The following is a 224,614-nucleotide window of genomic DNA, read 5'->3' as shown; positions in this document are numbered from 1 at the left end:
TCACTCATGTTTTCTTTAAAAACGGTACATATATTACCAGTTCTCCAAGGGTATGCAAACTTTTGAGCACAACTGTAGACAGATAGATAGATAGATAGATCGATAGATAGATTCACATTTATATTATATTATGTATAAATTTATTTTAACAAATAGCATCAACCATATTTACATACATAAAAGCTTATCCTGTATAATACACTTCCGATAAAAACACTTGGCATAATGTTAGCGGACATTTCAGGTGAATAAAGCTACCAAATAATCACAGATGCAAAAATATTAACAGAACTTCAACTAATGTTACTTAACCAATCTGATGTGGTTGTTGCTTTTTTATCAGTGGACCCTCACAATGAAATGCATTTCTTCAATCATTGGATTGGTTCATAAGCAGAGAACATGAAACAGAAGTACTGTCGCTCACATGCTGCATGTGAGTGACAGTACTTTTGTTTCATGTTCTCTGCTTATGAACCAATCCAATGATTCAAGAAAAAACAGCATGCGCTCTTTTAACATTTTTAAATGTTTTCACTGTAATGTTCTAATTGCAAAATAGACTGCAGAAGATGAAAGTTGAGTTTTAAGCTTTAATTTGATACCAAGTTTGTGAACATTGATGAAGTTTTTGATATAAAACAAAGAATTTGTTTTATAGCCACATTCAAACGGCCCACCTGTTGGCCAGTGACAGTTAACAGGTTTAAAATGGGCGTGTAAGACGGCCTCTGTTGCACCCCCATTTTTATCTACAGTCACCAGAATTAGTACGTATATAGTTCTCATCAAGCTGGACAACTTTCAGAAATATAATTATTATCTCCGCCCAAAAGGAAGTCGTCCATTTTGGATTTTTTTGAATATTGCATTCTCTGAACTTTTAAATACTCCTCCTAGGGGATTCATGAGACTGTCACCACATTTAGACTACATTATGCCAAGATACTGAAGATGCTAAATTGCAAACAGATTTGGAAATATCAAACAGTGTTGCCATGGCGAGGCATTAATGGCAAAAAATTGGAAACAAGAAGTGTCTTATATCTTCTGTGTGCAATGTGTGATTTAGATCAAAATTTAGATGTATGTTGGGGGCTAATCACATGGATTTGACGATTTTGGGTCACGGTCATAGTGCCACCACCTGGCAGCAGGAAGTGTGGCTCTTACAACAGACTTTAAAGTCCTCATATATTTACCCAAATTGCTTCAAATTTTTTTTAGAATAATGTCAAATGCCAAATGCATGTGTCCACCTTGCATTGTTTTCTGAAAGCCACCAGGTGGAAATGGACCAGTTGTGCTTGGGCCCATCATCACTGCTTGCAAATATTATCTTAATATATTATCTTAATATATGCACTGATTGGAATGAGTTATAAAACATGTTTAATATTACAAAATGAATATATAAAAAAAGTGATAAGCCACTGACATGCTGTATTAAATTATGTATTTAAAAAAACAGGAAGCACATGATTGGAGTAAAATGTATCCAAATACATGCAAATATTATGCTTTACAAAACGTCACATTAATGTGAGCATACGGCAGTTATATGTATATATAACAGTGTCACTTCTATCAAAAAGGCTTAAAACACAGCACCATTATTACTGTTTGATACACAAGAATGTAAAGTTAGGGTTGGGTGATATATATCAGATATTCACAAGTGTGATGATTATCATGTGCTATTTACTAGCCATTAAGTTTCCTAAAGAGCGCATCATTACAAGAGTTTGGTGATCATTTCTTGTCTCACGACTTGTCAGAGATGTTTTAATATAACATCTCTGATTTAATCTTCATTAAATTAGTTTGATTCATTTCGGTGGATCAGTTTCAACTATGCGTTTCAATTAATCAATTCTGATCCAACAATTTGTTTTCATCACCACTAATTAATTTAATTGAAGTTTAATTCATTGAAGTTTTCTTGTGGCATTTTTCATATATTCAAAAGTTTGAGTAAAAAATATATTTTTTCCTTGTGTTCCATTAAACAAAAGATGGGGAAACATGCCTAGGTATATTACTAACTAGCTTTTTACTGTATTTTACTTCTTGCATCAAACTCTTTGGACCCTATTTTAAGAGCACTAGAGCAGCACTATGCCATAAGTCATAAGTGCAAAGTCAGTGGGCATGGCCATGAAGTTTTGGTATTTTTGTGCAAACATGTGCTAAGTCTAGGCGCAAGTGGGTTAGGCGAAATCATGTGCAAAACGCGTTAATGGGCTGGGTCAAGTGCAATTTAATTAGGATGTTTTTCTCCAGTTATTTCAGTGTCTACATCCTATTATATAGTCCATTCCCTCAAGCACCAGCAATATAAACAAAAACAGCACATTCGTAATAAGTTGGTAGTGTAAATGGACTGTATGCAATTAATTCAAAGAATATAACTATTTCTATGACAGTGACACGCTCCTTTTTAATGCTTAGAAATTATATGTTTAATTTATATGTTAATTTATATGCTTCCATTAAATTATAGGGAATGTAAGTATTATTAATAAATTTCATCTACTGACACACAAATCATGGCTAGTATTAACAGTGATTGTATCGGCACGCACTTTTACCAGTCGATTTTGAACAATTTAGTTCATTTATTTAAACATGAAAACATTTAACTAAAAACAAAAATATAATCAAAATAATGAAATGGTCAAACAAATCATATACCAAATCCAAACATTTTATCCTCTCCAACTTTCACCAGCAGTGACTTAAAAATCACTCAATGACAACAGGTTGAAAAATACTGCTACAAATTAGATCATAAATACAATTGTAAATTTAACACAATAATAATAACAGAAAAATAAACCATGGCCAATAGATAGTTCAATGCAAATCTCTTACATTTTTGTTTCATAAGACGGCTACATCTCTAATTGTCATTCCACAATATTTTTTTAGAGTTTGGACATGAACTTTATTACCACCTGCTGGTGGAATCTCCAAACTGCAAATGCAGGAGCTAAATTTAGACTTTGCGCTGAAAACAGACCTGCTTTTGAAACGTCTTAGCGCAATGACCTATTTCTCAGGAAAATAGCAAACTGTACTTTGTGCCACTTCATGAACACAATACACCCACAGTGTGTGCTTACACCCACAGAAAGCACAAACACTTCCACCCACGCCCACTTGCGCTTTGCGTTAGCAGGAAACTTGCACTTACAGTTAGCACTTTGTGCGCTCATGAAAATAGAGCCCTCTGACTCTAATCGGCAACAATGGCTGGTTGAAATTATGGTTAATTTCGTCAAAAAGATTTTTTTTAAGCTATATCACCCAACCCTAACAGAAGTTAAACCTGAGTTATTTGTTAAGGCATGAGGGAACATTTTTGGCTGTTTGCCTTGAGGGTCTGTTATTATAGTTGCAGTTTGTCAGTTATTATTTTTAATTGTCATATCTATCATGTTTAACCTGGTTAGTAAGATGTACTGTAAGGTTAAGTAAAGGTTTGTGCATTCCAGAAGAGTTACATGAAGGTTCTTACAACTTACAACATTGTGGTCCTTTTGTACAAGCTTTCACAAATGCTGAAACGTCGCTACAATAATTCCTAGAAAATCTCTCTTGGGTCATTTCAGATCTGAGCTCTGATAAGCTAACTGAGCAGCAGGCACTTTGTAATACTGCAGCCATTTTGTACCGTGGCCCCTGTGAACGGCCCAGATGTTTGTCCTGAAGTCTGATTATCCAAAGAGCTAGAACAAGCAGTGGTGTCTACTGGGAAAAGAGACGAACAGAGCAGCTTTACGGGACAGAACGCTGAACCGCTTGGAGAGAAGTTCACCTTGTTTCTGTCTGGGCAGGAGAAGATCGGGAAGCCTTGAGTCCTACAAGTACTACAAGGAAATAAAATCATAGATGAACAACATGAACAACTCATTCAGAGGTCCTGAATCAAAATATTGCAAAATATTTTTACTGTTAAAAGCTTAACATATATGATAATGGATGCCATGGATCAATATTTACTGAGTAATACATTTTTGGTACAGGGGTGTCAAAGTAAGATTTTTGTGCAAAATTATACATAAAAAAAACTAAAAACTAAACATTAGGAAGGTGGCAGCATCATTATTTTATTTTTACATGGAAAACAATTCTCACTTTATTTTATTTCTTACAACAAGGTCCTTTTTTTCGAAATTGTCATAGGCTGTTTTTCTGATTTAAACCAAATTTGGTATGTACAGTTGTGCTCAAAAGTTTGCATTCCCTGGAAGAAATTGTGAAATTTTGGCACTGATTTTGAAAATATGACTGATCATGCAAAAAAAACTGTCTTTTATTTAAGGATAGTGATCATATGATGCTATTTATTATCACATAGTTGTTTGGATCCTTGTTAAATCATAATGATAACAGAAATCACCCAAAATGCCCTGATCAAAAGTTTACATACCCTTGAATGTTTGGCCTTGTTACAGACACACAAGGTGACACACGCAGGTTTAAATGGCAATTAAAGGTTAATTTCCCACACCTGTGGCTTTTTAAATTGCAATTAGTGTCTGTGTATAAATAGTCAATGAGTTTGTTAGCTCTCACGTGGATGCACTGAGCAGGCTAGATACTGAGCTATGGGGAGCAGAAAAGAACTGTCAAAAGACCTGCGTAACAAGGTAATGGAACTTTATAAAGATGGAAAAGGATATAAAAAGATATCCAAAGCCTTGAAAATGCCAGTCAGTACTGTTCAATCACTTATTAAGAAGTGGAAAATTTGGGGATCTCTTGATACCAAGCCAAGGTCAAGTTGACCAAGAAAGATTTCAGCCACAACTTCCAGAAGAATTGTTCGGGATACAAAGAAAAACCCACAGGTAACCTCAGGAGAAATACAGGCTGCTCTGGAAAAAAACGAAGTCTCCACGTGGGCAGCACCCAGACACGTAAGACAGCGATCATGGCCGTCAGAAGCGGAGAGATAACGACCGCAACGAGGAATAACACACAAACAGAAAGGCATCTTTAAAAAGACGTTCCATGTGTGCCTTTTTTTTTAGAATATACTCTTTTTGTTTGTTCTGCCGAAGCGCCCAGGGGTGTTCTCTGCACTCCACAGGGGGAGAAACCACTGAAATGCGCCGTAAAATCCAGCAGTTTGAGGTGAATTGAATTCAGTGCACTGAATGAGTGGTTGCATACCAGCTCCTTTTATACCCGTATGTCCGGGGGAGTGGCATGCAAATTCCACTCGCCAATTCCCATTGGCCTTTTTTCAAAAAGCAGAGGTGTATAGGGCTCCCAAGAGTGACCCCTAGTGTCACTACATCGACACAACGTCGAGTGAGTGACAGATAGGGAACTAGCTTCTTACCATGTTTGGTTTTCCACCACTGAAAGTGGGTCAGATTTTACAATTTACAGATGAAGCCATATTGAGAGCCTGATTTCTCTGGGATTTAACCATATAGGGCCTTAAAAGTGAAGATACGAAAAGGAAAGTTTGTTCTGAATCCAAATCTATAAGGATATAAAGATAAATATTAATACTTCTAGAATTATAGGGATTTTTTTTTTTTTTTTTGGACTCACTGGTGGAATATAATGCAGCAAGGGTTGATGAAGTCAACTGAGTTTAGTAACAGACCTACCTATATCTGTGTAAAAATAAAATAATGACGCTGCCACGAGGTAATTTCTTTGTCCTGTAGTTTTGCTCCAAAATCATAGAAGAACATTGTCATTTTGACCCCCCTCTACAAAATAATGGATTACTCATTAAATATTGATCCATGGCACTTGAGGCTTTCATTATCTTTCACCAGTAAAAAAATAAATATATCAGGGAATTTCTGCAAATTGGGTTATTTGACATGGAATATCCAATGTCACATGGTATTTGTTTACTTATCATATTCATATATCATGATGTTTACTCCAAGGAGCCTCAAAGAATGCCATTGTCAGGGTTCCTTCAGTGTTGGAATTTTTAAAAACTGAGATTTACATGACTAGAAAAGTCATGGAAATTAATTAAATCTTTAAGTGAATATTAAATTGTTTGTTTACGCTCAGGCTCAGCTGCAAAGTATTTTATTCTGTTTCCATGAGAAACATGAAAGCGTTTTCATCATAATCCATAAAAGCACTGGAGTGACGCGTACTTACACAATATCTTCAAACACTTTGACTCTCTCACAGCCCTCGGGAGGCTCCCGTTTAAACATATAACTGTTGTTGGGTTTTGGCGAGCTGGCAAGCTGAGGGAGAGGTGAATCGCTCCTAAAATCTGACAAGACAACATGAAGCTTTTATTTCAGCAGACTTACCCTTAAAATAAATTGTGTCAATACCATGGTACTGAATGATTACTATATTCATGTATCATTGCATTAACAATTAATCCAAGGTGCATCAAAGAATACTATGGTATATTCAGTACCACTTTAAAAGAAGGTTGTTTGTTAGCATTAGTTAATGCACTATGAACTAACATTAACTAACAGTGCACAACTGTATTTTTATATTTGTATTTGAATTAACTTTAACCAAGATTAATAAATGCTGTAAAAATATATATATTGTTAATTGTTTGTTCATGATACCTAATGCATTAACTAATGTTAACAAATGGAACCTTACTGTAAAGTGTTACCAAAACTTCTATAACCTTCAAACTCCACCAGACTGACCAGCTTGGTTGCCACTTAGACCAGCGAACCACCAAAGTGGTTTTCTTTGCAGCTGGTATTACTGTTGCCTATTTTTTCATTTTTTTTTTTTTTTCACACATTATGTAAATCTGTTGATGTAGAGAATTAACCAAGCAACTTTGTTTTTATTATACAGGCAAGAATTATTTATTTATAGAGGTGAATCTTGTAAAACCTGTCAACACGTCCAGGTCACATTTCATCCCAAAGTTAAAAAAAATATATATATATATATATATATGCATAAAGAAAATAAAGTCTATTTCTAGGACAATACAGTAAATATTTAGGACAGTGTTTTTCATGGTGACATTAATTTCATGTCAGTTATAAGCCCATTGTTCAACCAATTCTCATATGTCAGGAGTGCACATACAGTATGATGCCTAAAAATGTTGCCTAAGTAGGCAGCTCACTATATTTTAGGGCAGGGTACCTGTCTCTGAGTCTGCAGTGGGAGAGCAGCAGTAACAGGGACTGCAGGTGAGCTGCGCCTCCATGCTGTGAGTGTGATGAAGAGGAGGAACAGGGGCACGACCGCCATCTCGCACCTCCAGAGCCTGAACCAGCAGGACACACCAAGAGCGTGCAATGAGAATATGCAGCATGAACAATTGTTTTAAACACCCAAAATGACTGTTTGTGTATACCTTGTATTTCTCCCTCCCCCAGTTGTCACAGACGAAGACATTCTCCAGCTCTTCATTAATACAGTCACTACAGCTGGACATTCTACATATGACGGGTCTTGAAAGCACCATATTAGATGAAGATGCTGAGAGCAGCTTTGGCTGAAACCAAACACCATTTTTGTTAAAAATCAAACAAATTAAAAGGCAGATTATAGACCAAGCAAAACATTATCAGTTTCTCTGGATTTACTATTTGTAGGTATGTGTTTGAGTAAAATGAAAATTTTTGTTTTATTCTATAAACTACTGACAACATTTCTCCCAAATTCCAAATATTGTCATTTAGAGCATTTAATTGCAGAAAATGACAACTGGTCAAAACAACAAAAAAGATGCAGTGTTTTCAGACCTTCAGAAAACAAGTTCATATTCATTTTTAAACAACACAATACTAATGTTTTAACTTAAGAAGAGTTCAGAAATCAATATTTGTTTGAATAACGCTGATTTTCAATCACAGCTTTCATGCGTTTCATTTTGGCATGAACATTGTCGGGGAACAATGGGGAACATTGTCAGAGCAGAAGGAAGCAAGTTTTTTTCCAGGATAACCTTATATGTGGTTTGATTCATGCGTCCTTCACAAAGACGAATCTACCCGATTCCAGCCATGCTGAAGCACTCTCAGATCATCACCGATCCTCCACCTGGTCATCTAATGGTTAGACGGAGACCTGGAGAGGCCTTGAAGCCACAGTGTCTCGCACCCGCTGTGAAATTTAGTGGAGGATCGGTGATGATCTGGCGGTATATATATATATATATATATATATATATATATAAATTCTATAAATGTACTGTGTATATATACATAAAACAGAATGTGTGAACAGGAAATGACTGTGTGGTTGAGCTGTTGTTTCACATGAAAGGGAGAGGTGCAGTTCAGAATGGGACTATAACGTACTTAAATTTTTTTAAACATACTTTTTCACATTCACAAATGAATCTACCTTAGTCTGGCTCAGCTGCGCAAACATCCCATGTTCTTCCTCCTTAATACTGCGACTTCCCTGCAAACTGCGCTGCAGCTGTTGATGGAGTTTAGCAATCTAGAAATCACATTTTTACCACTGGGAACGTTAGGAAGTGGGGCAAATGACATCACTGACACATACCGTGCACAAAATCTAAGCTTTATTACTGGCTTTAGAATCAAAAGACTGTTATCTTTGCTGAATGTATGCAAAAACAATATACAGGTGACAGGTGTAGTCTGATTCTTCAATGAACAACTCTTTTGAGCCCGTCGTTTTCAACAATCAGTCAAAAAGACACAAAAAGACTCCTAAATTATCCGTTTAAATCAGCCTAACGAACTTAACCGGCTCCCCCACTGAAAAAAAGTTATATAATGCTATGTCTAACTCTACAGGTTTCACAAAACAAACTTCCTTAAACATAATTAGACATGCTGTTAAAAAGATGTTTGGTTTGTTGTTACTGGCTTTACAAGTGTACAACAGTCAATAATGGCAAGTCAGGACATACTGTGGAATGTTTCACGAAAATATATTTATGGGACAACAGATTAATAATATGCCTCAAGTATTCCTGTAAACAGTGATTGTTTACTATACTCCGAAGCAATTTTTTAATGTGCACACTGTATATGTGTAAGTGTTCTCATGCATACACACCTCTATAAGATGGTCAGCGTTGCCCGATGATGATGAGCGCTTGTGTAATTTCACCTCTCCTTCATCTTCCCTCCAAAAGCCCGGCGTCTTTAATAAACATTACAACATGGGTAAGAACAGCAAAATTCAGATTACAAAGTCTGAACATATTTCATAGGCATGAGTAAGTGACATTTGCCTTAGCAAACACCACTAATAAAATGCTGATTGTATATGTTATCTTCAGGTCCTTTTCTTTTATGTCCTCTATACAATATAATCTACTTGAAGTCATGTAACCTAGATATGTGAGTTTCTCATAAAGCAACAACAGGATGATTGTGGTAGGTAAATGCATCTCTTTGACCAAAACCACAATACAAAGATGAACAGAGACTGGGAGCTACAAAGAGCCGCAAATGACGGACAGCTTGCACCACAAATAAGTGCAGTTCAATCTCTCTTTTGATAGTCCTTCTCTGTTTTTAACTGAACCTGCAGTGTCGTGTTACAACTTGAACATCCAGGTTGTCTTGAATGTGTTTTGTTGTATGGTATGCTGACAAACAGGTCCTTAAACAGTTGTACTTTTGCAGTTTCCTATTTGGAGATATGTTATCTTCTACAAAACCTAGTGAGCTACATTGCTGTCTACTGCCTACATAGGCAGCTGCTTTCAAAGGCATCATGCTAACTGAAATGGAACCTCATAAGTGAGCAATTTGGGATGCTCTACATAGGCAGCAACTCTGTGTTTCATACAAGTGCACAAGAGGTTTGACTCACAAAAGCCAACCGTGCAATTCTCTAATACACATAAAATACATATAACACAAATATTGGATGAAATAGTCCATTTTTTAATAGATTAATGTCTTTTTAATCAATACATGTGGTATTTAATGAATAATAATGATACATTCATAATCAAAAATTCTTTCACTTCATCCGACATCTTGGATGGTGTTTGTCACAGTGCATTCTGGGATGAATGACACTTATACAGTGCTTTTCAAAAACTACACTCAAAGCACTTTACATAGTGAACAGGGGACTCATTTACCACCAGTGTACAGCATCCACCTGGATGATGCGACGGCAGCCATAGTGTGCCAGTACGCTCACCACACACCAGCTGTTGGTGGAGAGGAGATAGTAGAGTGACAGAGCCAATTTATGGATGGGGATTATTAGGAGGCCATGCTCTCCAAAAACGCTCTCCATTACTGCATACTTTAGAAATACATATAAACCTTATTAAAGAGCCATCCTCTTTTCACTAGGAAGGAAGTGACATCCAAAATTCATAGTATCAATCTCTTTTTTTTTCTTTTTTTTTTTATAGATCAAATTAAATTAGATTTTTTATTAAATTACCCATTAAAATCAACCTGAAATGCCACTCGCAACCCATTTTACTTAATCTGACGTATTTTAGCCTGGTTTCATGAAAAGTTGTAATAATAGTAAGAGATGGCAAAACTGTAGGAAATCGTACAATGTATGACTTCTACTCACATACAGAAAAATAAACAAATCAACGAATGATGTTATAATGATTTTTTTGTAATTTTAACCTTTAACCCAAACCTAAAACTAACCATAAAGTGTAACCCCTCACCCAAACCCTAAACCTAACCGTGAAAATAACTTTTGTGCACCCTGGAAAAAAGAAAACACTGGGGTTTGGAACGAAACTAGGGAAGCGTATTGCAGTTTATTGACAAATTTTTATTGCATTAATAAATATGGAATGAGTAACCAAATTTGTTCACAGACGTTTCCTTTCTTAACTCTTGTGTTGTGTTCATTTTGTGCTAACACATTTTGTCTTCCCGGTCAAAAATGACCGGCCAACTAAGATTGTTTATAAATCTCTCATATTGCATATATTATCACAAGATACTGAATTAGATCTTTTCATTAACTTCTTTTTTAATAATTATGACAGGTTTTGTACTCCTTTTATGAACATATTTAAAAAATATTCATTTTTTATTTTTTTATTGATAGAAGGATTAATTGAACAGAGCTTGAACAAGGCCAGTGGGGGGCACTCCCTGTGTAAAAAATAAAAAGAATAATAATAATAATAATTACATACATCTGAACAAAATAGGTGTCGTTTTAAAGCTTAGAATCTGGACTTTAAAATGTGTAATGTAGCCAGCTGATATGTGATAGCTGTGCAGTGTTTAAACCTCACTCTCCAGGCCTTTTCGGAGAAATCAGAGATGAAATGTTCCACACGAGTTTCCTAGTTGGAATTCCGACTTCAGCTGGTTTTCCATTGTACTTTTCCTAGTACGAAGCTGGAAAATCAGACTTTCTGAGTTGAATGGAACACAGCAATACAGCAGACTATCCCGATTCAAATGAGCCCAAACACAACAAAATATGATAAGGAGACCTTGAAATATTCCTCAAAGAGTGTACATGGAAAGACGATGCACAAAAGGGCGCTCAACACTCTTTGTGTGTGTGTGAGAGAGGTTTGGTTTTGGTGGTTTAAGAGGACATTTTTTTAGGTTATACACTAGTAGTTATGAGGGTATTATGCTATAATGGTGGTTTATGAAGACATCCCTAGTGTACCCGTAATTCAAACGGCTTAAAAAACATACTAAACAATGTTTTTTTGGAAAATGTAAAAATGCTAAAAGGTTTCTGTGAAGGTTAGTTTTAGGAGTAGGGTTAGGGGATAGAATAGATAGTTTGTATAGTATAAAAATCATTATGTCTATGGAGAGTCCTCGTAAACCACAAATACCAATATGTGTGTGTGTGTGTGTGTGTGTGTGTGTGTGTGTGTGTTGTGTGTGTGCATATGTCCGAGGACTTTGTGTGTGCAAACACACATCCACATATATATGCTCATCTAAAGGACTGGGATGCTCCTACACACTTAATATTTGTGTATGTTGTAGTCTAATCCATTCATTTCCAATGGTCGGCCATTTTTGACCGGGAACACAACAACTGTAATAAAGTGAAATAAAACCAAAACAATGTAAAAAAATTGTTCTATTTTTGTGTTTTCAGATACCATATGTGAACAAAGTCAAGGAATTTTATTCCAATTGGATTTAGTATAAAGTATAAATAATTTGCAAGAAAAAAAAGTCATCTGGGTCAAAATGACCTGAACACAACACAACATAAAAGTTAAAATAAAGTGTTGGATAAGAGGCTAGACAAAATTTGATGCCTGTACTGTATCGATTTTAAATTCTGTCTGTTGATTGTTTGGTTTAAAAGTCGTACTTTTTCATATAAGCCAAGTTACAATTTCGCCAACTCATACAAATTATTACGGGTTGTCATGAGAATATGTTGCGGGACTTGATTTTATTCGTCAGGTGTTTATTGGACCGTGAAAAGTGGGTGTTACATACCAGAATGGAGCCAGGTGATTGGTGGAGAGGGGCTGGAAAATAAGAGGGCCTAGTCACATCAGCCAAAAAGGAAAGTCGTTTCAGGGGCGGAGCAAGTTGTGATTTTGATTCATTTTGATTAAAGATTAGGACACCAAACATGTTTGTTTTTGTTTTTACTTGATTCACACACAATAAGATCATTTAATTTCATGTTGACCTTAAAACAACAGTCATGGAGAACTTTCAAAACGCTAATCATTTATTCACTAATCAATTTAAACAATGGCAAAAGATGCTACTGTCGACAAAGAGCCTAAATGTGATTATGTTGTGTTTGATGCATAAAGAGAAGAGAGATGTTAAGAGTACCAGGATGATTTTGACATTCTGCGCTCTGGGAGCGCGAGGCCTCTGCGAGCCGGATCAGACATTAGCATATGTATGGCTCTCGCAGCAGGCAGCTCAGCGCAGACACACAAAGAGCTGTCGGAGAGTGCCAGGTGGTGCAGAGACAGAGCCATGTGCACTCTCAACCCTTAGGTACTGTGTGCACACACCTACACAACAATTACACAAACACAGAGAGCGACAGGTGCAAAGTGTTGTACCTCCAGAAAGAATTCGCTCCACACAACAAGAGAGAGAACTTTCTATGGCAGCAGACTGACGATGCAACAGGCGTTCGTGGCGGTTTTGTTTTCAGGGAGAAGAGGGGTCTCAGCACAGCTAAACCTCTGAGCGGTCAAAAGACTTCATGGAACGACTAAATAAACCACGTATAGATACAAAAAAACAGTCTAACAAAAAAAATCACCACACACAGATGACCATTTCAACTAGTCAAAAATAGTCAAGATAGCAAAGTAGAACCCCAGAGAACGTTTTTCAATATACAGTGGCTCCAAAGAAGCATTTGGACACTTTGTGCCAAAACATACTCTACGCAAGTATGTGAACTAAGACGCATCTTGCAATGCAAGCATGATTTCATGCGTCATTGCGTTATGAACTGTCAGACTGCAATTTATAACACAATGCAACAACACATTGCATTCTCAACGCTGCCACAAGGGGCACTATAGCGAGATTAGTATGAACTGTGCACTTCGGTGAGTTTTCTCTTTCAAGCCTGCTACTGTCATGGCAGAGCAACAGTATGAAGAGAATATTTCTGTGCAAATTTAAGTTTATATATTTATAGCAATTACCTGCATTTACGTACTTGCGTAGAGAATGTTTTGGCCTTTAAAGTCAACATGAAATCAAAATATATCCTTTTATTTTTCTTAATACTCATTCCTGGTCTAACAGTGCACGATTCATTGGTGCATCTTATTCTGAAGAATAAATATGATGACTTTGAGTGAGGTTGGGATTCTGTTTTTAGAAATAAGTCTTGTTTTTCTTTGAATGTTAGAAAAAAACTTGTTGCTGCTACTTTTTTACCTGTATTAGATTATGGTGATATTTTATGCAGAAATGCTTCAGCTTCATCATTGCATATGTTCAACACAGTTTAACATGGGGTTCTGAGATTCATTTCAGGATGTAAAGGTTTAACTCATCATTGTGTTCTGTATGCAAAGGTTGACTGGCCTTTGGTAAATATGCGTAGGTTGTTGCATTGGTATGTTTTTATTTATAAAGCTCCGGTTGGTTTGCTATAATTATATCTTGCAATGTATGTTAAAATTCAGAGCAATTTACATTATAGCTTACGATCTGAAGATTTATTACCTGCATTAGTACCTAGAGTGAGAACAGAATAAAAAAAATAAAAATAAAAAAAGGCCTTTGCTTTTGCTGCTCCCTCATCTTGGACTACACTTCAGCAAACTTTGAAACAGCAGTGTTTGGTGCCTTTAAGTGATTTTAGGAGACATGTTGAAGATGTTATATTCCAGAACTGGTCAGTGTCAGTGTGTTAATGTATAGTTAGACTTACTACATCTGTGCCTGTATCGATTATCCCTTGTTTTATGCAGCCATTTTGGCAAGATCTCTCTTGGAAAAGAGATTTTTTTTTTAATCTCAAGGGATTAACCTGGTAAAATAAAGGTAAAATAAATAAATAAATAAATAAAAATCCTTTAACAAAATGTAATATTTTGCTCCGCCTCTTTTATTTTTAAACACCTCCCCTTCAACCATCTAGCTTCATTCTTGTATGTAACACCCACTTTTTACAATCCAAACAGTTAAGATAAATTAATAAATAAATTAATAAATCTGCATTAGTTAACACAAACTAACAATGAACAATAGTTTTACAGCAATTATAAATCTTGGTTAATGTTAATTTCAACATAAACTAACACATTTTTAAAATTAAATGTATATGTTGACATTAGTTAATGCATTATGAACTACACCATATCCAAACTGATATGTTTTAGTCTGAAAACGCATTAATTTTGCTATGTTTATGCCTTTCATCAACATTCGAACTGCATTTTCCTCCTCCGAAAATGAAGTGTTTCGAAAAGGCTCTCCATTACTGCATACTTTGGAAAACAATTGCGTTGGGAAACCGAAAACTTTTTCTATGTTTTCTGAGCTTTCATACGAAAACAGATTAGTGTGGGCATTTAACAATTAATAAATGCATTATTTTTTTAATTTATTTATTTTTTGTTAAGATCCAAGATTTTTGGTTAAAGGTTCAGAATTATTTGTGTGACATTCTGGGCACTCAAATTTTACTTTGCCCCAGACTTTGTATTTTGGGCGATGGGGAAGTTATAAATTCGGGCGACAAATATATAAAAAATTGGGTTCTGACTGGCGTGATGATTGGCAGACAAATTATTTTAAGGGGTTGGAAGTCAGACGGAGCCACCACCATTTCCGGAGTGGTGTGCAGAGATGGGGAGGGCTTTTGAGAAGATGATAGATGGAAGGCTGGGGCTGGAGGACTTATTTTTCAGGAAGTGGGGTAGGTATTTGGCAGTTTTGGAGGACTCTAAGGGAAGGGATGAGGAGAGAGACGTTTAATTTAATTATGCATGTTTATTATATTTTTTATTTTTTATTCATTTATTTATTTTTTATTTTATTGTTTGTGTGTGTATTATTTTATGTGACCACAGGGGTGTTCTTTGGGGTAGGGTGGGGTTGGTGTTTGGGGAGGGATATTAATGAGGGTTAAAAGTTAAATGTTGATTCGGCGTGTATATGTTGTGTTTTTCTCTGTTGTGTTATTTTCTTTGAATCAATAAAAAAATGTTAATTACAAAAACAAATGCATTTTTTCAAATGAACATTAACCGAGATTAATAAATGTTGTCAAAAAATACTGTTCATTGTTAATAAATAGAACCTTATTGTAAAGTGTTACTTTTAGCGAATTTAAGCCACACTTGAAAATGTAAGTGCATTAGATGATAATAACATCAAACCAAGCTGCCTTTATTTTAAAGAAAGACAGCAAAAGCCCCCCTTTTCAAGTAAAAATACGTTTGTGAGGTTTTGAATGGAAAAACAATAGCTATAATGTTCAAAATACAACCAAAACGCATTGTGACACCTGTATGAACTTGAGGGGAACTGACTTCATACATCCACTAAAGCTCACCTTGACACCAGTTGGTTAAAAGTCATTGCAAAAAATGCTCTGAAAAGTGTAATTAGATCTGAGTAAAGCTCTGGCATTACTGTATATGTTTGCTGATGATGCTTTGATATTTTGATATTTACTTTAATACTTTGTCATCTAATGCAATGACATCAACACATTTCAAGTGATATTATTCATTCTGGAACCACTGTATATGTAACTATGTATGTAACATTTTCTCACTTGTATGAATGTGTCTCACCTGTGTGGCTTTATCACTCATACAGGACGTCTGGGGTTGGTTCACCTCTCGTGGCCACTGTCCAGTCAGATACTGCTCAGATAGATTGTCCAATGAGGGTGGCTGTCGATTGGCTGGTCGTACTAGTAAGAAAAAGAAAAGATAACATAGGTAGGCAATGGACAGTAACAGAAGGCATTACTGCACTACAGTGATAGAGAGGAAGTTGGTGGGTGTCACTTGAAAATGACAAACTTTTGCCTGAACTGTCAGAGCTGTACTGAAACAGAACAAGAACATATTGTTATTATGATGGAATGGAAATAACAGAAACTGGATTTTTAAATTTTCTAAAGAAAATGTGAGTGGTTGCCAGTGTTACTAAGGTGTTCTGAGTGGTTGCTAGGTGGTTTCTTATAAGCCCAAGTCAAAAAAAGACCTCCTCTGAGTCTCTACAATATTCTGGTCTCAAGATATTGCTCAAGTCCCATCTTCAATAAAGTCTATGGGGATTATTTCTTTTTTGCTTAGAAAAGCAATAGCACATGATGTAGAATTAAATTCCATTTATGTAAATAGTGGACAGTTTTATCCAAAGCACATTTCATCAGAATGTGCATTTCATGGGACTCAAAAGTTAGGGGTCTGTTTAAATCCCTAACTCTATGTATGAAAAATAATAACAGTGATGTTTGACTAAGCAAGCACCGTTAACAAAAAACTAAAAAAAAGTATTGGCAGATGACGAACCACAACAAAGTTTTTAACAAATGCAATGCAGAACTAAATACACTATCCTGTTAATACAACTTTATTTAGTGAATACACAATAAAATAAATAAATAAATGATATGTAAAATAAAAGCAACCATTGATTGAGTGCCCTTTAAATGACTGTTCTCAGGTTACACAACAAGACAAAGGAAATGAAACAAAGTGAAACTGCTCATCAAACCCACATGCATGTAGATACATGCACCAACAACTGAAATGCATAACAACCCGGTTATATGCAGCCCACAGCACACAGAGCGATTCCTGCATGTGTTTGTGTGCTTCTCCAGGTCGAACGTGCAACACGGACGCCTGTGCAAACACAAATGTCAAAACATATGCATAGGAGCCCACAAAATGTCCTATCCTGACGTCATTATACAAAAAGAAACAAGAAAACTAAAAAAGTTCGTCAAGACAAACTTTGATTTTAGCTTAACAAAACCTTGTCTGAAAACGTACCAAAAGGTTTAAAAAGCCTTGAAATTGTAAGGCGTTATGTACTTTGAATACTTAACAGTGTTAAAAGTTGCACTGGATGGGTGGATGGATGGATGGATGGATGGATAGATAGATAGATAGATAGATAGATAGATAGATAGATAGATAGAAGATATGGATGGATGGATAGATAGATAGATAGATAGATAGATAGATAGATAGATAGATAGATAGAAGATATGGATGGATGGATGGATGGATAGATAGATAGATAGATAGATAGATAGATAGATAGATGATATGGATGAATGGATAGATAGATAGATAGATAGATAGATAGATAGATAGAAGATATGGATAGATAGATAGATAGATAGATAGATAGATAGATAGATAGATAGAAGATATGGATGAATGGATAGATAGATAGATAGATAGATAGATAGATAGATAGATAGATAGATAGATAGATAGAAGATATGGATGGATGGATGGATGGATGGATAGATAGATAGATAGATAGATAGATGATATGGATGAATGGATAGATAGATAGATAGATAGATGGATAGATAGATAGATAGATAGATAGATAGAGAGATAGATAGATAGATAGATAGATAGATAGATATATGATATGGATGGATGGATGGATGGATGGATGGATAGATAGATAAATAGATAGATGATATGGATGGATAGATAGATAGATAGATAGATAGATAGATAGATAGATAGATAGATGATATGGATGGATGGATGGATGGATGGATGGATAGATAGATAGATAGATAGATAGATAGATAGATAGATAGATAGATGGATGGATGGATGGATGGATAGATAGATAGATAGATAGATAGATAGATAGATAGATAGATAGATAGATAGATATACAGATAGATAAATAGATAGATAGATGATATGGATGGATAGATAGATAGATAGATAGATGATATGGATGAATGGATGGATGGATGGATGGATGGATGCTCCAGCGTTCCTGGATGATAACTACCAACTCTGAAACATTTTCGGCACAATACACACACCTTTATTGAATGCGCTTGTTGGAAGACGGCTGCACTACATTCACTTGCAGATTGCTGTGAGGGCAGCTGCAGAAGCCTTTGTGTGGAAGAGCGTTTCAAATGCAAATCTACACCCCATCAGGCACTCATGTGGATGTGAGACAGAGAGCTGTCTGAGTAATAGGTAGAGCACTCTTTGCTAAAACAGTTTAGAGAATAGTGGCTTACTGATATAAGGACAGGGCTTCAAAATGTGAATGATTTTAAATAACATTGTTGTTGAAATTCTTTGCTAACAACATGTTAACTTACACAATAAACGCACTTGTGAACAATTCACAACACAATGAAACAAAAGGAGATAAGACAATGGCTATGTTTGTAATGGAACAATAACTTACTACTTACAGTACAAAATACTGTGCAGGATACTGTATACTGATTTTTTTTTTAAAACTAGTGTGCGAAAGAGAACACATTTTGCATTTTTAATCCAATTAAGTGTAAAAATAATGTAACAGCTTTTATTATTTGTATTGATTGATATTACTTGTCATTCTGGAAATGGAAGGTCAAGTTGAGCGCATTGCACACAGTGTTTTCTGTTGTATCCTGCACATTTTGTCAAATGTAGTAGTTCTTCTGGATATTCCATGCATACAGAAAATTCACATTCAGTGCAAAGTATTCATATTGCATATTACAGAAATAACAAGAGCAGTAATGCCATGCTCTCAGTTCTGTGGAAATATGTTTAAAGGTGAGTTAACTAAGGGATGATGTTGATAATCAATTGCAATTTGTAAAATAAAGTATTGATTTATTTTGCGATAATGACCAACTGACTGTATATTCTTCCACTTATTACACAGCTACTTTCCAAATAAATAAATAAATGAAAATGTAGTATTGATTTGAATCAAATTTTATTCTGACAAGAAAGAGATATCCAAGAGACATGAAACAAGCACAGTTATATGAAAAATCCGTTGTCTTGGATACACTCAAAAACACTTTTTTTAAGATTTGTGCATTTCAGTTTCATAACAAAATTCCATCAAACTGAATTAAGTAATCTTTAATAAAATAAAAGGAAATAAAGAAATATTTTAAGTTTTATTCATTTAATTTTGTTAGACATCACACAATTAAAAATAGGCTAAAATATTTTTTAAAATGTAAATGTGTAACAATCAAATACAGCTAGCGGTCAATATACAAAGATATTTAATGGTAGAAACAGTGATGGACCAATCACAATCAAGTATTCTAAAGGGCAGCAAAATGAAATGAAAATAAATGCCACTTTACAACCGAAAATCTCTCTAAATATGTCCCTATACTCATTTAATGGTTATAAATATGTTCCTCTCATACTGAAATTGATCTTTAAAAAAAGTCGCATTGAACTAATCTGTTTTTAAAGGAACGAATGCTTTCACACTCTACATTTGCACAAATATATAACAATGGCTTTAAGTTTGATCATTCCTTATTGTCCTATATACTGCACGGTATTTGGAAAAATAGCCTGCAACTGGATTTACAGTGCCACATTGCACTTACCGTACATTGATAATAAAATAAAAAAAAATAAAATCCCTTTGTTGTGAATAAGACACCTGTACAAATTTTTACATTATCCGCTTACTCAAAGGCTACAATAAACAAACATTCTCTATACACATTTAAGCATGACTGCACAAACAGTCTATATTCAGAGCATACAACATATACAGTATTTTGGATACAGTACCCATCCTGATGAAGGAAAGGGTGTTGAATATATAATTAATATCCGACGTGAAAGTTTTCAGTTAAATTGGTTTCATATAATATTAAATATCAATAGAACATCATATGCAAAGGGTTTAATGGCAAACAGACTCACTGCATTAAAGAGGCCAAAGACTAAAGATTACACAGTTTCACATAGCTTTAATTTTGTTATTGACTGTTACATTTTTCCATACTTGCAAAAGTAAACACTCACCTCTCCCTGCAGTTATGAAGTGAGTCTCTGATGGGATTCTTGTGGGCTTACTCTGCTTCATATCAACAGCATCTGATGATGATAACAGTCATGAAGGACTTCTGATAGGTTTTAACAGCAAAAATGAAAGTAATCTCCTCTAGTCACTTCATCTCAGAGGATCTTTGGCACGTTTTAGCAAGTCTGCTGAAGTTCTTGCATCTGGTGCGTAAATGAGCACTGTACACACAACTCCAGAACAAGAACTGAAAATGTGTTCATGCGAAAAGCCGCGCTATAATTACACGCTGCTTCCTCTTAAACTACTCTGCACATACCGGGTTTTCATTCCCTGTTAAACTTTGCATCAATGTGAATGCACAGTTCAGAAGCAGCAACAGGTCTAACTCTCCGGCGCAGATGTGATAGTGACAGATGTGTTGCAGTTCAGTCCGTGGGCAGGCATAAGGCGCATGCGTTGACATTTAGTTGTCTCTTTCCTACAACAAAGAGCCAATGGACCCATTGTAGTTCCTGTTGGGGTGGAGTTTAGTGTTGTATGGAAACTGAATGTTTTTCATCATCTGTTCTCTGAACAGAGAAAGCGTAGGAGTCTTGTTTACATTCTGAAAATCATCATTGGAGAGATGTAGAGATGATCTTAAAGAAATTCAATGATCAGCAGTTACAGAAATACTCAAACCAGCCCGTCTGACATTAACAATCATGCCATGCGATTATCTAATCAGCCAATCGTGTGGCAGCAGTGCAGTGCATAAAATCATGCAGATATGGGTCAGGAGTTTCAGTTAATGTTCACATCAACCATCAGATGGGGAAAAAATATGATCTCAGTGATTTGGACCGTGGCATGATTGTTGGTGCCAGATGGGCTGGTTTGAGTATTTCAGTAACTGCTGATCTCCTGGGATTTTCACACACAACAGTCTCTAGAATTTACTCAGAATGGTGCCTAAAACAAAAAACATCCAGTGAGTGGCAGTTCTGTGGACGGAAACGCCTTGTTGATGAGAGAGGTCAACAGAGAATGGCCAGACTGGTTCAAATTGACAAAGTCTACGGTAACTCAGATAACCACTCTGTACAATTGTGATGAGAAGAATATCATCTCAGAATGCTATTCTGAGATGCGGGTTGGCGCAGTTTTGGTGGCACAAGGGGGACCTACACAATATTAGACAGGTGGTTTTAATGTCGTGGCTGAGTGGTGTGTGTGTGTAATATATATATATATATATATATATATATATATATACAGTTGTGCTCAAAAGTTTGCATACCCTTGGAGAACTGGTAATATATGTACCGTTTTTAAAGAAAACATGAGTGAGCAGGCAAAACACATTTCTTGTATTTCTTATGGGATTCATATTCAACTGTAGGTTATAACAGAATGGCACAATCATAAAACAAAACATGGCAACAAAGAAAAAAATGAAATGACCCCTGTTCAAAAGTCTTCATACCCTTAGTTCTTAATACTGTGTATTGCCCCCTTTAGCATCAATGACAGCATGCGGTCTTTTGTAATAGTTGTCTATGAGGCCCCAAATTCTTGCAGGTGGTATAGCTGCCCATTCATCTTGGCAAAATGCCTCCAGGTCATGCAAAGTCTTTGGTCGTCTTGCATGAACCGCACGTTTGAGATCTCCCCAGAGTGGCTCGATGATATTAATGTCGGGAGACTGTGATGGCCACTCCAGAACCTTCACCTTTTTCTGCTGTAACCACTGAAGGGTCAACTTGACCTTGTGCTTAGGGTCATTATCTTGCTGGAAAGTCCAAGAGTGTCCCATGCGCAGCTTTCGTGCAGAAGAATGCAAATTGTCTGCCAGTATTTTCTGATAACATGCTGCATTCATCTTGCCATCAATTTTCACAAGATTCCCCGTGCCTTTAGAGCTCACACACCCCCAAAACATCAGTGAGCCACCACCATGATCCACAGTGGGGATGGTATACTTTTCACTATAGGCCTTGTTGACCCCTCTCCAAACATAGCGCTCATGGTTGTGACCATAAATCTCTATTTTGGTCTCATCACTCCAAATTACAGTGTGCCAGAAGCTGTGAGGTGTGTCAAGGTGTTGTCAGGCATATTGTAACCGGGCTTTTTTGTGGCATTGGCTCAGTAAAGGCTTCTTTCTGGCAACTCGACCATGCAGCTAATTTTTGTTCAAGTATCGTCGTATCGTGCTCCTTGAAACAACCACACCGTATTTTTCCAGAGCAGCCTGTATTTCTCCTGAGGTTACCTGTGGGTTTTTCTTTGTATCCCGAACAATTCTTCTGACAGTTGTGGCTAAAATCTTTCTTGGTCTACCTGACCTTGGCTTGGTATCAAGAGATCCCCGAATTTTCCACTTCTTAATAAGTGATTGAACAGTACTGACTGGCATTTTCAAGGCTTTGGATATCTTTTTATATCCTTTTCCATCTTTATAAAGTTCCATTACCTTGTTGTCTTTTGACAGTTCTTTTCTGCTCCCCATGGCTCAGTATCTAGCCTGCTCAGTGCATCCACATGAGAGCTAACAAACTCATTGACTAATCTAAGTTGACTAAACTCACAGACACTAATTGCAATTTAAAAAGCCACAGGTGTGGGAAATTAACCTTTAATTGCCATTTAAACCTGTGTGTGTGTCACCTTGTGTGTCTGTAACAAGGCCAAACATTCAAGGGTATGTAAACTTTTGATCAGGGCCATTTGGGTGATTTCTGTTATCATTATGATTTAAAAAGGAGCCAAACAACTATGTGATAAGAAATGGCTTCCTATGATCACTATCCTTAAATAAAAGTTTTTTGCATGATCAGTCATATTTTCAAAATCAATGCCAAAATTTCACAATTTCTGCCAGGGTATGCAAACTTTTGAGCACAACTGTATATATATATATAATTTAATATTAAAATTGTAAGTACAAATTTTATTATTTCTCATTACTGTAATGGGTCCAGACATTTAACTTTTTTGTCATTCCTATTATTCTCTGCATTACAGTGAAAAGTACTGTTATTCAATATAGTAACAGATAAAGGAGGAGGCAGGAACCGGCTGAACAGTAAACGTAAGGTTTAATGTAAAACTCGACTTAATTCTACATAAAACATAAGACAAACAGACACATATCTCTCTCTCCTGCTGATCAGCTGATGGCCCTCCTCCTCGTCACAAATATATATTTTTTCAATCTCCATAAAGTAAAGTTTTAATTTATGGTAATGAGAAATGTTCATCTCTTAAAGAAAAAATCTGGGTTACAGTGAGGCACTACAATGGAAGCGAATGGGAGTCAATCTGTAAGCGTTAGAATACTCACTGTTTCAAAAGTATAGCCACAAGTCATAAACAATATGCATGTTAACATTATTTTAGTTAGATAAAATCACTTACTAACCTTTTCTGTGTTACAACTTTGTTGCCATGACAACATAATGCCACAAACCCTGTATTGCCAGTAAACAATGATTTAAACAACTTTACAGCTCAAATAATATACGAGTTTTAACTGCAGAATAAATGTAAGTGCCTTTAGAAAATGAAAACCTTGACATTTCTGCTTTTAAACCCTCCAAAAACTGGCCCCATTCACTTCCATTGCAAATGCCTTACTGTTACCTTGATTTTTTCTTTTTTCAAAGAAAAAGAGTGACAAGTCAAAATAATTTTTTTGTAGTAATCAACATTGTGCCACAAATGCTGTCGAATGAGCTTAACTTGTATTGAACCCGGAATATTCCTTTAATTGCTGCAGTTGCATATCTTTATCATGGTCCATAAGGAAATCTGTACAAATCACGTGGTCTTATACAGAAGTCAGGACTCATTTTGTTATAAAGTTCATAGTGTAAAAGGCATAAAATAAAAACTCAGAATTCAAAAGTAGTAAGTTTATTATGGATGGCTCTTTTTATTTCCAAAAATAGAGACACAATCATTTAAATAGTTAGGATGTTAAATTGTTGCATTGATTGTGCAATAAATTAAAGCACAACAAAATAGCATCTTCCATTACATTACTTTTAGACTCAACAATCAGCCTATCTGGCGCTAATGTTAAACCTACATATTTTAAAACGCATTCAGCAAAAAAAACAAAAAAAAAAAAAAAAATCACATTTAGTGTAATACGTTGTTAAAAGCACATTTTAAACAAATACAAAATTATTTTTAGACATTTAATTGTACTTTACTACTAACCTCAGGCCATTTCTCTTGACTGAGCTTTACCTTACCTGCTGTATAACCGTCACCTTTACCATGGTAATTTCTTCCTATAAAATTGTTAATTCTTTTTTTTTCCCTCTCTTATTGAAGATTTCAAACAGTTTACAAATCAATTAACAATTAACAGTGGTTTGGAGTAATGTGTTATAAATACACAACAATAAAACAATATGATTCCATGAATTCAAAGTCAAGTAATAGTCAATGACCACATAAAAAAATAATAATAATAACTTCATGAGACATTAACAAAACTTTCCTCCCATGCATTCAAACCCATCAGGTTGAAATTATTGTAATATTTGCATTAAACTCTTTCTCAGTCACTAAATACAATACTGAAATTATTTTATTCATATTCATATTTAACTCTTGCTACGGATCACTTTAGGACCACAACGAATTGGTGCATGTCAGTCATTCACATAAATTCTTTCTCAAGCAGGTTGGACGCCTCTGGAAACATAACTGTCAGTGGGTGGGTGAGTTAATCATGGGTAGCATAATCCCAATAATCTAACTGCTTTAGTTTCTGTCACAACAGAGCACCTGTTGTTGACACTGATGCCAGTGAAGGGTGCATACGCTGTGTCTGATTCCTGAAACTGTGAGAACTTTACTATCATTACTTATTAGTCAAGCTAATTTTTAGTACATTTTAGTTTCTAGTAAAGCGGGAGATTTAAATCACTAAATGAAAATTATACACTATCAGAAGGCACCAGGTTGCCTGTGGTATCCATCTGCATGCATTTACAAGTGCAGGCAGAGACGGGACATTCGTTGTGATCTCTGAAAGGAAAGAAAATATACTTCAACTCTAAATATATTACTTTTGGTATACACAGCACTAAGATAGCAGAGTATCCTAAACATTATAAAGAACAACTGTAGATTTCAAGATTTATTTATTTTTTTATCCCCTTTTCTCCCAATTTGGAATGCCCAATTCCCACTACTTAGTAGGTCCTCGTGGTGGTACGGTTACTCACCTCAATCCGGGTGGTGGATGACAAGTCTCAGTTGCCTCCGCTTCTGAGACCGCCAATCCGCACATCTTATCACGTGGCTCGTTGTGCATGACACCGCTGAAACTCTGCATGTGGAGGCTCATGCTACTCTCCGCGATTCACACACAACTTACCACACGCCCCGTTGAGAGCGAGAACCACTAATCGCGACCACGAGGAGGTTACCCCATGTGACTCTACCCTCCTTAGCAACCGGGCCAATTTGGTTGCTTAGCAGACCTGGCTGGGTCAAAACTCGCTGAGCTAGCCAGGCCCCCCATCTTTCAAGATTTATTAAAAGAATATCCAAGAATTAATGCTTTATCATTTACTCAACCATAAAAGTATAAAAGGTTGCCACTTCCATTGTATGGAAAAGAGCAGCTCGGACATTTTGCCTAACATCTAATTTTATGTTCCATAGAAGAGAATAATAGAAGGTGAATAAATGACAAAATGTTCATTTTCGGGTGAACTATACGTTTTAAACTTAATATCCATGCGTGAATATGAATCCTCTTACCTAAACCAGCTAAGCATGTGACCTGCGTGACCCCCATGCCGGCAGTTGTGGCACCAGGTGAACCAGTTATTGAACTGTGCCAGTTTTTTGTCTCGTGTGAGATCAACTTTCTCATCCGTTTTTCCTGTGCCTGATGATATGAATCTGACAATGAACTCTGATGCATTACAGCAACACTTCACATGATGATTTCATATGTCAAGAACATCAATGATCACTAATGCTTATTGGCTCAGAATCATTAAATATAGATGACTTTCTGATATTATTCATAATATATTAAAGCATATTGATTGTAATATATATATATATATATATATATATATATATATATATATATATATATATATGATTTAAAATGAAAAGTAAACATTTCAAGATCACTAATAGTGGTCGACTGATATGTTTTTTTTAATGGCTGATGCCAATATCCAGAGAGCAGTGTGACCGATAGGCCAATACAATGCTGATATATTACACAATATATTATTTAATATAGTAAATAACATAAACTTGCTAAAAAAAAACAACAACAAAAAAAAAACCCTCTTATTTAGCACTATATTTACTCAATTCCACACAAAACTTTATAAAAAATTATCTAACAAAATAATAATGCATTTTAAATGGTAGATAGCAATTTTTCTGATTTTTGTTTAGTCATCAAATTTTAGTAATTTATTTGCACATGAAGACATTTTTAATATATTAGTAAGAAGGAAATACCAGTACACACAGTAGTCTAGCAACCATGGATGGCATGTGCGCATTAACAGTCACATTTACTCAAACAATTCTGAATCAAACCAATTGTACATATGCAATGCACAGTGAATAAGACATTTACTTATAGCACATGTGAAGCCCTTTTACCTTGAAGTTGCACCAGAGACTATTTAGCAGAGATGGGCCACTTATGTTTAAACAAGATATGCGCATATTTGCAGACGGTATATGATATTAGTTTTTTTTATATTTGCCTTTTCATCATTGTACATGTCATTATACAAGACAGTTAAAAGTTACAGGGAACTGTTGAGGAGAGAGAGGGAGAATGAAACAGGCGAGCACTTTAACATTATGAGCTCAAACACATCTGCCGCGGCTCTGATATGCAGACCGTTTAAATGAGACTGTGTTGCACACCGGTCTACTATTGTAGTAACACGATATCACGTAACAACCAAATGAACCGTGACTGGTCGTTTACATGTCTCAGTCACATCACATGCAAGCACGCGATTTTCACCCTCAAGAAAAAAAAAATCGGCCAAACAGGAAAATTTATCGGCCAATGCCGATAATTAAAAAAAGTCAGAATATCGTCCGATTTATCTGCCTCTGTGAAATATCGGTCGACCACTAGTCATTAATCAAATCTGTAAATTAATTCATGTTAACTTATTTGTTCAAAAGGTGAGATTTCCTTGCTTCCATTGAAGCACGCAAGATGCTCTTTGGAACATTGTCAAATCATGCTGAATAACATGATCATCAGGGTTTACATAATTTGTGGAGTAATTTTTACAAGTGGAATCTCAGACTTGCGAACCTCACTGTATTTGTTTTATTAACTAGCCGCAGAGCTTATATCAGACATCAGTTCAATTATCCGTCTACATAAAACCCTGTGATAGAGAGTGGTCTGTTACCTGGGCAGCTGGACACAGGGGTGCCCATGTTCATTAGGCAGAGTGCACAGCGTGGAAGCGGTTTGCGACAGCCTGGGCAACTGGTGACCTTTGACTTGGTGGGTGAACCACTGACCCCATACTGACTGAATCCACGGCCCTGGTGTGGCATCGCTGAGCAGCTGTATGATATAGACTTTCCACAGAAGTTACAGCTCACAAACACCTGCACACAATATAAATAATGCATACATAATAAATAATAGAATTAAATTGGTAAAATTCTGTCATCATATACTCACCCTCATGTTGTTCCAAACCCGTATGACTTTCTTCTGTGAAAAAAAAAAAAAAAAAGAGAGAGTTGTTGGGCAGAATGACAGCCTCAGTCACCATTCACTTTCATATTATGGAACAAAGATGTAATGAAAGTAAATGGTGATGGAGGCTGTCAGTCCCTAACATTCCGCCTGATATTTTCCATGGAAGAAAGTCATTTAGGGTGCATAGATGACAGAATTTCCATTTTTTGGTGAACTATCCTTTTAAGAAATGAAAGTGATATTTTAATGAGAGATCGAAACTAGGGATGCATCTATTTTGGACAATGATCGTTATTTGTTTTATTTTTTAAATTTTGGCTGATAAACAATATTATTATTAAATCTATACTGTATCCAAAACATATCAATGCAAAAAATATCACTGCATTCTAATCTGACAGTAAATCATTGTTTTTAAATAACTAATGTTACCAAAATGATATGGTCATCAATATTATGCGTGTGTATTCAGAACTTAACAAGTGGTAGAAAGAAACATGATTCTAGCCTGTGCAAGCGGTTTTGAGCTGGGATCCAATTTGCTCCTATGAATGTCAAATTCAGCCCGTTTATGCCAGAACCTCCAGGCGTCCAGCAGATTGCGATAGTTCTCGATCCAACACTGAACTCGAGGGTCCTTCAGCACTTCTCCTGGGGAGCCCTACCACAACAAACACACAAAATAATATATTGTATAAAGTGTTTATAAGCATACATTCTCTAATTTTTTTGCATTTACAGAAGAAATAAAGAATGGACTTCAACTCCACGTCTATTAGCTTTGAGGTTATATTTATTTATTGAGGTTAACTTTCTGTTTGTCTGTCTGTCTCTCTGTCTTTTCTAGCTATCTATCTAGAGGTTATATTGAGGTTATATTTATAGTAAAGTACTCATAAAAGTTGACAATTAATTAAATGTACAGTACTGTGCAAAAGTCTTAGGCACATAAGGTGTTTCACAAAAGCATTTGTCTTAAGATGGTTATTTATATCTTCAGCTTTAGTGTGTCAGTAGGAAATATAAATGTTAGACTCCCAAACATTACTTTTGCAGATAGAAAAGATTAGAATAGAAGAACAGGGAGCCCTGCAACAGATGTCATGGCCCCCACAAAGACCCCACTGAACATCGTGTCAGTCTGAGATTACATGAAGAGACAGAAGGAATTGAGACAGCCTAAATAGATTGAAGAACTGTGGCGAATTCTCCAAGAAGCTTGGAACATCCTATCTGCCAACAACCAAGAAAAACTGTGTCCAGGTGTACCTAGGAGAACTGAGGCTGTTTTAAAGACAAAAGTGGACACAACGAATACTGATTTAGCTTTTTTAAGTTTACTGGAGTTTGTATGACATTAAGTGATAAATGAAAAATATTTATGTCATAATTTCTGAAGACATCCTCACTATGCAACATTTATAACAAGTGCCTAAGACTTTTGCACAGTACTGTATGTAATCAATCTATCTATCTGTCTGTCTGTCTATTTATCTGTCTGTCTGTCCCTCTCTCTGTCGGTCTGTCTGTCTATCTATCTATCTATCTGTCTGTCTCCCTAGCTGTCTGTCTATAGTATCTATATATGTCTATCTGTCTGTCTGTCCGTCCGTCCGTCTATCTATCTATCTCTCTCTCTATCTATCTATCTCCGTCTGTCCATCCTTCCGTCTGTCTGTCTGTCTATCGATCTGTCCTTCTGTCTATCTATCTATCTGTCTCTCTGTCTTTCCTATCTATCTGCCTATCTCTCTCTCTATCTCTATCTATCTACAGTGGCATGCAAAAGTTTGAGCACCCCTTGTCAAAATTTCTGTTGCTGTGAATAGTTGAGTAGAAGATGAACTGATCTCCAAAAGGCATAAAGTTAAAGATGAAACATTCTTTTCAACATTTTAAGCAATATTAGTGTATTATTTTTATTTTGTAAAATTTTAGAGTGAAAAAAAAGGAAAGGAGCACCATGCAAAAGTTTGGGCACCCCAAGAGATTTGAGCTCTCAGATAACTTTTACCAAGGTCTCAGACCTTAATTAGCTTGTTAGGGCTATGGCTTATTCACAATCATCGTTTGGAAAGGCCAGGTGATGCAAATTTCAAAGCTTTATACAGACTCTGACTCCCAACAATCAGCAGCCATGGACTCCTCTAAGCAGCTGCCTAGTACTCTGAAAATTTAAATAATTGATGCCCACAAAGCAGGAGAAGGCTATAAGAAGATAGCAAAGCGTTTTCAGGTAGCCGTTTCCTCAGTTCATAATGTAATTAAGAAATGGCAGTTAACAGGAATGGTGGAGTTCAAGCTGAGGTCTGGAAGTCCAAGAAAACTTTCAGAGAGTACTCCTCGTAGGATTGCTAGAAAGACAAATCAAAACCCCTGTTTGACTGCAAAAGATCTTAAGGAAGATTTAGCAGACTCTGGAGTAGTGGTGCACTGTTCAACTGTGCAGCGACACCTGCACAAATATGACCTTAATGGAAGAGTCATGAGAAGAAAACCTTTCCTGCATCCTCACCACAAATTTCAGCGTCAGAAGTTTGCAAATGAACAGCTAAACAAGCCTGATGCATTTTGTAAACAAGTCCTGTGGACTGATGAAGTTAAAATGTAACTTTTTGGCCGCAATGAGCAAAGGTATGTTTGGAGAAAAAGGGTGCAGAATTTCATGAAAAGAACACCTCTCCAACTGTTAAGCACGGGGGTGGATCAATCATGCTTTGGGCTTGTGTTGATGCCAGTGGCACAAAGGAACATTTCACTGGTAGAGGAAAGAATGGATTAAATGAAATACCAGCAAATTCTGGAAGCAAACATCACACCATCTTTAAAAAAGCCGAAGATGAAAAGAGGATTGCTTCTACAACAGGATAATGATCCTAAACACACCTCAAAATCCACAATGGACTACCTCAAGAGGCGCAAGCTGAAGGTTTTGCCTTGGCCCTCAAAGTCTCCTGACCTAAACATCATCGAAAATCTGTGGATAAATCTCAAAAGAGCAGTGCATGCAAAACGGCCCAAGAATCACACAGAACTAGAAGCCTTTTGCAATGAAGAATGGGCGAAAATCCCCCAGACAAAAACTTAGCTGACTACAAAAAGCTTTTACAAGCTGTGATACTTGCCAGGGGATCTTACTAAGTACTGACCATGCAGGGTGCCCAAACATTTGCTTCGGGCCCTTTTCCTTTTTTGTTATTTTGAAACTGTAAAAGATGAATATAAAAAAGTAAAATTGCTTAAAATATTAAAGAAATGTGTCATCTTTAACTTAAAGCCTTTTTGAAATCAGGCCATCTCTTGCCCGCTTAGCTATTCACAGCAACAGAAATTTTGATCCGGGGTGCCCAAACTTTTGCATGCCACTGTATCTCCGTCCATCCGCCCATCAGTATGTGTGAACATTCTGGTACCTTGAGCATGCAGAAACTGGCCGTCTGCACGTCTCCAGTACGGTCTACATAACTCTCCATGAGATCCACTCCATCTTTCGTCAGGCCTGTCAGCAGAATGCCCTCCAGGTTACCGGCCTCTTTCATCTCATTGGTCAGCTTGTCTATGTAACGAGGCAACTAATAGGAAGGGGGAAAAAAAGCAGGTATTATTGATTGAACATCAACGAAGCCTGGATGAACTGACGGGTGAACGGTTCTTACCTGAGCGTCATTTAGAAACATGCATGCAAAGGCCACACGGTCCCTGACAGCCACATGACTCTCATACTATAAAATAGAAAGCACAATTTTTAAGGCTTAAATAAAATTGCAATCAGGACAAAATTACATTGATTTTTTCTTTTTTTTCCAGAGGAATATTCCGGGTTTTGTTAAAATAAACTTCAGCCATTTTTTTGTTTTTTTTACGTTGGGATTCTTCAAAAGGATCTGTACAGCGGCAGGTGCGGCATGTGTGCTGTATTTACACACCTGTGGGAGGAGTTGAATTTATTGTCTGTGGTAACAGACAGCATGGCACAGATGTGGAGAAATATTCTGGAAAATATTCTTTTGAGTTTTTTATTAGCATACCAAGACTCCATCATATGCTCCAGGTTCACTGGTGAGGAAGGCAAACATTATACACAGGTAGGGCTTCTTCAGCTGGAGTCTGAGAGAGCTGCACATCTCTCTCCACAGAGAGTTCTTCTCATCTGTGTAACCCGACAGAGCCATGGCCACCACATTCAGATTCAGATCACCTAATCACAACATACAGAAAGAAATGATGAAACACCTCACTTAAAGGAACAGTTCACCCAAAATTGGAAATTCCTTTTCTTACTTTCTTCTGTAAAACACACAGCAAGATATTTTCAAGAATCTCGAAATGTAACCATGAAAGTTTTCCGCTATATTCTAAGTCTTTTGAAGTCATATGGGAACTTTGTGTGAGGAACAGACTGAAAAAAAAAAAAAAAAAAAAGACTTGGAGGAATATAGTACATCAGTCACGGTATATGGACCACATTTACAGTGTTTTTGTCCTTTATGCTTGGTCGTCATATGCTTTTGATGCATGAAAATACTTTCAATTTTGCAAAATATCTCCTTTTTGTGTTCCACAGAAGACATGAGGGCCAAAACAAACTATAAAATCCAATCAACCATAGGCTATTATGAATGATAACCAAACAGTCCTATATACCGTATGTTTATGTGGCTTCAGGGCATTCAATATTAAAGAACAAGCAGCACTTTACAATTTCTGATCAGTAGTGTGTCACGCAAAGATCATGCTTTTGTCAAACAACCCATTTTATCAAGTATGTAAGAAAGCTTTTTGAGCACAAAGTAAACACAGGCAGCTGTTTCTGACTAGCTAAAATCAGCCTATATTTCACAAGTCCTTCTACATTCATTCAGGTAAACTGTAGAGAGGATGGGACTTTATCTTCAATAAGGGTATTTCTACTGTATATCTATTTCAAAAAGCAATATAAAATGATTCATGTAACATGTCAACTTGATTCCCTCTGGCATGACATTATACTTTGATGCCTTAAAAGAATGTAAAATTCTAGATAGGAGCTTTATTTTGAACACTAAAGAAAAAAAGGAAAACAGTATAATACAATAATTTTGTACTCTATTATCTATTATGGCAAACACATTTCACCCCACAAATTGTCATTATTTTTGTTTTTTGTAATTCCTATAATTCAGTGTTGCTTCTCATTAGATTCTCATTACTGTAATACAATTATTTTTGTTAACACTGTTGTTGTATTGTACCAAATACAACAACAGTGCTGAAATACTTCACAGTTTAAATAATATCATTTTTGTTTTTTTTTTTGCATTACAGTAATAACAATGAGATATTGCACTATGCTAATGAGAATTGCGTATTCTGCAATTTTAAATTGGAACTTTATTTGTGAACACTAAAGAAACAAGCAAAACAGTTTTGATTTATAATACAATATATAAAAGTTTTCTTAAAAATTACATTTCTAATCCTGAAATTTATGGGGTAGTTTTTGCATGAAAAAAATTTAACTTTTTTTTGTTTTTTGTTTTTTTTGTGTGAGACATTATTTTCATGACAATCAAGCACATTTCACTTCCAAATTCTTATTATTTTAATTCACTTTTGAGTTTTTATTTTTTAATTTTTTTTTATTAGACTTTCATTACTATAATAGAGTAATGTTTCTGTAAAATTACTGTAATACATTGTTTTTATTATTTAAATCATCATAGAGGCAGTATAACAAACTATATATACTTCACAATTTAAATAAAGTAATATATATATATATATATTTTTTTTTTTAATGAGATATATTTATATTATACACTACCGGTCAAAAGTTTTGAAACACATACTCATTCTTTATAATAATGTTTTTTTTCCCCACATTTTAGAATATTAGTAAAGTCATCAAAACTATGGAATAACATAAACAGAACTATGGGAATTATGTTGTGACTAAACAAAATCCAAAATAAATCAAAACTTTGAAATAAATTAATATGGTGGCACAATTATATTTTTGTCTACAAAACTAATTTCAAACATTTAAGCATACGCCTTCAGATCAAAAGATTTTTAAGATCATGAGAAGTGATCTCAAAACTTTTGACCGGTAGTGTATATATTATTATTATTATTTTTTTTTTGCATTAGAAAATGGCATAATAAAATAATGTCAAAATGCATAACTTAATTGTCCTAAAACAGGCTTCATTTTCTTTAAACAAAACAAAACTTCTAAATAAAATTATTTAATAAAACTTTTTTTTTCTTTTGAATTTGGGTTGAAATATGACCTAGAGATATTCTTTACCGGATTCGTGACATTCACCCTATAGGAGCCCTTGTGGGGGTGCCAGTCACTGGACTCAGTCCGGTGCCGTACCTTTCTCTGTGGATGCTCCTTTATTAAGAATCTGGATTGCCCGGCGGATGTCCAGATTAAAGAGGGCGACGGCTGCAGCTCTCTCCCACTCGCCCTCCTGCTCCAGAGACTTCAAAAAGGGCTCCACATCGATGTCTGGCCCTTGACTGATCCAGCCACACAGCTGCAGGGCCATACTGCGCTCCTCGCTGTGATACCGCGGTACATCAGTCTGTCTGTCTGAACCTGACCAGCACCGCAGTGTTTCTGTAGTACCTAAGAATGGAGAAGGAGATTGTAAAATGTCAACTGGGGCATTTAGCAAATGTGCATGGAAATTATTTCTAATATACAGAGCAAATGTTCTTTTTACCCATCTATTATATAATTAGTGTTTCACAAAAAAATCTGACTTAATCTATCACATTTGTTGTCTGTCCTATTCGAATGCTCTCTTCCAAAACCAAGTGTGCTGCCTATGTAGGCAACATTTCAACAAAAGACTGTTCCAAATGGTAGACTACTTATGCTGCCTTCTAAGATATTCATTTGGCCAAATTCTAAGGCGGCACATACACTCACTGAGCACTCAGGAACACTATGGTCCTAATAAAGTGCCTGACGTGGTCTTCTGTTGTTGTAGCCCATCCGCCTCAAGGTTCAACATGTTGTGCATTCTGAGATGCTATTCTGCTCAATACAATTGTACAGAGGGGTCATCTGAGTTACCGTAGCCTTTCTGTCAGCTCGAACCAGTCTGGCCATTCTCCGTTGACCTCTCTCATCAACAAGGCATTTCTGTCCACAGAATTGCCGCTCACTGGATGTTTTTTGGTTTTGGCACCATTTGGAGTAAACTCTAGAGACTGTTGTGCGTGAAAATCCCAGGAGATCTGACACCAACAATCATGCCATGGTCGAAATCACTGAGATCACATTTTTCCCCATTCTGATTGTTGATATCCCGTATACGCATGATTTTTATGCATTGCACTGCTGCCACTCGATTGGCTGATTAGATAATCGCATGAATAAGTAGGTGTACAGGTATTCTTAATAAAGTGCTTGGTGAGTGTATATCTTTCATGGAGAAGTCAATACTAGAAGCACTGTGACAAGCTCAGTAAAATGGAATATTCTCGTTGTTTATTTCTATGCTTATTGATTGTATTATAGTCAAACTCTTTTAAAATCAAATGTGCATTGCACATTAGGAATGCTACTTGTGTTCCAAATCGGTTACTCATGAAGTTCCATTTCAGTTAAGATGATGTCTTAAGGCAGCTCCCTATTTAGGCAGAAGACATCATGGCAGCTCACTAGGTTTTGGAAAAAGAGCCTGATTAACTTACCAGAGCTGAACTTGACAATGTTTTTGATGCCCGAGTAGATCAGTGACTCTTTATTGCTCTGCTGCTTCTGTTCCACATTTTCAGAGTACTGTTTCATGAGTATCACACACATAGGAAATATAAGCATTTAAAATAGAGCAAGACAAACAACATATATGACAACAAAAATCAATCAATCATGCCAGGGGTTCACAAAGAGGTGGATGCAGTTCAATGATACATTTATAAGAAATGTGAATATAGGGGCCTGGGTAGTTCAGCGAGTATTGGCACTGACTACCACCCCTGGAGTCACGAGTTCAAATCCAGGGTGTGCTGAGTGACTCCAGCCAGGTCTCCCAAGAAACCAAATTGGCTCAATTGCTAGGGAGGGTAGAGTCACATGGGGTAACCTCCTTGTGGTCGTGATTAGTGGTTCTCGTTCTCAGTGGGGCACGTGGTAAGTTGTGAGTGGATCGCGGAGTGTAGCATGAGCCTCCACATGCTGTGAGTCTCCGCGGTGTCATGCACAACGAGCCATGTGATAAGATGTGTGGATTGACGGTCTCAGAAGCGGAGGCAACTGAGACTTGTCCTCCGCCACCCGGATTGAGGTGAGTAACCGCACCACCACAAGGACCTACTAAGTAGTGGGAATTGGGCATTCCATGTTGGGAGAAAAGGGAAGAAAAAGAAGAAGAAAAAAAGAAAAAAGAAATGTGAATATAAAAAAAACAGTGCTGTCCTGTCAGCGTTAATGCGTTAACGCATGCGATTAATTTAAAATGTATAACGCATTATTTTTTTCTTAATCATGATTAAGGCATGTCATCTCGATCTCATTGACATTAGATTCTGACATTTTACTAGCTCAGTGTGAGTTCTGATCACTGGTTAGAGGGCGGAACCCTTGCAATGTGTCCAGCGGGGACATTACACTTGTATAAAAACAAACACGCAACAGTGAGTCCATGCCGGAGAAAGGACCTCTTATAAAACAAACGCTGATGGGACGTAGTGACAAAAGTTAACTTCTTCGCATCTTTTTTAAGTCAGTATTTTACCACATAAGCATATTAATCCTTACAAGCCTGCTGCGCAGCTTGTTCTCCCGTGGAGGGTCTGTTGACGCTCCGCTCAAATGTAACAGTTTCAACTTTGTACCTGTTGCCGCCAACCTTCTGATGCATCAGCTAATGATTACCAGATAATTTGAATTAATTACATTTCCATCAGCAGTGCCAGCGCTAAAAGCAGAACAAGATGCGCTTTTCATATGGAGTTCAACGCAGCGCTTGCTGCCCAGAAACAAATCATGTGCATTCCATATTCAAAGTGACAAGACAGCCTGATGACGATAAATATTGTGGAGGATGGGGGTTTAAGAGATTTAATGCGCACTGCAATGAATAGTTATTCTATCAATCAGTCAACATCCCTCTTTGACTTTGGTAATTTGATTTGGTAAAATGGTACATTTTAAAAAATACACCACATGCAAAGATCTCATGGATCAGGAAAATTGTCCAGTGTATAGTGACCGATGTTTAGGAAAGTACTGTGGTAGTTTTTGTTGTTTTTTAGTGTTTTGGGAAAAAATTCAATCAATGGAGCCTTTTACCCCACAGAGCCTTTAGCCCCATTGTACCTTATATTGCACACAAAAATGGAAAGAGCTGGCTGAAAATCGGCAGGTCTAATCTGATTGGCTGGCGCTACGCAACTTTCAGACTTTAAGTCGGGATGTGCCAGTCAGCCTGGAAACTAATTAAATCCATGGTCAGAAGTGTATATTCCACTTTTTTCAAAGTACAGTAACTTCTAAAAAAAATAGCTAACACTTCAGTATATTATATGAAATATTACATTATTTCAGGAGCTCCGGTTTTTACAACAAATGCAGTTGAGTTTTGAATGTCTCTTTTACTGTATATGCTTGATACATGTTTAAATTAATAAATGTTTTTAGTTTTCTAAATGTTTGAATATTTGATTGAAGTTTGGTCTGTTACAGTTTGACACAAGTTTGTGTCATTTTGCACATTATCATCAACTAAAATATGCTATTTTCATTGACTTAAATTGTGTCATTGAGACCAAACTGATCTCATATTGAAAATGTAAACAGTAGGTTGACTTTTCTTCAGCTAAAATCAGTCTGTGCTTACTGAAATGCAAAACACTGCCCCCTTTGGCCAAAGGGGCACATGTGAGCTCTATTTTCCAGATGAAATGTCCATGTAGGAGCGCCAAAAGCGAGTTGTGAAGCGAGTTGTTTCCAGCTGTACAGGCTGTATTACAGTGAAGAGGAATGCATATTTTATTAACTTTACCCCCCAACCCAAACCTAACCATCAGTGAAGTAAAAAGTAATGTTAGAGGGAAGAATGCAACCTCAGAATCACAGTCGTCACTGATTATGCGAATGCAATTACTTCCTGGTTTCAACGCAGTATCTGAACTCAGGTCTGTCACGATGCTGATGCGACATGCTTCAGGCCATGCCACAGGGGAAGGTAAGCACACTTGAGCCGATGTAAAAATGTCTCCACAAAATCGACAAAAATGACGATTCCTATGGCACTGGAACTCTCAGAAACAATATGCCGACTTCCTGTGCAATCATGCTAATGAGACACTAGTGTATTATTGAGGATAGAGGTTGACTGATAGTGGATTTTGCTGATACCGAAAACTCAAGTGGTGGAAAACTATCTGCGATATTTAAAAAAAATTGATTTATTGAATGTTAAAGAATTCTTCAAATGGAAACTATCGGCACCGATTAATCAGTAAAACGAATATATCGGTCTACCTCTAACTGAGTTATCAACTATTTCAGATAAAACCGGCCCTACAAAACACATTAAAACAAAATGAACTAACTGCTCACTTTACATGTTAGCGAGACAGACCCTTCCTGCAAGAATAAACTGCAAAGTGGACCAGACTTTATGCCGACAGTTAAAAGTTGAATAAGTTGTGAAAAATCTTCAAACAAAAAAGAACAGTCCATTTACTGTATAAGGACCAAATTTTACATCACATACTGCAATGACTTGGATGAATGACATTTTTGACAATGGACAAAGAGTTTTGAGGCTCATAATATGCTTTGACATTTGTTGCCATAAAATGCTAAATAAAACAGCAGACAGCCATCTTTGGCAGGGAACAAATCTCTGAATGCCACAGCAATGCAGTGAAGGATATAATGAAGTGTATACCACAGCGACCTCAGCTGGGGTTCGTCCCCTCCGGCCAACACGTGGTTTCGCCACACCTGTACGGTATCATGGCCGTAGCGCGACTGCGCGCGTTCCCTCATCTTGGTGGCGATGTCCTTTTCATTAGCAGCCGTTCCCTGCCCGGCATCCTCTGCACATTCATAGAGGTGCCGCCCACACGCCCACATCAGCGATGTGGTAGAGCTCCAGGCTAATGAAATGCGCTCGAAGACAGTGAAGTCATTCATGACCCTGTTGGGCGACACCACCACCATGCGGTTCTGCGCTGACGGATGCCATGCAAAGCTACTGATGATGCTCTCACTGCAGGGCTGCACGCTGCGCTCAATGATGGTGGGCTCGACCTCGTCGCCGAAGGGCATGGGCGTGTGTTGCATGTCATAAAGACGGATAATGTTGCTGTCGCGCGTCAGCGTGGCCAGCAGGCCCATGCGAGTCGGGCACCATGCCACTTTAGTCAAAGGTTTGGGCTGCTCAGTCAAAGTGAAGACTGGTTTCTCAAATTTGCGCAAGTCCCAGATGGCCACTTGGCCTTCAAAAAAAGACGCTACACGATCTTGAAAGTGAGGGTCCACCGTTACTCCCTGAATGGCTTTGGTGTTCACGAAAGTCTTCTGACTGGTGTTGCGCAGGTCAAAGATTGCCAGATTTCTGTGCATCCCTGCCAATAGTAACTTTTGATGATCACGAGGGAGCCAACAAAGAGAAAGACAGGCATCATTCTGACCCAACTCGTACAACGGCTTGGTCACTACAAGCCCAGAGTCTGCATCTCCCGACAGACGAACTTTCTCCACAGGTATCGCCTCGGGAGAAAACTTACTACTGATGTCCCATATCAGAACTGAGAAATCTGCCCGATGTTTATCCAAACCAGCAGCAAGCCAGTTACTGTCCACCGGGTTCCATGCAAGGGTGTTGCACTGTCGGGCGTGCTTGGGCACAAACTCTTTACCTACCAGCTCTTTGCATTTGGAGTTGTGACTCTGTCCCAGACTGGTCAGGACAACTCGGCCATTGGCCTGTCCCACCGCCAGCAAACATTCAGATGTTTCAAACTTCGGATACCAGGCCACACATTTCATATACGGGGTGTCTGAGTTGATGGCCAGCAGTGTGGCAGCGGTCTCCTCAGACAAGGGAAGAGAGCCAGCTTTGGTTTCCAAGGTTCCTGCTGGTCCGATCCGATACAGGCTGAGTTCAGTGTCACAGATCACATAACGGTCTGCGTGATGAGGAGACCACAGGATGTCTGGCTTATAGCCGCTCGACATGGCAGGAGTGTGGCTTCTTCAATATATGTATCTGCGAATGATAATATAGTTTATTTATATAGTACCCATAAAAATCAGTGTTTACAAAACCCTTGATCAGGAATTTATATAGTCGGTTTCAAATGTCGGAGTCCACTTTGAAAATCTGGGGTTCAAAATTTTATTTTAATATGGAAAAAACAGAATGTTTAGAAAATGTTCAAACAAAGAAGTTACAATGAAATTCATTGCTAACTTTTTACTCAAATTGTTATGCTGATAATATAATTTGTAGAGAAAAACTGTATTACATTTAACAGAAGCTGTTTTAACATACTGATTCAGACTTGTGATCCCTACTGTATATGTTTATGCATATAATACAATTACAGGAAATGAAACCACTTTAATGCATGATATCCACAACAGTTGAAAAGCCATTTTTAACCACTCAGGGATTGATGTTACATCCAAACCTTGGTGGCTGTTTACCTATGATGATTATAATAGGATATGACAGTCTTCTTTATACAGTATGTCATTGCACCTTTTATTAATAACAACAGAAATGCATTATCGCTCATGAAAATGGCAATGCACTAAGTACATCTGAAATATTTACAAAAATGCATCAATATTTTTTACAAGTAAAAATATAATTTATTTTCATCTGTAATTTCAATATTCATGCAAAATAGGGTTAAAATACACTAAGTTTCACTCAAGAAATTAACGATAAAATATGTAACCAAAATATTACCAAAGCCCAAAAAAGAAAGAAAAGTAGAAAATGGAAAGAAAATTGGAAAATTCATAGTAAGTGTTTAATGTGTTTCATATAAAACATATGATAAAAACTGTACAAAAAAGAAAACACTATTTATCCATTCTGCATCCCACAACTCTTGCACGTCATGTTAATATATAATTAAAATATTAAAATATAATTTAAGGCAAAAATATATAAATATGCAATTTGATATACAAACAAGTAGACTAAAATTGATTTAATTTTCTAAAGTCCTGACTTTAATAAAAGTGAGTTAGCTAGTCAGCTACAGCTAAACCACATCAAACTTTCCTTAACCGCAAACAGACAAAGACGCCAGCAGCTCTATGAAACACACTTAATATTTCTTTTTTTATATATATATATATATATGAATGCATCATAACTGTATCCATAAGCGTTTCATAAATATGCACTCACATTTGACGTGCAAACATGTTGAAGTTTCTTTCAGTCGCGTGAAGCCGGAAGCAGTGTTGACTGTAAACAGTGTGACTGAAGAACACAACATAAAAGTCCCATGTATGTAAATATCTTTAATGTAGCTTTTGCTTCTGAATGGCAGTACTAAAATATATATATATAAGAATAAGAATAAGTATAAGAAGAAAAATAACTGAGTTTACATCTTGCTGATTCTACAAAGGGGAATGCAAACTAAATAAATGCATATTTATTGTTACCATTTACTGCGCATATATATATATATATATATATATATATATATATATATATATATATATATATATATATATATATATATATATATATACACACAGTATATTAACAATATTTTGGTTACTTGTAACTTTTATCTATTCACTAAAAATATTAAGTGAATTTTGAGTGGTGCACATTGTTTTTAATTCATTAATGCATGGAAGGACATTATTTTGGATAGTGTGTGAAAGATGTCTCTAAAACAGAAATCTACAGTGTATATTTGAGTTTAAACACTTTACTGCCCTCTGCAGCTGCAAAAAGCTTAATTCAAGGAAAGTGGAAGTGAAGATATAATATGAATTTGTATTTAAATCACAAACATAAACAACAAACTGATTTGACACTTAGTGACATTTTTTTTTTTTTTACTTTTTAAATGTAATCGTACCATATGCTAACACTGAGAATTTTAATGAAAAGCACACAGCTCTTTTCAAAACATAGTCAAACATTCACGAATAATATTCTCCTCTGGTGAGCGGTCAACTCAATAACCGCTACGAATGGATCAGTGAGTTGAACTCCGATTCGTGAACGATTCGTCCATTTGAGATTTGAGAACTGGGCTGGAATTATAACTAGTTGATGGAAAAGAACTGACTCAAAATACTGATCCATTCAGTGATCTGATTCTCGAGTTCAACTCCAGCTGCAGCGGTTCTTAAGATAATCGTTCACTGGAGCGGAAGAGTATCAGTGAACTAAAATTTCAGATTTAGGGTTAGGGTCAGATTTTAAATAGTGCACAAGTTGTATGGAGCATTTTCTGGAACCTTTGGGGTGTTTTTGTCCCTTTTGTAGCTTATGACCATTTTTGTTGTAGCAAAATCACCACTGCCGTATGGAAAAGAGCTGCATAAAGATTCTTCAGAATTTCTCCTTTGGCGATTCACAGAAAAATATAACAGCATACCGATTCGGAATTATATGAAGGTGAGTAAAAATGATATTTTGGGGATGCTATTCTTTTAAGAGTCTATGAATTGTGAAAACAATCATATCACTTCTGAAGACATGTATTTAACCACTGGAGTATTATGGATCACTTTTATGCTGACTTATGTGATTTTTGGTGCTTCAAAGATTTGGTCACCATTCACTTACATTGTATGGACCAACAGAGCTGAAATATTCTTCTAAAAAAATCTTAATTTGTGTTCTGAAAGTCAAACAAATCAGGGATGGCATGTGGGTGAGTTAATGATGAAAGAATGTTTTTGGGTGAACTATTCCTTTAACAGGCTGCACAGAGCTCAAGCAAATCAGTAAATCATTTATGTGAACTAGTTCATTACATGAATCGTCCGAAACACCCGGCTCACTAAAATTAATTTGAGTTCCCAACGCTAAATTAAAAGGAATAGTTTTTTTAACCATCAGAAAGAACCGATTCACTTAAATGATGCAGATTTCCCAGCACTAAGCCTACATTTGAAAGAGAGGCTGAGTTCAAAACAGCATACTACCATACTACGTTTACTATACTACTCTTTCTATTTCTGCTATAGATAGGTATTACAGAAGTAGTAAGAGTAGAAAGTAAATGCCTAAAATCTATCTATCTATCTGTCTGTCCGTCTGTCTATCTATCAATCTATCTGTCTATCCGTCCGTCCGTCCATCCATCCATCCGTCTGGCAGACAAACCTACACATTTCAAGAATTTTTAAAACTATTTTAAACTTTTAGGCAACGTTTGTGATGGTTTGAGATGCAAATACAGAAACTAGAGTTCATTTTTTGTCCTGAAACGTGGTTCAGACATCAGTAGGTGAATTGTATCTGTGTTAGAGGGAATTTTCCATATTAACACAAAAGGGTGTAATTTATGAAATGTCAAGCCCTGTCTGTGATCACTCAATAGTGGTATCTTAGAAATCCATAATAAGGTTTCCCATGCCATGTGGTACATTTAAGGTTTTATAATATATTACTATCTGTACTGGATTTATCTTGATGTTTTTTGATAATGTCATAGAGTTGCTTTTTAATAAATATTTTAATCTCCCTTTTCTTTTTCTCAGGAAATAATTGCAATGAATGAAGTAAGTATTTAACCATCCAATGCATGGCCCCAAAATTTGGACACGTAAAAATGTATGAATGTCATTGCATTAGATACAAAATATTAAACCAAGTTGCATTTATTTTAAAGAAAGACAGCACAAGCACAGTTTTCAAACAAAACATTTAACATTTATTAACTTACTTCATACATCCACTAAAAATCACCTTGACACCAGTTCATTAAAGTCAATATTTTGTTATCGAATACAGTGACATTCAGATATTCCTGAGAGTACAAATACCTTTGTGGTCAGAGATAAACATCACAGACATCAAGAATTATAACCTTTAAAGAATGCTGCTTTAAAATACCTGTTGCACTTCTCATGCCAGTGTCCAGGGCCAGCAGTGTGTTTGTGTGAGAAAGGTGAAACAGGTCTTCCAGGCAGTCCTGTAAGTATTGTGGATTTGTATGTAAAGTATGTAACAGGTTACATACTGTTTTACAATACCCAGAAATTATGTGATATGTCCTGTCAGTTGTCTTTGTATTTGATAAGAATTGTGATGTAATTATGTAAAACGTACAGTATATATGCAGTGTGTGTGTGTGTGTGTGTGTGTGTATATATATATATATATATATATATATATATATATATATATATATATATATATATATATATTTATATATAGTGGATATATAATTTTGGCCATTTTTTTTAAACATTGATGTCATTCATAATGGTGTTTTGAGGAAAAAAAGGAGATCCATCTTATGTAGGAGCACCTGGTCGAAAAGGGTAAGATTAAAAATAATTACCATCATGAAACCAGCAAACTTTGTTTGAAAGTTAGGGATACTGTACATTCAGCTCGTCATTATCACAAAATAAACCTGACAGGATGATCGAGACCATGACACACAGCTGACTGTACGTTGTTCAGATTTGTATTATAGCTACTTACCAAATAAATATATAAATAAATGGACAAGAGATTCTGATTTGAGTTGAAATTATTGTTTGACTAATTTATGTGACTCATTTTAAAAGGCGAACCAGGAGCGCCTGGTCTTCACGGAATCAATGGTCCAGAGGTACATAACAGGGATATTAACTTTGAACCAGCCAATTCCCTCTGATGTGATGGAGACTCATATATAGTCATTTTGTATATTATTTTTCATCAAAAAGTCTTCTGACCAACACTCTTGTTTGTGCTCGCCGATTCGCAGGGCAGACCTGGGTTCAAAGGTGATAAGGTGAAACATAGTAGTTTTATCTTTTACTTACTTATGTATTTTTGTAATTAATCCATTCACAATGATGCTTGAAGGATGAATTTGCAGAAATCCTTATATTGTCCATACAATTATAAATACATTATAATGAATTTTCTTCACTGTTTAGTTTCATTATTGAATAGAGCTGCAAGAGCAGACAGTATTACATTTTGTCCCAACAAAGTTAATCATGCCCAAAAATGTAAAAAATAAATAAATACAAATAAATACTTGCCTTACTGTCAGTATCCAATTGGTTATTCAAAACATTTGCCAAAACATTATTTAGACATGTCTGAATAGTGCTAGCTAGCAAAATCCAACATTTTATATTATACATAGTATTAATTAATTACTGTAATTAAATTACCTTTTCATTGAAAAAGTAAAAAGTAAGGGATTACTCTTAATTTTTTCAGTAATTTAATTACAGTTACTTCTGATGTAATAGTGTTAAATACTGTATAGACTATAGAACAATTCTATATAAAACAATAGTGAATTTAAATTGAAATTTAAAGTCTAATGTTAAAATATATGTTTTCTAATTTAACGCTGCCCCCTTACATTCTTTGGCCAGTTCATGAATAATTTATTTGATTTTATATGATTTATTTGAATGAATTAAAAGAACAGTTTCATGTCTATCCTTGTATATTTCATCTGGTCGAAGTTGATAAGGGGTTTAGAAAGTAATTAGTAATAAGTAATGCAATTACTTTTCAGACAGAGTAATTAGTACAGTAATCTAATTACACTGTAGAAGATGTAATTAGTAGTTAGTAATTAATTACTTTTTAGAGTAACTTACCCAGCACTGACTATACTTTAATACTGCTGTGTTGAGACTGCATTCTATTTTTATATGTACAGTATAAGAATACAAATATTTGTTTTTGCGTTTATTATTTTTATATAATTTAATTTTAGGTAATAAAGTTAAAACCAATCAACATGCAGGGTTGGGAGGGTTACTTTTGAAATGTATTCCACTACAGATTACAGAATAAATGCTCTAAAATGTAATTTGTAACGTATTCCGTTAGATTACTCAAGGTCAGTAACGTATTCTAAATACTTTGGATTACTTCTTCAGCACTGGTTGATTTTTTCACTCGTTTTGACTATAAAAACTCTGCCAGTACAGTAAGACAAAATACACATGTTAAAAATACATTCTCTGAAAAACCTAAATATCTTATGCAGTGTTGTTTCTAAAACAAGATAAATCAAATTGATCTTGTTTTAAGGATTTTTAGATATTTTTACAGGAAAACAATACAAAAATTATTATCAAGAATATGATTTTTGCCCTAATATCAAAGGTCTTACTAGAAAAAAAGAAATTATGATCTTACATGAATTTTCTTGATAAAAAAAAAATATGATCGTGCCTGGTAACATGTGCACGTAAAATGGCTTGAAATAGCATTTTAGCTTAGCGTAAATCTGACAATTTACACAAGGTTTATTTCTATTTCTTGTGCTCCAAACTTACTTCAAACTTACTTCTCTGTCTGCTCGTATGAATGTAACACATCATAAGAAAGTGTTTCACCGCTGTTCAAATGCACTTTGGATCACATCATTTATATGTATAAATGTTTTCCATCTGAAAGGACTAAATATTAAATGAAACAAATGACAATAAAATGCAAAGTAATCTCTTCAGTAATCAAAATACTTTTTGAATGTAACTGTATTCTAATTAGCAATTATTTAAATTGTAACTGTAGTGGAATACAGTTACTAATGTTTTGTATTTTAAATACGTAATCCCGTTACATGTATTCTGTTACTCCCCAACCCTGTCAACATGAATTATTAATACTGGATAAGTAGAGCAAGCTGAGTTACAAAACAATGTCAAGTCATTTTTATTTGTATAGCGCTTTTCACAACACACATAGTTTCAAAGCAGCTTTACAGAAAATCATGCATTAACAGAAAATGAAACTGTAATATCTATAAAGTCTTAGAGTGATCATCGTAAATATGACTGTAAATGGTGTATAAAAATAAATAATTTAATAATTAAATAATAATTGTATTTATAACCCCAGTGAGCAACCCAAATGCGACTGTGGCAAGGAACACAAAACTCCATAAGATGTTGGTTAATGGAGAAAAATAACCTTGGGAGAAACCAGACTCACTGTGGGGGCCAGTTCCCCTCTGGCTAACAGCATGAATATAATGCCAATATTAGTTATTTGTGTGCAGTGTAGGTCATGGTTTAAAATGAGAAAACTATGTAAGAGTTAAGGGCCAGTGTTTAATGCTTTCATACTTGTGAGTGACCGTACACAGACGGATTGAAATGACTAATCAAATGACATGGTCTTTAGGAAACCTCACAACCAAACAAAAAAGTGCACTAAAATATTAACAATATTTACAGTGTTGCTTAAAAGAAAAGTTAACCCAAAAATGACAATTCTGTCATCATGTACTCTTCCCCATGTTGTTTCAACTCATATGACTTCTTTTGTGGAACACAAAAACAGATGTTAGGCAGAATGTTAACCTCAGTCACTATTTACTATCAATGCATCTTTTTTTTCCATAGATTAGTAAATGATGACTGATGATAACATCCTGCCCAACATCTCCTTTTGTGTTCAATGGAAGAAAGAAAGTCATAGGGGTTTGGAATGACATGAGGGTGAGTAAATGATGACAGCATTTTCATTTTTGGGTGAAATTTTGGATATCCCTTTAACATTGTGAATTTAGGCTATCGTGAATATTGAAGATAAATGTTACGCCTAAAAGCAAAACATTTAACATGACACTTCTCCTGATATTATATCAAGTTACCAAGATTTTTTTATATTCAGCTGCAGACATATAAACTTTGTCACTGTCAAAATACTGTTTTGCATATCACTTTGAACTAATATGTAAAGGTGTCGATATAAATCATTTACCTTGCTTCCAGGGGGATCGAGGACGGGTTGCATCTGGACCACCGAGGGACGTTGGAATCGGATTCCCTGGTCCAAAAGCAAAATAGATGTTCTAAAAGATCTCAACAGGACTTCTAATATAATATTGAGCAAGTTTAAGAATTATGTTGAAAGCAGTGGAAAGCAATACACTGACAATTTTATATAATCGCAGAGGAAGTTTTCATGGCTTAGAGGCTCAAGTCGTAAGACTTAATAAAGTGCTCAGTTGTGTTTTGTTTCAGGATCAACTTAGTCTGCATGACGTTTCTTCTAAAATTCCTTAGTAGAAATAAAAAATAGACACAAATGAGTCAATTGCTGACATACAGTAAGCGTAGAGCTATAAAATGAATGTGGATAGCAAAGCTCAGATGATTTAGGTTTAGGAGCATTGGAGGAGTAATATGAGTTCATACTGAAATCTCTGACTTTTAATTGCAGACTTTGGTATCTTGGCAAATCTGAACACAATGTGAGACATTGTTGAGATCTCTTATATAGAGGAGATACATGCAAGTTTATTGGGATCTTTTCCCCAGGAGAATCATTTGTAAAAGCAGGAGACTGAAGCCTCCATTTGTTCTCCTTTTAATCTAATTGCTGTCTAGGAGAAACACATTTTTTTCATTTGAGTTATCAACAAGTTACCATTTGTGATTTTCTTCTCCTATGGGATGATGTGATTTGGAGCCAAATTAAGATTTGGAGCTAAAATTGGAGTTGCCAGAATAAGTTGGCACTGGTTGCTCCAGAAGTTCTATAAAGTTCTTGTCCATCTTGCTGTAGGGAGTCAAAGGAAACCTGGGAAGACCAGGTCCTCTTGGCCAGATTAGCATAGGTTGACCAGGTCTACCTATAAGTAAAAACAGACTCTTTTATATGACCCTGTGTCTTACATAGATGTGTAATTGTAATAAATAACGACATGATGATACTGTACATCACTCATGGGTCCCGCAGGTCCACCAGGAGCACAGAGGAACCCAGGAGCTCCAGGTGAGGAACTTCCTGGGCCAAAGATAAGAAGCTTTATACTCTGTTCCAACCAAGTCGGATATGTACGGTAATATTACTACTTGATACTGTATCTCAAACAACTGCGGCATTGCATTCATTAAGGAATGAAGAAACAAAATGAAAATGCTAGCGTTAGCTTTGCAGATGTTCGGTTGTCAATAAAGAAGTCTCAAATTGCAAAGGATAAGTGATCTGAGAGGATATTTACTGTGTTTTACAGTCTTGTTTTGGCAAATGTTTTCAGAACAGGAATATAATCATGCAATGTAGGAACTGTGATTTGCTGATGCATTTTATTTGCTTAAAAGTGAATATTTATAATTAAAGGGATGTTTTAATCTGTTTTGTGTTAGGGTGACCATGGCTATATCGGTTCTACTGGTGGACGTGGGCGCCCAGATTTTGGGGTCAAAGGTGATAATGTACAATGCAGTTAGTTGTGTGAGACATTAGTTTTCCATGTAAATGAAAATGTTCTTTTTTTATTTTGACCTTGTATCATCCACTCAGGGTAATGCAGGGCCACCTGGATCACCTGGACCAACAGGACTGCCCGAGAGGGGGCTTCAAGGAGAGAAAGTATTTGGTTTTCTCTTATTTTGTATCGTTATTACTGTAGTAATGGTCTTGGCTATGGCAAACATCACTATAACTATTGCTTATTCTTAGGATTAGAGATCTGGACAAACACCTAACTTTCAGAATTAACAGCATGTAGCCCATCCTGCTTTTGGGCTACCTGTTACACGTTTGTGCTATGAATATGAATGAGGCGAGATATGCGATTACTTTTCTGAGCAAAATGTCTTGCGAACAAACACCATAGCCTTTCTGTCTGCTCAAACCAGTCTGGCCATTCTCCACTGACCTCTCTAATCAACAAGGTTTTTTTTTTTTCCACAGAACTGCCGCTCACTGGTTGTTTTTGCACCATACTCTAAACACTCTAGAGACCGTTGCGCATGAAAATCCCATGATTACTATATTATATTGTACATATATATATATATATATATATATACATATACATACACACACACACACACACAGTATATATATATTGTTTATATATTGTATATATAAATATATCTATATATAATTATAATTTAAAAAAATGTAATCAGTATTATAAGTCTTGTTTTCCAGAAAAATATTTAAAACACCCTTAAAACAAAAAGCTACATTTCATAAGACAATAAGACAGAGAACATGTACAGTAAATAAAATTAAGTTTATTTTTCTTACTCCAGTTTTTTTTCTTGTTCTAAGAATAAATAAAATAAAAATAAAAAAATATTGCCAATGAGCTAATAAACTGAAATATTACACATTTTCTGAAAACAAGTCTTATTATCTTGAATGAATGAATCTTGTTTATAAGACAAGATATTTTTTATTTGTTTAACTATAATTAAAGATATTTCTGCACACTTGTTAAAAAAAAAAAAAAAAAAAAATCAAATTCAATTTCGAAAAAATATCAACCAAAACAATTAAAAACAAACTATATAATCATTAACAACTGTAAAAGAAATTACATACTTAGTACAGAAAAATACTACTTAACACTATTAAAGGTGTCAGAGCAGTTAGTGACATTCTTGTAACTGGTTGCCATTTACTTCTTAGATTTCATGTCAAGAAGGGCAACAGCCGTCTCTGAGGATGTGGTTCAACCTTCTATATCAAAGCATTTATGACTACCATCATTCACAGCCTTATCGTTGTAACTTGCAAAATAAATTCCATTTACACATGCAGCTGATGTCAACATGCCCCTTCCTGTATAGACTACAGTTGCACAAATCTTAACCTTCTGGTGCATGAAATTATAAATCACAAAGGACAAATATATATATATTTTTTTTTTTTTACTTCAAAACTAAAGTGTCATTTTTTTCTTTTCTTCACAATTATGTATTTTATCAGTAACACATCTGTCCACTGCAATAGAAGATGTTAGTAAATATTCTATCGATATTTGATGCATAACCACTTTTATAGAAAGGATGCTTTTTGGATCTAACATCATACTCTAAATGGTTAATATGCCTTTTAAAGATCTAGACACCATGCATCAGAGGCTTGAACACAATATATACAGTATATATAAAGTAAACATGTAATTTCTTTTCTGTGTAATAAACTTCTCGGCCTCTAATTATGGTCAACCAGCTTTAGAACTAAACCATTTAAGTTATTATGAAACTCAGGAACTTTTCCAATGCTTAATTTTAAACAAATCACCTCAAATCTGATGACTAGTGTGCAATTAGTTGGGCAAGGGCATCTGCTGTATGACACCATCGTGTACAATAGGTCTGTCCTCAGAATAATGCTCCTTGTAGGTGAAGAATGAAGATCAACACGTCTCTTTCCTTCCATTTCAAGTTAAGTGGATTCAAGTTGTCTAATTGCACATAACTGTCTTCAACAAAACCTTCAGAAGAAACCTCATTATGATTGCCATTTAGATTAATAAGACATTTCTCAGAAAAATAACTGAAGACAAGAGATTATTTGAAAAAAACCAAAAAAAAAAAAAAAAAAAATGTATATGTCCAAAGTAGTACACCAGTGTCTAATCTCAGTAATAAATTGTTTATTCGAAATTTTCAAGGTTCCCACACCTTTTGGCTGATATATTTTCCAGTTATTTGTGATTACCTTAAAATTTTTTAAAAATCATTATATAAAAGGCTGCACTTACAGTACAAAGAATCATTTCTAGCTCATTAAATATTTTAAAGCTGATTGAAAGTCACAGTTTTAAAATTCCCTGATATGTCCAATGACCCTAGGATCATTTTATTAAATGTATTTAATTTTAATACTCCTTTTAATAAAAAACAGCAACATCACAAGCAATACTAAAATAAACTAAACCACATAAAAACTAAAGTGAATGAATCTGAATGTAAGAAAATAAACAACTGATGCTGCCAAAGATGTAATTTTATTAATATATATGTGTATATATAATATACATTATTAATATTAATATATATATTATTTTTCCATTTGTAAAATCATTTATAGAACACAAGATAGGAGTACATTATAGTGTACCCTGGGTTAGTCTTTGGATTTGGATTGCATCCCAAAGTAAAGGATAGAACTGGTTCCACCCATGTCCAGCTGTGGGGGTAAATAAAATGTTTTGAAATCATTAGGAGATCATGCAACTACAAACATGTTAAGAAAGAGTAGCTTTCTACTATTTTTTAGCATGTATACAGTGCATAGTAGTTATAGTATTATGGCTATAAAATAGTGCACTATATAGGGTATTTACATCATTCACAAGGATGTAATCGGAGACATGCCAAGAGCTGTTCTTGATAAACGCAAGTACCCTCAAACTCAACAGTTCAATTAATGACGCATGTACTCTGAACATCATAATTAAAGGAATAATTCACCCTAAAATGAAAAGGCTTCAGAAGATTTTAATGATAAGTTTATGGTTCTTTTCTGTCCTTTTAGGAGCTTGACTGTATAAACCACCATCCACATTCCTTGTGTGGAAAACAGAAGCTCAGACATTCTGCCTAACATCTTTAGTATTTCATTAAAACACACAGAATTTTCATTTTTGAACTATCCCTTTAAAGAACATAAAATATGTTTGCGAGTATTCTTTAACTTATTAAAAAATAATGCTCACATGTTCACTGCAATGTATTGGACCTGGGAGGTGATGTCGGTCCTCCACGGATCCACCTGCAGTCCATCACACCAGCTTCCTCGGCCATATAACCAGGTGCCGTGTTCATTTGGCACTGCACCTTCAGGAACCCGCGTGGCACAGTCTAGCGCTGATCCTACCAATACATTGTAGCATTAACACAACATAGCTAGCAATCATGCAATATAGCAAACTAGCAAGATATATATATATAACAAGACAGATCACACGATAGCTAGCTATCAAAATAGACAGCAAAACAGATATAAACTCAGCAAAAAAAGATATTTACCTTTTTCAGGAAACTGTATTTTAAAGATAATTTTGTAAAAATCCAAATAACTTTATAGATATTTATTGTAAAGGGTTTAAACAATGTTTTCCATGCTTGTTCAATGAACCATAAACAACTAATGAACATGTACCTGTGGAACGGTCATTAAGACACTAACAGCTTACAGATGGTAGGCAATTAAAGTCACAGTTATAAAAACTTAGGACACTAAAGAGACCTTCCTTCTGACACCAAAAGAAAGATGCGCAGGGTCCCTGCTCATCTGCGTGAGCGAGCCTTAGGCATGCCGCATGGAGGCATGAGGACTGCAGATGTGGCCAGGGCAATAAATTGCAATGTCCGTACTGTGAGACGCCTAAGACAGCGCTGCAGGGTGACAGGAATGACAGCTGATCATCCTCGCAGTGGCAGACCACGTGTAACAACACCTGCATAGGATCGGTACATCCGAATATCACACCTGCGGGACAGGTACAGGATGGCAACAACAACTGCCCGAGTTACACCAGGAATGCACAATCCCTCCATTATTGTTCAGACTGTCCGCATTAGGCTGAGAGAGGCTGGACTGAGGGCTTGTAGGCCAGTTGTAAGGCAGGTCCTTACCAGACATCACCGGCAACAACGTCGCCTATGGGCACAAACCCACCTTCGCTGGACCAGACAAGGCTAGCAAAAAGTGCTCTTCACTGACGAGTCGCGGTTTTGTCTCACCAGGGGTGATGGTTGGACTCGTATTTATTGTCGAAGGAATGAGCGTTACACCAAGGCCTGTACTCTGGAGCGGGATCGATTTGGAGGTGGAGGGTCCGTCATTGTCTGGGGCGGTGTGTCACAGCATCATCGGACTGAGCTTGTTATCATTGCAGGCAATCACAACGCTGTGTGTTACAGGGAAGACATCCTCCTCCCTCATGTGGAACCCTTCCTGCAGGCTCATACTGACATGACCCTCCAGCATGACAATGCCACCAGCCATACTGCTCGTTCTGTGCGTGATTTCCTGCAAGACAGGAATGTCAGTGTTCTGCCATGGCCAGCGAAGAGCCCGGATCTCAATCCCATTGAGCAATTCTGGGACCTGTTGGATCGGAGGGTGAGGGCTAGGGCCATTCCCCCCAGAAATGTCCGGGAACTTGCAAGTGCCTTGGTGGAAGAGTGGGGTAACATCTCACAGCAAGAACTGGCAAATCTGGTGCAGTCCATGAGGAGATGCACTGCAGTACTTAATGCAGCTGGTGGCCACACCAGATACTGACTGTTACCTTTGACTGTTACCTCCCCCCCTTTGTTCAGGAACACATTATTCAATTTCTGTTAGTCACATGTCTGTGAAACTTGTTCAGTTTATGTCTTAGTTGTTGATTCTTTTTATGTTCATACAAATATTTACACATGTTAAGTTTGCTGAAAAAAAAAAAATCAGTTGAAAATGAGAGGATGTTTCTTTTTTTGCTGAGTTTATAAATACACATACACTAGCTAGCAAGGCATATGACTAGCTTGGAAGACAGCTAGCTAGCTAGCAAGATAGATAGCAAAACAGATTGCAAGGTAGACATCAAGACATATAACTAGCAAGACAGATAGCCAACTTGCAAGACAGACAGGTAGATATCTGTCTGTCTGTCTGTCTAATATACAGTTGTGCTCAAAAGTTTGCATACCCTGGCAGAAATTGTGAAATTTTGGCATTGATTTTGAATATATGACTGATCATGCAAAAAAACAGTCTTATTTAAGGATAGTGATCATATGTAGCCATTTATTATCACATAGTTGTTTGGCTCCTTTTTAAATCATAATGATAACAGAAATCACCCAAATGGCCATAATCAAAAGTTTTCATACCCTTGAATGTTTGACCTTGTTACAGACACACAATGTGACACACACACAGGTTTAAATGGCAATTAAAGGTTAATTTCCCACACCTGTGGCTTTTTAAATTGCAATTAGTGTCTGTGTATAAATAGTCAATGAGTTTGTTAGCTCTCACATGAATGCACTGAGCAGGCTAGATACTGAGCCATGGGGAGCAGAAAAGAACTGTCAAAAGACCTGCGTAACAACGTAATGGAACTTTATAAAGATGGAAAAGGTTATAAAAAGATATATTTCAATCACTTATTAAGAAGTGGAAAATTCATGGATCTCTTGATACCAAGCCAAGGTCAGGTAGACCAATAAAGATTTCAGCCACAACTGCCAGAAGAATTGTTTGGGATACAAAGAAAAACCCACAGGTAACCTCAGGAGAAATACAGGCTGCTCTGGAAAAAGACGGTGTGGTTGTTTCAAGGAGCACAATACAACAATACTTGAACAAAAAATGAGCTGCATGGTCGAGTTGCCAGAAAGAAGCCTTTACTGCGCCAATGCCATAAAAAAGCCCGGTTACAATATGCCCGACAACACCTTGACACGCCTCACAGCTTCTGGCACACTGTAATCTGGAGTGACGAGACCAAAATAGAGCTTTGTTTGGAGAAGGTTCAACAAGGTCTATAGTGAAAAGAATACAATCCCCACTGTGAAGCATGGTGGTGGCTCACTGATGTTTTGGGGGTGTGTGAGCTCTAAAGGCACGGGGAATCTTGTGAAAATTGATGGCAAGATGAATGCAGCATGTTATCAGAAAAAACTGGCAGACAATTCGCATTCTTCTGCACGAAAGCTGTGCATGGGATGCTCTTGAACTTTCCAGCACGACAATGACCCTAAGCACAAGGCCAAGTTGACCCTCCAGTGGTTACAGCAGAAAAAGGTGAAGGTTCTGGAGTGGCCATCACAGTCTCCTGACTGTAATATCATTGAGCCACTCTGGGGAGATCTCAAATGTGCGGTTCATGCAAGACGACCAAAGACTTTGCATGACCTGGAGGCATTTTGCCAAGACGAATGGGCAGCTATACCACCTGCAAGAATTTATGGCCTCATAGACAACTATTACAAAAGACTGCACGCTGTCATTGATGCTAAAGGGGGCAATACATAGTATTAAGAACTAAGGGTATGCAGACTTTTGAACAGGGGTCATTTCATTTTTTTCTTTGTTGCCATGTTTTGTTTTATGATTGTGCCATTCTGTTATAACCTACAGTTGAATATGAATCCCATAAGAAATAAAATGAATGTGTTTTGCCTGCTCACTCGTGTTTTCTTTAAAAATGGTACATATATTACAAATTCTCCAAGGGTATGCAAACTTTTGAGCACAACTGTATCATTATAGAATTAGTATTTTGACAGATTATTTTGAATTTGTCACCTTCTTAGTTGAAGCTGGAAGTTATAGTCCTTGTCGAACATCCCCCCATTGAAGAGTGAAGTAACCTTGAAAGGGTACAGTCTATCTGAGCTGTTTCCTAAGACAATAAGGTGTCAATATAAATAAGACAGAACTATTTGATTTGATTTATTACTTTAGAAACTGGACTTGACTTGACACATGTCAGAAAAAGACAAACAGTCAAGCCTATTGTAACTTCAAGAATGGTGCAATTGGGGCCTGGGTAGCTCAGCGAGTACTGACGCTGACTACCACCCCTGGAGTCAGGAGTTCGAATCCAGGGCATGTTGAGTGACTCTAGCCAGGTCTCCTAAGTAACCAAATTGACCCGGTTGCTAGGGAGGGTAGAGTCACATGGGGTAACCTCCTCGTGGTCGCGATTAGTGGTTCTCGCTCTCAATGGGGCACGTGGAAAGTTGTGAGTGGATCGCGGAGAGTAGCATGAGCCTCCACATGTAGAGTCTCCACGGTGTCATGCACGACGAGCCACGTGATCAAATGCGTGGATTGACGGTCTCAGAAGCGGAGGCAACTGAGACTTGTCCTCCACCACCCGGATTGAGGTAACCGCGTCACCACGAGGACCTACTAAGTAGTGGGAATTGGGAGAAAAGGCATGCTGCATACTTTTTTTTTTTTTTTTAAAGAATGGTGCAATTACAGTTTACTGTATGCACATTGTAAATTAATTGAGCAAGTTATTATATAAGCGACTTGTAAAAATAAATATTTAAGGTGGGAGGCTAGTTTCAGATGCTGTGAAACCAAAAGCAGCTACCAGGTTTTGGACACAGCCAGTAACATCTTGTACTTTGTGAACAGGTTAAAGCACTTGAGGTTCTCTGTAAGTTTCAGGGAAGTGGAATCATCCCAGAAGAGCAATTTCCACCCATTCTGGTGCACGTTCCTGCAGAGTTACTCAGAACACAGAGTTTCCACTTTCCTTCACAACATACGGAGACATCTCACATTGTTCCTCTGAGGAACACCTAATGGAACATGTGGGTGAGAAATAACTGAAAAACACCCCATAAAAATGTACAGCTGTGAAATCATTCTCTGAGATGTTCTTTCCAGAGTAAAGGAGCTTCCACATGACTCACGTCGGGGTGTCAACACAATGCTCAAAGCCAGCGCCAAGAGACATTTTGTTCTCTACATGACAAGGGCTGCAGATAGTGTCACGGAAGGGCAATTTTACAAGTTTGCTAGGAAAGAAAGCATGAGGTGTGCACAGTAAACACTGAAAATGTGTATTTGGAGAAGAGAAAAAAGTCCTGTCAATTGCTTTGATACATTCATTGCAGAAAATAATAAGAAGACACGTTTAAGTTAAGGTCTTAGGATATTCTTGTAGAATTTAAATGTTAAAATAATGGATGCTCGTAAAAAAATGTTAATGTTAAAATACTCACTGTTTCAAAAGTATATCCACAAGGGGGGCTTGCGTAGCTCAGCAAGTAAAGACAATGACTACCACCCCTGGAGTCATGAGTTCGAATCCAGGGTGTGCTGAGTGACTCCAGTCAGGTCTCCTAAGCAACCAAATTGGCCCGGTTGCTAGGGAGGGTAGAGTCACATGGGGTAACCTCCTCGTGGTCACTATAATGTGGTTCTCGCTCTCAGTGTAGCGTGTGGTGAGTTGTGTGTGGATGCCGATTAACTTGTATTGATCCGGGATATTCCTTCAAGTTCCACCTGTCATTGCAAAGATGGACTTTGCATATATGTTAATTGCCCGGTACTCATTGGCCGCCTTCGAAAGGTCAGCAGCAATGGGGTCGAAGTTGAAATTGTTTGGACCAGCGCCAGAGGTAACACTGGAGCTTACACTTCACTTCATTGAGCTCATTGTATTCGGCAACGTTGATGCCAGTCATGTTGAATCCCTTTTAGAGGTGGAATCCAAACTGAAAATGGAACCTCTCTATTTATTTTAAAGAAAGACAACAAGCGCACTTATCATGCAAAACATCAGGTAAAATTAGATAATGTGATGAACTACACCTGTGGTTACTCTGCGAAGACACCTGTATAAAACTTCATACATTCACTAAAAATCATCTTATCTGATCTGTGGTAAAAATTCTGACCTGTTTGGTTGCTGTGACTGAAGCATAGATTGAGAGATGTCATCCAGTGGCATTGCCCACGGTACAGTCTTCATGATGAAGGTACACCTTGCGTTATTTAGCAGAGGGATCAAAGGGGACACATCCGTCAGCCAATGACCTGTGCCTCTGGTATAAAAAGATACATCACAACAAAAAGTTTGGAGTAGTATACAAACGGCTGTACAGTGTAATCCCAGTGAGCACATGTCTCGTCCCTGCGGCCGGGACACAACAAGGAAGCGTCCAACTCCAGAACATCATAATCCAACATGTCTAAATCCAGAAACAACATGGCACAGAAATCCTGAGGTCCTTATGAAATGCTTTGTGGGATTTAGGAAAGTTTGCAGCACCACATTTGTTAAATGCATTATGTGGTGTTTTGAAGTGATCATATGATGGAAAAGACCAAACTTTCCTTGATCTATTGAAATAAAAGAGTCAGACTGAAGTTTATTTTATTCAACAAGGTCCCTGATCATTTCAGTTTGAGTTCTGATCACAAATGGGCAGGGTTGGGAGGTTACTTATAAAATGTATTCCACTACAGGTTACAGAATACATGGTGTAAAATGTAATTAGTAACATATTCCATTAGATTACTCAAGGTCAGTAATGTAATCTAAATACTTTGGATTACTTCTTCAGCACCGGTAGATTTTTTTTTCAGTTGTTTTGACTTTAAAAAAAATCTGTCTGTACAGTAAGAAAAAAAAACGTTAAAAATACATTCTCTGAAAAATAGAGATATTTTTACAGAAAAACAATACAAAAATTCTGATCAAGCACAAGATGTTTGCCCTAATATCAAAGGTCTTACAAGAGAATTAAGAATTAATGTTCTAATGTGGATTTTCTTGATAAAAATATATGATCGTGTCTGGCAACAGGTTATGTAAAATGGCATTTTTGCTTAGCATAAAGCTAAATATTCACGTGACAATTTACACAATGTTTATTTATATTTCTGCTGCTCCAAACATACTTCAGACTTACTTATCTGTCTGCTTGTTTGAATGTAACACATCTTAAGAAAGTGTTTCACCGCTGTTCAAAGGCTCTTTGAATCGCATAATTTATAGGATAAATGTTTTCCAACTGAAAGGACTAAATATTAAATGAAACAAATGACAATAAAATGCAAAGTAATCTCTTCAGTAATCAAAATACTTTTTGAATGTAACTGTATTCTAATTACCAATTATTTAAATTGTAGTGGAATACAGTTACTAATATTTTGTATTTTAAATACGTAATACCGTATTCCGTTACACCCCAACAATGCAAATGGGACAGTTATTATTAAAACTATGGTTATTAATATTGGCCATTCTTATTTGACAAGAAATCCGTTTTCTTGCCACAAAAAATCCACATTCTGTAAGAGAAAATATAATTGTATAAAAATTGCAAAAGAGCATAATGCATGGTATCATCCTGAACAAGATGAACAATTATAAATCCATGACAACCTCAATTAGAATGGCAGTTATTTATCACATTTTCCATGCATTTTTTATATTCCTGCATGCGGGCAGGAATAATTCATAAAGAACAATAATATCGCTCACAGTAATATGAACTTCGGTATCTGAAAACTACAGTATCTCAAAGGAGACGTGTAGTAGTCGCCGCATCACAGCCGTGACGTCAATTTGTAGGCGAACCCGGAAGACTAATTCGCCGTGGGTTCCCTCTGGATTTTCCCATGGGGTTTTATAATGGGGTTTTTCAACTAAGTAAAATAAGATCTGTGGTAAACATTACTTCACGATACGTGAATGTTTTGTTCTACAACATATATTACACTCTTTCATACCTCAAATGTGAATTTTGAAGAATTTTGATGTTTACCACAGCATTTGACACAATTGATCACAAAATATTTTTAAATCGGTTGGAGTGGAGGGTCTGGCTCTGCAGTGGTTTGCCTCCTATCTGAGAGAGAGGACTTTCTCCGTAAATATACATAATTTTCCTCTACAACAGCCCCCCTATCTTGCGGTGTACCCCAGGGTTCTATTCTGGGACCATTATTGTTCACTCTCTATATGCTTCTCCTGCGCTCCCCTACGACTCACAATTTTATTTACCAGTTAGGCCTGATAGCAGCTGCTCTGTTGATTCTCTTCTTATGTGTTTTGAAGAAATTAAAGGCTGGATAGCAAATATTTTTTTTTCAATTAAACGAAAGCAAAACTGAAGTACTGATTTTAAACTCTGCCAGGACTTCATCTGTCACTGAAGCCCAGTTAGGTTTGCTCTCCTCCAATACACATGTGCATGTCAAAAATCTTCAGGTCATTTTTGACAAATCATTACTGTTTGACAAACAGATTAGTGCCGTTATAAAGGGAAGTTTCTTTCAATTGAGGTCTATTGCTAAATTAAAGCATTTTCTTTCTGCTAAAGACCTTGAAACTGTGATCCATGCTCTTATTACTTCACAGCTGGATTATTGTAACTCTCTGTATGCTGGTCTGCCTCAGTCTGCTTTATCTCGTTTACAGATGGTTCAAAATGCCGCAGCTTGGGGGGCCTGGGTAGCTCAGGAAGTAAAGACGCTGACTACAACACCTGGAATCGCAAGTTCAAATCCAGGGCGTGCTGAGTGACTCCAGTCAGGCTTCCTAAGCAACCAACTGGCCCGGTTGCTAGGATGGGTAGAGTCACATTGGGTTAACCTCCTCGTGGTCGCTATAATGTGGTTCTCGCTCTCGGTGGGGTGCGTGGTGAATTGTGCATGGATGCCGCGGAGAACAGCGTGAGGCTCCACACGCGCTAGGTCTCCGCGGTAACGCGCTAACAAGCCATGTGATAAGATGCGCGGATTGACTGTCTCAGAAGCGGAGGCAACTGAGGTTCGTCCTCCGCCACCCAGATTGAGGCGAGTCACTATGCCACCACGACAGTGGCGTATCCAGGACATTTTTACTGGGGTGGCCAAGATGGGGCACAGACCTAGTGTGGGGTGGCGATACCAGGAGAACCTTTATGAATGGCACATGATCAAAATGTGTAAATATCGCATTGCTTTGCTTCAACATCTACACATGTAGAATAAATGAATTCTTAAACTCATGTTAGCATTCACTGAATTGTTTGTATTCAATATCAGACTGTTGTTTTGACATTTGACAGTTTTCTACTCCTGTTCTATTTCAACCTGTTACAGTTTCTGGGAATCTCTGGCTATTTTAACATAACATCCATTTTTAAATCAGTAATTGTTTAGGAAAAGTCAGTTACACATTTTTAAGAGCTATTTCTCATTGTAGAGAATTAATCTGCGTATAACATCAGGTATAGTGTATAATCATAAAAAGATACAAGTACAGGTGATAACTGATTGAGGCGCAATTCAATCAATCATTCAATCAATTATTCATTCATTTATTAGCTATAACTGCACTGTCCAGCAGAAATATTGTTAAATTGGGTACAAATCAGTGTGTGAAATTGGCTACGAGGGCTTATAGGTGTCTGTCTGGAAACCCCAAAATTGCAGATTGAGCTCTGAATACAGTAAAAAACAAATCTCTATTTACAGTGTCTACTCAGGTTTATTTTCCACATGTTCTGATAGCTTCAATTACTTTGAATATTACCAAATAAAATAGTTAGTCAAATCATTTGCGGCATTTAAGTGCAATTTGCCTTGCCTCTGCATATTTAAAATGTCAAATAAGGTATAAAAACTTAGAAGATTTTATTGGTCTGACTGACCAATAATACACATAAAGAGATCATAAATAACTCATGTAAAGATTTAAAGTACAGTCACAGCACAAACCCTTCCATTTCACACACAGGTTAACCATATATATAACTTTAGCTATTGAACATATACATCTGTAAAACGCTTTACACACCTCCATCATTAAATCAGAAAACATGGCATTTCATATTTCATGTCAATATAAAGATAACATGCTGAATGTGGTGTAGGGTCTAGCTTACTCTTTAACCTAGCTACTGTAACAATGAAAAAATGTTTTCACATTCACATGGAAATTCGGGATAAATTAAACGTTAGATTAGATGAACATACCTCTCAGATAACAGCTTTCTTTTTGACCACAAATCGACGTCGTCAACTCATTGGAAGTTGAGGTAGACGTTAGCTCGTGTCAGCTTCGTGCTTCTGACCGACCATTATACTCCAGACCTGGCGCCCGCTGCCAGCGACCTGCGGCACCTGCCTGGCCACCCGCGGCCTGCCCCTCCCCCCACTGATCAAAGATCAGCTCACGCAGCTTCAGTTCTATCACTACTAAAATGGTCAGAAATATAAAACTGACCCTGGGTCAGTGTGGCTCTAAATCAACAAATGACCTGAGATGTCATCTTTGATTGACAGGTGTTTCTATCGGTTCTTCGTTCTTCTGTTGATGAACAAGATGAACTACCAATCAGTTCTGGGGTGGCCACAGAGTGGCCAATGAGATTTCAGGGGTGGCCCAGGCCACCACAGGCCACCCCCTAAAATCGCCACTGCACCACGAGGACCTAGAGCGCATTGGGAATTGGGCATACCAAATTGGGGTGTGAAGGAGAGGAGAAAAAAATGCTGCAGCTCAATTTTTGACTGGGACTAAAAAAAGGGATCATATTACCCCTGTATTGGCTGCTCTTCATTGGCTTCCTGTCAAGGCTAGAACTGATTTTTAAAATTCTTATCTATGTGCACAAGGCCCTGACTGGTCTTGCTCCTCAATATATTACTGACCTTCTACACCCATATTCTCCTCCTAGAAAGCTTAGATCTTGTAAGCAACTTTTATCAGTTTTCTGCTGTCATTGCAAGTCTAAGGGAGATCGAGCCTTCTCTGTTGTCACCCCCAAACTCTGGAACAATCTCCCTTCACATGGCTTTACTCTGTATTTTTTTATACTAATTAAGGTCAAGGTTACATGTTGTTTATTCGTGTTTAGTTCTGTTTGTTTTGATATAGTTTGATTAGTTTTATATATTTGTGTACTCTATTACACTTTTATATCTAATTGTACAGCACTTTGTTTCAACTTTTTGTTGTTTTTAAATGTGCTTTATAAATAAAGTTGACTTGACTTACCACAGACCTTATTTTACTCATAAATCCAAAACTCCAAATATAAAACCCCATAGAACAATCCAGAGGGAACCCATGGCGAATTCTCTTCCGGGTTTGTGGACTACAAACTGAACAGCTCTATCTGCATAAAGTTCAACTTTTCTAAACTTTGTCGCATCACTGGACATGCCTACATTGCATCGTAAATGGTCGCTGTCGCTCATGTCACCAGATATGGCTAACTCTTATTGAAAATGGTAATGAAAAACTAAATCATGAAATTTTTTTTTTACAAAAACACTTTTTACAATATGATATTTCAAGCAGGGGCGTAACTAGAGGGAGGGCAGGGTGGGAAGACGCCCTAGGGCCCGGGGTGAGAGGGGCCCGCAACGGTCGACCATAAGAAACCATAAAAATGGCTGCAGGCCCGAGGGGTGATGAAAAATAAACCAATGCCCCCCCAAGGAGGAGGCCTGACAATTTCATTGCACTGGGGCCCGCAAGTTCCAAGTTACGTCAGTGATTTCAAGGATATGATATTAATATTCAGGACTTTAGTTTTAAGAGTCTGAATGAAAGTATGTGTAGCTCGAACCTCCAGGAATTCCACCACTGCCTGAGCTCCCTCCTCGCCGTGCATCAGATGATTATCAAACACAGCAACTACACTGGCAGGCCGCCTCAACTGCTCCTGCAAATCCTCATTGAATATAAACCTATAAAATAAGTATAAGGCTAAACATTAAAATAAGGCAAATAAAATGAATCAAACACAAATGATTGTATATTTTCTAAGCATTCAAATATGCATGGTTCTCTAAACATCTTGCTTTGAGTGGACTGAACACACTTCTTCAATCTTTCAAAAACTGCCAATCTTTCAAAAATATTTGTTAGAATTGTTGTGATTCAATATACATTCACCAAATGGTCAACAGGAGTCATACCATTGAGCTTGCCAGGCCATGAATCTGAAGGTTGGGTAGAGATACCAGCCCATTTCAGTCAGAGCTCTATGCTGGTTGATCGCAAAGAAGAAGTTTGGAGAGGGTGTGCTGGAATGTCACGTTCACAGGCCGCTCCATTCTATCGGAAACATGTCAAAAATCTGTAGCATTAAGATTTGTCTTCACTGGAATTAATGAGATATTATTAAAAATGTTAATTAAAATAGGGTGTCCACAAACTTTTGGCCAAATAGTGTATTAGAGACCAACCACAAAAAAAGATTTAAGCAAACTTCAGCTAGTACAGAACAAGGCAGCTCGCCTTGCTCTCTAGTGTCCATTTGACACAAATACTAATAGCATGCATTTACATCTTAACTGGTTGAAAGTTGAAGACAGGATGATTGCTGCAATTCTACTATCAATATGGAAAGTTTTACAATCCAAAATCCAGACATATCAGTACAGTCAATTAAAACTCAATTTAGAGTCATATACATTTGCCACCAGACAGGCAACAGAAGGCAGGTTTTCACTCCCTAAAGCAAAAACCAGTTTCCTTAAACGTACAGTACTATATAGGGCAAAGAATACATGGAATTCACTTCCACTGTTATTGACTAAAATAACACAGAAATCAAAGTTTAAAAGGCAAATAAGGGCACGCCATGGATCATAATTTTCATAGGATGTTATGCATATGGGGACTTGTAGCTTTACTTTGCTGGGAACTCAGCTGAGAGAGTCATTAGAGTTAGTTAGTTTTTATTTATACATATACAGTACTGTGCAAAAGTTTTAGGCACTTGTGAAAGATTTTGCATAGTGAGGATGTCTTCAAAAATAATGCCATAAATATTTATCCATTTATAAACTTAATGTCATACAAAGTCCAGTAAACATAAAAAAGCAAAATCAATATTCAGTGTGACCACCTCTGCCTTTAAAACAGCCCCAGTTCTCCTAGGTACACCTGGACACAGTTTTCTTGGTTGTTGGCAGATAGGATGTTCCAAGCTTCTTGGAGAAATCGCCACAGTTCTTCAATCTATTTAGGCTTTCTCAATTGCTTCTGTCTCTTTATGTAATCTCCGACTGACACGATGTTCAGTGGGGTCTTTGTGGGGGCCATGACATCTGTTGCAGGGCTCCCTGTTCTTCTATTCTAATCTTTTCTATTTGCAAAAGTAATGCTTGGGAGTCTAACATTTATATTTCCTACTGACACACTAAAGCTGAAGATATAAATAATCATCTTAAGACAAATGCTTTTGTGAAACATCTTATGTGCCTAAGACTTTTGCACAGTACTGTACATACACATATACTCAGATATACATACATAGCAATGCAAGTCTTACTCTTCAATTCTTAATGTTATTTTTATAATATATGTCCTATGTTGGATATTTGTGTTGATTGTAATGTAAAATATATGTTCTTAAATGTGTTTTATGTTGGATATTTGTGTTAATTGTAATGTTAAATATATGTTTTTAAATGTGTTGATTTGGTATGGATTGTAATGTTTAATGTATGTTCTTAAATGTATGTTTTTTATATGTGGACCCCAGGAAGACTAGCGTTGCTATAGGGCACAGCTAATGGGGATCCAAACAAATAAACAACTGATATCGTTTTTACAGATTAATCAGTGCCGATAGTTACTTTTTGGAACTATCTCCAATAATTTTCTTTTTTTATTCTTCCGTCTTCCTCTGTGGCCAAAACTCTTCATCTGGTGAATTTATAGGCTACAAAAAGTGAATATTTACCTATTGAGCATTGTAATGGAGCCAAAACACTGACACCATTACTGTTTATGGAATAATTTTCGCTTATTAATAAAAAAATGTTATAAAAAGGACACATATTGTATGACAATTGATTGCTGATCTACTATTAATGAATGATGATCAACTGTTGATGAATTACTGCTCATCCAGTATTTATTAGCTCATTTAACAATGTTTACTTTATAGTGAGTATATGACATTGTAATACACTGTAGATGATTGTAAGAGTGCATGTTTTGTTTTTCCTTTGTGTGTAAGTGTGAGCTGGAAGAACAGACACTACAAAATAAGAGTCCCCAGTGTATTTTGGGCTTGTTTATAATAAAAAGTCCCGCATAATGCACCAAATCTTATTATTATTTTTTTCTGGATATTATTGGGATTTTGGTTGCACAACAAACACACATTTGGGATTTTACTCATTTTGGACTCTTGCAGCCTCTATGTCTGTGCCCTGTCACAGTAAGGAAAGACTAAGAATTTTTTTATAACTTTCAATGAATCGATTTTTAAAACTATCTGAAGATTATCGGTTATCTGCCTTTTCCACCACCTTAGTTATCGGCATCAGCAAAATCCACTATCGGTCGAAGTCTATATGAATGGGAGAAATTGAACCGCTGAATATGGCATCTGTAGGAATGGAAGTCCTGCATTTACAGTTAAAAGAGCCAATCACCTATTTGATAGAGATATCAGTTTTCATAGAGAATGCGTATACACATTAGATGGACCAACCTGAAAAATAACGTGATCTGAGCTAAAGAATCACAAGTTGTGATACGAATGTTAGATTTTATTGCTGATTTGAAATGTTATTTGGTTATAATCTTGACCAACTGTTTGAGGTTTTGGTTTTTCCCCATTAAAGTTATACTATGTAAGATTTTTTTTGTTAGAAATTAACAAAATAAATTTCATTAATGATCAAGTACACCAACAATCCATTTTCCAAACCATGTATTTGCCTTAGCCTGATTCACTATGGTAAGCCTATAATAATTATTTCTATTTTAGAGCTGTTGGGACGGATTTGGCAGGAAACTGCATTCTTCCATCAGTCAATCGTGCGTGTTTACGTCATGTCTGTAAATAAAGAAAAGAAGGTCCGGAGCTACTACAGCACATGAATGTGTGCGGTGATAGGTGTGGTAATATAGTCTGAAGCAGAAAGCTTGTAGTCACAACAAATGAGCAAAATTGCCCATGGATAATTAAAAAAGGCAACAAACGGGAATCACCTGTTTTCAAAATAAATAAACCTTGAACAGAGAAGAGTCAAAAATGGAAAGCGACAGAGCCCCTAATAATAAAGCACAAAACAAAATCGGCTTGGCTTTTTCAAAGGTTCCGACAACTCCAAGATCTAAAAGGATGTAAAACCGACCCAGAGATGGAGTTTTTCTTGCTCGACAGGTAAGATATTTTATTGGACTGATAATTAGCCAGGAAGCTATCTTAGTGCGGTAGTTCGTTAGACAGCGTTAGCCACTCTAATGGAGCATTTTATTATGGACCGTGGTCCTGCATTGCTTTCAACTTTCGAGGAAGGACAATGGAAAATGTTTTACTTTTTGCTGGTAACAACGGCAATCTCTAAACCAGTTACTACCACAGTCTATTTGCCTGCTAGCTAAGTTATAGTTTCCACCGTTTGACTTTATCTGCACCCCAGCGTCCATTCAACCAGTCATATCTGGCATTCAGGCGCTTGGCAATCACTGTTTTGCTCCATTCTGCGATTTACAGTTGGGATACACAACAGTAATCTATTGAATATTAAAGAAATTATGCCCCAGGTTTGATAAAATGGTACAAATGAACTTTGAGTCATGAGTCAAACAAATGAGTCATTTGACAGGACATGTCAAGGCCTGAGCAAGGTCACAGTTGTGTCCTCCACATCGCCATGAGTACAGAACTCGGGGTATCCAATTACCCAGCGCATACACCGGTGTAGGGGAGAAATGCAATCTGGACAAGATCTTTCCCTGGACAACAAGAACAACTGCATTCATGTCATTCTGCCACAATTATTTAATTTTAGGATCATATTTAGATTATCTAAATACACACTACATGAATCTGTCTGTCTGTCTGTCTTTCTATGTAAACTTCTGACTTCAACTCTATCTATCTATCTACACCGATCAGCCACAACATTAAAACCACCGCCTAATATTGTGTAGGTCCTCCTCGTGCTACCAAAACAGTGCCAACCCGAATCTCAGAACAGCATTCTGAGATGCTATTCTTCTCACCACAATTGTCAGTTCGAACCAGTCTGGCCATTTTCTGTTGACCTCTCTCATCAACAAGGCGCTTCCATGCCAGACAGGCTGGTTTGAGTATTTCTGTAACTGCTGATCTCCTGGGATTTTCACGCACAACAGTCTCAAGAATCTACTCAGAATGGTGCCAAAAACAAAAAACATCCAGTGAGCGGCAGTTCTGCAGATGGAAATGCCTTGTTGATGAGAGAGGTCAACAGAGAATGGCCAGACTGGTTCAAACTGACAAAGTGACAATTCTGAGATGCGGGTTGGCACTGTTTTGGCGGCACGAGGGGCACCTACAGAATATCAGACAGGTGGTTTTAATGTTGTGGCTGATCAGTCTGTCTGTCTATCTATCTATAGTTGAAGTCAGAAGTGTACATACACTTGTATGGGTGTATATATTTATACCATGATCAATGGAAACATGTAAATACTTCACGTTGCAACCCCCTGAAATTTCAAGCCAAATCTACGCCTTTGCGATCCATCCATCTAAAGGCACTTCAAAGAATACCATGGTTCTATTACAATGGCAAATGGACCAAAACATGGTACCGTATTACAAAGGTACTTTCTATTAGTCCATCTTTCTCAGTAATACCTGTAAGCAGTGGCTCTGTACACTTGTTCTCTCATCCAGAGCGCGTCCTGTGCTGCAGTATCATCCAGTGAGAGGAACAGAACCTGAGGGCTGGACGGCAGGTACTCCAGCAGATCAGACAGAGACTCGTTCCACGTCCACAGACACCCCAGAAGGGCGGATTTATTCGTAAATGCATGAATGATGAGAGCGGATCTCGAGACTTTCTCAGGATAAACAAACACTCTAGCCAGAGTTTGGACTTGAAACGCAGGCGCTGGATCACCCGGTTCAAACCCCAAACCTTCACTGAGCCTTCCTTTGGATCTTATGTTACCAGTGCGCGACTCCACAGAGTCTATATGCTCCAAATGTCCCAAATTATTCGATGAATTCGCATTTCTCGGATTAGACGTTGCATTTACACCAAATGGAGCACTTACATATAACATAAAGTAGTAGTAATCGACAATATGACATCATTTGGATGTGAATATTTATGTTTCATTAATTCATAAACACACAGGTATCAGGCTGTTTGTAAAAGTAACCGAACCTGAATTGTACCGCTACATTGTTTCACTTCCTCATTTGGATAAACATGAGGGCGTGGCCTACGGTGGCTTTTCGGGTTTAAGTGACACGTTCCATTGGCCAATAAGAGAGAAGTAACAGAAAACAATAATACAAAAATAAATAAATTAAACAAATTAAATTTCTGGAAGTAATGAAGAACAGCAAAGATCGTTACAGTGAAGCTCGTTAGCCTGATTTAATTTAAGATTCATTGAGAGACTTTTATGTTATATTGTTGTTGGAGTTATCTTGCAGTATTTTATTTCTTTGAATTGATTACTTACACATTTAATAATTTCATATATAGTTTTTTTATTCACTTTATAATATACAGTTATTTATTGCTACATTCTATTTTGTTATTTTTCATGTTTCTTTTAATTAATAATTAAAAAAGTATTAAAGTGAATTATCATTAATATTAAAATGTAATTAGTGATTCATACACACACACACACACACACACATATATATATATATATATATATATATATATATACATACATACACACACATACAGTGCATCCGGAAAGTATTCACAGCGCTTCACTTTTTCCACATTTTGTTATGTTACAGCCTTATTCCAAAATGGATTAAATTCATTATTTTCCTCAAAATTCAACAAACAATACCCCATAATGACAATGTGAAAGAAGTTTGTTTGAAATCTTTGCAAATTTATTAAAAAGAAAAAAAATCACATGTACATAAGTATTCACAGCCTTTGCCATGACACTCAAAATTGAGCTCAGGTGCATCCTGTTTCCACTGATCATCCTTGAGATGTTTCTACAACTTGATTGGAGTCCACCTGTGGTAAATTCAGTTGATTGGACATGATTTGAAAAGGCACACACCTGTCTATATAAGGTGCCACAGTTAACAGTGCATGTCAGAGCACAAACCAAGCCATGAAGTCCAAGGAATTGTCTGTAGACCTCCGAGACAGGATTGTATCGAGGCACAGATCTGGGGAAGGGTACAAAAAAATTCCTGCAGCATTGAAGGTCCCAATGAGCACAGTGGCCTCCATCATCCATAAATGGAAGAAGTTTGGAACCACCAGGACTCTTCCTAGAGCTGGCCGCCTGGCCAAACTGAGCGATCGAGGGAGAAGGGCGGTGACCAAGAACCCGATGGCCACTCTGACCAAGCTCCAGCATTTCTCTGTGGAGAGAGAGGAGAACCTTCCAGAAGAACAACCATCTCTGCAGCACTCCACCAATCAGGCCTGTATGGTAGAGTGGCCAGACGGAAGCCACTCCTCAGTAAAAAGGCACATGACAGCCCGCCTGGAGTTTTCCAAAAGGCACCTGAAGGACTCTCAGACCATGAGAAACAAAGATTGAACTCTTTGGCCTGAATGGCAAGCGTCATGTCTGGAGGAAACCAGGCACCGCTCATCACCTGGCCAATACCATCCCTACAGTGAAGCATGGTGGTGGCAGCATCATGCTGTGGGGATGTTTTTCAGTGGCAGGAACTGGGAGACTAGTCAGGATCGAGGGAAAGATGAATGCAGCAATGTACAGAGACATCCTTGATGAAAACCTGCTCCACAGCGCTCTGGACCTCAGACAGGGGCGAAGGTTCATCTTCCAACAGGACAACGACCCTAAGCACACAGCCAAGATAACAAAGGAGTGGCTCCGGGACAACTCTGTGAATGTCCTTGAGTGGCCCAGCCAGAGCCCAGACTTGAACCCGATTGAACATCTCTGGAGAGATCTGAAAATGGCTGTGCACCGACGCTCCCCATCCAACCTGGTGGAGCTTGAGAGGTCCTGCAAGGAAGAATGGGAGAAACTGCCCAAAAATAGGTGTGCCAAGCTTGTAGCATCATACTCAAAAAGACTTGAGGCTGTAATTGTAATTGCCAAAGGTGCTTCAACAAAGTATTGAGCAAAGGCTGAGAATACTTATGTACATGTGGATTTATTTTTTATTATTTTTTTTTATAAATTTGCAAAAATTTCAAAAACTTCTTTCACGTTGTCATTATGGGGTGTTGTTTGTAGAATTGAGGAAAATAATGAATTTTAATCCATTTTGGAATAAGGCTGTAACATAACAAAATGTGGAAAAAGTGAAGCGCTGTGAATACTTTCCGGATGCACTGTGTGTGTGTGTGTGTATACACACAGAATATATATATATTTTACTATACATTTTTTATATATATATAGTATGTGTATATATCAATCCATACATGGAAAAACAAAGATTGAATGAATAAAATTTATAGATAAAAGTTGGTCTCATTCTTAGATTCCTTCAAAATGATCTATTTTTATTTACATGTATTTATTTAGTAACTTTTTAATAGAATAATATTATTTATTTGTCCCTTTTCAAGGAAATTATACTTGGACTTCGTTCCATTGTACAAGCACTGACACATACAGATAAGCACCATAAGGACAACATTGATTTACAGCAATCACAACATCGGTCAAATAAATCAGTGAATGAAATAAATGAGTGAAGTTGCTGTCTAATTCTGAGACCTCTTCATTCAAATTATCTACCAACTGAAATGATTTGAACCAGGAGCTCATTAGAGATCAAATGATTAAAATCATTAGATTAATTAGCAAAAATCGACTCCTTGGATGAATATTAACGGGATAATCCAGTGTGAAGGGTTTTTGTCTTTTAATAATTCCTAATTGCCCCTGATTCATCACCTGCCTATTTAAGTAGAGCTCCTGTTTAGTGAGCACCAGTGATGAGTCAAGAAATAATCGTGTGAGCAATACCAAAGTTATTTTGAGTGAGTTTAAATTTTTATGTCCACAGTTTTGCATTTCTGTTTCCAGAATAGTATAGTTAAACATTTTGTTATCAGACTAGTACATTGGTCTTCAGCGCGGTTATATGTGAATTGAACTGCACCCAGCTTGAGTGCCACAGACCTGCTGACTGCACAGACATCAACGCATCATGAAGACCTGTCTGCATATTCTTCTGCGTCCACAAATATTTTGTGCCACAACTTCAATCCTGATGGAGACAATTGGATGAATGACAGGTATCCAAATGAGGTTAGTAATTCCAATACCGCTTTAAATGGTATTCTCAGTGTATATTTGCATGTCTTTTGTAGATTAGTTGTTCTTTTCCCCCTGCAATAGCAATGGAATATAGAAAGTATATCATACACATTTATATTCAATACTGTTTTTTTTAACAACAGTTATGACTGTTTATCAATTGGTTCTATTACTTCTTTTGTTTTCTGAAGGCAAATTTATCAGAGTCTGAACTATTACAGAGAATGCTGAAAAGTGTGAACCGAGCACTTGGACTACAACAGTATTTTGGTCTAATGGGGAAAAGATCATCTGGTAAAAAAAAAAAAAAAAAAAAATGTGTGTGTGTGTATATATATATATATATATATATATATGTTTTTAATTGTGGTTGTACTTTTCACACATTTAAGCAAAGCCTGAAGTAGTAGTAAAAAGTGTTGAATAAATATTGTTTTCTCTTCAAAGCAAAATCACAGATAACGCGGAGACGTAAGTGTTATATGGTCTGTCTATCTATCAATCAATCTTTTTTGTCGCCTTAATTAGTGCATTTGGTGACTAGCAATGTTTTGTTTTTTTACTATAGGTAGTAGCTTTTCATTTAGTATATTTTGTATCATTTTGCAATAATCTCACAAACAATTTGCAGGGCAGAAGTTTCAGACATTTGTTGGTCTAATGGGAAAACGGAATATGATTGAACCAGGTGAGTCAGTCAGTTTTGTTTTCATGATTTGTGCTGTGCAACACAAAATAATGTTTAAGGGGTGACATTCCATTGCATTTGATAATCTGATGCATTCTGTTACCACCTTTCAATAGAAATAATGACATTTTTCTTCTAGGTTCATTTTAACAAGGCAATCAACTGATTTTGAGGTCATGAACTTAATTTATAACATGCAACCATGAATGGACCCATTAATACAAGGCCCAAACTTTAGGAAGGTTGTGAAAATGGAAATACTGCTGTGTTATTTATTTTTAAATAAAAATGTTATGCCATTGCATTTGTCTTGTCGTAGTCAAAGGAACTGGTATATGATATGTCCAGTGGCCTCAAAGTATTTGGACAAAAATAAAATATCAAACCAAGTGCCAACAAACTTATTCTTGTTAAATGTTTTGCTTGAAAGATGTGCTTGTGGTTCCATATTTGGTTAACTGATGTAACGTCATTCATATATTCCAAGTGTGTAATTTCTTCCATTCAAGAAATCAGAGGAATGATTGGAAATTTGTCAACATCGCCTCCTAGTGTCTAATTATGATTAAAGAATGTTGGAGGGAAAATTATTTGTCTCTGTATAAGCTGTTCATTATTGTGTACAGTCATGCAAATACAAACAAGTACAAAATTACTAGTACTGTTCACAAACAAGTCAACTGATATAGAACAGGTGAGACTAGGAGCAATTTTAACACTATAAACATCTTCAATAAAAAAACAAGTGCAATTGAAGTGTGATGACACTTTTTTTCTGATTTAAAAAAGTGATTTTGTTTTATTTTTTTTAGGTTTAGTATTTGTCATCTGCTGTCTAAAGTTTTGATGCCTTTGAATTTAAGTTCACACTGTCACTTGGTAGCTAATTTGAATTAAATTCAATATCTTGGTCAAGTCTTTTTTTGTGTAAATATTTTAATGGTAGACTACTATTACTGTTGGCACATTTATAAGTTTCTCAAAGCAAAAGGTGGAAGTTAGCTTTGCAGTACCTCTGTTCGTTATAAAGGAAAATGCCCCTGGTCTCCCTTATTATTTGATACATCTTTCAGCAATCTGGATTCACTCAACTTGTATCACCACAAGTTTATTAAGAGACTGTACAATACAAATGAAAAATACAATGAAAAATACAGAAATGGAGAACATAACAATAGAAAGAAAAAAACAGCTTTGGACTCATTTTGTCCTAACAGCTGGAAAATACTGTACAGAACATGTCATTTTATACGGACAAACATGTTGATAGGACTCTTGCATAAGCACACCCATTCGAGGAATATTTCTGATGTTGTCTATGCACTCAAAAAATTTAGATTTATGCATTTCAGTTTCATAACAAAATTCCATCTAACTGAATTAGTAAAAAAATAAAAAACATTAAATAAAAACTAAATATTTTAAAATTACACAATTTTATTTGATGGAATTCTGTTATAAAATTGAAATGCGTAAATCTTAAAAAAAGAAGAAAAAAAAAGATTAAAATATTTGTGTGTATTTTAAGACACCAGTCTGTGGAGTATTCTAATAAACGTATAAAAATTATTACGCTAGCTGTCTTGGTGAACATATATATATATATATATCATAACTGAAACAACATTAATGAAGTTATTGGAGGTGGTCAAAGGATATTGTCTAGATAGACATTATATTTTGGAAACTTCTGCAATAAGGAAAAACAAAATCATAAGCCATGAGAACAAAAAATACGTTTGCAAATGTTGTGCATTTATGGTTGTATGATTTGGCCACGTTACACAGGATTCATTACGTTTAAATCTGTTTTGGGAAAAATAAGAGGGCATGCAGTCACATTTTTCTCATACAACACTTGGAGGTTCATGTTATTGGGTTTATAAGTAAACAATTTATCACCACAGTATAGTTCAACAGTTAGACATTTCTTTGTATAGAACTGTAGACATGAGGTGGTAAGTTATTAACAAACGTCTTGACAATAGAGTTCATTATATATTTATATATTTTTTTAAGATTCATACGGGTTTGGCTTGCCTTAGAATTTCATGAAGGTAAACTCTTTTGTGGAAGTCCACGAACAGCTTGAACGCCTCCACCAGAATGCACAGACAGTTCTGAGTCTGACCGAAGGCTACACAGATATTGGCCAATGAGAACAACCTGCTCATCTTCAAAATGCTTTTAAAATATCTTCCCTTTCTTCTTGTTCTTTTCCAAAGTCCTGTAGGAAAAAAAATAAAAATCAAATCAAATAATGAATTCAAATACTGATAAAATGAGTAGGCATACACAAATAAGAAGAAACAGCTTCTGGCTTTGAATGCTCACATGCTTATTTGCATGTGTGCTATGTGCTTAATTAAATTAGTTAAATTTAGTGCTTGTTCAACTTCGGGCACTTTTAGCACTGTGGAGTGTGGGCTTCTAGAAAATAAATTCTCATTCAAACATTTTTCACACTCATGCTAGTTTATGTAATTTGTCAATGACCAACAAAGTATGTACGTAAATAAGAGATTTGGAAGTCATTTTGTATACAGTATATATATATATACACATACATACACACACACTTACTCATTCTTTATTATATTTTTTCTTCACATTTTAGAATAATTGACATTTTAAAAGATTGGAAATGACGATATTTCCTTTAATTTTTCTTTGTTTTCTTCAAACATCACTTGTCTCATATTTAAATCTCAAGCGTGCTCTACACTGACACTTTTGTCCACTTGGTTAACAAGTGCACTAACTTTTAAAAACTTAGAATTGTTTGGTGTGATGGAAATGACACCACAAAATGACACCACAACTGTGGGACAGATGTCATTTTTTAAAAAATGTATAGAAATCATTTCCATACAATAAATATTAAAATTGTTTCGGTTTATTTCACTCTCTGTTAAGATTATCCTAGTTTTAAACATGTCATAATTTGTATTTTTATGATGCATTTTCATATTTTAATATTGGAAGTCTGGGTCTGGGACAAGGCTAAAACAATAAAAATCTGTACATAAAAGGCATTTGAAATGTACCAAAAATAAATGAATCTTTCAGTTTAAAAAAATAAACAAATAAAATACAAAAATAATTCACCCCAGGACATGAAATTCATTAGCATATTCGTTTTTGCTGTGGTTTTGAAACTGGTATTGAAATTAGTAAAACTGAACTTGCTTTAAACTACTTTAAATACATTTTGGTATTGTGACAACACTACTAGCAACTACATAGCAATGTGTAAAAAACAGTCACAAAAACCCTTGGACTTTTGCACAGACAAACACCACTGACATTTTCTTCAGAAAGTAATTTTGATTGCTAATATTCTAAATAAAATACTATTCTGTCTGTGTGGTGTTTTTTTTTAACAGCATTCATACTAAAAGTTGCAATATGTAACTTTACAAACTTCCAAGGATATCAGGCTTGAAAAATGTATAATATAGAAAAAGAATAGTAATAAAGATTGATGTTTGTAACTACTTTTGTAACCAAGTACAGAAAAAGAGCTTACTATATGAATTGATCAAAGCCCTGATACTATCTGCTTCCAACATCGGCCTAAACAAACTGATGAGATAATTTAGGCCTAATTAAATGAATAAAAGCACTAATATTGGCTGATACTGACATATTGGTTATATTTATATGTCAGAGTAAAAGAATAGAAACTTTTTGTCATGAAGACACACAAGGACAATTTATAGGAGATATTAGTAGAGAAACAAGTAAGATTGACTGAAAGCTGTAATGCGATCACTTACATTTTCTGCTGCTCCAGAATCCGCTGCTGGGTCTCCCAGTTAACTCTCTCCTCCTCAAACTGACTTCGTCTCTCCTCCAGCTCTTTATGCTGAGCCTCCAGGTTCTTCTTCATCTGCTCATGACGCCGCTGAAGCTGCACAGGTCACACAATGTAATAGATTAGGCAACTCAGTCACACTAAGCATATATTAAAATATTTTATTAAAACTATATGTAGGTAAATATTGTTATTACTGTACAATATATCGTTGCACATAAATGAAACTAGGTTTCAACAGTATTTTACTTCTTGCATTAAACATTTTAGCTACTTTAATCCAAATTATGGTTCCTCTTCTAATTGAGAGAGAAAACATTTTACCCTTTCAAGTCATTTCAGAGCAAATATATAAACATAAATTGTGTAATGCTGGAAAAAATAATAATATTGCGATATAATTTGTTGTTTCGCTATCTCGCCAGTACCTCTGCCTCAGAATCTTTCAGCTTTTGGATCTTCTCCTTGACTTTCATCTCAAACACCTGCTCCATCTCCATTTCCATCTTCTTCATCTTGGACACATGCTCCCGTCTCTCCTCCTCCATCTGAGCGAGGGGGCTCCTAGTATTGACACATACAATTTACAATCATGAGACCACACCTACAGTTCCCCAAGAGATGAATGCACTCCAGTGCTGTCCCACAGAATGACATCAAATTGATCTTGAGAAGACAGGAGACAGAAAGGTGAATCAACAAAGCCCTCTAGCCACTGTAATGAGATTGTCCACCACTCATTATAAAGAAAGCTTAATGTGACCCATGATCAAACACTCCTGCTAAACATCTCCAGGTTTAAGGCAGTTAAACTCTGATGCCTTACCATGGGCGGTCTTGCTAAAGCAGAGAGAAAGGAGAATGAACATCAAACAAACATCTTGGTTCCAAAGGAACCTGAAAGTTGATGCAAACAGCTCAGAATGGGCTGTTAATGGCAATAGCTTTTGTGCCAATGTGAGTTAGTGAGCTGTGCACAGAAAAGCTGCAAAAAGGTAAGACAGAAACATACGTGCGAGAGAAATAAGTGAGGGAATTGTGATGCCTCACAATTCCAATTCAGGGAGTTCAAAACGATTCTAGATGCATCTCAATTTTTCAGCCAGTGGCGCAAATTTTATGTATATATATATATATATATATATATATATATATATATATGTGTGTATTTTTTTTTTCCTCCCCTTTTTCACCCAATTTGGAATGCCCAACTCCAAGTGCGCTTTAAATTCCTCGTGGTCACGTAGTGATTCGCCTCAATCCGGGTGGCGGAGGATGAATCCCAGTTGCCTTCGTGTCTGAGACCATCAACCCGCGCATCTTATCACGTGGCTTGTTGAGTGCGTTGCCACAGAGACATAGTGCGTGTGGAGGCTTCACGCCATCCACCGTGGCATCCGCGCTCAACTCACCACGCGCCTCATCGAGAACGAACTACATTATAGCAACCACGAGGACCCTCCCTAGCAACCGGGCCAATTTTGGTTGCTTAGGAGACCTGGCTGGAGTCACTCAGCACGCCCTGGGATTCGAACTAGCGAACTCCAGGAGTGGTAGCCAGCGTCTTTTTCCACTGAGCTACCCAGGCCCCAGTGGCGTACATTTTTGCTGTCTTTGGAGAGTTATAGTTTTAAGGTTATAGTTATTCTGCGCCACCAAACAAAACAAATATTTAAATGAAGATCGATGTTTAAATGAAGATCACAATTAAACTGAAAATCTATATTTTTTCCCAGCCCTAGCCAATTAAATAATCATTTTTGCCAAATAATACTTTAATTTTCGCAACTAAGATACACAAGCAGAAAAACAAAATTACCCAATATTTACTTAATCCACTAAAACATTAAAAATATACATAATATATATATTACACGGCGTTCTAGAATACTCTATCCTAATTGGTCAATGGCACCATCTAGTGGTCTGACATCTATGAGTAACAACCGTATATCCAGGGATTAGGATCACAATGCGATATTTACAAGTTAGCTAAGAAAATAATTTCAACTCAAATCAACGTTTCATGTCCATTAATTTGGCAAGTAGTCTTGTAATAGGCTGGCTAATGAGGAGTCAGATGGTCATTTTCACGAAATAAACACCAACAGAACTCTAATGCAAACCGGAGGTGGATTTCAGCTGCTCAGCAATTTATTTCTTCTCACATAATTACATAATGTCAATGCACATCAATATTTTATGTCCACTTATATATTTATTTACTAAGTAACCATATAATAAGCGGAATAATGCATAGTCAGCCGGTTGTTATCGCAAAATAAACCCCTTCAGGATGATACAAGACCCCTATCACCCTGTCTGGGTTTATTTTGCGATAATATATATATTATTATATACATATTATATAATGGTTATAATTATTTATTTATTTTTTTAGAAATTGCACATTTTCCATTGATTAGTTTGCTTGTAGATTTTGAAAATGACATGACTGAGAGTTAACGCTTTTAAAAAAAAAAAAAAAAAATCGGTCAAGTGGGCAAGGCTATCAGTTAATGTTGATAATTTTTCGGCATGGCCGATATATTGGAGTATTGCTAGTGTAAATGCACCTTTTTGTGGAATATATGCCACTGCAGATATGCCCTATGTCTTTTTCGCAGTGTTGCACAACACATAATCCACTTGTCATGGCAGTTTCCTGCATATGCTTTTTCAATACACAAAACTATTAATCGTTTAAAATTCCTATGAATTTTTGTGGATCAACACAGAATTGTTTGAGAAAGAATCGTGATGCATCTGTTAATCGTTTTTTCCCTCCACCCCTAGACAGAAGATTAAACAACCCCTTGATCATATTTAACATCAGGAACATAAGGAAGGTTTGGCTAAACAGAGGCCCCTTGCCTGGCCTGACAGATACAATTGGGTTGGTGCAACAAGGTCTAATATTCCCCCCAAAAATCTAGAGCTAGAGAAGGGAGAAATAACATCAAGAACTGACACTGAAAGACACTGTTCCCAGAAGGAGAGAGGATCCATACTACACAGAGATGTACAGTATGTGAATAACGTAAATGACCACTTACATGCCATCAACCGTGTCAATTCTAAAAAGACAAAAAACACACACACTTAGCATGCTAAAAATCATAGTGAGCACTAAAGAGCAAAATGATATCTATAAACTGAGAGTAAGAGGAAAGACTAGTGTGAATTACAACACTTTTAATGTGGTTTGCTGCAAAAGACATTTGATGTTAGAGGTGGCTGTTGAATGCTTGGAAACTGCACAGCATGACCACAAACGTGTCTGTGAGCGCATGCTCATGCATATGTGCTTGCATTAAGAGTCTGGTTTCTTAAATTAAGGGTTAGAGAGCATGGCTACATAAAATCTTTATATAAACCTACTCCAATATAGTCACAAAACAATGTACTGACAGAGAGAATAAATTTCTCAAGACATTTAAGTAATCAGCTTAAAGCCAACATGAAATCAAAATGGACCCTATTTACTTTCTTAAAGCATGTTTCTTGTCTTAATGTACACATTTTATTGGTACATGATATCCAAAGAAAAAAAAAATAATTCTAATTACATTTTGAAAAACGTTTTACCAAAATGTAATAACTTGCACCGCCTCCGAGACGTCTTTCCTTTTCATCTGACTTGACTTCGACTGATGGATCCCTCTTACTCTTTAACCCCTCCCCTCTAACCGCCTGGCTTCATTCTAGTATATAATGCCCACCTTTCACAATCCAGTCGATTTCTTGTGAATAAACTCAAGTCCTGCATGACATTTTTACTTGAACATGTTGAAGTATGCCACTAAAATGGAAGTTAAATAGGTTACAAATGGCAATTCGTGTTGACTCAAAACCGGAAGTAGATAAGCCACAAAAATTTCTGGTTGGCAGTGCGCTCTCCAACAGACCAGACAACAGGAAATGATGCAAAAAAAAAATTACATGTTATAATGCTGCGTATCACTTAAACATACAACAAACTAAAAGCTTTATAAATACACAACGAACTGTGAGACATCATGACTCCATGTTAAAGAGAATAATATTTGCCATGTTTTCCACTGAAGACAGTCTAACAAGTACCATTTGACTGGTTGTAACATTAAGTACAACTAAGTTATAAAGAGTAATTTATTCTGATTTCTTCTGCATTAGCTGTAATAAACAGACCATACATGCTACATCAAAGAATGTATTGTTGTTGCTCCAGGGTTATAATGCACATTCTAACACTGTAACGCAACATGAGAGCATCTACAGACCGAGGTAGACACTAGGTCACAGTTCAGCGTGTTTTAAGTGTCTGAGAATAAACAGACGACTGCTTTTTGAAATATGGAATGTAAACCTACATACAACAACTGCTATCTGCCGTCTTTTCTCATCCTAGGCATTTCCGCTCACACTTATAGAATTTAAACATCTTGAATTTGAAGTCAAAATACTCTGGCAAAGGTCTAGTTTGAAATCAATATTATGTTCTCAGTCAAATAAACACTGATATTTTTATATTACTGAAACAATATTAGGATTCTAAACTTCATTATTTGCATCGTGATCAACACTTACTTGGTGAGCTGGCCTTTGGTTTTGTTGTTGTCGATTCCATTACAGGTTACAGCTGCCAACTTCCTGCTTCTGTAGTTCTCATAATGGACGTTATTTGTTACATCCTTGAGGTCCTGCATGTGGGTTCTGACACAAAACAAATGGTTATTACAGTGTCAAGAAAAAGTATGTGAACCCTTTGGATTAGCTGTTTTTTGGCATTAATTGGTCATAAAATGTGATCTCATCTTCAAAGTCACAAGTATAGACAAACAAAATGTGCTTAAGCTAAAAACACAAACAATTATAATCTTTCATATATTTATTGAACATCTCATTAAACATTCTCAGTGCTGTGGAAAAAGTAAGTGAATCCTTGGATTTAATAACTGGTCTATCCTACTTTGGCAGCAATAACCTCAACCAAGCAATTCCGGTAGCTGCGGATTAGACCTGTACAACATTCAGAAGTAATTTTTGACCGTTCTTTCTTACAGAACTGCTTCAACTCAGCCATATTCTTAGGATGTCTGGTGTGAACAGCTCTCGAGGTCATTCCACTGCATCTCTATTGAGTAAAGTTCTGGGCTTTGACTGGGCCACTCCGAAAGGTGGATTTTCTTTTTTTTGAAGCCATTCTGTAGTGGATTTACTTAGATGTTTAGGGTCATTGCCCTGCTGCATCACCCAACTTCTGGGAATTAATTTTTCCCTTGTTGATGGCAAGCGGTCCAGGCCCCAAAGCACCCAAGTAGCCCCAAAGCACGATGCTGCCTCCACCGTACTTCCACCGTTGGGATGATGTTTTTATGTTGGTATGCGGTGCCCTTTTTACACCATACATAGGGCTATGTGTTCATCCCAAACAATTCAACATTAGTTTCATCAGTCCAGAAAACTTTTTCCCAGTAGAGTTGTGGAGTGTCAAGGTGGTCTTTGCAAATGTTTTTGTTGGAAAGCAGCGGCTTCCTTCGTGGTATCCTGCCATGGACACCATGCCTATTTAATGTTTTATGTATAGTAGACTCATGAACAGAGATGTTAACCAGTTCCAATGATTCCTTCAAGTCTTTAGCTGTCACTCTAGGGTTATCTCAATGAGCATTCTGCAGTGTGCCCTTTGAGTCATCTTGGCTGGACGGCCACTTCTAGGGAGAGTAGCACGGTCCTAAATCATCTCCATTTATAGACAATTTGTCTAACTGTGGACAGATGAATATCTAAACTCTTCAAGATAACTTTGTAACCCTTCCCAGCTTTATGCAAAGCAACTATTCTTGATCGTAGGTCTTCTGAGATCTCTTTTTTGCGAGGCACGGTCTTCTCGGGAACAGAAAACTCAAAATGTTTGAGTGCTTTTTATAAGTTAAAGTAGCTCTAACCCACACCTCTAATGTCGTTTCATTAATCCGATGCCAGGTTTAAACTCCTGACTCTAATTAGCTTTTGTTGATGTCATTAGCTTAGGGGTTCACATACTTTTCCACAATATGTTGTGTGTTATTAGATAAAATAGACTGTGTTTTTTCATTATTGTAACGTAGATGAAGATCAAACCAGATTTTAAAGACAAATTTATACATAAAAGCAGGTAATACCAAAGGGTTCACGTACATTTTCTTGACACTGAATAAGCCTCCTCACACTCCCAACCTTCAAAATGTTTAAATTTTACAAATTATATACACTACCGTTCAAAAGTTTAGGATCACTTAGTCTTTATTTTTTTAAATCACATTTTAGAATAATAGTAAAGTCATCACAACTATGGAATAATAGAAATGGAAATATGGGAATTATGATGCGACTAAAAAAAATCCAAAATAAATCAGAACTGTGTTATATTTTAGCATCTTCAATGTGGCCACACTTTGCCTAGATTTTGCAGAAATGTACTCTTTTCTCAACCAACTTCTTGAGGTATCACCCTAGGATGCTTTTTAAACAGTATTGAAGGAGTTCCCATCTATGCTGGGCACTTAATGGCTGCTTTTCTTAATTATTCGGTCCGTCATCTATTTCAAAAATGTTTAAAAAAAAAAAAAAATTTGTTTTATACAATTTTAGTTTTTTAATTAAATAAATTAATATGTTGGCACAATTATATTTTTGTCTACAAAACTAATTTCAAACATTTAAGCATATGCCTTCAGATCAAAAGATTTTTAAGATCATGAGAAACATTTCAGACAAGTGACCCCAAACTTTTGAATGGTAGTGTATGTTTTACACATTCCACTAAATTACTGTCAGGCAATTTTGTCAAGACTAAACATTTGTGATTTTGTATTTCTATACATTTGAACTTCAAACCAGTTTATTATTTGTACACCAGCTCTTACACTGCAGAGACATTTACCCTCCATGTTCTAAAACAATTATCATAACCGTATTTTCTCAATGTATTTCTGCGAGACCTCCTGACAAACACAAGATACATAAGAGGTTTTTTCTGCAAAACACTTCAAGTGGAACAATTGTACCTGATGAGCATATTCCTTAAGAGTGTGAAATCACAGTGCTCTCCATTTTCAACTGTGGGCAGAGAAAAAACAAATCAGACAATAAGATAAATCAGAAATCGTTCACAGAAAACAAAATATACAGCTATTAATTATTTTATTTAAGGTAAGTTGCTCAACCAAATCTATCACATATTTTACATTTACACTATATATAACAAAATAAATAAATAAATAAAATGGCTTGGCAAATTTGTTTCCCAATATTTTTAATTGATTGAATTTTATTTTTTATATTTTGCTTTCGCTCTGTCCGCCTTCTTGGATTATTTTTTTCCCCACTGAGCTGGCGCAATACATTCTGGGACTGACTTTGCTGCAAAAAATTCATGTTCTGCTACCTTAGAATTTGGCAAAAGGTATCTTAGAAGGCGCATAATCAAGCACAAGATGCCTTACAATGCTGCCTACAAAGGCAGCTCATTTGGTTTTGGTACAGAGCGGATGAGTAAATCAACTATGACCTTGTCAGAGTTTTAAAGCATCTCTAGTGCATCTACCTTCTGCCACTCCCCATGGGTACTGCCTTCCTCTAACCTTCTTGCCGTTCACCTCGATGATAGTGTTGCTTCCGACCACAGCCAGGGGCAACCGATCCTTGAGTGAGAGAGTGAGAGAGAGGCTCATGGATGACTGTGTCAGGAATCTTCTGCACCAGCATGCAAAGCTTGGCAGACTTTCAACATTCAGCCACCTGGTGTACTGCATATACTGTCCACCACAAGACAGATTCACACCTTTGGCACTATAATGCATTTAGATTGACTCTATTCTCATATATGACCGTGTACCTGAAGCAAATTTATAGGGGGTGTATTATGGAAAATGTATGGTCTACACTTCCACTGTAGAATTCTACCATTCTAAAAATTCGATATTTGAAGTTCTTCCTTGGATTATTCGCTTCTGCTTGTGTTATTCTGAAGTGTAAGTTGCTTTAGATAAATGCATGTGCTGCTGAATGAATAAATGAAAATCAAATTAGGGATTTTGAAATAAGTGAGCTTCATTTAAGGCAAGTCATAATACACCAGTAACCAGTCTCCTCCTATACCAGGGCTCTTTAACTACTTTCCTACAGGGGCCAGATTATCTAGATGTAAAATTGTCGAGGACCAAATTTTTTAGCTAACACTTTCATCGTAAGTAACATGTTACTTAAAAAACACCCTTAATACTTTGCATTTATCAATCTATATATGTATATTGAATTATAATTTAAGGTCTGGCCATAAATTCCTTCATAAGATCTGGCTGAAGAACAAATATGACTTACACTATTAACTAACAAATACATTTTTTATCAACTTTACTTTGAAAAAACAAAACATAATAATCATTTTAACATTTTAGGGCTATTGTTTACAAATTATTAAAACTGAGGAGAAACATTTAGACCTGTTAAAGCCTTCTCACAATATCAACCCACATATGAAAACAATGGTCATATAGAAATCTCATGTTTACTTAAGAATGCATTTTTTTTATTTTTATTTAAGAGATAAAAATTTTATTCTTCCATTTTCTCTATAAAATATCATCCTATTTAGTGAGTAAAAAAATAGTCCTGCAAATATTGTGAATCTGCATACAACAGCCAGTACAGGAGCCAGATTTTTGTGTAGGTAATCACTGGCAAAAGAACAAACTGAGTTGATGCTGTTCATGATTGAGAGGGCTGACTCACAGCTGTATTTATAACCAAATATTATCAGGATATTTGCAGGTTCAGTTTCACGTTATTATTTTCCAAGCCCTACAGACCCTGAACAGGTAAGCCACGCCCGTTTGACACTTCAAGAATAGTGAATAAACTTCACAGCACATTTTCTTTGAACATTCAGTTTTCATAAGCGATTGCTTTTGTTGCCTTGCAGCACCATTTTCTGTAACAGCATACATTTCTTTAAAGCTGCTTTAAAATGATGTGTGTTGTGAAACACGCTATGCAAATGAAAATGACTTAACTGAAAGGTACAGTAGCAAAAACAGCCAGTTTAATTCCAAGGGTCAGAGAGGGTAAAAATAATTACGTAAAACTGAATAAGGATGATTTTTCGAGATAGTATGTGGAGAATGGCTACTTTTAATCTAGTTTATGACCAATCTTACTTTGATTGTTTTCACAATCTTGTTCTCTTCCTCATCATCCATCTCCGGAAACTCGTAGATTTTGATCTTGTGCTCCAGAATTTCTCGCATGATCTGGAGAAAAAGCAAAACGTCTTTTAAAAAAATCTCACAAACCTTCCTTGATTCCTTCAGGTCAACAAACAAACTCAAAAGGTGACAAAAGAGGCTGTTTAGGTTGAGGAGCACAACATCCTCTGTTTATTTATTTGTGTTCAGATCTTCTCATCTGATCTTTCCTGTCAGGGCGGTAATACAGCGCTCTTGCGCTCGGCTCCTGCAGAGATAATACTCTGACAGATGGCAAAACGCTCGACACACACATGGTGCCGGAGGCTTGAACCCTGCTGCCTCTTCTTGACTTGACTTAATCAGGTGTTTCAATGGACAAGACTTAGCTCGGCTGACCTGTTTCTTGAACTGTTGGCACTCTTCAGGGGTAAGGGTATCTGCTTTGGCAATCATTGGGATGATGTTGACCTTCTCATGCAACCGTTTCATGAACTCAATGTCCAGAGGTTTCAGTCTGTTGGAAAGAATACAACACAACACCATAATAATGATGTAATGACAACACCGCAGCCCTCAAGCATGGTAAAAATCACTGTAACGCATAAGTTCTCTTTATTGTTTCATGGAAATTTAGGCTCATATTTTTTAACAAAAATTCCAAACGTGTAGCCGGAAGATTGTCTACACTATTCCAGGATGGAAACTCAACATTAAATGATGACAATCCTGTTATTATACATGTGTAGTTCCTGTAACAGACTCCTCTTTATTATTGTAAACATACTTTCCTATTTTTCTGACAAGATTTACATTATTTTCTTCCTACCACTCTTCAGCTCTGATAAGACTGTGCTCGGTAACACCAGGAAAAGGACTGTGTGGACACGACAAGACTGAGGAGAGTGACATGTTCCTCCTCCTTTGCTTATACACACCATCTTCACTGCAACTGTTCATCAATCCACTATTGTCTGAGAACAGCTGCCAACAGTAACACATGGCTATTCAAATGTTTTCACTGACTATAAGGAAAAATATCTCTATGGGAAATTATGACAAAAATGTGAAAACTTCATAATTTGAAGTATAATATACAAATATTTTGTTAATTGTAGACTTGCATACAGCCAAACTATTTTAGGTTTCCATCCAAATTATAGTCTAAACTGATTTCTGATATAAAAGACAACTGTCAATCAATTTGATGATATGGAATAGCATAATGCCCAAGTAAACTAAAAGTTTGTTTTATTGTTTAGTAAAGTAATCCTCAGTAAACAATATTCTGTTTACAAATGGTTGTTTAAATAGTTTTAAGGAATATTTCACCCAAAAATGGCATAAGTGTGCATAAATGTTGAGAGAATTTTCATTTTTGGGAGAACTATCCCTTTAATTTTCCAGCATTACAGTTTTCATTTAATGGAATGTTCTGGGTTCAGTACAATACAAGTTTGCATTTGTGGCATGTTGTTGATTACCACAAAAAAATATATATTCCAATCATCCTTTATACAGTTGTGCTCAAAAGTTTGCATACCCTGGCAGAAATTGTGACATTTTGGCATTGATTTTGAAAATATGACTGATCATGCAAAGAAAAAAAACAAAAAAACAACAACGGTCTTTTAAGGATAGTGATCATATGAAGCCATTTATTATCACATAGTTGTTTGGCTCCTTTTTAAATCATAATGATAACAGAAATCACCCAAATGGCCCTGATCAAAAGTTTACATACCCTTGAATGTTTGGCCTTGTTACAGACACACAAGGTGAGACACACAGGTTTAAATGGCAATTAAAGGTTAATTTCCCACACCTGTGGCTTTTTAAATTGCAATTAGTGTCTGTGTATAAATAGTCAATGAGTTTGTTAGCTCTCACGTGGATGCACTGAGCAGGCTAGATACCGAGCCATGGGGAGCAGAAAAGAACTGTCAAAAGACCTGCGTAACAAGATAATGGAACTTTATAAAGATGGAAAAGGATATAAAAAGATATCCAAAGCCTTGAAAATGCCAGTGAGTACTGTTCAATCACTTATTAAGAAGTGGAAAATTCGGGGATCTCCTGATACCAAGCCAAGGTCAGGTAGACCAAGAAAGATTTCAGCCACAACTGTCAGAAGAATTGTTCGGGATACAAAGAAAAGGTAACCTCAGGAGAAATACAGGCTGCTCTGGAAAAAGACGGTGTGGTTGTTTCATGATCAGTCATATTTTCAAAATCAATGCTGAAGTTTCACAATTTCTGCCAGGGTATGCAACCTTTTGAGCACAACTGTATATATATATATATATATATATATATTATCAATAAAAAACACAATTAAAGGCAGTTGCAATAGAAGTGAATGGGGCTAGTCCATAAGCTTACAATACACACCGTTTCAAAAGTATTGCTATAAGACATAAACAGAAACATGTTAACATGATTTAGTGTGATAAGAATTGTGTTTGCCAGTGTTATGTTGCCATAACAGCAAAGTTGTAATATTGGATATACTGTAACTTCACACAGCTAAGGTTAATAAGCAATTTTAATCACACTAAAATCATGTTAACATGTATAGTTATTACATTTTGTAGCTATTCTTTTGAAACTTGTGAGTATTTTAACATTTATGGACTGGCCCCATTCACTTAATTTGAAAGCCCCTTACTGTAACCACAATTTCTGCTTTAAAAAAAAATAAATAAATAAATAAATAAAAAAATTATATATAAAAAAATAAACAAGGGCCAAGTCGAAATAATGTTTTGTAGTAATAAACATTATGCCACAAATGCTGTCAATTGAGCTTAACTTGTATTGAACCCTGAACATTCCTTTAAGTTTCCAACTTCCATGGACTGATCAGATACGTACATGAATTTGGGCAAAGTTGAGCCAAACACATTAGTTACAGGACAGATCATGGTCTAAAAGACACAATTTAACTTAAATTAAATTTAATTCAAATGTGTCACTCAGGCATGTGACCGGATAGCACAAAAAAAAGATACACTATTTCCTAGCCATATAACTACTGACACCATATAAGCTACATATTATTATCCAGACCTTTGGAAAGGAAATGTAGAGACCGGACCTCTATGAACTTTAATTGAGTTCCCCTGTTGTATATGTTAACATTAGACAACGCACTAGGAATTACCATGAACTAATAATGAAACATTTTATATATCCAACATTAACAAAGATTAATAAATGCTGTAAAATATTTTTAATTGTTAGTTAATGATACCTTAATGTATTAACATAAAACCTTATTGTAAAGTGTTAACAATAACTCTTGACAAACACATAGCTATTGTTGATCAGCACAAAACCACCCAAACAGAGTGCAGAAGTTATAAATATATAGCCAACATTTGGGAAGGGATCATTTTGACGCTCGTGCAGTGGTGACTGAAGCAGTTAATGCAGGCTGTTAAATGAGGATATGGCATGCAAGGCTACATCGCGATCTCAATTTTAATTCACCCCATAATGCTGCGGATATCATTTCATATACCAATGTCTCAGAGGTCAACCTCAACATGTACTGTTTCTGTGCTGCTTTTACAACTGTCACGCTGATTTTTCCACATTAATGTGAAAATGGCAATTAATAAAAATGTTATATTACATGTTCTTAGGAGTGCCGATCCCTCTTCATCGTCTGACAAGTATTATTTCTGATTTACAGAGAGTCTCCCAAAAACTCATGTCCATTTTTATTACATCCGTAACTAGGGTTGCCACTTAAGAGCGCACACCAGTTTGTCTCGTGGCGCTTTTCACACGTTCTGTTGTGATGAACTCGCTGCACCGCACACAACAACAAACCCAGCGTGATAGAGTCTTGAACAAATGACTCTTTTGAACTGGGTCTTTTTCATGAATCATCCGAAAAGAACTGAGAGTTTGAACTCAGGAGCTCAGGTTAACAGTCTGAATCAGATTCACTTTCTCAGCGAATCAGCCGTCAGTGAGCTCACAACTGGGAGCGCAGACATTTCAAAATAAGAGTCCCATGTGTATTTCAGGCTTCTTTATAATTAAATGTCTTGTAATGTGTATCACTTTTTCTTATTCTGGTAATTATTGATTAGAATTGGAGTGGCACAATAAACTGCATCTGGGATTTCATTCAATTTGCACTCTTGTTGTTTCTGTGTCATCCGGTAACCGTAAAGAAAGACTAAGGCAATATTTTAAAACAATTTCAATTATATACACTGTGTATGTGTGTGTGTGTGTGTATATATATATATATTTATTTATTTATTTAACGGAAGTTTACACCTTAGCAAAATCTGAACATTATTCCAAACTTCATTATTCCAAATTCCATCACTGCCCTGCCCTCCTCCTCATCACATATGCTAAAATAGAACTTTCCTGACCCATGACTTTTTTTTATTTTTATATATATGTTAAAAATATAATAATTTAATAACTTTATCTTATTTATGTATACATTTTGGTTGGTTTATACGTATTTTATTTTGTACTTTTTTGGGGATTTTTTCCAATTCCCAATGTGCTTTTAAGTCCTCGTGGTCGCGTAGTGATTAGCCTCAATCCGGGTGGCGGAGGACGAATCCCAGCTGCCTCCGCGTCTGAGACCGCCAACCCGTGCATCTTATCACGTGGCTTGTTGAACGCATTGTCACGGAGACACAGCGCATGTAGAGGCTTCACGGCATCCACGTTCAACTCACCACACGCCCCACCGAGAACGAACCACATTATATCAACCACGAGGAGGTTACCCCATGTGACTCTACCCTCCCTAGCAACCGGTCCAATTTGGTTGCTTAGGAGACCTGGCTGGAGTCACTCAGCACGCCCTGGGATTCGAACTAGCGAACTCCAGGGGTGGTAGCCAGCGTCTTTTACCACTGAGCTACCCAGGCCCCGGTTTATACGTATTTAAAAAATATATATTTTTGATAATTTTTATTTATATTATTTGTTTCTTTTTTTCCTTCACCTGTACTTGTCTTTATGACACAGTGATTTTAATCATACATTGTTTGATCTTATTGAACATTTATATAGAAAAAACTCCAGTTTTAGCACCATTTGTGGACTTTTCAGATGGCCCCTTACACACCGTAGGCAAATTTTCCAACTTATATCAATGTTAAATTAGCGATCTGGAACGATTTCACCGTGACACCACCTGAACAGCTTAAATACGGGACAAATCACATCCGATCTAAATGATGGAAAAAATTGTCTAGGCTGAACATTTTCAAATGTCTGCATTGTAACTGCAGGGTTTCATGATTATACAGACAAACGGTTTGATATGTGTGAAGATAAATTTCATGATTTCACTGCAAATATCATGTCAGTAACGCTGGAATTGACACTGGAAAATCAGGATCCTCTGTCTCACACATTCTCAAAAGTGTGTGCTTGATGCAGAAGCAGCAGTGAAGTTAAGTGAGAGAAGTTGTTCCAAGGGAAGGTTGAATGACACTTTTTTTGAGTGAAAAATGCTTTGAGAATGCACCGGACAGGGCATTGTCGATAACATGAACCCCTGACGAAATAATATTTTTTTAACGGATTTACACAATTCATGCGGATCATATTTTTAGGTCAGAAAAAACAGAATTCCGGATTAATCCAGAAGAATCACATCCCTGGTCACTACTGCATTTTGCCTCTGCATGATAGTTTATGCCATGGGCCATTTTTTTCCTCTTTATTTTCTTAAATGACATATTATTAAGAAAAATAATGCAGAAATAGGTCATACTGTAAACTGAGCTTAAGAGATGCTGTTCAAAAACCCATATGACAGGGGGCCTGGGTAGCTCAGTGAGTAAAGACACTGACTACCACCCCTGGAGTAGCGAGTTCGAATCCAGGGCGTGCTGAGTGACTCCAGCCAGGTCTCCTTAGCAACCAAATTGGCCCGGTTGCTAGGGAGGGTAGAGTCACATCTGGTAACCTCCTCGTGGTCACTATACTGTGGTTCTCGCTCTCGGTGGGGCACGTGGTGAGTTGTGCGTGGATGCCGTGGAGAATAGCGTGAAGCCTCCACACACGCTATGTCTCCGTGGTAACGCGCTCAACAAGCCACGTGATAAGATGAAGCGGATTGACTGTCTCAGATGCAGAGGCAACTGAGATTCGTCCTCCGCCACCCAGATTGAGGTGAGTCACTATGCCACCACGAGGATTTAGAGTGCATTGGGATTTGGGCATTCCAAATTGGGGAGAAAAAAAAAAACCCCGTAAGACATTTTCTTCCGTGGAACACAAACAAAGATGTTAGACAGAATGTTAGCCTAAGTCACCATTCACTTTCATTGCATCTTCATTCCATAAAATTGAAGTGAACGATGACTGCAGCTATACGTTTTTTACATTTCTAATGACAAAATATTAATTTTTGGGTGAACTATCCCTTTAACAGAGAGACAAAAAGAGAGAGAGAGAGACAGGATCACTCACCCATGACCTGAGGGTGCGATGAAATACAGGCAGCAGTGCACTCTGCTGTCCGGCATCTGCCGTCTGTTTACACGAGACTCAGCATTCAGATAATCCTCAAACTTACTGTCGATGTGATTGATGACCGGCTGCCAGCTAGAGCAGACACAACGAACACAACAGAAACATCACATACAAACCGAAATTCATTAACCGACCTGATAACTGCTGTCATCATTGGCACGCTCTCGACAGTACACAAAGCACACTGAAAGCGTTCTCACCAGTTGCTGTTGTCCACAGCGTCTCCAAATCCTGGAGTATCCACTATCGTGAGCAGAAGCTGGACGCCGCCCTCCTTCATCAACACTTTGGACTGCTCCACCTGCCCGATTGAGAGTTAATACACCAACTGAAAGATCTTTCATCATAGAGGCCTGCTGGCTAGTGTCTGGTTAGTCGAAGCAGGTCTGGAACATACTCAACCTTTTCATCATAAACTACAAAAGCCCAGTACAATGTAAAGAGAATTATCATAAGGCAGAAATGTAAAGCTTTGGAATACACTGACAGTCATTCTAAAGACTACAAGAACAAACATGCAGGACATAGCACTACACTATTACTGAAGTATGCTGCCGAAACCAGAAGATAGTGCAGTAGGAGCCTGGGAGTGTCTGCATGGAGTTGCGATCTTATCAAGGCTGTCTAAAACTCTTTAGAGACATATATTTATGCAAGTAAAAGGGTCATTGACAAATAATGTTGTCTGAGTGATAAAAATGAGTAATATTTTACAAATCTAGTTTAAAACATGTCATAATGAACAAAAAGAACAAATGCAATCTTTTTGTCCACGCTGGTTTCATAATTAAAATGTTTTTGCAAAATGATGGCGTTTTTTACAAAAAAATAAATAAAAAATATGTAATGGCTTAAAAAATGTCAAGTGGTGCACCCATCAAGTAAAAGTTATTTAAATACATGGTAACACTTTATAAGTTTGCATTCATTAACATTTGTTAAAGCATTAGGTATCATGAAATTGAATTGAACAACATATTTTTGTACATACACTGGTGGCCAAAAGTTTGGAATTATGTACAGATTTTGCTCTTATGTAAAGAAATTACTTTTATTCACCAAAGTGGCATTCAACTGATCATAATGTATAGTCAGGACATTAATAACGTGAAAAATTACTATTACAATTTGAAAACAAAATTTCAGAACTTCTTAAACTACTTCAAAGAGTTCTCATCAAAAAATCCTCCATGTGCAGTAATGACAGCTTTGCAGATCCTTGGCATTCTAGCTGTCAGTTTGTCCAGATACTCAGGTGACATTTCACCCCACACTTCCTGTAGCACTTGCCATAGATGTGGCTGTCTTGTCGGGAACTTCTCTCACACCTTACAGTCTAGCTGATCCCACAAAAGCTCAATGGGTTTAAGATCCATAACACTCTTTTCCAATTACCTGTTGTTCAATGTCTGTGTTTCTTTGCCCACCCTAACCTTTTCTTTTTGTTTTTCTGTTTCAAAAGTGGCTTTTTCTTTGCAATTCTTCCCATAAGGCCTGCACCCCTGAGTCTTCTCTTTACTGTTGTACATGAAACTGGTGTTGAGCGGGTAGAATTCAATGAAGCTGTCAGCTGAGGACATGTGATGTGTCTATTTTTCAAACTAGAGACTCTGATGTACTTATCCTCTTGTTTAGTTGTACATCTGGCTTTCCACATCTCTTTCTGTCCTTGTTAGAGCCAGTTGTCCTTTGTCTTTGAAGACTGTAGTGTACACCTTTGTATGAAATCTTCAGTTTTTTGGCAATTTCAAGCATTGTGTAGCCTTCAATCCTCAAAACAATGATTGACTGACGAATTTCTAGAGAAAGCCGTTTCTTTTTTGCCATTTTTGACCTAATATTGACCTTAAGACATGCCAGTCTATTGCATACTGTGGCAATTCAAAAACAAACACAAAGACAATGTTAAGCTTCAATTAATGAACAAAACTAGCTTTCAACTGTGTTTGATATAATGGCAAGTGATTTTCTAGTACCAAATTTGCAATTTAGCATGATTACTCAAGGATAAGGTGTTGGAGTGATGGCTGCTGGAAATGGAGCCTCTCTACATTTGATCAAAAATGACTTTTTTCAAATAGTGATGGTGCTGTTTTTTTTTTTTACATCAGTAATGTCCTGACTATACCTTGTGATCAGGCTGAATGCCACTTTGGTGAATTATAGTACCAATTTTCTTCCGAAACAGCAAAATCTGTACATTTGTTTTTATAATTATTATTCTTATTTAAATTATTAAAATGTTAATGTTAGTTTACGAAAAACTTTTTGTTAATTCATGTACATAGAGCATTAACTAATGTTAACATATACGGCAAACAATGTATTTATATAAGGTGAAATTAAAATTAACCAAGATTAATAAATGCTGTAAAAGTATTTTTCACTGTTAGTTCATGTTAACCAATGTTGTTAACTAATGCTACCCTCTACACAGTGAGTAAATCACTCGCATATGTGACCAAATTTCATGCTATGCGACTGAAGTATGTATTTTACTTGCCAGTGGCAAGTAAATGTTCAGATTTTACTTGCCAGAGCTTGAGTTGTGTAGTGGCGAAGAACAACTTGAGTGCCGCGATCCTTTTACTGAATAAGAAGCTAGTGATTAAGAAGCTGGATTAAGTCTCATCTGTTACTGTGTGTTGTGTCTTGCGAGTGCGCGCCCTGAGGGAAATATGCCTTATTTGGCTGCAGTGGGTCCGGATCTGTTGAGAAAGCACTGTCACCATTGCTTTAGATCAGACGTGAAATGGCACTGACACATTGCATTTAACCATGTCAACTCTGACTTTGGTTAAACTTTCCCACAGGACTGTTTTCACAACATTCTCCGTTTTAAAGCGTGGCTACAGAACAGTAAAGCACCTGTAGGACGTCTGTTAGAAGGTAAAAGTGTCACAAAACTCGAGAGCTTGTAGATTTGAATTATATTTGATTACAATTAGATTACAATAAATATTTGTACAAGCAAGTCATACACATTATACAAGTCAAAGTTTCCTTTTGCTTCGTTCCATGTATTTTGTATCCAACGGCGAGACCTAGACACCATTTAATTTCATGTCTCTTTTAAATCCTTTCTGTTATATACAGTCAGTTGGTGAGCAAAAGGATAAACATTTCTAATCATACATTGCACAGATGAGGGGGAAAAAAATAGCAACTTCTCTCCTTAATGTGTGCTTCACTCACTCAACCGTAAATGCTTGTGGAGCTGCCATTCTCTTAAAGAGACAGTACCAATTTAGCACTTGTTAGACATATCAATGTAAACTCAATGTAAATCACACAAGTGCATATAAACAAATATGTTACAAAATGTAGTAATGTAGTAAGTGTAATAAATGTGTAAATACATAACATTTTTAAAAAGGCACAATTATACATTGTGAAATATTAAAAGTAAAAAAAAAACACTGTAAATATATTGTTTGAAATCATATATAAAACTAATATATATATGAGCCCGACCGATATGGGATTTTAGAGAGGGAAAATTCACTGATTACCGATATGGTGGCCGATATTAAATTTTTGAGCTGGAATGAAAACAGACTTTTTCTATGTGGATTTTTCACCGATATGACTATGCAAAGGTACTCAGAAGTACTAATTTCTTAAACAAATATTTATCAAAGAATATTTGAAATTATTATTATACATGGTCAACAAATTCTAGAAATGAACACTGAGAAAATAAATAAATAAAAATACAATAAATAGCTAAATAAACATCAGTATTACTGTTTAATATCATTCAAATGCTGACTATATTAATAATGCTGAGTCAAGATAAACAGATAAGCAGCGGTGTTACACCGTATTCTGCTGTACATGTTCAGGGGAAACTTTCAACGGTGTTAAACCAGACTTTTAAATATTACATTTTATAAATGCAACAACTGGAATTGTTCGGTTGAAGGGGGTACCAAACTGTGAATCCTGAACAAAACAGTTTGGTGAATACATGTTTACTCATTAGCTTCCACTTAGCTGACAACAATAGCCTAGTTTCCATCCACTTTTTTTGTTATCGACAAAGAGAAAATGCGTAAACTTTTTTGTGAAATTTGCCGTCTTCTGCCTGTTTCCATTCAAATGGTCTTTTATTGATAAAAATGGTGTGCATGATGACGTCAAGCCTAAAAAAAAAAACACTTTGTCGAATAAGTTTTGGTTTATCGTAAAAGAAATCTGCCCTTAAGCCGTTTCCATACAGAAATGTGCGTTTATCGCTAATTTGCCTCCCGGACATCTGGGAGAAAAAAATATCGGGTGACGTCATTGACCCAAACATCTAGAGGTGCTTGCCGCTTCCTGTTCCTAAAGTACGACTGAGAATGAACAAGCAACATCCATTCACATTTAGGCAACCAAACCTTGTTCTGTACCTGAACAGTCTTCTTGATTCTATGCGAAGGTCCAGGGTATACTCCAGAGTACAGATCCGTTAGGAAGAGAGAATTGATCAGTGTCGACTTGCCCAACCCCGACTCCCCTGAAAATTGGCAGAAAATTAAGAGAAACAAGGTTAAAGTGTGATCTGAATTCACTATTATAGCTTATAACACACAGATTTGCATTTGCAAGGAAATGCCATTGGTTGCAAGGCAAACTATATTGTTAAATGTTTTATGAAAGTTTAGGTTTAAGGCTTTGGTTCTGTGTAAATGAAATCAGAGCCACTCTGCTGTTGTCTTGACACTCGGCATTAGTGATAGACCGATATATTAGTGAAGCTCATTAACTGGCCTATATGTGGACAAGTTCAACAACATCGCCCAATGACACTGTTCGCTTGGCTGATTGACACAAATGTTACCACCAAATCTCATTTGCTGTCATTAAATTGCATTATTTATTTTGCAAAATATTAACAAAATTCCTACTGATGCATTTACATAATTACAAAATTAAACTGATGGAATGGAAGGACAGTTTAGGTCCTAGGTGAACAGCCACTAACAGTGTCATGTCAAAGCTTCGATTGGAATAACAGTGTTATTCTGACTTGAAAGTACTGTAGAGAACACCACAAAGAGCCATGTGGTAGAACAGTGGAATTAACCTCACAAGCAGCTTTTTGACAGTTCTTCAGTAAATTAATTTATGGTCAAGTTGTAACCATGCAGTTTCATTCTTTTCAGCTACTAGCCACTAGGACTGGGCAATATCGAATATTAATCAAATCAAATCGATATAATCAAGATAATTTTGCTGACGATGTAAAATTGACTAATATCGTAAATATTGCGATAATTTTAATGTGCTTTCTTTTGACCATTAAGTTTCATAAAGAGCGCATCAGAAGACTAATTTCACAATCTTTCAGGGCTGCACAATTAATCAAAATAACATGAAAATGGTGAGTTGGACATATGTGATTATTAATCCACAAAGGCTGTGATTTCAAGACAGATAAACATGGTCTGTGTGTGATTCAGAATAAACCAGTGATGCGCTGATCTGTGTGCATGCGCATGGTGGCACTCTCAGATCAGTTCACATGCATTGTGAAGTCAAAGTAATGCAGGTTCAAGCATTCACGCAATTCAAAACATTAGCAACCGCTACAAGTTATTTTACAAATCTACAAATGCGGCACCGTATAAAAGAAAAGGAGGAGATTACAGTGTTTCAGGAAATGCAGAACACTGTAAACTGTCAAATACACAATCATGCCTTTCCTGTGTCGAAATGAATGCTCCTTGTGAAGTTGAAGTAAATACTACAGCACTTTCGGAGTCAAAATAAAAGCCCCAGGTGGAGGTAAACAGGACAGAAATATATTACTTTTTTATAACGCAAATCTAAGAATAACAATGATAATCAGCATTATATTATAATAATAAACCTTACGTGTCCCACAGTAATAATTTAGTATTATGCAATGTTCACCTGGGGTTTCAAAAATAAGAGTGAAGTAGCTTTGCACACCTTGTTCATTCACAAAAATGTATCAGTAAAAACATAAATATAAAGTGCATATCAATGAAAATGATTGAATTTCATTCTTCCTTGTGTTTATTTAATGGAAAACGAATTATTATATTTTAATTTAATGTCTTTTAAAATATTGATTCTACTTGGCTACAGTGGCTATTTGGATGAAATGATGGTTCCTCTGATAAAAATAAAAAATAAAAATACTTTTGAGCCATTTTAGAGCAAATGCAATTATCTAGATATATTTTGGATATCGTCAATTTGCTGAAATATATCGAGATATAATTTAACGCCCAGCCCCACTAGCCGCCAATTGTTTTGAGAAGAACGCTTTAGTGGCTCAATGCCTCCAGGGTTAAATGTTATGATGTCTCCAGGTTTAAAATAAGTCATTATTATGTATTTATCACTGGTGTAAACACACACAACAAGCAGCATAACCAGACTAGACCAAATGGCTGAACATTGGATGAAGGTGACAATTAAGAGAGCGTGGCATTCATCCGTGCTGCAGTACCGCCGTTCCCTATACACATATTACGCAGTCTGCGTAGGTTACCAACTCCCTAGGGGGGCACCAGAAACTCCACCGGCTGCCCTTACTTGCACGTTATACATCATTCTAGGAAAGGGTAGCAGTCACGGAACACAGACTCTCACCTTGCTCTCACCCCGTGCCTCGCAAACCCTCATGCAGTGAGGTCAGCACATTAACTAGACTAGAGAAAATTGCTTCTGGCAGGGCGAGTGGCTGCCTGGCATCATTACAAACTTGTCAATCTTCCATACCCAAACACTAATGCTTGAACAGCTTGGTAAAGTCTACACTCAAAATGCAGCCAATTTGTATATAATTTGAGAATAAAAAATATAGATCATGTTAAACCTTTTTATTAACAGAAAGCCAAAGTCAAAAACATTCTGAAACCTTCATTATTGGGATACTGACTAAATGATTTTATAATTGAGTTCTTCATTTTGAACAATTCTGATATTCATTCTTAAATCACAAAATCGAGCTTTTACTCAATGCCAGAGGTGCTCATTACGTTAATTGTGATCAATGTTGATAACAAGACAACCACTGGTTGCTCTCGTTAACAGGCCAAAAGGACAAGAGAGTAGACAGAGAAACTATACAAATAATGACAAACTTAAAAATCACTTAATACTTTCTCATTATTTCCTCGTTTCACTACAAACGTGCTGTTTGATTGACTGAATAATAATAATTCCTTACATTTATATAGGGGATTATTAAGAAGCCATGATGGATAGAGGCCAATGGGCAAATTTGGCCAAGACACCGGGGATAAACCCCAAGTGTCCTGGGATTTTTTAATGATCACATAGATTCAGGACCATGGTTTAACGTCTCATCCAAAAGCCGGTGCCTTTTTACAGTATAATGTTACCATCACTATACTAGGATGTTAGGACTCACACAGACCGCAGGGTGAGGACCCCTTGCTGGCCTCCCGATAACCTCTTCCACACATGTGTGTGCTTTATTTGGTAAGGAGCATACGTGCCTGTAAACAGTAAATTAAATTTCAAACTTCCATAAAAAAAGCCTGTCTTTAAGTATTAATGTAAACAGTAATTTATGTCTAAAGTGAACATGAACTGTGTGACCATAGGCGTTGCTAGACCCCATTTAGGAGGGCTTCAGCCCCCTTAAAATTCATCTCAGCCCCCTTAAAAATCTGTGACTTTGCATTCAGCATGCAAGTGTTTTAAACAGTGGCAGCTGCAACCCTTTGCTTGTTTGAAGCATGAGACCGCTTTGGTGGCATTTCCCAAATGTAAAGACTGACTAAAGCATGAGCAATAACATTAGAGTGCGGGTTGTGAAGCAAATCATTCATTCAATAGGTCATACCAATACGCCCCATTTCCTCATTCCATTCATGAACGAGTGAGGATCAGTGTCTTTTGACCAACTGAAGGAGAGGAGGGATGTTGTTCATTTAATCTGGTAATCTTGTTAAACAAGGAGAGAAAGGAGCTGGATGAATTAAGAGTAAATATGACTAATGACATTTCAATGACAACAGGATGTAATTCAAACTTGAATTAACTTTTAGGCTAATAAGGTTGCCTTTTTGTATACCTTGATGGTCATGGACAGCAGTTCAGCAGATTATATGCTTTGTTGTCACTTGCAGGGAAAATACTTATTAATGGATAATGTACAGTAAGCAGATTATCGCAAAATAAATGGATGGTACTGGGAAATATCTGACCGCTAGATGGTGCCACTGACCAATCAGATTAGAGTATTCCAGAGAGTTGTGTAATAATGACATGTAAACACTGAAGTCTCTTAGTAGACACGCTTAATAAAGTATAATTAGACTGGTTCCGGTCGTGAATGACTTTAGTCAATGTCAAAGTGCTTCATCAATGGATTAATGAATCACTCTAAACACATACAGTTGTGCTCAAGTTTGCATACCCTGGCAGAAATTGTGAAATTTTGGCATTGATTTTGAAAATATGACTGATCATGCAAAAAAAACAGTCTTTTATTTAAGGATAGTGATCATATGAAGCCATTTATTATCACATAGTTGTTTGGCTCCTTGTTAAATCATAATGATAACAGAAATCACCCAAATGGCCCTGATCAAAAGTTTGCATACCCTTGAATGTTTGGCCTTGTTACAGACACACAAGGTGACACACACAGGTTTAAATGGCAAATAAAGGTTAATTTCCCACACCTGTGGCTTTTTAAATTGCAATTAGTGTCTGTGTATAAATAGTCAATGAGTATGTTAGCTCTCATGTGGATGCACTGAGCAGGCTAGATACTGAGCCATGGGGAGCAGAAAAGAACTGTCAAATGACCTGCGTAACAAGGTAATGGAACTTTATAAAGATGGAAAAGGATATAAAAAGATATCCAAAGCCTTGAAAATGCCAGTCAGTACTGTTCAATCACTTATTAAGAAGTGGAAAATTCGGGGATCTCTTGATACCAAGCCATGGTCAGGTAGACCAAGAAAGATTTTAGCCACAACTGTCAGAAGAATTGTTCGGGATACAAAGAAAAGGTAACCTCAGGAGAAATACAGGCTGCTCTGGAAAAAGACAGTGTGGTTGTTTCAAAGAGCACAATACGACGATACTTGAACAAAAATGAGCTGCATGTTCGAATTGCCAGAATAAGCCTTTACTGCACCAATGCCACAAAAAAGCCCAGTTACAATATGCCCGACAACACCTTGACACGCCTCACAGCTTCTGGCACACTGTAATCTGGAGTGACGAGACCAAAATAGAGCTTTATGGTCACAACCAGAAGCGCTATGTTTGGAGAGGGGTCAACAAGGCCTATAGTGAAAAGAATACCATCCCCACTGTGAAGCATGGTGGTGGCTCACTGATGTTTTGGGGGGGGTTAGCTCTAAAGGCACGGGGAATCTTGTGAAAATTGATGGCAAGTTGAATGCAGCATGTTATCAGAAAATACTGGCAGACAATTTGCATTCTTCTGCACAAAAGCTGCACATGGGACGCTCTTGGACTTTCCAGCACGACAATGACCCTAAGCACAAGGCCAAGTTGGCCCTCCAGTGGTTACAGCAGAAAAAGGTGAAGGTTCTGGAGTGGCCATCACAGTCTCCTGACCTTAATATCATCGAGCCACTCTGGGGAGATCTCAAACGTGCGGTCCATGCAAGATGACCAAAGACTTTGCATGACCTGGAGGTATTTTACCAAGTCGAATGGGCAGCTATACCACCTGCAAGAATTTGGGGCCTCATAGACAACTATTACAAAAGACCGCACGCTGTCATTGATGCTAAAGGGGGCAATACACAGTATTAAGAACTAAGGGTATGCAGACTTTTGAACAGGGGTCATTTCATTTTTTTTTTGTTGCCATGTTTTGTTTTATGATTGTGCCATTCTGTTATAACCTACAGTTGAATATGAATCCCATAAGAAATACAAGAAATGTGTTTTGCCTGCTCACTCATGTTTTCTTTAAAAATGGTACATATATTACCAGTTCTCCAAGGGTATGCAAACTTTTGAGCACAAATGTAAAAGACGTTCACTTGTTGCCAACTGTTGGTGTAAACGTGTGATTTACAAAAATGGTTACCAAACGGTTACCAAAAGGTTAAGTAAACAAATCTGAACTTAGCTTTTTATTTTATACCTTTATTTTGTCAGGGTTTATCTACTGAAGTTAAAATTTCTTTTTGGAGTGATTTTCTCCTGTGAATGAATCCAAAAGACTGGAGTCACGAGTTAATGACATGCAGAGAAACATCACCTGGAGTTAATACACTCCACTAAAGAACAACCAAGCTAAATCTGATATTAATTGTAATAATAGGTTTTTGTGGTGTTTGATATAACTTTAATCTATAGAAGTTGTGAAATGATAGATTTTCTATAAGAAACAATATATTTTTTTAAATTGTTAATAAAATGGAGAAAAAAAAAATCTTTTAAAATGTCTCTTTAAACGGTTTGTTATTTTTATTTCTTTTTTTTATAACTTTGTGTTTATTATAGAAAATGACAATATTTCGAATTAATATTAGCTTGTGATCTTGAATGATGTAAACAGTTTAAAAAAAAAAACAAAAAAAAAAACACTATGCTAAAGAGTAAAATACATTAAATGTGCACATCTAATAGTGTCATTGGGGCAGAACCCCATTAAGATTGAAATCCTAAAATCGCCCCGGGCGTGACAAAAAAGTAGATTTGTATCAAAGTATCGGACTTGAAGTGTAAATGCAGCCAAACAGACCTACCACTTTATGTTGTTAATATTAATCAAATAACAAGAAAATGAGAAAACCACTTACTGCTCTTGGCTGGATAACTTTAGCAGCTTTAAAAAGTATTAGTGTATTTATAATCACACAGGAAACACAAATAATTTAAGTCGTTTTGTTACAATGCATTACTGTTTTAAAATTCTGAATGTTTACTTTAATTGATACCACTGCTAAAAACTTTAAGCACTGTTTTCTTCATCTGCATCTTTGTTTTTTGTTTATATTTGTTCTATTGCTTGTCATTTCTTTCTTTGTTCTTATTTTATTACTGTTTACTTGTCTTGAATATTTACTTAAAAACTTGAAAAAAATCTTCTCAAATTAGTAAGTATTTTGTTGTTGCATCAAAATTAGTATTGAGAATTGCCAAATTGCTTCTTATATGTTAGTATAGTGGACATTATAACTGAAATACACCCAAATTAATCGGAATCGTATCAAAATCAGAATTCTAAATCCACTGGAAACAGAGAGCTGGCAAATCAGAATTGTATCAAGAAATCGGTATCGATACCCAGCCTAAATATTTTCTATGAGGAAAAAAAAAATGTCTTTTAATTTATATTCAAAGACAGAAAAACTTATACATAATAGGTAGGGGTGTAACGGTTCTCGGTAAAAAAAAAAAAAAAAAAAACCATATGGGTTTGCAGTCAATTACAACAGTGATGGTCAAAAGATGTTTACAAAACAGGCACTGTTTGCAGACATCGCTCGACACGAGTGCCGTATACTGGTAATATATGTCAATAATGCACGTGAGGGTTTATTTAAAACGCGCACGCAAGTTCTTCCTGTTTCCTTGTGCGGCTGTGATCTATCACGAGCCTCAATAATGCGCTTTGATTAATGGCATTAAGATGCCGATATAGTAATACATTGATACATGATTAATCATTTACGCCGACATCACCCAGGGAAAGAGCTGCAAGTGAGCTGAAACTGCACACACTCCCTTCCATTTTTAAGCAGGCACTCAGTGCTAATTCGGACAGACATGAAACAATAACTAAAGCGCTTGTTGTGTTCATGTGGGATTTCCATGTATGATTAAAATACTCAAGCAGCATTATCACAACATCCCTTCTCGTATGCATTCTAATAGCAAGGTTATTCCTTCTACAGTGATGTACAGCTTCCGAATATTGAATATGTTGTGATGAGTTTGAAGTGCACTTTATGTTGATACATGTAGCATATTAGTGCAGGTATTAACTTAAAGTTTTTTTTTTGTTTTTTTTTAGTTAAGGACCCTGACAAAAATTAACCATAGTTTTACTATAGTAATATTGTAGTAACCATGACTGCGGTCACCATGGTTTTCTGAACAGAAATCATGGTTTTGATGCAATTAACCATGGTTTTATATAAGTAATACTGTAGTTTCTATATAGTAACCATGATTTTACTGTATATTGTAACCATGACAGTAACCATGTTTATATTGTGGTTACTATGATTTTACTACAAATGCCATGGTTAAACTATGGTTACTGTTGTAAAACAATGATTGTTATTTAAGGGCAAACCTGTAGAAGTGTTTACCAAATAGATTATTCTTTGGATTTGGCAGTAATATTTTTAATTTTTAACAAAGCAAATATTGAACCGTTCCGAAACTGTGACCCTTAAACCGTGACACAAACCGAACCGTGAGAAATTCTAACTGTTACACCCCTAATAATAGGCTATTTGTTGCCTATAAAGATAGACTTTATTTGTTCAAGACCACAAATAATGTTTTGAACATCATTTCTAATGTATTAGATCAACATATTCTGAGGCTTTATCTTGTGACCTTAAAATAACTAAAATAAAGTATGCACAGCCACATGTCTTCAGTTTTAACACCACAGTTCACACACATAAAGCCAAAGCAAACACAGGCCTGTAAGAGTTCATAATAAATTCTTGCAAAACGAAACAGATCTTGTATCTCTAAGAACTCATTTAATTGTAAAAGTATCAACTTCAGTGCAGTGCTTTCTAAAATGTCAGCCATTTTTCACTGCAAATCCTTTGCATTTTTCAAGATGCCATTTAACCCCTGTTTCCTGTGTGATCATTCAAACAGCATTTAGACCAAATGTCAAGAATGTAGTCTCACAACTGGCAAATGTTAAACACTAGACAGGAAGCTTCTCAAGTGGCCGTAACAACTACAGCATAAACTGAATCCATCACGAGCCATTTGTTTCTAATTTGCAAAGTCATGTGTTGAGAGGTGCTTGCTCTTTGCAAACAACATGCTAAAATGGGATACTTTACAACAAAATGAAAATTCTGTCCTTTTTTACTGAACATATTGTTCCAAACCTGTATGGCTTTCTTTCTGAGGAATACAAAAGGTGATGTTAGAATGTCACAGTCACCATTCACTTTCATTGCATAATTTTTTCCATACAATGTCAGTGAATGGTGACTAAGGGTGTTTTCACACTTGGGTCCCCTTTAAAAGAACCAAACTCAGACCCCTTTAAGTGGACCAAGAAGTGAACAGAGTGAAAAAGGACCCAGTTCTCTTTGCATTCACACTATTCGTGACCTCTATAGTGGGCTCAGATCTCTTTATGGTGCACTTGACCAGTTACGGGGTCTCAGTCCATTTTGCATTCACACTGTGCTGTTTTTGTGAAACCCAGACCCCTTATTAAAAGACAAATTTGATGATAATTTTTATTATTATTATGGCAATATTAAGTGTTAAGAGTACAATTAGCTCTACATATTAACTTGTGAGATTATTAAACATTTAATACCCTTAAAATTAATAATAAGCATGAGTACAGGCGTCTTTGTTCAATGAAACATATTTTGTTGATCTTTTGTATCAAAAAAGAACTGTAATACATAGTGTAAATAGATAACACCTTGTTTTTATACATTAAGAGGGAAAAGCAATGCATGTAACTGAATGCATTGTATTTTTATATTAATAATACTGTATTTAAAAGGCAAATTTCAAGAAATTTCAATCATGTATTATGGTAGATTAGTTGTATTACCAACAAAAAATATGGCTGATCAGGGTTTTATCTATTGACAGCTTCGGGCAACATCCATTCATTGAAAGCAATAGTAATATCTTCCTATCGTAATCTCTTAACTGCCAAGCGCCATTCCAACCCTCGAATCTTCATATGCACAGAACACTGAAGAAAGATAAAGGGGTCTGAGATTGTTTGGATTGTTCACATATGGACCAAAATTCCCACGAACCGCACTCAGACCCCTGATATGTGAAAACGCCCTAAGGCTAGCATTCTGCCAAACATCTCCTTTTGTGTTTCACGGAAGACATGAGGGTGAGTAAATGATGACATAACTTTCATTTTTAATTTTCAACACTATAAAGTAGATCAAAATCAATACATTCAAAGGATGTTTCCTTACCCACAACCATCAGTGTGAACTCAAAGCCCCGTTTGACAGACTTTCTGTACACTTGGTTGGGAAGGCTTGCAAAGCCCACATATCCTTCCAGATTCTTCTGCTGCTAAAAACAGACAGACAAACACTTTCAATCAGGGAGAATTGTTGGCATAAATTCATGGATAAAAACAAAACACTTAATATAAGAAGGCGTTTCCCGAATGGGAAAACTGCACATCAACAGGTCTGTACTGTATTACTCACATACTTACTGCTGTTTACATGAAGGTAAATGTGGCAAAATGAAGTAGCAGGGCGTCAGAAGAAGAGATGTTTACCATGTCCAAGAGTTTCCAAAAGCATTTATGCAGACATGAAAAAAAAAAAAAGAACATAATTTAAAACACACTCACACAGTGGTATCTACTGTACATACAAAGGGTCAAAAATTAACACTTGCCAAGTTCTAAATGTGAGTAAAGATAGGCTTTGGTGAGTAACAAGTAAAAGAGTTTCTCTCCAGCTGACTGGTTAGAAATGTTATTAGAAAATGAAAATGTTAAATGTTATTAGAAAATGTTATTAGGTTAGATGTTATTAGAAAAGGCAACAATACTGGTTTAACTCAAACTCTAAGAGCAACAGTTTAAATCTTGCTGACTTAAATGACATGAGCGCTTCAAATGAAAGACATACAAAACAACCACTAAAGAATCTGTCGTTACATATTTATCATCACCTGGAATGTTTATCTGGAATGCTTTAAGTTTATGTTTTCTCCAGAACTCCATGTAGTGACATGTGTTGAATATTCATCATATTATATTAAGCCACCAATATGAACATATGACAAACAAATTAAATATCGATGCATCTTCTAAATGTTCTTAATTCACTTGTCATTGGCAGTTGTGTCAAATTGTTAATTTTGAACCCTTAATATATGTCTCCATTCAAAAGTTTGGACATGCTTGACTGAATACATATTTCTCATGATCTTAAACTTTTAATCTAAAAGCTTATGCTAATATGCTTAAAGGGATAGTTCACCCAAAAATAAAAATTATCACATCATTTACTCACCCACATGCCATCCCAGATGTGTATGATTTTCTTTCTTCTGCAGAACACAAATGAAACTTTTTACAAGTATCTCAGCTCTGTAGGCCCATGCAATGCAAGTGAATGGAAAGAAAAAACTTTGAAGCTCCAAAAAGCACATTAAGACAGCATAAAGGTAACCCATAAGACTCCAGATGTTAAATCCATGTATTCTGAAAATATCCATTTGGTTTTCAGTGAGAACAGACCAAAATGTAACTCCTTTTTCACTTTACATCTAGTCATATATTGCAGTTTCTAGGCACAATCATGATTTCAAGCTCGATTACACTTCCTAGTGCTTGACGAATGCACAGAGCGCCAGATGGCGCTATAGTAAGTGTACTCGGGCTTGAAATCATGATCGCCAAGGAAACTGCTGTCTATGTTATATTTTGGGCTGTTCTCACCCAAAATCGGTTGGATCGCTTCAGAAGACATGGATTTAACCACAGGAGTTGTATGGATTACTTTTATGCTGCCTTTATGTGCTTTTTGGAGTTTCAAAGTTTTGGTCACCAGTCACTTGCATTGTATGGGCTTACAAAGCTGAGATATTCATCTAAAAATCTTTGTGTTCTGCAGAAAAAAGAAAGTCATACACATCTGGGATGGCATGAGGGTGAGTAAATGATGAGAATTTTTGCATTAACTATTCCTTTACAAAAATAAAATTTCACTTATTTTTTTTTAAAAGTCTAGTTGGAACGAATTGTGAAAGAAAAGCAGCCAACATACAGCCAACATTCTCAGCATACATGGGAACTCATCTTAGGTCACAAATCATTCCCTTACTTCCATTTGTGCAATTTCAGATTTAATAACTTAGCTGCTATTTTGAAATGGTGAAAATTATAATAAAGAACGACTAGGTGTGTCCAAATATTTAACGGTTACAGTATTATCGTACGCGTCATGGAATGACAGCAATATGTGACACTATTAAGTGAGAATAACTAGCTAAGAGCTTCTGATAATGGCCGAAAATGATCTGTACAGATTATGAGCTGGATTCGCTACTTCCCCTAATTAACTTAAATAAAAACAAATACATTTGAGAGTAAAGCACAAAAACTTAAGAGTCAGTGTGAAGATGGATTAAATGTGCAGCATCACCATGCTGATTAATATGTGGAACAGGATGAGAAGTGATGGTGCAGACTGTGAGATGAGCTGGTAAGATGCTTGACAGCACAATCAGAGGTCACCTGGAAAAGACATTTGGTTCCACTCTGCTGCATCTTTTAATGTCAGTGGCAACATTTAATCTGCATGATAACTTGGATTCTTTTTTTTTTCTTTTCTCCCCAATTTGGAATGCCCAATTCCCAATGCGCTCCAAGTCCTCGTGGTGGCGTAGTGACTCGCCTCAATCTGAGTGGCGGAGGACGAATCTCAGTTGCCTCCACGTCTGAGACCATCAATCTGCACATCTTATCACGTGGCTTGTTGAGCGCGTTACCGCAGAGATAGCGTGGAGGCTTCACTCTATTCTCCGTGGCAACCACGCACAACTCACCACGCGTTCCACAGAGAGTGAGAACCACATTATAGCGACCACGAGGAGGTTACCCCATGTGACTCTACCCTCCCTTGCAACTGGGCCAATTTGGTTGCTTAGGAGACCTGGCTGGAGTCACTCAGCACGCCCTGGATTCGAACTCGCGACTCCAGGGGTGGTAGTCAACGTCTTTGCTCAATGAGCTACCCAGGCCCCCATACCTTGGATTCTTAAGGAAATAAATATTGTGTCTGCCCTTTCAACTACTACTTTAATTAGCCTATGTGATTTAGACAAACTCTAAATCTAATCCGTTCAAAATACAGAATGAGAAGTAATCAAGCAGATCTACAAGTCACACGAATATCTGACAATGGAAACTAAAATATACAAACCTGGTGTCAGATTAGGTTAAATATTCAGCTAGCCTATTTAAAACAGCACCTGCACCCTGACCACAGGCATAGTATACTTCTGAATGACACACAATACCTGCTTTTATGTGAGAATTAACTGAAGGAAGTAACACTTACATTTTTCTGTTAGACTTACAGTTGAAGTCAGACGTTTACATATACCTTAACCAACTACATTTAAACTCAGTTTTTGACAATTCCTGACATTCAATCATAGAAAACATTCCCTGTCTAAGGTCAGTTAGGATCACTACTTTATTTTAAGAATGTGAAATGATAGAATAATAGTAGAGAGAATGATTTATTTCAGGTTTTATTTTTCATCACATTCCCAATGGGTCAGAAGTTTACATACACTTTTTTAGTATTTGGTAGCATTGCCTTTAAATTATTTAACTTGGGTCAAACATTTTGGGTAGCCTTCCACAAGCTTATCACAATAAGTTGCTGGAATTTTGGCCCATTCCTCCAGACAGAACTGGTGTAATGGAGTCAAGTTTGTAGGCCTCCTTGCTCGCACACACTTTTTCAGTTCTGCCCACAAATTTTCTATCAGATTGAGGTCAGGGCTTTGTGATGGCCACTCCGATACCTTGACTTTGTTGTCTTTAAGCCATTTTGCCACAACTCTGGAGGTATGCTTGGAGTCATTGTCCATTTGGAAGACCCATTTGTGACCGAGCATTAACTTCCTGGCTGATGTCTTGAGTTGATGCTTGAATATATCCACATAATTTTCCTTCCTCATGATGCCATCTATTTTGTGAAGTGCACCAGTCCCTCCTGCAGCAAAGCACCCCCACAACATGATGCTGCCACCCCCATGCTTCACGGTTGGGATGATGTTCTTTGGCTTGCAAGCCTCACCCTTTTTCCTCCAAACATAACGATGGGCATTATGGCCAAACAGTTCAATTTTTGTTTCATCAGACCAGAGGACATTTCTCCAAGAAGTAAGATCTTTGTCCCCATGTGCACTTGCAAACCATGGTCTGGCTTTTTTTATGGCGGTTTTGGAGCAGTGGCTTCTTCCTGGCTGAGCAGCCTTTAGGGTTATGTCGATATAGGACTTGTTTTGCTGTGGATATAGATACTTGTCTACCTGTTTCCTCCAGCATCTTCACAAGGTCCTTTGCTGTTGTTCTGGGATTGATTTGCACTTTTTACACCAAACTACGTTCATCTCTAGGAGACAGAATGCGTATCCTTCCTGAGCAGTATGATGGCTGCATGGTCCCATGGTGTTTATACTTGCGTACAATTGTTTGTACAGATGAACGTGGTACCTTCAGGAATTTGGAAATTGCTCCCAAGGATGAACCAGACTTGTGGAGGTCCACAATTTTTTTTTTCTGAGGTCTTGGCTGATATCTTTTGATTTTCCCATGATGTCAAACAAAGAGGCACTGTGTTTGAAGATAGGCCTTAAAATACATCCACAAGTACACCTCCAATTCAGTACACCTCCTATCAGAAGCTAACTGGCTAATTGCCTAAAGGCTGGACATCACTTTCTGAAATTTTCCAAGCTGCTTAAAGGCACAGCTAACTAAGTGTATGTAAACTTCTGACCCACTGGAATTGTAAAATAGTCAATTACAAGTGAATCAATCTGTCCGCAAACAATTGTTGGAAAAATTACTTGGGTCATGCACACAGTAGATGTCCTAAACGACTTGCTAAAACTATAGTTTGCTAATATGAAATCTGTGGAGTGGTTAAAAATTTAGTTTTAATGACTTAAACCTAAGTGTATGTAAACTTCTAACTTCAACTGTATCTACTTTATAGACCAAACCACAAATACACATTTCTAATGCTTAAGCAGAGCTCTTAAGTTTCTCTCCATCCCCAAATCATCAAGAATGGGTCACATTTAGAGAGACAGTAGTGATCTGTCCAATATAAACAACTTTTAAATGACTTTATCTGGACACAATAAGGCAAACAAACTATATTAGATAGAATGCAATACATTTTCATACATGTTAGCATGTCTTTTTCTGTCCATCAACCTAAACAACATCACCTCACAGCGATTACACAAAAGACTGAAAATGTAAGTGCAAAAGTGTCTGTTTTATATATAAATCATAAAAGGTTGGCATTAAAATGTAGCATTAACCGTGTGTACTATGTGTATTACTAAGCTGCTAACCTGCATTAGCTCATCTCGCTTACGTACCAGAAATAAGCACTTCTGTAAAACATGCAGTGATGGGCAGTAGCTTAGCTACAAATAGCGAAGCTATTAGCTTAACTACATTTCTGAGTAGTGAGGTGGTAGCTTCGCTAGTTTTTAAATCAAGTAGCTTTTTAGTAGCGAAGCTATATTTTTGATTAGGTAGCGACGTAGCTTTGACAAAAGCTACACCGCTACATCATGTGTGCACCTGATGTTAAGGAAATGATATATGAATTAGTTAATCATATATCAAATTACAATAACAGTACCATGGTATTCTTTAAGTACTTTGAAGCACCATGTAAATACAGATTGGTACATAAATATGGTAACTGTATCTCAAAGTACCATGGTATTACCATCTGATACCATCAGATATCACATTGTTATTACCCAGATGTGATCAAATACACAAGAAATTTGGCTTCTGATTAGGGTTGCAGTGGTATACCGGTTTCACGGTATGAAAATTGACGGTTATCATACCATGTACATTTGCTTATCTATTAAGAAAAAATGGTATTGAGGAAAAAAAAAAAAAAAAAAATTCAACCGGACGGAGAATCTCACCTGCGCGTGAGCATCTCCTTTCCTCCTCAACTGCCTGTCCGACTTGTCAACTTGCGCCACACACACACACACACACACACACACACACACACACACACGCAGTGGAGAAAATGTCAGAGATAAGCGAGGCGAGGGGGTCTGACATAAGTGAGTGTGTGTGAGTTAGAGCAGTGTTTCTCAACTGGTGGGTGGCAGGTCTATTCGGACTGGGTCGCGGACAGCAGGGAAAGAACAATGCCATGGTTCTCCCATTGAAGATATTTCGGCGGCCGCACAAGTGATAGCCTATTTAGGACAGCTGAGGCAGATTTAATGATAATCTCGCAATCAGCTAAAGGCTTCTCATCTGCACTTTTGCACGAGTGTAATGGAACCAGCTCTCGATCATGATCTGCTCTTCTCTCTGGCGCACGCGTGCAACAACCGGGCTTCCCTCGATATTGCAGAGCCCAGACCTCAAAACTGATGTGACCAATTTAAATTCTAGTGAGACTTTTCTAGTTTAAAGCGTTACGGAGGAAGTAAAGTTGAACCTCACAAAAAGTAGGCGGCCCTGACATGCCAAACAGCACTGAGGAGTTAAAGAGCAACACTGTGCTATGCGCTGATTTTATTTTTCCATTATACATCATCACCTTTACAGAATTGTTTCCCGATTTTACATGAGTAAAAGTAACTGTTATATTTTGACAACATTTTATAGTTTCATAGGAAATAATCCAAATGTAGAATCTATTAGACCTCATTTTATATCAACAGCGGCAGTTGTAGTTAAAGTTTCAAGATGTGTTTCAGCTATTACTTATTTTTTCATAAATACTATAATTTGTAATTATTATTACTATTATATAAGACTAGCTACACTGACCTAACCATGATAATGAGGAGCCTTTCCTCCTGTGTAATACGTATGTTCTGTTTGAATTATGCTTGAAATTAGGAAACAAACAGGATAATAATGGGCTCATATAAGTAAATATGCTCTTCAATTTGTAAAAGGGGGGAGAGAAAACTTACTGTTGCTTTTGTTGTTGACGTCAACAACAAAAATAATGCCACTTGATGCATGTCCTTGTACTTGAAAACCTTGAACAAAACCATGCAACATAAGGAAATGAGACCTAGGATACATTTAATACAGGTAACGTTTTTACTGTGGTGGGTCGCCACTTGATTTCCAATGTAAAATCTGCGTCCTGAAGCAAAACCAGTTGAGAACCTCTAAGTTAAAAGGTACAGACAGGAGCAGTCTGGCTATGCTGTCGTGCACTTATTGTATATGGTAATTGTTAATAATCATAGGACATTACTTTAAAAGCTCACACAGCTGATGTTAATTTAACATGCTATGCTAACATGGAAACTAACATGCTTTATAGTTACATGCAATTTTTTTATCATGTTTATAATTCGGTTTATTATTATAATTCTGTTAGCTTTCTTATTCTATTTATTTTCAAAAGGGAGACTTTTTTTTTTTTTACATATACTTCAATAAAATAAAAAAAAAGGTTTCAAGTTTCAATTATAATAAAGCGTTTGTTCAACCAAAAAAAAAAAGTTCTGTTTTCACTTTAAGGTTCATTGTAACTGATGATAATTGAATAATACCGTATACCGTGAAACCATGATATTTTCTGAGACGGTTATCGTACTGTGAAAATCTCATACCGTTGCAACCCTACCTCTGATCAGAAGCTTCTAGTACAGAAATACAATAGCTCGACACAGAATTGCAGGATAACATGAATAGTTTGTGTAAGAGTTTTTATACAGGAAAAAAGGAAAGGTAATTATGTTCAAATGGGTATGGGTTTGTAGAGGTAGTAGCATAAATATGAAAAATAAAATGTAAAAACAGTGATTTTTCATTTTGAACACATGGGTTTGTATAAGTAGCATGCACACTGGCAGTCAAAAGTTTGGAATGATGTACAGATATTGCGGTTTCGGAAGGAAATTGGTACTTTAATTCACCAAAGTGGCATTCAACAGATTCACAATGTATAGTCAGGATATTACTGATGTAAAAAACAGCACCATCACTATTTGAAAAATGTCATTTTTGATCAAATCTAGACAGACCTCATTTCCAGCAGCCATCACTCCAACACCTTATCCTTGAGTAATCATGCTAAATTGCTAATTTGGTACGAGAAAATCACTTGCCATTATATCAAACACAGTTGAAAGCTATTTGGTTCGTTAAATAAAGCTTAACATTGCATACTGTGGCAACACAAAAACAATAGACTGGCATGTCTTAATGTCAATATTAGGTCAAAAATGGCAAAAAAGAAACAGCTTTCTCTAGAAACTCGTCAGTCAATCATTGTTTTTGAGGAATGAAGGCTATACAATGCTTGAAACTGCCATAAAAAATGGAAGATTTCATATAAAAGGTGTACACTACAGTCTTCAAAGACAAAGGACAACTGGCTCTAACAAGAACAGAAAGAGATGTGGAAAGCCAGATGTACAACTACACAAGAGGATAAGTACATCAGAGTCTCTAGTTTGAGAAATAGACACCTCACATGTCCTCAGCTGACAGCTTCATTGAATTCTACCCGCTCAACACCAGTTTCATCTACAACAGTAAAGAGAAGACTCAGGGGTGCAGGCCTTATGGGAAGAATTGCAAAGAAAAAGCCACTTTTGAAACAGAAAAACAAAAAGAAAAGGTTAGAGTGTGCAAAGAAACACAGACATTGGACAACAGATAATTGGAAAAGAGTGTTATGGATCTTAACCCCATTGAGCTTTTGTGGGATCAGCTAGACTGTAAGGTGCGTGAGAAGTGCCCGACAAGACAGCCACATCTATGGCAAGTGCTACAGGAAGTGTGGGGTGAAATATCACCTGAGTATCTGGACAAACTGACAGCTAGAATGCCAAGGATCTGCAAAGCTGTCATTGCTGCACGTGGATTCTTTTAATGAGAACTCTTTGAAGAAGTTCAAGTAGTTTTTTTCAAATTGTAATAGTAATTTTTCACATTATTAATGTCCTGACTATACATTGTGATCAGTTGAATGCCACATTGGTGAATAAAAGTACCAATTTCTTTCCATAAGAGCAAAATCTGTACATTATTCCAAACTTTAGGCCGCTAGTGTATAAATATGAATTTACATGTTTGTTTGTTTGTTACATGCACATACATTTCATATTGCAGTATACTGTACTTTACTGTACCATTGCTTAGATAAGCATCATGTGAAGTCTTTTAGATGCTTCGTCTGTGACAGTATGCTCTTGTGCATCTGGTTGAAAAATAATAATAATAATAATAATAATAATAAAAGTATCTTAAATGTAGCAAGCTACTTTTGGCATGTAGCTTGTAGTGTAACTTGCTACTTTCTCTTAAGGTGTAGCTTGTAGCTTAGCTCAACTCATTTTTTGTTGAGTAGTTAGTAGCTTAGTTTGCTTAATTTTTTGCGTAGCTTGCCCAACACTGTGTACATGTTATATTTGAAAGCAAAGAACAAATTTAAAATAGAGTTAATTTGGTTAATCCCGAAGAATTTATAAGGAGCAAAAAACTTTTTCTCTCTTGAATGTCTCAAGAGAGGGAGGAAAAACCCCTGACAGGAAATGCCTCGAGCGCTATCACTAACCTAAATTACTGTAAAAACACTCCGCGAACGACGATTTGAAATCACCGAAACCCGTCGACTGGAACCGGACGCCCCTGCAAACAATACATAGACTCGAAAGTGAATGTTTCTCTATAGGGTATCGTTAAAGTGAGAGAAACTTACCCATAATATTGATGTTCAAGTCCCGCTTCAGAACAGATCGTTCGTTGGCAGCCCTACATTCCCCTTGATACCACTTCCGCAAAATTTAGCTACGCCAGCGACGTAGAGACGCGGCACCCGAATGGAGCTTGTTTACGCAAAATACGTGTCCCAACTTTGGTGAATACCCAGTCAAATCAATAAATCTCGCGACATGCAGCACGCACGCACACCTCCCACAATACACACCTCATAAATAGAGATAAATAAATTAGGTTTTTAAATTCATAAATAGTTAGACCTATAATTTCTGATCTGTTCAGCAGCATAAAGGGGTTTATCGCTGGTAGGCCTTGGTCAACACTCATTATATTACAGTGATATTTAACGCTGTATTGGACCCATTATGAAAGTTTTTTTATATATATTATATTTTTATTTATTTATTTTTAAATCGATTTTCCTTGCATAAAAGACATTACTAAATTAATAATAAAAAAATGGTAAAAAAAATAAAAATAAAAATAAATAAATTGCTGGTTGGGTGGGGAGTACTGTTACACACAGAGGCAACACTGTGCAACAATTACAATTAATTTCAATAGTTTGTTGTGTATTTGAGTCTTTAGTATTTTTATACATTTAATTAACATTAATGTACATCTCAGATTTAAGATATAAAATACAAACAGTGCAACAATAAAACCCAAGCAAATGAAGCAAATGTTCAGTAAGACATTTACAATAATCTTTCCTAAATGTTCATATATAGACAGTCCCAAAAATTATGTAGAGCCCATTCATTAGAATAGGGTGTACGGGAACCCACAGGGGGGCTTAAGTTGGTTCCAGGGGGTTCGAAAAAAAAAAAAAAAAAACACAAAAAAAAAAAAAGGAGTGAGAGAAAAAATAGACAAATTGTCAACATAATTTGAAATTATTACCATTTTATTCTAAAAATTTGGGATTATGATTATTTCATTCTATCGACAGACATATTTTAAAACCATTTCTCATTTGTAAGAAATAATGGTTGTACTTCTATTCTCTTTAAAGCTGCTTTAAAACAATATTTACTGTGAAAAGTGCTGTAAACTTTTATTTTGAATGAAACTGAAAATATTTTTCTTCGGGTCTTTACATCTAACATTACTATAATAGAAGAAAAAGACACTGTCAATTAATTTAAAAAAGTACACAATTTCCATATAAAATATAAACAATTAATTTTAATTTAGTACAAATGGTACTAAAAGCCAGTTATTTTAACTTGGCAAATAACATTTCTTTGTAATAGCATGTTTAGTATTTTTCTCAATCTGGGGTTCCCACGCAAGGGGATCATCATAGCTGTGGGTCTTTAGCATCCTGATTTACAGCAACAGAAAGTGCACATTTAACTTATATAAACCTTATTAAAAATGTAACGGTTCTCTACGTTTAATGCAGACTCTTGTTTTGAACGCATGACGTCACGCACGGGGACAGCGCCATGTTTTAGTTGAAGCAAGTTTCCAAGGGGCGAGTACCAATCGAACGTGATCATCCCTATGCCCTACTCATTATGAAAGACAGAGCTCTTGATGTGGGCACTCCAAAGGGAGCATCACGTCACAGTTTAAATTTAGTCTTCTCTAAAATCTGAAATCAATTTGTGAAATAATTAACTTTTGTTTGGAACAACTTTTCGAATGGCGTCCCCTTCCCGAAGTGCCTTTCAAGGGCGCACAAATGCGGTTTGGTATGCGCCCCATATCAACGCCGTCATCGCACATGAGCTGATATTAAACAGCAAGGTGCTTTTTACTGAAACATTGGATTTAAACAGCTGTAATAATAAATCCTAGGAAGATCTTTACTGATAGAAATGCTATAAAATGATTCTTTAAGACTGTCATCACGTTTTGTTTTATTATTATGCATTCGGTCTCAGACATTTGACTCATTGGTCGCTTCCACCTGAGAGAGCCCTCCCTGGTTTTGTATTGAACAGGACGTTCTTGCCCCTATTTCGCCATTGCAAAGCCTTTCTATCAAATAAATTGGAGAAGTTTCACCCCGTTATCTCGCATTTGCACGTGGTATGGACAAAAGTGCCCAGAGTGTTTAATTCAGACATTTATTTAAATGTTGCCTCGAGCATATGGCTGAACCCAGAATTATATATTAATAAGTCCCCTTTCTGCTGGTCTGAGTGGATTGTGAGGGAGGTTAATGTGCTCGGTGACCTATATGAGAGTGGAGTGTTGAGATCCTTTGAAAATTTGGATCAACATTTTAGGATTCCCAGATTGCAGTTCTTTAGGTATTTACAGCTACGCCACCTGCTCAGTACTATTTTTGGGAGTAGCATACACCCACCTAAATCAGCAGATACTCTGGGAATGGTGATTACTGCTTTTGGAAAAGGTCATGAGGCATCAGTGTATTACTCCCTGTTAAATCAGAGTCTGGGGGATGGAGCTTTAACTTCTATCAAGAGACAGTGGGAGAAAGATTTCAACTTGGGATTGGAGGAGGGAGTGTGGGCCTGGATTCTAAAAAACGTCAAGTCTGCATCTAGAAATGCAAGGGTGCGCCTTACACAATTCAAGATTTTACATCGATTTTATTGGACCCCCCTCTAGATTGTATAGTCTTGGTCTTAAAGACACACCCACCTGCTGGCGATGCCATTCGGAGGATGGAGACATGGCCCATGTCTTTAGGTGGTGTGTTGAGACCTAGGAATTCTGGTTGAAGGTTCATAGTTTTGTGCGTGACGTGTTGGGCACTTGGGTTTCGTTTTTCCCCAGACTCTGTGTTTTGGGCAATGGGGCGGTCATCGACATGGGGAATAGACACATAGAGAGTTGGGTTCTGACCAGTGTGATGATCGCCAGTCAGATTATTTTGAGGGGTTTGGGGTCAGCTGGAGCGCTCCCATTTTGAGAGTGGTGCACGGAGATGGGGAGGGTGGCGGTTTTGAGGAGGTGTCATTTGGAAGGCAGGGTAACTTGGATTTGTTTGTTGGGAAATGGGGCAACTATTTGGAGTTTTTGGAGGGCTCTCGGGGTGGGGCAGTGGAGAGAGTAGTATAGTTTTAAAATGTATATTTATATATATATATTTATTTATTTAGTGTGTGTGTGTGCGTTTGCTTTTTTTCTTTTTTGTGTATATACTCATGTGTGACCACAGGGATGTTTGTTGGGGGTCAGGGCAGGGTTGGGGTGGTTGTGGGGTTTAAATGTTGATTCTGTGTATATATGTTTTTGCTTTTCTTTGTTTATTGTAAGAATCGATAAATAAAATGTTAATTAACAAAAAAGACTGTCTTCACGTTAAAGTGAGTAATCTTGTGTGCTGAAGGCATCAGTCATGAGCTCAAGCCCCGGTCCAGGCTCCCCTGCAACCCTCAAACTCACCAGCAGCCTGCAGAGACAAATCAGCCATGTGAGGAATTTACATGCATTTCCCAAAACTGCACTTAACATGAACGTGCGAGGACAAGCTTTAAGTGCTACATAGAGTTGCTGTCCATGTTTGAAGTGCTGAAATATGACCGTATAGTGTTGCTCGTCATTGCAACTTCATTATATTTGTTGCGTAACTTTAAAAATGTTTGTAATTTAGCTTGCTGGAAATATTTTAAAATATTTTCTTAAATGTACAACTTAATTCACCACATAATTGCATTTTGAAGTCGTTTTTTGCAGAACGATACATTTATTTGACAGAATCACTGCTTTGTTCATCAGATGTGCATTTTAATAATTCATGTTCACAATTTGCTCAGTGGGTCGAGATTAAAGCTTCGGATCGGTAAAGACAGCGGAGACCCTGTGTATGGTCCTGCTAATGACAACAAGCATTAACTGAATATAATGAGGTTCACCGTGTTTTTGCGGAGCACAAAATAAGGAGACGCATGGAAGCTGCGCTTTAGGGACATTCACCAATCAAAGGGTGGACTGCTCTTTACTCCCAAAAGTGATAATGGTAACAGCAATGCTACACAACATGTGCAGTACTACACAACTCGTGGTGTGGGCGAGAGTGCTCTTAGGTGTCAGAGAAAGAGGAGATGAGGATGAGGAGACAGTATACTGTACGGACGATTTTCATGCACGGCAGCAAGTTATTTACTTTTTTCCTTCTCTCTCTGATTGTAATTTTTACAGTTCTCTGCAACAATCATGCCACCACTTTGTTGTAATCCAACTAGTCCACAAATAATTTTGTTTACTTATCTGTTCATCCAATATTGAATAACCAATTTCTGCATTTATTATTGTTATTATTATTATTATTATTATTATTATTATTATTATTAATAGCCTTGCCGGTTAAAAATAATAATAAAATATATGTATACTGATATAAAATGAGCTTAAAGTGTAGCTATATGTATTTAAATTGTATTAGGTGTAATTTTGCGATTGTCCTGCAGGTGTCTGCATAAGTCTGTGTCCTTACGATGCTCTTAGCGCTGTACGATTACTCCAGATTACTCGTTATATGAACAAATATTTTATAAGTGAATCTTGCATATATAGTATTGCCATATATCAGATTTCTGTAGGATTATAATTAAATGGATACATGAACATTAAATAAGGGATATAAAGTATACAAGTTTCAAGTTTAGAGTACGATTAATCGGTGCTTTTAAAACATTTCATTACATTAACTATTTGAATGAACTGTTAAACAATGGATTATGTAATAAATGTTCAGTATTGATATTTTATCAAATCTAATTAAATATATTTTGTGATGGTGGCAAGCAAATGCAGTACATTGTCAAATTAAATGATCAAAACATTGATCAGATTTAAAGACTGGTCAGTGCTTTCTTGCATCTTTGGGAACAATTTTAGCCTAGTATACGGAGAGTAAATGCAGTGTGAAATGTCAAACATTGACTGTTCAGAGTCTTGACTGGATTGCCAGTGAGTGATGGACTAGAAGTGAGGCCTAAATACAGTGGAATACTGCAGTACATGAGAAGTGTTTGGCAACAAGAGGGTCTCCACGGGCTTTACCAAGGTGTCACCCCGAATATCTGGGGTGCTGGAGCCTCATGGGGACTGGATTTCTTTTTGTATGTATTTCACTTCCTGTATTAGGCACAGTATAGAATAGTATATCCATTATATTTCTATTCAGCATTCTTGTATAATAATCTTTTAATCCGTAGTTACAATGCAATCAAAGCATACAGGAAAGAGGGGAGACAGAGAGAGCTGAGCTCCACTGAGCATCTACTGTCAGCTGCTGCAGCAGGTCTGTGCCGAGTATTCAGGAATCTTCCTCTATTTTCATGTGCTCATTTATTTTCCTAATTAGTCAGAATGAAAAAGATGCTGACGATTCTAATCAATCCAGACAGATAAATTAGAGCATAATAAATGAGCCTTAGTTCTACTATTGATTGGTTATCAAGTCTGAAAGACATGCACTTTAAAGCTTCTCAAATGTCCCAGATATATGAGATCTTGTCATCTCAAAGTATAACACACCGTACACTCAACCAGCATCATGTTGCATCGAAGCTGCACGTCATCTCAGAATGTTCACTAATAATAGTTCTAGATTGGGCGCTTTTTCACAATTTGACCATGATTATCCTGAAAAGCTTTTTTGTGACATTAAAGGGATAGTTTACCCAAAAATGAAAATTCTCCCATCATTTACTCACCCTCATGCCATCCTTGATATGCATGACTTTCTTCTGCAGAACACAAAGAAGATTTTTAGAAGAATATCTCAGCTCTGTAGGTCTGTACTAGTAAGTACCAGAAGTCTGAAAGTCCAAAAAAAAAAAAAAGAAATCACATAAAGGTATCATAAAGGTAAACCATTTGACTCCAGTGGTTTAATCCATGTCTCAGAAGCGATATGATAGATCTGGGAGAGAAACAGATCAATATTGAAGCCTTTTTTTTTTTTTTTACTTCTCCCTGCCCAGTAGATGGCGATATGCATGAAGAATTGCCAAAAAAGAATGTGAAAGTGAAAGTGGAGATTTATAGTACAAAAGTGATTTAATATTGATGTGTTTCTCACCCACACCTATCATATCACTTCTGAAGACATGGATTAAAGCACTGAGTCATATGGATTACTTTTATGCTGCCTTTATGTGCTTTTTGGACCTTCAAAGTTCTGGCCACCATTCACTTACATTGTCTCAGCTCTGTAGGTCCATACATTCTTCTAAAAATCTTTGTTTGTATTCAGCAGAAAACAGAAAGTCATACACATCTGGGATGGCATGAGGATGAGTAAATGACCTGTGAATCTTCATTTTTGAGTGAACTATCCCTTTCAATGCAATGTAAATCGATTTAAATGATGGTAGATAATCTAAAGCAAAGAGCTCATGTTTAGCAGGTGAAAAAGTATAAGGGCTTCTCAGAACATCTCGTGACTTACAAATTTAATTAGAGACATCCTTCATTTCTTTTTAAATTACTCGCCATGAGCCATTAAACAGAAATAATGGCTCTCTTCATATGGACAGGATTTCCATAGTCCTAGAAAATTGAGATGACAGGGAATTTCATAATTGGAAACCTGGAAAAGTCATGGAAATTAACAAAGTCTTGAAGTCATTAAAATGTTTTTTTTCTTCTTATGCTTAGCTCTAAATATTTCAATTGGCTAGAAATTGCTCTTTGAGTGAAATCTCAAAGTGTAATGTGATACATTTTAATATAAGATAAATTAAATTTGGAAGCACACAATTCTCTGGAAATGTCATTGTATGGCGTAGCATTAAGGTTTATCTTTACTGGAATAGCCAAACCCATTAATTGTTAGCCATTAATTACATTTTGATAAAGTTTATGAAGACAAACATTGCATTCTTTGGATGAATGAACATTCATGCATCAATTAACATTCACAATAAGACCAGGAAAGTGTATTATGGACGTAATAAGGTCAATTTAAAATTTCATAATGACTCTTAACAAGTGCTGACATGTTTTTAGGTGCCATGGTGTTTTGCCTTACCAACCAAATCTGGGTGACCAAAACTCGCCTTGTTCTGCAGTACAGCGCAGAGCCAACCAAGAAGCAGTACAAGGGAATGATGGATGCTGTCATGAAAATCTACCACCATGAAGGGATCGCAGGTCTCTATCGGGTATCACTCGTATGAAAGGGTTTCTATAGGCCGTAATGAAGGGTTATTTGTTGATCAAAATGAATGTCATAGTCATTCTTTAAAAGCCACTTGGAGGTGCAGTTGTAAAAGGAAATTAGCAGCACACAGGGGAATGAATGTTTTTGAGTGTGATTCGGTTGCATGCTGTGGGGTTTGTTTGTTTTGTCTAGTTGAGTTAACTGTTGTGCTCCCCAGGGGTTTGTCCCGGGTTTGTTTGGAACCTCCCGTGGTGCACTGCAATTCATGGCGTATGAAGAGCTGAAGAGAGATTATAATAAATACAGAAACATGCAATCAGACGCTAAACTGGTTTGTATGAACATGCCACACTTTGATGGTTCTTAAATAAAACACATATTTGGCTATGTTCACAATTGAGTACTTGCATACTGTGCAGTACAAACTGCATTTTTTTAAATACTGTTTTACATGCTAAGTATTAAGCAATGATACACATACATGACCTCATTACATTGCACGTTTAATTCAGCAAGTCTAGTTAACTTAGAAATAAAATGTAAACATTTCACCAAGAGGTCTTAACTTTTACAGTCTGATCAAATAATGAGTCAAGAAAGAGATGTTAAAGGAATACTTCACCTAGAAATGATCATTCTTACCTCATTTACTCACCCTAATGTCATCTTAAACTAATATGACTTTCTTTTTTCCACGGAGCACAAAAGAAGATATTTTAAGAGATATGATGACTGTTTATCCATACAATGCAAGCTCTGAAAAAAAATAAAAATAAATAAAAATAAAAAATAAAAACTCAAAAAGCAGAATACTGGTAATCCATAAGACTCCAGCGGTTTAATCCATGTGTTCTGAAGCGATCCAATCGATTTTTCGTGAGAACAGACCAAAGTGTTGCACTACTATGAAATAGTGATCGCCAAGGAGACTGCAGATGTCAAGATTTAGTGGAAAAAGGAGTTATATTTTGGTCTGTTCTCACCCAAAACTGACTGAATTGCTTCAGAAGACATTGATTAAACCACTGGAGACTGATTGATTACTTTTATGCTGCCTGTATGTGCTTTTTTGGAGCTTCAAAGATTTGGTCACCATTCACTTGCATTGTACGGACCTACAGAGCTGAGATTTACTTCTGAAAATATTTGTTTGTGTTCTGCAGATGGAAGAAAGTGAGAGATGGCATGAGGGTGAGTAAATGAGGAGAGAATTATCATTTTTGGGTGAATTATTCCTTTAAAAATTAGTACAAGTTGTATGGTAGTACACCATTCCTAACATGGCCTTGGTGTCACATTAATCAACTTTGATGCACATTTTGGAAATAACTCTGTACATGTTGCTCTCTCCAGAGCCCATTGGAATATATTACCATGGCAGCTTTGTCCAAAATATTTGCAGTGGCAACGACATACCCATATCAGGTGATCCGAGCCCACCTGCAAGATCAGCAAAATAAGTATGACGGAGTTGCAGATGTCGTCCGGAGAACATGGAGGTCAATTCTATATAACAGCTTTAAAGGGATAGTTCACCCTAAAATGAAAATTCTCTCATTGTTTACTCACCCTCATGATATCCCAGGTGTGTATGACTTTCTTTCTTCACCAGAACACATTTGAAGAAAATTAGAAAAATATCTTGGCTCAGTAGGTCCTTAAAATGCAAGTGGATGGTGATCTGATTTTTGAAGCTCCAAAAAAACAGACATCCAGCATAAACGTCATCGATACGATACCAGTTTTAAACTTTAAATCATGCTTCCATTATGCAGTGGTAAGCGCGTGTGAAGTAATCGCATTGGCATTTGAAACAAGCGAGAACTGACTCACGTGAGTCACAGTCGGAAGAGCAGCGCTATTTACAAGTGAGGAGGAGGAACGCTGTACAGTATCTTGGTTGGTTTTGGTTTAGATCTGTATTGATTGGTTTCTTTCTTTACTCAATGTTGTATTTGTGTGTTTATCCTGGATGTCTCAACCGAGTGGAGAACGTGAGATTACCTCTGTATTATGGCAACGTGAATACATCACACGAGAGACCGCTTGAACTGCACCCTCATGTAGCTTACCGAAAGCGATGATTTAGAGTTAAATTACTAGAATATTAATTAATTTTTTCACACCAAAACTGATTGCATTGCTTTAAGAAGACATTAACAGCTGGGGTCGTATCGATGACGTTTATGCTGACTGTCTGTGATCTTTGGAGATTCAAAAGAGAAATCTCCATTCACTTGCATTTTAAGGACCCACTGAGCGGAGTTATTTTTCAGTTTTTCTTTAAAAGTGTCCTGGTGAAGAAAGAAAGTCATACACACCTGGGATATCATGAGGGTGAGTAAATGAGAGAGTTTACATTTTTGGATGAACTATCCCTTTAAAAAGGAATGTTCTGGAAAGTTCAAATACAAATTAAGCTGTATTGATGGTATCTGTGATCAGTGCTGGGTAGATTAATTCTGAATTGAAATCTGGCACTGATTACAAATTACATGACAAAAATTTTAGTTAGTAATACTATCGCTTGGATTACATTTTAAGGTAATTGCTTTTAGATTACTTCTGACTAGGGGTGGGTAAAAATATATGAATATTGATCATAAACAAAAAAATAAACATTTAATTTTAATCATGCATAACACAGGACTCAAATGGCTTTATCTCATCTGTCTCGTTTATATGCGCTCATTCTTTACAGAAATGCCGGTTTTGTTAAAGAGACAGTACCGGTTTTAGTACATGTTTAATAAATCAATGTAAATACTACAAATTATTCAATTAAACAAAAATTTGTCAGTTGAATACATGGATTTGTTCAGTTTTTAAAAGCCAAAATGATGGAAAATAAAAATAGTAAAAATGGTTAGAAGGTCCGCTGAATAATTAACTTCAAGAATTATTTAGAAATTTTGATTTATCGTCAAACGGCATGCCAAAATGTATGTAGCGTGAGTGGTGACTTTTACATAAATTGTTATAACTCTTGAACGGAATGAGATATTATCACTAAAATTGGTACACATATGTATGGGGTCAGTCTGAGGACACATGAAAAAAATTGCGTGGCTTTGCCTCTTGGTGGCGCTGTAATGATAAAAATCTTCTAATGGCTCTAACTTTGGAACTGTCGGCATGAATTACTTGAAATTTTGCATGCAGTATCTTTGTCCAAGGTGCCAACAAGATTTATAAGGACATTTGCATATCTTGATATCTGTATCAATACCCAGCCCTACTTCTGGCCTAATTCTTGTTTATTTGATGTCACATGCATCAGAGTAGGATAAGCGGATATAATTTTTACAATGTTTCTTAAATGCATAAAACATACTGAATGGATCAAAGTAATAGAATTGATATGATGTGTACGTGTTTCACTCGCTGTTTTGTCTGTTCTCGAAGACTTGTAGGCTGATTAGAAATATTTAAAAATGAAGAATTAGAGGGATCCTTAAATTATTAATTAGCTGATGTTGCCTGATTAATATGTAATCATGGAATCCATAAAAAAGTAACTGTATTCTGATTATGAATATTTTTTAAAAGTAATTTCATCTAAGAACTTGATTTTTGTAATCTGATAACATATCAGTGCTGGCTTTTCCAGCATTGGGCTGAATGGTTCTGAGCACGGTATGGAACGCTTACAGTAGCATTTCCACTGGAGCACAGTTTGGCATGGCACAATTACAAACTGTTCTCGGCCCGGAATTCTCAGCACGGTTAGCTACACTGTACTCAACCGTGCTGGTGGAATGGGTTTAGTATGTGCCGACTCGTTTAGTGTATCTTCATGACTTTATGATGATGGTTTAACTAGTATTTTTTTTTTTTTTTTTGGGATTTTTCCCCTTTTTCTCCCAATTTGGAATGCGCTCTAAGTCCTCGTGGTGGCATAGTGATTCGCCTCAGTCTGGGTGGCGGAGGACGAATCCCAGTTGCCTCCGCGTCTGAGACAGTCAACCCGCGCATCTTATCATGTGGCTTGTTGAGCGCATTGCCACGGAGACATAGCGCGTGTGGAGGCTTCACGCCATCCACCGCGGCAACCACGCGCAATTCACCATGCGCCCCACCGAGAACAAACCACATTATAGCGACCACGAGGAGGTTACCCCATGTGACTCTACCCTCCCTAGCAACCGGGCCAATTTGGTTGCTTAGGAGACCTGGCTGGAGTCACTCAGCACACCCTGGGATTCGAACTAGCGAACTAGCGAACTCCAGGGGTGGTAGCCAGCGTATTTTACCACTGAGCTACCCAGGCCGGTTTAACTAGTATTGTAAACTAAATTCGTTTTTCTACATGTCTTTTTCATCAGGGAAGTAGATTACTAGCTCATTTAAACTTAAAATACATCAATATATTCTCATATACCATTTTAATATAATACTTACAGAACATTTTAAATCATAAATATCCTTTTTAGCAAGTCTGGGAACTTTTACCTTTCTGCATGTTCCTGTCCGGTGGTAAACCTCTCGCCTTTTTCTCTTTACTTTCCTTTTTGCGACATGGTCCGTGACTTTGCTGTGTGTTAGAGTAAAACCAGGCAAAAAAGGCAGTCCTAAAAACTGGAACAGGAGATCATCCTCCAGAGCACGCCGCACTCGCTCCAGTGTTTACCTCTCATGGAGTTGCCAAAAGATGGATCTGTTACGTGCCACAGTGGAAAAAGAAATCTTAACCGCGACAGCTGGCCCGGTTCGGCACGGTTTTGCGATGAGAACTGTTCGGGCCGATGATGGAAAAGCGGCTTATAAGTGCTTTATAAGTGCAGAATGTATTGCCCTTTCATTGTAAATGCATTACTGCAGATGATTTTTACCAGCTTAGGGACAAGCCTTAATTCTGCATAATTGACAGTATGTCACACATGCTGTTGAAAGAGCTGATTGAACCTGGAACTTTCCTTAAAACTGTGAAACCTAAAACTGATTAGCAGAATCTTAAGCTGATTCATTAAACCATTTGGTGCAGCATAATCTTTGCAGGTGCAGTTCATCTATAATACATAACCTGTCTCTCCTCCTCATCTTTAATGAGAAACGAGGGTCTGTCTGGGTTCTATAAAGGCATGGTACCCAATCTGATCTGAGTCACTCCGGCCTGCTGCATCACCTTTGTGGTCTATGAGAATGTTTCCCATTTCCTCCTAGACCAGTGAACTCTGAGAACAGATGCGACTGCAGCAGAACTGCCCGCAAGGGAGCGGAGCTGGACCTGGGATGGGTTTCCCCGGTAACGACAGTTTTTGACGAACATGGAGTAAAAATTGAAATAATAGATTAGGTTAACATGACCTGGTCCTCTCCAGAGAATGCAAATACCAGTGGTGGAAGAAATATTCAGATCCTTTACTTAAGTAAAAGTAGCAATACCAAACTGTGAAAATACTCCACTACAAGTATCATTTGCAAAATTTACTTTAAGTATAAAAAGTACTTATTCTGCAGAAAAATGTTCCCTGTCAGTATTTTACTATTATATGATGTTTTTGGATTAATATTACTGCTGCATGAATGTGTACTTTGCATTTTACTGCTGTTGATGTTTAAGGCTGAGCTAATTTTAACTATATACTGTTAGGTAGTTTAATCTACAACAATGCATCATATTCTGTAAGATCATTATATGTTTGTAGTGTCGCTGTCCTGTGAGAACCATGCATCTCTTTAGAGATATGCTTAGAAAAACAGGAAGGGTATGAAAAATTGTAATCTGAAAAGTAACTAGTAACTAAAGCTGTCAGACAAATGTAGTGGAGTAAAAAGTACAATAGGATCGGTGATGATCTGGGGGTGCTTCAGAAAGGCTGGAACTGGGCAGATTCGTCTTTGTGAAGGACGCATGAATCAAGCCATGTGCAAGGTTATCCTGGAAGAAAACATGCTTCCTTCTGCTCTGACAATGTTCCCCAACTCTGAGGATTGTTTTTTCCAGCAGGACAATGCTCCATGCCACACAGCCAGGTCAATCAAGGTGTGGATGGAGGACCACCGGATCAAGACCCTGTCATGGCCAGCCCAGTCTCCAGACCTGAACCCCATTGAAAACCTCTGGAATGTGATCAAGAGGAAGATGGATGGCCACAAGCCATCAAACAGAGCAGAGCTGCTTGAATTTTTGCACCAGGAGTGGCATAAAGTCCCCCGACAGCAATGTCCAAGATGCATGAAAGCTGTGATTGAAAATCAGGATTATTCCACCAAATATTGATTTCTGGACTCTTAAGTTAAAACATTAGTATTGTGTTGTTTAAAAATGAATATGAGCTTGTTTTCTTTGCATTATTCAAGGTCTGAAAACACTGCATTTTTTTTTATTTATTTATTTTTGACCAATTGTCATTTTCTGCAAATAAATGCTCAAAACACAAAACACATACCTATAAATAGTAAAGCCAGAGAAACTGATAATTTTGCAGGGCTCTTTTTACAGTATATTATGCATGTTGCAGCCTTTAGTTGAAGAGGTAGACTTTAGAGAGGACTGTTGAAATTAGTTTTAATTTTGATTATATGGGTACATGCACACACTTGAAAGTGTGGCTTAAGTGTCCAAATACTTTTTGGGATGACTGTATATTGATATTTATTCTTTTTGAAGAAGCTTTTATCTAATTCAAATTTCCAAGTTTGCCCAGATAAGTACAAGATTGGAGAGTTAAATAGAACAAAGTTTTTTTTCTTTTTTCTTTTTTTAAAAGAGAGTGTGTTAAAGGGATAGTTCCCCCAAAATTTAAATTCTGTTTACTCACCCTCGTGTTGATCCAAATCTGTATGACTTCCTTACTTCCATGGAGCATAAAACAAGAGGTTTAAAAGTTTAACATGTCTGAGCTGCTCTTTTACATGCAATGATGGTACACCTTTTGTATGTCTTTTTTATCTGACACACTCATTTCAGGTCTCTCTACTAACGAGCTGATGAGTTGAATAAGGTGTTTTTGATTATAAGGGAGACATCCAAAATGTGTTGTGTTTGGGGGCCTCCGCTGCCAAAAATGACAATAAAGTACCATAAACCCAAAACCATTAAGCCCATAAGAGTTGTACGCCATATTCCAAGTCCAAAACCATATGACACACTGTAAAAAAAGTCTGTAATTTTAACAGTAAAAGACTGTAAAAATGCTACAGAATTTTTTTTTAATTGATTAATGAGTATTAACTGTCAATTTTTAGATGTAAAAAGTATGATTTTCCTGTATAATTAATGGCAAAAATTTACATTGTTTTACAAGAGAGTACATGTACTTTTCTTTACAGTAAATTATTGTTAAAATTACAGTAAAAAACAATAATCGGGCGTTCCCATAATTCCCTGCATGACCCATCATATTTCATTATATTTTATGGGAATAGTTATGTTTCTTCTTACTTTTAATATCAATTACGTACATTGGGGTGTTCTGTTTTATATTTAATGTAGTTTAGTTAATGTTTACTGCATTAAATTTCACATGTGTTACCCTGATGGTGTTTAGTGTTTGTGTGAGTGACAGTGAGCACTGTCTCTACATGGTTATTGGTCATTGCTCCTGGAATAGCCACTATTGGTGAACTTCATGTCATCATGCGCTCTTCTGTAATTTTTAAGGTGATTAACAATACCTTATAAAGTAACAAGCAGATTTATACAGTTTCAGAAGGTTAATATCAAGTTTATGACCTTTTTTTTTTTTTTTACAGTGCCTGCGTGGTCATGTAAATTACAACAGTTTAAAACTGTAAAAATTACAGGTTGTTCTGTAAAGTTGTTTACATTTTTACTGTATTTTTTACATAATTATTCTGGCAACCACAGCTGCCAGTTTTTTTTTTTTTTTAAACAACAGGATTTTTTTTTACTATGCATTTTGTATGAGGAGCAGTCTGAAATTTAAGTCATTATTCAATGAAAATCTTGCTTGACAACCCTAGTTACCATTAACTTCTATTGAAAAGAGCAGCTTAATAACTCCTTTTGTCCACAGAAAAAATAACAGCATACTGCTTTCAAAACACATGAGGATGAGTAAATGATGACAGAATTTTCTTTTTGGGTGTACTAGTCCTTTAATTTAAAGTGTTTGTTGAGGAGTCGTGATGTTTCTTGAAGATTGTGAAGGACTCAGCTGCTCAGAGGAAGTTCTTCTATGATCATCCTGGAAACAGAATTCCATCCAGTGGAAGCGTCGCCATGGGGATAGTCGCCACAGGTACCCAACCAGATAGCAACATCTACCAAGCCTTTACGAATACCTTCACATAAACCTTCAACTGAAACAAGACCAATAAAACAAGTCAACAATGGGTTAGTCAGTCAACAATCATGTTCTTGCCGCATCTGTTGAGAAAACTTGTTAAACTAGCCAAAAGCCTAAGCTGGTCTTCCAGCCCGGTCTGGTTTGATGGTTTTAGAGGGGTTTTGAGTGATAAACTGAAGACTAGCTAAAACCAACAAACCACCTTTGCCTTTTGCAAAATTCTACTCTACTCTCATGACCATCTTGAACCAATAATACTGTAATAATAATAATTTAAAAAAAAAACTATTTGAAATACAGAGATAAACAGACTTTCTTTATTGTGCCCTGAGGGTAAATTATACATTTATAAATACCCTTATCTGCTGTAATTAATACATACAAAACAATCTGTAGCATTCAGAGACAAGAGACTTTCCTTGTAGCACAAGAGCTGTGATGCATCATGGTTAAGAGACTAAGGGTGGGTTGCACTAATAAGGATTAAATTAAGCAGAGTTTAGAGCTAATCCAGGGTTTGTTGATCTAAGTTTTATTTTAATTTGAGTTGTATGGCACCTGTCACGGCTCCGGTGAATTTGTCGGTTTGTTCTGTGTGTTTTGTTATTTTCTCTACCTCATGTCTTGCAGGATTCCTAGGAATCTGCTTCTGACTTCCACATCGCACACACTCGCCTACGAACACACTATTCACAGATTTGTCCATTGTGCACACACATCCTCATACTCCTCCCAGCAACTGCAGCCAGTGCCGGGATCCTCAGTCTTGGCCAGCACAGTGGAAGTTATTATTTATTGTTAATAAATCCTTTGAACTGTTCCTCTGCTCTTGGGTCTCTTTGTCTCACTCTTGCTCTCTGACAGCACCACTTAATTTGAAATGCAGTTTATTAAACTTTTAACCCGTGATTAAAACGGTCACCTGCGATTAATTTTGTCCACCATGATGGATTCTGAACTTAGCTGAAGATCGTTAGTACACAGGACCGATCAAGGAGGTTAAGGAAATGTTGCAGCAGCATGTACAATGTCACAAGCTTTAAAATATGGCATCATAATTTAAGAAAAAAGGTCCACACGGGTCTCGGATCAACTTCCTCCCTCGTCAGCGCCACTATTGGATGGGGAAGCGGGTAATGGCTCCGCCACCGAGACGAGCCACCACACTCATACACCGAATTTGAAAGCAGACATTGCGGCAAATGGCCCAACATTTTGGACCATAATAAACATAAATAATATGATAAATGTCTCCAAATGTCTCCAAACATCATTGCTTTACCATCACCCAAGCTGTGTGAATATGTACGTTGTTTAAGATACAAGTGTTGAAATGAGGTTGGCTAACACGCTAAAGCTAGCTGCAACACATCACGTGCATTTGAAACGTCACTTCCGTCAGCTGTTAAGCGGCAAATGCTTCCGTGTAGTAAAAAACTGTTAAGTGTTCCATTTGGAATGAAACTTCACTTTGAAAATTCATACACTACATGACTGAGTACATAGTATATTTTATAAGTGCATAGTGTAAAGTGTGTCATTTGGGACACAGCTCTAGTCTTGTCAGACTTACAGATCAGATGTCACTTATCCAGAGTAAACAAGTTGTTTCTTACCTGATGTGGTTCTGTGTATGTTAATGGTGGAGTTGAGTTCTGGACTGCCCTGATCCAGGTAAATGATGGACTCTACTGGCAGTGGAGCAGTGCATTCTGCCCCATTAAAAGTGAAGTACCAGCGCTGGCAACAAGCTGTCTTACACTTCAGCCTGAGAGATCCACTGAACAACACTCGTAAAGAGCTGTCTGCATGCTTCTTAGTGAATGTACATTCCTGAGGACAGTAACACAACACAATCTGATAAATGTGATGCCTTGGTCACACCACCTCTTCTACAGAAGAATAAAACAATAAATACTCTTTTAAAAGAGTACTGTCGAGGTACTGTGGTAAAGTGATGTTGTCAGATGATTTTAACATAATACTTTAATATAAATCATGGTACTGAGTGATCACCATCCATATTCATGTACCATATTATTTATCTTGGTTGTGCACCACTTAGAATTAAACAAGAGAATTAATTGAATAAATTAATATGGAGTTAAATTTATAGATATTAATATAACTGCTGTTTTTTTCCACAAATATGTTATCATACACACAACATATGGGGGATTTCCAGGTACATTAGATAAGTAATAATCAATATTTGAATTTAAATGCCATCTATAAATATTTATATGTATGTGTGTGTGTGTGTGTGTGTATATATATATATATATATATATATATATATATATATATATATATATATATATATATATATACACACACATATACAGTTGTGCTCAAAAGTTTGCATACCCTAGCAGAAATTGTGAAATTTTGGCATTGATTTTGAAAATATGTCTGATCATGCAAAAAAACTGTTTTTTATTTAAGGATAGTGATCACATGAAACAGTTGTTTGGCTCCTTTTTAAATCATAATGGTAACAGAAATCACCCAAATGGCCCTGATCTAAAGGTTACATACCCTTGAATGTTTGGCCTTGTTACAGACACACAAGGTGACACACACAGGTTTAAATGGCAATTAAATGTTAATTTCCCACACCTGTGGCTTTTTAAATTGCAATTAGTGTCTGTGTATAAATAGTCAGTGAGTTTGTTAGCTCTCACGTGGATGCACTGAGCAGGCTAGATACTGAGCCATGGGGAGCAGAAAAGAACTGTCAAAAGACCTGCGTAACAAGGTAATGGAACATTATAAAGATGGAAAGGGATATAAAAAGATATCCAAAGCCTTGAAAATGCCAGTCAGTACTGTTGTGGGGATCTCTTGATACCAAGCCAAGGTCAGGTAGACCAAGAAAGTTTTCAGCCACAACTGCCAGAAGAATTGTTCTGGGTACAAAGAAAAACCTACAGGTAACCTCAGGAGAAATACAGGCTGCTCTGGAAAAAGACGGTGTGGTTGTTTCAAGGAGCACAATACGACAATACTTGAACAAAAATGAGCTGCATGGTCAAGTTGCCAGAAAGAAGCCTTTACTGCGCCAATGCCCCAAAAAACCCGGTTACAATATGCCAGACAACACCTTGACACGCCTCACAGCTTCTGGCACACTGTAATTTGGAGTGACGAGACCAAAATAGAGCTTAATTTCACAACCATAAGCGCTATGTTTGGAGAGGGGTCAACAAGTATTGTGCTCCTTGAAGCAACCACACCGTCTTTTTCCAGAGCAGCCTGTATTTCTCCTGAGGTTACCTGTGGGTTTTTCTTTGTATCCCGAACAATTCTTCTGGCAGTTGTGGCAGTTTTTTGAATGATCAGTCATATTTTCAAAATCAATGCCAAAATTTCACAATTTCTGCCAGGGTATGCAAACTTTTGAGCACAACTGTGTGTGTGTATATATATATAAGTATATACTCATTATATTTAATAACGTATTTTTTTTAATAGATTAAAATGTCAATATTTGTGTTAGATATTTTGTGGTGCTGTACAGCAAAATGAAAATATGTTTAGATTGCTTTATATTAAACTTGATTTGATATGAGCGTATTAAATTTGTAATATGTCTAATCATTTGCAAAATATAAATTTTGTATATCAGGGAACAAATTGGCACTATTAGTCAAGATTTATGATGTTATTATTTATGTTTTGTCACAAAATGTATGTGTGACACTGTGCTGAATTTCTTTGAATTGCACTTCAGTAAATTCCTCTTCCTGCCATTCAAACACTACTTCCAATTTAATGTACTGTTTTGCATGGACAATTGAATTCAAACTCCAACTCATGAATTCAATGAAAGCCGTTCTTCTTATATTCTGAATTTTGTACAACCTTGGAATTTACAAGGTAGGTATTTCAGAAAATACCATGGTATTACCATAGAATATGTCCAAAAATATGTTAATATAGTACCACAAAAGCATCATGGTACTTTAGTGATACTAGAGATAAAAATCACAACAATGTGGCCTCTTACAGTAATTTTCCCCAGGTCAATGCCATAGTTGAGGGAGTTCCAGGCGCACTGCTTGTAATTGGGTTTCCATGGCTCTTCAAACTTCTCCGTCACACAGTCACCCTTCTGCCCTTTCGCACCATCCCGACCAGGGACACCCGGAGAGCCTGGAATTCCATTAACACCTGGATTTCCATCTTTTCCCGGAGTGCCTGCAGGACCTTGGAGACAGGTGGAATACTGGCACACGTGCAGGTGTGGTGTTAAAGGAGAATATTTTGTAGTCATGAGTGTCGTAAGAGGTTTTAAAAATCTCATACAACTCTAGAAGATACTGTTAGTGTAATCCTTCTGGAATGAGCTATACAGAGTGTTCTAGTTACTGATGTAAACACCATCATATGGGTATGACAATTAAACTTGTACAGTTCAAGCCATTTATGCATTTTATTACTTTTGGAAATTGAATTGGATTGAGTGTCACTATTGGTCACTATTAATGTGATTCATTATGTATTTCTTGAAATGACTTAAATGGAGACAGGGCATTCAATGATACCACCAACTCAGTATAGGAAACCAACACAAGCATAATTTAAATTTCCTTGATTTGGATTATTGTTATACAAGTAGACGCTCCAAGTAATTCTCTAACAGAACAGTATTTATACACTGTTGATAATACATGACAGTATTTTGGAAGGCAAGAAGGCAAAATCTCTTTAAAAAAAAAAAAAGATTTTAGAACAGGTTTCAGATTAGAACACTTTAACATCAGTGGTCTTCAGTGGGCTACTCAACTTCGGAAATGTCAGGGGCTGTAAAGCTGGATCCCTGTACCCCCGAGGGCCACACTCTTAATTTTCATGATATTGTATATTAATTAGCGGGATAGTTCACCTACAAATTTGAGTTTTTTAGGAGTTTGTCTTTCTTCTGAAGACAAATTATATTTTTAAGAAAAAAATGTATCAGCTCAGATCAATATTTAAGTCCTTGGCTTTTTTTACTATAAATCTCCACTTTCACTTTCAGATGTGAAAGTGAAACTAAACAGGTGCCACATGTGACTTACAGATGCAAAAGTGGAGATTTATAGTAAAAAAAGGACTTAAATATGTATCCGTTTCTCATCCACACCTATTATATCACTTCTGAAGACATACATACTGTAGATTTAACCACTGGAGTCTTATGGATTATTTTTATGCTGCCTTCATGTGCTTTTTGGTGCTTCCAAGTTCTGACAACCATTCACTTGCTGTGTATGGGCCAACAGAGCTTAAACATTCTTCTAAAAATCGTTATTTGTGTTCTGCAGAAGTCATACACATCTGTGATGGCATGAAGAAATGATGAGATCATTTTATTTTTGGGTGAACTATCCTTTTAGTAATTATTTTAAACATAAGGGGTGTAACAGCTCAATTTCCTGATATAGATCAGTGCTGTTGTCACTGTGATTGTCAACTGACAAACACCATGAGAGTTCAACATCACATACACCAGAGATGTGTTAAAAAACAAGAGCGATATATCCATTATTAGCGCCAAAGGTCCTTCATCGAAGTCACAAAGATTTGTTTGCCCCCTTTACCGATTCACGCCGTCTTGAGTAACTCTCAAGTGAGATTGCGATGGCGTGCATGTTTGATTGACAGACTGCGCGTGAGCGCACATGTACAGTGTATGAGCGCGCATGCAGACTGACCGCCGCTCTCATAACATCAGCCATGCTTTGATAGTATATATATATATATATATATAAAATTGTAACATGTCTTGCAGTCGAATTCCCTCACATGATTCAGCAATGTAGATAACTAGCATAAATCCTCATGAAAATGAATACCTCACAATTCATACATATTTGATAGGCTGCTGATAAATATATTTCTGATGATATCATAACGCGGCCGCAAAAGATCGCTCAAGGGCAGCATGCGGCCCGCGGGCTTCCTGTTGAGTAGAGCTGGCCTAAAAGGTATATTCTGGTCTCCAGATACTGTATGGTTCGGGTCACTCATCAATGTAATTCTAATGATTTTTCACCAGTTTCATCCTCTGAAAGACGAAAATTGCTTAGCAAGCACCGCTAATAAAACATTCCAAATATGACGAAAGTGTGAGTTGAGCTCACGCCATGTCTAAAAAATAGCTCAATAATCATGCAGGAAGAGTGATCAAAAATGCATTTCAATGAGCTCAGTATAAAGTTATGCCAGTGCACCGATGGGCAAGAAACTGAGCCAAAATGCCAGGTGGAACAACCAGCGGCCTCTCCGATCCTGCAGAAAATATGCATAAATAGCTAGTTTTGTGCAAATGTGTAGGCATTAGCGAGGCAATGATACACTAAACACTTGCTCCTCAATATTCACATGCTTCCAAATGTCCAGAATCGAATAGGCAGCAATGCCATCCCATCACAACAACCCAACCTTTTCTGTGCAAACAATAAAAGGCAGCGCAGGAGGTCTGGTTTTTAGCATAAAGTAGCGCTGCTGTCACCCGAGTTTCTTCTGCAAGAGTAATGCAGACTCTAATCAACATGCCTGTGAGCAGAGAGCTATGGAAATAAGGACCCTTAAATAGGTAATACATCTTCCTGATACAGGCCAGAGGCAAGCCAGGAAGTAAAATATATTCATATTTATAAGCTCGCAGAGCTGTGGCACAGCTCACAGTCTTCAGTGTTCTTCAATGTGCCTTTTATTAACAGAACACACCTCAGTGTCCTACAAATAGGGTCTAAAATTAACTTTTTTGCCACACCTACTTATGGTGGGTGAATTGAGAAAATGTAATTAACATCTGAGAAACATCTTTAAAAGATTAGATTTACAAATGTTCTTAATCATAAACATCTCAAAGACATCTGCTGAATGTCTTATTGACATCTAAGTGAAAATGTCTTAGAGACGTATTGCAGATGATGGAACAGCCTAAAAAATACGCCTTCCAGATTAAACTCAAAAAACAAAACTGTAGGGACAGTATTTTACATAATATTTAATTTCTATAATTTTTAAAGATATTTATATTCCTATGACAATATAGCTGTTGTGTTTTTAGTTTTTTTCTCACAACAGTGATAAGTCAGTCACCGTTTATACTATAAAAAAAAAACACTTAAACCAGCCTAAACTGTTGAATGACCATCTGACATGACCAGTAACTCCCCTGCGGCATCCAATGCTCACTCGATGGAGGTGGCAAGTGTCAAGAGGAGGAGGAGGAGGAACAGAGGAGTCCCAACCTCGGAGGTCTCAACCCCAATGGTCCCAACTTCGGTGGACCCAGTGGTCCCGTCCTCGTGGTCTCAACTCCGCTGGTCCCAGCTTCTGTGGTCCCGGTGGTCCCATCCTCAGTGGTCGCAACCTCGGTGGTCCCAGCTTTGGTGGTCCAGTTGGTCCCATCATCTGTGTTCGCTTCCTCGGGGGTCCCAGCTACAGTGGTCCCATCCTCGAAGGTCTCAACCCCACTGGTCCTAGCTTCAATGGTCCTGTTGGTAAGACCCTCTGCATCCTTAGCTGCCTTGACCACTGAGTCCTCTGCATCCCCAGCTGCCTTGAGCACTGAGCCCTCAGCATCCCAAGCTGCCTTGACTCCTGCATCCCTAGCTGCCTTGACCACTGAGACCTCTGTGTCCCCAACTGCCTTGACCTCTGAGCCCTCTGCTTCTCCAACTGCCTTGATCTCGGCATCCCCAGCTGCCTTGACCACTGAGCCCTCTGCATCTCCAGCTGCCTTGACCTTTGTGTCCCCAGCTGCCTTGACCACTGAGCCCTCTGCGTCCCCAGCTGCACTGACCTCTGACCCCTCTGTGTCCCTGGCCTCCTTGAACTCTGTGTCCCCAGAGGTTCTACCCTTTTGACCCTGCCAAAGATTGCCTTGACCCTGCCAGAGTCCCCTGTTGTCCTCGTTTTCTCCTGCTGACTCGCCTGGTCCGTCCTGGTCTCTAGGCTGTCCACCGCATCCCAGGTGATCTCCTGCTACCTCACCTGGTCCGCCCTGGTCTCCTAGTCACCTGTCAGCTCCATCCTGGCTTCCCGGCCATCCGTTGACTCCACTCTGGCCTCCCGGCCATCTGCCGGCACTGCCCTTTCCCAACCCTTTGTGGTTTCCCTCTTCTCCACCACCACCCTCCCACCATGGTCTTTAAAGTTCTTCTGTTTGGGTATCAGGAGCCGCCCATTAAAGGGGGGGGGGGCTCTGTAATAATAGGACTTCCCTAGCGGCCAGCAGGGGTTGTTCTATCAAGTTGGACTTTTATTTTGAGGTATAGTTTTGAGCTCTTGTCTAGTCTCTGTTTCTCTGTTTCTTTGTGATTGCTTTGTCTCGTTTCCCCAGTAGTCTACCCCAGTGTTTCCCCATGTACCCTTGTCAAGCTTTGTTTGTGTAATGTATTCATTTAGTCACAGTTTGCTTGATTCATGTCTCTAGGTTCCTGCTCTTGTTTTTTGTTGTGCTGTGTTTATTATTAAACTCTGCATCTGGTTTCTAATCATTGACTTCTTTAATCATCAACATGATAACAGTATCATCTGTTTGTCTGTATTTGGGGCAAAATGTTTTTTTTTTTTTTTTAAATATATATTGGACAGCACTTACACCGATCAGCCACAACATTAAAACAACCTGCCTATTATTGTGTAGATCCCTCTCGTGCCGCCAAAACAGCGCCAACCCGCCTCTCAGAATAGCATTCTGAGATTATATTCTTCTCACCACAATTGTACAGAGAGGTTATCTGAGTTACCGTAGGCTTTGTCAGTTAGAACCAGTCTGGTCATTCTCTGTTGACCTCTCTCATCAACATGTCATTTCCATCCGCAGAACTGCCACTCACTGGATGTTTTGTTTTTGGCACCATTCTGAGTAAATTCTATAGATTGTTGTGTGTGAAAATCCCAGGAGATCAGCAATTACTGAAATACTCAAACCAGCCCGTCTGGAACCAACTCACATCCATGCGATTATCTAATTAGCCAATCATGTGGCAGCAGTGCAGTGCATAAAATCATGCAGATACGGGTCAGAAGCTTCAGTTAATGTCCACATCAACCATCTGAATGGGGGAAAAAAATTATCTCAGTGATTTGGACCGTGGCATGATTGTTGGTGCGAGATGAGCTGGTTTGAGTATTCTTATAACTGCTGATAACATATAATTCAGATTAAAATATACAAGAATGAGACTCTGTGAGTGCTGTTGTTCTTTGTAAAAGATTGGTGTTGCCTAAACAGCTGGAGTTTCGCTTACTGCCCCCTGGAGAAAACAGGTGGTACTTCAAGCTTGAATAGCTCCGATGGTAGGAATATTCATTATAGAGCGCAACAGTGCCCGTACACTTATTCAGCCGTCTGTTTTCTACTAAAGTATTTCCCCCTTTCATTTCTTCCATTCACTTTTCATAAAATCCTTCATGAAAGCATTGTAAGCCATGAACCAAACCAGCCAGCTCTGAGGTAAATCACAACCTCACAAACTTTGTTTTGAGGGAAAAAGGTATTTGAAAATCAGACAAAAAGACAAAGGTACAGGACTGTGTACTTACTGTCTTTCATGAGGGCCGGACTACAATCCCATGAAGCATTACAAATTATGTTATTGAATAAAAAATGATGGGAATATACTGTACAGGATAAAACTATTGATTTTAAGTTGTTGATTACAAGTATAGAAACAATATATTTTACGTTTATTGCAAAATATTCCGATACGTACAAATTGATAGTAGTTTAAGGGTGAAGAGACACCAACTTGATTACATCATTCAAAGTGCGTCATGGGAGTGGGCAGTCGCTCTAAGGCACGTTTCAGGGGCTTCACTGAATGCAGTTCTCTGATTGGTGAAGCTGTCTCTACTGGACCATGGGTAATGTAGTTGTTTACCATGAATTCCACTATCAAACCCGATTTTTAAACAATGAAGTTGTAACACAGACAGATGGCTTCAACGGAAGCATAATACCATCGATGAACAACCTTGTAGCTCACCGTGGCTCTGCTTCTAAAGGTTTATAAGTTAGCGTTGAAAATTTGCCCTATATAAGTGGGCGCTCAATCACCATTTCTTCAGAATTTTCTTCCTTCAAGACCGACATTGTCTCTTCTTGACTACGACAATCATCTCGTCTTAATCAGCCCTCACTTCGCCATCGACGAACACCTTCCAGTAGACGGGATTTCCCTGCAAACACATCAGGACATTCTTCACTTGACTCTCAGCACCTGCAGCGAAAGATTCACCTGCCCCCTCCAGTGTTCCGGCGAAGAGTTTCTCCGCCTCTCCGCCGGCATCAGGTTCTTCACCTCAGCAAGACATCTACCAGCTTCCTGCAGCATTCCGGCAGGAGCTGTATCCTTTGATATATATCTAATATAATATTCCGTCCAAGTGACATAAAACACTCATATAAAGAGCCGCTGGTGTGTACGTGTCTTTTTAAAGATGTCGTATCGCAAGTGTTCCTGTGAGCGATACATCGCTCTGTCAGATTAACATGAGAGATGCGTTCACTGCCTGCACCCACACTGAAGCAGCTCTCATGGGGACAGACTGCCCTCACTGTTAGGACGAGTCTCAAGACGGTCTGCTCTAGGGTCGCCCTCATTCTGAGGGACGATTTCACCTCCTGCACCCTCCCGACTGCTTCCTCTGTGTTAAGTCTTGAGGGACCACATGAGGAAGCACGGTGGGACCGCCAGGTAGAGATGGGAGAACCTGAGGAGGATTTTGCACCGGCGCAAGCCCCACAAGCTCCTCGATCATCCCACGCAGCATCCTCGCCAGTGCAGTACACACGTAACGACCTCTGGCCCTCTATGGATGAGCATAGTGTTGTCATATTCAGCGGGTCTGATGGTGATAATGATGCTGTGTCCCTTTCAGCTTCGGACATGGGAAAATGGTCCATGGAGGATGCTGCAGCCCCTCCTCGAGCAAGGGTGAGGAGTGCGCACAGGCCACTGACAGAGAGCTTCTTCGCATCCTCACATGGGCGGTTGAGGAGCTCGGTCTTGAGTGGTCCTCTCCAGAGGAACCAATAAAGTCTCACCTGGACAAGTGGTTCCTGCAGGCCGGATGCTGCCAGCAGGCTGCAGCCTGGAAAACTGCACCGTTCTTCCCAGAAGTCCACGATGAGCTCTATTCGTCCCTATTCGTCTCGCGTCCAGATTGGAGGAGCTGTGGTCCTCACAAAGATGGACCATGCTGAGGAAAAGGGATATGCTAAGCTTCCCCCATTGAAGAGGCAATTGCATCACTGTTCTTCTGCCGCTATCAGATGGAAATCCCGCAACACCCATCCTTCCAAGCCGTGCCGACTGATGTCCACACTGGCTAGAAGAGTTTATACAGCGGCGGGTCAGGCTGGCAAGTCTTTCAGGGCAAGCTCCTCAAAGATGTTGATGAGCAAGTCCCAAACCCTGACGTGGTTAAAGAGCTCCGCACCACCACAGATCTGGCGCTGCGAGCCACTAAGGTTACCGTGCAGGCCATCAGAAAAGTGATGGGTAATCTGGTGGTTTTGGACCGGCATGTCTGGTTAACGCTCACGGAGATGCATGATGCTGAGAAAGCCACCCTGCTCGACACCACTTTCTCCCTTCGGAAATGCCATGGAAGCCTTTTCCGAACGCTTCATCGTGGCACAAAAGCAGTCAAATGCTGCACTGAGCCGTCAGTGAGACCACGTAAACCGTGGCCAAATGGAAGCCTTGCCCACCTCAGTGCAAACCCTGCGCCGAAGGAAAAAAAACCTGGGCAGCAGATGCGCTCCTGACTGGCACAATGCCGTGAAGAGGAGCCTGGAGCCCGCTGTTCTTCTTGGCCCAGATCCAAAGAAAGCCCGGCACGGCACACATGCGAACAGCATGTGTGCCGTGCCGGGCTTTCTTTGGATCTGGGCCAAGAAGAACAGCGGGAAATGTTGTTCATGTGTGTTGTTTGTCAATAAATAATGTATTAAAAATGAAAAAAGAAAAGCACTTGTTGCGACTGCACGAGACGCTCATACATTCTCAAAAAGAGGGTTCAATTTCTCTTCACGTTTCTCACACCCCACACACTATGCTCAACCACTTCCCTAATAGAGCGGATTGATGCACCCACTGTCTCACCACGCAGATGCGTGGCGATCTCTCACGGGTGTGTCAGACTTGTGTGCCGGTCGCCTGATCCAATGGCATTATACCGTCCACGGTTCAGTCATGAGACGCGCTGCTTTTACGGTCAGAAATTCACAATCTCCTTGCGAAAGATGCGATAGAGATTGTTCCAGACTGCCAAACTCACAAAGAGTTTTACAGACGCTATTTTCTCATTCGCGGATTGGTGCCCTTCATGCAGCAAGGACCCAGTGAATTGCTCCATCACGGAGATCCTTACATTCCTTCAAGAGCGGTTGGATGCAGGTCTTACTCCATCAATACTTAAAGTTTATGTAGCGACCATATCTGCATTTCATGCCCCAGAGGCTGGCTCCTCTATAGGCAGACATGATCTGATCATAAAGTTCCTTAGGGGAGCGAGGCGCTTGAACCAGACTTAAATCTGGTGCTGAGGGTGCTCACGAGCACCCCGTTCGAACCACTGAGTTGAGTTGCATGTGCTGTCTCTAAAGACTGCACTGCTGTTGGCTCTGGCCTCAGTCAAACGGGTTGTTGATATACAGGCGCTGTCGGATGACAGTTCATATCTGGAATTCGGACAGGGGCTTTTGAAAACCACCATCAAACCCAAAAAAGGCTATGTGCTTTCCACGCCCTTTAGGGCTCAGATAGTCCACCTACAAGCTTTCTCTTCCCCACTGTCTAATTCGGATGAGGAGCAGTTAGCACATTTATTATGCCCCATGTGGGCACTGCACACGTATGTGGAATGCACCCGCCAGTTTAGACTGTCAGATCAGCTCTTTGTTTGTTATGGATGATGCACAAAAGGCATGTCCGTTTCCAACCAAAGGCTCTCTCTCAATGGATCGCTGATGTGATATATGCTTTGTTGCAGGATGGTCTTCGCAGAACATGTTCACGAGGTTTTATAACATAGATGTTGCGTCCATCGCTTCGTGAGTCCTCTCTGTCTAGAGAGCTTACTATTCCGACACCCAGTGGGTGAGCCCAAGCTCCTTATTAAGGGCAGGCTACCTGTTATAATTTTGATACAGCCGCCTGTGTAGGCTGCTATCCAATTTACTCCCACTAGAAGTCACAAGCACTTCCAATAAGAATAGAACATCCTTCCCTACCTCTGGTTTTGAAGGGGTTAAATTATACTGAGTTTATTATATGACTCATATAGATCCTCAGATTAACTTCCCATATAGTTTTCACCATTTGGGGTTATTCATATTCATACACACTTGAAGACATATTATAATAAGTCACCACCCGATGGGCCCCATGCCTCATATACATATTCTTCTAAGTGTTTATACCCTGGTGCATATTAGGGTATGACGTTATGTAGTGCGGCATGATGGGACTCCATTCCCCAACGCATTTCACAACAATGTCGAGTGAACTGAATCGATAGGGAATGTTTCCGGTTACAAATGTAACCTCGGTTCCCTGAGATGAAGGGAATGAGACATTGCAAAACTCACCTGCTTATATAGGGCAAATGCGTGCCTAAAAGGGCGGGGCTCAAACAACATTGCCAATCATAAGATTGGTGTTATTATACAAGGGCTTCAACTAGGTTGTCGGAGAAGGAATTCCCAAAGCGTTTCACTGCGATGTCTCGTTTCCTTCATCTCAGGGAACCGAGATTACATGTGTAGCCAGAGACGTTTACACTAATGCCCACTCTAGTGGCAATGCTGAGAATGCAACGCATACAGTCTGACATATTTTGCAACGCAACTATGCACGAAATCTTGCTTGCGGAGCTTAAAGCATTTGTGTTCACATACTTGCGTAGAGTATGTTTCAGGTCTTAGAAATGAAGTTATCAATCTCCACAATGTGGTAGAATAAATTACTTGTAATGTTTTGTTTTAGCTTGAGGATTGGCATAAACATGATTCGATGATAATGTCTGGACTATTCAAAGGTAAACTTTAAAATTACTTGCTTACAAAGTGTAGATTGTTCCACTGGCAAAATTGTTGAATAAAATTATGCAAAAGATGAATATCAAATTTGTCTTTGAATGGACCTCAGGAGACTTTAAAGCAATCAAGGCATGAAATGAGCAATGGAATTTTTAACAGCTACCAGCTGTAAATTCAATTGACTTTGATGACTTATAGACAAAAGCGTTCTGCTTACGCAGATTGCAGAGTATACAGTGTATATTGCCTACTATGTTTAAAAAATAATAAAGTTTACATTATGCTGTAAAAACAGCAGTGTGCTACACTGATCGCATTTACATGCAAACTAATATGCTGATAACCACCAAAAATCTTCTTATTAAAAAAATCCAACGCAAGAAAATAATTTTTTGCTTAAACCATTTATGACCCTAACCCAATAAAGGATACAGTTTAAGGCTTGTCTGAAGCAGGCAATTATTTTTACATTCACGAATATACTTTATAAAACTAAATCTGAAGATTTAAACAATATGAAAGATGTTGTTAAAGTAATGTCTGGTCAATAAAACCAAGAGCTTCTAGAACTTTTGCATGGAAAGATAAGCCTTCCCATCTCTTTAATATCGCAATTGTTTCTCCAATACATCAGAGACTAAATGGAGAACAGATGAAGATTTTGCTGATGTCTCCTGCTTCTCAGATGTTTCAAAAGTTAAACAGATTTCAAGTGTTCTCACACATCTCCTTTAGAGTTTCACATAGGATATCAACAATGTCTAAAACTGTGCTCAGATATGCCAAGAGACCAAAGTCTGCAATGAATAGAAAGAGATTTCAAAATAAACTCAAACATTTCTCAACAAATTCTTCAGAGACCCATCTATCTGAGCTATGCCATCCACAGTAATTTTATATCTCTATACGCTCAACAATTATTCCTCCAGAGGAATATAAGGGCAAACATGAAAGATTATCAAGATATCTGTAATGTCTTAATTATTTCTCATAGACAGAAATGATAATCTAATAATTATAATAATTATTATATTAAATTAAAAAAAATTTTTTTACAGTAAACCTTTCTCAACAAATCTCCTGCAATCCTTTAGTCTCCTGCTCTTTAAAAGAGCAATCTCTAGCAACAAAACTTTACTCTGGGTATAAATTGGTTAGATACACTATTACACTCAAAATTGCATTCAAGCTGTCTTGTCCTTTAAGGTTAATATTTTAGAAACAAATAAGTAAAATAAATAATATCATACTTTCTCCATGTAATCGACATCCTTCTGGCGCAGACCTCTATTTTTGAATTTTTCCGCCCCGTAGCAAACAAATAATAAGCAGAAGATGATCAATACTTGTGTCTTGAGCCGCCCCATATCTGAAGTGAGCGGTCAGAGAGCACTAAAGCTGCCGTTTGTGTTTGACAGGACTGAGAGAGAGAGAGAGAGAGAGAGAGAGAGAGAGAGAGAGAGAGAGAGGATATATGCTCTCCAGGGACCAATAATTCCCAGACCACTGTTGAACGTTCTTCCACATGCAGGGGCGGACTGGGACTAAAAAGTGTCCCTGGACTTTCTGGCCCAGAGCGGCCCACCAATCCAGGCCCGCAACACACCACACCATAACACAATGGCTCATTGATTTCATTTTCTGGCTAAATTTCAAATTTTTGTGTAGAAAAAAAAAAAATACATTTCTATTGAATGCTAGTCATGACAACGGGCTCCACCAGTGCAGAAATTTTCATACATTTGTAAACATATAGAATCACTGCAAATGTGATTTGTGAATTTTTTTAGAGAAACCACTAATAAGTACTTTATAGATCAGACAAATAACATGTCCGAAAATTTTTGTCCAACATACAGATGTTAGGTTAAAATGTACGTCACAGCACCTAAAATACACACTTTCCCTTGTACTTTCAAGTCAGCATTTCTTCAAAGTTTTTAAAGATCTTAATCACCTTTCAACTTTTTTCTAGAAGTGCAAATAAAACTATTGTCTTAGTTAATATGAGGTTGCGGAAACAACAAGTATAATAATAATATATGTATTTATAGCAATATTTATAGCATTTATAGCAATAATATATGTATTGTATTTATTTATAGCAATACAAGATTATAAAATATGGTTTAAAATAGATAAAGTGTCACACAGCAGGACACTGATGACAATGCTTAAAACTTCATGTCAGTTACACACATAACTATATGTAAATGTTTATTTTAAAAAAAAACTTCAAACTTACATTTTTAATTTGCATTGTCTGTAAATTTGCAACACACAAATGAAAACAGACAAGGGCTGGGTTTCCCAATAACATTGTAACTTCAGCTTTAACGATCATCTTAACTTACATCGCTCTTTATTTTACAATGGAGTAACGCCTATTTCCCAAACCAGCACGTAGATCGCTTGCTATAAAGTAGAACTTTAGTGCTTCGTTACGGGAGCTGTCCAGTCCAAAGGTGCTGACGACTTTGCAAATATATCCAGAGTTTGTCTTCTCAACATGAAAATAATATGGAAATACTAACAAACATAGAAGTTGTTTGTAACATTGTTGAGGCACGGAAATTGATTAACTATTACAGAATTTAATTATAGAAATAATGATGGATTTTTAATATGGGATGAATATAGTATCACAATTATTCACAAATGTATAAACACTTATCCATCAATTCGATAAATGTCATTCATGCTTCTTACAATCCACACACAAATGCCTTTCAACTTGTGTCTCTGAAATTCCAAATGAAATGAATGTGCAGTGATTTGTACTAATAGAGACATATTTGTGAATTCAAATGTTCCCTTTTGTATAAATGTAACACAGTTTACATGTCTAGCCAAAGGAAGATGTTCCAAATAAATAAAAAAAAAAATGGGCTTGTGAAGCACTGAATGTGAATTTGTGGATCAAGTGGCATTCATTGACATGTTTTTGTCTATTCTGTTTTATTTATTTGAATTTTGAGACTTTTGTTTTGCTGTTTTTACCATGGCCGACCCACACACAAACAACTACCAATGAATAAGTCCTAAATTCATCCATAAGTATGGGCACATCTACCCATCAATTTGGGAAATCTTCACAAATGCATGTTATTAGCCTTAAACAAATATATTTTTACTTGTGTCTGTGTAATTTATTATTAAATGAATGTGCAGCTATTTGTACAAATATAGACATATTTGTGAATATAAATGTTCCATTTTGTACACAGTTTGTGGATGCAACCAAATCAAGATGTTCCAAATGAAACACAAAGTGGTCTTGTGATGTATCGAATGTGCATTTGTGGATCAAGTGATACACGTGCATTCATTGACGTCTTTTTGTGTTCATTCATTTTAATTTTGAGACTTCCTTTCCACTGGTTTTGCCTTGCACGATCCATACGTAACTTTGTGTATTAATAGCAGCTACCGCTAAATAATTTGTAAATAATTTTGAATACTATATTCATCCCATAACCAACTGAACAAATGCACACAGAACAGGATTAAAATGACGGGCATCGGTATTGAACTACTCACAGACCTGTCTAAATATTAATAGATAATCTGGTTAGAGTTCAAGGCACTGTGTACTTGTAGTCTTACTGCCATTATGCACCATGTAATTTGTTACTGCCTTGTAAAAAGACAATAGGCAAGCTGATTTGAACCAGCCATTGGAGGAAAGAGGAAGAGGAGGAGAGAGAGAGACAGAGAGAGAGAGAGAGAGAGAGAGAGAGAGAGAGAGAGAGAGAGAGAGAGAGAGAGAATCTCTCATTGCACACTCTTACTTTAATCTCCTTTGTTAACCAAATTTAAATGATTTATTAAGGCATATTTATTTAAGTTTTAAACTGCATGGTCACATTAAATTACTGGTCTTATTAAATAATCTGTTTAATAAGAACATATCTTCTTTCTATTGCCATTACATTTATGCTTATCAAAGAAGGCTAATATAACGTTATACTGTATTACATGTCTTGTAATTTAGGTCACGTAGCATACGCAGACTGCGAAGACTGCCTTTTGATTTCATTGCAATTTTTTCAACACTTATTTTATCCTCTGAAATAATTTACAATGGCTTTCCAATGATCAAAATGTATTCATACAATTTATTCAATGTCCAATTGCCTTTGATAAACTGTGAAAGATGCCAGAAAGATAGGTTTAAGCTGCATTTAATAGATTTAAGAGTGGTTCAAAGCTCTCGTTAATTTTTGAAAGTTTTTCGGCAAACTACATATTTACTCTTACTTGAGTCATAATAATTCTCAATACTTCTACTTAAAATTATTCAAGTGAATTATTTCTTCAGTAGCTGTACTTTTACTTTAAAAAAAAAATAAATAAAAAAATAAAAAATACTTTTTCCACCACTCTCCAGTCCTTTGCATCACAAGTGCAATGCTCAATCAATTTAGATACTGCACAATTTGATCGGACTTGAACAAGCTTGTAAATGTAGTTGGTTATGTAATGCAAATGGTAAAATGTATACTTCCATCATGTGCCATGTCATTCGCTACAGTAAAAGTGTTTTGATGTCATAAAATAGCATTGTGTGAGAAACAGGGTAAAAAGTGTTTATGAACTGATAATCTGCCATTTTACTCATGATTTGTGTGAAAGGGAATACATTTTGTTGTTGTTGTAGTGCCTCTAGTGTTCATTTCACCAGGAAACTGCTACGATACGTACAACAAGCCATGTAAATGTAGGTATAGTTACGTGATTCTATGAGACCAGGTTGAATAAAAGTCCATACGACTTTTGTGCTATATTCCAAGTCTTCTAAAGCCATACTTTATGATAGCTTTGAGTGAGAAACAGATGAAATTTAAGTCTTTATTCACTGTTAATCTTCCCCTCTGCATAAGCTCTGAAATCGCAAGTCATAATGACTACTTTTATGTTTGTTTGCTTTTTTTTGGAGCTTCTTAGCCATGGTCCCCATGAACTGTTATTGTATATAAAAGAGCTGTGTGAAGATTCTCTCCTCAAAATAGCAGCATACAGGTTTAAAACGACACGAGAGTGAGGAAACAATGGCATAATTTTCAATTTGTGTAAAAAAAGGATTAACTTTGTAATCATGTCAAACTTTAAGCTTATAATCTTCAACTGATGCTATGTATATTGGCAAACTTCAGTTTTAGAAAGTTAGATTTCCTTTGACTTTTCAAATCAAAAACAAGCCCCTCATTCAATATTCTCATCTCCCTCCATTCTACCTGAATGACAGCCCCTGGCGACATCCCAAGGCTGGGAGAGGAACAAGATCTGTTTGCATACTGTACAGAGGTCTGTTTCTCTGCACTGGAGGTCTTCCTCTCTGCCTGAATGAGCTCTTTTTCCTCACATCACAGTCTTCTATTCATCGAGCTCTGTCGAGGCCCTGTAAATATGAACAGTTTTTTATTTCTCAAATCATGGATTTAAACTGCTTTCTGTCATAAAGTAAATGTTCTGCTCTGTGACTAGCCAGTTACTGCAGGGCACAAGGCTTCTCGTAATACTTTCTGAGGTTCATTGTTCAATTTTGTGTGGTTTACTTCCAAACGTGTCAAAGGTTCTGGCAGGCTGTAAGTAGGGAGGAATGGGGTAAGTTATGTCACTTTTCGTCCTCTAGACATTAGGAGAAATGAGACTGAAAGATATAGTTCACCCAAAAATGAAAATTCTTTCATCATTTACTCACCCTCATGCCATCCCAGATGAGTATGAATTTATTTTTTCTGTGAACACAAATTAGAATATTGAGATCTGTAGGTTCATACAATGCAAGTGAATGGGTGCCAAAATTTTGACGCTCCAAAAAGCACATAAAAGCATCATAAAAGTAATCCATACGACTCCAGTGTTTTAATCTATACCTTTAGATGTAATATTATAGGTGTGCGTGAGAAACAGATCAATATTTAAGTCCTTTTTTGCTTGAAATTCTTCTTCCTGCTCAGTGGGGGGAAATATGCATGAAGAATGTGAATCACCAAAAACACAAGAAGAAAAATGTGAAAGTGATCTTTTTCTCACCCACACTCATCATATCACTTCTGAATATATTGATTTAACCACTGGAGTCATATGGATTACTTTTATGCTGACTTGTGATGTTTTGATCTTAAATATGTTGGCACCCATTCACTTTAATTGTATGGAACAAAAGAGCCGAGATATTCTTTTAAAATCTTCATTTGAGTTCAGCAGACGAAAGAAAGTCTTACACATCTGGGATGGCATGAGGGTAAGTAAATGAAAAAATGTTCATTTTCGGGTGAACTATTCCTTTAAGAACAATTAATATGTGTTATTATATTTGAGGTGGTCTGCTTTAAAATTCTGTCATTATTTACATATTGTTCCTATGTTGTTTTAGTCAGAGTTATAGCCTCAGTTACCATTCATTTTCATTGTATGGAAAAATATGCAATGAAAGTGAATGGTGACTGAGACAGTCTAAATGCCTAAAATCTCCTTTGTGTTTCACTACAGCTTAAAAGTCACACTGATTTAGAACAACTTGAGTTTGACTAAATGCTGACAGAATTTTCATATTTGGGTGAACTATCTCTTTAAGAGATAAGGGTCACCACAATTCTTATTCCGTGCTTGTACTGCAGATGGCAATGTGGTCCACTGAATCTCGGCTAAACTAAGAAACTCAAGTCTGTTGAATAATGTGCAGTATATTCATAGACAGATTCTTTGTGTGTTATGACAGCACATCACCGTGCATCATACATCACTATCACACTAAACAATGTCTGCCATCCATCTGCTCGGGTCAGTGGATGCACTGAATACAGATGTAGGTGAAGTGATATGCCGTCCCCATGGTTACCAACTTAACTGACGATGAAACGCCCTAATAGAGATGCTGAAAGGGAAGAAATCTTGATGTCTGCGTTTTTCACATCATTCTATAGAGAGGCAAACAGACCCTAACAAAACAAGTACTGTGGCAGTACCATGGTGGTATCAGATAGTAATATCATGGTATTTTGATATATGGCACTGAATAATTATGTTCATGCACCTTGGTATTCACATGTCACTTGAAGGTACTTTGAAAAATACCATGAAATTACCATGGTACATGTAAAAAAAAACAAAAAAACAACAAAATCAAAATGGTAATACCATGGTACAAACCCAAAACACGTGGTATTTTCATGCTGCTTGTCCAAAAACATGGTATTACCATGGTACATCTTCAAAAAACTTGGTATAACTAAGGTACAAGTCTTAAATAAAAAATGACCATGGTACATGTCCATAAAACATGGTATTACTATGATACATGTCCAAGAACTTGGTATTACAAAGGTACCATATCCTAAAACACATGGTAATACCATAATGATTTTTTGTAAGTGGAGGCATAATCTCTATCCAGTAATGAATTGTAATGAGAGCAGTATAAACACTGGGGGGCAACAGCATCATGCTGTGTCTTTGGAGCTGTCAGATTGGCTGATTGTTCTGTGGATTTCTGCACACAGACTTGAAACAGCCAGGCTGATATTCAGGGTCTTTCCTCTCTCTCCTTCTCCATGAAGAGTTAGACTCAAAATAAAGTAGATCTTTAAATGAATCTCCCCATGATGTTAATTAAGATTCATAGCTGCAGGACTTTTAGAATTATGGTGGTTAAATAAAACAATAAGCCACTTGAAACTTTTTTTTTAGCCTCAGTTAAAGCAAGACATGAAGCACAGAGCCTAAACCATGGTAAAAACCAATATTGTAGAAAGCAATCCATTTACATTCCCATTCATCTCAATGGCAGTTGCTTGACTGGCATTTGCAGTCCAGGAAGTTCACAATCGGCCAATGGTGAAACATTTAAAAATTATAATGAAATTTTATGATTTTTATGTTGCTTGCAGCAAATATTATTCCATCAAAAAGAATGCATGACCAATGCGGATGGCCGTTTATAGAGAAACATGCTTATTGCGTGTAGTTACGGTATCTACCGGCAAGAGCTGACTACCAATAAAATTTAGAGAATTAGAGACAGGACCATTGGTTTTATAGTGAGGGGGGAATACCATGGAATTCCATGACCTAAAAAAACCCCCCATAGTATTACCAAGGTGCACATAAAAAAAACACTGTGCTACTGTAGTACATGCCCAAAAACATGGTATTGTCATGGTACATTTTCAGAAAAACATGGTATTACCATATCACATGTTCAGAAAACATGGTATTAGCATTCAACTTGTCCAAAACATGGTATTACCATGGTACTCCACTAAAAACATGATAGGACCATGGTACTTCACCAAAAACATGGAATTACCATAGTACTTGTGCAAATAAACATAGTTTTACAATGGTACATGTCAAATTTAAACATGGTTTTACCATGGTACATTTTCAGAAAAACATGGTATTACCACAGCATATGTTCAGGAAACATGGTATTAGCCTTCAGCTTGTCCAAAACATGGTAATACCATGGTACTCGACTAAAAACATGATAGGATCATGGTACTCCACCAAAAATATGGTATTACCATGGTACATGTCAAAATGAAACATGGTTTCACCATGGCAAATGCCCAAAAAACATGGTATTATCATGGTACTTGTCCAAAAAACCCAAAATTGTATAACTATGGTACATGTCAGAAAATATGGCATTACTATAGTACATGTCAAATTAAAACATGATATTACCATAGAAGATGTCCAAAAACATGGTATTATCATGGTACATGTCAAATTAATACATGGTATAACTTTATATCCCATATATATAACAATATGGAACTTGTCTAGTCGAAGAGCTTTGATGATTGGCTTAGCAACTATCGTCCGCCCATGAATTAACAACCTGCTGTGATATCACCCTCTACAAACAAATTTTAAAACAACGCCACATGTAGACTGGAAGCAGGCTTCAGTCGCCTGCAGTGCTTTTAGTTCGTTCAGAAGAAAAAAATGTTTGGCAATAAGCATGTACAGGCTTTCATGGTGTTGCATAATATTTTAAATATTTGCATTAGCGTTTTGGAAAAATTAATGAATATTTATGCAGAGGTGCAAAACATAGCCTCAGGCCTGTACATTCAAGGTTTGACACCAACAGTTTTACCTGAATGCCACATGAGTTTAACAATCAAAAGAGGGTGAGCCGGAGAAAACCATATCGGGAACTTGCTTTGTCAGATGCCCAGAGTTAAAAAGGAAGCCAATTTTTACACTAGCTTTTCACCCAGTAGATTCAGTGAGCAGATGGAAAAGTCATCTCCCCGTGACAGACAGCTGAGAGAGAGAGAGAGAGACGCAGACCCTGAGAATCTCAAACAGACTTCTGTCGCTGTGAGTGAACTGCAGAACGGCGCCCTAATACAGCAGCATCCGTCAGTCAGCACAATCATTTCTCAGAGCCATTCACAAAGCACACAAGAATCTCACATGTATGACAACATTAACACAAAAACTCTTTGTATTTGATAACCTGGAGTTAATAAAAGAATCTTTTGCCCATGACTGAAAATTCTGTCATCAATTACCCACCCCAATGTCGCAACATGATGACACAGAAAATCGACAGGAAATGTCGCTACTGAATGTTCTGGTACCCTGAAATTAACCACATTTTGCCGAATTACTGCTCACATGCACGCATACGTTCAACAACACTTCCAGCTTTCAGCTGACGAACTTTCAAACTACTGTTGCCGAATTCACAGTGAGATCAGTCTTCATGTTGTTCCAAACCTGTATGACTTTTTTTTCTTCCGTGGCACACAAAAGGAGAAGTTTTGAAGAATCTACATGCAGCTTTCTGCAGTTCGACGACAATATAGTTACCGTAGGTGCATCCCAAACCACACACTTCAGCACTATTAAACACAGTGGGTAATTCTCAGTGCCAGCAAAGCCTTCTCTGCTGGCCTAACATGCCAAATACTGTAAATAATTTTTCATCCTTTCATTATCATTCACCTTTTTGCCTATTTATTTTCAATCGCTTTCCACTCTTAATTCAACTACAATCGAATAGCAAAAAAACTTTATCCAATCAGATTGTTTTCCTTGATGTTTACAAGCGAAGCGTGACGGCTGTTTCACATTGCATGCCCGAAGCAGAGCTCGTCAGGAAGCAGTGCGTAAATCTGAGCTCCACCCTGTTAGGCCTTCAGAATTTCTACAGAATCCCTCAACAAATCCAAATCCCTTTATTGTCACTCAACCATATACACAAGTGCACCAGTGGGTGAAAGTCTTGGGTGGCAGTCATGATAGTGATGAGACATATACCAGTTTACAATAAACATCAGATTTACACAACACAATTTACATATCTAATATACACATAATTACACACAACACAATATACAAATAATAATATACAATGTAGAGTATACAATACACACAATATAGAATACACATTCATGCAATATAGAATACACAGTATACAATAAAAATAGTATATATAAAATAGTAGGTTGTATGTGCTGTGTTGACATTCAGGCTGCCGGTTGATAGTCAGTTGCCAGTGTGTTGTTAAGAGAGAATATCATTTATGACAGTCCAGTGTAAGATTAATAAAGTGCAGTGTTGATGTATATTGATCATGAGCGATCAATAGTTCAAAAGTCTGATTGCTTGGGGGAAGAAACTGTCATGGAATCGGCTGGTGCGGGTCCTGATGCTGCGATACCGCCTGCCTGATGTAGCAGTGAGAACAGCCCACGGCTCGGATGGCTGGAGTCTCTGATGATCCTCTGAGCTTTTTTCACACACCGCCTGGTATATATGTCCTGGAGGGAGGGAAGCTCACCTCCGATGATGTGTCTGGCAGTTCGCACCACCCTTTGCAGGTCTTTGCAGTTGAGGACAGTGCTGTTGCTGTACCAGGCAGTGATGCAGCCAGTCAGGATGCTCTCTACAGTGCTGGTGTAGAACCGTGTGAGGATGTGGTGGTTCATTCCAAACTTCCTCAGCTGTCTCAGGAAGAAGAGGCGCTGGTGAGCCTACTTCACAATGGCCTCCGTGTGGACGGACCATGTGAGTTCCTCAGTGATGTGAACACAGAGGAACTTGAAGCTGCTGACTCTCTCCACTGGTGCTCCATGGATGATGATGGGGCTGTTCTCTGTCTTTTCTCCTGAAGTCCAAGCTCCTTGGTCTTGCTGACGTTGAGGGAGATGTTGTGCTCCTGACACCAGCGTTTCATCATTGTCAGTGATCAGACCATATCATCTGATCATAGGTCATATCATCAGCAAACTTAATGATGGCATTGGAGCTATGTGTTGCCACACAGTCATGTGTGTACAGGGAATACAGGAGTAGGCTGAGAACACAGCCCTGCGGGGCTCCAGTGTTGAGGGTCAGTGATGAGGAGATGTTGCTGCCCATTCTAACCACCTGGCGTCTGCTTGACAGGAAGTCCAGGATCCAGCTGCACAGCGAGCTGTTTAAGCCCAGAGCCCGGAGTTCCCTGTCTGTCACTCACTCGACGTTGTGTCGATGTAGTGACTCTAGGGGTTCCATCTTGAGAGCCCCGATCACCTTTGCTTAAAATAGAAAAGGCCAATGAGAATTGGCGAATGGAATTTGCATGCCACTCTCCGCCCCGGACATACGGGTATAAAAGGAGATGCCGTGCACCACTCATTCAGATTTTTTCTTCAGAGCCGAATGCATGTATTGTGTTCGTCCCATCAACTACGCTTACGCTGCTGGATTTACAGCGCATATCAGTGGTCACCCTCGCACGGTCGAGTGTTGTGCTTCCCCTGGGTGCCTCGGCGGCTGAGTCTACAGGTGCTAAAAGAGTATATTCTAAAGAGTATATTTTCTACTAAAAGAGCTCTCACAAATGATTGCCGTCTTTTTAAAGATGGCCTTTCGCCTTTGTGCTACTGGATGTGGCCATTATCTCTCCCCTCCGGATGGCCATGAAATCAGTCTTGAGTGCTTGGGGCGCCAGCATGCTGAGGCAGCTTTCGTGGAGGGGTCGTGTTCTCATTGCCAGAACATGCCCATGAGAACTTTGCAGTCACGGCTCACTTCCTTCTTCGTGAAACAAGGAGCCACCGTGGCTGCTTCCCAACCCGGTCCGTCCTGGGCTGAAACTCAGGTGGCCGGGTCGGCGAGTGCCGCGGGTGATCTGGATGTGGACATGGGAGCGTATCCGCCGGCTCAGCCCCCACAGACCTCCCATCCTCCAGCAGACTCGTTCTATCCGGAAGAGCTGTCGAGCGATGCAGGCGGTACGCCTTAGGGCGGATTTAATGTCTCGTTCACGGCTCGTGACGAGGATGAATTATCGGTCGCAGCATCGCAGGGTGGGCTTCTGCCGTAGTAAGTGGATGAATCTTCTGAGCTCCCGCTCACGGGTGGTAGAGCTCAGGATGAGGTGGATGCTGATATGGCAGCCGTGCTTGCCCGGACGGCTGCGAACATTGGGCTAAAGTGGAACCCTCCACCCTGCCCTGAGCGTTCATGGCTGGATGATTGGTTTCTGGGATCAGAGCGCGACTCACGACCGCGCCCCGCCCCCGTGCCTTTTGGGCCGGAAGTGTACGAGGAACTAACGATGTCATGGAAGGCACCTTTTTCTGCCCATACATGCTTTGGGGGTTCGTCCATCCTAACTACCCTCGACGGTGGAGTGGCTAGGGGATACGTCGAGCTTCCCCAGGTAGAGCACACCATAGCAGTGCATTTATGCCCACAGGGCGCAGCCACCTTGAGGGACTGACCAAGGCTCCCTTCCAAGGCCTGTAAATTCTCTTCCTCGTTGATGACGAAGGCTTACAAGGACGTGGGTCAGGCCGCCTTCGCCCTGCATGCCATGGCCATCCTGCAGGTCCACCAGGCCAAGGCGTTGAAAGATCTGCATGAGGGTAGAACCGACCCAGGGCTTATGCAGGAACTGTGTACTGTGACCTAGCTCACCCTATGGGTGACGAAGGTCACGGCGCATACCCTGAGCCAGACGATATCCACTCTGGTGGTCCAAGAGTGGCACCTGTGGCTCAACCTTGCGTAGATGCGTGACACCGAGAAGGTTCGCTTTCTCGATTCTCCCATCTCCCAAGGGGGGCTTTTTGGCGACACTGTTGAGGAAGCAGATGGAGGTGATCAAACACCTCTTGCTGTGGCACCCCATCTGCCTCTTGCCAGGGCTGTCCTCCTGCGGCACCAGCCCGGGCACCCGCACCATCGGAGCCCGTACGCCGGTCTGTAAGAAGAAGATCCTCTGCAGGAAGGCGGCTCCACCTGCCCGTCAGCTGGCCCCCAAGAACCCTGGGCGGGCTTCGAGGCGGCCCTGACATGGGCAACCCAGGGATAAGGCGACTGACTCAGACCGGTCTGGCCCGGGTGAACTTATCTGCCCCATCATTGCCCCTGGGCCAGAGCATGGTGAGTATAACATCGCCGGGTGCCCTCTGGGCCTCGGCACCTACATGGTCAATAAAATAGCAGTTTCCTCATTCCCTGTGTCAGCATGCTCGCGACGGCCAAGCGCTGGAAGTCATTCCAGTCAACCAGTCGGACGCGAGTACCTCGCATTCCCTCATTCTCCGTCGAGAGACGGCCGGTGAACAGGTAAGTGTGCTGCTTTCTGGGGCCGCTCGCCCGCCCCAGCCACTGGCCACCGCTGCGGGCGTGTGGAGCAGCACGTCCACCCTGAGTTGTCTTCCAGGTGGGGCGCCTGTTCTGCCTTGCCGCGAACCACCCTCCCCGGGCACGATAAATTCAGTCGTCCCCTTGGTGCTGCTGGTGCAGAGTCTGGAGGCCTGGTTAGCGCTCTCCAGCCCCTCGCGGTGGCTCATCAGGACGATTCGCCTTGGCTATGCGATCCAGTTCGCCTCGCCAGACGCCCGCCCAGGTTCAGTGGCATACTCTCCACTGTGGTGCAGGGCAAGGGTGCCTCCGTCCTCCGGGCGGAGGTTGCCACCCTTCTGGCAAAGGGAGCAATAGAACCCGTCCCCATAGCTGAGTCACACAAGGGCTTACAGCCCTTATTTTATTGTGCACAAGAGAGGGGGAGGGTCGTGCCCAATATTAGACCTGCGTGCCTAGAACAAGGCCTTACACCGTTCAGGATGTTAACACAGAAGCGCATCCTGGCGTTAGTACGACATCAGGATTGGTTCGTGGCCATCGACCTGAAGGACGCATACTTTCACGTTTCGACATCCAAGTTTCTGTAAGGCAAATAATGCAGCAGTCCCTCGTCTCTTGTTGGAAAGAGGTCTGCGCTTTCAGCTCGCAGAGCTTGTTGTCCAGAGACTGAATATTTGCCAGTAGAATACTGGGAAGCGGGGGTCGATTTGTGCGACGGCTTAGTCTGATGAGAACGCCGGCTCTCCTTCCCCTTTTCCGGCTGTGTTTCCGTGGCAGGGCTGCCCAGGCAAAAGGCTCCACTGTCGTGTTTGTAAACAGCGGGTCGGTATTGAAATATTTAAAGTCCAGTTTTCGGTGTGCTATTGCAGAACCAATGTCCAAAGTGTTTGTCTATCGTAGACAATAAGGCAGACAACATCCAAGACAAAACACATAAGAATTGTAGACAAAAACAAAAAACTGCAATATTGTGTTGGAGCTCGCAACGCAGCAGCCATACTTGGCACCATCTTGACTCGCCATCTTGACTCACTGCACAACAGTGCAGATTCATCAGCCAATCAGATTGAATTAATTGTTCTTGGTGGGTGTGGTCTTTAGGATAAGTCCCTTTCAAGGCCTTCTAGCTGGCCTTGAGAGACGCAATCAGGCTTTAAGTGATGTATGTAATTTGAAAGCTAAGGGCATGAGATCTAGCTGACGAGTCCACTGTCATAACTGACGCTATCGCCACTGAGAAAGAGAGGGCTGATTTTCACTTCAAGCAAATCAGTAAATGTTTTTTGCATTGTTATAGCAACATTGGGAGTTCCCTAAGTGTAAATTAGTCTGGCTGGAGCATTCTGTGTTGATTCAAGTTTTGAAAAGTTACCGTGTACTCTTATGAAACAAAATTTATTGCAAGCAACATTTAAATTGGAAATATTATTAGACAGCTTTTTCCTGGTATTAGACATCCTTGGTTTTGGCTTTCGTGCATGGATGTGTTTTTAAAATGTCAACTGGTATTATTAGTTGCAGCGACGTAAGGTATGATATCCATAGGCATAGGGTGTCTTATTAATCATGAAACAATGTTTTCTTAATGGTTTGAATCGTATTGAAAGCCTAGACTTAAAATGCACGGGCCGCCACTGATTAAACGTCATTTTGCAGAAGTGTGAGTAGTATGTTAACACTGAAAATGCAAAAAAAAAAAAAAAAAAAAAAAAGAAATGTACTACTCAGATAATGCACTTCTTTAACTGTCAAAATGGAGTGGGGAATTTTGGACACTTCATGCACTCAGCGCTAGCAGCTTGCCATACGTAGAAAAGGCGGAGTTACCTGGCTGCAATCATGGTCTGACAAAACAGTTGTAAGTAATGGAGAATGTAGCAACTAGCAAAACTTCAGTGAAGACAACACCTTACAAATAAAAGTTGAATGCTTTACCATCACGTCACGCTGTGTGAATATGTAGGCTACGCTGTTTGAGATACAAGTGTTGAATTAAGGTTGGCTAAAGCTAGCAGCAACACATCGCATGTGTTGGAAACATTACTTCTGCCAGCTGTTAACCCACAAATACTTTTGTGTAGTGAAAAAACGTTAAAGGAATAGTTCACCCAAAAATGAAAATTGTCTCAGTATTTACTCACACTCATGCCATCCCAGATGTGTATGACTTTCTTTCTTCTGCAGAACACAAATTAAGATTTTTAGAAGAATATTTCAGCCCTGTAGGTCCATACAATACAAGTGAATGGGTGCCAAAAATCACATAAAGGCAGCATAAAAGTAATCCATAAGACTCCAGTGATTAATTCCATATCTTCAGAAGTGATATGATAGGTATGGGTCAGAAACAGATCAATATTTAAATCAATTTTTGCTAGAAATTCTTCTCCCTACCCAGTAGAGGGCATATGCATGAAAAACGTGAATCACCAAAAACACAAGAAGAAGAATGTGAAAGTGGAGATTGAATGGAGACATTGATTTAATCCCTGGAGTCATATGGATTACTTTTATGCTGACTTGTGTGATTTTTCGAGCTTTGGAGCTATGGAGTATGGACCAAAAGAGCTGAGAAATTCTTCTAAAAATCTTCATTTGTGTTCGGCTGAAGAAAGAAAGTCATACACATCTGGGATCGCATGAGGGTGAGTAAATGAGAGAATTTTCATTTTTGGGTGAACTATTCCCTTAAGTATTCCATCTGGGATGATACTACACTTTGAAAGTTCATACACTACACGACTGAGTGCATAGTGTTTAGCGCATCATTTGGGACACAGCTTATGCCTATCAAACTCCAAAAAGGATGAGTCCGTATGACTTGTGTGATATATTCCAAGTCTTCTGAAGACATACGATAGGTTTATTTTGGCTGAAAATAACTACGGCCCTTCACCATATCTCTCAAATCTCATTCACACTCCTATATTTTCAACTGTGTTGCATTGCGATTGGTTTTAATATGCGCAAGAACCGTTTGGTATCGTCACTGACATTAAACATGACGCATTTGAATATGAGCAAATGCAAATAAGATTTCAGATTTGAGGACATTTAGTCTGTTCCTCATACAAATCTATCGTATAGATTCAGAAGATTTGTAATATAGCACATAGAGTTGTATGGACTAGATTTATGGTGCTTTTTTGTCATTTTTTGGACTTGACAACCCAAAATATCACCTTGACAGTCCACCAAAAAAGAGACTGTAGTTTTGGAAAAGTTTGTCTGTTTTTGCATGGGTTGGCAACATTGCTCTGTGAGTCAGTAAGCGCATTGTGGGATTTCTATGAGCTTTGCAGACTCAGTTAATGGAATGGGTGTACAGTGTGTGCTGTATTAGTCTCTAAGGGACGGCTTTGTCTAAAGAGTGTTCTGCATTTGGGACAGAGGGGTTGCTTACTCTAATATAGTGCATTGCTGTACGAATTGAACCAAATCTATTTTCCGCTGCAGTCAGGTTTTTATCCAAGTAGCTCATGCTATAATCTGAAGAGTCATCCCCTGCCAAAATGTCAAGTATGTAGAGATAGACTGAAAAGCTGTAGCTTGTCTGTTATCCTGTAACATTTTGTGTCAGGAGAAAATGTCAGCTTTAGATTCATAACACCAACAGCCTTTCCCTCCAGCTTAGAAATACATGAAAATATTTAAGCATCCCAACTCGAAGAGCCGTTTTCGTTAGGGTCTTTGGTCTATCAAGGACGATTTATGTAAATTATATTGATATTTCATGTATGATAAGCACCATTACCTTGATGATAACTGCAGTGGCGAGTATGATACAGATGGCAAACAGAGACCGGATAAGACCTCCGTCTGGTAGTGGAAAATGTTCTCCAACTACATCCTGGCTTTTGTTGTGTTGAAATTTGTGGACTTTTCTTGAGCTTCTTACATCATTTCAATAACACAGAGACTTGCACAAAAGGATTATTGAAAAAGCGATTCGATTTGCTCACTAGGCTGAAATTGGAACATTATAAGTTTTTAATTCCTCCCCTACGTAGTGGATCAGAATACGAACTAGGAACAAAGAGTTCAAGTTGGCTTTTCATTTTGAAGTTCTGGAAAATCTAAAATATATTGCGAAAGAATTTAATTACACGGCTCATCAAAACCAACCATCATCATTAGATTAAATATATTCTATCCTCCAAAACAGAGCTCTGTTGAGTAATTACCCTGAGGTAATTGTAGAGCGGTGAAACAAGTTTTTTTCTTTTTGTTCTGCAATAGGTTGCTTGGGAAATTACTGTTTTTGCTTGGCGCCTTGTTTCTATTGTTGTCGTTTCCATAGCTGCTGTCTTATGTTTACTTATATGACGACAGATCCGTGAGTACCATTTTAAAGAGTACTATTTAAAATGTAAATCATATGGGCGGCACTTTTGCTCGCATGGTGGCAAACACATGAGGGCCCGTTCACACAGAATGCATTCTTGCATTCAAAAACAGCTAGTTATGGTGCAAGGGAATGGGATAAAACACAGATGTTTCAAGACATGTTTTATAAAGTATTTATCTGTTGTTCCAAGCCCACATGCTCCTTTTTTCTGTAGAACATACACAGACATAAGCTAGTAGAAATTTGATGAATCATTACGCAGATCTTGCCAAACACAGTTCACAGTGAACTAACGCTTAGACCACACGGTGCTCCAAATTAAATAATTGGTTGTCGTGTATGTAGTAACTAAACGCAACACGCTATTTGTTTATTGTGGACATTAATGCAGTCTAGACACTAGTTTGGCAGGATGCTAAGATTATCAGTGATTCCTCACACAAAACTATCTGGCTTCTGAAGACTTGGAATATAGTGTACTAGGTCAAATGGTAGTGTCCTAGTCAAACTACTTATATTTTGTGTTTTGATGTTATTTTCCTTTTTGGAGCCTGACAGTCATAATCACTATGAACTGTCATTTTATGGCAAGAAGAGCAGCATTAAGGTTCTTCGAAATTTGACAGATTTCCATTTTTGGTTGAACTATTCTTTTAAAAGTTGTTTAGAAGTTATTTTTAGTTATTTATCAATCTTAAAAACACAGCACTCATGGCACAATACACTAATAAATCTGCGAAATTAGTTGCAGTGGTCTAAGACATTTGTCAAAGGGCGCTTATGTCAGCGGTCCAACTCGGCCCGCCCTAAATGGGATTCGAACCGGCGATCCTGGGAGTCGGATGCGATAACAAGAAGCCATGGCCTCTAGCCTCAATCACTAGTGCTCTTAAGGCCAAGAGAGTGAGGTTTACACACTGCACAGCTATAACATACCAGCTGGCTACCGTTACACTTACACATGTCAGAGAACACTGCGAATGCATTGATTTAAATGGGGATGGTACGTCGGAAGGACGGAGAGGGAAAGTGCAAAGGTTTGCAATAGTGATGCTCCGTTATGTGACCAAAAGTTAAAAGCATTTCAACTTTTGCTGCGACTCACTGTGACGTAGGCATTCGTTGACCAATGAGAATCTTGGAAAGGCGGGACTAGTTACGGATGTATTTGTCACATGTGCATGACTACTTTGTGAGCTTCTTTTAACACAGTCCATGGCAGGTGTATGCGCAGAAAACACGCAAAGACGTGGACTGTCCGAGTGTCTACAAAAGCCAGGCTGCACGAATGCAGACAATCCATGCGTACTCCACGGTCCATTTCGATTACAAAATTTGTACCATGCGCAATGCGTGCGAGACATACCGGCACAAAGTATACTTTGGCCTTAACACATATACAAACAATAAAACAAATAAATAAAATAAAATAAAATAAAATGACAGAGGTAATTGCTGAGTGGTGATTATTATTTTCACTATGCAACTATTGCTTGGGTAATTAAATGGTAATTACCCAAGCAATAGTTGCATAATGAAAATAATGTGCTTGGCACCACCTCTCTATTATTTCCATAGTTACCATGTTCTGTTTCCTTATTTGATGGAAGCATGAACGCATTCTGTGTGAATAGTTCCTTAGTTCCCTGCATGTCCTGTCAGTTCGATGAAGTGTTCTATTACGTTGCTAAGCCAGGAAGTGTGCCAGACTTACAGATGCATCTGAGGCCAGAGATGATGACTTTGAAAGGTTATGATGTCTGATGGCTTTTTCATGTGCTCATGCTCAGTATCTCATCGCCTCTGGTCTAATGGAACAGCCATCTCCATAGAGTCACCTGCGCCAGGCTGCGGTTCACATACTGCCACTTTATATTGAAATCTCCAGACAAAAGGAGAAGGCTGTGAGAGAACTCAAAAAATTCTTGGAAGGTCTTGTGCAGTGCTTGCTGGAATCTGTGTAAACATGGGCTCTGTTCCAAAACCTAGTGAGTTGCCTTGCTGTCTGTGAACTACATTGGTTGCTGCCTTCTTAGCATCTTAACTTAAATGGAACCTCATTATTTACCGATTTGAAAGATTACATAAAGCAGGCAGCATAACTAGGGCGGTTTCATGACACTGAAAACGGATCAGTTTCATCACTTCTAAAAAAAAAACGGATTAGTGTTTGTGGCCTAATATGCTTTTGGTTGAAAATTCATAGATTTTTAATCTATCATTGTCAATAGACAATGCTGATATATCGCACAATTTAATAAAGTAAATTAAAAAAAACATAAAATTGCTAAAAAATTTATAAACTCTTATTTAGCACTATATTTACTCAATTTCTCACACTAAACTTTAACTTAATAATATAAAAATATAAAATAATATTGTATTTAAAATGGTAGACAGCAGTTTCTTCTGATTTCTGTTTAGTCATCAAATTTTAGTAATTTATTTGCACATGAAGAAATTCTTAATATATTAGGAAGAAGGAAATACCAGTACACACAGTAGTCCAGCAACCATGGATGGCATGTTCGCATTAACAGTCACATTTTCTAAAAAAATGCGTGAATTACATCTGTTTAAACGTGATATACACATATTTGCAGATGGTATATGATATTAGTTTTATTGATATTGGCCTTTTTATCATTAGACAAGACAGTTAAAAGTTACAGGGAAGTGTTGAGGAGAGGCTGATAGATTATATGAGTACTGATAGATTATATGAGCGTGTGAGTGTGACAGAGGGCTCGGTCACTGACCATGACGGTACTCATATGGACACCGCATACATTTAACATTTACCCATTCATTCATGCTGCTTTCATTGTGCAGACGACGCACTGTGTTAGCAAGGAAAACACGAACGTTTTCTCTCTCTCTCTCTCTCTCTCTCTCTCTCTCTCTACACACACACACACACACACACACACACACACACCAATTATGTCATCATTTCACCCCATATGGTTATTGGAGTACATAAACCCATACAGACACAGTTTTTTGTTTAATATTGTTTACTGCACTTATCTGTTTAAGTTATTGTGGTATGTTCAGTCTCCTGTTGTTGTTTGCATTCATGTCATCCGTGTTCCGCCATTGGGGGACTTTTATGTCTGTTTCAGGTTCTGTTACCGGGTAACCCGATGATTGGACAAAACCACTTTATATCTGTGTTGTTTTATTATTTTATGTATTTTTGGTTAAATGTTTAATGTCTATACAGAGATGGATTAGTCCTTTTTGGTTTTACGTGAAGAAAAACGAGTTCACGAGTTCAAATCCAAGGTGTGCTCAGTGACTCCAGCCAGGTCTCCTAAGCAACCAAATTGGCCCAGTTGCTAGGGAGGGTAGAGTCACATGGGGTAACCTCCTCGTGGTCGTGATTAGTGGTTCTCGCTCTCAGTGGGGCACGTGGTAAGTTGTGCGTGGATCGTGGAGAGTAGCATGAGCCTCCACATGCGGAGTCTCCACGGTGTCATGCACAACTAGCCACGTGATAAGATGCGCGGATTGACGGTCTCAGAAGCGGAGGCAACTGAGACTTGTCCTCCACCACCCGGATTGAGGCGAGTAACTGCGACACCATGAGGACCTACTAAGCAGTGGGAATTGGGCATTCCAAATTGGGAGAAAAGGGAAAAAAGAAGAAGAAAAAAAAAAAGTGTGACTCAGAGGAATTCTGCGATTCATTTTTTTATTGTTTGATATGGAGTCAACCAAAAAAAAATTCACTTCCCTTGGAACTTTGAAAATAAACACCTTTGCACTTACGTGATACTTTGAGCTATCATTTTTTTTTTTTTTTTTTAAACTGAAAGCCTTTGTGACAGTGAGGTTGGTTTATTACATCTGTTTAAATGAGATATTCGCATATTTGCAGACGGTATATGATATTAGTTTTACTGATATTTGCCTTTTTATCATTATACATATCATTATACAAGACAGTTAAAGTTACAGGGAACTGTTGAGGAGAGAGAGGGAGAATGAAACAGGCGAACACTTTAACATTATGAGCTCAAATGTGTCTGTCGCAGCTCTGATATGCGGACTGTTTAAATGAGAAATGAGAATGAGACTGTGTCTATTATTCTAGTAACATGATGGCACATAACAACAAAACGAACCATGACTGGTTGTTTACATGTCCCAGTATCGGCCGATGCAGATAATTAAAAAATTCTAAATATCGACTCTGCGATATATTGGTTGACCACTAGTGTGGATATGGCTTTATACGCATTTGGTTTAAAACAAATATTTTTTCTTTGTTTATGCCTCTCATCCACTCTGGAATGTAATTTTTTCCCCCACTGAAAATGGAGACTTTTTAAAAAGTTTTTAACCAAAAACATATTAGTGTGGATGTGGCCTCTGTTCATCATACAAATAGGGTTCATGTTGCTAAGCTAACAATGTAAATCTCTAATAAGCATAAAAATACATCACACACACAAATATTGGGTAAAATAATTCAGTTAGATAAAAAACAAAAAAACAAAACAATTCCATACCTTTCAGTATCTAATGAATAATAAGGACATGTAATTTGTGCACCATCTTGCATGAATTTATCACAATGCATTTTGAAGTGAAGGGAATGGTTTCTCTTCTAAATTATATATATACAACACTGCCTTAAACTACATTCACAACTTGTCGGAATTATCATAATCAAAACTCTGAGCTTCTACTTTGAGCTGTTGGGAAATTATGTTTCTATTGCAGCGCTCATGATGTCAGTATTGACCAATGTATGTAAAACATGACAGCAAAATACTTTAATGCCGTTTTGCCATTAATTTTGGTTCTTTTTTTTACATGATGTCACAATGTTTAAGTGAGATAAGTCTGAGCTGTCATAAAATTAATTATGTTTTAACATGCAATTCTGAGTTTTGTCAAGAAGTGAACAGTTTTTGCAATATGGAAGCTCATAATTATGATAATTTCGACATAATGTGAACACACCATTAAAATTTACCCAAAAGGTATTTTGAAACAGCCTTTGCATTAGGAGCACACCTATGATTCCTTAAAATGCTGCCTACATAGGCAGTTCACTAGGTTTTGTAACTGAGCAAAGGTTTGTCAATCGCAGAGTGAGCCCAAAGGCTTTGTATTTTTGTCTCATTCCTGGGCAGTTTATTCCATTTAACTAATCATCTTACATTCATAATCCTTGTCTAACTTCCTCTTGTATAACGTTTATTTTATTTATCCATCACATGCCAATTGCTGTCTACCTCAGTTTGCACTCATTTAATTCAGTTTTATCTACAAGGGACTTGGCAAATTGTTCTGTCTGCTTCTCCATTGTTTCATGTTCAGTTTACTTGGTTTACATGCCCGTCACTGTAATCCTGTCTCACTCACTCCATTTCATTTTCTCATCAATAAATGATCACATCTCGATTCTGGAAGGATTGCTCTGAACTAACAACATCCAGTTTGAAACTTCACAGTGTAGAAGTTCTACGATCTGATTGATCCACCTCTTTTATGTTGCATGTAGCTTTCAAATACTGTTAGTGTTCAATCTGATGGAAGACTGCTTGAAAACACCTTATTCATCTTATTCATCAAGTAGAATCAGACTGATTGTATGCTGCATTCCATTCAAAGTATGATGTGGAATATTCCTACCTGATATACTGTATCAGACTTCCGACCATAAAGATGTTCCTTTGCCCGACACACATATGATAGCATATAAAGAATCAAAATGCCAAAGCTAGCATTAGCATTGTAGATGTAATACTGTCAACAAAGAAATCTATCAACAACCAAATCACGTTGGATAAACAATACAAAAAATCTGTATTTTTTTCCTTGCATTCATATAAAACTAACAACTTTAAAATAAGATACATTTAACTGAGAGGTGAAATTGCATAAGTTATTAAGACTTTGTGATTTATTTTTATTTTTGTGGTCCTGCGTTTTCATTTTTTTTTCTTTGTAGAAAAATGGTAAGGAACATAATATGTATTTTAAAATATACAAAAATATAACAAATTTATATTATTACAAAAAATTAAATATCAAAGTATTGTCCTATATATATATATATATATATCGTTGGTGGGAATTTATATATAAATTGGAATAGTAATTTTTCACGTTATTAATGTCCTGACTATACATTATGATCAGTTGAATGTACCAATTTCTTTCCGTAAGAGCAAAATCTGTACATTATTCCAAACTTTTGGCCACCAGTGTACCTCCAAAGTTGTGGCAAAATGGCTTAAGGACAACAAAGTCAAGGTATCGGAGTGGCCATCACAAAGCCCTGACCTCAATCCGATAGAAAATTTGTGGGCAGAACTGAAAAAGCTTGTGCAAGCAAGGAGGCCTACAAACCTGACTCAGTTACACCAGTTCTGTCTGGAGGAATGGGCCAAAATTCCAGCAACTTATTGTGAGAAGCTTGTGAAAGGCTACCCAAAATGACTGACCCAAGTTAAAGGCAATGCTACCAAATACTAACAAAGTGTATGTAAACTTCTGACCCACTGGGAATGTGATGAAAGAAATAAAAGCTGAAATAAATCATTCTCTCTACTATTATTCTGACATTTCACATTCTTAAAATAAAGTAGTGATCCTAACTGACCTTATACAGGGAATGTTTTCTACGATTGAATGTCAGGAATTGTCAAAAACTGAGTTTAAATGTATTTGCTAAGGTGAATGTAAACTACATTTAATACACACACACACACACACACACACACACACATATATATATATATATATATATATATATATATAGATAGATAGATAGATATGCATTATAAATTCATTATATTGATTAGACACCACAGTGAATAGCTGAATAAATAATCCATAAAATTTAGAAAAGCAAATTACTTTTTATTTGTAAATGGCATTTACAAATGGATATATACATAACCTTTTTTATTTTACAAATTTCTCAAAAATATAACTCTTCTCAAAAAAGTTTAAATATTTGTACATTTGATATGAATGTATTTACAAGCATGGTGGATCCATCTGAATGATCCAGAGTTTAAAAGCAAACCTTAATCTTTGACAGTGTTCACTGATAGGATAAATGAGAGCCAAATACACGACACAACAACGCCGCTCAAGACTCACTCACTGAATGAACAAACATTCAAAAAAATCTGTAGAAATATACAAATAGTTGATGAAAATACATTACGGACAGTGGCACAAAGACTTCAAACATAGCAGTGATGCCATATCTGATCATTTATGTGCAGGTATGTGCAAAAGTGACTTTTTCCACAAAGAAGAATAATTAAATTGATTAAAAATAAAATAAAATAAAAAATAAAAAAATACCCCCAAAACACCAATGAAATATATTACAAGGCACTATCATGATTTATGAAATAGATCTTTTAGAACCAGGGAATCATGGGGTAATCTAAAATTAGCAAATTAGCAGAAAATCAGAATGGGAAACGTTCACATTTATAAAACTAAATACATCAATTTATAACTCAATGGGTGTACTTACTTGATAAGTTTCCTGTAGTAAAAGTCAACATGAAATGCCATTCACAAGCCATTTAATTTCTGTTATATAAAGTATTTACGACTGAAACAGGATATTGAATGAGAAAAAAAAAGAAAAGAAAATTAGGGCGGGACTTGATTTTATCCATCAAGAATTGATTGGATTGTAGAAAAGTGGGCTTTACATACCAGAATGGAGCCTGGTGGGTGAAGGGGAGGAGTTAAAAAATAAGAGTGATTTGTGACATCAGCCGAAAAGGAACGTCATTTCAGAAGCAGAGTAAGTTATTACATTATGATAAAAGATGTAAGCCTAGGAAGGTTTATTAAGAAAGTAAATAAGGTCCATTTTAATTTCATGTTAACTTTTTCTCCTTTAAAATTGAACTGTGTAATATCTGTACAACTAGTGGGACCAATCGGGATTGCAAAAATAACAGTTGTTTCCAAATAGGTTTCCCAAACACCCCATCTGCAGTTGTTCGGCAAAAAACATGACATGTTGGGCCGTTCAAACAGAGCAATGTTTTAAAAGTGCCACAGTGTTTACATTTTTCATGGGAATCAACCTAATGAATGACTTATAGTTGAACAATTAACTGAGATAATACCCAAGTATTTTAACATTGAAAAACAAACATACTTCACCTTTAAAACACCCAGAAAAAAATATATAAAAGGTAATAATCATTACTTAATTCCTTATACTGTAACTAAAGATCGAATGTTCAAATTCCATGAGAAAGTTTACATTTGAATTGTAACATCACCCAGTAGCTCTTGTTCTTTTAGCAATTTGGATTTGTAAGAGGTTAGAAGGTTTAAGCGCACTGTGATGACATGAGAAAACTCAAAATATACTACAATGTGCATGATCGAACACACTTTGAATGGCTTAAATGAATTCTCTCCATTTTGTGAATATATCCTCATGTTGAAAAGATTATACATATATACCTTTTTTCATATTTCTTTTTAAATACAAAGTCAGCACTCTTAGAGTGAGATGTATATAATATATATTTCTCCACGCAAACGGTGAAGAATCTTTTTTTTTTTCCTATAAATCTACGCAAAGCTTTGAGTCACGGTGTGTTTTCGGCATCCCAAAACTGTGCTTGAAAGTTTCTTAAAAGACTATGAAATATAGCAACAGAAGTGTGACAATTCTAAGAGCGTCAACCCCTCAAACCATTGTGCAAACCGTGTTGAGATTGGGATCGAAGCGGACAACTTTTCCCTCGACGGATTTGGAATTAGTGTCGTACATTGGGTTCTCGAATGTTGCCTGACCATTGTTGTTTTCATGCACAGAACAGCCGCTGTACTCCTCTTTATCAGACTTCCTGTGAACAAATGAGAACAAACACATCGTCAGACATAAGAATTCACAACCTCCCACAAATTATTATCAGCTATGGTTGAATAAAACCAATTTATTCAAAGGTTAATAACTGTTTTTCTGATAAATGCTACCCAGGCTATGTTTGGAATAGCATAAAACTTTTACTATTTCTGCAGTATACAGCAAATTTTGTATGCATGAATACCCATAGTATAATCTATTATTGCCTGAGCAAACAGCAAGGGACACTGTACTGTGCAATTCAATGGCCTCAACTCGAAAATAAAATATAAATAAAAAATTAACTAATTTTTTGGACTGCCAATATTTAAGATGTTTTGAATTGGATAAAAAAAAAAAAAAAACATCTTTACATTTTTTTATTAAAAATATAAAATAATAGATAAAATAACAATAAAATAAATCAAAATATTTTTTAAATAAAATGATTTAATACAATTCAAAACGTCTTATATCTTGGCAGTTTGATAAAATGATCTTTAAAGCTTTTTCGTTTGTGATCCTTGAAATGGTAAAGTTAAGTCCATTGCATTGCACAGCACAATATGATAAAATATTTTTATAATAAAACTGGATTAAAAATGCAAAACAATAGTTACAATTATAAATAATAAAATAATAAAAGGAATAATAAAATAGTTTCCGTAGACAATAACTAGATGCCACATGCTGCCTTAAACATACAAATAAAATAAAAATAAAATACATGAATCGGAAGAAATATCAACCAAATAATTTTGTACTTATTATTTCAACAGCCAAGAGTTAAAACATTTTAAATTGGATAAAAAAAAAAAAAACTGTCTACTGAGATAACAACTACATTACTTTGCAATGTAATGAGGTCATGTGACAACAAAGTAGCATATCCTTGTATATTATGAATTCTTTCACATATTATAGATAGATAGATAGACAGATATATAGACAGTAAGCAGTATGCCGCATAATATGCTGTAACCTAGTATTGCATTTTGAACACAGATAATCGCATGGCTGATCAGACACACGCACCTCTGTTTATAGAGATAAAATCCAAAGCCTGCAAAAATCAGGGCAAAGAAAGGCACAAGAATTGCGATGGCCACAGAGCTACTATTGGTTCGAGGTGGGATCTCTGGGCTTTTGGTGGTCTCCACTATGTTCAGACCTGAATGTATAACAATCATGTTAACATATTAATCCAAGTGACACTTAAATAGCATGCATCATAAAGGTTTCATTATTGTTCAAATAAAACATTTATATATACAGTGTCTTGCAAAAGTATTCAGACCCCTGACCAATTATCTCATATTACTGAATTGCAAATGGTGCAATAAAATTTCATTTTGTTTGATATTTTATTTTAAAACACTGGAACTCAAAATCGGTTATTGTTAGGTGACACTGGTTTTATGTTGGGAAATATAAAAAATATATATATATATATATATTATATATATATATAAACCCTGAAATATCTTGCTTGCATAAGTATTCAACCCCTGTGCTGTTGAAGCTGCCAGGTTACACCGATGAAAGAAATTGCCCTAACGAGGACACAATTACTTTACCATTGGCACCCACCTGTGAATCATTAAAGCTGCAACCACATTTTCCAGATAAAAAACTGTCACCCAACCAACCTGAACAACCTGGAGCAAATATGCTGAGAAGAATGGGCCAAAATCACTTCGTAACTGTGTGCAAAGCTGGTACATATGTACCCCAAAAGACTTAAAGCAGTTATTGCAGCAAAAGGTGGCTCGACCAAATATTAATGTGTGGGGGTTGAATACTTCTCATAAACATATTTCCCAACAAAACAACAATGTCACCTTACAATAACTGATTTTGAGTTTCAGTGTTTTACAATAAAATATCAATCAGAATGAAATTTCAATATGAGAGAACTGGTCAGGGGTCTGAATACTTTTGCAAGGCACTGTATATATATATATATATATATATATATATATATATATATATATATATATATATATATATATATATAAATTCAGATTAATGTTTGATATATTCAGGCATAACATTTTTATCTTCAGATTTATAAATATATATTCTGATTATTATTTCCTGTTATATTCTGATTTTATAACTGTATATTCAGGATTGATAAATATGCATTTATAAATATATTTTACAATTTCTTAAATATAAATCATAATACATGATTATAAATGTGAATATATATTCAGGTTTACATGCTGTTCAGGAAATAATGTAAAATTTGAACTGAATTTATAAATATATATTCAGGATTTATAGCTAGGATTATTTATAAATGTATATACTGTATTTATAATCATATATTCAGATTTTTATATTCATGCTTTAAATTTATATTTTGGATTTATTTATATATGTATATACTGTATATTTATAATTATTTTCTGAACAGGAAATAATATAAAATGTGTACTGAATTACATATTCAGATTTGGATTTATAAATATGCATATTCAGATGTATAATAATTTATTCAGATTTATATTTACTGTATATACTTAGATGTATAATTAAAATGTTATATATTCAGGATTTATATGTATATATTTAAACTTTTAAATATATTTTTTATAATTATTTCCTCATTTAGGAAATATAAAACAAATTAAAATTAAATTAATAATTAAATTCAGGTTATATTACTATATATTTGCATGTATACATATATATTCAAATGTACAATTGTATATTCTCATTTATATTTATTAATATATTTTTACTTTTTATAATTATTTCCAGTTTAGGAAACAATATAACATTTGCACTTAATTAACTACTGTTATAATAAATACTGGTATACAATTACATTTATATTTCTGGATTTATAGATTTGAGATTTTTTAAATAATTATTTCCTGTTTGGCCCCACATAATAAATATAATTCATCACATTATTGAAATGAAGCGCACCTTGTCTCTGTAGTCCAAATGGTCCGTAGTCTCTACCTTGTATAAAGCCTTGGAACAAGTATGTGTTTCCTTCATGGTCAGCAGAGACCTAGAGGCAGAGAAAAACATCATGTTCTCTCAAATTCACAATACTGAGAGCTCATATTCTGTCTAATAATAGAGTATTGTTCTCAATTGTTCTCAAAATACATGTTCTATTTTGGCTGTTGAGCTACTTTTGTGAGCTAGTACAACAGCACAATAGTGCACCTTGGAATAAATATGTGCTTACTACTATATTCTAACTACTTGGAGACCTCGAGTTTACAGCTAAAATATACATTCAGTCAAGTTAACCACCATCTGACTATAGATGCCAGCTTTAAAGGTGAACAAAGCAATTTCTCCACGCAAACAAGGTTTTAACCATAAGAAAATTAATTCTACATTTTGGCAAATCTGTTTAAAATGATGTATGTTCACGTGAGGGGAAGACTTGGCATTTAGAGTCGGAACTATACGTTTAATAAACCACGATTTACACTTTAGATAATAATAAATAAAAAAAAACATTACATTGTAGTACACTTACAAAGCCATCCATGATGAAGGTCTCCTCAGTGATCTTGCTGTACGTGCTCTTCACCAAAGCTCTCATGTGATACGGCTGCAGCGTCAGGCGAGCGTCTCTGCTCTTATAAACACCTGTGTTACAATCATAAAACATTTCCTGGGAACATTTTCCTGGCACACATAAAACCCCTAAATACCCAACCTGGTCCCATGACAATTCGTTATACGAGATGGTGAAACCGTAAAAAATCGTACACGTTGGACTGTACAAAAACGCATGACTTGTAATCAACAAAAAAAAAAAAAAAAAAAAAAAAAGAAACCAACTAACGTGTTATTAAATTTTTTTTTTCTACATTTAAATCCTAACCCAAATCTAAAGCTAACCAAAAGGCTAACTACTTACCCAACCCCTAAACCTTACCATGACTTTAATAGGAAAATAACTTTTGAGGGCCACAGAAGAAAGAAAACACTGAGGTTTTGAATGAGACGAGGGAAGCATATTACAGGTTATTGACATACAAGTCACTTGTATTCTATAAATGAATACGGAATGAGTAAACTAATATGTTTACTGATGTTTGCTTTATTACAATAAAGTTTTTTATAGGAGGCTAGCTAAAATGTTATGCCTGTTTTGTATCGATTTGAAATACTGTTTGTTGATTGGTCTCTATGGGAAAAAAAGTAGTTCATTTTTGCACCAGCCAAGTTGTACGATATCTTACAAGTTATTACGAGTTGTCATGAGACCATGTTGTAAATACCAATTGTGTATTGTATTTACTTGAGTGTAAGTATTTAATCAGCTGGCTATCCAAAGACAGGCATTACCCCATGTTAATATACAGTATATAAACAATTTTGTCATTTAATTTGAAATAAATAAATTACTATACAGTATACCATCATATAAGATTTTGGTCATATCACCCACCCTTACGTTTGTTTGACATTGCATTAAAACAAAGCATAAAACACATTTACACTTCAGCACTTGTGAATCTAACGGCTATTTGAGCCTTTAAGAAAAACTCTTAAGTCAGTCTTTTGTGAAGAGTAAATTACATTTTTCTGACAACTAATGGTTGCTCACATCACATATATATGCACTGATAGAAGTGTTTATGACACGAGTGCTATTGTGTGGAGTTGCCATTATGGTTTCTTACCTGACAACAGCAGTTCTGAGTGCCTGTTAGTTAAAGTCACATTGACTTTCCCCGTGCTCATGTTAAAATTAGTGATTGTCAAAGTCATCGGCTGTTTTACTCCTTTGTACTCAAACGAGCCTTTCCATACGTACGTGGGTGTCAACACATCATGAGGGACTGCAATGGAGAACATTTAACATGTCAAATCGGGAGTATCTGTACACTTGTGTTTGCAACAATTAACACCTCAAACTCTTTTCACAGATGTCACTTTGAATGACTCTGAATGAGTACTGACTTTAACAACATCAGAGTTGTTAATGCAGTGTTGCTGCAGAGTTTTTAAAATCAAATTTAAGACTTTTTAAGACCTTTTTCAAGACCTGAACAAATTAAATTAGTACCGTATCCCCATACCAAAACAAACCACACAATCTCAAAATAAATCATGTATCACAGACCCTTAATTAAACAGGCAGCGGCACACATTCATCATGGCCTTTAACATAGCTTATCAGTAAAACACGGTAGGCTATATGCAAGTTTAAAATAATCAAGACATATTTTCCACATATATCACATTAACACTGGTTTATGTACCATTATATAAATAAATACAAATTAGAGGTTGACTGATATTGGATTGTGCTGATTCGATAATGTGCCAGTTAGTCTGCCAATAGTTTTTTTAAATTGTTAGCCTATATTAAATGTTCTCAAAACTTTCTTCCTGTGATGGGGAGGGCCAGACAGAGGCTACAAGAGTCCAAATGTAATTAAATTCCAGATGCACTTTATGTGTGTGTGTATTTTGAAATGTTCGCACTTCACTGCTTCCAGCTGCTCATTCAAACAAATAAGAGAAATAAAATGTGCACTCCGACAATAATCTACAATGTATTACAATATAAACAGTTTAAAGTAAACATTGTCATATTTCATCAGCACTACATCATCATCAACAGTTGATCTTTAGTGATCACTTGTCATACATTTCCAATATGAACTAATGATTGTGAACTGCTCTGTAATAGCTGGAAACACTCACAAAGCCCCGCATGCTTGGAGAAAATGCAGTGCCACGTTTTCACTTTGAAGGACGCAGCACATGCATTTATTTAATAAAATCGTATACTTTTGAAGTTTGATAATCACATTAGGTCATATCATGATTCCTGTCTTTCCGCACCCAAATTTAAGACCTCTCTAAATAAAAATTAAGACTTTTGTTGTATCATTTAGATATTTAAGACTTTTTATGACCTTAAATTTTGGTTAGCTGAATTTAAGACATTTTAAGACTTTTTAAGGGTCTGTGGGAACCCTGTTAATAAGCAAGTAGTTTAGACACTAAATTCTGATTGGATGAGTCACGCTGTAAGACGTTTTAAAATAGCCGATAAATTCACATCTGCGTCCACAAGTTTCTATATTGCTTGGCAACCGTTAACAGCATGCAGTTACATGGCTCATGCAACATGACTCATCCAATCAGAATTCAGAGTCAAAACTATATATTTTATAATTAAATGTTAAAGTCGAAATTATACGTTGTATAAAAATAAATTAAGAACAAGAGTCAGTCATGCAAAACATTATTTTGGATCACTAAATATCAATTATGGCTGCTTTTAGTGCCACGTTAAAATAAACAAAATGTACGATTTTGACAAGATGAAAGTAGTAATATTTTGAGAATTGATTTGTTGTGTTGAGATGAATGCAGTTTGTTTTGAGAATAAAGTCATTACGTTACCAGAATAAAGTCGTGGCATTATGAGAACAAAGTTGTAATGTTATGACACTATGGTGGCATGTTTTGAGAATAAAGTCATTGTGTTATGAGATTAAATTAATAATATTATGAGATTAAAGTTGTAATACTGGATATAACGTTGTAGCGTTCTGAGACTGAAGTAGTATATTTTGAGAATAATGTCATAATATAGAGAATAGATTCGTAGCGATATGAGATTTACATTGTAATTATGAGAATCAAATTGTAAGAACAGTAACAAAGTTATGAAAATATTAAAGGAATATTCTGGGTTCAATTGACAGCATTTGTGGCTCAATACTGATTATCACAAAAATTCATGTTGACTCGTCCCTCGTTTTCTTTAAAAAAAAAAAAAAAAGCAAAAATGGAGGTTACAGTGAGGAACTTTCAATAGAAAAGGGCTATTCTCCACGGCATCCACGCACAACTCACCATGCGCCCCACCGAGGAGGTTACCCCATGTGACTCTACCCTCCCTAGCAGCCGGGCCAATTTGGTTGCTTAGGAGACCTGGCTGGAGTCACTCAGCACGCCCTGGATTCGAACTCATGACTCCAGGGGTGGTAGTCAGCGTCAATACTCGATGAGCTACCCAGGCCCCCCGCGTCAGATTTTTTTCTTATGGTTTTTGAGGAAGTGGCATGCCACAAAATCTGTCCATATTGGCATCTGCCTAATTTAGCCAGCTTTTACCAAGTGACAAATGAATTTGCGTCAAAGTACCATAGAGTTTGATGGACCCACGTTGACGTAAACAACAAAAGAAATTGGAAAAATTGTTACGTTTATTTTGTTATCCTAAATGCACAATTATATGGTTAGTTGCATTTTACTATTTGCTTTTAGCATTGTTTTCGGTCTACAGCCATATCAGAATAGACCCAAATGAGAACCACTGGTATTCGTATTATTTCAGAAATATCTGCTCATCATTGTGCAACACTCACCGTTTACTTTTGGACTTGGCGTGCCTTGAACGGGCGTTATGACTTTTTCTGTTGTTTTCGTGCCAGCTGAAAGACAATGAAATGCATATCAGGACAAAAATGAGCCAGTGCATTTGAAATGGGTTTAAGGAAATGCATTTCACGCGTGACTTCTCACAGCCAGCAAAGAAAATGACATCAGGCTCTTTCTGACTTTGACATGCAAAAAGAAAACAGTGAAAAGTTTCAAGCTACAAAGTTCAGGCAGGCAATACATTTGAGTTCTATGTTATACTTGTGATGTGTTTGACTGGCTACCTCTACAAATAGGCACTTTTCCGGTCCACAATCCATCTGAGCGGCATGCTCGGTGCTCGGATCCCCCTGTGAGGATGAAACCAGGCTGGCAGGAGTACAGCAGCGTGTAGCCAAACGAGGGCAGGTCTATGCCCAGCACGTTGGCATGCGGTGGGGTCTTTGGTTGCTTACAGGAGTGAGCTGCATAAGGAGACATGTCAGCCGGTAAGCTCTCATATCTTAGCTTTCATCTTTCAAAAACCATGTTATATTTAACCCCAAAATCTAAAGAAATATGAATTTTTAGGACCATTATAGGAATGTTACAGGTCAATACAAGTTAAGCTCAAACAAAAGCATTAGTGACTATTTTGATAAACCACAAAACAAAAAAAAAACCAAAAAAAAAAACCAAAAAAAACGCCATTTGCCAAATGCTGTCGATTGAGCTTAATTGAAACTGGAATATTCATTTAAAGATCTTTTTTTTTTTTTTTTTTTTTTAGTTGTATAGTTACATTTTTCAATATTTTCTAATCTTGAATTTAAGTTTTTAAATTTAACTTTAGTTTTTCAGACTAAATTATTATTCTCAGTGATTCTTATTAGTTTTTTGTAATTGTAATACAGTAATAATATTATTATAGTAATCAATAACTGTAGTATTGATTGTAGATTTTTTTTTAATTTTTTATTAGTTCACCATAAATGAAAGACAGTACAACAAATGCTATAATGATGTTAAAATACAGTACTTTACAATTTAAATAATATATTATAAATTTTATTGCACTGCTGTAATAAGAATTATTTTATTTTGCATTATGGTCATTATAAAGAAATGGGTGAGAAAATGTTCTTAATTGTCACAGATAATATTACAAAACATAAAAAAATAAATAAAAAAAAATTCTTAATGGTCATAAAAATGCTTAATTTTCTTCAAAATTTATTTTATTTTAATTTTATTTTGGAGTAAATAATTTTCTTAACAGGTTTCATGATTTTCACTCAATAACATGTTCACAGTATACACACCAACTAGTGCTGAGCATTATAAATGCATCCAAGCCTGGCCATTCAAATTATGTATGTTTGATTAAGCAGTATATTTCATATATCACATGTAATGAAATGCATATGATTTTTGTTTTTTTCAATAAAAAAAAAAAAAAAAAACTCCTGGAGGGTGAAAGAAATATAGCATCAAATCATGGAGAATGGATGGCTTATGCCAAACAACGAAATAATAATTCTGTAAAAGAAAAAGTGCAATGCACCAGAGTCAGGAATTAACCAGGGCTCGGGGCAAAAATGCCACTGAAAGTAACAAATATGCCCCAGATACTTAAAACGAGGGGGTAAATGCAAATGTAGTGAATTACTCTTATTTTATGTTATCTAACATTTGATATGTTTCATAATATTCTATTCTAGACCTATGAAATGGGTTTAATGCCTCTCCAGACATCATATTGACCTGTAGCTACATTCACTGTCTGAGCTAGTATTGCTAAATGAGTAGCTAATATGATGCGTTTTTGAATAAAATAAACTAAACTCATCTCTGTAAAAACAATGATTGTGTAGAAAACATAACAAAAACACCAACACTTGAAAAAGTGATTATACCAAAATCTACCATGACGATCAAAAGTAGACAGCTGTAACATACAGACATGACAATTATTTTACTGTTTGTGTTATGATAATGCCCTTATTAAGCCAAAAATGCCCCATAAAATGAATGCCAGGGGGCAATTGCATCATCAAACTGAACTGCAAAAACATATTCCCAAACTAACACCATTGGTTGAGTCACAGAGTAATGTAATGATATATAATGGCAAACACTGCGTATGCGCGTGCGCGCACACACACACACACACACACACAAACAGCAAATCCAACAAAACAATAATGTATAAGTAGCCTTCTGTTCTGGAAGTAAGTGACAGAGACTCTAGAGACAGGAAGGACTTACGGATGCATTCGGGTTGAGTGCCAGTCCAGGTCAAATTCTCCTGGCATGTGCGTGTGGTGGAGCCCAGTATCAGGTGCCCAGTCTGACAGTGGAACTTCACTGTACTTCCCACCTGAGACACAGTGATAAGCCTGTCATCATGCCTACACATTTAAATGAGTCACAGATGGGTAAAATTATGCATACAAATACACAAACTCTTTGACTTTAAAAGTTTATTTGGAGAAAAATATCATGGAAGTCAACAAGGCAGTTTCTTTGAGGAGGCTATGTACTGTCTATATATAGTATATACACTACCGGTCAAAAGTTTTGAAACAATTACTCATTCTTTGTTATAATTTTTTTCACATTTTAGAATAATAGTAAAGTCTTCAAAACTATGGAATAACATAAATGGAACTATGGGAATTATGTTGTGACTAAACAAAATCCAAAATAAATCAGAACTGTGTTATATTTTAGCATCTTCAAAGTAGTCACCCTTTGCCTAGAATTTGCAGACATGTACTCTTGACATTTTCTCAACCAACTTCTTGAGGTATCACCCTGGGATGCTTTTTAAACAGTATTGAAGGAGTTCCCATCTATGTTGGGCACTTATTGGCTGCTTTTCTTTATTATTTGGTCCAAGACATCAATTTCAAAAACTTTTTTTTATTTTTATTAAATTTTAGTTTTATAATGAAATAAATTAATATGGTGGCACAATTATATTTTTGTCGACAAAACTCATTTCAAACATTTAAGCATACACCTTCAGATCAAAAGATTTTTAGGATCATGAGAAACATTTCAGTCAAGTGTTTCAAAACTTTTGACTGGTAGTGTAAATCCAACCCCAATTAGGATAAAGTTAGGACAGTGTTATGAAAATGCTAATAAAAACAAAAAGGAATGATTTGTAAATTCTAATCACCATGTGCTATATTGAAAGCACTACTGCAACAACACATTAGTTGATGTTTTACCTTGTGAATTTTTTATATATTTTTTTATATACACCACATTTCAAATCGCATGATTGCAACACTCTCCAAAAAAAGTTGGACAGAGTGTTTACTACTATGTAACGTCACATTTTTCTTATAATAACACTTACTAAGCATTTGGGCACTGAAGACACAAGTTTTTTTTATAGGGATGAACTATCCCTAACTAAGTTTAGAAGGCCGAATTTTGCTCTATTCATCCGTTATGTAGGTCTTCAGCTGCGCGATTATACAGGGCCTTCGTCGCCATATTGTGCGCTTCATAATGCACCACCCATTCTCAACTGGATACAGGTCGGGACTGCAGGCAGGCCAGTCTATCACCCGCACTCTATGTTTACACAGCCATGCACTTGTAATCCAGGCAGTATGTGGTTTGCTGTTGTCATGCTGTAAAATGCAGAGACATCCCTGGAAAAGATGGCGTCTGGATGGCAGTACAGTATATGTTGCTCCAAAATTTGTACATATCTTTCTGCATTAATGGTGCCCTCTCAGATGTACAAGTTTCCCATGCCATGGGCACTGACTCACCCTCATACCACGACAGATACTAGCTTTCGGACCTGATGCTGATAACAGCATTGATAGTACTTTTCTCTTTGGCCCCTAGAACACGATTGTTGTTTTTTCCAAAAACGTGAAATGTGGACTCGTCGGACAACAAAACACAATTCCACTGTTATTCTTACCATCTTAGCTGAGACCAAGCCCAGAGAAGTCGGCGGCGCTTTTGGACAGTGTTGATGTATGACTTCTGCTTTGCATAGTAAAGTCTTATCTTGCATCTGTGGATGCAGCGTGAATAAATTTGACTGAGAAAGGTTTAATAAAGTATTCCTGAGCCCATGTCATGACATCCATTACAGACGAATTATAGTTTAGAAGTGGTTTTCTAGCAGGACAATTCCAAACCACATACTGCCTGGATTACAAGTGCATGGCTGCGTAAGTAGAGAGTTCAGGTACTAGATTGGCCTGCCTGCAGTCCTGACCTGTCTCCAATTGAGAATGTGTGGCACATTAGTGTTTATGAACCAAAAAGTGTTTAAGTGTTTAAGAAAAGCACTCCAGGTAACAGTGCCAATAATAAAATGACATACCAAACAGAAATATATGTAAACTTCCTTTAACTGTTGAGGCTACTGCCATTTTGGTTTTAATTTTACATGACGTCATGGTGGTCAAGTCGGAGCTTTCCTACAATTCCAAGTTTACAACCTGTAATTACCAGTTCTGAATATAAGCATACACAAATATTATAGTATTGGTTTCTTGTCGATAGTTTAAGATAAATGTTGTTCCATGATCCAATACCAATGAGTGTAATCATCAAATAGAATTGGAACATGAATTTACATTGGACTTAACAAAAAACAAACAGAAAAAACTATAAATAAATCTAGAGGACCTTAATTATCTTTATTCATACCTTTTATGAATTTAGGAAAAATTGCTTCTATGAAAAGGAAGTCCTCTATAAATGGGCAGAGGTAATTCTCAGGATTATGCAAGAACATGCAAATACTAAGGAGGGATTCCTGTGTGCAGTCGAGTCCTGCTGAGATGAAAGACTCTGCACACTGGAACATTAGATTTCATTACAACAGCACTTCTAAAGGAATCTGTGACAACAGCAGCCTCGACTGACACAAACGACACTCGGCTAGTGCTATGTTCACAGAGAGCCATGGAAAGAGACCGTCGTTTATTCTGATCTTCAAAGAGCTCATTCCTCCAGGCGTGAGTGATCCAAACCACACTGAACAGGCAAACAGTTTTCACATTAGACCTGTCAAATCGAGAAGCCGGGAGTAACGTGTCAAATTTTCTCTCTTGGACTTTAATAAACAGTGAATTCCAAAACCACACTGGAACTCTGGGAGCTGAGTTTTTGATTACTGTATAAGGGCTTTTTTAATCATTTTCTGAAGATTACATAGGCAGATTTTCATTTGTATCTTAGGTCAAATCCTTAATAGATTTGAAGAAGCATACTTTTCATGTACAAATGTTTCCTATTTAAGACTAAGTCAAAAAACGTCCAGAGTTTTGTATGCAGCCCAATTGAAGATTCTGCTTTTACAGGTGGTAAGCGCCCTCTTGAGGAAGACACCTTTGAATTTGAGGACACTGCCAGGTAAGGGGATAGATTAGAGGTGCAGGATTTTAAACTGATTGCCATCCCAAATTAAGAATTTAGTAGTGGCCAGTGGGGCTGCACATTTTTTTATTTTATTTTTCGGTATAAAAATTAACTTGTGGTATGATTTTAATGCATTGGTCCATAAAGTTTATAAAGATACAGGGAGCAGAAAATATTAGGCGTGCGTCTGTCTGTGTTTCTATGACGACAGACATGTGTGAGAGTCAAGCAAGCAGCTCATCAAAATGAGTCCATGTCAGCGCAAGGATGTTTGCATTTTTAACCTATATTTCATATTTTCTGCACACAATGTATAGCATAAATTTAGCCAATACATGTTTTATATTGCACATTGGAGAAAAATATTAGGGTAGATAGGAAAAGCATGTTTTGTCTATAAAATAATGGAAAAAAAAATAGATCTTTGCAGTAGCATAACTTGGATCTTGCAGGCCTCAGTGCAGAGAAACTGTCGGGCCCCCTCCTCCTATTTCATCACCCCTTGGGCCGGTGGTCATTTTTATGGTTTCATTTGGTCAACCGTTGCGGGCCCCCTCTCACCCAGGGCCTTAGGGTGGCTGCCCACCCTGCCCTCCCTCTAGTTATGCCCCTGAACCTTTGTGATCAAAATAGTGCTAGTAAAAAAAAACAGGCTAATATTTAATATGGAGGGGCAGAGAAATAGAAAATGAGACTTGTCATACAGTGGAAATAAAAAGTTTACACACATTTAAAACAGCAGGTTTTTGTGATGTAAATAATTAAACAAAGAAAAATCATATCAGAATTTTTGCACCTTTAATGTAAAAATTACAACCTATGCAATGCCACTGAAAACCAAAATGTCACATTTCAGAGAATTTATTTTGTAATAAACAACTTAGAATAACCTAACTGCATAAGTGTGCAAATCCCTGAACTAATACTAACAGTTGAAGCACCCTTTGATTTTATTACAGCACTCTGTCTGTTTGGAAAAGAGTATATTAGCTTGGCACATCTTGACTTGGGAATATTTTCCCACTCTTCTTTGCAAAAACGTTCCAGATCTGTCAAATTGCGAGGGCATCTCCTGTGTACGGCCCTTTTCAGGTCCCCCCACAGATTTTTTATAGGATTCAGGTCTGGGCTGTGGCTGGGCCATTCCAAAACATTCATCTTTTTTTGCTGAAGCCATTCTTTTGTTGATTTGGATGTGTGCTTTGGATCATTGTCATGCTGAAAGGTGAAAGATCTCTTCATTTTCAGCTTTCTACCAGACGCCAGAAGGTTCTGTGCCAAAACTGACTGGCACTTGGAGCTATTCATGATTCCATCCACCTTCACTAAAGCCCCAGTTCCAGCTGAAGAAACGCAGCCCCAAAGCATGATGCTGCCACCACCATGCTTCACCGTGGGTATGGTGTTCTTTTGCTGATGTGCTGTGTTGTTTTTGTGCAAAACATACCTTTTACAATTTTGGTCAAAAAGTTCAATCTTGGTCTCATCAGACCATAACACATTTTTCCACATGGTTTTGGGAGACTGGATATACATTTTTGCCGGGCTCAGAAATAAAAAAAAATTCATCAGAAAAGGTTTGGTCTTGCCACCCTGCCCCATAGCACAGACAGATGAAGAATACGGGAGATAATTGTCACATGTAGGGAGCAACCAGTACTTACCAGAATGATCTGCAGCTCTTTTAATGTTGCTGTAGGCCTCTTGACAGCCTCCCTGACCAGTTTTCTCTTTGTCTTCTCAGCAATTTTGTAGGGACATCCTGTTCTTGATAATGTCACTACTGTGCCATACTTTCTCCACTTGTTGATGACTGTCTTCACTGTGTTCCATGGTATATCTAATGCCTTGGAAATTTCTTTGTAGCCCTCACCTGAGGGATACATTTCAACAATGAGATCCTGTTGATGCTTTGTAAGCTCTTTGTGGCCCTTGGCTCTTGTAGTAGCATGCAACCAAGAAGATGTCAGAAAAATCCTACAAGAGCAGCTGAGATTTATTTGAGTTAAACAGAGTCACTTCAGGTGAAGGCAGGTGTGTACTATTTCACATGAGCTTGATGATTGGTTGATTCTGAACACAGCCACATACCCAATTATAAAAAGGTGTGTACACTTATGAGGTTAAGTTATTCTAAGTTTTTTATTTATATTTTCTTTATCTGAAATGTGTCACTTTGGTTTTCAGTGGCACTGCTTAGGATGTAATTTTTACATTAAAGGTGCAAAAAGTCTGATATGATTTATCTTTGTTTAATTTTTTACATTACAAAAACCTTTTTAACAGGGGTGTGTAGACTTTTTATATCCACTGTATGAGAAAATACTGTGCCTATAGACACTATACTTTCTCACATTCTTAATATTAACCCAGCAAACACATAACTTTCCCATTAGCACATCAGCATTTGGTTCCTGTTTGCTTCTTTTTTGGGGAACCAATTCCTAATGTTTGAGGAACGTTCTCTTTAGGTTTTATTTTTTGGTAAAAATTGTTAGCTGGGAATATTTTTAATAATATCCTCCTTGCAATATGTCCCTACCAACTTTCAAACCAAACCTACACCCTTGATTTCTAGGCCACTAATTGAATTTAAACCTGCTGTCATTAAAGCAAAAGGGGGACATACCAAGTACTAAGCAATTCTATAATTCATGTACAGTACTGTACATTTAGCTTTTAACTATGATGTCAAATTGTTGATATTTATTTGGACTATGGACTACAATCTGTCCTGTGACAGACCGTTTTAAGCCCATTTTTCAGCATTACTGTAGTTGGGTGTTTCTTCAACTTCGGGCAGTTTTATGTCCTAGGGGTTGATTCTTATTTAAATGAACAGATTTTAACTTTTTTTTTCTTTTCTTTATGTTTAGGTCATGTCAAAACTGACTTTTTACCAGGCCTTCTGCTTTTATTTATTTTACATTTCAAATGCCTTTTATGTATAGATTTTATTGTTTAAGCCTTGTCCCAGACCCATATTTGTAATATTAAACTATACAAATCCATTATAAAAACACAAATAATAACGTTTACATTTAGAATAATCTAAATAGAGTGAAATAAACAAATCATTTCAATATTTATTGTGTAAAATATATATATATATACACAAATATATACAAAAATCACATAGATCTCCTGTGATACATGCACATGCTGTATACTATTGGACATTGTTAACAGACAAATTAAATAAAAGAGCCCGAAGTTGAAGAAAGACCCAGTTACTTTGGCTTTGTAGGGCAGTAGTATTTTGTATAATTTTGGAACCAATTGTATCAGTATTATTGGTTCCTGAAAAACCAAATTATATTATGGAGTTGCAAAACTGACAATGGATGTGTGTGAAATCTGCAATGTCTAACTCAACTGCCTAATTCATTTTTCATTTATCTTGTCTTGAGGAAGAAACAACAGCATCTGAGCGGTGGTTAAAGTGGTGACGGAGGCGTTTAGGTAGATATAGTGAGTGTTTTGATGAGCAAACTCTCCCCTGACAATAAAAGCTGATGGCGGTAGACAGCCACATACCCTGAAACTGCCACGGTCCTTTCAGAATGCATTTAAGTGAATCAACTTGACAATAAATCAATTGTGCTTGTGAAGACAGGGCAGTCCTAAAATATGACAATACCTCGCGAGAGACCTGCATTGACACACTCAAATGAAGGGTTTCTTTGAAAAATTGCTTGACGTGGAATTAACAGCTTCGAAAGAAGCTGTCACTAGGGGCGAGTGAAGATCCTTTTGTCTCAGCAATGATGGGAAATGTGATTTTCAATTCTTAACAGGCACATCAGATGTCACATTGTGCCATTTTAAAGGGCCATTTTTGTACTTGAAGATAAAAGCAGGACTACGACTGACAAAAACTGGCATTTTGAACTACCTTTTACTTAATTTGGATCATAATGGCTTTGATACGACAGTCCGGAATAGTCCGAGAAAATCGCTCCTCTCTCAACTCTCTCTTACCTTAAAGCCCAGGCTGCTGTTCAAAGAGCCGTACTCAGGGGTGCCTGGATTATCACATGTCGTTCTAGTTGGTTCTATAGTAAAAAAAAAAAATCAATAATAAAAAAAATATATATATATATATATATATATATATATATATATATATATATATATATATATATAAACAACATCATTATTAACTACTTTATCCATCCATCCATCTAATAATAGTTCTTAGTAAAGTACCAATTCCCATACCAATTAATACTGAAGCCTTATAATGAAGTTCAATTACTCAAGTAACGGTAACACTTATACAATATAGGTTCCATTCATTAACATTAGTTAATACATTAGGTGTAATGAACAAACAAATCAACAACATATTTTTACAGCATTTATTAATCGTATGGATTAATTTTGTTTCCTTTATGTGAGTTTTGGAGCTACAAATGTCTGATCACCATTCACTTGCATTGTATGGACCAACATAGCTAAGATATATAAAAAATAAAATCTTCATTTGTGTTCTGCTGAAGACAGAAAGTCATACACATCCGGCAAAGCATGAGGGTGAGTAAATGATGAGAGAATTTTCATTTTTGGGGTGAACTATCCCTTTAAAACCATGAAATCACAGTGTAAAATTTCTAGTGAACTCTATTTCTACCATTCATTGGTGAAAAATAATCTGCAAACCGCATACCTATGCAACGTGGTTGGGTTCCACTCCACATGCCGTCTGCTTGACACACGCGAGTAGAGGAGCCCACCAGCACATAGGGGGCGCTGCAGCTGTAGATGACCTCAGATTTGAAGATGAAACTCTGCCCTTCTCTTCTGATCCATGGAGGTGTGCCGGGGTCACCACAAAACTTAGCTGTAAAGATTCACAAGTCAATTGTTAAAAAAAGTTAACATGAAACATTTCCATGAAGTGACATTTATCATCTAAATCTTTTGTTATTTGCTATCAGGACTGTAGCGAATTGGATGAAAGGTGTTAACAATTCCAGGGGCCCACAACAAATGTTATACTGTATTTTTCTATATGAAAGGGGCCCAGAGCAATGTATAGTCAGGGGGCCCAGAATTCCTTGCTACGGCCGTGTTTGCTATTATTGCCGCAACGTTTATGACATCAGTGCTAACCGGTGTAAAATCTGCAATACCTACAACTAGGGCCGGCCCGTCCTTTAAGCGATTGTGGTGAGCAGGGCGGAGCTGAGCGGCGTCTGGGCAGAGCGAGGCCGGGAAGATAAGTGGTGAATGACTTTCACCTGCGTGCCACACCGGTCTCGCGTTCCAGCGAGGGGCGGCGGGAGTACTTAAGGAGAACAGATAGCGGTAGACGGGAGAGTGAGTTGCGTGAAGCTGTTTGTGTTTGTGTGTTGAGCTGAAAAGCCAACAGAGTTTGTGTGTAGTGCAGCTGAAAGCAAACCTTTTGTGTACTGCTGAAAAGCGTCCTTAATGTGTGCGACTGAAAAGTGCAACAATAAATGTCTATGTGTTTTGTCAAGCCGGCCCCAGCATCCTCCTTTCCACGAACTGTTACAGCAATATAGGTGGCCATTTAGGGCCCCGACGTGCCTGGGGGTACCCATATATAAGTGCATGGATCATGAACAATTCACAATAATTTTAAGAAACATCAACAACTTCTATTTTGGAATTACCAGTGTTCTTGGTCAGGGGTACTCTATAGGCGGACTCCGGACCGGACCGGACCGAAGGACAATTAAGTCCGGACTGAGATCTAAATCTTTCTGCTAGTTATCTGTCACCTGGCTAAGTGATTGTTTAAGCATACACGTGTACGCGTGCGGAGCGGGAACAAAACGCACTCAGCGCTAGAGAGAAATATTTCTCTCAAGCACGTTCAGTGCTACGCACTTTATTCCCAAGTGTTGAATGCACTTTATTTACGCTCCGTGCGCATTGCCTCTCTCCCCACTAGACATGAGGCACTACATAAAGTTCAATTTACTGTATGTAAAGCCGCATGTGCGGTTATTTTAACAATAGCAGCGGAGACACCGTTAAATACAGATACTGGCATCTTTCACTTAAACACACTGCAGAAAACAAAAATGAAGCAAAGTGAAACTATCTTCATCTGTCTGATATGTGATGGTTCAGATGGTTCAGCTAAGCCAGGTTTGTTTCAGGACAAGTTAACATGCTGCCATACTGATTTTTGTTCCAATTTTGTGAATATTTATCTGAGATACCATCATGGCATGGGTGGCAAGGAAAGCCTATTTATACTTAAATTAAGCAAACAGTATTTTAATTCTTCACTGTTGTTATGTAAATTGTTTGTTTGTTGTTAGTAGATTCTCACTTTAAGGAAAATATAAAAATGGTCCATTCAGACATTTACATTTTGTTTTTTAATACATTTTCTTCACCCCTGAACCCCCATTCAGTATTTTTTCTCCGTCAAAAGGCCTCCTATTTCCCATACATATATATTCTGAAAGTAAAAATATTTAAACACAAATACTGGACTGCTGTCATTCAGTTTCAAAACAAACTGTTGATTTTATCTTTTAATATTTATATCCAAGTGCCCTTGACTTATAAAGTCTTGAAGAAATATTTAAATTTTTTGGTGGAAGATCCCTCAGACGCCACTTATGTGGCAAGTTATAAAAACTATTCAAAAACGTATATGACTACTGACACCATATAAGCTACGTATTACTATCCGGACCTTTGCTTGGAAGGAAATGTAGAGCGGACCTCTTGGAACTTTAATTGAAAATCCCTGCTCTAGGTATTCCATTATTCACATAATCAGTGTGATCACCGGCAATGTGTGTAGACCGCATCATTTAACACACAAATCACAATGATGGTGATAACCAAAAACAACATTAAAAATAAGATGAGCTCTGAATAATTACCAAATGACAAATAACTGAAAGTTACAACAATTACAATAACTCCAGTGTATTTAAAATTGGCAGACAGTGAAGCCATTAGCAGTAGCTACACAATAATTAGCATCATTTATACATATCGCAATGCATTGCAGGGAAGCGCTGCTTCTTATCACAGTTTTATTAAAGACAGATCACACACATTGCTGAATAATGCTCACTCCTGACAGAAACGCAGAAAATAAGTCATGAAAAATATTGCTTTATGTCTATTTAAGTCTTTGAGGCTTACTTTGTTTAAACAAAGGCAGAAAAAGTGCTTGTCAAAGCATAGGGCTTGTCTTGTTTTATCAAGAATAATCTGGGGAAGGAATTCAGACACTGCTGACATAAAGACGCAGAAAATATGAGCAATTAATCTGCAAAAGAACCAAACTCTCCTATTTGTAAAATCTGCCAAAAAACAGGAATGCATTTATACTTCTCATATATTTGTATTTGTTCTTTTTTTATTTATATTTTTAGAGGTGTTGTGTTTATAGGCCCTATTTAGAATATGTGATTTTACTTATACAATATTATTTCCCACATTGCTGTTGCTACCTGATTTTCACTGATGCTTAAAATTGTATTCACTTTTGCTCATATTCTGGACAACTTTTTGTTTTTAGTAATTTTTGTTGCAATAAATAAGCATTTACGCATGGTTATGCAGTGTGACACTTTATTTAAAACTATTTTAAACAACATTTTCTTATTGTAATTGGTAACACTTTACAATACAGTTGCATTGTAACATTAACTACATTAGTTAACATGAACTAATAATGAACATAACTTAATAATCTTGGTTCATGGGGGGCCTGGGTAGCTCAGCGAGTATTGACGCTGACTACCACCCCTGGAGTCGCGAGTTCGAATCCAGGGTGTGCTGAGTGACTCCAGCCAGGTCTGCTAAGCAACCAAATTGGCCCGGTTGCTAGGGTGGGTAGAGTCACATGGGGTAACCTCCTTGTGGTCACGATTAGTGGTCCTCGCTCTCAATGGGGCACGTGGTAAATTTTGTGTTGATCGCAGAGAGTAGCATGAGCCTCCACATTCTGTGGGTCTCCGCGGTGTCATGCACAGTGAGCCACGTGATAAGATGCGTGGATTGACTGTCTCAGAAGTGGAGGCAACTGAGACTTGTCCTCCGCCACTCGGATTGAGGAGAGTAACCGTGCCACCATGAGGACCTACTAAGTAGTGGGAATTGGGCATTCCAAATTGGGGAGAAAAGGGGATGCATATAAATAAAAAAATAATAATAATCTTGGTTCATTTTAATTTCTACATACAGCAAACTAATGCTTTTTTTTTAACATTAAAAGTTGTATATGTTAAGTTAACATTATTTAATGCAATATGAATCAACATGAACAAACATTAAACAATTTCTATTTTTTAGAAACATTTATAAACTTTAACTAAGATTATTAAATGATGTAAAATTATATTGTTCATGGTTAGTTCATGATACGAAATGCATTTACAAATTTTAACAAATAGAACCTTATTGTTAAAGGTTACCCTGTAATTATTATACTTGCAGTTTCCTTAACTTCATATTGAGACAATAGTCTATTTATGCTTCTAGAAAAAAAAATTGGGGATTAAAATTGGCATGTGCTTGTATAATCTTAAGAATTATTTTGACCTGTTTAAAAAGGACTTCCTTTCCATGGAAGCTATTTTTCCTCCTAGGAGAATAAAATGGTGAAAAACTTAAAACAGTGAAGAAATTCTGACTTGTAATAGAAACTAAAATCCACACTTTCACTTATACATTCATATTCATTTTAACTTAACATCTTTATGTTGGCAAAAAGGTTCTTGGACACGTTATTTGTTATCTACTGAGCTATAGAGTGCTTATAAAAAAATCCACTGATCATATTTGCAGTGGTTCTATGGATGTTTTAAAGTTATGACAGCTTTCACAGCAGTGGGGTCTGTTTTCATGATTTCTCCTAGGGCCCCACAAACCTATGGGCTGGCCCTGCCTAAAACAGTAGCATAAATCAATGCCTCAGTAGTAGGGATGTGACGATATGGTTCTCTCACAATTCGGTTCGATATACGATATAAGGTTCAGAAATCTCGGTTCCTTTCGTGGAACTCGAGATGCTTATGATCGCTATGGGACACCGTCTGAGTGTCACGTGGTCTGAAGCCCTTATACAACCATGCCAATTATACAGTCATGCCCCTAGGGAGCTATGTCACAGGCTCCATAAAGATGCTCGCTTTTGTGCCATTGAGTCAGATTTTCTGTTCTTAAGTGCACCAATTGTCTAAGCCCGTGTTTGTTTCTAGCGACTCACGTCGAAACGAGGATTATTTTTCATTGACAGTGTAAACTTCAGAGCAATTTCACTGTGTTTTTTTCCAAACATTATAAATGGACCGACGAGGACAACAGCGCTTCGTCGAGGCTCGCAGTCTCTCACCATGAGACACTATCCCCAATTGTTCCAGTTCTATGGCCTCCAGATTTGGAGCTCCATGTGCTGGAGCCGTTTGGGATTTGTGTCTGAGAAGATAGGAGTGTGAACGGACACGTAATCCTCCTCCTGAGCGAAAGTGTGAGTCTCATCGGACATGCTCCTGAGGCCTGGCTCGGCAGCCATTTTCTGACAAACAACGCGTGCAAGAGACCAAGCGCGTCGTGAGCTGTTGCCATTAAAAAAAAGATGTATAAGAGAATTCGTCATTGGACGGTAAGGAAACAAAATTGGCCCCTTTGTCCTATTGTCTTTTTCTGTGTTGTTCAGGGAGAATGCACATGAATAAGGCAATGGAGGAGTGGCCTCGGCCTCTCTCTTACTCCCCTCACCATTTGAAGCGCTGCTCGCGGTATCATGCTTGGTCAAGGTCAAGGTCAGGTTTATTTATATAGCACCTTAAAAGCACCATGAGTGCCAACCAAGGTGCTGTACAACAGACATAAAATAACAAATCCCCCTACAATGAAAACCATTAATGAAAATACAATGTAAAATAAATACAAATATAGGAAAAAAAGAAAATATCTAAATCAACATAATACAAAGCGTCACCAGACAGCAAATAAAAACATAATTGTACTAATGGTGAAAACAAGTTATGAATAAGCCTGAGAAAAAAAGTATGTTTTAAGAGATGATTTAAATGTAATTAGATTAGGGGATGATCTAATAAAAAGATGTAGGGTGTTCCAAAGCTTTGGAGCCTGAACTGAAAAGGCCTTATCACCTTTGGTTTTTAATCGTGAATTTGGAACAGTCAATAGCAGCTGAGTGGAGGATCTGAGCATTCTGTGAGAAGAGTAGGGACGAAGAATATCCGAAATATAAGTAGGAGCAAGATTTACTAAAATCTTAAAATCAACTCTGTATTGAACAGGTAACCAATGAAGTGATGCTAACACAGGCGTAATATGCTCCCTCTTTTTTGTCCCAGTCAAAAAACAGGCTGCGGCATTCTGTACCAGTTGTAGACGCGAGGGTGAGGACTGGTTAATTCCGGCATACAGAGCATTACAGTAGTCCAGCCTGTTTGAGATGAATGCGTGTTTGATGGTTTCCAAATCATTAAAAGTAAGACAAGTTTTAAGCTTGCGAAGCCCCTTAAGCTGAAAAAAAAAAAAAAAAAACTGGCTCTGACCACAGAATTTATCAAATTTTAATTCATGATCGAAAATAATCCCCAGGTTTCTAACATGGTCATGAATATTTTCTTGAAGGGGGCCCAGGGAAGGGCTAAAATTTTCTAACTGCTGTGGGGGGCCAAACAAAATGACTTCAGTCTTTTTCTGGTTCAACTGGAGGAAATTATCATCCATCCAGCCTTTAATGTCCTTTAAACATGCTAACAAGGAGGAGACTGAATCTGTACCTGATTTTAGAGGAAAATAGAGCTGAGTATCATCAGCATAGATATGATAGGAGACCTTATGATACTCAAATATAGAATGGAGAGGGAGCATGTATAAAGAAAATAAGGTTGGAACCAGAATAGAGCCCTAAGGCACCCCACATGTAATGGGAGCTGCACTCGATGAAAATTCACCAATTTCCACCGAAAAACTCCTATTAGTGAAATGCAGCATTATGGATACCGACCTCGAGATTTAACCTATTTAGAAGGATGCGATGATCCACAGTATCAAAGGCTACACTTAAATCCAGCAATACCAGGATGGCACAGTTACCAGAGTCTACAGATATTAAAAGGTCATTTACTACTCTTAGAAGAGCCAACTCAGTACTGTGTTTAGCACTGAAACCTGACTGAAAAGGATCCAGAATATCATTTGAAAGTAGATAAGGAGATAGCTGGTTTAATACAACCTTCTCCAATACTTTAAACAAAAATGATAGGCAATTTTGAGATAGGTCTATAGTTGTTGAGATCAGAAGGATCAAGATTAGGTTTTTTGAGTAAAGGCTGGACCATAGCATGTTTAAAGCAGGATGGAAAAATACTTTTCTGTAAGGAGCCGTTAATAATAGAGAGCACAGTAGGTGAAACAGAATCCAGTATGACCTTGAGCAACTTTGTAGGAATGACGTCGAAAGAACAGGTGGTTGATTTCATGCTGGAAATAATGTCCAACAACTCAGAGTGCATTATAGAGTGAAAATTAGAAAAATAGGATGGACTAGTATTTGAATATTGGAAATTCTGGGGTAACTTAGGAGAAATCAGCAATTTAATGCCAATGAATTTATTTATAAAGAAACTACAAAACTTCTCACATGACTCTAAACTTGGATCTGGACCAGCTGCACTAGTAGGATTTACAGTAACACAGAATTTAAAGTAGAAAACAGAATCTTAGGGAAGTGAGAATTTTTTGAGATGAAATTGGAGAGATAATTTGCCCTTTGCAAAGAAACAGCTTCCTGGAATTGAGACAGAGTATTTTGCAGAAGTTGATATGAAATTTGTAATTATCCCTTTTCCATTTTCTTTCTGCCATTCTGTATTCCTTCTTTAAAGCTCGAACGTCATTGTTAAACCAAGGCTGTTTTTCGGTTTAGTTTTCTTGGTTTTGAGAGGGGCAACTACATTTAAAAATCACTGTACAGGAGGTATTAAAGCTCTTTACCAACTCCTCAACATCTAAACACTGTGTTGTCAGTGCACTACTACCAGCTGGAGAAGCTGGAAATGCATCCATAAAGTGTACGGCAGTACTGGGGTTAATAGACTGGGAGAGGCAAGTAGAAGGCTGATTAACAGGATCTGAACAGGAAATCAAACAGTCAAACATAACCGGCCAGTGGTCGGACAAACCAACATCATTTACAATGATGTTTGTAATGGAAAACCCTGATGATAAGACAAGATCTAGTGTATGACCCAACTTGTGTGTAGGACCTGAGATAGATTGAGTGAGACTAAAAGAGTCTAAAAGTTGTACAAAATCTCTTACAAGAGGCTTTGAAGGACAACATAGATGTATAGTAAAATCGCCAAGAATCAGCAGGTTATCAGAACTTGGGACCACATAACTCGGGATGAAAAAAATTCTGAAAACTCCTTTAAAAAGTCATTGTTTGATTTCGGCGGTCTGTATATCAGAGCACAAAGCAAAGGACTAGTTAGTTTGACTTTACATAATAAAACCTCGAAGCTAGTGTAAACATCAACTGGTAAGAGCCAAAAATTAAACAAGTCCATAAAAATAACCACAATGCCCCCACGCTGGCTGGAAGTTCTAGGGCAGCTGAAGTAGTTACAGTTGGCAGGGGAGAGTTCAGATAGAGGACTTAGCTCATTTGCTGTGAGCCAAGTTTCAGTAATAAATAAAAAGTCCAGGTTGTTTGATGAGAAGAAATCATGTAGTAAAAAAGTTTTGTTTGATACTGATCTTGCATTTATCAAAGCCATTTTAATTTCCACCAGATTGTTTTCTCTCAGTGCAGAGCTGAGCAGGGATGTCTTTGGTAGCGACCAAAGTAAATTTATATTTGCGCCACACTGAGACATACAACGGCGCCGCATCGATCGCTCAGTGGACCATATAACAGGAATATGATCCAATATAGCAGTGGTAGTTGACCGTGTAGAGCGAGCTCCTCTGTGAACATATCGTGAGCGATGGAGAATCCTCAGCATGGACCAGTAATCCCGGCCGCAGAACGAGGGAGCTGGAATAAGAGAATATTCCCCAACTGAGTGATGGTGAACCAACATGCGGGGTACTTAGTCGGTGCAATTATTCTCTCGGGATTCTATCAGGAGATGCAAGGAATTTTAACTTGTTTTTCCTTTTGCTCATTTTGTGGATCAGGCAGGCCATCTCTGCTCAATTTTTTGATTGTGCCATGGATGACGCTCTTTTCAGATAGCTGTTGGATCTACACACGATGTTTTGCATTCCAACCAAGCACATTGCTTTAAGGAATGCCTTTGATTTACTGGCTCTGTTTGGAATTTCCCTCGGCTTGTGCTGGGGAACAAGTTGGTCAAGGTGATGCTTTTGTTTGTGAAGGTGACAGACAACAGACTCTGTGCCTCCTATGAATCAAGGTTAGCAAACGCTACCCCCCACATGTATTGCGTCTCACAGACAAGTGCTTGGGGTTCATATCGGCGCCATTCAGAGGACCGCAGTCTTCTGACCAGCTAAAGCCCACTAAAGTATTTATTGATGAAGCAGAGTTCACTAAAGTTGAGCATTCTCAACTAAATTTTCTATCCGGTGTGCAAAAGCACTTTGTCTCAGGTACTACACGTTGTTCCCCAATTATATGCTGGGACCAGTTTAGTGTCTAACCCATTTTTAAGTACACCAATTTAGCTCCATTTCCCCGTAATTTGCGCTGGAGAACGAGCATTGAATATCTTCAGCTTTAGTTTTGCCTCTGCCTCCATGACCAAGGGTCTCGGGGCACACGTAATATAACTCAATGAAACTGGATTGTATAAACGTATCCGTTTCTCCCCTGTTTGCCCTTCGGTCAGTATCAGGATGAGTTCACCGTTGTAAATGCCTCGAACACCCAACAACCAGTATATGGTTCAGTTTCCCCCAGCAGCTTGCTTTGGGGAGCGAACATTAGAAAAACGCTTCCCGAATTCAGCCTCTGTCTTCATGACCAAGAGTCTAGAGACATGCATAACAGAATTTGATGTTCATCAAGCATAAGTGTACACAAAACACACAGTAAGCACCACACGTAGTCCCCCTATAAACAATGCTGGGGCCATTGTGGCGAACCAGTTTTCTCAAATAAACATTCCCCCCAATGTTCACACACTCTTCCCTGTTCAAAATACCAAGGAAAAGGTTTATTCTGTCAGTGTCCCTGCTGTAAATTTCAGGGCGCTCATCATCATTATATCTGAATACAATAAAGGCAGAAACATTATTAAATCCCATTCAACCAGCCACAGTAGTAAAGGCACAAAGGCCCCCCTCTGTTGTGCCACTGGTTGTGGGGCAGTTGTCAAAAGTAAGCCATGCACGCAATCTAATGGTTACATGTCATCCTACAGGTGAGAGCCATGCATTAATTCCTCTGTCTGCCCATCTAGCGGCTTGGCAGCAGTTGCAGGGTGTTTTGAGTGTCACAAGTACAGCCGGGGGACAAAACAGGTGTTTTCTCAGATTCGCTTTTGGGGCAAAACGTACCAATTTTGCATCCTTCCGTTCGGACTTGCACTGGCACCACCCAATTTCACAAATTGCGTGGATGCAGCTCTGACACCCTTGAGGCTTCAAAGCTTATAATTATTATTATTAATTATTATTATAAGCTTCTGTGTTTTAAATTCTCAACGATTGGTTGGTGTTAGCTCACTCAGAGACTTTGGCTGCCCAACATCGATATGTCATTCTCAGCCATGTGAGCAATTTAGGGCTGCGTGTAAACCTAGACAAGAGCGTCCTGTTGCCAGGGCAACAGACTCTGTTTCTATGTGTGGAGCTGGACTTGCAGGCAATGCAGGCACGCCTGTCTCCAGCTCACGTTCTGTCATTTTGCCAGTGTCTAGAGATGTTCAGAGTGGGACGTGTTCTCCCAGCGAGAAAATTTCACAGGGTTTTGGGGCTCATGATCGTGGCGTCCACTGTTATTCCCCTGGGCATGTTGCATGTGAGACCTTTTCAGTGCTAGATGAACTCCACAAAGGGACTTCAACCACTGACGCATGTGCTTCATCCCTTCAGAGTGACACGTGAATGCTACCAAACTCTGCTGCCATGGAAATGGGCCCGCTTTCTGATGTTGGGCATTCTGTTGGGACAGTTTTGTCGCTGCAAGGTGATAACGACATATGCCTGGGGTGCTGTACACGAAGGTCATCCAGCCTATGGAGTCTGGGTGGGCCAGTGGCAATATTGGCACATAAACTGGCTGGAGATGCTCATAGTGCTGCTGGCGTTAAGGTTTTTCCTTCCGGAGATTTAGGACAGTCATGTCCTCATCTGGTTGGACAACAGGACGGTGGTGTCCTACATCAATCGCAAGGGAGGGGTGCGCTCTTGTGCCATGCTAAGGCTGGCACATCACATTATTCTGTGGGCACGGGACAATGTATTATCTCTACAAGCCGTACATGTTCCGGTCCGGTTGAACTCGGGGGTGGATCTCCTGTACAGACAGGGTCTGATGCCTGGAGAATGGACATTTCATCCTCAGATTACAAGAGCGCATCTTTACGTGTTTCCACCAATCAGTCTGCTGCACGCAGTTCTACAGAGAGTTCGGGAGGATCGGATTCTGCTTCTGTGAGTGGCACCATGTTGGTCATCTCAAGTATGGGTTTTGACTCTGGTCTCCTAAAAAAGACGCCTTGGGAGATTCCAGTCAGAGTGAGCATGTTGTCTCAGGCACGGGGCAGCATTTGGCACCCCGGGCCAGACTTGTGGAAGTTATGGGTGTGGCCCCTCAACGGGGCACACTTTTTGTCTCTCACTTTATGCACGGGGTACGCAGGCTTAGACCTATTCATCCTGTCCGCATTCCATTATGGGATTTATCTGTTGTTTTAGAGGCACTTTCAGGTGCTCTGTTTGAGCCCTTGATAACAGTTACTGATAAGTTTTTGACTCTCAAAATGGCTCTGCTAGTGGCATTGGCATCATTTAAGAGAGTCGGTGATTTGCATGCCCTGTTGGTCAATCCCTTGTGTATGGATTTTGCACCACGGTGTACAAAGGTTGTGTTAAGACCTTGTTTTGGCTATTTGCCCAAGGTTATTTCTAAATCATTTCGCTCGCAGACCATTATTTTTCAGGCTTTCTCTCCTCCCTCATTTGAGACGGAGGAGCATGAAAGGTTACATATGCTTTGACCAGTTTGGGCGCTGCGAGTTTATGTTGACTGTACTAGCCAGTGGCGTAAGTCAGAGCAGTTGTTTGTGTGCTTTGGTAGCCGCAACAGAGGTGATTCAGTGTCCAAGCAAAGACTGTCTCATTGGCTTATTGATGCAATTTTGAGTGCTTATGTAGCACACAGTTTACCTTCCTCTTCGGGTATTTGAGCACATTCTACAAGGAGCATGGCATCCTCATGGGCTTTGGCTAGAGGTGCGTCCTTGGAAGACATTTGTATGGTGGCTGGGTGGTCCTTTCCACATCCATATGTTAGATTTTATAATCTGGATGAGGATTTGACTCCTGCTTCCCAGGTTCTCTCTGTTGGAAAAGGAGTAAATTCATAATTCCTTTTATTCAGATGCTTTAGCTCGCTTGTGCGCCGCTATATGCTTGCCACACAGGCTTAGACAGTTGGCAGCTACTGTTCGCATGACGTGAATATATTAGTTCCTACAGCGATCGTACACAGCTCGAGTTCCACGAAAGGGAACGTCTTGCTTACGTACGTAACCTTGGTTCCCTGAGGGGAATGAGACATTGCGTAGCTGGCCATACTCTCTAGCAGCTGCATAGGCTTGTGCCTTTTGCAGAAAATCAGACTTGATGACATGAATGCGAGCACCTTTATGGAGCCCATGATGTAGCTCCCTAGGGGGCGTCGCTTAAGCACCATCAGCAAATAAATTGCCGTGATTGTATAAGGGCTTCAGACCATGTGACACTCAGATGGTGTCCCATAGCGATCATACACAGCATTTCGTTCCCCTCAGGGAACCAAGGTTACACACATAACAAAGATGTTTTTTTAATGCATCCCTGATTTTTGTGATTAAAATTAATATTTATTTTTACTTTTTTAACTTACAGTAAAGAATAGAGAGGATATTAAAAGACACATTATTCAAAGAAAGTGGAGTGTGGGATTTCACCTTTGGACACATATTACACGGAAGAAATAGTCCGTTTTAATCTCAAGCACATTTCATCAAAACAAGGCGATTTTCCAGGTATTCCAGTACTTACATTTCTAAGAGCTAAATTCAAGCACTTTAAGCACTTCAAGGACCTTGTCCGAAGTAAAACCAAGAGATAGAGAGATTATGATGTTTGACGGGTCATTTAATTTATGATCATATGGACAGAAAACAATGTTTAAAATGTCAAAATATTGAGTTTTGCCTCGATTCAATATATCGTCCAATCCCTACTCAGTAGCTATATGACTGATCAGCTATTATGATGTATTACCAAATAAATATTCAACAGGTAAAAAAAATGTAGGGCGAGATTATTTTTATCCTTTGGGAAAATATTGGATTTTTTTAATACCAGAATAAAGCCAGTTGATTGGAGGGGAGGGAATGAAAGTGTAAGAGGACTCTGTGATTTCAGACCAAAAAGGATAGTTGTAATGGACATAACAATTTGTAATAATGTGCACTGATGGATTGCACACAATCTAAGCTTTTATGAAGAAAGTGTCATTGTGTTTCAGTTAATGCTTCATAGTCACTAACTAGATAATGAGGTTACTATCTGAAAGGTTACAAAGATTATTTCAAATCTCACGAAATGAGTTTAGATCGCTGCTCCCAAACTGAGCCATCACAATTCACTGCTGATCTCGTCGCTGCTACCGTCAAGGATAATCCAGTCTGACAACCTTGTATTTTGAAAGATTTATCTGAAAGTATCCTGACCTAACACTGCAAAACAAACTCCTGGGGTGGACAAAGACTATGTGAAGGAGAAATATACTGCTTAAAAATACATGTTTAGAGACAGACAGTATGAATTCAATATGGGAGGAAGAATCAATTATTAAACTGGCACATCTATTCACAGCCAATATTCTGGAGGAAATCTATGTGGCAAACCTCAGCTTCAACTTGTATTATGATTTAAAAACTCAGTGATCCTTTCATTTTCAAACTCCAGAGCAAATTTTAGAAGCCAAGAACTACATCTTGAGGTAGCTACAAATATTCATGGGTGAAAAATGTACCTTCATTATTTACATTGGATGTAAACAGCCACATAGTAAGTTAAGTTTAAGTTTGAACAGCAAAAAAACAAACAAACAAACAAACAAACAAACAATACAAAAAAAACAAAAACAAAAAAAACAACAACTCTTTGGCTAAACTTGATTCAATCATAGACAGTAGTTCAACATGTTTGAAATTAGTTTTCTTAAATTAAAATTGCTATGTTAAATACTTTAAGTAGAGGCAACTTAACTGAATCAAGTAAACCCAACAAAATTTAACAAGTCAAAATAACTAAAATAAAACAATTTTAGTGATATGCTAGCTAGTGACAGGAAATGTTAGCATGCTAAATACATTAGTGATGTTCTGTTCTTGAACTAATCGTTCTTTTGAGATGATTCTCAGCAAGTAACCGGTCAAGCCGGTTCACAAAATCAAAATGATTCAAACTTCAGTCCAGGGTTGAGGATGCAAGATGCACAGCTGAAGTATTTGTACTGGCTATGCAGCACTTCAAACTGTCTGACTCAAACAACCGAATGAGCTGGTCCCACTAACTGTTGAAGTTTGCCGAGGATTACTGAGAACTTGCTATGTGTTGAGACTAGTGCCCGACCGATTTTAGCCTTTCACGGATATATCGGTATCAGCGTATATGTTTACCGATATGCACAGATATGAAAACTTTTTTCAGAACATATAATGCAGAAAACAATGCTTTAGAATTGGTGTCATAACATAGTTTGTCCAACAGAGCACGCTCCGACTCAACTGTTTACAGAGCTGAGCTGACGGTGGCTCTGCAGACAGGGCAGAGTTAAGCGGTGCGGAGTTAAGCGGTGTCTTCCCCATCATTTTCCCTTTTCAATATAACTAATATAATGTTAACCCTGTCCCTGACAACCATGTCACTCATGTTTATCACATCTGTTTGCTATGTTAGCTAGCTATAGTTTGTTAGTGCAATCAGTAATGTAGCAGATTGAAAGGTAAACATCAGAGCATCTTTTTGCAGCTTAACAGACAACGGTGCGGTGGTGGATAGTGTCTGTTTAGTGTTGATTTCACGCTATGTTGTTACCTAGTTGGTGAGACACAATGTTTGAAAGTAAATAAAGTCCATCTTTTACTCTCAGTGACAACAAGCTTATAGCTAACTAGCTAACCACGTAGCTTCTTTCATTGCTTGTCAGCTGAGAGGAAGCTAATGTGTAAACATGTATTTACCAAACTGTTTTGTTCAGGATTCACAGTTTGGTACCCCTTCAACTGAACAATTCCAGTCATTGCCTGTAATATTAATATTAAATGTAATATTTAAAAGCCTGGTTTTCCATTGTTGAAAGTTTCCCCTGAACTTGTATAGCTAGGGTGACCATATTCTTTATCCTTTTTTTTTTTTTCGCGTTGGGGGGGGGGGATAATAGGGTTCAAAACAGTGTTACTGTGCATGCAAACTTTAATACAGTGAAAAAGACACTCTATTAGCATAACCTAAATATATATAAATAAATAAAAATGTCCATGTACTAAAATAAAATATTTGATGCCATGAGTGTACCTTCATTTACTATTACTTGGAATGGCCATGGAAAATGAATCAATGCGATAACAATTTCACCTGGTCGCAAAAAGTAGTCCATTAATTTACCTGATGAACTTTCACCTTTTGCTGACCCTTTATGCTTCGCAGAGCTAATGTGTGCTTCCAAATCACTTGCACCTTTTTAACAACTGACACACATAAGTGCCAGCTTTACATGTCATACATTCTGCTTCCCACAGATCTCGACCTGGACGAAAGCATGGTAATTTTTTGTGCCAATCTTCTGTAAATTTCCACTTTCGTTTGGGCATTGTTTCCACTCAGCTGTCATTTGCTGCTACTGTCAAGCAACTGTTTGATGCCGAACACAATAGCGCTTTGCGTGTTCGCGGAGAGATTGACAGGCAGGAATTTTGCTAATAGTTGCTGCAAGCCTCTTATAAATCGACCAATTGGTGTGCGAGAAGGCGGGACTTACAAAGAGGGGTTAAAGCAATGCAAATATGTGCGCACACACAATGAAGTATTAGACCAGATGCACATCATAATGCAACTAAAGCGGAATCCCGGACATTTTCGCAAATATAGAAATCCCGGCCAGACGCTTTAAGGTCCAAAAAAAGAGGACATGTCCGGGAAAAAGAGGATGTATGTCACCCTAGTAAATCAGAATACGGTGTAACACCGCTGCCGCTGTTTATCTCTTGACTCGGCAGGTGTAAATGCTTCTTGTTTTACAGCCTGCCCCTAATTGACTGGCAGTATTAAAATAGTCAGTATTTGACTGATACTAAACAGTACTACTGGTGTTTATTTATTTCATTTTTATTTATTCTTGCTTGTAGGGGGGCAACTGTATTATACATTATATGTCCCCTGTACACATAGAAAACATCATTTGCTGTTTTAATATTTGTGGACATGCAATTTTTTAAAGACACCCAAAGATTCACCAAATTTGAGTACAAATTTTAACATTTTAATTTTAAAATATATAAACAAACAGGCTCATGACAAATGTTTCAATTAGTCAATACACCCTAACATTCTGGTTTTACCCACAAACTTTAAGCCATGCTGTTCTTTAGAATGACTAATGCAGTAAAATTATTAGGTAAAATGAATGATAGGCTACATAAGATTTTAGGTTATAATTTAATCGGTAGGCTATATTAAGCATGTACAGGTCTTGTAAATGGTCACCATTTCCTTTAAGATTCTTTTAAGAATTTTTAAGCACATTTTTAAATTGTAAATGGTCCAATGTAACAAGTGCATTTTTTAATGCACATATCTATCTCAATTACTATGAGTCTAAAAAAGTTGCATGCATCGTAATTATTTGTGACAAATAAGATGGCTTTAATGTGTTTGTTTAATCATTATAATGTCTGTCAGTGTCTGTGCAGCCCTTATTAGAGAATGCAGTTGCTAATATTAAGCTATTTCTCCGTTATTGAGCACACGTGTGCCTCTCCCTTGTGATTAGTGCACCGTGCGTTAAGTATTTGATTGATAAATGGTGTTCATAAAGAGGATGTTGTGTTTGTTATCTTCCCTGTAAACTATTTAGTGCTCCTCTTGCATTACGTTTGCAAGAGAAGCAGCAGGATCAACTCTGCAGCTTTGTTCTCTATCTCCCAGTTTTGCGAGTTTGCTTTTTATTCTTGCGCCTGTACCCAACAGCACCAATATTAATCTGTATATTTTATTAGGTTGAAGTGCGTTGATGTGGTGAGCTTAGTGTATATGAGCCTTTCTCACTGAATGAATGAATGTTACATTTAAAAAGCGCTTTACAGAAGGTACACTGAAGGTAAGTCATTTATTTGGGCTTTAGTGGGGTGATTTATAGGGGTTTCAATTTTATGTTTTTAAGAGAATTCATAATAAATTTGCCATTACAGGTGCGGTGTGGCCCTGTATAACACTAGCTGCTGTTTCTTCATACCTGTTACTTGTCCCTGCATGCTGTTTCATCAGAGTCGCTTCATTGTTTTGCCAAAATTGTTGCACTACATTTGTCTTCTGCATTGTACAGTGCAAAACATTAAAAGAATACCAACAAAATACCTCATTATAAATTACATAAGTGTGTACTGTATATTGTTCCAGAAATGAAAACCCGACAGATACACTTACCAAAAAATATTTTATAATGAATGCTTGCCAAATAAGAGCGGTCTCTAACGAGTTAGGCTCAGGTGCATTCAAGAAGGCAGAAAATTAGATCCAGATCTAGATCCGGGTTTCGTGATAATAACGTGGGAAATTGCGCTATAAAAGTAACTTAACTTTCATTTACACCAGCACGTATAATCTACATTAATTAGAACTGAAACTGGAGCTGGCAGGTCCAAAGATGCAAAACTAACGCTGAACTTCAACCTTATCTCCAGAAGTTGTTGGCTCATTATTCGTTTGACATTCAGTTTCTCCTATCCGCACTCTCTGGACAATTTATGACAATTTTATATTTTGTCGCAACATATTTCTATGATATCATTGGCACAATTAGGTTAAAAAATATATGACTATATTATACAGGCATAAAACACTGAGCTCAAACGGTCAACACTTGTTGTAGCTGGAGAATTATGCCTAAATATGCTCCGATGGGCTTTCATTAACTAGCGCTTGTAAGGGACCATCTGAAAATTACACCCACAGCACTAAAATGTTGGAGGAGTCCAAGTATTCATTCATTAATTTATTATATTAATGTGTAAGTTATGCATACAATTTATTTCTTTTTGTGTTTAAGACAGAACATTCAAGACAGTTGCATTGAACACTTGGACACCAGTGACATTTTAGCACAGTGTGTGGACTTTTCAGATGATCTCTTATGAACCACAAGGGAATATTTAATAAATATTGAATTTAAATTTACCCCACTAAATATTATTATGCAGTCATAATGCATTGATGTTTTGTTTAAATATAATTTGTTTGGTCTATTCATCATTATGTGGGGTCACTGAACTTTCAGTGGGATGGAAAATGAGAATACACTTTTTTTTTTTAAAGTTTGAGGTTGAAAACCATGACACCTGGATGTTAAAATTACGTAATAGTGACGTCATTACATAATGACATGATTGTTCAATGGAAAAAGCAATATGTAGAGTCCTCAAAATGTATTGGTCCTCAACCTAGGCTCAAACTCCACTCTTCACCGTGATGATAACCCCCCAAAATACAACAGAATTTCTTCTAAATCTTAACATAAAACATTAAACACTAACAAGTCTCCCATTTATATTCATCTTGCAGAAAGACACAAAATAACAACTGATTATTTTTCCTCTTTTTAGTAAATTTACATTTACTCTCCCTGTCGAGTCCCATGCAAAGCACGCTGGGAACTAGAAATCATCTACCCAGTTTCAGTTAACCAAACAAAAAATATTCATGTTGTCACAATGCAAATTAATTGAGTAAAACTGACAAGATACTTGTTTTAATTGAATCAACTTAGTTAATTTAAGTTCCCTTGGTTACAAAAATTTTTTAGTAATATGAACATGGGAAGATTGAGTAAAACTGAAGATAGAAAAAGTGTTATTTTAGTGCATGACATCAGATTTTTTTTTAAATGATACAAACCACATCCATTTGGGGTTTGAAATGTATTTAAAGAAAAGGAGTGATGAGTTGAAATAATTTTTGTGTTAATCAACATTATGCCACAAATGCAATGTAGTGAATACGGTTTTGAATGCAGTATATTCATGTTTGTGTAGAATTTTCAAAAATGTTCAGCTTTCCAACCTTTGTTTCTGAATATAACAGGTACTTTTAGATGTTGTTGTCACATTCCTGGCTGTACTGTCCCTTTTTCTGTCTGTCTTGTGTGTGTGTGTGTTTCTCCCTCTCCCTCATGTGTTTTGCAGGTGTCATGTGGAGAACACCAGCTCGTTGCCAGGACGACAACTCGTTACTCCACCCAGCTTATCATCAGCGGCACCTGCTTCCCATTATCACCATTATTTATTCTCCCCCTTGTCATCTGTTCTTTGCTGGATTGTTTTATTAGTGTGCTTGTCTTCTAGTTTGCTGATCTAGTTCCTGTCTCCAGTTTATCGTTCGGTCTAGTTTGTGTTCAGTTTTTAGTGTGATTTTCCTCTCTATCGAGAGAGTTTTGATTTGAATTTTGTATTTTGTTTTGTTTCATTAATAAAAGCCCCTAACCCCTAACCTAAATTAAATACATTTCTGCATTTGATAGGTCAAGAGACCAGGGGGTAAAAGCATTTGACATATAAATTGCAGCAAAGCTCTGCAGGCAACATGGTATTTAAAGATCAGAAGTCGAGCAGAGTGGTTCAACGGCCCCACGAGTGCAGAGGTTCACTCACCTGCATGTAAAGCAGTGTAATTATCCCTCTTTAAAAATGAAACGGAAAGCCAAAGGGGGCATGGCGGCTGACATGCTCTGTGATGTATAATTCACAAGGGGGGATCATAAAGCCAGAGCCCAATGGGCCTGAGTGTGACCAGATGGACTCTGTCCACTGCAGTTTGCTGGGCTGCGAGGAATGCAGTATTGAAATCGAGTACAATGTTTATACAAATTGCACATATTTCATTGCACAGCGTCAGTATGAAGCCATTTAATGCTGTTTAATGCACATCATCTCCGATGGCCATAAAATACAAGTGCAGTTAAAACACTAAGCAGCTCTAAATGGTGGCTCTGTCAGAGTCATGTGCACACATCAACATGTGACTGCAAGGATCAAGCTTCCTCTGCAGAGCTTTGATACATAAAGCCTTTACAATCTGCTGTGATTTAAGAAGATTCTCTTCAAGGCACCAGAGAAAGGAGTGCCAAAGTATCTGCTCTTCACAACACAAGAATTCTCTAAGCCCCTCTTTTGCATATCTAATAAAATGTAAATATCCCCACAATGGTAGAAAAACTTTATATTTGGTGTCTTTAAATTCTATGAACATTTAATACAATGTACATACAGTATTATGGACATACGTGTTATTGCATCATTTTTAAATTTAATGTACCTGCGTTTAATTACCTAACCCTAAACCTAACCCTACCCCAACCCTAACTCTACCTCTTCTCCTAAACCTACTTACCTTAACCTCAGAAGCAGCAAATTGGAATCTTGTGAGAAATTTGCAGAACAACAATGTTGTCACACAATAAATACATTGTCTTGTATGAATTTTAATGTTAGTACATAGTAGTTAGACACGTGATATAAAGTGGGACCAAACTATAGATTACACAAATTATGGATAAAATGCATTTCTCTAAACCTGGTGATCAATGTCTGCATTTGCATACTTCAGTTTCTGGCCTTAGACTTGGTGAGATTAGGACGTTGCACAGAATAAGGGAGCAGATGCATTCTTGGCATATAAAATATGACAGGCCATTGATGGATAAAGATGCAAACTGGCCCAACACACAAACAACTACTGTCATAATATATTCTGTATGCAACAGCAGGGTCTCGGAGGCCAACTGTGGCATCACGACAACAGAATCACTGATGTTCTTACAGTACACAGCGACCAGTCTACTCTGACAGTTATTTCATAGAAAAATTATTTCAACAGCTCCAGGCTAAACCAAGTTATGCATAGTAATCAGAGCTGGAGAGGACCTAGTCAGGCCCTGGTGTCAAAAAAAAAAATTCTTGATGAATAATCCAAAGCTTCAGAGAAGCAACAAACAGCACACAACAAGCAAATCTGAATTTTAAAAGAAATGGGTGAACATACATAGCTTTGCTGCTCTGGTATTTTCAAAAAGCTACACATACTGCCATACTAAAATATATCCATTAAATCTTCTGATTAAAGGAAAAGAAAAAAGGAAAAGAAAAGAGGAAAGGAATGAAGAAAGAAATACAATAGAAAAGAGAAAGAGAGGAAACAAAAGGAAATGAAAAGAAAAAAGCAAAAGAAAGAAAAGCAAAAGGGAAAGGGAAAGGTAAGGAAAGTAAAAAAGAAAAGGATAGGATTAGAATAGAAATTATAAACAGAAGAAAATAAAAGGAAATTAAAAGGAAAATAAAATGGAACAGGAAAAAGAAAAATGCAAAGGAAAAGAAAGAAAAAGAAGAGAAAAGAGAAAGAGGAAATGAAAGGAAATAAAAAAGGGAAAAACTAAGAGAAAAAGAAATGACATAATAAGGAACATGAAAAGGAACAGGAAAAGGAAAACATGGAAAGGAAAGGGAAAATGAAAAGGAACAGCAGGAAACAGAACAGGAAGAGAATGGAAAGGAAAAGGAAAAGAAACAAAAAGAACAGTAAAGGGAAACGGAGAGGAAACAAATGGAAAAGCAAAAGGAAAAGGAAAAAAGAAAGGGACAAATGAAAGGGAACGAAGAGAAATTGAGAGAAAAATAAAGGACGAAAAGGAACAGGAAAAATACGAAAAAGGAAAATGAAAAGGAATAGGAAAAGAATAGTAAAGGTAAACAGAGGAAACAAAAGGAAAATTAAAAGGGAAAAGGAAAGGGAAAGTAAGGAAAAGAAAAAAGGAAAAAAGAAGGGGGGCGAAGGAAAAGAAAGAAACTCCGATATTCACACGCTGTGTTAAGAGACACTCAAATACCTGAGCTGCCACACAGATATGTTCTGCATGCTTCAAATTGCATATTACTATTGCTCTAATCTTGTAGTTCTGGCAGGTTCCTCCATGAATGAATTAGGATTATGCCTTATCAGCACTAAAAAGTGACAATCTAGAATTTTCTTGCTCCTTATCAATGTCCTGAGCACCGGATGCCTGACCCGGCTGTTTAACAACACATATTTAAAAGGTTGCAGATGCAGCACTGCATGAGAAGTAAATATAAGGATGGGTTCCAGGCCACAGCATTGGGTGCTAGAAATGTCTAACAGTCTGATGAAGTGTTCATTAAAGTGGAATATCCTTTGGTCCAGAGAACACTTGGTAAGCTTGTGGTTTTTAATGAGGAAAAAAATAAATAATGAGTTGTTTACTTTAAATGTTTGCTTGAGTTCTCAACAAAAACTTCATAAGTCTTGGACTAACCAAGGGTAAACAAGGCTTTTGCTGCTTGTGATTTATTATATCTCTCTATATAAATGTAATGCAAGCATTAATGTACAGATCTCTCCTGTCTGAATGGAAAGGCCACAAAGGCGTCAGAAAATTAAATGCTAATTACGTTTTCTGCCAGCTGACACTGTGCTGTTTAGAGAGATTGCTTTCCTTTATGGTTCATGGCAGTTTGTTGGCTATGGATGATGAAAAGCTTTTTTCCATTTATGAACAACAGAATTGTGTGAAAAGCCCTCACAAATAAAAGCTGATAAGTGCGCAGGTATCATAGTAATTCAGCTGCAGCAATAGCCCGTTCCAAAGGCTGTGTGCCTTTGTGCTGGTAAAAGCACATATTTTCATCTCATTTCATACCCTGCTTGCATTTGACTTGAAGAGCTGTTGCGACTAAATTAAAAGAAAAATATTTCAAATTCATCAAACTCTCGAATATATAATTCCTGTTGCTCTATGGATCTGAATGTGTATTCAAATTCAAAGTTTACAGGCTGTGTTTTTGTAAGTAGTAAACTGATATATTTATAAGGTGAAAGGGCCATTCATTTACCCACTTCATCTTGTCTTAGAATCTCACATACTAAATATTTGTGATTTTTGGGGTTTCTCCACACGGCTGCATCCAAATTCACTTATTTATTCTGTGCACAAAAAGTACTTTGCTGCTGATGGGAAAGTTATCTTTTGAAATATAATATCTAAACACATTCTGAGTCTCTACACAGTTCTTCGGAAGAGGGCATGGGTTTAGGAGACTCACGCAAGCACAGGGGAATCTCTCCACTCCAGGAGCCGTTGGCAACACAGGTGAGGACAGCAGGGAAGGACAGGTCGTACCCTGTCAGACAGCGGTAACTCACACTGGTGCCCCACTCGAACACAGAACCCTCCACCTCACCATTGAAGATACTGGGTGGAGGAGCGCAGGTCACCGCTGGAAAGGCAAGAGACGTGGAGAGGGATTAGAAAAACAGATGTTTATATCCTGACATAACCATAGTTTAAGAATGGTATTTACATTATGTTAGCCACAGTAGCCAGTCTTTAAAGAAAAAAACATGGTTTTACTACAGTGCAATTTTTTTTTTATGGTATTTGTAGTAAAACGTAGTAACCACAGTCTTTCAGGAAAATTAACCATGATTTTTCAACAGTAATAGTTTAATGACGGCATTTGTAGTAAAACCATAACCACAGTCCTTTAGAAAAATGACCATGGTTGTACTAAAGTAACCATAATTTAACTATGGTATTTTGTAGTCAAACATAGTAACCACACAATTAACTATTGTTTTACTATAGTAAACATAGTTTAAGTATGGTATTTATGGTATACCATAGTGATCTCAGTCTTTTAGGAAAATGTACCATTATATATTATGGTTTATTACAGAAGCCATAGTTTAAGTATGACATTTGTAATAAACCAAAGAAACCATAAAATTCATCATGGCTTGACTACAGTATGCAAACTTACTATAAGGGGCGACTATATCGCAAAAAAAGTTTACACTTAAAACGTTAAAGTCCCCATATACATAGGTCAGGCATATAAAATATCATTTGAAAACTTAGAATCTGAACTTTTCAAACAATACCATCACTTTTGAATTAATTTTACACAAAATAAGGCCTGAAAACATTTGTGTCGCAAATTAGCGCCCCCTAGGGGTAATAGGGTAGAAATATTAATATGAATATAAAAGTCTTTTACATGGAGCTTAAATGGACAAGTCACATATCAGATGAAAGCGTTATTCTCAAGAATGTGACTGTATAGATTGTTTTGTTGCCCTAATACCACAGTTCAAAAGAGTTTCAAAAGAATCACAAAATGAAATATGATTTATGCAAGTCATCAAATACATAGGTCTCGTTTATCCACTGATCATTGTTACTGTAAGCCCCAAACAGCTAAAAACTGTATATCTGCTTTTACCGTAGGCAGTTGTCTAAAAAATGAGCCATTTTTTACTTGTCTGTGAGCTTGATTGGCTGAATAATCCAATGTTATATCTTAGATGTCAGAACAAAAATATGCAATCCAGCAGGAAAAGCATGCAAAACAAATCATCATAAAAATATGTTTTCAACTATTGATGATAAAATGTTATATATCGTCGCAATGATGAGGATCTCAGCTTTGTAATGACACCTAAATTGATCTTCTAGACCATTCACTGGCCGAGATATTTAATGAAACAATGAGGGTGGTACATAAACTGAAAATTAGACTGAATGTCTATGGATGATCTGTGAGGAACAACACTGCAATGCGTTATAGCGCCACCTACATTTCAGATCTGTATATTGTGATGGAATGTGATAGAAAAATAAATTTTTTCTAGTGCTTGCTGCCATCGAGTGGAATGAAATTAGACTTTGAAAAGTGAGATAGAGTTAAGAGAACCATAATTACATGCTTACAAAGTTGGGACAAAAAAAAAAAAAAAAAACATACATTAATATTTATGAATAATTGGAGTCTTTTTTTATTTGGAGGGTTTTCTGAAAAAAATGAAACCAATTTTTTTTTTTTTTTGCAATTAGTCCATAGTACTGTATGTGTGAATGGTGTACTTTTAAATTTGAGTGTGAAAAATTGCAGGCAGCAGCACAAAAATGTATCAGAGGTTAACAAGTTAAGCTCAGTCATCAACATTTGTGGCATAATGTTGATTACCACAAAAAAAACAAAAAAAAAAAAATTGAGGTTACAGTGGGCCACTTATATTCCTTTAAGTATGGCCATAGTAACCATAGTCTTTTAGGAAAGTTAACCATGGTTTTACTACAATAACCATAGATTAACTATAGTACATATAGTAACACCATAGGTGGTTTCTTATTACCATGATTGTCACAATGTAAGATTTTTAAAATATGGTATTAAAAATGGTAGTTTAAACGCATTTTAAAACAATACTTTTCAAACAGAAGCCAGTTAATTTAGATGATTCCAGTTATTACTGCAGAAATATGACAGTACTACAACAGAGTATGTACTCAATCACAAAATCCTGTGGTAAAGCATCATGAAAACATAACTACCACACAATTATCACACCAGTATTTTTTTATACTCTTGAGGAGGAAACAGAAAAAAACTTCCTTGTGCCTTGTCAGAGGTATTTTTGGTATTTTGAGGATGTATTGCCCTCTAGCCAAGCTTTAATATTTTGTAGACAGTCTTGAAAGGCCTTCACAGATGATTTGTTTTATTCTATTTTTTTCTACTGTGAAGGACTGTCTTCCACTAAAACATCATACAGTCCATCACAAACACTGTATTCCAAAGCAGCCATATCACCCTTGCAGCTCTTGCCTGGTTGCCCACTATAGCTAAGCAGGGTTGAGCCTGGAATACAGGTTTTCACAGCACTCTCCCTTCTCAACATTTATTCAGTGTGTTAAGAGGCTTAAGAGGTCGGTTAAGCAAAGTGTTAACTGGAAACATTATAGCAGGCATCACCCGAGGGCTGCCATCCATCTTTTTCCAACCTGATCGACCTGAGCAACTGTTGCATCATTCTTATTTGAACTTTAAAGAACAGACAGGGTAAACTTTGGTCCTTTTTTGTGTCCAGAACACATCAGATTACGCTGAGAATGTTAGTTTATGTCTTTTAGTTTGAGGTCATCTATCTACTCTGTACTGCTAAAAGATGACTAAATTAACTTTTAGCAGATCTACACAATTCAAATGTACAGTCATGTTTCTTCTGGAAACAGAGCAAAATTAATTTATAATATTGATGACTCATCCTGCACTAACAGATTTTTGTCCAATCAAATGCTATCTAGAATGAGAACGTCCCTCCTCCTAAAACCACATGCAACTTAACAAGTAGATTTGTGGCTGTCACACAAATATAAAGCCATTGGCTTTTTAAAAAAAGAGGTTTAATATGTCCTATCCAATCTTTTGGTTTCATAAAACAGAAGACTACACAATCAATTTCATGGGGGTATTTATTCCCTGCGAATGTTTACTTACAAACACCTGATATTGAAAATAATACGATGTCTTGTATTGGCAAAATTAACCAAAGTCTGCCAACATCTGCAAGGCCAATCAAAAGATGTTTTAAATTGCAAATTGAAAAAAAGTACATGGGGGAGCAGATGGAAATCATATCGGCTGATATTTTGACAGAGTTGGAGAGCAGTCGGCGAGGAGCAGCTGGGGTTCGGACGGAGTATGAATAAATGATGAGATGTTTTAAAGTGCTAAAAAAGATGTGCTTGAGCCACAGCATTTATCCATAAAGCTACCATTGCAAATACATGTAAAAGACGAGTGTTATCCTTTTTTTTTTCTCCCCTATTTGGAATGCCCAATCCCCAGTGCACTCTAGGTCCTCGTGGTGTCGTAGTGACTCGCCTCAATCAGGGTGGCGGAGGACGAATCTCAGTTGCCTCCATGTCTGAGACCGTCAATCAGCACATCTTATCATGTGGCTTGTTATGTGCGTTACCGTGGAGGCCTAGCACGTGTGGAGGCTTCACGCTATTCACTGCGGCATCCACGCACAACTCACTCACATGTGCCCCACCGTGAGCGAGAACCACATTATAGCGACCAGGAGGAGGTTAACCCAACGTGACTCTACCCACCCAAGCAAGCAGTCCAATTGGTTGCTTAGGAATTTAGGAACTCAGCACGCCCTGGATTGGAACTTGTGGTAGTCAGCGTCTTTACTTGCTGAGCTACCCAGGCCCACCGTAAATGTGTTATCCTAATAATTTAATCATATATTTTTTTCTTCCGTGAAACTCAAAACTAGAAATTTTACACTTTCTTTTCCATACAATGAAAGCATACAGTGATTAGAGGCTGGGAAGCTCCATAAAAAAAAAAAATAAATAAATAAATAAATAAAAAGCACCATAAAAGTTAGTTTCAAATGACTTCTTAAGCCATTTGATTGCTCTGTGCGAGGAGCAGACCAAAATTCAAGTCGTTATTTGCTGAAAATCTTCCCCTTCACCATAGCTCTCAAATCTCATTTGTGAAATGGCAATCATAGGTATGTAATGATTCCGGTTCCGATTCCTCTTAAACACTCTGATTCCGATTCCGTAAAGGCTCCATTGACAATTCTTGCAGTACTTTTGAGGAAAAAATATTTGGAAATAAGAAATGCAATTTTTATTGCATTTACTCACACAGCAGTCTGTTGCCAAATTATCAGATCAATTCAGATTTCAAAAGAGTACATATATATATATATATACACTGGCGGGAATAATGTACATATTTTGCTGTTTAGGAAGGAAATTAATTCACCAAAGAGGCATTCAACTGATCACAAAGTATAGTCAGGACAATACTGATGTAAAAAACAGCACCATCACTATTTGAAAAAAGTCATTTTTGATCAAATCTAGACAGGCCCCATTTCCAGCAGCCATCACTCCAACACCTTATCCTTGAGTAATCATGCTAAATTGCTAATTTGGTACTAGAAAATCACTTGCCATTATATCGAACACCAAATTTGGTTCATTAATTGAAGCTTAACATTGTCTTTGTGTTTGTTTTTGAGTTGCCACAGTATGCAATAGACTGGCATGTCTTAAGGTCAATATTAGATCAAAAATGGCAAAAAAGAAACTCTTTCTCTAGAAACTCGTCAGTCAATCATTGTTTTGAGGAATGAAGGCTACACAATGCTTGAAATTGCCAAAAAACTGAAGATTTCATACAAAGGTGTACACTACAGTCTTCAAAGACAAAGGACAACTGGCTCTAACAAGGACAGAAAGAGATGTGGAAGGCCAGATGTACAACTAAACAAGAGGATAAGTACATCAGAGTCTCTAGTTTGAGAAATAGACGCCTCACATGTCCTCAGCTGACAGCTTCATTGAATTCTACCCGCTCAACACCAGTTTCATGTACATCAGTAAAGAGAAGACTCAGGGGTGCAGGGCTTATGGGAAGAATTGCAAAGAAAAAGCCACTTTTGAAACAGAAAAAAAAAAAAAGAAAAGTTTAGAGACATTGGACAACAGGTAACTGGAAAAAAGTGTTATGGATCTTAACCCCATTGAGCTTTTGTGGGATCAGCTAGGCTGTAAGGTGCGTGAGAAGTGCCCAACAAGACAGTCACATCTATGGCAAGTGCTACAGGAAGTGTGGGGTGAAATGTCACCTGAGTCTCTGGACAAACTGACAGCTAGAATGCCAAGGATCTGCAAAGCTGTCATTACTGCACGTGGAGGATTTTTTGATTAGAACTCTTTGAAGTAGTTTAAGAAGTTCTGAACATTTTTTTTTCAAATTGTAATAGTAATTTTTCACGTTATTAATGTCCTGACTATACATTGTGGTCAGTTGAATGCCACTTTGGTGAATAAAAGTACCAATTTCTTTCCATAAGAGCAAAATCTGTACATTATTCCAAACTTTTGGCCACCAGTGTATATATAAAAAAATCAGAGATAAATTTAATAAATGCAATGTTTTCACAGACTTTTTTAAAGACTTTTCAAAGACTTAAATGCAATTCAATAATTGGACCTATAGAAACTATACTTTAAATAAAAAATCATATTTCATTTATTTGATAAAAAAATAAAAATAAAATAAAAATCACTGAATACTACAAAACTCGTAATGTGTAGTAGGGCTGGGTGATATGGCTACACATGTTTTATCTTTATTCAATATATACATATATATTTTGTGATATTATTATTGATATTTATGTATTTGCTCTGAAATGTCTTAAAAGTTTTGTTTTATTTTTTGTTAGAGGAACCATCATTTGAACTAAACAGCCACAGAAGTCAAAATACAAAAAAATGTTTCATGCATAAAGTAAAAATCTATATTTAAAAACATTTTTTTTTACTCAATTAAAACAAGGAAGAATATTATTTAATTGTTATCATTTATATGCACCCAAATTCAATTATATAAAAAGCATTATTTACATACAAATATTTTTTACTAAAACTTTTTGTGAATGAATTTCCACACTTATTTTTAGGAACCAAGTTGAATATTTTATAATACTGAATTACTATTGTTGGACCCATTCAAGTTCATCATTATAATATAATACTGAATAATAATACTATTATTTTGAGGATTATATATTATATATAATGTGTGTGTGTGTGTGTGTATATAAAAAAAATAAAATAAAAAAAAAAAACGTATCATGCGAGCTCCTTGGTAACATGAGCCTCGCATGTGCACACAGAGCAGTGTGTCACCCATTCCCTCTGAAGCACGCACAGACCATGTATTCATGTCATAAAGTCGCAGCCTTTTGCGGTTTAATATTGACATATGACTACATTGCGGTATATGACTACATAACTGACGTTATTTAGATTAACTAGGATTGTTAAATTAGTCTAATGACACACTCTTTAGGAAATGCAGTGGCCAAATAAATAGTGCATTAAAATTATTGCTTTATTCACAATATTGCTTAATTTTATATTGTCAGCAAAATCATTGCGATTATATCATTAATATTCAATATATAGCCCAGCCCTAATGTGTAGACCTATCTTTAACGACGCATTGCCATATGAACAACCAGTCAGTAACTGCACTGATTTAAGAGGCGGGATTCTTAAACATTACATAACATGGTTATCAGTTCTTGGTTCATTTCGACTTGGATATGCAGAAGTCAGATTCACTAAAAAGAACCGGCTCATAAGAGTCATTCGTTCAGGAATCAGACTGCACTGGTCCTGTGTGTTTTGTGATGTAGATATAAAAAATAAATAAAGCTCAGTGTGAACATTCTGCCTAGCATCTCTGTGTTCTACAGAAGGATAAATGTCATCCACTTTTGGAATAACATGAGGGCAAACAAATGATGACAGAATTTTCAGATGAACTATCCCTTTAAGCCTCACACTTCATACAACTCTATTTAGTAAGAAAATAAGACTTTCAGAGCCACCTCCCTGATGTCGAGGTGTTTGAAAGCTCTCGTGAGCAGCACATAGCTTTGGAGATTAAGTGTGAAGGGAGGACAGAATATCCCTCTGCAGAACAGTGCACTGGCCAAAAGCCTGAGACTTTCACTGCTGATGCTTCAGTAAATAACAGAGTCTAAGATGACTACAGACTCCAGCGGCAGGGCCAGAGAATTTTGCTAGCTGTCCAACCCAATCAAAGTCAAAAGTGAAGGGTTCAGGCAAGCCAGGCTGCTTTTGACAGAAAGTTTAACAAACTTTTTGATGCCAAGGTATGCATATCAATCACAAATGGATCTAAAAAATGCCCAGATAGTGTCACATTTTCAAAACATTTTCAAGAAAATAATAAAATAGAATATAATCTGATATATTTATATATATGAAATGGTGATGGTGCAACAAATATAGAACAGGACTCATTTCTTCCACACTGAAATTTCATGAGACGCAACTGGCTGTCATATATCAGCTACACATAAGCTACACATATGTATTTTCTCAGGCACTTTTGGAGTCTAAATAGAATTTCAGTAGTACACCCAAATGAAAATAGCCAAATGCTGTTCATGTGTTATACTTGCTATAGTTTACTTCCGTGCTGTTTCTTCATCAAATAACAATGTCAAATGTAAATCAAGTCAATCACTGAAACATCAGCACAACGAGTAACTAACAGCATATATAATATGTACGTGTACACGCATATGGAATAATGAAATTCCATTGTCACTTTGACACATCATTTGTATGAATATAGAACTCATTTGTCTTGGAATAAACAAATAAATATATATCCTGTGATAGTTAACTTATATAGCTAAAAAATAGTCATAAAAGTATGATTTCTGGAAGCGAAAAAAAAAAAAAAAAAAAAACACACTATTACATATATTGGGTCTTTAATGACCCTATACACTTTTGGTTATTAAGCGGTTATAAAAAATTAAGCGGTTATAAAAAATATATATTTATACATATTTTGCAATTTGTTTTTGTTGTTTTTTTGTTACACTATTCAGAAGAGAAAGTTTAAGGAATATAAAAATTCCTGTGGTGTGGGTATAAAAAATGGATGAGGTACAGGGGGTGGAATGAGGTCCTGGGTCACTAAAGAGCCGAGGTATGCTTTAAAGGGCTAACACATTAATTCAGAGCGACTGATTATATAAAATAATGCATTAAAAAATCAACACAAATAATGTTTGAATGACAGGAGATTTATGGGAGTAAAGTGTACGCCGCTTATACGGTGCATGTACATAGGAACGCCGTTTTCTCGCAATAACCTTCTTCTCGCAAGCTGCTTTCTGGTGTCCATGTGAACGTAATCAGTGAGGCACTTACAATGGAAGTGAATGGAGCCAATCCATAAACATTAAAGGGGATCTATTATGCAAAATTCACTTTTACATGGTGTTTGAATATAAATGTGAGTAGGCAGTGTGTGTACACAACCACACTACAATGTTAAAAGTCCATCCACTCCTCTTTCTTATATTTCTATTAATCGAAAACAGTGTCTCAAAGTGATTGGCTTTTGTTTCTGCTCTAACATGACGTCACGTTAGAGCAGGCCTCGCCCACGACTGGTGATGGACTCCACCCTATTATCATAGATCTTCCCCTGAGTGATCTATACACAGTCCGCCATTTTCTTCCGCGCTGGATCAGCTACGGTGAGAAGAATAATGTCTCAGCTTCTTGAGCATCATAAGTGTTCTGTTGTTGGCTGTAAAAGTGAACATAAGAGTCTTCATGTACTCCCGGCATCAGACTTTTTTTTTTGAAGCAAATGTGCCCCAAAACATACCAAAATTTGTGTATGTTTGTGCAAATCGTTTTACACTGGACTGCTTTGTGAATGAGGGTCAATATAAAGCAGGATTTTCCAAAAATTTGATTCTCAAGCATGGATCAGTACCAACTGTTCATGTTCCAGCTTTATATCCTGAAGATGTAAGTATTGCACTTTATATTTTGTAAATGTTTGCAAATCGCCTTTCCGAATGTGCTTGTTAGCTGATTCCATGGCTAATGCAGCTAAAAAGTTACCATTGTCTCGGAGTGTATTCACGGAGAACAGAGCTACAGTATGTCGTTATTTTTAATTTTTAACCCGAAAATGCTTACTGTCAGTTACCATTGTCTCTGATTGTATTCACGGAGACCAGCGCTATGTCGTTATTTTTACGCTTACTGTCTGTATAATTCATAACCACACCTTTATTATGCACAATACAGTAAGGTGATTGTCTTTTTGAAAACTATGTACATTTTCTGTGAACATAAGAGAGTTGTACTAAAAGTGGAATGAGTGGTTCTGATTTGTTGTTGCTGTAGTATCCGAAGCACGAGCTGTAAAGGCACAGCCCTCTTCCGGAAAGGGGGCGGGGAGCAGCAGCTCAATGATTGCATTTAAAGAGACACACACGAAAACAGCGTGCTTTTGATTCCACCCAAAAAGAGGCATTTACAACATGGTGTAATAAATGATCCGTGGAGTATTTTGAGCTGAAATTTCACAGACACATTCTGGGGACACCTGAGACTTATACTGCATCTTGTAAAAAGGGCAATAATAGGTCTCCTTTAAAATACTCACCGTTTCAAAAGTATAGCCACAAAGCATAAGTATGCATGTTAATACGATTTTAGTGTGATAAAATCGCTTACTAACCTTTTCGACGTTAGGTTATATCATATTTTATCATGACGACGTTACGCTGTGAACCTTACATGACCATAAAACCTATTTAAACAACTTTATGGCTTTAATATGCACGATTTAACAGAAGAATTAATGTAAGTGCTGTTATTATATTACAAGATTCTGCCTTTATACCCTCCAAAAAAAATGGCCCCATTCACTTCCATTGTAAGTGCCTCAATGTAACCCAGATTTTTGCTTTTTTTAAAGAAAAGGAGGGACAAGTCGAAATTTTTTGTTGTTTTAATCAACATTATGCCACAAATACGGTCTACTGAGCTTAATTTATATTGAACCTGGAACAATCCTTTAAGTTCGCTACGCATATTTGTTTACCCACAACTATGGAGTAATGTTAGATGTATAAATCTAAAGAGAAACGTTTTCAATTCAATAATTATAAAATAAATAAATAAAATAAATAAATAAATAAATACTTTGTAAAGCACTTTTCACAATACTTATTGTTCCAAAGCAGTTTAACAGAGAATTACTCTGAATATTTCCGAAAGTACTGTATGTACATTGCAAGGAAGGCTAGATGTACTCTTAATCAATATATGTAGATTTGTTTTAATTTCTTTCCGTTAAAAGGGTAGTTCACCCAAAAATGCAAATTGAGTGTTCCACAGGAAAAAAAGAAAACAAGTCATATGAGCTCGGAACAACATGAAGGTAATTAAATGATGACAGAATTAATTTTTGGGGGGAGAATGATCCTTTTAAGAACTATGGCTGTCAACAGAATAAAATAAAAATGATTAATCTCACGATTTCTTTCACATTTTTGCTCATTTTCCATGCGTACCAGCTTGAAAACTTGTGGTTTAGTATTTAAACCACATATTTTACACATAAGCTGAAATTCTATGATGACCTGGATAATTAAGGGCCTTCACATATAAGTTGGAGGATATATAATGTATAATAGATATGAGTAGATATTGTTCAAGGTGTGTGGAGACTACTTAAGAGCACGCAATGATGAAGACGATATGGTGAAACATCTCGTGTGTATCTCGTAGCTCAAGGTTTGACTGTAATGAGAGATGGAAGCTAACAAGGTTAAAAATTGAAATCATAAGTGCTAGTATCTCAAAAGGGTGTTGAATATTTAATCCAGTGCAGGTTCATGTAACCTAATTTAGTTATAAAAGCAGCACATGCAAAAAGTGACAGTGGCTGCAATCTAGTGTGTTGTTTACATATTTACACATAATTCATACTAAGTTGCGGAACTTGTAAAAGGTGAAATGTGTAATTATTTTCATGTGTTTTTGTGTCTATATGCAGGTGTTTGTGTGTGCTTTTGTGTGTATTCAGGTTGTGTGTGTGTGTGTGTGTGTGTGTGTGTGTGTGTGTGTGTGTGTGTGTGTGTGATTGTGTTTGTGTGCAGCAGGTGTTTGTGCACAGGTTTTTCTATACTTGTGAGATTCAGAATGTCCTCACTATTCAAAAATATCCTCACTAATA

General features: G+C 37.2%; 7 protein-coding genes across 14 annotated transcripts in view; 2 read left to right on the top strand and 5 right to left on the bottom strand.

Moving 5' to 3' along the window:
* Nucleotides 1-454: 454 nt before the first annotated feature.
* On the bottom strand, nt 455-20,844 carry LOC127453191 (glucocorticoid-induced transcript 1 protein-like). 2 transcript variants are annotated; one of them, XM_051719423.1, is made up of 8 exons: nt 20,417-20,844; nt 16,199-16,320; nt 9,025-9,111; nt 8,338-8,436; nt 7,343-7,483; nt 7,129-7,252; nt 6,148-6,268; nt 455-3,872 (listed from the first exon to the last, which is right to left on the bottom strand). In XM_051719423.1, exons 1-8 carry the CDS (start codon nt 20,475-20,477, stop codon nt 3,632-3,634), a joined length of 996 nt encoding a protein of 331 aa, XP_051575383.1. In that variant the 5' UTR covers nt 20,478-20,844; the 3' UTR covers nt 455-3,631. The 2 variants fall into 2 exon arrangements, with proteins under 2 accessions (XP_051575383.1, XP_051575384.1); XM_051719424.1 differs by having other exon boundaries at nt 8,338-8,415.
* A 3,465-nt stretch (nt 20,845-24,309) lies between these two features.
* LOC127453092 (GATOR complex protein MIOS) lies at nt 24,310-41,587 on the bottom strand. Its single transcript, XM_051719166.1, has 11 exons — nt 41,520-41,587; nt 39,022-40,361; nt 35,830-35,928; nt 34,499-34,753; nt 32,166-32,335; nt 31,794-31,859; nt 31,551-31,709; nt 28,646-28,798; nt 27,836-28,040; nt 26,184-26,313; nt 24,310-25,442 (listed from the first exon to the last, which is right to left on the bottom strand). The coding sequence occupies exons 2-11, from the start codon at nt 40,328-40,330 to the stop codon at nt 25,352-25,354; spliced, it is 2,637 nt and encodes an 878-aa protein (XP_051575126.1). The 5' UTR covers nt 40,331-40,361; nt 41,520-41,587; the 3' UTR covers nt 24,310-25,351.
* Nucleotides 41,588-48,993: 7,406 nt separating this feature from the next.
* LOC127453370 (uncharacterized) lies at nt 48,994-73,564 on the top strand. Its single transcript, XM_051719700.1, has 8 exons — nt 48,994-49,061; nt 49,436-49,504; nt 49,593-49,661; nt 69,191-69,319; nt 72,606-72,750; nt 72,951-73,053; nt 73,207-73,230; nt 73,391-73,564. The coding sequence occupies exons 1-8, from the start codon at nt 48,994-48,996 to the stop codon at nt 73,510-73,512; spliced, it is 729 nt and encodes a 242-aa protein (XP_051575660.1). The 3' UTR covers nt 73,513-73,564.
* On the bottom strand, nt 52,020-107,265 carry LOC127453171 (septin-7-like). Of its 7 annotated transcripts, none has more exons than XM_051719386.1 (18): nt 107,152-107,265; nt 97,396-97,502; nt 93,202-93,302; nt 92,939-93,073; nt 86,873-86,990; nt 86,447-86,539; nt 84,835-84,931; nt 84,296-84,347; nt 81,834-81,959; nt 80,321-80,341; nt 77,693-77,828; nt 77,227-77,360; nt 74,461-75,674; nt 64,476-64,614; nt 57,773-64,244; nt 56,337-56,433; nt 52,750-52,906; nt 52,020-52,220 (listed from the first exon to the last, which is right to left on the bottom strand). In XM_051719386.1, the coding sequence occupies exons 1-13, from the start codon at nt 107,159-107,161 to the stop codon at nt 75,635-75,637; spliced, it is 1,170 nt and encodes a 389-aa protein (XP_051575346.1). In that variant the 5' UTR covers nt 107,162-107,265; the 3' UTR covers nt 52,020-52,220; nt 52,750-52,906; nt 56,337-56,433; nt 57,773-64,244; nt 64,476-64,614; nt 74,461-75,634. The 7 variants fall into 7 exon arrangements, with proteins under 7 accessions (XP_051575346.1, XP_051575344.1, XP_051575347.1 ...); XM_051719384.1 differs by having other exon boundaries at nt 56,337-58,284; nt 58,451-64,244; XM_051719387.1 differs by having other exon boundaries at nt 56,337-58,267; nt 58,451-64,244.
* Nucleotides 107,266-120,639: 13,374 nt separating this feature from the next.
* On the top strand, nt 120,640-128,885 carry LOC127453369 (mitochondrial folate transporter/carrier-like). The gene is made up of 7 exons (XM_051719699.1): nt 120,640-120,739; nt 121,585-121,735; nt 121,832-121,917; nt 123,630-123,784; nt 124,001-124,114; nt 125,137-125,282; nt 128,834-128,885. Exons 1-7 carry the CDS (start codon nt 120,640-120,642, stop codon nt 128,883-128,885), a joined length of 804 nt encoding a protein of 267 aa, XP_051575659.1.
* A 2,705-nt stretch (nt 128,886-131,590) lies between these two features.
* Nucleotides 131,591-147,607, bottom strand: LOC127453212 (collagen triple helix repeat-containing protein 1-like). Its single transcript, XM_051719457.1, has 4 exons — nt 147,342-147,607; nt 136,048-136,266; nt 133,655-133,871; nt 131,591-132,051 (listed from the first exon to the last, which is right to left on the bottom strand). Exons 1-4 carry the CDS (start codon nt 147,456-147,458, stop codon nt 131,903-131,905), a joined length of 702 nt encoding a protein of 233 aa, XP_051575417.1. The 5' UTR covers nt 147,459-147,607; the 3' UTR covers nt 131,591-131,902.
* A 23,340-nt stretch (nt 147,608-170,947) lies between these two features.
* Nucleotides 170,948-224,614, bottom strand: part of LOC127453076 (CUB and sushi domain-containing protein 3-like) — a 435,789-nt gene continuing 382,122 nt past the window's right edge. The window contains 11 exon segments of the mRNA XM_051719109.1: nt 170,948-172,908; nt 173,943-174,078; nt 175,848-175,935; nt 176,419-176,531; nt 177,575-177,733; nt 180,284-180,349; nt 180,581-180,760; nt 182,544-182,655; nt 189,663-189,736; nt 190,351-190,524; nt 213,242-213,415. Coding sequence (XP_051575069.1) covers nt 172,749-172,908; nt 173,943-174,078; nt 175,848-175,935; nt 176,419-176,531; nt 177,575-177,733; nt 180,284-180,349; nt 180,581-180,760; nt 182,544-182,655; nt 189,663-189,736; nt 190,351-190,524; nt 213,242-213,415 — 1,436 coding nt within the window. The 3' untranslated portion in view covers nt 170,948-172,748.

Source organism: Myxocyprinus asiaticus, chromosome 15, assembly GCF_019703515.2.
Source record: "Myxocyprinus asiaticus isolate MX2 ecotype Aquarium Trade chromosome 15, UBuf_Myxa_2, whole genome shotgun sequence".
Classification (NCBI taxonomy): Eukaryota; Metazoa; Chordata; class Actinopteri; order Cypriniformes; family Catostomidae; genus Myxocyprinus; species Myxocyprinus asiaticus.
This window is presented reverse-complemented; position numbering and strand designations above follow the sequence as displayed.

Excerpts from the sequence above, each read along its gene's own strand:
- LOC127453191 (XM_051719423.1), bottom strand. The coding sequence starts at position 20,477 with ATGAAGCAGAGTAAGCCCACAAGAATCCCATCAGAGACTCACTTCATA. Across the intron at positions 6,269-7,128 it reads CACTGCAGACTCAGAGACAG|ATTTTAGGAGCGATTCACCT; the intron begins GTACCCTGCCCT and ends TTGTCTTGTCAG. Across the intron at positions 3,873-6,147 it reads AAAGTGTTTGAAGATATTGT|TACTTGTAGGACTCAAGGCT; the intron begins GTAAGTACGCGT and ends ATTTCCTTGTAG.
- LOC127453369 (XM_051719699.1), top strand. The coding sequence starts at position 120,640 with ATGCTACACAACATGTGCAGTACTACACAACTCGTGGTGTGGGCGAGA. Across the intron at positions 123,785-124,000 it reads GGATCGCAGGTCTCTATCGG|GGGTTTGTCCCGGGTTTGTT; the intron begins GTATCACTCGTA and ends TGTGCTCCCCAG. Across the intron at positions 125,283-128,833 it reads GTCGTCCGGAGAACATGGAG|AAACGAGGGTCTGTCTGGGT; the intron begins GTCAATTCTATA and ends ATCTTTAATGAG.
- LOC127453092 (XM_051719166.1), bottom strand. The coding sequence starts at position 40,330 with ATGTCGAGCGGCTATAAGCCAGACATCCTGTGGTCTCCTCATCACGCA. Across the intron at positions 34,754-35,829 it reads CATTGTCAAGTTCAGCTCTG|GTACTACAGAAACACTGCGG; the intron begins GTAAGTTAATCA and ends CTCCATTCTTAG. Across the intron at positions 25,443-26,183 it reads CACATGCTTAGCTGGTTTAG|AGATCACAACGAATGTCCCG; the intron begins GTAAGAGGATTC and ends CTTTCCTTTCAG.
- LOC127453370 (XM_051719700.1), top strand. The coding sequence starts at position 48,994 with ATGATACTGTACATCACTCATGGGTCCCGCAGGTCCACCAGGAGCACA. Across the intron at positions 49,505-49,592 it reads TTGGGGTCAAAGGTGATAAT|GGTAATGCAGGGCCACCTGG; the intron begins GTACAATGCAGT and ends TCATCCACTCAG. Across the intron at positions 73,054-73,206 it reads AATGGGGAAAAGATCATCTG|CAAAATCACAGATAACGCGG; the intron begins GTAAAAAAAAAA and ends TTCTCTTCAAAG.
- LOC127453212 (XM_051719457.1), bottom strand. The coding sequence starts at position 147,458 with ATGGGGCGGCTCAAGACACAAGTATTGATCATCTTCTGCTTATTATTT. Across the intron at positions 136,267-147,341 it reads ATGTCGATTACATGGAGAAA|TATTCCACCTGTCTCCAAGG; the intron begins GTATGATATTAT and ends CACGTGTGCCAG. Across the intron at positions 133,872-136,047 it reads TTGACCTGGGGAAAATTACT|GAATGTACATTCACTAAGAA; the intron begins GTAAGAGGCCAC and ends TACTGTCCTCAG.
- LOC127453171 (XM_051719382.1), bottom strand. Across the intron at positions 81,960-84,295 it reads TTAAGGAATATGCTCATCAG|AACCCACATGCAGGACCTCA; the intron begins GTACAATTGTTC and ends GTTTTGTGTCAG. Across the intron at positions 80,342-81,833 it reads ACCAAAGGCCAGCTCACCAA|AATTGACACGGTTGATGGCA; the intron begins GTAAGTGTTGAT and ends TTGTCTTTTTAG.